Source organism: Mangifera indica, chromosome 16 (assembly GCF_011075055.1).
Source record: "Mangifera indica cultivar Alphonso chromosome 16, CATAS_Mindica_2.1, whole genome shotgun sequence".
Classification (NCBI taxonomy): Eukaryota; Viridiplantae; Streptophyta; class Magnoliopsida; order Sapindales; family Anacardiaceae; genus Mangifera; species Mangifera indica.
The window spans coordinates 1,762,382-2,012,472 of record NC_058152.1 but is presented as its reverse complement, the minus strand read 5'-3'; the positions used below and the strand labels follow the sequence as shown (position 1 = coordinate 2,012,472).

Below are 250,091 nucleotides of genomic sequence, written 5' to 3'. Positions count from 1 at the left end.
TCCCAAGGAATCAAATGAAAGTTTATGAAATAGCAAAAGATGTTTGGGATAAGGTTAAATGAATGTACTAAAGCTGTGAAAGATTAGCAAAAGATGTTTAGAGTTTGTTTTCATGTTCATTTTCTTCTTTGGTTGGCTTGTTTAAGATTGTAATTGGTTATTTCTGTGTTGGTTAAACTTTGTTTTCAATGTATTTCAGCATTTCGAGTGTGTTTATGATACATGTTTTTGCCCATATTTTTGTTCTAGTTCTTTGTCCGTAAGTTTGCCAAAAAGGAGAGATAGTAAGTGTTTTGGTAAATTATGAACTCTGTGTTCACATTTGGTTTTGATGTGTATATATTCTTCTTATGGTCATATATGTGCACACAGCTAATTTTTTTAGTATTTTATATTGTTTTCCCATTTTGTACGGGTAAGGATGACAATTTAATCTTAAAAATTAGATCTTCACCCTGTATTTTACTATACAAAAAGATGATTTTTCAAAATAAATAAAGATAGGGATGAAATCAAAAATAACTCTTCTAAGCAAAAATAGAGCAAGGATAAAGATAGATTTATCCTCACCTTGTATCCACCCACCCGCTCTACCACATACTTGTTGCCCATGTCTAATTAACTAAAATATCAATTGTATTTGTAATTAATTACCAAATACCATTAATATTTAAAAATTAATCTTGATTTATTTTGTTTTCAAATCTTTCAACATCAAAACCCCTTTATTTTTAACCTTAATTAATTTTGTGATTTGGGACAAAGCGAGAACATGGATGGATTATTCCCTATGGAAAGTGGATAATGGTTTCTTGTCATCCCCATAGTGGGATGGGGAAGGAATTGAGAAAAGTCTCATCCTTTATAGATGAGGATAGGGAATGGGGTATTTGCAATCCCACTCCATTGTGCAATGTATTTGCTCAAGTTTTCTAGACATTTGTAACTCATATTGTTTTTCTTTTTACAGGTTAGTTTTGTTATTTAAATTGTGAGATATAATTTTTTAGTAGTTTTTTAAGAGTCTTTAAAGTTGACAGTTCAAGGGATTTTAACTCATGTTTAAGTGAAAAAAGCCTAGTGGGACATTTGGATCATTTCAAATGCAAGCAAAGTAACTAAACAATTAAAAGTTTAGGAATTATTTTTGTAAATGAGTTTTCGCTTTGTATATATAATTTTATATTTGTAATTGATAATTAGCTATTTGCTTTAGTGATTTGGTTTGAATTGGACTTAATCCCATAAAGTAGACTAAGAGCGATCTTAACTTAATCATATAAAAATCATAATGTTACTTTTTGTACCCCAATCAAGCTAACCCATGTCACAACTCTCAACTTTGATTTTTCAATTCTTAATTTTTTTAATCACACTCTATTTTAACAAATCGGTGAATACAATTCCCAAGCAATCCTAACCTCAGTCTGCCACATGGAAACACAAAACAATACTTTCGAATACTTTAATTAAACCCACTTATACATACAATTATAATTACAAGTTTTCCATTTTGACTCGTTGAGGTTGATGTGAATTTAATGTAAATGACGTCTTTGATTTTGATTTAGGTTTGAATTGTCGTCTTCACCAACACGAGGGTAAGACAATTATAAGATGATAAGGTTTTATGAAATTTCTTTCTACTAAACTATTACCTAACTAATTGATTAGGTCAAAGCTCAAATCCATAATTAAGATTAGAGAGTTTAATTGAAATAACAAATTCGTAATTAATAAGAATAAGTCACAAATTAATTAATGTTAGATAATATCGTTGATCTAATAATTTGATTTATTGTCAAAAATTTTGTTTTTAAATTTTATAATTCAAAATATATTTAAACAAAATGATATAAAATATACATATAAATTTAATATTTTTTTAATATAAGGTTTATGTAAGGATGTCGAATGCGAACGAGAAAGTTAATTACCAAGGAGATGGCTCACTGGCTCCTGAAACCATCACTTGATTCTGTGAATCCCGAATCTCTTCGATTGAACAAAAGAGACTCAACCTTCGAAATTTTGGTTAACCAGGCCGGCCCCCCATATAAAAACAGCTCCGTGCCACGCCTCTTTGACACAAATCTGGCCAGGCAATTTTTCTTGTAGATTTCGATGTGCGTCCTCTGCGGGCCACCTTCATCATCAACTTGCACTGAAAAAAATTACAGACCATTTCCCAGTAATTATCATATGTATAATGCAATGCTCCTTTATATTTCTTTTGACCTAATTTTCATTCTTGAATTTCATACCTCAATTATTCCTGCGTGCGAATAGAATTTGCATATTTTAAACAGGTAATTTTGGCTGTTAAGTGTGTTTTGTTGCAGTAATATTTTATTATAAAAAAATAAAATTAACACAAAAATAGATCATTTATAAGATTATTCGATAAAAAATATTATTATATTTAATAAAAATAAATAATTATTATATTTAGTTGGATGTAATAAAAAAAATATCATAATATTATTTTACTTAAATATTTTTTGTATAATTATTATAAAATATTTTTTAAATTATTTGATATAAAAATTGGAAATAATGGATTTTTGTTCTAAATTATTTACAAGAAAAGAGAGAATTATAACAAAATTATTATCTTAATAATTTTTTAATATTTAAAATAGAGACGATAGATAAATTATCTCTATATTACATGTTATATCACTATTGATAATATAAAATTAATAAAATATTTTATTATTTGATAAATCAAATAAAACAACATTAATAACAAAAAAAAATTATTAAAATAATATTTGATTAACTTGAAGTAAACGTACGTTAAAAGTCATCAGATATCATATCTAATATATGTAAATAATTAGGTCATAGTCTATTATTTGAAGGTTTTGACTGTGTGTTGATTTTATCTTTAATTTAATCAAAGTTTATTTCCGCAAGCCATCTTTAATTTAATTGAGACAGAAAATAGAACCATTCAAATCGTAGCATGACTTGATCAATATCATGTTTGACCTCAGAAAAGACTTGGATGTAATACATAGCAAGCAGGAACCACTCATCACATTCAAGTGGCGTAACAGAAGCTTGGACCCAGCCCTTAAGCTAATTGTATAAGAAGTAAAAAGAAAATCCCAAATCCCAATATATAAATCACAGAGTTAGTGAAGTTGTGGTCACACACAAAGACAAAGCAAGCCTAGTAAAATGGCGAGTGTGTAGGAAAATGAGAGGCATCAACAAAAAGAAAAAGGGAATAATTTGTTAGGCATAAAAAGGACAAAGAGAAACAAAAGAAGGGACCCTTTCTTTTCTTTTCAAGAGTGTGTTTTTTACAGTAGTGAGCCTTCTTAGAGAGAGAACGTTCATGCTGGTGTTATATTGAGTTAGGGTTTTTTTCATTTTATGAATGACAATAAAAGTATTAAGTGTGAGACCCAATTTGTCGTCCCACTGGGTACTACTGTCGTCTTTAATTCACTTGGAAGATCATTTTCTCTCCATTAACTACTTCTAAAAGAGACAACTTACAATTTGGCGTTGACACTTCCTCGTACAAGAAATAACAATTCCCTTCTTCCTCTATCTACATATTATTATTTTTTTTTTACATTTCTTTACATTCCCCTTCATTTACAACAATTTTAAGCTTCTTAACATAGAATTGCTATATATTTTTTAATCTCTAATCTAAAAGTGAGAAGAGGGTAGAATATAATTTGGTTTATATGTGTTAATTATACCATTTCTTAATGAAGCATATATACATACAACTTGCAATGAATCATTTCAACCTTTCGGTATAAGTTCCCTTTATCGTCAATAAGATTTGATCATCTTCTAGTAAGGTAAAGATATGTTTTTGACAAGAATATATTTGTCCTTAGAGACAACCTCAACCATTTTCTCCTCCGTGAATCAATAATTAATTACGGAAAACCTTAAAAAAAAAAAATTGAAGAAAATATTAATGTTAAACTTATTTAGAAGACCTTATCTAAAATTATTTTTTTATAATTGCGATACAACTAAGTGTTTTTGAAAGTTATATAACATATAATCCACGGCAACTTTTCTTTATTCCAAAATTTATAGAGTGAAAATATCTCACATTTTTTGTTTTAGCCCCAATTATTAGGAATATGGTACTTCTCCAGTTTATACATAACACTAATTAAAAATATTTAAACCATAACTCAATTAATGATACAAATATAAATCATTATATATATCAATAAAACTATGTGTACCCATTTTAGGTACACAAATATGTACACATTTATATATGTCATCATATAATTTGATGATTTTGAATTAAGAATAAAACAATAACCAATCATATGATGACACATATGAGTGTGTATACATTTGTGTATCCAAAATGGGTATACATAATATTGCTTTATATATATATATATAGAGCCCGCTAATATATTTTTTTGAGTAATGTTACATGTACTATACAATTGATATGTCATTATATGATTAGATGCTATTTTATTATTAATTCAAAATCACCTAATCACATGATGATACATTAACTATGTGTTCAATTTAATAAAACTATGCATACACATTTTAAATATAGAAATGTATATACACTTAGATGTGTCATCATATGATTGAGTAATTTTGAATTAAAAATAATGTAACACCTAATCAAGTGATGATATACATAAATATGTATTCATTTGTATACTTAAAGTGGGTATATATAATATTACTCGTGGTCAATTATATACTAAAAATATGCACATATAGTTTTATTGTTAATTAATTAAATCTGAGGACATGCACTATATTATAGAACCCATATATTTTAGGCCAAAAGACTTATTCCCACTTGTTATGTTTCAAAAATTCAAATAACCATCTGTCTCTTTTTTCCCACCTTAGTTTGAAAACTCATAGTTCCTCTCGAATTTCATATTTTTTAGGTTTAAAAACTAACTCCCCCCCCCCCCCCCCCCCCCCCCCCCCTACAGTATAGGTTTTTAGCCTCTCATATTTTTCTCATTTGCAGTAGCCCCCAACCTTCTGAAAATTTTCAATTTCACCCCTTCTTCAGCTTCAGTTTCTAGATCACCATCAACATCCTTCTCCTTCATTTCTGATATCCTCCTCTATTGAGACTGAGTCATCAATATCCTTTTCCCTCCCATTTCTCTCTTATCCAATGGAAAATCAGGTTAAAATCGAGCAAGAGATCTCTTTCAATTTCGAATGGATTTCCATCAACACGAGTCACTAGGTAGGAAGGCTGGAGTCGACAATGAGATCTCTCTATTTTGTTCTTGTTGTCGGCACCAGCCTTCCTCTCTAGTGACTCATATTGGTGTGAATCCTATCTAAATCGAGCAAGATCTCTCGCTTGATTTTGACCCAATTTTGCATTGGATGAGAAAGAAATGGGAGGGAGAAGGATGCCAACAACTTGGTCTTAGTAGAGGAGGATGCCAATAATGATTTGGAAACTGAAGCTAAAAAGAGGGTGAAATTGAAATTTTTCATAAGGCTGGAGGACGATTGTAAATAAGAAAAATGTGAGAGGTTGAAACTTAGATTAGAGGGGGAAGGAAAAGTCAGTTTTTAAACCTGAAAAATATGAGGGTATAAAGAAATTATTAGTTTTTAAAACTAAGATAGAAAAAAGAAGATTAATTTTTTTATATATATAATTTATAAATGATGATTGTATCTTTGATGTAACAGTAAAATTTAATAAATAAGTGAATATTTAGATTTTTAAAGCTAAACGTATGAAAGTTTGAGGTTCCGCTCCAACTTGGGTGGGGATAAGTCTTTTGGCCTGTATTTTATAATGACAAAGGCTATCCAATTCACCCATTTTATTACTAAATGCCTGTACATACTTCCGAGCATTCATTGAACGGAAGTATTAAAAAAAAAAAAAAACTATCTATTGACAAAAGATTCCATCTCCATTTAAAGCCCCAATGAATTGAAAGCACAAAATAATATTCCTATGTTCTACAAGCATTTTCCTGGGGATCTTAAAAGTGTGACCTTTATCAAAGATTACACATCACTGGTTTTTTTTAGGTCACAAGGAACAAATTCTAGATACCCTTAACGTGTATAAACGAATGTTGAGATTAGCTCATGGAGTGTAACACTTCCTACCATGCATTCACAAATTTGCTGAAGAGACAATCACTTCCACAAATTTCAAAACCAACAAACACTAATTATCCGAAACTGAAAATTGGATTATTAATGTAAACGGTAGTTTAATAAAATATTTTCTAGATACCTTTTATCTTTTTTTTTTTCCTTTTCCAACACTAAAACACTAAATCATCCTCCCTTTACCATAGAAACCCTTAATCACTATCGATACGGATTTTTATTATTAACTGATTCACACAATTTAGACTCTTATATAAATTAGGTTGTGATGACCATGCCTACGATTGAAATCTGATGAGACTCTGATGTCTAGTACTACATAATATGAATGCAAAAAAACAAAACATAAAGTAAAGAGAATAAAACACAAGGTTTTTAATATGGTTCGATCGAATGGTTGCAATACTTATGTTTACAGTGGAACTTTCAATAGCTGTGTATAGAGCTACAAAAAAGCCAACCACTCATGAGCAACTTATGACTTGATTCATCTTAAGCTGGGAGCCTAGTTTGAGTTCTAGCCACTAAAGTTCAACTTTTGAATCAAGTTTGAGTTTGATGTTCACTACCTCGATGAGCTCATAAGTTCACAACTTTACTCTAGTCAAATATAAATAAGACTCTAAAAGTTTTAAATATTTCATTTACGCTTTTAAACTCTTATTTCTTAAATTTAAAAATAAGGATAATTGATAAATATATAATTTATGAGGTTTTAATGTAATTGTTTGTAAATTAAGGGTTAAAAATTATTTTTTGAACCAAGCTCAGGTCAACTATTTTTATCTTAAACTCGTGCTTGAACTAAAATCTTATTAGCTTAATGAGCTCAAGCTTTTCAGTAATGGATAAGAAAATAAGAAAATTCTTACAGAAGATTTTGAATAGATTTTTTGTTAAGCAAAAGTATTCTCGCTGTCTTAGCATTCTTAATCATCAGATGGATAGGAAATAGCTAATTTGAAGTTTGGTTGGTGGTTCTAGTTGCTTGAATAGAATTCTTTAGATAGATGCTTTTCAGAGAAAATTTCACGAACTAAAAGATTACTTTATACCAATCATCATCCAGCTAAAACAAATTCTTCAAATTAATTAATCACCCTAACGTATAAAAAAAAAATTAAAGACTAATATAATAGGAAAACCATGCCAAATTATGATTGGCAATCTTGTGAAAAGCTTGAGTATAATTAAATAAACTAATAATGACAGCCAAATTTTTAAGTATTTGAATTACATAAGAGGCCGCATCTATAGAAAATACAAGACAAACTAATACCAAAGAAGAAAGACAAAACTATAATGCACTTATATAACTCCAATCAATACATTTATTTTGGTAATAATAGAGACCTGAAATGAATTCAGATCTGTAATGTATAGGAGCTCAACTTATTTATTTCTCTTTTTGGTGGCAAAATAAGATGTGAGGCATCTTGTACAACCACAATGTCACATCTAAATTGCAATTTGCATGATATACATTGAATCGATTGCTGAGTGACAGATATTATCTCATCTAGCTCTTTCCAAATAATAAAGACATTTTTAGTTTTTGTAAATGAGCAAACAAGGGGAATTTCGAGAATTATTAGTAGGGCATGTATGGTAGCTCTCAAGGATTCATCCATTTAAACTCCACCTATTAAAGGGTGTACAGATTTCAGGATACATGGCAGTGTTATGATTGAGATGTTTTTATTTATATCAATGTTGTAGATGCTTGTTTTTAATATATACATAGTTGTTGCCAATAGTGTCATAATTTAGTGGTGGACCCAAAGATACAATATGAAAGAATCAAAATTGTATAATATAAGAGATTAATTAAAAAATAATGAAATTTAAGAAAGGTTAATGTGAAATTTTAGGAATTATTTTGAGATTTTAAATATATTAAATTAGTAATTTTTCAAGTCTTAAAAAGTTATTAAATACTTTCTTTTATATCCAAGGAGGTAATTATATTTTTTAAACCTACGAGGGGTCAAGTGATTATCTCCTTATCACATACAATTAAGCAATATAATGCATATAAATTTTTTAAGTATATAATTAAATACATAAATAATATGTTATTATATGACTAATTATTATTTTATTATTAATTCAAACTCATCTAATTATATAAAAATATATTATTTATATACTTAATTATATAATAAAAAATATGTTCGTATAATTTTATTATAACGCATTAACCTGAAGTGAAAATAGGACCTATAAGAAATAGCATTTGTATAATTTCGGAGCTATATTTTCAATTAATATCATGAGCATATTGCCAATTGCCTACCACCATCTCCGACACCCCCGTTGGTCTTGCTAAAATTATTTGTTCATTTCTATTATTTCTACACTTACTAAAAGCAATTGTAACTTTATTTTAACATTGAGTAAAAATGCAAAATGAATGTTTAATTAATATTTTATATGACTACCGATAAAGGTAACTGAGAGAATCCTTAAATCATTAATATAATGTTTAATTAATACCTGGAGGGACACTTGGAGGGTTTATTGTTTCGGCAAAGGTGAACAAAGGGTAATTAAGGGATTTAAAATTGCAGATTGGATTGATGGTGTTAAAAGACGATAGGCAAACTTTAGTCTATTTAGCTAAGTTGTAGGATGCCTTTCTAACATTTTAAAACTAATAAGTTATTTAATCAATCTTATCCTGAAGTAATATGAGATGTCTATACTCTCTAATATTCTATAAATATGAGATTTACGTAGAAGTATTACATTTACCTTTTTATGAGATTTAGTACCTTACTTTTTGTAATAAATTGATTTAATAGTTCATTTCATTATTAAGATATTGTCTATTTTAAACATATAAATCATTACAGTTTTATTTTTAAATTTTACAATCCAAAATATGTAGTACCTCGCAGTTATGCATATGTTGAATATAGAGCAGTTGCTAAAAGGGATTTGTGAGTTAATTTGGTTCGGAAAACTTAATGACAAACTTGCAAATGTCCTTAACTATTGCAATTTATATAGGCAACAGATTAGTTATCAAAATTATAACCAAGTGGGGTTAAGGGTTGTCAATTGACTCCTCTTTAGTTTGAAAAATTATTAGTTTAAATATAAAAATAATAATATAATTTCTAAATTTTGTATTAATTTTTTAAAATTTTATTATTTTTTAATTTGTCATCTATAGTTACCTTTTATTCACTCTTGACTTTCTAAATTTTTTTCCAGTATCGGCCACCGATTATAAAGATAATTGCGAGCCAATCATGAAATTTAAACAATGGAAAAGAAACTCATCGCTGCTTGGAGAAGTTCAATCATTCTTTAGAGCAGTTGCATTATTTGAATCAATCATATATTTAATTTTATGTATGACTTGAGTATAATTTATGGTAGTTTTTACTTTCTAGGTTTAAATGGAGTCACACTCATGAATAAACGATGTGAATCCTCCAATTAGGGACTTAGTAACAGTGCCATATACAGATAAAAAATAGTTGTGGCCCCAAGGGGTTAGGTGGAGCACTGAAATTTTCAGGAGGAATCTCTATGTTTAAGCGGTTGTTATGATTATAAAATTATAATTTATCTAATATAGTGATTATAAGTTTGATCACTATATTATAAAATTTATCTGTCTAATCAATCTGAATAAGATTTCCCGGTTATCATATATATATATATAGCTTCAGTTACAATCACATTACAATCTGGTTTGTGATGGGTAGCTAATTTAACTATTTGTGTTAGAGATAGATACACTTAACCGCACGAAATGCTTTCCTGTATTCATCATCTTCACGCAGTGCTGCTAATGTTTGGTAGCAACTCCACCAAAAATATCAACATATATATGAAGATTAAAATACCACCTTGTGGATTTTAGCAGTTGATTATGATTTGTTGCTGACCTTTTCTCACTCGCCAAACAAAAATAAGTAAATAAACCAAAAAAAAAAAAAAAACCATCTAGGTGATAAGCATTTGTTTCTTTCTTCTTGTTGATGAATTGAAACAAAATTTTGTATCCCATTTGAGAAGGGCCTCAAGCACGTGAGGAGAGGATGAGATGTACCTATTGGATTCATAGTAGTTGAATTATGTATCAAAAATCAAATTTTTTGTATTTTGTATCATATGATAAACTTTTTAAAAAACAAAATATCAAAAAATTATAATTGACACATCATAATTTTAGAAAATATCACAAATATCTTTAAAATTTTAACATTTTTATATACAATTTTATTGCATCATCATTTTTCTAAAAAAGTGTATCGAATTGTACTGAAAATATATATCATATCATATAATTTATTCACTGTATCATATTAATAAGATACACTTATGTGTATTATTTTTTATTTATATAATATTATATCATAAAATACATATTATATATAATAGGATATTAATAATTGTATTTGAATTTTCTACCATTAAAGTGTGTGGGTGTGTATGATGGTGAGACTAACGTGAGTGTATCAAAACACGACAGATGGAAGAAGAAAGTTGGGGTGTCAATTATAAATCAAGGCTCTTTCTCTCCCAATTGCCTTTCCTTTGCTGAACTTCCTAGTCTTTATAACTTTATAGAATATATTAATTAAATATGATTAAAGGAAACCCAAATTTTGTATTAATGAATTAAGCAATTATTTGTAGCTAATCTTATCATAATATCCATACACTAAGTACAAGTAGAATGTAGTCGAGTTTGTTCACGTTCAAATTTATATTCAACATAAAACTAGACTTAAGCTAAAGTTTTGGTACAATATTTTAGTTCAAATTTGAAGATTTATCAATGATCATCGCCTAAATATGGTTGGTATTGAGAATAAATTAATTAGCTATATATTAGTTTATGGAGTAACAAGTAATTAAACTTAAACTACAGGTTGCTTAAAGCTTGTCCTCTATTGGCAGATGTCACGTATTGTCGTAGTAAAAAGTTTGTTCATATAATCAACGAGATAATTATACTTGCTTTAAGTTTGGGTTAAATAAAAATTATATTTTCACAATTTACAAAATTAAAAATAAGCCAAGGTATGGTGGATAATAAATGTTTTTTGGAAAATCTAATTTTTTATTTATCATCTATTTTTAGTAGTGAAATTTGTTATATAAAAAGTTAAAAATATTATTTTAATAAAAATTAAAAAACAATAATTTAAAAAAAATTTTAACCATATAGTTTTCTTATATCAATAATATTTATATATTTATCATTTTTAGAGCTTTTATTAACTTCTTATTATTATATGTTCTTTCTCTATTAATTTCTTTTCAATAAATATACATATTAATTTGTCTTTTCTTTTTCTCTTACTCATTTCTTTTCAGTAAACATAAACGTTAATATCTCTCTTTTTTTTTTTTTCTCCCACTCATTTTTCCATTACATTATCTTCAACTCACTCAATTATTTTCAATAACTATCAATCTATCTTTTCATCTTCTTTCTGCCATTCATTTCTCTTTCATATATGTTACTGTATTTCTTCATCTTTTTTCCCTCACTGTTTTCTTTATAATAAATGCCAATCTATCTATTATTTTATTCATTTATTTCCAATTTAAGTAAATGTATATCTAAGGTTATTAGGAGATTTTTCTAAAAATATTAAAAAAATAGAAGAGAGGTGGTTAAGATAACGGAAGAGAATGATGATTAGTGATAAAAATGATTAAAGAAGAAAAGTGTTAATAGTATCGATAATGAAGATTACTAGAGAAAAAAGATGACTGATGGTAGTGTTATTGGTAAAGATAATGAAAAGAGAAAGAGAATGATCGATAATAGTGTTATTGATGAAGTGAAAAAAATAAAAAGAGGATAGTTGACCATTGATGGTAAAAAATTAAATATGATAAGAGTAGAAGAAATTTTTAAAAAGAAAAAAAATATTTTATTAATAAAAAATAAATTATAATTATAAGAGGATAAATTGTCAAATTAAAATTTAATAGAGGATAAATTGACCAATTAATTTTCAATTTTTTATAAAGATATTTTTTTAATTTTAGTAAAATTAAACCAACATTAATAATTGATTTTTTTTTATTAAATAGCAAGAGGATTTTCTTGGTTATATTAATAAACCAAAAAAAAAAAAAAAAGGAACACAAGTGGGTGACAATCGAAAATTTGGAATTTAAATTTCAATTTCTCTAATCCAAATTAAAAATAAAACTATGCCAATGAAGGGAGAAAAGGGGTCTAATTGGAATTTAATAATTTTAATAATCACAAATGGCATACCTAAAGGATCTCTTTCACGAGAGCCAAACTTAAGAGAGCTATGACATGATATGATGTGATAAATATATATTAACCAAATGATGCTGACATCTTCAATGCCGACATTCACTAAAAAAGCTTAAACAAAACCCAGGTGGGTGCGGGAGCATGAATCGTCACCAATCTATCTTTACAAATTTTAAAATAATACCCAAAATTGTATATGATTTTTAATTAATTAGGAAGACATTTTTAAAATCCTGCCTCAATTATTGTTTCCTTCCTTGCAGCACCACATGATTAAGCACGTGTTCACTGAGACATTTTATACTCCTACTCATATTCTAGACATGTTCATCCTTTACTGTTTATGATTGAGGATGAAAATCTGGAACCCACTGCATGTCAAAGAGGAGAGCCCTATGGCAATTATTATATTAGGACATAACGTTTCACCCATTAGGACATATATACAAAATTTTAACTAAACATGGCCTTGGGAAAGTTGCATATATTAAAATTATCTTTTTGTGATTTGACAAGTGTATAATTAAATTAAAATTATGCTTAAAGTTCAAAAATAATAATAATAAATATAGTGGCTAACTTATCTCCAGCCAAAATTGACTTAAAAACACTTGGGACCCTACACTAGAATCTTTGATTGTTTGTGCTTTTTGTGGATATTGGGCGCAACCCTACATTTGGGATTGGGAGTAATGTAACTGCTTTAAGCATTGTTAAAGACAAAAGAGTCTCCAAACATTGGTACATGAGTCCTTTGAAACCCCCTATGTTTGTATTAATATGTTTGCAACACAATTATTATAAACAGACCATGCTAGTCCTATGGCACCATATAAATGTTTTTGGAAAATTTTAAATTTTCATATTTCGCTATGCTTGTTGTTTTTACGCCATAATATTTCTATATATTTCACTTTCTCAACATTAGAATTTTGAAACAAGAACATGAAACTCTCAACTAACTTTAGCCACTCTACTACGGAGGGATCACTTGTGCCAAAAAATCTTGGAGGCTAATGCATATTCAAAAGTCCATAAACTAGATGTAGCAAAGTCTATTATAATTGGTGTTTCTTCTTTAGAACTACATTTGTTGATGGTGTCATAACCAACTCACTCGTACAGCATGGTGTGCCACCTTAAGCCTCTCTCAAAACCTTTTACATAATATGTTGGATGTTTACTTTTGAGGCTATCAGTCTTAACAATCTATATGATATGTATGCATGAAAAAAGATCCGCATGAATTTATGTTTTTCACGTGGCCAATGGGATACATCATGCACGTATGCACGTATGCCCACAATAGTGAAAACCTATAATAAGGTGATTTTAGTTATCCATGTGATATATGTACATGAAAAGGAGGACTAAAAAAGTTTATTTTCTCATATGACTAAGGTGTCTACACATTGACAACCTAGTCCGGTCGATAAAGTGAAGTGATGCTAACAAAAATTGTTTTGCCATTTTTCATCATAAGTTAAGGATAATGTTTAACAAGTTTAATGTATTTTATCATCTAAAGTAGGCTAGAGAGAATTTCTTAAATGACAATAGTTGTGTGAAAGAATATGCATGTTAAGTGAGAGAAAAGAACAATAAATTGTAAGAGTGATAAGTTGTGTGCAACATTTAAAGGTACATTGAAGTTCACTTACTTATTAAGTATTTAACACTAATTCGTTTTTTTTTTTTTTTATTGTTTTGTATGTAGAAGATGATTTTGCAATATTATAGGAGGAGCATGAGTTAGCTAGAGAGATTGCATGAGAAAAAGATTTATTTAATGTTGTTGTATTTCAATTCATGTTTTGTATGCACATTTATTATGAGTGTTGACATTTTTGTGTTTTGACTAATGAAGACATCTTTTGCATGCATTTAAAGGTATGTTAATGTGATGTTCTTTTCTATGCTTTTTATTAAAGAAGTTTTATATATAGGTATGTATGTATATATGTATGTATGAATGTATGTTGTTGAGGTTTTAAGTATAGTTAATGATTTCAATTTAAGTAGTTAACACTTTTGCTTCAAAAACATATTCTATTTAGAGGGTATTCATTTTGAAGAAAGGTGTTACATACATCTTGTTAGAATCATTGCACCATTTTTGGCAGCATCAATAAGCCAAGTGGTATTAGTTCCTTTGTTGTATCCAATTCTACAACCATAATTGATAGAACCACAATAATGATTTTCTTGCAGTTGAGTTCTCTTTTCATTTCCTTTGATGGCACTTATTCAATTCGATGAGGTTGGGACTGAACTCAGCTCATTCCTTTTTCACTTGTTAAAGTGATTGCATTGTAAGATAGGCTCATTCAAGCTCAAGCCAAGGAAAATGAGACAAAATCCATGTATTTTAGCTGAAAATGCCAACCACCATTTTTAAACCTTTTTGGGAAAGCTTTTCTTCATATAAGATACCTTATTTTGAGCCTGGTTTGGAGGAGAGCAATTCTCATTGGTTTAAAAGAGAGTTACGTTTTTCAAGTTGCAAATAGGGCCTCTAATATAAAACAAATCAAGATTGAGGCTTTAGATCATTTTGCAGCATTACCCTTATACAATAAGGGATTAATCCACTAAATTATGAAACGAATATTGATTTTCAGTTATGAATATGAAAGATAGGTGAACGTACAATCTTAAGAATAAAAAGAGTTAAAGTTTAAAGACTTATTAGGTTTTTAGTAAGTGAAAAAAGAGATAAGAAAGTGGAGGAAAGAGAAAATACAAGAAGAGGTGAGAGAAATGACGGAATTGTTACAAAGAGGGATCAGGGAAATGACTAATTGCGAGAAAATAGAAATATTTTTTTTCAAAATTATTACTAATATATTTTTGTAATTAAAATGATCTAAATATATTTTTGTAATTAAAGTTTGGCAAAAAAAAATTAGACAAAAGGTGATAATTTATCAATATTTGACTTTAAAAATAAAATAATATTATATGTATAAATAAATTATGTAAAATTATTTATACAATCTGATATGATAACATTAGATTGGATGATTTTAAAGTGAAAAAAATAAATAATTATATTATTTAATTATAAAATGTCATTTCAATCTGTATAAATAAGTTAATAAGATTTATTCATATGCATGCATAATTTTATTCTAGAAAATAAGAACTTATCATTTAGATATAGTTTAGACTATTTATGAACATATGTAGAAATCAACATATGCCCATCTTTGTATTAGCAAACCGGTAAGCAGTTGGAAGTGCTTTTCAAACCTAGCTAACTTGTCCATAGCCAAAAGCCCATTCTCCTACACGTTACACGTGCCACACATCATTTGCACGTGTATACTTTCCTTATAAATAGATCTCTCTTCGCTTCTGTCTATCTTGCTTTTGGTTATGTTATTAATGCATAAAGTTAATGGAAAAAATCTAAATTACCCTTACCAACAATATAGTTTTGATTATTAAATAACGATTAAGTAGGGCAATATAGACATTTCAAGATCATGGAGGATGGTGGCAGTTTGGATCATTGAGATGACTTTGTACCGACCTTATCTTTATTTTATTCCGTAGTTTGCGTTGGTTTCCAAAGTAAACGTATAAAATGACAATGAAAGCTGAATTTTCTAAGGGTAATTTGGTAATTTCACAAACAGGAAAAATCTCTAAGGAGAGAAAAGAAATTGATTGCATTTAAACCACAAACCTTGCAAGATAATTTGTTTCTGGTTGCAAAGAAAAAGACAAATATACCCTCTAGCTTTGTGGTCATTATCAGAATAATAATAATGTATTAGAGCTAAAGTCTTTGTTTTTTGTTTTTCTTGTTATTTAATATTTCTCTTTTAAAAATTAATTTAATAAATAAATATATATATATAAAATAATGGTGAATAAAAAGAGGAGGTGAAGTTGAAAGAATAGCGACCTCTTCTCCGTTTGGGCTGTGTTTAAGAGAGATATCAGTTCCCTGTCAAGCCTCCATTTTCTATTATTTGTAATTGTTTATTTTCTCACTACTGCAAAGGGAGCAACAAAGAGAAAGAAAAGGAGAGAAAGAGAAAGAAAGAGACGACAGACTGAGGAAATACAGAGAGAGAAAGACAAAGACAAAGAGAAGAACTGAAGAAGCTTTCAATACCACACAAGGGAAAACGATGCCTTAGAGCTTTACATCCTTTCATACTCTGCAACTCCAAGGGGTACTCATATATATATAGATATATATATATATACACACACACACATGTACATATGATGAACAAAGCTGAAAATGGAAAAACGTTAGATTACATATAAAAAAAAAAACAACAATTGGACACTTTTTTTTTTCTTTCTTTTTGTAGTTTCTGGTGACACAGTTTTTATTTTTTTCATCTAATTCCAAGATGTGTTCTTCTTTTGCTTGTTGTTAACCGATCTATAGAGAGAAGGCAGTGTTTAGTACTAAAGTGCAAAAGGAGGAGATGATGAAGAAGAAGATACTGATATGGGAATAGCAACACAGCAACTTTTACCAGTTCTTTCTCATTCGAAGTTCCACCATCAAATTCAAGTTGAAGACAAGTCAATTTCCTCGAATTCTATGTCCCAGGATTACCACCAAGGCATCTTTAGCTTCTCGAATGGCTTCGAGAGATCAGTGATGACTCACCATGAACAACACCAACACATAGCACAGCAGATCCGCCGAGATAAACTTAGAGTTCAAGGCTATGAACAGCCACCGCCACCATTGGTAGGGATTGAAGAGGAGGAATCTAGTGGTCTGCCTGTGTATGATACAGGCGGTATGTTGTCAGAAATGTTCAATTTCCCTTCTGGAGGAACTTCGTCTACGGAATTGTTAGATCACTCCATGCCGTCTAATTACCGGCATCCACGGCCAACGGCAGCCAGTGAGTGGTACAGTAACAGGCAAAGTATGCTGGGGGGTTTGGGTTCCTTAGGTGACTCGAAGAATCACAATGACCGGGAGAGTTTAGCTCATCATCATCAGATTTCAAACATTAATGCAGACTCAGCAGCAGCCATGCAACTTTTCTTGATGAATCCACAGCCAAGATCATCTTCTCCAACTCCTCCTCCCCCTCCCCATTCAACTTCTTCTACGCTTCACATGTTGCTACCTAACCCATCAACTTCTCTGCAAGGTTTTAATGTATCGGGAACAGGAGGCGGTTTTGGAGCAAACAGTGTGATTTCTCCTCCACAATTCACATGGGTTCCTGATAGCAGCCATGAAGGAGGCAACACTGCTGCTCAAATCAACAACGCAAGTGAAATGGGAGGAGGAGTAGTGGAAGGTCAAGGCCTCTCTCTTTCATTATCGTCATCTTTGCAGCATTTAGAGGCGGCAAAAGCAGCAGAAGAATTGAGGATGGGAGATGGAGGATTATTGTTTTACAATCAAGGAGGGGGTTCTTCTTCATCACAGTATCAGTACAAAAACTTAAGTGGTCAACAGCAGTTATTTCATTTGGGTGGTGGAGTGGGTCAAAATCACCAGGTTCGTGTTGGCTATGGGTCTTCATTAAGTGTGGTGAATGTTTTAAGGAATTCCAAGTATGTTAAAGCTGCCCAAGAATTATTAGAAGAATTTTGTAGTGTGGGAAGGGGTCAATTCAAAAAGAGCAAGATTGGCCGCAACAATACAAACCCTAGTTCTAATCCTGGTAGTAGTGGCGGTGGTGGTAATTCTTCGTCATCAACCAAAGATTTCCCTCCTTTATCTCCTACTGATAGAGTTGAGCATCAAAGAAGGAAGGTCAAATTGTTATCCATGCTTGATGAGGCATGTAATCTCTCTCTTTCTATCTCACCCTCTCCTTCTCTCTCCTTTTCATTAGTCAAGACCCAATTTTGTTTGTTTGTTATTTTACCATGTTACATTAAAAAAAGTAGCTACAAATAGAAAATTCCGGCCAGTTTTAGTGAATTTTAAAAAACGCAGAGCAAAGCCGGCTGGTGTAATAGGTTCTACAGGATCTAGTCGTTCGAGTTCGATGATTACGCAATTTTGTTTGTTTTTTACACAAATAAAAAAGCTTCGCACTGTTCCACTGATTGGATTGGTTGTAGGAAAGGGTCTACAGAATTTTAGGTTTGGTGTGAATAAGGAAGACTAAAATTAGGAGTATCTGTTGAGCAAGACACGACGTTGCTTCTGCTAAGAAGATGACCATTGAGCCACCAAATCCGACGTAGCATTATTGCGAACCTCTAGCTCTTATGCCCATCTATGCCCATCGAAGTAATATTTCAGTGAAACTCAGAAAGTCTGTAATATTATATCCTTTCTCCTCTTTTTCATTCTCTCTTAGGTGTTGTTTCTACAATCAAGCCGGTCAATTGGCCATTTTGGGGAGAGAAAGAAAGGAAGAAACTTCGACGAATTATTTACTCTCATTAACAATCATTTCACTTTACCACTCTTTGTTTCTCGCATTTATTCTAATACTTTGGTTTTCCTTTCAAGAGCATCAACAGTGTTATCATATTATTTTGGGGCTACAAAGAGGAACTTATTGTCTTTCTCCTTTTATTATTATCTCCTACCACTACATCATGAAAATGAAATCATTTGTTCTATGATTTTTCTCCCATCGATTACTTCTTTATTGGGTTGGTCAGTCAAAATAAAGAACTTCAGATTTCTTCCATATATACGTTATCATGATTGATGTATACCTGCAACCTAAACATATTTGACTATTTATTTGTATAGTTCTTATAATAATAACGTTCGTGATTTGTGGTTGCAGGTGGATCGAAGATACAACCATTACTGTGAACAGATGCAAATGGTGGTGAACTCATTCGATCTGGTGATGGGTTTCGGTGCTGCGGTTCCTTACACTGCTTTGGCTCAGAAGGCAATGTCTCGGCATTTCCGGTGTCTAAAGGATGCAATACAAGCACAACTTAAGCACAGCTGTGACTTTCTAGGTGAAAAAGACGGTGCAGGAACCTCAGGCATAACCAAAGGAGAGACCCCAAGGCTTAAGTTACTCGAGCAAAGTCTAAGGCAGCAAAGGGCATTTCACCAAATGGGTATGATGGAGCAAGAGGCTTGGAGGCCACAAAGAGGCTTGCCTGAACGATCTGTCAACATTTTGAGAGCCTGGCTGTTTGAGCATTTCCTTCACCCGTACGTTGCCTTTAGTTATCTATATTACTCTAACCTCAATGTAGAATCTGAAATTAAATTAATTTCTAATGAATATATTTAAAAAAAAATGCTTTCATAAAACTAAGAATCAAGTTTCTTCTTCGTCAACCTTTCTGTTTTGTGCATGAGAGGAACGATGATACAGTGGCCTTGAATGTTGTCTTCTCATAAAAAAGCTGTATAGAGGGGAGTCATTTGCTGACTTCTTTTTCTCCTCTGATAAATTGTAGCTTTACTTAGATGCTTGCTGACACCAAAAATTAATTATATTAAAAAAGCAACCGATTCTCTCTCACACATGCGCTTTCAATAAACCTTTTTCTCTAATAAAGCTAAAGCCTAGTATTTGCAAATAATGAGAGCGATGATGATCACTGTAAGCAGTTGTCCTCTTTACTTATTCACTTAGATTCTCACGCCCATGCAGAAAAAGAAGAAAGTTTCAATCACATACATAAAGATACTTGTTTCTTTACACGATTTGGGCAAAGACTCTGATGTCATTTTCTTGTTCTCAGGTATCCAAGCGATGCAGATAAGCATATGTTGGCTCGGCAGACTGGTTTATCGAGAAATCAGGTAAATCTTCTCTCTCTTCCTCACTGTTCTCGCTACAAAACAGTAAATACAATAAAAGATAGAGATTTTTCATCTTTTTCGCACCTGGTACAATTCATTTTTTCACTGTGACGAACAAAAGAGAAATTGAGAAACCATTAAGATTATTAGATGCCATGAAACCATCAGTAAGTTTTTTTTTTTTTTTTGGGTAGGTAACCATCAGTAAGTTAAGATAAATTGCATGGTTTTGGTTGTCATTTCACTGGCTCTCGATCTTTCTGTTAGAGAAAACCCATCTGTCTTTTTCTCGTATTTGTTCTTCAAAATCATCTTCCCTTGGGATTCTTCATTCACAATGGCATAGACTCTGCGTAGAGCTTCTCTCCTGGAAATATTTAAGACGAGATGCAAGTACAGAAGAGATGAGACGCGAGAGTTTGCAGCTTTGACGATTCTCTTTCTCCTCCTTTTTCTCTCTCGTGTCAATTGATAGTATGGCAGCATCCAACCACACGATGCGAATCATAAAGATAGTAGATCAAATTTATTGCGTACTTGAAATACATAGTTAATTTGCACGATTTCAAAGAAATGACTTTTTTTCTCACTGTCATATGCACTTTTCACTGTTGAAAGGGTAACTTGTTACTGTTGAAAGCTAAGATTTCGTATTCATGCTACAACTATTACCAAGTTTAATTTGTTTTTTTATTATCTTTCACTTCAGTGAATGATGATGTTCATTTACATGTCAAGTCTTTTCTTTGACCATAAATTAAAGAGATTCAAAAGGATTATTATTTGTTGATTTACTTTTGCTAAGTAAAGTACATATCGTACTCTTACAGAAATTTAATGGAGGGATGATGGATTACAGTTAAAAAAAAAGGGAAATTCTGATTTGACTATATTAATTGAAGACTGAAGGCATCTTGTATAATTTGTCTTATGTCATAAACATGAATTCAGGTTTCAAATTGGTTCATAAATGCGAGGGTTCGACTGTGGAAGCCCATGGTGGAAGAGATGTATCAGCAAGAGGCGAAAGAAGAAGAAGGAATGGAAGAGAGAGAAAAGGGGATTGCACAAACACCAATGCCTTCAGCGACAACAACAACAACAGCAGCAGCAGCAACATCAACGCCAACACCAACAACAACTACACCCACAGGCAAAAGATCCGAAATCAATGACAAAGAAAGCGACCGTTCAGTAATGGCAATCAATAGACAATGCTTCTCGGAAACCCATGCAAAACAGTCTTCCTCTTCCACCAATATGATCACCGCCACCAGTATCCCCATCAATGAAGCGGCGCCACCCATTTCCCCTTCTTTTCCGGTTACCCACATCGTCGATGACACTTGTCGACTTGGCAATGTGGTTCCAGCTGATTATGCCACCACCTCTGCTGACTTAGGCTCTACTCTTATAAGATTTGGGACCACTTCTGGTGACGTTTCACTCACTCTAGGGCTTCGCCATGCTGGGAATATGCCTGAGAACACCTTCTTTCACAGTTAGAGATTTTTGGGGCTGTTGATTATATTCTCTACCTGATTAACCTCTTTAAGAAATTAAACCCCATTTCTTTTTTCACTTCATCCTTCAGTCTACTGAGAAGAAAACGCATATTGGAATTCGTAGCATATAAATATAAATATATATTCAGTTAGGTAGTGATATGGGGTTATTGTAATTGTATAGTAGATTGCCGTGAATCCTTTGCTTAAACATGAATTTCTAGAATAATATGATCATCGAATCATATTAATTTTGGGGGCGTATGCAAGGGCGAGGAAGAGGGGAAGAGGGTTTGCTGAACTTTATCTTTTACCCATATATGTGTATGGATGTTGTTATCTTATCGAATATTTATTATTTATAATAATAGCGAAACCCTAGAGATGGCTATTTATCTTCTGTATATAATATACGTACCTCTGTCAGTATGATCGAGTTTTGAAATCAAACGGTTAAAATGTAGACAAAAAGATGGAGCACTGAATTTTTATCCAGGGCAGGTCCGTATGCCACCTTTATTATGAATGGAAAGGGAAGGCATCTCATTATGGATGAAAAATTTTCAGATAACAAAAGCATTTGATATCTGATAATGCTCATTGAATTCTCCTAGATTAATAGTTACAATTTATGGGCATATAACGAGGATGTTAAGAAGGAACCAGAAAAGAAGAGGAAAAATGCAACAATGGTCCTCTTAAGCATGCTGGAAAGGAAACGTGCAAATGTATTCTTTTAGTGTGAGATATATATCAACTCTCTCACAACTACCATAACCTAGGTTTCACCTTTCCTTCTTCCTCCCGTCCATAATATTGACGCCATCACATTGAGCAAAGTAATTGTTCGCAGACTTGCTACAGTGCTATTCTTCAGAAATATGGTAGAGCCCTATTGTACTTAATCAATATAGCGGCTGATGAGCACAATAATACAAAGGAACACAAGCACTCTATAGCTATACAGCATATTTAATAACTGTATGTTACTTACGGGTTCGATTGATTTAAAAATACTACAGATTTAGGTCATATATTTAAAAGTACATTTTCGTTTAAGTAGCAAATCCAAAGTAGCCCTCTGGACCAAATTTTAACCTAGATTTTGAACATGTTATGGCTATCATGAAAGCAGGAATGCTATGGAGATTAGAAGATGATGTATTTATTGACTTCTAGACATATAAAGGGTCCAGGTTTATTTAGCTAATATTATGACCAAAATTGACAGAATTATTAGATGTGAATTAACAAGCGAAAAAACATGGCTGTAATTAAGAGCCGTTTTTCTTTCACATAAATTAAGTGATGTTCATTATGTTATTGAAAATAGCAAATGAGAAGACTAGAAAAGGCTTGAGTCTGAATCTGCTACCTAAAACATATATTTGGGTGCTCTCCTGGTAGTAGATAGTACTAATTTGTTGTGTTATCTGATAATCAAAAAAACAATGACGGTTTCGTAAATTCCAAACTAATAACTTGCAAAGCAACAAGCCCTCTTTACCTAATATGTTGCTTTTGATCTTAGAAACACCTTAACTAACCTAAACCAACATGACCCACAAAAAGATTCTACCAAGTTAAAGCATTATATAAACATCACTGCAACAATATTATATAAATATAATATTTAACAGTAGCGTCATTTTCATACATGTAAATATCAAGCAGTAGCGTCATTTTCAAATGTTGTATTATATTCCATCGTTATCGATAGGACAGTTAGATGAATTACAATGTAACATTTAACAGCATGCACTTACTTATTAATCAAGGTCTCAATCCATCTGGGCATTTTACACGGTAGCCTTTCACTGATGGCATCAGCTTAGAACCCATAAGAACTCCGAAAACTACTGCAATTTCTTGATGTAAATATGATATAATGCAGAATTATTAGTAAATGTTACTTTCTGGCGAGGTGGTCCTTTTCTTTTGAAATCTGATGAGCCACAGCACCTGATCGGCCTGAGCACGAAAAGCCTTTCAAACCCTAGTGAGTTTTCACCGCACAAGATCAAAAAATATGGCGGGGTAGGGGTTAATGCAGAATGGTTTTTTTGTCTTGTTTAGTTACATAAATAATTACAGATTCAATGTGAAAGAAACAGACGAATCTGCTGTATGAGCTAGGGTTTGCAATTTAAAGCTGAGGACCCTACCCTACGAGAGAAAATGTACAATGACGTTGGTTGGTCCCACGTAAATTGATGTGTCTAAAGGTAGCCGTTGGATATAATCCAAAGGACTGTCGACCAACCAGATATCTCTGTACGTGGGTCCTCTTGGGAAACTCGGATTAGCCCCTTGATTAGATTTTTCAGCTTAGGATGGGACCCATCTCGTTTATAATTTTATTACTTGAAAATTTCTGTCATAAAAAAAGATAAGGAATTATTAATTAAAATGGTCTAATTTACAATCAATTTAATAATTATTATAATGAAACAATTTAATCATATATAATTTTATTTTTATCTCTATTGTTTTAATAAAAGAAAATTATTATATGCATTAAAATTTTATTATCGAAATAAGTTCTGACGGTATGAAAATTGATATACAATTTAAATGATGATATTAAAAAAGGAGTTTGAACTGTTTTATCAGTTTTTACATTTATTGACACTAATTTTTATATCAAATTATATATATATATATATATATATATATATATATAATATATATATATATATATATATATATATATATATATATATATATATATATATATATAAACACTATTATTAATAAAAACTTTAAAGTTGATCGGGATTTTTATTTTTCAACTTACAATCTCATATTTTAATTTTACATAAAAAACATAAATATAAATAATAAAATCGTAAAATCTAAATAAAAAGATCAATATTTATTTATTTTTTTCATCATAAATTTATGATTGTTGTATTGTAACACAAATAGACAAGATTGCAGGATTTTGACAAGTTTTAGGCATTTTTTAAAAGCTTGGCATTTATATAAGGCCAAAGGACTATTTCCCAATCAAGGTATGCTGTTTTTCCAATTTTCCCTCTGATAACTTTAAAATTCTCATTTACCTACCCGTGATTGGTTAAAATTAACGGTTTCAAGGGTAAAATTGTTATTTTGTCTGTATTATTAAAAATAAACTTAAATTTGATTTTATTTTTTCTCTAAACCCTAAAAACTAATAATTTTTTCTAACCCAAGTTTTGAAAGATAGCATTTTCCCTTTTAGGGTTTTCAATTTTTCAAAATTAGTTTTTTGGTATCGTTTCCTCCTCTCCAGCGACCTCTAGGCGACGCCTCTTTTTCTTTGACCTAACCTCCTTCCTGAGGTTGTCTTGGGCACGGTCGTCGATGAAGATGAGTCATCTTTGTTGAAGATGAAGACCTCGTCTTTGTTGACTACTGTGCCCAAGACAACTGTCGAAAGGAGGTCGCACTAGAGAGGAAAAGACGTCGCTTAAAGGTCGTCGGAGAGGAAGAAACGATGTCGAAAATTTGAATCCAAAAATTGGAAACCTAGGGGGGAAAATGCTATCTTTTAAAACTTGAGTTAGAGGAAATTGTTAGTATTTAAGATTTAAAGAGGAAAAATGATATAACTAACGGACTCAGTTAATTGTAACAACTCATAAGGTGGGTAAAAGAGATTTTCAAAGTTAATAAGAAGAAACTTGGGAAAACCGCATACTTTGGGTGGGAAATAGTCCTTTGGCCTTTATATAAACTCCAAACTGAAAAGCTAAGCTTTGTTTTAGAGCAACTAAAAGTATGAGTTTTTAAAATATGGGGGGTCTATAAAATTTTCACTGGTCAGAACTTTAGTGTTTTCACTAACCTTTATACTACAATGTTAAACTTTGGTTTTAGGGGTAAGTGCAAGATTTTATAATATAGTGGGTTTAAAAAATTTATTTTTACTAACATTTTTAGGGGTGTATTTATAAAAGAGAAAAGCTAAAGATTTTCTAAAAGTTTAGCATTCCTACTAATTAAACTTTGTATTGAAACTCTAAACATTGATTAAGGACTAATTTAAAGCCAAAGGTTCATTAAGATTTATGGGAGTAATTGTAAGATTTAGATGATTGCATTTTCCTCATTTTTAAGCATAAATATGATTCAAAACTTTTAAAATAAGCTTAAAAACCACAACAAAGGACAAAAATGATGAAGTGCAATGGTGAAAGAATACGACTGAGAAGACAGAAGAAACGAACAAGAAAATTTCTTTGTAAAATTTGGAAGGTGAAGCTGGTAGGTTAGCAGTTGGATTTTTATTCAGATAGTCAGTGAAAATTGGGTTGAAAATTCGAAAATGGCTAACAATAGACTCAAAATTTGGTTTATATATAATGACATTTTTTGTCAGTTTGCAATTTATTAGCTGTCTTGTTGGGTCCTTAGGTTCTTGGCTATTTTCATTTTAACCCATAATTAAAAGAATGGAAAATTCAGGGGGCTTTTTTTTTATTTTTATTAAGTAATTTTTATAAGATTTCACCAAATTTTTTATCTAAAAATTCATCGAGCTTTTTGTGATTGCAGTAAGGAAAACTTTAGTGAAACATTAGGGAGGCTCAGGTTATTGTCTCATGTGAACGAAAAAGACTGATTGGTTGCAGGCAGGCCGAGGATATGATCGTAAATGTACATATTTACTCCAGCCCATGTGGAAGTAGCAAGATTTCATAGCCGCATTAATGTAAGGTTTTATTATGAAATCAGATATTAATTAATTGTTTAATTCAGTCCTTCAGAAGTATTAAATTGAGATTTGAGGCATTGGAGGGTATCTCACTGTCATTAAACAAAATTATGTTATTTCATCAACGGCGGGTCAAATTGAGTTGGGTTAGAGTCTCGGCTCGAGTTGTAGGATGGGAAAATCTTTATTCTCATATTTAAAATTTTATATTTTTTTTTTATCACTCAAATTACCATAAATACTGATTCTACCGCTCGAGTTATTCCTGAGAGGCAAATGTTCATTCTGAAGGGTTTTCAAAAGCACATTCAATCTAGACGAAAATGGTGGACCAACACCATTGAAGACTCTGATGAATCATGTAATGAGTATAGATTGGGGGCCTGAACCAGGACTGTAGTAGGTTTCATACTCAGAATCTGAACCTTAATGCGTCAAGCTCAATTTTCAAGAGCAATTATTGCATCACTAAATCTTTGTCTCTTCCATTGTCCACTTTACTATAACTCTACACCCCACCAGAAACAGAAAATATACAGCACCATTCTTTGCCACTGATTGTAAACTACCAACAAATTCAGATTAAGGGAAAATATACATGTTAATTTGAGTACTTATATATGAATATTATCGCAGAATGTGGTAAAGCTATGTTAAAAATGGAGTTGATGTGAATTTAAGAATATGGGGAACATAGAAACAACCAGATATCAACTGTGCTATTTTCAGAATCATTTAGTGACCATAAAAACAGATATGATGATGCCACTGCTGATTTACAATTTTTACACCATCTGGCTTTCTGAATCCAATAAATGTTTGTTGCCCCATGCAAACAAGGTATCAACCTTGCATTTAATCAGAGACATATTAAAGAAGTACCAAGTTCCTTATCTGTATCTTTCAGACAACATGCTCTGAGGAAATTCAAATGCTACATAAATGTATCTGCTGGACTCACATGCCACCAATGGCTTCAAAGAATTCTACACCCACATGAAGCAAGCACTCCTATTACATTAACTTCTAAAAAATTCTACACCAAGCAATCAATCCAAATTCATAAAACTGAAAACTGTTTCTTACACCCTATACTGCATGTCCATCAGAAACATTTGCAATTCGGTAGTTGCCGGAATTACACACTATCCCGACTTCCGAGGGATTTTCCATGTTAGCTTTGATTAAAAAAGAAAGAAAGAAATACTGCAAACATTTTTTTTTTTTTTAAGTTCTTTCATATTTGAAGTCATCAAATTTTCTCTTTAATTTACATATGTGATCATTACCAACTCAGTGGTCCAAACTGGTTTTTTTACTGGTTATCCTCCTTTGATGTCATTGAGGAATCTGATTGGGCTACGTTATTACCTTGAGCATCAGCATAAGGTCTGATGAACGTCCTCCGCCACCAGACCTCAAAGGCTCTCTGAAGATTTGGGCAATTGTCACCCACCTTCAAGAAACTACCCAACCAAGAAAGCAGGATATTCTGTTGGTCCTCCAAAGGCAGGGTGAGAATCGTCCTGCCAATTCCTTCCTCAACAACCTTCCGGTCAAATGACCTACACCCATGTTGCAACCAGCTGTAGTCATTGATCAACGGCTGTAGCCAGGTCTGCAACAACATTTGACGAGTATCCTTTGATGGTAGCAGCTCCCCTCTTCCAATTCCAACGAATAGCCTAGCCGTAATGCAGCTAACATGATATCGAGACACTATAGGCATCTTTGTGTGCAGGGCTGCCAATTCATGCTGGCTAGCCCACATTAGAGCAATCTCATCTGCTGCTTGCCTATCAACCAAAATCTCAAGCAACCATGAGAGATTATCAGCCTCTAGAGCTATTTGCTTCACCACAGGCTCCTTGTTGTCTGTGATTTTATTAGCAAACTCTGGTTCTGTAGCTTGCCTAAATGTAGACACCAGTGAATTTAGGCAGCTTCTGCATGATGTATAGAGAGTTTCAGTGCAAATGTCTGTTGAACCAGCATAACTTGGAACACTGTTGTTCTCCCTAAGAAGTTTCAGTACTATGGATTTCATTTCCCGTCGACCTTTCTCTTCATTGCTTTTAAGAACTAGTTCCACTATGTGGGATAGTGTGTCTTTCGGTGGATTGGAGACTCCAGAAGAGACTCGTTTCAATACTGGGGTGACACCAACACCCTCAACTTGGAGTCGTAGGATTGATGAGACAACCTTTTCTTCTTCCTCTTCTCCAACCCATGGAACTGCTTCTAGATATTCCAAGCATGACTTAGTGCACGAGCTGAAGCCTAGTGTTTCTGCAACCTGCACAACAGTTCCATGCAAGTAAGATATATGTACACATATGAAAACTTCTTTCACACTGTTGCACGGACATGAAGTGCTAAAATTAGAAGAACAAAGGGTAACTTACTCACAGAAACAAAGACTAACCAGCAGTCTGGGTGAAAGAATTACATAATTTGTTTTTCTCCTTGGAAGGATTGCCATTAAGTGATAGGGATGTCACTGGAAATCGTCTTACCGAGACACCCAAAGGCTAAGCAATATGTACATCAGGAAGACCCAGTTCATTCATATAAAATAGAAAGAGCACTTATGACTAAAGATGAGACAATCTTCTTATACTAGGTGAGTGACTGGGGGAGTAACTGGGCGACCGATGAAACTTAATCATTTGGATCAATATGGCTGCAAATGGACTGAGTTTATGTGTTTAAACTGACTGCAACCAAAGTCATCGCTACTTCAACCAAAAGAATGGAGATCCCCCTATTCACTAGACCATTCTACACTGACAAAAAAGCCTCAGTTGCTTCATACAAAGATTGTTGACTTTTATTAACTTACTATTATTGAGAACTTTGAAGACAATTGACTCCAAATTTGATGAGTAGGTCATTAATTACTACTGCCTGACTGGTATCGTCCCAATTCACAATTAAAAAGAAGATGAAAGGAATGAAATATGACACCTAAAAGTTGAAAGAAAAGACACAAGACTCTAGGAGCAATTCATTAAAATTCACACAAAAAATGCATCAAGGAAAAACATGTTACAACACTCACAAGAAACAAATTTTGTTGAGACAAGCACACGGGGATCCCGAGTAAGAAAACCAAGAGACTTAACGGAGCATTTGAAAAGGTTTATACAATGACTTGACACTCATTTAGTCACTGCTCCAAATCTTAAAGTTTAAGTGACAGCCCTTGAAACTTATCAAAGAGAACAAGGGAGGAGAAAATTGGGTAAGAACACTTCATCATATTAGTTCTATCACCAATGTATCTCCACCATAAACAATATATAAGTTCCTTTCATAATAGCCAAGTCCAAAACCACAAAAAAGGAAAAAATCTAAATCTACTCCAGATAAGTGATTCAGATCCTACTCAAATAAGAACACCACATCAAGTAAACTTAACTGTAACCCAAACAAGTGACAGTCTGACTAAAATAAGCAATGTACATAAATAATCCAAAAAAAGCTATTAAGCCTTAGTTTTAAGATTGGCACCATTTAGACTAGCATTACATCATAGTTTAGGTGGGTTGAGAAATGATTATTTTAACAAGTGCCGCTTTCATTTTTTGTAAAACAAAAAACTACTCTAAAATGGAAAATTGACATGCCATGCTTTGAGGCTTGAGGGTATATCATTGTCAATGGGTATTATTTGTGATGCAAGAACTTGAAAGAGGAAATGGGAAGGGACATGTGGCTAAAGGAGGGGGAGAATTATGTCATGCCACAGAAATAAAAAGGGAAAATGAGGGGAGAAGAGGGCAACTAATTTTGTGGAGAACTTTCAGGAAAAGGCTTCTGCCTTGGGGAGGGACTGGCACTCTCAAATTTGCTAGACTATTGTTCTTAGTTTCTATTACTTCTCTTGATTTTCTAGTTATTATTTTAGTTGAGTGTAAAGACTGGTGGTGAAAAAATAGAGAATTGCATGAATCTAGCCATGTGGTTTGTTGCTTCGGAGGAGATATCGGAGTGTGTTAACTGGCCGTTTGCAGGAACCTACCACTGTCCAACTTTTGGCAGTCAGGCAACCTGTAAGTTATATCCCAGGGAGGTGCTTCAGAAAGAACTGGAAATTTGACCAATTGGTTGAAAACCTAGGGTCACATCATTCAACCCATCCCTTGAGATTAATCAGCCATGGTTTATTGCTCAATGTAATGTGATATGAATCTCAGGAAAACCACACCTCAAAAGCTAATTATTGAGATTAAAGAGTCTAAGGTCATATATACTAGAAGCCCATACTTTCTAATGTGGGATTCAAGTCTCATACCTTATACTTGAAATTCTAACATACCACCACGCTACGTAGTCCGGATACCCACGTAGGCTAGCTGTGCGTTAATTCTTTACTAACCTTGGGCGAGCATTGCAATATTAGCATCACCACCCACTCCGCATGTGTACTACTGAGAGACGTGATAATGATTCTAATATCAAATGATATGAATCTTAGAAAAACTACACCTCAAAACCTAGCTATGAGATTGAAGAGTCTAAGACCATATAAACCTCACACTAGAAACTTATACTTTCTAATGCGAGATTCAAGTCTCATACCTTGTACTTAGGATCCTAATATAGTGCAATAATTTTTTTTTTAATAAGGAGCATATTAGATAAGGATAGGAACTATGCAGGAACCAAAGATATACAACAACAACAAAAATTTAGTTGGTTAACCCATGGGCAACTATAAGGATAATGAGGAAACCAATGTCATGTTGAAAGTCATGGTTAATAAGATCGAAAAGGGCATATTTAAGAAGAAGAAGATATATGTTGACTTAGTGTATATAAATTACTATACAGGGTTAATGGAATAGGACAAGAGAGATTGACCATTAAAAGCCTTATTTTCCATGGTAAAGTCTATTGTGTTTGTGATAAGCATACTAAAACACAAAGAAAACATCTTTTACATGAGGCATGTATTAATTAATCTAAAGACTACTTATGATGTATGTATGCAATGTGAGGATATCAGTTTTACATGCTATATAGAATAATCAAACTGAACCATCAAAATAATGAAATATAAGATCACTTATACATCTTATAGTCAGCTTGTAATGCATAGTAGTTCAAATCATGGATTGAAATGGCTGTTACTATTTATAGTTTTGGTACCAACTAAAAGAACATATCATCATCAATACACAAAAATAAACCTTTTTGGCCAGCATGTCAATGCATCAATGCAAAAGGAACATAGCATTTCCTAGTTTTGTCATAAACCAGCACAGTTGCATTCTTGAACAGATTGCAACATATATCCTTCACAGTTGATTCTGAACACAAGTCCAAAACAAGGGGATATATTATCCCATCCTGTCAGACAAAATGAGATCTAAGAACCCCTTTGCTCAATTTGGCACTTGGAAGTGCAAAAATATGACTTGCAATAAAAGGATAGAGAATATTTCAATTAGAATTACAATATCCCAACTAACACAGGACGTCCAAAACTACAACAAGACCAATAAACATCTAGAGCATAAAGCAACAACTGAAGTCTCCAAATATCATTACTAAAGTAATTGTTTTAAAGGGTTGAGATAAATAATAAACACGATCCAAACAATATACACAACATAGAAATGATAGAGCCAATTCAGATAAGAATAAGCTGGTGTAGAACTACAGATTACCTTAAGGATACGAAGAACACGTGACACACTTTGCTTGATTAGCCTTTGCTTCAAGTCTTTGCAATACATTAGTCCCACAGTTTCAACATAAACTTCAATGTCCTCGCAGCCATCAATTTCAAGACAAGGCAGACCTGACTGTTCTCCAGAAAGCTTTTCAGAGAAAAAACTGCTATTTTCCACAAGAACATTCCTGTGCACACTCAGCTTCACGCAAAAGCCTTGCTTTCCAAGTAAAACCACCTTCAAATTGCTGGTTCCAGGTTCACCAAACTCAATTGCCACTTTTCTATGCAAATGTTCCATCTTTGGTCTTGGAGTTCTCTCAGGAACAACATTTGATGCGCCAATACCAGGTGTTTCAGAGCTAAGAGTTTGTGGATCATCAGAAGCAACCCCTGATCTTAATGGAGTGGATATTGGTCTTTTCTCAATCATCGAGATTTGTGTTTGCTTCTTTTGGACAGTAGTTTTAGGAGGTGGTGAGGAGGATTTGGGTTTGTTTACTGGATTTTGTGCTTTAAGGGTCTTTTGAAACACAACAGGAGATGGGCAACACCAAAAACCTTCTGGTGTTACAGCAATTGGAACATTTCTAATCTTGGTTTGACCTTGTTCTACTCTTGGAAGTCTAATTTCAGCCATATTTAACAAGAATTAAATCTAAAATTAGATCAAGGTATGATCTTTTCTGTAAAAACAAGGTTGGAGGCCCCTTAAAAATACAATCAAGGTTACCGAAAATATTATAAACAAAAATTTCTAAGCAGTGAACAGAAAAAAAAGAAAAAGGAAATTTAAGTGATCTTATACTTGAAAAAATAAGCTAAGCTCAAAACATTCCAAATCAAAATAATAATATAAATAAAAATTATTCTCCCAAAATAGCAATCAAACTACTTTTAAACTTCCTCCATATCTGAACAAGGATCAAATGCTCGACTAAAACCAAGTACAAAAAAAATACTAAGACAAATCACAACACAAATGAAATTGGTGCTTTTTATGGTGAAAGAAGATAATCTTGAAACCCTAAAACCAATAAAAAGAAAAAAGAAACTAACCCAAAAACAGAGTGTACAGAGACGTCACAGAGAAGCCAATTGTTATCTCTTCTTTTGAAGGGGCTAAACGGGAGTGGCTAAAATGCTAGGAGGGGTCCGGTGTCGAGCATCAAGGGAACCAAGAGACTTTGCAGGAGAGGTATAATTTGCAAAGAAACCCACAACACAAACACTTAAAATCAAGTGAGAGATAGTATCAGTCTTTAACGTTCTTTAACTTTACACTGGGTGTGTTTCAATGGCTTTGATGATTGTAAGCGTATGTGGGTCTGAGATTTTGCATGTCTTTGCCTCTGCAAAATGCACGCTTTGTCTTTAAAAATTTTAACTTTTAATCATTTTTGTTGTAGCTTTAGTGTTTTTGTTGCTTACGGAGCCCGTCACTGGATATCCTAGGCAGAGCCACCACCGTCGTTGTCACGACCAACATTGACCAGTCTCCTGCAATGACTTAAATGCCATCACAATATTCCATTTTTATCTGAATTTTTGTGGATGATTACGAGGGTAGATTATGAAAAACACAGTGTAACTGAAGTTGTTGAAATTATTTATTTGTTAGAGAGAATCTAGTCTAGTATTGGGGTTGATGAGAGTGGCCATTGGCTCTTTTATTGCTTGTAGTTGGCTTGCTGCCTAATCGGCTCTTTTATTGCTTGTAGTTGGCTTGCTGCCTAATCGGCTCTTTTTAATCCCCTACCACTTCCCACATTAATTTGCAGAAGTATTAGTTAATTGAGTGAATTACATTTCCCACCCAAGGTTTGGCCCAAAGCACATTTCCACCTCTTAACAGCATAAATATCAGTTTTTACAGAACAAAAACTTTAATTACCAAATTACCCTTATAATCTTTTGGCTGATCTAAATCTAATGGTAATATTGCTTACTAAATGGAAAATTGATATGACAAGATAGGAGGAGTAGAACATTGAATTTATGTTCAAGAAGAGATTTGAGATAGCATTTTCACCACAAAATCAATAGTCCTCTGTTGAAACATTTCATTAAGTTGTTTGAGCTAACAATAGATTTTGTGTTAGATATATATAATTGTCATATCTCGCTTTACAAATTATTATGGAAATCATTATTTTTAAGAGTTTGATTTTAAATAAAAAGATAGGATATAACTCATTTTACCAATTTTGTAATTTGATTAATCTCTGTAGAAACCCTTTGATATATGCTCATTGTTTTATTTTGAGCTAACTATAGTTGTAGCAATACTAAATTGTGTCGTCATCATCTTGGTTGTGTCACAATCACACACGACACTAGAAGGATTATTGTTTGGTTCGATCTAATCAACTTCATTTACCTTACTTTACCTAAACTATACCATGACATGCTCATACTATTCTTGCCCTCGTTGTCATTGTGTTTGCTCTATATTTCATAATGCGTGCACTCCATCTCATACAATTTGAATGTCTCCTTCTGTGTATCCCATTTGTCAATAATTGAGGCAAAGAATTTTATACATATTAATTTATTTTATTTATTCACTTTTGGTTGAGTGAAACTTTTGTTTCTTTTAATTGATTGGATGAAGAAGGTGAAGAGTTTTGTGAGAGGAGAATAATTTTGTGGTGAAAATAGCAATAGTGGTGATGATCACGATGGTGATAGTATTTTGGTGAGGTTTCCATTTATGATAAAGTATGAAAAAAAGATAGATACATTTCTCATGTCTGGCTCTATTTATTTATTTATTTTGTTTTATCTATTTTTCTAACTTGTGTATGGATAAAAAAAATGACTATTTTACCCTTTTATCATATATTTTCTGTTGACAATATATGGTTTTGGATTAAAAAAAAAAAGCATAGTTTATGTAATAAAAGGGTGGAAAAGTGTTTTTCGACCAAACTTTGGATGGGAAAATGTAATTCACTCTTCATAAAACAGAATAAAGAAAATCCATAGAACAGCCTCTAGAGTCTAAACTAGAAATGAATTATTTAGTCTACTTGCCAATCTTAATCAAAACTCCTCTTTATTGCTTTATGAAAAGGGAAGACAAAATCAGCATCATGGTGACAGAATTGCACAAAAAGGAAGGGAATATATATGGGTAAGTAGACCAAATAGCCAAAGTAAAATTTGATAAGCTTTTGACTTTGGACTGGCCCCTCAAATTGCTATTGCAATAATAGAGGCCACAAGAAGAAATAATGGTTAAGTGGAAGAAGTGAGCACATTTTCATCATAAGAAATGGAATGGTCCCCAAAAAAAGGTAAAGCCAATATCAAGATCGAGATGGCCTTGCTGGAAACTTGGCCCACTTTCCCATTACCATTCATGTGCCATTAATTATCACTAATCCAAATTAGTGCTCGCATGTGCTACATTAATCTTTAATACTACTTTTATTTTTGTAACAAGAAATTTTGATAAACTTTCGATCCAGTAATTAATCTTATAATAAAATAAGATATAAATTTGATTACGATATATTATAAAAAATAAACTTAAACCTAATTTTTTTTATATATAAAATATCTTTTTTTATCGTTCAAACAATCTCTTGAACTTTGAATATTTCCTTTACTGAGTAGAGTTAATACATATTCTCTGGTAGGAAAAGCAAGGATTTGTTTCTTTTTCATGGTGTGTTACTGTTTTCCTTGCAGGGTTTTGACTGTCACAGGACATTAGTAAGATTTGCAGTAGCTTTTAATGGAGTGTGGATTTTTCTTCATTCATTAATGATTCACTTTAACCAGCAATTATCTTTCCTTGACTCATTTGAAACCACTTTTGAATTGAGGACAACAACTGGAGACTTGTTCTATTGTATTTTCTGAGACACAAACAGCAGCAACTGTAAGTTTGTACCATGTTTTGGCTCACATGAACTTCCATGCACAATTGCATGTGCTCTGTTGGACTTTATAACTATCGTTAAGCTGCTTTTTAACTATGAATTCTTACGGGAGTCGAATTCTTTTTTTAGATTGAATTGATCATATCAAACAGATAAAATTCTATAGCTATTAATAAATTAAGAGTTTAATCTTAAAATATTATTGAAAAAGATAAAAAATCTTATTTTTATATTTGAAATTTCATTTTTTTGTTATTCAAATTACCTTAAGGGGGCGTTTAGTTGGAGGTTTTTAAGAGTACCTTGGTAATCTATCTTTTTTTCTCTTGTTTGGTTTGTCAGTAATAAAAGATTACAATAATCTTCTATTACCAATGCTGACGTGATAGGTAATATAGGTGGTAATCTGATTACCACATTCACCTTAGGTATTTAAAGATTAGCAAGGTAATCTTAATTTTATTATAATTCTATTAATATTTATTAATTTTTTTAAACAAAAATAAATTTGTTTTTAATTAATATGACAAATAATATAAAAAATATTTAAAAATAATTATATTCAAGAGCATTTAAGTAAAATAATTTACTAGTAATCTTTTATTACCTTTAATCAAACACAATAATTATTTATACCTATCAAATTTTATCAAATATAGTAATAATTTATACCCAATAATCTTTTAAATAATCTATTTTCAAGATAATTTTTCTATTTTGATAATAAAATATTGCACAAACTAAACGTCCCATTAGGGATTATAACAATTTTGTCACCTCTCAACAAAACAAAGAGAAGGAAATACTATTCAATTGTTTTTGAGTCTTCTTTTCTAGTACAAATGGTACAATCAATCAACAGGAGTTAAACCAACCACTGATGAAATTGCTGGCTGTAAATTTTGTAATGAACATTAAAGTTTCCCTATTCGGGAGCATTTGGTTTAGAGAATGTTTGATTACTAAAATAAAAAGATTACCTTGAAGATAGATTACTTAGAAGATTATTGGGTATAAATGATTATTATATTTGATAAAATTTGATAGGTATAAATAATTATTGTATTTGGTTAAAAATAATAAAAGATTACTAGTAAATTATTTTACTTAAATGCCCTTGAATATAATTATTTTTAATTATTTTTATATTATTTATCATATTAATTAAAAATAAATTTATTTTTATCTCAAAAAATTAATAAATAATAATATAATTATAATAAACTTAAGAGTACCTCAGTAATCTTTATTTACCTAAGGTAAATGTAGTAATCAGATTACCACCTATATTATCTGTCACATCAGTATTAGTAATAGAAAATTACTGTAATATTTTATTACTGACAAACCAAATAATTGAATAAAAGATAGATTACCAAGGTAATCATAAAATCCCTCAACCAAACGCACCCTTCATGCTTTCTCTTGCCAACTTTTCATTTGTGAGGCTCGATGTTTCCATACAATTCTGTCGATGGCCATGAACTGCCAACCATTAGCCTTCTGGATAATAGCAGAATCTTTTCCTTTGAAATAGCCGCCCTCTTTTACTTTTTCTCAACTAAAATGGAACAACCTTCGTTAAATATTTTACATATAGACTTAGGTGGTAAGCCACTAAGCATGATTAATAAAGTGAACTTCAGAACCAGAAGATGTTGACCATTAAAGTTGGACTGCACATTAAGGCTTACCACTCAAGATGGAATGGCAAGACCAAGACCAACAAAGCTATTCAGAAATTGCTCACTGTTAATGTCATGCATGTTTCCTTACTCTTCATTTGCCCAGTTAAATGACCCTGGTAAATACTATTAACTTTACAATCTTCTTTTTGTTTTTTACTTACAATTCTGATGTGTAGCTTTTTCCCTCCCCTCTATTGCTGATTGATATAGACTGGTACTACTGGTTTCCTCTCTATGCTTGTGCTTGTGTTGTTAATCTGGTGAATAAGGCAATCTCATCCAAAACGAGCCCCTTTGCTGCTAAATTAGCACTATGGCTGGGAGCTGTCTTATTTGTGGGCTGTAACACAGGATTTGGCAAGTGGTAAAACTGCTGGGTTGTTGTCATTGGATTTGACTGAAAGACTGGTTAGAGAAAAAATTGGAGGTGGGTTGGTGGTCATTTACATGATTTTACAGTTAAAAATATCATCAATGTCAAGAGATTCCAGGCCAAGAAAGAAAAATGGAATCGGCAGATTAGTTGGCCTTGGTAAGAAACTAGGTTTTGTCAGTTTTATTATCTGATTCTAGACTGTGTTATTGGTGGTAAAGTGGTGAATTGTGATTACTCCCCTTCTTCTTTGTTCTTCGAAAAGGTTAATTATGAAGTTCTAATCTGATCGATTATCAAACAAGTATCTTGCAGTTCACTAAATAAAGAATTGAGTTCTCATCCTTTCTCCACAAAATGCATCTACAACTAGAGAGCGTGATTTACAATCTACTTGAGGAAAAACCAAAAAAAAAAAAAAGACCTTCATGATCAGGTTCCTTTATGAAAAGTGACTGACTTGACAATTCGACCATAAGCAGCTCTTCTGGCAACAGACTTGGATCTTTCAATTCCCCAGTTAGTCTCCTACTGACTTCCTAATTAGTAAAGTCTTCCCCGGCACTTAGAAGTTCCACATTGGCATGGATATCCTTCTCCATCAAGTAGTTCATAGTGATAGTCGAATGTCAGTTCTTCACCAATCGCAATCTGCTTACAAAAATGTTAGAAGTTTAAACAAAGCACATAATTTGGACAACAATAATTTCTTTGAAGTCACAGATGCTAGGTGAGGTATTCAAGGAAAAATTACAGCCAACATAATAGCTATCACAAAAAGGAAAATATGAAACTCCCATACTATCTTGCCCAGGCCAAGAGTTAAAAGTTCCATATTCTCAAGCAACAAATCATGGACAACAGAAAAAAAAAAAAAAAAATCAATGATCTTAAAAGCATAAAAATACAAAAAAAATCACGAGCACAAGAAGTTATTACAAATAAATTACAAGCGATTGGAATGCTTACATCTCGACTTGCATAGAGACCAATGTGTGCACGATGATAGTCCATGCTGTCCACAAGAACTTGGTGATTCACTAGATTTGGCAAGCAGCTACAGAAGAAAAGAATCAATGTCAGCAGCAAATCTACTGATTTACCATCCATAAGCAAAGTAAACCATAACCGTAATCAGCAAAGCCTCATCCAATCACTTAGCCAGAAAGATGTTTCCTTATTTACTGTCTAAGCCAACATGTCTCTTGAATGTTAACATGCCTTTCTTCACATTTGAGGCTTTTCAAAGCACTTTCAGAAAAGCTGTTGATGCTAAAACTCGGCTCTTCATAAGCCAGAGTGCAAACAAATTACTTTCTAATAATTTCAGTTTAGAAAACCCAATAACTCTTTCCTCACCTATGATTGATGAATCTTGAAACATTTCCGTACTTAGTAGCATCAATGACATATTGTGTCTGTTCTTCCATCAATCTGCTCATATCATTGATATGAGCATCAACATTGAACATATAACCACAGCCCTCTGTGCCATACCTGAGCATCCAAGTTAGTTATTTATTATATAACATAAAGGCTAACATAAAGCAAAAAGGAAAAAGAAAGAAAAAAGAACATTATTTTGCAAGAAAGCAAACCTCATGCGCCTCTTGTTTGCCTCCTGCTCATCTAAAACCTCCCCAATATACTCACATACAAATGTACCTCGCAGAATTGCTTCTCCTGCCCTAAGTGCCCAACCCTAAACATAAACACAGGGATAAGTTAATGCTAAAAGAAATTAACAAAAATTCAAAGTGTTACCTTGTTCTTAGTTTTAAAGACTTCCAATTTCACACGTACTCCATTCTGCAAAACCCTATTTGGACAGCTTTTATTGCAGCTGCACCTGCGATTGCACTCATAAACAAGATAACCCTCCTGCAGAGTTTCCAAGGAAAGAGCGTAAATACTGGTCTTACCAGGAACTTAAAGAGAGAAAAGAGATGTCCACCAGAACCAACAGCCCCATCTTTTTTGCCCATATACTTTGAACTCAGAAAGGCAACTTAAAATCAAAGATTTGCCACTCTTTAACACCATGGTCCTATTGACCAACATTTTAAATTACTTAATCATCTTTATAATAAATGCTTTTCACAGTTAATAATTAAGAAATATCTATTCACAAGCATATGCAACAAATCAAATCAATGCTTCTGTTGGGCTTAATGGAATCCAGAGACAAAACTTGTAGCAGACAGTAGCAAAGACAAAAAGAACGAACATGTCTGACTAATTATTGAGATTAATCTACATTATATATGAAGAAAGAGAAGACCAGACTTCTGGCAGAAAAGCGCAAAAAATATCTTATATATGAGGGGGAAAGAAAACAAGAGAAGCTCAGAAAAAAGATGGTCTTAAACCAGGCCAAGATAGTAATGATTGATAATAGAATAAATGGCACTACCTCAACGATAATTCGCCCTCTCTGATTGTATGCAAACCTACCATTCATGGGTTGCCCATAAATGTCTTTAGCATCTTCATAATCATTATCAAAGAGGTAGACATGATCGCATGTTTCTGGACAGCATATTGATTGTGAACAGGAACACCGCAATTGCAAACTCTGCATGATGAAAAAAACTGCTGATTTAGACTGATCAATAATTTCTTCTCCTTCATTTTTCTGAGAAAGAATAATAGCATAATAGTGAATGCCACAACCACAAGTGCACTACATGAGCACCCGAGTGGCGTAGATATAATTTGGATTTACAGCAAGATAAGAATCAAAATTGAATCAATTAGATAAAATGGCTAAAACAGCCCACAAATTTGCACCTCAGCATCAAGATCAGGGGATTGATCAAGCAATGGCTTTGTAACATAGGTGAAACTTTCCCAAGGCATGGAGCTTCTAGAATTTTGGCAATCTGAACAACCAGCTGGTACACAAAGGGAGTCCAAAAGGCTGTCATCTACAATACAAGCAACTGGAATAGATTCCTTTCCAAAGCTTATATCACCACACAAAATGGTACCCTTATGTAAGGGCCTTTGTCCCAAATGATATGAATCAATGATATAATGACACTCATCCACCTCCCACTCATCATTCATATGTTCTGAAAAATCTGCAGGTTGTAGTCCCACAAAATGAAGAGGTACTAATGGAGACAGAAGATGTGTGTCCTTGAAAATTTTACATCCATTAGGACATACAAATCCATCTCGGTGCCACTCTACCTGAATGTTATGCTCACTGCAAAGCTTGGCTGCCTTAAGATATAAACGTTCAGGCAATGCTCCATATTTCTCCTCTAGTGAGGCTTTGAGGCTTACCTTGCAGCAAGCTAAGCGAGCAATGGATAAAATATCAAAGTTATTGGGCCAAGGTTTTGTTTTCTGGATCTTGGAAAGCAATGTTTTTGAAACTGATGAGCATTGGGATTCAACTAATCTGCCAAGGTTTGCTGCTTCACTTACAGGAGGCTGAACACTTATTTCCCCCATAACCAGTGATTTTGAAGCTTGGATGCGCTCCTTCATACTTGCAGCATCCCTGTTCCTGATCCTATATGACACTGACCCCAGACCTTTCTTAAATCTAGGACGACTAAGTCTCCCAGATTTTAATTTATATGCATAGTAACGAATCCCCTTCTTTGGGGACCGATAGCCGATTACACTTGGTCCCATATGAGCAGCCTGATGATGACGACCAAGATCAGGTAACAGATCAAACTTCAAGCCACAAAACTTGCAAATAAATTTTCGACCGGTACCTGAATTTTCAGAATGGTTTATAGAAGCTGAATTACCCAGCTCAAGTTTCAATGCTGAATCCCCATCCACAGAAATATTATGCTGCTGAGCAACTTGTGACATTCGAAAATCGATAGAATGAACTGATTGTACATGCAACCATAGCTCTTCTGAATTTCCAAAATGGTTACCACAAGGCATACAATGGAGAAGCATGTACCGATCAACAAATTCAACACTGTGTCTCTCATGCACATGGGATTCCAGAACTTTCTTGTTAGTAAATGAATCCAGGCAGATAGCACAAGCATAACCTCTGAACAGCCATTGTGATTCCTTCTTGTGATTTTCCATCCAGTGGGTACCAATTTCTTGATCACCATGAAACACCTGGGAGCAAATTTTGCACTTAATTGTCTTGTCATCTTCACAACTTCCATCAACTTCCAATGGCAAAGGGGCTGATTTTTCCATGACAGAGGAGGAAACATTGACATCTTCATTGAACCCCCATATCCTATTGAGTCTCTCCTTTTCACTGCAAACCAGCTTCATTAAAAATTCCCCAATACCAAAATCTTTTGAAGCTTCAGAAAGGGCCCATTTAACTTGAATTTCCATAGGAACAGGGTTTTGTAGGGATAAAATGCTCTTGAAGAGCTTGTAAAATAGTTCACATGCTTGATGTAATTGCAATTTTTGCTGAAGTGAGCAGCAATCCTTCAATAAATCTACAAACACTTCTTTTGATATTATCCTACTCTTACCATTCCTCGCATGCTTAAGCCAGCTGGGAAGGTGCTTATCACAATATAAAGAGTGTCGCTTTGGACTTTCATGACATGGATAACTGCCAGTGTAGGAGTACAAACCAATACAGTGCCGTGCTTCTGTGGCACTATATTCTTTATCAGAATGCTCACACTTTTCAATTAAGCTGTTTTTTCTCATGACAGAATCATCATCCACTACTGAGAGTGGGTCAACTTCAAGGGGAGTCACGGCTTCTCCTATCAATACAATATCTCTGAAAGATGTTTCTGAACCAGGAATAATCTCCTCATGCTTTCTCTTAAGCACATTTTCTGATGAATTTGCAGTCTTTTCAGCATCATTCCTTGGTCTGTGTTTCTTACAGAATGAAAAGCCATATAGAGCCCGGTGCTTACATCTTGTACCAAGAACTGTTGTACCTTCACACATTGGTGCATCAGCAGAGAGTGGTTCTGCTTTTGTAGCACTACCTATAAAACGAGAGGCCAAATGTACACAACAGTAAACATCGCCATCGTTTGCCAACCTCACACACTGTCTTCCCTTAGATTCAATAAAAGCTACACACTGACAATTCCTATTACCAGAATCTAAAGATTTTCTATTGATCACCTCATTAACAGGTGTCAATTCCATATATTTGGTTTGGTCAGTAGGATATAAAGATTCTTTAACCTCTCCTTTCACAGGAGTCCCTTCAACATCTTTGGTCTGCGTGACCTCAGAATTTCCTGCTCCAACTACAATTCTATCCCATCTGTCAGCAACACTAGGTGGTGTATCTGTTTGTGCAGGTGCCTCCCTAAAATATTCCCTTCTAGAAACCTCAGATGTAAATGTAGCCGCATTCACAGTGTCTCGACTATTAAAAAATTCAGAGTCAATTTCAAAAGCCAGAGTCTGATTTGAATCACTGTTTTCCATCAGGGAAGCATGTGGCTCAGCACGACGAACTTCCAGTTTAGGCCTCTTCCTGCTAGCTTGAAGACTTGTGGTTGAGGGACCATTGCTGCTTCGCTGCTCCGTGTCTCCGCCATTAGATAGGGGATGAGATGTTGAAAACCATTTCATAACTTCATGTTTCCAAGTTTTCCATTCAGAACCCAGGGTGGGCTGTACCGGTGCATCCCAAAGAGAGTTGACTTCTTTCCACAGAATAAAATCATATAGTTCCTGAAGCAAAAGGAGAGAAACATATCAGAAAAAGATTTAAGAGCACTCAAAAAGTATTGGTGTTCATTTGCCACAAGGGAACAAGCAAACTATTACTAGTATATTAATACATTCCTCAAAAGGCACCAAAGTAGATAGAGAAATATATCATAAGTGCATCTACCAGTTACATATTCCAATAAATAGTCAATTCAAAAAGCAGCACATCATAAGCAACTTGAAAAGATATAACCAAACCAATAACTTTTTTCATAACAAGCTCTATTTTTATAAGTTGTATTAGTAAAATCTACTTCAAGAGACTATACCAAATGGGTTTTAAGTATCCATTAAAACTTTCTTAAAAGCAAAGAGTAATACTATTCATCTAATACACTTATTCCAAAGTTCATATCCCAAATGATATATCATTGTATGGGCATTGCTATATAATTCAGTCCATCATCATTTTATTTATATTTCAATGCCACATATAATGACATATCACTGGGGATATGAAAATTTGGGAAGGGTTGTATTACTTTAAAAAAAAAAAATTCAGGGAAATTGAACATTTCATATTACATCAACTCATCCTTTTTCAGCTAGCAGGAAATTTAGCTTATCAAATAAAGAAATAAATAAATGAAGACAAAAATCTTGCATAACTTGTACAATATTAGGAAACTATGGTGTAAAACATGGAAAAAATCATTAATCACCACTGAAGTTTAAGAAATTATCATTCAGATGATTAAGTTTGGAATTTTTAATCAATTTTCTCCCTAGAATTTCAAGAAATTAATCAGAAACCACTATTACTAACATATTGTAAAAATTAATCGCTGTTCATATGATATTTTAATCATCCAGCATTTCAAATTATTCATTTATCAATTTTTTGGAAATTAAACACAATATGTTAGTATGAGTGGTTTATAACAAATTTCTTGGACCCCTTGGGGAGACATTGATTGAAAACCTCAAAGTTACCATTTGATTGGTAACTTCCAAAACTTCAGGCCTGATTAATGATTTTTGCCTGTGTATAACATTTTATTTTGAATCAAAACCATCCTCTAATTTGGAACGTGCTAAATTTAGGGCTATCTAATTTATTACTTCAGCAGAATCTATTATATTTAACAAAAAAGTTAAGTATGACATACATCTTTCAGCATTTCAATAGATTCAGCACTATGTGCATTTTGACATTGTTGTACCCAAGAGGGAAAAGAATGACCTAGCCAGTCAGAATTGATGTAGCGTTGCAATATCATCTGTAGAGAAGAGAAACATGATTAAACCATAGCTAAAAAAACCCTCTATCCAGTCGGAGAGAGGGAAAGATAGAGATATCAGAGAAAAACAAAACACTTCTAAGTACTTGTAAAGGTAAACCAACACATGATACAAAAATAAAAATAATGGTAAATTACAAATTAAACTATGCATAAAATTCAATAGTTTTACATATACATCTTCCACTTAATTTGTATACCCAGACTCAATTAAATCTAACAGTCTATACAAAACACATTTATAATGGAAAAACATTGATACTTTCTTATATACATACAGGAACATCAACCCTCATACAAAGAATAACTTGCAGTAAAAGAAATAACTATAACAACTCCAACGTACAGAAATTAACAGTATCCATATTCTTCACGTGAACAAACACAACACTCATAACATCAAAGATATACAAGATGATTTGACAACAAATTTATTGACACATGTATATGATCTCAAGCAGTTGTCAGTTGAGATTATGATTGTGGCTGCAATAGGGATGGGGGTCAGAGACTCAACTCACGTCAAAATAGAAACCTAACAACTAGGGTCATCCACACAGAACTTTTTTCACCATCTAGCTCCATTCAGTTTCATTTCCAGAACATAGCCATAAAATTAAATAAAATCATATGCTTGATACATGCATAGAAGTTTCTTATCAAAATATTGCATTCCTACACTAACATCCTATACCCAAAACCTACATCCAGTTGCATGGGAATACAAGAATCTTCAAGTTAGGATACAAGTTTGGCACCAGAATCACTCTTTTTATCTACTAAAAAGAGCTCAATAATATTCTAATATCTAAGGAAAATTAAATAAAGGTAACAATATCTGTTATATTATTTTTTTCTGAAGAGAAAATAATCCAATGTCCCAACTATCAAATTGTTAGAGATTTACACTTTGAAGCTTGAGAAGCATCCTTCCAAGATCAGAATAACCAACACAGCGAGAAGCCTCCATAGCAAATTCCTTCCAAACAATCACATTACGAGCAGTCTCCACCAAAGCCTGCACAAGTTTTGAACAGATCGCTATATGAAAATAGAAAACTAGCACAAAAGTCAAGGCCAAAATTCACATCAAAGAGAGACACAAAGAATCACAAACCTCTGTATGAAACTGGTCCACAATATTCAGCATGCCAACTGCAAGCTTTTGCATTATATACCGACGTGCAACAGTCAAATCTTTAACCATCTTTAATCCAACCTTATGTGTCCTATAGGCAATAGGCTGAGGAAACTCATTGATTGATTGAACAAGTAGCATATCTGCCCAAGAGTAATTTCTGGTGTGGGGGAAAAATATCACAAAATACTTCTTCCGGTCATGAGTTGGTTTTGCTTTCAAAGTTGATAAAGGCCAGTCAGCCCTGGCACATCTGATTCCTGCCTGCCACTTTCCCCTCCACTATACTTGGAGAAAATATGAAAGTATCAACATAAAAATAAATTCAGGGTACATTTATATTTTTTGTACAGGATAAGGACATCAACAAAATATTAAAAATAAAAAAAACTTTATCAGATAATGAGAGGCTTTGACTTAACATAAACAATGTTAAATAGCATAGCCTAACATTCTTATAAAAATATGCAACAGTAGCACGAAATTTAAGCCTCATATAGTTAGAGTATTTACAAAGACCAGTACAGAATATGCACATGAAACATGAATAATATATATATATATATAAAGGAGGAAAATATAAACATTAGCAATTACCTTGACCCACAATGCAACAGATTCATCATGTTCTAGCCACTGGGGCTCTGAAAGAGATGATTCTCCCTCTCTATTGTCATGTGGCAACTCACTTTCAATCGTATCCGCAATTAAATTAGAGTTTTCAGAAGCCTGACAAGGTCCTGTGCAATCATTTTGTGTGTTTAAGTCATCAATTTCAAAATCATGGGAACCATAAGATCTTTGGCCCTCGACCAGAGAATCAAATTGTGAAGCTCCACTATGATGTCCTCGTGAAATTGGCAACTCAACCCCTGTCCCAGTCCCTTGACCTTCACCTAGTGCTTCCAATAGAGGCGCTTCTACATTTAACAAATCATCCATTCTAACATTTCCTGTTTGAACTTGATTTTCATGTTGAAAGCAATTAGATTCCCTGTCATAAACAAAATCTGCTGCTGAACTCTGTTTACCATCAGACTCCCCAACATACTGAACACCAGAACAGGGAAGCACTTCCATAATTTGCATTAAAATCAGTACAACTGTATCATGTGTGCATGATCATTGACCGTAACACAACTTCCTGTTCAAATAAAGTTCAAATCCTTGGAAAAAGTTAGATAAACATACTAAATGAGATGCATATATGCATGTGTTACATATACCAACAAGATTTAGTTAAAACTGCTCTGCATATAAAATTAGCAAAACATATCCTCTAAATTTTGCCTTAGGGAAGATGCTAAATAGTATATGAAGGTACATATGTGCATGCATTAAAAGGAAGGAGGGGAAGACTTTTCAATTAACAAGCTGAAACATATCGGTTGTCAATCTGTTATCACCTACCTATCCATTTGTGGAAACAAAGATCTTTAATTTTGAAGCAAAGAAGTAATGAGTTAAGAGATTTTCCTCACAAATATAAGTTCCCATTCATTTATTTCCTAAAAGTATGAAAACATGCATGTCCGCCATTAATTCGTATTGATATACCAAGGTGTGCAAAAATAACATGTCAAAAAGACAAAAACCAATAGAAACTTGAATTCATATAGCAGTAGCATGTAAAAGGACTAATCAGATCCAATCACAATGTTATAGTCTAAAATCATAATGTGGACAGAGGGAGAAAGCAATGATAGAAGAATAGATTATTGACTTCATAGGCTGAAGAGCCAAGGGACTGGAATTAGAAAGAGGATAAAAAAATATTTTAGCAATTCCAATAAAACAATTGGTTTTAAATGTACATTTTTCAATTAGTAATTAGGCCTAAGGGATGCATGCCATAGAACAACTTATTTCAATAGATTATTGTTCAAAATGCAAGTTCTTGAGCTCAAGACTTCATAACCACTGAATTTATGAGCAATTCACTCAATGTCAAATAAGGCCTTCACTACAGAATGGAGTAACTTCATGTGTATTTCAGGAATATGCTCCAATTGTTTTCAAAGAATATGAACCAAAAATGCAAGAAGGATAATTGTGTATACATGAATAATTCTACAAGTAAGTATCAACTAATTTCCTCGGGTTTTAACCCCTTGGACATTTTATTTTTTCTTAATCTATCATTAATAATCAAAAAATAAAAATCCAAACACATAATCTGTTCATGCATAATTAATGCAAGTATGATTCTACCATATCTGTCTGATAATTCATCACCATGAAATTCTTAAGTTATCTGCAGGTAAGATGACCCAATTCATATTCCTTCATCTTTTTCAAGGCATTCCCAACATATCCAATGGACTTGTCAAAATAATTTTTTCACTGACATGGTTCTAATTATTCATGGTCCCAAAAAATATATAACACTTAGAATACCAAAATTCTGCACAAGCATAAAATTTGTAAAGATAAACAATCATACTACATATAACCAAGTAAAACTAAAAAGAGAAAAAAGTTATGCTTTTAATGATCATTTTATTTCAATTGAATACTAGAAATTAGAAAAAAAAAAATTAACATCATTTTTGGAAAGATGGGGAAAAGGTTATACTCATTCACTAATGAAATGAAGTTTATAGCTAAATGAGTAAGACTATTCAATCAAATTAATCAAAGCAAAAATTCCATAAATTTATACAACAAAAAAATTTCAAGGCTGAACTCAAACCAAGAATCCGAATGTAACAATCAAATCAACAGTCAATCACACTGTACACATTTCAAATTGCCTCCATCACATCTTGCTAATTACCAGCGTTAATCACACTGTACTTTATAACAACCATGTCGCCTGATTAGAAGCTCATCTTGATTCATGTACACCGACTTGCTTTACATATTAATGGTCAACGAAAAACCTAAAAACTCAGATAGCAAGAACACATAATTTTTCTGGAATTACCAAAGGTAAAAGCTTTCATTAAACCCAGAAACAAAATTACATAAAAAAACCAAAATTATCACTATAAATCGGCACCACAATGTCATAAACCCATAACAGAGCCTTAATAACTAGAACTATTAAACTGATCATGAACATGTAAAACATGCACTAAACCTAAAAGGTAGGTCCATAATTAAAAAAAAAAGTCCAGATCAACAAAATCCAGCATGTAGCCAAAATTAAAACTAACCCATTAAAAAAAATTTAAAACGAAAGATGGGTTTGATATGGCTTTAATTTTCAAGGACGAGGAGGATGAGTGGGTTGACGAAATTGACTGGCCATATGTGACATACAGGTATGTATCTTAATATGTCCAAGGGAATGAATATGACGAAAGAAATTTTATATATATATATTGTCTAGAGGTAATGTACCTTTAAAGAGTGGGGAATTTTGACGTGTTGGATTGGGATGGCTAGGCAAGACAAGAGACTGACTATTTACCGTGGCCAAAATGAGAAACTTTGTAGTAGCGTAAAGGTGAAGGATTCCAATTCAACAAAGGAATGTAAATAAAGAAGATCTAATTTTAGAATTACAGAAGTTTAAGAGATGAAGGAAGCGAAGCGAAGGTAAGTGAAGGACCGAGTTATGATATGAGTGACTGAGTTAGGTCTAGATAGTGTTTGTTTTGTACTTTGTATTTGATTTATAATCGAAGAAGGTGACTCTCCAATTTCTGTTTATGTAGGGTGCCGGAATATGGGGGTAATTTTGTAACTTTATACTTCGGTTGATTTTAATAGGCGAGTGTGCTGTGCTCTTTAGTCGCTGGAACTTGGGATTTTTTTTGCAGAGAGAGATTTTAATTTCCAATATTGGACATTGGGAATTGAGATGTGGCATTGTTAAGATCGAGATAGGAATTGAGATACCATCGCATTTAGGTTGAAGATAGATAACGACGTCGTAACACCTCTTTTACTTATTCTAACTCCGTGAGTGACGGATAAAATTCTAAACTCCCGTCTATTAATCTTAAAAAAATTTAAATATTTATTATTTTATTAAAATTAAAATTAAAAATATTATTTAATGAAAAATATTAAAAATTTATTATATTTTTTTATCTTAATTTAAAATTTTAATTATTTCATCTTACTCAAAATTTTAAAAAAATATATTTTTTAAAAATTTTTTTCTCTTTTTTTTGACAAACTTCACCGTTTTTAGCGAGTTCTGTCTCTCTCGCAATAAAGCCTTCTCATGGTTTCTGTTTGATGGCTTTTCCAAACTAGGTATGTACAAATCATTATTTAATTTATTTGATTTTTCGAAGAATTATTAGCTAAGAAAGGGAAAATAATAAATATTTATAAAATTATCAGATAAAATTTATAATTATTAAATTCAGTAATATATTTAGTATTCCCATATATACTCTTAACTTTACTTCTCAAAATCAACTGCATAAAATTTGGAGAAGTGGTATATGCATAATTTTTTTTATATAATTTTATATATAAATAATGATATATTATCATATAATTAGATAATTAAAAATTAAAGATAAAATAATATCTAATTATATAATAATATATTATTATTTATACATAAAATTATGTATATAACATTATTACAAAATATATCATTAAATTCAATTGTGTTCGTATGTGTGAGGATGGTTGGTGGGTCTAACATGGTTTCCTGTGAGGAGTGATGGTGGCTGTTTTTCGAATAAATAATATCAAATTAAGTATTAATAATGATATATTAATATATGATTAGATATAATTTTATCTTTAACTTTTAAATAATTAATCATATAATGACATATATCATCATCGATACCTAATTTAACACTTATATTTTTGTTGTTTCAAAAATGATCAAGAATCAAGATTTCCAACTTGTTACCACGATGAATGAATGAGCAACCAAAATATGACATAAAAAGATATTTAATATTATTTTATTTTTAATTAAAAATTATTTAATTATATAATAATAAATAATTTATATATTTATTATCTATTAAAAAATATGTATACATAATTTTATCTAAATGAGTTTTTATAGCATAGAGACCCATCGGCCACTGTTGAGTTTTGATATACTGAGAATGCCTCGCAACGGGTGGACTGTGTAAAATCTTGCAAGGGAATTCAGAGAGTCATGCAAGTCCACCTAAGCAATACACAGGATTGAGGAACAACAACTTCAATCCACCTTTCAAAAGAAAGTTACAAGAACACTCTACTTTACCTTTATTTTTCTCGTTCAGTTTCTTCAACTTGATCCACTGCCTCTTTGTTTTTCCAATGAAGTTAACTTTCTCTTCCGGATTCTCTTCTGGGTCTCTGCCAAATCTGTAGCTTCTTAGATATCTCTGTCTGCATGCTAAGCGTTCATCAAGACTTTGACGACTTGAGTCACTGACAGAGCCGGCGGTGAAGCCCAAAGAAGGAGGAAACTTGTCTCTCTTATCTTCTTCTTCCTTTGCCATGCTTAACTTTTGCAGAAACAAGGCGTCTGATTCAGCCCATTCTTTAAGCTTTCTTATTCTAATAGGATCCTGCACATCTACGCACCCACTTGAAGCACATATCATCTTCTTTTGCTTCACTCTTTGTTGAAGAAAGAGAGAGCAAAGACGAGGCACATATGTATGGAAATACAAGAGCCTCCTTTAAATAAAAAAAGGAACTTTAAGAATAAGGGAGGTTAATTATATTAACTTAATGAGGATAATTAATTTATCTCCTGACATTAATGAGGCCCCAGAAACTGGTTCTCTTATTAATTATATATGAATTTTGTTTTGGATGTAAAATGGAAATATAATTAAATTGAATAAAGCATTGCCATATAAATATTAGTAAACTTCAAACTTCCCACTGCCCCATAAATGAAGACATCCTGCTCAAATGTAATATAAATGAGGGCAAAAGCCATATTCCCACCAAGTTTACTGCAAATTCAAATTGGTACCCACTAAGTATTAAAACCTAAACTTACACCTATAGAATGTTAAAATTGACGTAAATAATTAATTTCAAAGATAAAATCATTATTTAACTAGTAATATATTAAAAATAATAAAATATTATTTATTTCCTTTTAGCTTTAGAAAACTAACAATTTCCTCTTAAAATTAAGCTTTAAAAAATCATTTTTTTTTTTTTTTAGGTTTTGCATTTTCAATAAGTTTCTCTGGTGCTCTCTCCCTCCAATGACTTTATCTTCCTCCGACGATGGTTTCTCCCTTCTCCCCCTTCTTTAGTGTCTTGGTCAAAGACTAAGACGAATCTTTTCATCTCTAACGAAAATGATCTATCTTATTAAAGACTAATATGTTGGAGAAGGGAGAGACCATCACTTGAGAAACTTGTTGAAAATGCAAAACCTGGCAAAGAAAAAAAAATATGGTTTTTCAAAGTTTAATTTTGGGAGAGTGGAAAAATTGTTAGTTTTCTAAATCTAAAAGAGAAATATATAATATTTTATTATTTTTAATATATTATTGATTAAATAATAATTTTATTCTTAAAATTAACTATTTTAGTTCATTTTAACCACTTACAAGTAAAAGTTTGAATTTTCAATATTTAACTAATATCAATTTATGTTCACAATCAATCATGGGTGGGAATATGTCTTTTGGCCTATAAATTATTAGGTTAGAAGACATATTCCCGCCTCACATCTAGTTCATTAATAAAACCTAAATTTTGAAGAGAAAATATTATTTTTAAAAATTAGAAAATTTTACGTATGAGTAGAGTTATTAGTTTTTAAAACTGTGGAAAAAAATATAATAATTTTTTTTAATATTATTAATGAAATTACAATTTTATCCTTATTTCTTTTAATAAAAAATAATTCATAAGTGAAATTTTTGATTTTTTAAATTTCACAAATGTGATTTTGAGAATATACTAAAACTTTGGAGGAGAGATGAGAAAATACTCTTTTAACCATGACAAAAATTATTCATTAATTATAAGTTTTTGAATAGTAGAATTCGATAATAATAAGGATATAATTTATATTATATTCATTCATTTAAAATTTTAAAATGAAGATTTTATAAACAAACACCCACTTGCATTAAATGTTTGCAGGAAAAGGCAGCTGAAGAAATAAATTTTTTTGACATTTAAACATTGACTTTTTTGGCTGACAATAACTGTTGGAGTAGCTTGTTGTGCCGCGGCCACGTGGCCTAGTAGAGTTTTATTGGACGAAATTAATGAAAAATCGGCGGGCTGGCTAGGATTAGTTTACAGAGTGTTAGAGAAAGAACTCGTGACATGTGGAGGTTGGTTTTGTAATTTCACGCTGAAAAAAAAATCAACAAATTAAAAATTATTGTATTCATTTTAATTTGAATCAGATAGTGACATGTGGAATTATGGATTTAAAGGAATATATGAAAAATGAAAGAGTTTCCTCTGCTTCCCTCTCGTGAAAACTTTTAAGAACATTTGATAGAAGGAAATTAAGATAGAAAATATAAAGATAAATTATCATCATTATTTTAAATATTAAAAAATTATTAAAATAATTTTAATTTTATTATAATTATATTTTTATTTATTAATATTTTTAAAATAAAAATAATTTTATATTTTATTAATATAATAGATAATAGAAAAATATTTTAAAATAATTATATTTAAGAGTATTTAAATAAGATAATATATTAATATTTTTTTATTTTTAATCAAATATAATAATTATTTATATTTGCTAAGTTTTTTCCAGTACTCGAAGTTTGGTTTTATGTGGCTTGTTATTTTTGTTGTAGTATTTATTTAAATAAAAGAAATTTCAGTTTTTATATAAAGGATAATTTTGTAAATTTTATTATATAATTAAACATTTTAAATTGATACTACAAATTATACTAATTTACCAGGATTTTTTTGGTTATTTTACTTAAAAGAAAGAAATCAGTCATTTATAATTAAATTAATATAAAACAATAAATGGGTATTTGAATTATTTAAAATTAATAGATAAAATAAAATTTTATCAATAAATAAAGACTTATTCACATCTAATGTTTGATGAAATTTCAAATTTTTACCTGTTAACTTTTAAAAATCTAAATATTTGTGATTATTATTAAAAATAAAAATGTCATTTAATTAAAAATATTAAAAAAAAATTATCATATTTTTTCTTTTAATTTAAAATTTAAAAAAAAAATTCTCATTCAAAGTTTGAATTAAGAGAGAGAAAATATGATAAATTTTTAGTTTTTTCAATAGTTTTAGTTAAATGATATTTTTCTCTTAATCTTATCAATAAATTTTAATAAATAAGTAAATTTTAAAATTTTAAAAACTAATAAGTGAAAGATTGAAGTTTTATCAAACCTTGGGTGGGAATAAGATCTTTTGGCCCTTGAATTATTACCATGTATGTTATGTGCATAATTTAATGGATTAGGAGCACTAACCGAAGAAAGCATATTGACTGAACCTAACAAGGGTGAATAAGGACAGACATTCTGGGGAAGACTTTCATGGCTAGACCTAGAACCATTTTTCTTTTTGGTTCCCGGTAGAGAATCTTTGATTCTTGCGCTTTTCCATAGTTTTTCCCTTTGTCCTTCTCAATCTCAATCTCAATCGTCCAATGACTCCAATTTGATCTTCTCTTCCCTCAAGCTCTATTAAGTAAATATTTTTTTTGTAAATGCTTCCATTGCTAGCTTTGATCTTCACAGTCACAACAGTGATACCCAGAACTATAATAATTCAAATTTACTTGCGGCTTCCGATGACACAAAAACCAAAACAATTGGTGGCAACAATGGATGCCAATTCAACCACCATTACCCACCATCTGATTAGTTTATTAGAATTTAAACTGTGATCAGCTTAAACTTGACTTGATTGTGAGTGAACGAGTCCAATCTTGAGCCCTACCATTCATGTGATGACAAAAAATATTCAACTTTGTGATACAGATTTAAATAGACAATCACAACCATTTAGTCTGTGTCACTTGACTGTCTAAAATATATATGTGCTCCAATAAGAGGTTCAATTTATGCTACTAACACTGTCCAAGTGTGTGTTAAAAACTTCTCCTCGATGAGAGGAATTTGGAGACGGAATGGTCTCTGAGGGATAACTTAAGTGGTTAAGCAGGTGGAATCTCTAAGTGGAGCGCTTGAGTTTTAGATTTGATAGTATCATATTAAAATCAAATTCTTGATTTATCTGATATAATTGTTGTAAGTTCACTACTAGACTTAAAATTTTACTTGATTAGTCTGGTTGATTCATCCCCTAAAGAGATAGTTCGATAGAATTTTACTTATTTAACATGGTTGATTTAACCTTGTAGAGATAGTCTAAGTCGGGTGAAGTTCCTGATTTTTATCAAATCCACTAAGAGAACTTATCAGGGAGTGGACACCCCTAGCTCTCTCCTGAAAGATAGCCAAAAGCATACATAAAATTCAAATTCAATAGTTGCAGACTTGATACTGCCATTTGTGCACTTACCATTCAAAATTGCTTAGTTCAGCTACAGATGAAGCCCTGCCATTTGCAGTTCATCATCAAGCTTAGCATCGATGATCTTCCTTACTCTGATAGCCTGCATATTTCCGCCAAGGATCATAAAAGTTTCCCACCAAGCAGGCACAATGCTTGCACTGAAAGTGACAGCAGAATTTTTACCATTTTGATTTGATTGAATTAAAAATGAATTATTTGCCTTTCCATCACTCATGATGGTAACAAGCTAGAAAACAAAAGAGAAAGAATTTAATCTAAAAGAGAAAACAGGAGAAAAAACAAATACAAACACTAGATCATCTTGAATTATACCCTAAGCCCAGACAATTGCAGACACTGCCAAAATCTGAGAGAGCAGAGTTGATTCAATGCGACGAATCAGAGAAGCTCAAGAAGAGTAAGAAAAGAATTGTTTTCTTATATTTTTAATCTTTACAAGCTATGGTTTATATACTGTAATTCTAGTCTACATTTAGTAACATAATATTTATACAATCATATCATGCTCTGAATGGAAGATAGATTGATTTGTTCATCAATGTAGGTATGATCTTCAGGGATGTGATAGCAATCAATCTGGGATATGATTTGGGGATTGATGGAGAATGATCTGGAGTGTGATCTTCAGGGATAACGCAGGATTTCCAGGGATAGCAGGATTCCAGAGATATATTTTCCAATACTCCCCCTCAAGCTTGTGGTTTGTAGATGTCGTAAACTCCAAGCTTGTGTAAGAGATAGAAATGTTGTCTTGATCCCAAAGGCTTGGTGAATATGTCAGCCAATTGTTCTGTAGTTCGAATGTGATAAGGTTTTATTAATCCTTCTTATACCTTGTCTCTCACAAAGTGGTAGTCGATCTCTATATGCTTAGTTCTTTCATGAAACACTGGATTAGTAGAGATATCTTTTGCTGCTTTATTGTCACAGTAAAGCTTAACTGGTTCTGAGATAGTCACGCCCAGGTCCTTCAATAGACCATGAATCCATATTATTTCACAAGTAGTTTTTGCCATTGCTCGGTATTCTGCTTCTGCTGAAGAAAGAGAGACTGTAGATTGCTTCTTTGTTTTCCATGAAATAAGTGAACCTCCAAGTTTTACACAGAAGCCTGTAAGTGATTTCCTTGTCATAGGACATGTACCCCAGTCTGAGTCACAGTAAGCAGTCACCTTTTGGTTTTTTTCTCGAGGGAATAATAACCCTAAACCTGGACATCCTTTCAGGTATTTAATCACCTTTAGGGCTGCATCCATGTGAGATTGCTTTGGTGCGTGCATAAACTGACTAAGAACCTGTACTGCGTAACTTATGTCTGGTCTGGTCATGGTGAGATAGATCAGTCGCCCTACTAGTCGTTGATATTCGAGATGATCTTGTAGTGGCGGGTCCTCTCCTGTTCCATTGTCATATTCTTGACTGGTGAGTTTGGCATTTTGCTCTACTGGGATTATACTTGGTTTGCAGGCAGATAATCCAGTGTCTGCTATCAATTCCAAGGTATATTTCCTTTGGCTGAGGGCGATTTCATCTGTAGATCGAGCAACTTCAATTCCCAAGAAATATTTTGGAGATCCCAAATCCTTTATTCTGAACGATTTATGGAGATGAGCTTTTAGTTCTTCTATGAGGGTTGCATCATTTCCAGTTATGAGAATGTCATCTACATAAACCACGAGGCATATGAATGAACTTTCCTGTCGTCTTGTGAACAGGGCATAATCGTGTTTTGACTGTTTGAAGCCCAGTTTGATCAAAGCCTCTGTAATTTTGGTATTCCATTGTCGTGATGCTTGTTTCAGCCCATACAAGGATTTTCGTAGTCGATATACAAGATTCTCCCCTGGCTACGAATTCCTGGTGGAACTTCCATATATATTTCTTCATCTAAGTCTCCATGAAGAAAAGCATTGTGAACATCCATCTGATGAAGAGACCAGTCATGAGAAGCTGCAATGGCAAGTAATGTGCGAACTGTAACATGTTTGATGACAGGTGAGAAGGTCTCTTGGTAATCCAGTCCTTCTTGCTGAGTGAATCCTTTTGCAACCAACCGGGCTTTGTAACGTTCAATGGAACCATCGGCTCGGTGTTTTATCTTGAAGACCCATTTGCAGCCTATGGGTTTTCGATGAGAAGGTCGTGGTACCAAGTCCCAAGTTTTGTTGAGGTACAGAGCGTCTAATTCTTCTGCCATCGCCTGACACCAATGCGGTGTCTGAACTGCTTCTGAAAATGAGGCAGGTTCACGATGTTCAGAGATGTGACTGATGCAAGCTCTGTGCCCTGGAGATAACCTGTCATAATTAATATATTGCGAGATAGCATAAGGTTCAGATGAAACAACACAAACATAGTCAGTGCTCTAAATAGGAGGCCTTTTGGATCTTGATGAACGCCTCAAAGAGACCTGGGCAGGATCATCAGAGGTGACTGGAACATCCATGGACGATGAAGTTGAAGGTAAGTCAACACCTTGTGTAGAGTCAGATCCTGTTAATGTACCGTCCGTATTATGATGTGATGGAATGATGTCATATTCTTGTTCAAGGAGTTCAGTGTGCATCATAGGTGTTGAGCCAGCAAGTGTCGTGTCTTGGATCTCATCAAAGGGAAAGATGTCTTCATGAAATGTGACATCTCTACTGATGAAGAATTTATCTGTAGTCATATCATACAGACGATATCCCTTTTGTAGTGGAGGGTATCCCATGAATACACAGCGAGTTGCTCGGGTGTCAAATTTGTCTGCCTGCTGAGTTTTGGTGGAGTAGCAGAGACATCCAAATACTCTTAAGTTCCTGATGTCTGGTTTCTTGCCAAAGATAAGTTCATAAGGTGTTTTCCCACCCAGAACTGTAGTTGGCATTCTATTAATCAGATAGGCTGCCGTGACCACACAATCTCCCCAGAATTTAGGTGGAATTTTGGATTGGTGTTTGAGGGCACGGGCGACTTCTAAAAGATGTCTATGTTTTCTTTCCACAATACCATTCTGTTGTGGTGTGTAAGGACAAGAACTTTCATGTAGAATTCCTAGGGAGTCAAGATAGTTGGTGGTGGTATGGTTAAAGAATTCTTTGGTATTGTCTGTTCGGATACGTTGGATTTTGGTGTGGAATTGTGTTTGGACCATGGCCACAAATTTTAAGAAAAAGGAGTGTGTTTGGGCTTTGGAATTCATGAGGTATAACCATGTGACACGTGAGAAGTCATCTACAATGGTGAGAAAATATTTGGAACCATCATGATTAGGCGTATTATAGGGTCCCCAAATGTCTAAATGTATCAATTGAAATGGTTTGGTGGTTGTAGAGGTACTTGTGGGAAATGTATTGCGAGTTTGTTTAGCAAGGGGACAAACAGGACACTTTGGACATGGGATAGAACTTGAATGCCCTAATCTTTGATGGGAAATGAATGACACTTTATTAATTTGATTTGTATTACAATGAGAAGGGATAATACAATTTTTATTGAATAAAGAAAGTGTCTTGAGGTCTGGTGTCCAATGATATAGCCCATATTGTTCTTTACCCAAGCCCATCAGATTGCCAGTCGAATGGTCCTGAAATGTGCATATAGTAGGTGAAAAGTTTACGACACATTTGTTGTCTATGCATATTTTGGATACTGAGATGAGATTGAAACGAAATGTGGGTATGCAAAAGGCATTTTTTAGTTTGAGGTTACCTAATTGGACATCTCCTATTTGTGTGGCTTGAGTTGTGGTCCCATTAGGTAATTTAACAGGTGTTGGAGGAGATAAATATTTGGTGTTGGTATAAAATTCTGGAGAACATATTATATGGTCACTAGCCCCTGAATCTATTATCTAAACATCTGGAGAAATAAAAGTATTTAAGCATGAAATCGTACCTGCGTAAGAAGTTGGAGTGTCATTGCCTTTCGGTATCTGATTGAGAAGCTGAATTAATTGATCATATTGCTCAGATGAGAGTCCTGTTGCAGATCCTAGATTGGTTGAAGCTGCTTGATTCGCTGTGGGCCCTTCTATCTTTATTCTACTGGATCCAGGACGACCATGTAGCTTCCAGCAGGTATCCTTGGTGTGATTGCGACGTTTGCAATAGTCACAATACAACTTTCCCTTTTGTTTGGGGGGCTGATTGTAACTATTGAAACCATTTGGGGCTTGACGGAAAGTGTTGAAAGTTTGGGTGCCAACTTGATTTTGCGCAGTGGGCGAATTAGAGCCGTTAGATCTCTTGGCTCCATCTTGACCGTTGAACTTGCCATATAAATTGAAAAGTTGAGCTGGCCCTAATTCATTTGATTCTCCAGGCGCCTCCTTCTTGTGATAAACGCTGAGAGCTGCCATTCCCTTCTCCTCATTACTTCCGATATTCCTCTGGCTTTCATCTTGGACGGCAAGATGATATGTACGCCGTAACGAAGGTGTCTCCGCAAAGGTCAGTATTTGGGTTTTGAAAGCAGCAAATCCTTCATTCAGCCCCATCAGGAAACGCGTCAGTCTCTCTCGTTCCTTGGCGCGCTGAATCTGTGTGAGAGTCTCCGGTGGTGCAGCGATCGATTCCTCGACTGCATCTAACTCGTTCCAGGCAGCAGAAAGCTTGTTGAAGTAGTTCGTCACAGTCTGATTCTCTTGTCGGATTTCTGCAAGAGTTTGTCGGATGCTATATATTTTTGCAAGATCTAAGGCTCCATACATGTCTTTGATGAATCCCCAAAGCTCCCCTGCATCTTCTGTAGGTGGTAGACCAGCCGCGATCTCTTCAGTCAAACAATTGCTAATCCAGGCGCGGACAAGCGTATTGCAACGTACCCAAAAGCGGGCAAGATCGGGCTCCGACGGCATGGGAACAGTGCCATCGACGAATCCGATCTTGTCCTTTGCAATGAGTGCCCTTCTGAAATCTCTAGCCCACTGTGCATAATTCTCGGCTCCAGTCAATACTTGTTTTGTCAAAACGAGTTCTGGTCCATCCGACGGTGACGCATAAAGAACGTCTCCAGGCTCTGGTTTATTTTTGTTTGTAGGAACCAGGCGAAATGTTGGCATCTGTGGTGTTTCAGTAGTGGATTCAGGCGATGAAAGGTCGACGGCTGTTGCTTTGATTGGCTCCATCTAATCTGATTTTTTTTGTTTGTGCAGGTTATCGGAAGGTCTATGGAGACTTTGAACTTTGAACGGATGATTGAAGGAGAAACAATTCGGAACCAAGCTCTGATACCATGCCAAAATCTGAGAGAGCAGAGTTGATTCAATGCGACGAATCAGAGAAGCTCAAGAAGAGTAAGAAAAGAATTGTTTTCTTATATTTTTAATCTTTACAAGCTATGGTTTATATACTGTAATTCTAGTCTACATTTAGTAACATAATATTTATACAATCATATCATGCTCTGAATGGAAGATAGATTGATTTGTTCATCAATGTAGGTATGATCTTCAGGGATGTGATAGCAATCAATCTGGGATATGATTTGGGGATTGATGGAGAATGATCTGGAGTGTGATCTTCAGGGATAACGCAGGATTTACAGGGATAGCAGGATTCCAGAGATATATTTTCCAATAGACACGTCTTCATTATTATGTAATAATTTTTATGTCAATTTTAATGCCCATCAAGTTTCTGCATGGCAACAAACAATTTCTCAAACGTCAAATCCAAATGTCGATAGGCGTGGAATTTGATAAATATGAAGTTTCATTCGCATTAATGTGTATGGTAAAACATCGCTGTCTGTCTTTGCTTTCCTTTGAGGCTTTTAGGGCAAATTCCTATAAGTTATAACCATTCAACTTCGTACAATTTCTCAATTCCAAGGAAGAATTTCATTTCTTTTTGAGCCAGTTTTCCACCATTTGAACCACAAATAGAGTTCTACATCTTTTGTGATTTGAATAACGTTAATAAAAAGGAAAGAGAAGAACAATTTGAGAGGCAGATACGTTGGAGATGTAATATTTATCATACTAGGGGGTGTTTTCATGAAAACTGAGGTTTTCTAATAGAGAAAAGAGGCTCGTCAATTTCTGAAATGTCTTTGATGTGGGGTAAGAGTTGGTACTTGGTATGGTGAGAAGAAGGTGAGTAGAAGGGCAACAAAACAAAAACTTATTGAGTGAGAGTAAGTACAAAGCATATGAAGGAAGAAAATCAAGGAATCAGCCTATCCCCTCCTCTAATGTCACTTTTTCAACCAGCAAGATTTATGGCGGTTTTGACATTTAGTGGATGGAGTGTGGTGGAAAATGGGTGTGGACCCACCTGCACTAAAAAGTATGACTATATGCTACTCTATTATTCCATGTCAATTCCAACTACAAACACTCCAACTTGGACTTTGATTCTCTTTTTTTATCTTTTAGAACCTGTCCTTTTGTTGATCCTTTCATTTTATTTTGTACCAAACAACGACTTCTTAACTTTTTACCGCTCAAGAACGCATCAGCTCTCACTATTTGCATTTTACTCTTTTTGGTTTTTCTAGTCAGGGATTTGCGTAAGATTCAAGTCGTCTTTAGTTTCTTCTTTTTATAGCTTTCCTAATCTATCTCTTTATCTAAGAATATTTATCTAACTTTTGGTTCTTGTCAGAAAAAAAAAAGCAGAGTGATTTTGCTGGATTCATTGCAATTAGTAAAGAAAGGAATGACACCTTTTTGCATCCACTGATTCTTCTTTGATGACTAAGCGTTTGGAATTGAGTACTGTATCTGATAGGAGATTAACCGTATTCTACTGTTTTTGCAGATTCTTTACCTGGTACAGGTTTGCCTTTGACACTGAATATCTCTCTTTCTTCTTCATTTTAATGACAACTGTTAAGTGTTTGGTTTTTTGTTGTTGAAGTATTGGTAAAGGGTAATCAAGGGTGTTTTAATAGAAACATGGTGCGTGATATTTTTTGATTGATTTATTAGCTAATTTTTAGGCTACGAACAGATACTTCGTACAGAATTTCTGGGTATTGGGCATTTCAGAGGAAAATTTGAATATGTGTTAGGTGATTCGGATTGCCTTTTTTTAATTTTTCGGCTTGCTTGGAATTTTTGATTGATCTAGCCAAAAAAAATTTACATATTTGGAGTGGATTCAGTACCATATTGTTGAAATTGGGTAGCCATGCATGAAATAAGGTTATTGATGGATTTGACAGAAGAGAGCGTGTCTCTGGTATTCCTTCTAAGCTGATGATGATTCGGGCTCTATCTGATACTTGGTTATATCTATCAATAACCAAAAATTTACATATTTGGAGTGGATTCAGTACCATATTGTTGAAATTGGGGTAGCCATGCATGAAATAAGGTTATTGATGGATTTGACAGAAGAGAGCATATCTCTCTGGTATTCCTTCTAAGCTGATGATGATTCAGGCTCTATTTGATGCTTGGTTATATTATCAATAACTGCTTTTTTAATCCCTTTTTGGTTTCTAATTTTCAAATAAAGTTGTTTATTTGCCAAATTAGATGTAATTGTCGAATCCTAATGCTATAGATAATTTTTTTTTATTCCTTTGCATTTGTTAGAAATGTCCCAGTGTTTAATGGAATTTCCTCTTGCTGTTAAATTTGCATTCTTATACAAGTGAACAGCTTGGTTGCAGGCAAAAGTTTGCTATCCTGCTGGCAAATTATCTCTCATCATGGGATGGTTGACCAAAACTCTGACAGTTTCTGGTCATAAAGGTCAATCTCATGGGACATATGGAGATGATAGGATTTGGAACGAGCCTAGTTATTCCGTGGTAATCACTCTTCTTTTTCCCACGTAGTCATAGGTTTCCCCTTGCTGGTTTTTTCTTACTTTTCTATTGCTTCGAAAGTTACATTTTATTAATTATGAAATGGATACATACTGCCTATTTGTATATTCATGCATACATTATCTCACTGTATTTTCTTTTCAAGCTTGTCCTGTTGCTTACTATATGTGGTAAAACCTGGATATAGGATGATTCATCCGGTTTTGACAGAGATGAAATTGATCGTGCAATTGCAGTGTCTCTTTCAGAAGTGGATGAAAAAGGGAAAAAAGTGATTGGTAAGGCCACTAATCTCTAAGCTTTGATTATGAAAATTTGTTGTAATAGTGATATGGGAAGCTTATTTGATCACTTTGTAGATGCTACTGATGGCTCAGTGCATGAAGTACTCTGAGATGACATATGAGGAGAAACAGAGTGAAGTGTAACTGATTGCCAATAGTACTGCTTTGTATCTGTGTACTTGCCCGATTGTTTCTTATCATTTTTTCATAAATAACAAAATAATTTTGTTGTTATATTATTTTGATTCGCATTGCTCGAAATTTTGCTCCTGAAGTTATGGGCAAGCAAGAGAAGTAATGAATCCATCATTGTTTTAGATTGTTATGCTATTAAGTTTAACTGAATGAATTAAGAGATTATATTCATGAATACTCTAAATAATAAGTGACAGACTTTTAGTGAAGTAGAAATCAATAAAAAAATTTTCTATTTTTGAGTTTGAGAAAAAGATCACTCTCTTTTCAAACTAGTGCCCCTGGTAAACTGCGAGTACGATTGCAAACTGCTTAAAGAGATCCATATGCATCTTGTGGTTTTTTTTGTTTTTGATGAAAATCTGTTGTCGTTTTTCATTCACAATTGTACAGTGAAATGAGACATGAGGAAGAATTGACAAAGTGACTTTTTAAATATCTGATTGAATGGATTTTGTTTATATATTAGATGCAAACTTAACATGCATAATGTCCGTTGAAGTGGTGCAGTCTATAAGATTTTGGTATCAGTACCAGTTATTTTCAGAAGTGTTAAATTAATGATGAAATTTAAAGTTCATTCTTTTAGTCTCATTAATTTATTTATTTATTAGAAAATGAATCTGATTCGGAGGAAGATATACAATGTATTAAATCTGACTTTGATGAAGAAGAAGATGAACTATATGCTAAAGCTCAGATAGAGGAACATGAACGGCGAGCTCAACAAGAGGAGGATGAACAACTTGCGAAGGCCATTCAGGAAAGTTTGAGCTTTGAGTCTCCCCCTCGAAATGATACTCCAAATATATTTCAACCTTTTCAATTCTTTTATCCTTCGGGTTACAGGTACCTGTCATTGCATTCAATCTCTGTTTCAGTATTCTGACTACTTTCTATATACATCAATTGTTTTGATTATATCTCTTAGTGAAATATATTAAAGGAACAAGCAGACACACATTTTTGTATTTGATTATTGCATTCTGTCTGAAAGAACAAGATATAGGGCTAGGCTAGCTTACACAGAAACCCACTGTATTTTAGCGGACAAACCAGTTTAAGGCATAGGCATTACACGGATAAAGTCTCCTGCTCAAGCTAACTGGTTTAAAGTTTAGCACCATATGCTTCCATCAGTCCATTGTAATCTTTGCCTCGACTGACCTGTATTGGAATGAAGTGATGCAAATGTCTACATTTATTGCTTTTTACCTGTGCAATACTTGGTCGTATTTCATTGTAGATGCATGATTGATTGCATTACCTTGTTCAGATTAAGTTGACTTGATAATGCAAGTGGAATGAGAAAACTCATAATTTGATGGTCTAAAATCTGAATATCTTCTAATTTGAAATTAACTAAAGAAGGATGATAGAGAATTTTGTATCGTAGATGCAATTTGAACTTTTTTCCTTCAAGGAGACATGACATGGGAAGTATTTGACAGTGGTTAAATATGTATGTGACAATCGGGAGTTTTGTAATTTATTATGTGGTTCAGTTTGAAATTATCTTTTTCAAGTTAGCAGACATGACATGGCAAGTATCTGGCATTAGCCAAAGCTGACTGATAAAGTTGGGGTGTATTACTTCCTTATGGTAACATCATGAATTTGCATACATAACTTTACATATATATATATATAAATAACATTTGTTACTGCATCTTTTGTATGATCCACTTCTTATGTTTATTCTTTTTTTTTCCTTGGATATCAAACAAATCCTAACCTTCTTGTTGAAAACATATTTTTCATAGGACCTGTGCTGGTTGCAACACTGAGATTGTTCAGGGAAGATATATAAGTTGCATGGGTGCTTTTTGGCATCCTGAATGCTTCCGTTGCCATGGTTGTAATCAACCAATTACAGATATCGAGGTTTAAACTTTATGAAACTTGAGTGATAATTTTAATTTTGATTCATTTAACACGCAGCTTGAATTCTTGGCAATTTATTATGTTAGTATTGTTGTCTTTTAATTACCAAGTGGATGGACTGTATGACTAATTTGACATATTTTTTCTGTGATAGTTTTCATTGTCTGGGAATCGTCCCTATCACAAACACTGCCAACATCGCCCAAAATGTGATGTCTGTCATAAGTCCGTAAGTATTTTCCCATGTTAGTTCAACAATAACCATGTTTCTTTTATCCCTCTCTCTAAAAATGCTAGAGCTATTTTTTGTTTTGTGCTTCCCGACATCTAGTATGAACATAAAGTTATGCACTATCTGAATTTTTCTTAGTTGTAGAGGATGGTGTAGGTTGGCTGCTTTCCCTTTTCTGTCAAATAATGTAACTGATTATCATGGAAGTAGACTCAGAAAACTACCGAGCTGATTTTCTGGATTGGCTGAAACCAAAATTTAATTTCTTTGCCATCAATCACTGTTATAAATTTGCTTGAAATTGACTGACCTTTTGTTTGTAACAAAGAATAGCAATTTTGTTCTAAGAGAAAGAAAAGATAGTGCATTTGATGTTGAAAAGTTGGAAGAAACTGGGATTTAAATTCTTTCTAATTTAATTGCACATTTGTGTCATGAAATGATACCATATTGCTCATATTTGGATAGCTAAACTAACAAAGCCACATCATCATAAATTGACATACAACATTCAGTGTGCTTACTTTGTGAGATCGTTTAACCTTTTGATTATTGATCAGAGATTTTTTTTTACAGACACAAACATATCTTAATTATACTTAAAAGTGTATGTGTGCACGCGCTTTTCCCGACATTTGCTGATGTATACAATTGTAGGATTTCATTGTGTGCGCCATGTGTTCTTCCAAATCTAGATACTATTCTTCCCCAATATCAGACTGATTCTGCTGTAACCCTAAATGTTTCTGAATTTCTGTTCTTTCTTACAGATCCCAACAAGTTTACGTGGCCGTATTGAGTATAGAGAACATCCTTTCTGGCATCAGAAATACTGTCCCTCACACGAACGAGATGGGACTCCTCGGTGTTGCAGTTGTGAAAGAATGGAGGTTAGTTGCAAGGACAAAAAATCCTGTACCCTCCTCTACTTCACGTACATCCACATACATATAAAAGGAGATATTTATGAAGAAAACCACTCACTCTATCTGGAACATATTTTGTTGTATTGTCCTAATATGTTTGTTTTCGGTACTTCTCACTAAAGGGTATTGTGGCTAATGCTAATCCTTGGAATCAATGCAGCCGCGGGATGCAAGATATATATCACTTGATGATGGTCGAAAGCTGTGTTTGGAGTGTCTAGACTCTGCAATAATGGACACTCATGAATGCCAACCCCTTTACCTTGAAATACAAGAATTTTATGAAGGTTTAAATATGAAAGTGGGACAGCAGATTCCTTTACTTTTGGTTGAGAGACAAGCACTGAATGAGGCCATGGAGGGTGAAAGAAATGTATGGTGGATGCACTTAAGCTTTTATACCTTGTAAAGACTGCACTTTTTCTTTCTTTTGTGGTGGTGCTGATTATGTATTTTATTGTTGTCAGGGCAATCATCACTTACCTGAGACCAGAGGGCTCTGTTTGGCAGAAGAGCAGACTGTTACCATGGTATGATTTTTGTTTTAATGCTTAACCTTTAAACTGCAGTCTCTGAGTTTGATCAAGGATACAAGTTTATGGATTGGTAACATGTATTAATATCACAACCAGGTTTTAAGGAGACCAAGAATTGGAGCAGGCTACCGACTCATAGACATGATAACAGAGCCTTATCGGCTAATTCGTCAATGTGAAGTGACAGCAATTCTTGTTTTGTACGGTCTCCCCAGGTATTGTCTCTTTCTATACCTACCTGGAGCCATAAATCCTTACACCTGCTCCATAATTCCAATGTATATGACCTGAATCTATTGTAAAACCCAGGTTACTAACAGGGTCAATCCTTGCTCATGAAATGATGCATGCCTGGCTTCGTCTGAAAGGTTTATTTATCTTATGAACAAATAGCAAGTTAATCATACTGGAAATTTTATTTTTATCGAACTGCGAAGCTCTAATCGGGGTATATGACAGGTTATCCCAATTTGAGGCCAGAAGTTGAAGAAGGTATATGCCAGGTGTTGGCTCATATGTGGTTGGATTCTGAAACTTATTCTGGCTCCGGCTCCAATGTTGCTTCATCATCGTCGTCGTCACCATCCTTGCCTGCATCAACTAAGAAGGGTAAACGCTCCGACTTTGAGAAGAAACTTGGTGAATTTTTTAAACACCAAATTGAGTCAGATTCAACACCAGCTTATGGAGCGGGGTTTAGGACAGGTAACAGGGCAGTGAACAAGTATGGACTTGGGAGAACTCTAGAACACATCCGCCTCACTGGAAGTTTTCCTTACTGATTGCAAAATGCCAGCTTTATAGGAACAAAACCCATACCACAGCGACCAAATACATCTCGTAACTGAATAAGTGATAAAACTGCTAGCTAGTTTCCATGCATAAATACTATAATATTTCTTGAACAATTTACACAACATAGAATGTATTTAGAATCCTTATAAACGAAATTTATGCAAATATATTATATTATTTTCATGTAGTTTTCTTTTATCCTTTATATTTCGGTCATTCGATAAAAAATAATTATCTCACTCCCCTTAACATTTTTTAATAAGTAAAATTATACGTATATATAAACTATCGATTAGTCTCATTAACCGATAAGTTTAGAAATAACACAACCCTTAAGCACGGTGAATCGGGTTAAAATTGGTCTACCACTATCCATTACTCTAGACACCCAATAATGATTAGATTTGTTATTTATTATTATTACTTTCACAATAATTAAAAATAAGTATAATAAAATTATGCGTATAATTTTTATATATAAATAATTATATATTATTATATAATTAATTATTATTTTATTTTTAATTACTTAATTACGTAATAATTTTGATAGAAAATTATGCGACTTACTTTGCTTAGACAAAGTTTTTGTCCTCTGATGGATGCGGGAATTTAACAAGAGTCATGTTCTAGATTTCTACCGTGTCTGGTTTTGTTTGTTTCTCTATTGTCAGCCCAACGCACACCAGTTGTTTGATGTAATGACAATTCCGATGTGATGCCCAATCTTTCGCATTAAATCTTTAAAAGCAACAGACTAGTTAAAGGAACGGTCCTCGCTTATTAGAAATGTTTGTTCATCGGTTTTTTGCTGCTGTAGACCTCTCAAAAACCATTGCCCAGTTGCAAACTCGTTTTTATGTGCGTGCCCCATTCCCCAACAAGCTCACCCATTATCTCCGCCGGGCACAACTCATCGACTCTATCAGGCTTGCTCTACGTTCCGACTCACCCAACTATTCTGCTCTTCTTAACGATCGTCTTATAGACTCCTTCATTGTGGTTCACGCGCTTCGTTCCGCTCCTAATGCCGACTCTGCCCTCCGCATCCTTCAAAATCTTGAAGCAAGTCCTCATTTCTCCCATACACAAGCTACCCTCCACGCCCTGGCCACAGTTTTAGCGAAGTCTCGACGAAGTGCTGAACTTAAGACCCTCATTAGCGACATTAATTCTGGTAGATTTAGGGATTGTCGTGTTAGTCTTATGAACCTCTTGCAATGGTATAGTGCAATTGGTGACCTTCATATGGTTATAAATACATGGAATGAGTATAGGCAGAAAGAGAAGCGTGTGTGCACGGAGTCTTATAACATTGTTATGAGCGTTTATGCTAAAATGGGTAAACATTTTGAAGCTGTGGAGACATTTAGCAATATGATTGATGAAGGGGCAATTCCAAATTCTAGGACTTATACTGTTATGATTGAGCACCTTGTAAATTGTGGGAAACTGGATTCAGCAATGAAGGTATTTAGTGTTTTGCCGTTGATGAGGATAAAGAGGACACTGAAGCAGTTTTCTGTTTTGGTGGAGGGATTTGTTGGGGTTGGACAATTTGATGAGGTTAAAACATTGCTCAATGAAATGCGGAATGATGGGAAGTTTCCTGGTAGGTCCATGTGTGTGTCTTTGCAACGAATGCAGGAGGCAGGGTTTGTTGAGGAGACTGATGATTTTCTGAGGGAAATGTTACCGGATGATAGAATTAAGAGTGTACGCTATTGTGAGGATAGTAGTGATGAAGAAGAGGATGACATTATTAATAATGATTGTGGTGAGGGAAAGCTGGACGAAATTAAATTGAAACCATGGCTGGATCCAAAGGCATTGGCAGATGCATTAAATGAATGGAGCCCTGAGGTGGTATCTGTGTTGGAGGATGCTAAATTTGTGTGGACAACTCGGTTGGTTTGCAAGGTTCTTCGGCAGTTCAAATCACCAGAAACTGCATGGGATTTCTTCTGTTGGGTTGCTTATCAGCCAGGGTATACTCATGATGTTTATACAGTGGAAAGGTTGATGGCTATTTTAGCACGTCATGGATATGTTGAATTGGTTGACAGACTCATATTTAAAATAAGAAGGGAGGGAATGAGGTTGCCCTTCGGCACTATCAGGTTACTTATTGATTTTTATGGCATTTCTAAGAAAGCTGATGCAGCTTTAAAGGTCTTCTATGATGATAGAACTCTCTGTGGTCCAGTTTCAAATTTTAACCTGATGCTGTTATATTCATCTCTATTGCGTACATTGACCAAGTGTAAGAGGGATTCCGATGCCATAAATGTATTCGAAGAAATGATTTTAAATGGTGTTTGCCCTGATATTCAAACATTTTCGGGGTTGATGTATCATTTTGCACTGCTGGGAGATATTAAAACTGTACAAAAGTTATTTACAATGGTTAGGCAGAGTGGTGTAGAGCCAGATGCTTATATGTATAAGGTTCTGATTCAAGCTTACTGCAAATGTGAGAGAGCTGCCCTTGCATATAGGGTTTTTGAAGACCTCAGTAATACTAATTTGTTGCCTGATGCTGCTACCAAGGAATTGCTTGTGAAGAGTCTTTGGAAGGAAGGCAAGCGAAAAGAGGCCGCTGCTGTAGAAGAGAGATGCGAGGAGATAAATGAGGTCCTTCCACTGGCATTGCGGGGTCATATATGGACAGTTAACTCTGGAGATCTCACAAGAGTTTATAATATTTATTTGAAGAGTTTTTCGTCAATGAGTAGTTAAAGATTGGAAACAATAATCTTTTTTAAAGCCAAATAGTATTACCTCTGTCTCCATGGTTTCTTTCTGAACTTAAGTTAGTAGGAAAGAAAATAGGTTCTTCCAAATCTTTGATAGTAACACATATTTTGAGGAAAGACAACAGGATAACCCTACGAGATGGTGTTTTCTGGTTTGCTCGAACAATTGCTTGAAGCAGATTCTGGGCATTAGGTCTGAATGTTCTCAAACATTGAACTTTCATGTATTCTCAGCTGTTTTATTTTCATAGGATTAGGAATTTAGGATGCCAATACACTGTATCTGTCTTAGCTTTTACATTATCTACAATATATAATGCCTATATAACATAATTGTTGGGCTTGCTCATCTTTCACTACTTATACCAGGAGTATTGCTTCTTTTTTCCTTTTTGTACTTGAGTTTGTAGATGAGAGATTCGCACTCATTATTTTTCCTTACACAACAGCAATCCTTAATTTCTTTTTGGAACGGGGAAATCTTACTTGAGTTGTACCGTCCCTTCAAGATTAAGCCGACCGCATCGAGTATATAAAATCTTAAGTCTAATAACCGATCTTATAATCATTATACTAGATAAGTCAAGAATTTTATCTTAATATATTGTTTGCATGACTTTAAAAAAACCCTTAATGTGGATTATTCTCCTTAGGTTGTATGCTCTAGTTTAACCTCACTTAAATGGATTTAACTTCATGGATGTTTCCAACCAGCCAAACTGCAGGCATTCAGGGGGCCAGTAAAGTCCCATATGTTAGAATTTGTGGTAGCAGATTGGAATCCTTATATTAGGTCTTGTCTTTGAGTAATGACTTTATTTGGAGGAACGATCAGAATATTCTTTTGCTGCATTAAACAATCCTAGTGTAGCCATCAAATTGGCAAGTTGTTTATAGAAGAACGGCTGGCTGACTTTGTAAATAAAATTTGCAGGAAGGACAACTGCTTGCCGTCCCATCTTGGATTCTTTCATTAAATTAATCAGATGATTATTACAGATTTTTAGGAGAAAGGAAGCATATTCCAGAAAATGTGAAAGCGATAGAGGTTTTGTCGCCTTTGATTTTCTTTTGCGTATGAATATATCTCAGATAGAACTTTATTCACAAAGTCAGAAAATGACATTGGGGAAGACAACAATGGGAATCATTTCTAATCAAAGCTAACGACAAAACCCCTTGGATTTTATTCAGAGAATCATTTTTATTAGGATCGAAAGCTCCATAATAGCAATCTGTTAACCTGAAGTGAGACTCCACGAAAAACTTTCTATCATATAAAGCCAGTAATATTAACTACCAGGCTGCTCAACCTACCAAGCTCAGATCAATGACAATTTCTTTGCCTTACTGGGCAGCTATCTTTTGCTTGTTTTTGTCGATGCTCGCTGCCCACATCGAAGCTCAATCATCATCTATCAACAGCACAGACTTTTCATGCTCAACAGATTCGCCTGCCTCATGCCAATCATATGTCACTTACTTAGCACAGTCAGGATTCATGGACCTGGTAAACATATCTACTTTGTTTGGGGTCAATCGCTCGATGATTGCAAAAGCCAGTAACTTAGTTTCTGAGGATCACTCATTATTTCCAAACCAACTCATGCTGGTACCTATAACCTGTGGTTGCACTGGAAACGAATATTTTGCCAATATCACTTATCAGATCAAGAAAGGTGATAACTACTACTTGGTTTCAATCACTGCATTCGAAAACCTCACCAAATGGCAAGTTGTGAAAGATATGAATCCCAGTCTGAATCCAAACCTCTTGCAGATAGGTGAAAATGTGACCTTTCCCTTGTTCTGTCAGTGCCCTTCAAAGACTCAATCGGAGAAAGGAATTGAATATCTAATTACTTATGTATGGCAGCCTACTGATGATGTTAGGCATGTAGCTGCTAAGCTAAATGCATCACCGTCTGATATTGAAACCGAAAATAAGTACAGAAATTTCAGTGATGCTGTTTATCATCCAGTGTTGATTCCTGTGTCACAACTGCCAATTCTCTCTCAATCTTATCCTTCTCCAAGAAGAAAAGAATTCAAACAATATTTGATCGTGGATATAAGCATTGGAGGTGCTTTTTTGCTTTTATTGTTAGCAGCTTGGGTGGTTTACACTCATGGTTTTTACAAGAAAAGAATAAGGGCATTCACCCGCAATGGTTCCTCTTTGGAGACATCCGATTTGATTTCAGTGAAGGGATTTGCTAAAAGTGAAAGTTTCGGGCCAAAGATAATACAAGACAAGCTGCTTCCAGGGGTTTCAGGCTATCTGAGCAAGCCAATCGTATATGAGATTAAAGTGATTATGGAGGCCACCATGAACCTCAGTGAGCACTACAGGATTGGACGATCAGTCTACAGGGCAACCATTAATGGGAAGGTCTTAGCTGTGAAGGACATCAAGGAAAATGCCACAGAGGAACTAAGCATTCTACAGAGAGTAAACCATGCTAATCTGGTGAAATTAGTGGGTGTTTCATCAGATTTTGAGGGAAATCGCTTATTGGTTTATGAATACGCTGAAAATGGGTCGTTGAATAAGTGGCTGCACCCCAAATCTGCAGCTTTTCTCACTTGGAGCCAGAGGTTATATATAGCACTTGATGTCGCCAACGGCCTGCAATACTTGCATGAACATATTCAACCCAGCATCGTTCACAGGGATATCAGAACAAAAAACATACTTTTAGACTCCAGGTTTAAGGCCAAGATAGCAAATTTCTCACTGGCCACCCTAGCCACAAATGATGTGACGCCAAAAGTTGATGTGTTTGCTTTTGGGGTCGTTCTGTTAGAGTTGCTTTCTGGGAGGAAAGCTATGAGGACCAAGGAAAATGGTGAAACTGCTATGCTGTGGAAGGAGATACCTGAGGTCTTGAAAACTGAAGAAAAGAGAGAGGAGAGACTGAGAAATTGGATGGACCCCAACTTGGAGAGCTTCTACCCTATTGATGGTGCTATGAATTTGGCAACATTTGCGCGGGCGTGCACTATAGAGAAGCCTTTGTCAAGGCCAAGTATGGGAGAAATAGTCTTTGGCCTCTCTGTTCTGGCTCACTCTTCTGAGACATTAGAAAGGTCTTGCACTTCTGGGTTTGAAGCCGAAGAAGTTCTTCAGGATATTAGTCCAATCAAAGCACGATAAAAAAATAAAATCATTTATATAAATAAATTGTTCAAACTTATCCGTGATAGTTTGTGATTAGATGATATGATTGTTTTTTTTTTTTTTTGTCTTATTTTAAAATCATCCAATCAGATACTATCACAGCGAGTTATATCAATAAACTTATACAATTTGTTTATTCCTTAGTATTACTGTCGGTAGATAACTAAATTAATGTAATATGTGTCCCAAGTAGATTTCATGCTATTCATATTTACTACTATTAAAATAAATGGATATATGCTTTTGATGGATCATTGAAGCAAAGCCATAGTTTTGGTTATCTCGTGCTTCTTAATTGTAGTTGGTTTCCATGATGTCAGTGGCAACACCAGTTAGGTATGAAAACAACTCTATAATTACATTCGTAGCTTGTTTACTTCCTCTGAAACAAATATACTACAGAACTAGAGATTTTTGCAATCAAATTTAAAACCAAGTGACAGGAACAAAAGAAAGCAATTTTGACAGTTTATCATACTTTAAACCCACTTCAAAAATAAATCGCTTCCAAACAATAATAGGAAACATCACGTTTTGAACTCCAAAGGATAGTTTAAGTGACAAAAAAATAAAATTATAGATATTAAACATAGAAACAAAAGTTTGAATCTTCTCTGATGATATTTCAAGATTAAACTCTTGACCTTACTTTTCCAAGATCTTGCTCTCACATCTTTGCTTCTGCCTTGATGATTTTTCTATATATATGACTTCATGAGATATATATGAGCTTGGCCAAACATTAATTTATGGTCTTAGCTATTTAGTTTACAGATTATTCCAGCACAACCATATCAACAACATAATTTGATACCTCAAATTGCCTTTCTAAATAAAAGAGCAAACTCATATATATCATATAATCATATTTAACCTGGAAACAAAGAACCAAAGAAAGACATTTGTTTGGAACAATGGAATCAAAAGACTCATACCATGAAACATAGATTTGTTTGCGGAAACAATGAAACTATCTGTACCCACTACACAAATAGATATATATCTAAGATGTGTTCTTAATTGATTAGGTAACTTTGAATTAAAGATAAATTAACACCAATCATGTAATGACACATTATAATTGTATATCTATTTGTGTAGTTAAAGTGGGTGTCGAAAGATACTAATTAGTCATCATCTGGTAAAATTCATGATAATCAAGGACTCCATTGCGATCGATGTCAAAAACTTGAATCATGGCAACACAATCATCGTAAGATTTTGAATCTCCAAGGCGGTTCAACATTTTTTGCAACCCTTTTGGAGTTATGCAGCCTTTCTTCTCCAACTCGAACATCTCAAACGCCCTCTTCAGATCCTCATCGCCTTCTCCTTGCATAAGCCGCAGAAAGTCTTGAAAGTCAAGCAAATTATCACCATCTGTGTCGAGATCATTGATGGCTCCTTGAGCCTCTTCGTACGACATGTACTCTCCAATTGATGCAAAGTAACTCCTGAGCTCGAGGGCTGATATTTTCCCATCACCATCGCCATCAAAATGACGAAAAACCTCTTTAAGCTCATCATCTCTAGTGGATCTTTTTGTTGTACTTTCACCTGGAGACATGGGGGAGGTGGGAGACCTTGATGTTGACCTCGACTTTGATCGGCGACGAGGGAAACTCAACCTCAGTCCCTTGTTTGAAAACCACTTGGATGGATTACAAACTTGATGATCCACTTCCATCTTAGCTCAATGCTTTCAATAAACTCAACTGCTGGCGTTTAATATGTTGATTAAACTAAAAGGCCATAAAATCTGACAGAGGCAATGAATTCTCTGAAAGCTTTAAGGAGTTGCTATGAAATTGCAGCCGACAGAGATGAGAGTGGTGTTTGACGTAAGATGTGAGTTTAGGTGGGAGGGAACCTGCATGGCAACTTCCTAAAGGGTCCCAAATTGATAGACTATTATACTTTCTTTTATATATAGTCGCACACTCAACAACACCTGTAAAAATTCGTACTTTTTTAGTTTGACAAAAATACTTCGTTTAAATTAGATTATTTTTTTAAGGTTAAACCAATTTTATCAAATAAATAAAATTTTATGTTTAATAATTAATTTTTATAATTATTATATTAAATAAATAAATAAATTTATATTAAAACATCATGAAGGCAAAAGCTTTCGATATCTTTTAGATCCACTATTCTAAGGTGTAAAGTTTGACAGGGAAGTTAAGAAAGCCTTGTTTTACTTGGATTTGGGTCTATCTCTATCTAACAAAAATTGACACCTAATTAACAAGGATTAGTGTCAGCAACCGGATGCACGTGAAGTATGCAATCAAGCCGTTTCGTTCCAAGCCTTATATATATATAAAAAATTTTGAGCCCTTTGAACTTGAGATCAATACGAAGAATATGAGAAAATCTGTATTAGTCTAAACAAGTCATAAAAACAATAAGAGATTATTCCCCCACAGCCATAACAGGCTTAACAGCAACTTAATTTGATACCTTACTTGCCTTTCTAAATAAAAAGAGCAAACTCATATGTATATATCATGTAATAATATTCAATCCGAAAACGAACGAAAGAAAGATATGTTTGGACCAATCGAATCAAAAGACTTATACATGAAACATAGATTTATTTGTATATATTTTCAGTATACAAATAGATATATATTTAAAATGTGTTATCAAGTGATTGAATAATTTTAAATTACAAATAAAGTAATATTCAATCATATGAAAACACATATGGTTATATACCTGATTATTTAAGCAAAGTGATACATATAATATTACATGCATAAATATACTACTTAGTCATCATCCGGTAAAATTCACGGTAATCAAGGACTCCATTGCGATCCATGTCAAAAACTTGAATCATGGCAACACAATCATCGTAAGATGTTGATTCTCCAAGGCGGTTCAGCATTTTTTGCAGCCCTTTAGGAGTCAAGCAGCCTTCCTTCTCCAACTCAAACATCTCAAACGCCCCCTTCAGATCCTCATCTTCTTCTCCTTGCATAAGCCGCTGAAAGTCCTGAAAGTCAAGTAAATTATCACCATCTCTGTCGAGCTCATTGATCGCTGCTTGAGCCTCTTCGTACGACATGTACTCTCCAATCGATGCAAAGTAATTTATAAGCTCGAGGACTGATATTTTTCCATCACCATCTTCATCAAAATGACGAAAAATCTCTTTCAGCTCATCATCTCTGTTGGGTCTTTTTGTTGTGCTTTCACCTCGAGATATAGGGGAAGTGGGAGAGCTTGATGTTGACCTCGACTTTGATAGGCGACGAGGGAAACTCAGCCTCAGCGACTTGTTTGAAAACCACTTGGATGGCTTAGAAACTTTATCAACTTCCATCTTAGCTCAATGGTTTCAATAAACTTAAACTCTGACAGAGGAAATGAATTCTCTGAAAGCTTTAAGGAGTTGCTAAGAAACTTCATCCGACAGAGATGAGCGTGGCGTTAACGTAAGAAATGTTGGTTTTAGTGGAAGGGAAACTGCATGGCAGCTTCCTAACCAAATTCGTTGACTATTATATTAAAGAGAAATTCATATACTTTGTAGAGTAAGGAAAAGCTTTGTTTCTCTATTTTTTAGGTCCACTAGTCAAGGGTGTAACGTGTGACAAGGAAGTTAAAAAACCCTTATTTAAGTTAGATTTGGGTTGATGTCTATCTAACAGAAATGGCACCTAATCGACAAGTAATCTATTGGCAAATTGTTCAACATTTCATTTTCAGTTAGTGTCAGCTGTTAGACGCGTGTGAAGCATGCAATCAAGTTGTTGTAAGTAGTAATATTATACGTAGAAACATATAATATAAATGCGATTAAAAATCTTAATAAATTATGATATAATTAAATATTATTTTATCTTTAATTTAAAATATTACGTTAGTATTTATACTTCTGTGTCAATTCTTATATCAGTGCATAAACTGTAGAGTTTTATTTTAGCGATGGATGAGAAAGGATATAAAGTCAAAAACCAGCAGCAGCTGCACGGGTTTAACCATGTGAGTTTCACTGAGAATGAATGAACACTGCTGAGTTTCTGAGTCCTTGAGCTGTTTTACATTTTCATTTTTCCCAGAAGAATTTGTGTTCTTGTCGTCAAGAAGACTTTCAATTCAATTTAGGGTATTTTTGGTTTTGTATATTCAATGTTCCACCAAGAAATTTGTAATGCCAAAGACAAATAATAGGCTATCTTCTGATTAATTTCTTGGCTGTTGAAAAAACGTATATTGTAATGAAGCTGTCAAAATACAGGCGAATGCTCTTTGATTTGAGACCGATATGAAAAGATATTAGAAACAATAAAATTATAAGCACAAATAATATGCATTACATTGAGTATAAATAATAATATATCATTATATATAGTGTTAGACTCGAATCGAATTGACTTGGGCTTGAAAGCTTGCTCAATTTGGTTCGGTTTGAATTCGTTTGCTTGAAATATAAACTAAGTTCGAGTTAAGAGATTTAACTCGTTTTAAAATCAAGCCAAACTTGAGTTAGATAGAGTTTAGCTCGGTTTGACTTGCGAGATGGACAAATAATTTAATTCAATTTGAATTTGGCTCGTAGCTTGATTCAAATTATATTAAATAATTGTTAAATGATGGTGTTTTGTTAATGAGTTTCGAAATTTAAACCACAAATTTGAGTCACATATTTAAACCATAAATTTGAATCATCAATTTGAGTCAAACTCAAACAGAATTTGAATCACCCTTAATGTTGGTTTGATTAATTCGAGTCAATCTATTTTTCATTCGCGCCAAAGGGTATTTAGGCTCAGCTTGGTTTGTATTCATCTTTAATCATCTGATTATGCGATCTTGAATTAAAAATAAAATAATACTTAAGCATATAATAATATATTATTATTTATGTATAAAGTTATACTCATTATTTAAATATATAGTACTACTCTATTAGAAGATTTTACTTGCTATTAATCCTCTTAAATTGAGAAAATTAATTTTAATTTTCCAACCTAAGGTTTGACTCAAAAACATTATTCACCGTTTGATGGTATAAATAACATTTTTTTGGGACTAAAATGAAACTTTGTTTAAAAAAAAAAAAACTATCCCTATAAGGTCAAAACATTAATTTCTTTATCTAGAAATTTAAAAAAAGTTTAAAATAAGTGACATTTTTTTATAAACTTCATCTAAACATTTAAAATATGATAGTTTAACCATTTTTTTCACTTTAAAAACTTATAATTCAATCCATGTAATTTATGGAAAACCCTAACCTTCAACTCCGCTAACTCACCATTTTCATAATCAGACATTGCAACAGGTTGTACTAGATGATGGCAGACCAACTTCAAAAAAGCCTATCGTGTCTAAGGATTGCAACGGGTTCACTAATCTAGTGGGTTGGCCAAGACCTCTAGGATGTGTCTTTGCAAGCTCTTAACAGGCTGAACCGCGTGCTTTTGCAGGATTGAAAATGCATAGAAGATTCAAATTTGACTATTGATCTTTCTGAACAGAATGCATGGCTATGACCAGAGTATTTGGTGCAGCTTAAAAAATGGAAGAAATTTAGGCTTGGGTTTGAAGGAAGGCCCATTGGGGCTGAGTTCAATTTCATAGACGTGGTGGGTGAACAAGTGGGTACCGGACTCTGCTCGTCATTATCCGTATAGATAAAGATGATTTGGACATCCAGTTTCAGGTTATAACTGAATTTTGGTAATTAATGATGAACTCATTGAAATTTCTGTTAAAGCAACATTTTTCGTCAACATTCAGACAGCCATCAATCTTATCGGAAACCATTGAGTGGGTCTAGAACACGACAGAACGGCCATAGTGTCTGAAAAAGAAGTGGATGTGAGTGATTGACACTTGAATATGACGCCACCACTTACAAAGAATGAAAACAGAGTGTTGTCATCAACAACTCAAACACGCCACGTTTTCATCTCCGAGATGCGGCGTATTGGGGTCGTCCTTGTCTCTTCTTCTTTACCATCTTTCAGATATGAATGATTTCCCTTTCTCCTCCGCTTACAGGCCACGTATTTGCGTTATCCTAATACTCAAAGGACAACTGTCTTTTGTCCTGTTGCCTTATTGTTCAATTCCCAGACAAATTAAAAAGTAATTTCCCCCACCCAGGGCTTGACAAGGAAACTTTGTCCCGAACAAAGTTAATAATGCTGATTTCGAGCCAAAATTTAGACTTAAACCTACGCTTACTTTAGTGGAGATAGATTCGAGATCAATTTAATATTAAAATAATATTATTTTAATAAATAATATTATAATAATATAATTTTAATTGATTAATATTAAATTCTTTTAATTTATAAATTTTATAAATTAAATATCATTTGAGTTTGAATTCAAAAATATTAAATTCTTAAATTTAATCTTAAGTTCATTTGGATCAATTTTGAATAAGTTTAATTCAAATCTAACCGTATTAATAAATATAATTGACACTTTTTCATCTAGAATTAAATATAAAACTATTTTATATTTAAATTAAACTCTGTTAATGATTAAATAGTAAAATTACTATCATATTTCAACTATTATATTTTTTTTAATTATCATATAATACTAAATTAACAAAATTAAAAATAATTTTTTAAATATCCAAATCATATTTCTTTTTACTTTCACCCATTCTTCCTCTTACTAAAATAAAAATGTTTTCATCATATAAACGGATATAAGAAGGTAAATTATAAATTTTGAAAACTACTGGAGGTTTTTTGAGAATTTTTAAAAGGCTATTGGAAACATAAAAAAGGTTCAGGGTCTTCAGAAAATTTTTGAATCATCAATTTACCTCTACTAGTTTAAAAAATGATAATTATATGTTCAAAGAACTGAATAGAATATAATAAATTATAAATGTATATGTCATATTACAATTATTAAAGTCATATAGTAGCTTCAAAATATATGAAAATTTGAAAAAATTTTAGAGATTGATTTGTGAGTTTTTAAACATTTTTAAGAGTTAAATTGTTATATTTAAAATGTATAGATATGATAGAAAATTGTTTTTCTTTTTTGTTAAAATTAATTTATAATAATATTACTATTTTGCCCTTATATATATATATTTTTAAACAGAGTTTGATTTTGAATGAAAAAATGTTATTAATTAAAATTGGCAAAAAAATTTGCACCTAAACCTTTTAAAGCAAACTTTTAATGCGTTTACTTTTATAAGTAAACTCATTATTTATTTCAATAATACCCTTACTCTTGTAGTTACCTTTCTTCAATCGTATTTTTTTCTAGCAATATACTCCAATATTATTTTATTGAAAGTAATTTTGACAACTTATATCTGTATGAATCGAACTTTTATAAACTTGTTATGAAACAAGTTGATGTTTTGTTTGATTGTTAATATGTCCAGATCGAAAAAATGAAACTAATGCGAGTACGAACACGATTGTGAATGTAAAGTGTGAGTGCGTGCATTTCTTTCGCTTTATATAAAAAAATATTTATATACATGAATGCGAGAATGCATGCATTTCTTTCGCACGCATTCTTGCATGCACACACGCACTCGCATTTCGTATTCGCACTGTCACTTAGTTTTTAGGAAATCATGTTTCTGCTTTTTGTTCCAATCTGACATTAGAACTTGTTCTGTTTTGACTAATACAATAAATATTTACTGCCAACACAACTAATATAATTAGTAACTAAACAAATAAATAAAATAAAATATTTTTCAAAAATTAGCATTCAAAATTTTAAACTTTTATCAATGAAAGTTTCTACAACAAATTTTCAACTAAAGTTTTGATTTATTATAATATAAGTTATTAAACTATTTTATATTCATTGTGATGATATACTTTTAGAGTATATCATCACAACTAGGTCAAAAAAGAGCAAGACTAAAGGGAATATATATTAAAATAAAAAGTCATTATTAGAATAAACAATGAATTTGTTTAAAAAAATAACCGCATCAAAAGTTTGTCTAAAAATATTTGGGTAAAAATTATTTTACTTATTTTAATTAATGTCTCTTTACACCAATTAGGGGTAGAAACATAAAGTAGGCCAATCCTTTTGGATGGGTAATGTAATTACTCTAAATTAAACCACAAAAATAACAAAACCAAACTGTTCCTTTCAAAGATAAATTAAATTACAAAAAGGCCAAAAGACTTATTCCCACCTAAGGTGTAGTAAAATCTCAAACTCATACCTTTAAACTTTTAAAAACCTAAATACTCATCCGTGAGGTAATTTATGTTAAAAATTTTAATTAGGGTTAGAGATAAAACCATCATTTAACCAAAAAAAATTAAAAAACTAAATTTTTATCATATTTTTGCCCTCAATTTGAAATTTTCATAATTCCCCTCCCCAAATTTTCCTTCAAAATGGCAATTTCCCCCCTAGGCTTTTCCCTCTTTTCTCTAGTAACAATCCACCATCTTTGATTGTCGGCTATTCTCCCTCTCACCTTATTTCTTCGACCACCGATTGACAAAAATTGCCTAAAAATCTAGATAATTTTTGTCTGAAAATCTTTCAGATGACTTTTATCTGGATGACGATGCATCAAGACGATTCATTTGGATGTCATCGTCTAGATTTTTAGACGATTTTTATCAATTAGTGATCAGAGAAAGGTTGGGAGGGAGAAATAAGATGGGAGGGAGGACGGTCAACGGTTGGAGACGACAAATCCTTGCTGGAGAAAAGAAAAAAAAACTCCAAGGGAAAATTGTCATTTATCAAACTTTGAATGTGGGGAAATTGAGAGTTTTTAAACTTGGAGGAGAAAAAAGTGATAAAATTTTAATTTTTAAAATTTTTTAAATAAATAACGGTTTTACCTTTAACTAAAATTTTTAACAGAAATTACCTTTTAAGTGAGTATTTAAAATTTTGAAAATTAGAGGGTATGACTTTGAGATTTCACTATACTTTGGGTGGGAATAAGTCTTTTCACCTCACAAAAATAAGAAAACCATCTCATTGACTTGCGTTTATAATATGCATGCAATCATTTGTAGGAGACCAGGTGGGAAGCATATGCCTACAGAATGAACCCAGATTCTTTTGAGACCACATTCAGCTCAGTAGAATCAATAAAGTCGATACCGTATACTAGAAGGGAGAAATAAGTTGGGAGAGAGGACTGTCAACGGTTGGAGACAGTGAATCCTTGCTGGAGAAAAGAGAAAAAAACTCTAAGGGAAAATTGTCATTTTTCAAACTTTAGATGGAGAGAAATTAAGAGTTTTTAAACTTGGGGGAGAAAAAAGTGAGAAAATTTTAATTTTTAAATTTTTTTTTAATAAATAACGATTTTACCTTTAACTGAAAATTTTAACAGAAATTATCTTATAAGTAAGTATTTAGATTTTTAAAAATTAAAAGGTATGACTTGGGGATTTCATTATACTTTGGTGGGAATAAGTCTTTTCGCCTTACAAAAACAAGAAAACCATCTCATTGACCTGCGTTTATCATATGCATGCAATCATTTGCAGGAGATAAGGTGGGAAGCATATGCCTACAGAATGAACCCAGATGCTTTTGAGACCACATTCAGCTCAGTAGAATCAATAAAGCCGATACTGTATAGTTAATTAACCATCTGGTTTCATTTGTCACCTTTCTACATTGAACTTGGTCGATATATTGGGTTGATTCGCCCTGGTAAACTTTTGCTGATGAGAAACCCATCTACCCTGAAAGAGCCAAAGAGATCATCGCCATTTCGACCATAACTTTTTATCATTCACCTGTAAAAATTGACATTACAAATCTCTCACCAGAATTTCACTTATTGGAAAGTGCTATGAAGCTTGAATTTCTTATGCCGGTCTCTCACGGACTATAAGTCTTTAAGAATGTGACTGTTTGATTTCCAATTGGATTAAATAATTGTTTCTTGATTTTCAATTGGATTAAATAGATGGGTTATTTAATCAAATTGTCGTGCATTTGGTTGCTTTATAGTGTATGTCTATCAATTTTGGAAAGAGTAATGCTATATATTACACTTGTGAGTATATGAAATTGTATATACTGAATCATCATCTGATTAGATGCTACTTTATCATTAATTTAAAATTTATTTAAATATATTATGATATATCATCTTGTTTGTTTGGAAATGTAGACATGTGACTTCATTTTTTCCTGTTTTTCCTTATTTTCCCCTTTTTCTTTTATAGCTCTTTTTTTTTTTTTTTTGCATTTTCCATTTTTCTTCTCGGTTCCCATTTTTAAACTTTGTTTCTTACACTATGCAAATGACCAAACCTTTGTGTGTTTGTGCTCCAACTCTAACAATAGAAACTTTTGACAGACCCTTACAAAGGATGAGTATGAGAGTCATTTTGTCTCAACCGTGGCTCCTCCCAGAAAAATTGGTGTGAAATTTGATGATGTAAGTGCTCTTGAAGATGTGAAGAAGGCCTTGAAAAAACTTGTCATTTCTTTGTGGGAATTTGCACAGGTTGCTATACATATATCTATGTAAAGCATTTTGATGGAGAAAGTAGATGGAAATTTGCCCCATGCTCTTTCATGGTGTATTTTATTCATGGATTGTCTAAACAAATTACACCGGAGACGGTGTGATTTGGTTGAAATCTCACATATGAATATGATTCTGACCAAATCACATCAAAATCGTAACGATTTATCTTCTTGTTCAACCCAAATATTAATCTCTTTGCTCAACCCAAATGTCATCTCTATAACCTTACCCGATTTATCTCTCTTTCTTTTCATGATGTACTCAATAGCATTGCTTATCATAGAGACTCACTTCTTGAAATTATTAACTTTGATTGGGTTTGATTTGAATTTGGATTGTTTTTCCAACTTTAAGTTTGTTTTTTAGTGTACTGAAAATGATGGAAGGAGAGATAATGATGATGTATTTGAAATTGATTTCAATTATATCTATTTTTAGTGGTAAAGATGATAGAAAACAAATCAAGAGTGAAGATAAGTGAGTCCCATGTAGAAAAAAACGTAGAACTGAAATTTTTACCAAAGAGAAGGTGTTAATTGTCGGTGATGTTAATGGTAAAAATGACAGATTCTTGTCAAAGATGGATTGTTGATGGCTGACAGTAAAGATGATAGGAGGATAAATTGGTAAATTGAAAATTTTTGGAGGACAAATTAGTAACTTGAAATTTTATTTCATAAAACTGCGGATGGGGAGTACCGATTTGGCATATTTCATAAGCAGTTTTCTTGATGAAATCCAGTTTTCAACGCATTGAAGATTGGAGGTAGTGAATAAAACCATTAACTTTCAATCAAATGCACGATGCTTCCTTCAATTAATAATAACTCAATGGCCTTATTATAAAGTAACTGTCTAATCTTAAAACTAGATATACTTCAAGTTTGTTTCCATTACAGTCACTACTGCATATTCATGCGGATATGCTGGTGCCAATTCTGAGACTCCAATATAATATTAATGCATGGAAAACATGTAATTGGAAGCTTGATCTATGTTATAGAATTTTCTTTTTGATGAATATTAATGCAAGATAAATACATAATTGGAAGCTTGTTATATCCTGCTTCCAGAATCAATGTGTGTCGAATTGATCTTAAAACAAAACTAACAATGATGTAGGTAGAGATTGAATACTTTCATTCTCGTCACTATCTTTTTTTCATCGTCATCCTATACCTAATACAAGGATGATAGAGAATTTCTGTCTCCTCCTGTAGGGAAAATTTCTCTTTCTATCTCCGTAGAAAAAAATTCCACACTTCCCCTATTTAATCCTTATTAAAAAAATATTATGATATTTTATTTGATGTTAAGATATGTTTGTAATAATTCAAAATTTTTAAGAGTAATTGAGTATATAAAGGTATAAGAAATATGCAAGGAAAAAGATGAACTAGGGGGAGGATGGGTTGCAAAGAGAACATATCAAAGATATATTTATTTTTATCCTTTGTTTTGTCTCTGATTGTAAGAATTTTAGCTTCATCTTTATCAAAAAATTCCCTCTTTATTCAAAAAAAGACAGACCGAAGACTCATTTTTATAGACCGAATTATCATTCTATTTAAAAACTATATTAATATCATAATTTTTTGCTCCTGTAAAATTTGGACCATAGGCTTGATAACGTTTGCCATATTAGCAACAGAAAGGATAGATCCACAGGATTATGCGCACCACATTATTCAAGGTATCTGAGTCTCGTATTTACCCACAAGGTGACATGAAAAATCATTAATGGCATCTGAAGCAAAGCAAGAATATGCCCACGACAAGATAGTACTAGCAAGCCCAAGTTTTTACATTGTGGCCCCACGAAACTAAAATGACAACACAAAACAGACCTATGTATTCGTACAAATAAGGATGCACCACTGTAACGCAAACCTATCCATCTCTTCTTTCTAAAACATTTTCCACAAAACTACACTCACTCCCAGAAAAGAGAGAGAGAGATAGACAGATAGCTATGTCTTTTGCTTATTGTGCTAAAGAGAAGAAGCCTTGTGTGCGTTGGGTTGAGAAGTATTTCAAAGACTGCCTCTGCAATCTCAAGGATGAGTTCTCTTTCGGCTTTGGGATTATTAGTCTAGTCTGTTGGGGAGTTGCAGAGATCCCTCAAATCATCACTAACTTCCGCACAAAGTCTAGCCATGGAGTTTCTTTAATGTTTCTCCTTACTTGGGTTGCCGGGTTTGTACTTGGTTCTTTTATCTGCTCCACACGCAAGCACATAAACAAACTTCAAACATCTACTCATTTTAACAGTTTATCTGTCTATCGTGATATGCAGAGATGTTTTTAATCTGGTGGGTTGCCTTCTTGAGCCGGCAACGGTGAGTGTGAGGCAGAGCTCAACTCCTAAATTTAGATGCCTTTTTTGTGGTCCAGTCGTCTGGTAATGAGACAAAAACCTCACACTGGATGGCTCTGACATGTTTCACTAGACGTTCATAAAGTCTAGATTAACTTTCCTTTCATTAAACTAATAATCTAGATTAACTTTTCATAAAGTCTTTTGTCTGATATATTTCTGTTTTATGCTCTTGGTGCAGTTGCCAACGCAGTACTACACAGCTCTGGTAATGCCGCACTTTCTTTTTATAATTCTTGTGCACATCGGATTGAGAGAATATACAAATAAGTTCGACCAAGTTGGCTTCTGACTTGTCTATCACTATATGCTTCTGATGACCCAGTTTATGTCAACAATTATTGCTTAAATGAATTTAAGATTCTTTGTGATTAAAGTTACTTAAATGTGCACCTACTTTTTGATAATAATAATCCATTAGAAACTTAATATATTACATGTTAATTCCATGGGATAAAGTCACATCACAAAGAATAATAAAATTAAGAGCCTTTTGACAATTTGATACCTAAATACTGTAAGGTTTCAAAACTGTACTGATTTCCTTGATTTCTTCTCACAGCTCTACACGATAAGTACTATAGTGTTGGTGCTGCAAGGCGTGTACTACGATCACATTTACAAAAGCTGGAAATCCAGACAGATCAAAGCTAAACAAGGGGTGCTTTCTCTCAACATCTAAATATCTACTTTACTAATTTGTTTATCTTAGATAAGAATTACTTACAAAGAAAGATTTTCTGGGTTCTGTCAATTTGTATATTTACTGTAGGATAAAGATGAGAAAGAGCCTTTAAAACCCAAGTCAGCTGACACAGGCATCCCCATTCCCAGGGCTGAAATAAAAGCATCTTCTCGAAGAGAGTATTACTACACGTATGCAATACCAAATTATTATCTCCTCAGACGTTTGTAATGTTTATTGTTTGAACTGTGTTCTAAATATCAATTATATCAACCTTTTTTCAGATCTGCTAGATCTTTGGCTAGCAGTGGTACTCCGCCCTTTCGAAATTATCTGAGAGTAGCCCAAAGTGGGCCTTCAGCTTTGGGTCTTGGCGACGATTCATCATCTGATGATGAAGCCTACATGGATTCATATAAGACTCCCTCTGTTAGCCAGCCCAGGCCCATTCCAAGATCAGTCAGTCTTTTTTTTTTTTTTGTGAATTTATTTGCCTTTCTACTTCATTTTCTTTTACCAGAGATGAGATGATATATTTTCAGGCTGGATATGGAACATTTCTTGCTGCATCCCTTTATCTCCCGACGCAAGGCAAGGCCTTGACAGAAACAATCACGGGGTTTAACTCAAGAAGAGTCTTGAATGGAAGTAGTATGGAGCACAGTGTCTTTGGACAGTGGCTGGGATGGCTGATGGCTGCCATATACATGGGCGGTCGACTGCCTCAAATATGGCTGAATGTCAGTGTGAAGTGCCCACTCAACTTTACAATTTTCATTTCTTCCTTATTCTCATACATTATTAATCTTGTCACATTACTAATTAAATCCACATTTTATCATTTCCATTTACCAGATTAAAAGGGGGAGTGTGGAGGTGATGCCTTAACTTCATAATCTATCCAGTATTCAATTCATTACTTAACAAAAAACTTGAAAGATTAACTGAAATAAATCAAAACCTTGTTATAGGGCTTGAATCCTCTCATGTTCTTATTTGCACTGGTGGCCAATGTCACTTACGTTTTAAGGTTCTGCTGTCTATCTCTCTCAACTTTTTTCTGTTAATCATTATCATATCCTGAATTAATGTTAACCATGGATCTTTACTGTTAATACAGTATTCTTGTGAGAAACACTAAATGGGAAAATATAAAAGCCAATCTGCCATGGTTGCTGGATGCCATTGTCTGTGTGGCGTTGGACTTATTTGTATCCTACCGTTCTAAAATTTTATTAACCAAATAAAGTCATTATTATGGTTTTTACTGGTTTTACATAACCTTAACGAATTGTACAGATCATTCTGCAGTACATTTATTACAGATACTTCAGAAAGAAATCTACAAGTTATGGAGAAGACATCTATGGAGATTACGGGGATGCAACTAAAGCAACTGTAGCTTGATTGCTTCTTGGATATTCTGTCAATAATTTATTAAGTTGAGAACTATGAAGACCACCTCTATTTATTTAATCTATTAAGGTCTTGCCATTCAGTTTTGTAGAAGCTCACTTGAAGCGTAAATTAGTGGAAGATTTGTGGTGTAGTTCAACTTTTGATGGAGAGCTTCTGGGTAGTTTGGAATTATTTATATGGATTGATTATGAATTGAGACATAGCAAATATGGATTGATTATGTTCTTGTAATTAAATTATTGCCCATCATATGGACTGATTATGACTTCTTTTGTACACTTCAATCCCACCCTCAAAACTATGAGAAAAAGAATAATACTACATGCATAAACTTTTGAATATATAATTAGGTATATTGATGATATGTTATTATGTGATCGGTGATATTTTATTTTTAATTCAAAATCATTCAATTATATGATGATACATTATTAAAGTATCTAATTATATATGTAGAATGTGTAGTTTGAGTTGTTAAATTAAAATCATTTTCACCTATTCGAAAAAATTAAAACTTGAATCTTTATTTACAATGAGAGAATGAATTTGTAGAAGCATATTTTGTTAATGCGAAACGGTTGACACTTCAACTCTTGTATTTAACTATATGAAGTGCAAGAGTTTTACATTAGAAAAATATACTCCAACAACTTTCTTTATTTACTATAACTAAAAACTTATAACTTAATCAAATTTTAAGTTTTCAACTCTTTCACATTGGTTAAATCGATTCTAACAACTCAAGTTTAAACTTTAACCATGACTGCTGAGTTTGACCTTTTAAATGGAGATGAAAATCAAACTTAAAACTAGCTCAATTTGAATCTAATCTAACACTCGTTTTTTAGCTTTTTACTACACAGGTGGCCTTATTACAAGGCTTTTTAAACCAAGATGCTACCTGCCTCTTAGACCCACGAAAATTTAGCCCATCTAACTGTATGTACAAGGCCATATTTTAAATTGATCTAATGGATATGTTGTAGGCCAGTTTCAACCACTTTGACCCACTTTCTAGTATTATTTTATAATTGTAAGTTTTTCATTACCATAAAATATTCTGTACATTTTATTTGAAGTAAAATATACCATTAATTTCTTCTTCTTCTTCTCCTCTTCAAATCTTTGATTCTTACCGTAATATCAATACATAAAACTAATACCATGCAGAGCTCAGAATCAATTTTATTATAGAAGTGAACATGTTTAATTACAATTATGCTTGGGACATTAAAAAAAAGAAGGTTGAAGCTTGAATATATGTGTGGAGCATATAGGAATTTTTGTTTCCTCCAACCTCCAAAGCGATTTTAAAGACATTTATTAGGGCGAGATTTGAACCAAGTTTATTTAAATTTGAATTTAAGCTTGACTTGAATAAATCTATATGAAGCTTAACTCAAATGAACTCGAGCTTTAGGAGTGTTCTATTTATTGAAGTTATGAACCTGAAAAATTTCGAAACAAATCAATTAAAATAACGTCGTTTTAACAAATACGTGTTAGAACAATATCGTATTAGTCATTTTTTTGCTTGTTTACAATATCGAACTAAGCCTTTTAGCTTGATTAGAGCTCGACGCCTTTCAAGCAAGTCAAGCTTGCACAGCTTTAAGACTAGTTTGAACTTAACTCAATTCGAATTCAACTCTAATTTTAACATCTACAAAGCATCAACTAACATGATAACAACGCACAATTGATCTGAATCAATAAATAACAAGAAAGATTAATAAGAAAAATACATTAAAAAATAAGGTTGAATCACATTAATTTATCAAAAACCATGTGTTCAATAATTACAAGTTTAACTTCATTTTTCTAGAAAAGAATCTTCCTAGATAAACTAGTTGTGAAAGCAACTAACACTAGCAAAGCTGATCTGATAATTGTTAGATTAGGACTCTATTATAATCTTTTGAATGATATGAAAATTTCTTCCAACGAATTAATCAACAGCTCATCGTTGGCAGTAGTTGTGGGAATAATCTGTTAAATATTTGTCTCATTTGCTAAATTTTGAGCATCAGACACATATTCTATGTTCAGCGATAAAATTAATTTCAGTCATATACCTACTCTCTCAAATTTATAAATAATTTAAACCTCAAATGAGTTGGCATAAATTCTTGCTGTTCATTGTAGATTCTCTTTTCTTTGTTAAATAAAAGTGAACACAGGATTATGTATAAATTATTTAGTGTGATTATCATTTAACATTGCAATTTCTATATGAAGAACAGAGATCATAAAGGGTCGGGTAGGAGGCGAATACCTTAATCTCTATTTTCGTTTTTTGTATGGGAAACCTTTTTCCATTCTTGCCTCATCTTCAGTACGGGGATGGCAAGAAATCCAAGACCTCTCACCGTGGGGGCAATTTCTCTCTTCGTCTCCTCCTCATCTTTACAGAGAAAATTCCCCATACTTTTCCATCCCCATTAAAAAACATAATAAAATATTTATTAGTAACATGACATATTAGCTATAATTCAATACTTTTAAAGATAATTTAATATCTAAGAGTTTAAGAAATATATAAAGAAATAAACAGATAAGTAGATAAGTCAGAGATATATTTATCTCCATCGTTGTCCCATCCTCGATTGTAGGGATTTTAGTCATTCTATCTCGTCTCAATTTTTATTAGGAAATCCTCTTTTTGTTCGAAGAAGAGCAGACCAAACATTATTTATAAATTGAATTTTCATCTTTAATGAAGAATTGCTTATTACTCAGTTGTGGGGTTAAACAATAAACATCATCAGTAGGTTCAATTTCACATTCCCTTGGTTCATTGGAGAAGTGTTAAATATAATTCAAGTGAAAGCAACCTCGTTTGCTTCTTTTCCCAGAAACATAATGGCTCAAAGGTTGGCTGAAACTGCCCTGGAAAGTGGAAACGTGTTTCTCTCCTTAATTTCTACATGGCATTAAATTTCCAGGACTAATTGTCCTCCGGAAGACGGATCCCATGTTAGATCCAGGCATTATATTATTGTGCATGAACTTAGATGAGTTGACTGAAAGTTAAGAATCTACAGCGTTTTAATAATAGTTTATTAATATATTAAGTAGTTGATTAATATTTAATACATTTATAATCCCGATGAGTTGACTCTTATTGGTGAAGAGTAAATTAAGTTGAAGATCCCCCAGGCGCCAGAGATCTCGCAACAATGGCTGTCGGTACAACTTAAATATCTATTCCACGGCGGCCTTGGGTTACTCCTGATACTAATGAATTAAATGAGAGAAAATGTTACCCATTGCTACAAGAAGCTAAATAATCTTATCGGTAGGAAGTTTAGTTTAGAGCAACATTTCCTTGGCATTTAACCATGAACTGTTAGAAGTTTTTACAAACTCGACAAACATTGATGTCGTTTAATTTAACAAAATCCGGATAAATGTATAATTCAACGAATTTAGTTTTATGGGCATATTATGAATAACTTTGTTGAATTTCTCAAACACTTCATAGAAAAATCTGGATTATGAGGATGCTAATGTTGGACATTTAGTTTATTAGACTTTTGATGAGGGAGTCTAATAAAATTATTATAAAAAATAATATATCTCCTTTCCCAATGCATACACGATTATTCATATATCAAAATATCATTATTTTGTAGTATATAGAGAAGAAAAATTGGTTTCATTAAATTAATAATCGATTAGATTCAGAATTAATTATGTATCAATTATGACACATCAGATTTACCTGAATCTCTAAAACTTTTAATGTTAGATGTTTTATATCTTGTAAGCTTGAAAATCATATAATTGTATTGTGATTCGATTAATTAATTGCATGAATATTGTGGATGAATTTGTGTAATTAATGGCAACATGAACTTGCAGCCTTGAGGAGTTTCACAGCTTGAAGCACAGTCTCTTGTTACCATTAGATATGTGATAATTGGATTGAAATGGCAGTAGGGTCTATACTTTTGAAAAGGCAGCAGAGGTATTTCTTCTTTTTCCCAAGGAAGTAACAGACAGAATCTTCTGTCATACCGCAAACTTTGACAATTTTAAAAGTGTTACTAAAGATATAATTGAATTAACAGAGACAAAAGAAAACGCGTTTATTTTTTAGGTATAATGACACATTCTTTTCTGTCTTTTCATGCGGACACGATTTGGAGTTGCGAAATAGGAGGGCTGGCATAGTTGAGACTGAATTCAAATCTTATCATAACAATGTACGTAGTCAAAAACTTGAATTGAAACCCTAATATTTAAAGCTGATTAACCTTTTATTTTATTTAATTTTCTTAGAAGAAGTCAATGTCAATGTACGTAGTTGGATGTTCTTGAAATGAATGCTTTGGAAGCTGCTACTACCTATATTTTCAAAGGTGCCAAATTAACTATTAAAGAAGTCAGAATAAAATTGGCTTGTACTGTGGTTAGTGTAAGTGGGTCTAAATTAGTTTAGGGTTGAATTTCATTATTGACTAATAACAAAAGTTGGGCCATTTTGATCTTGATAAAACGACAGATAAATCCTTCCTCCTGTTTCTATTTCTCTATAGGAGAAAATTTTGATTGGAAATGCTAATGCATATATAAGCTGTGATGGAAGGTGCAATGGAAGAAAGGATTTTCTGAAATATTTATAAACAGAAGAGTTGTTACGATTGATTGTAATTTGTGGTGATGGTCTGTTGAGGGGTCGCCTTTATTTTTCTGGTCCCAACTTTGATGTTGGAAATTTGGAAGAGGAAATTACCACATAATGCCAAGGCTCCTAACTCCTGCAGTACATAGTACTACTCATGTTTTATTCAAAATAATTGCACAATTTATGGAGAAATTTGAGACGCTGCTGACCTGATGGGGAACCTCATTGAGTTAAACTGTATTTATGGATTGAACCAATCATCTTAAGTAATGACTAGTTTTATAAGCTCTCACCTAATAATCAAGAGTTTGATTTAGTATGAGATCAACGAGTTTCAAATTTAAACTTTTTTTTTTTTTTTAAATTTCACATTTTTTATCATCTAAATTAGCCTGGGGGGCAACCTGGAAAATTGTTGTTGATTGCAATGGTAATTAACTTCTCATGGTGTAATCAGACCCTACCTCCACTAATCAAATTAGTGGGTTTACTTTTTTAATACTACTTTGCTATAAGAATAGTAAGAAAGTTCATCATTTGGTCAATCCTTCAAAGTTAATGTTTAGCTTTGATCAGACAAGATAACAAACAACGAAGCAAAAAGAGAAAAAAGTAATACTCAAATTAAAGTGACTAAAGTGTCAAGTAATATGGAACCCGATCTCCACAAGATAGATTAAAGAATTATGGCTGCAATGATTTGCAGAATTTGGAAAGAAATTGAGACAAGCTAATTTGACAGAATTTTTCTTTCACAGATGACCCATGAAGAGATCACAGCCAAAGAGTAAAGAGGCCTGGTTTTTTTGTTCAGTAGCCGTAACTATATTTCACTGTTCTCAGGTACATATGAGACCAAAAACATAAGCATTGTATTGTACACAAAAATAGAGATCTTCTAATTCTACCTTCATAGATCTCTTCACCTTTGATTTTTCTTATATGACTGAATAAAACATTTTTATTATCATACAAATATAGCACCAAATCCTAAGACTCAAGAGAGAAGGGTGTTTGCAAGAGATCATACGGTGTCCACAAAGCATCCAACGGGCAAGGCCGGTTGGCATCGAGTCTCATCCACGGCTTGCCTTTGCCACTCCAATGCAACAAACTGACTGGACCCGGATGCAAATCTCTACACAGGCCTATATAATTGTCTCCTCCTAAGCCATGCTGGTTCCACCTGTGATCAACAGGCGCTATGTTTCCAGCGAACACTAATAGAAACGGAGGCAAAGAACCTAGCTCATAGATCCTCATTCTCTTTTGTAGCTCCATCCATTCTGTCAGTTTTCTTGTGTATTCTCCTTCTCGCCATCTTTCCAGGTCAATGACCATAACACCCGTGTTAAAGTAACAAGCATTTCTTCCGGCGAATGTGTAAGACAATGTGGGGTTTGACCAAAAGCTCGGGGTGAAGTATGACGTGAAGTTAGCATTGCAGTGCTCGGGTGCTGCTAATACGGCTTGGTTACCAAGCGGTGTAGCAGCCAGTTTTGCAATATCATCAACCAGGACTAAATCCGAGTCCAAGTACACCACTTTCTTGAGGCATGGAGGGAGGAGACTGGCCAAGTAGTTTCGGGCATAGTTGAGTGGACAGTCAAGAGCTGAGCGGATTGAAGTGGAGATAAGGCCTGCAACAGCGGTGCCATCAAAATGGTAGATTTGGAATTTGAGGTAAGGAAATGAGTGAGAAATTGTGTCATGAAGGTGATTTCTGCTGGCAGAGGAGGAGATGAAGTGAAAGAGAATATTTTGAGGGCAGGAAGAGTGTTGAAGAACAGAGAAGATTGCAGCCATGGAGCCACGGAGATAGACTGCGTCTAGAGTCATAGCTACATGAACAGCTTGGGGAGAGCACGTGATGTGGCAGTCGCCATTAATGTTGTCTAATTCAAGGATGGAAGGACAGTTTGGAGAGTTGTAGAATTGTGGGGCTTCTTTGAATTTCTGTGTAGTGGTGGCAATGACGTTGGTGGCGGTGAAGGAGAGGAGGAGGAGGATGAGAAGAAGGAAGAGGTGGTGATATGGCGGTGGTGTCGGTGGAATTTGGTTTGGCATTTTTTTTTGTAGAGAAGAATGCAAATTTTAGCTAGAGAGGTGAGAGGGCAGAAGTTTGGTTATTAAGTATTAACCTTTCAAGGAAGAAGAGACATCAATATTTGTTTTCTACTTGGCTTTGAACCCACGTTGCGTGAAAGAGAGCTGCTACCAAACCAAGTCAAGGCTTTTAAAACCCATTCACCCCCTATATTCATACTTCCCCTTGTACTCCAAACCATACTAAGTAAATAAATGTATTATTTATATTCTATATTATTTATATATTAAATATATTTAAAAGAATTTTCCAACCAAAAATATATTAAATATATATTTTATAATCTTCTTGTATTAAACGTAAATTATACATCATATTTTATATTTTCATATTTTTTAATTTTTAACTAAATTTATAGTATAAAATTGTCTTTTCTATTTTTAATTATTTATAAAAATGTTATTGTCATTTAAAAAAAATCCAACAATATTTTTTTTCTTAATTTTTAGCCTTAATTTTATGTTTTCTTCTTCTATGGTTTATACAAATATTCACTTTAATTTAAAGTTTGAAATCTAAGATAATTAATTTGTTTATTTTTTCTAACTAATTGATACGTTACTTCTTATATAAAGAATTTTGATTATATATTATGATATATTGAGTTTAATAGTTAATTAAATATTTTATATTTGAATTATTGTATTAATTTTCAATAGGTAATTCTATACTTTTTCAGTATTATTGACGATATGTTATATTGTATCCGTATATACATATTCCATACTTTTTCAATATGCAAATTTTAAAGGCGTTTTTTTTATAAACATATTTTTCATTATTCACCGTATTATACCCATATAATTTGAAACCTTTTTTTTTTTTGTTCCTATATTTACTAACTATACTCCAAACTACTAAAATAGTATATGATATTCTATTCCTCATAAGAGGGAAATTAATTTATTTAACTTTTTTCATCATACAATACAATTTAGTCCACTTTTTATGCATACCTAAGACCCCAAGTTCATATTCATTTTACCCGCTTTCCAATCTTAAAGAAGAATAATATAAAAGTACACAAAAAGAAACATGAACATCATAAACACTATCCATTTACCCGTCTATCCCATAAATAGAATCCATAAACAATACTGTGTCTATTTGTTTATCCCACACTTACCAGTTAATCCTATTAACAATGTTAGTAAACAATATCTCATAAATAATGTTTTAGAACAGCATCGCACTTATCTGCCCATCCCACGCCCAACCGAACGATGCTTGTAAACAGTACCATACATAATAGCTAACCCTAAAACAGTGTTTCTCATTTCTTAAGGTTATGGTCTTATGGATAAGGGTAAAAGGAATATGAAGTTGCGATTTTGGTTATATTCGTATAATACGTAAAACGTAAATTAAAATAATATAATATGATTTTTTTTTAAAATGTTAAATTAGTTAGTTTCTCATAAAAAAAAATAAGTATACAAATTTTGTATCTTTAGGCATTGATAATTGGATGATGTGATACATAATATAACTTTTTACCCAATCATATATTTGATATACAAAGTTATTATAGTTCATGATCTGCTGAAATGAATATGAAATCATGGGCACCGGATTTCCAATCTAAGGTAGATAAATAAATGGGCTATTTTGTCTGCTTTGAAAGGAATTGCCGTAAGAATTGCCATCAAGATGAAGATGTACCTAAGAAGAAGAAGAGTGCAATCAAGCTAAATAAGATGAACAATGATACATCAACCTACTTATTGTATCTCTAGTTGAGCCATCCACGTCGTTAATCACCATGAAAGCTCCAAGGCAGCATCTAACTTGCTTCTGTACAAAGATTTACAGTTTAGGTGTGTGAGTGTGTCAAGTTTCTAATGCATGCAATGTAAATCCTGTTTTCAATTCCAGATTTTCAGATTATTATAACCTATTGCGTTTGGCTCTGATTTCATAGTAAGATTTAATTTGCATGACCATATAACTTTAATCATGTCATCCTGATTTCACAAAATCTACATATAAATTGTAAACTTTAAAGTTATTGGTATACCTAAAATATCATACAATCTAAATTCATAAAGCTACTGAGAGTATTGTATTGAAATAACTAGTCTTTCGCTCCTAAAACCTCTTTAAAATGATAGTTTTCAGTAGGAAAAGGTTTGAAGAGATGACTTAATCAATATATATTATATTAAAGGACCCCATCAAAGGTCTCATAAATCTTCAGGTTTATACTAATATTGTCTACTCAAATTATAACCTTTAAATGTATTGAATTTATCTTTATTGATTATTTAAACTTATCTGGAAACTATTATTAAACTATTTAATTATCTAATTTTATTAAATCAAAATTATAATTAATGTTAACCAAAATATTATTAATTCCCCAATTATGATAAATATCAAGATCTAGTGATAAGTTTCAGCCACATTTGCTGATAGTGCGGCTTCATCTGCATGTGACTTAATTAGGGGGAAGTAAAGGCAGCCAGAGGGAACCATGGCACGTAAGTGAGGATGTAAATGCATTGTAAAATACTGAAAATTATAGATTTGTGTTGAAGATGATGGAAAGATAGAGAAATAACCAGAGAAAAAAAAACCTAAATTTGGTTGCAAACTGCTTTCATCTCTCCTTCTCCTGCCCCTTCCATGTGAACTAACACTTTAATTCATTATCAAGATTACGACTTTCTGTACATGACAAAGAGAAACTCCCAACTGAATTTAAGCACTTTAAAAGTGTATTTTTTTTCTGGTGGGTTGTTGTAGTTTTAACTTTAATTAAGTTGTCCATTTAATAGCTAAAATACAAGCTCCACAAGATAATTGAATGGCATGTGCATTTCACATGCTCTTCCTTAGCTTTTTGGCTATACAACATCAAAGCTGGACACAATCCTCAACTTCTTCTATTATTAGACTTAAATTGATAAAGCAATTTATATATACACAACCACATACAAACCCTTCTCAAGCACGATGCCATGGGCTAACTTTTTTATTTGTGTGTGACATTTCCGATACTGCCTTTTTGGAGATTAACCTTGCATACACCCACATTTTAATTTAAGGTTATTGATGTTATCATATCTTAGACTTATCAAAAGAATGTCTTCAAGTTTTGACCAGTTTATATAAGGATGGTCTAATCTCTCTTCAATGTCACCTCTCAACTACATTCCGTATGTCTCGTGACTGGGGCTCCAACAACATTACCCACAAAACCAATAACCACACCCATACATTGTTTCTACCCAAGTCCCTGTCACAATCACCAACCATGAGCCATAACCAGGAATGTTCAGCTATCTATTCTATTTTTCAGATGCGTATTTTGACAATAAGGGAAAATATAGCAAAAATCACAAATCCTAGCTATTAATTGTTGGGTTATGAGAAGCATAACTTAATTTGTATTAAAAATAATTAAATATTAAATAAGTTAAAAGTATAATTTTGATATAAAATGGGAGATTTGAGCCTAAATTCTCCATCTTAGAAGCCACCCTTGCTGGCATTCCATATTTGGTGTCTTCCTCTTAATTTCTTTTATTTCACTGATTATCATCCAATAGTTTATCACCGACAACGAGAATTGATTCAAGGGCGGCGAAATGTAAGCTGAAACACCGCAATGGCTGCAGCTTTGTCTGTTTCCAAGAAAATACACAAGAGCGCGTTAGAGTTGTTAATTCCGAAATAAATACTCCTGCTTCATGAGTAGCCAAATAAGATGATGAGGAATCCATAAAGTATAGATCTAAAAGAAATTCCAGGCTGTGATTTTCTTTTAGAAATCCATATCTTACTGCAAACTTTTTCGGTCCTCCAAAGTGAAATTAAATATTACAAGTTGCTCATCTTTACATAGAATTCAGTAAGGGGCTTTAAAATTCTAAAAGATTTAGAAGATAAACATAAATTCCCAGTTGGAGTTGGATGGACTTGTCCCAAATCTTCTGGTTCTCCATCTTTGGATGGAATCATTTCGATCAAGAACCGAAGCTAGCCAATCAAATTTGAATATCAATTGAACAAAGGAGAAAAGAATAGATGATACAGTGCCACACAAAGGCATGAGCCCAGGCAAAGCTACCAAAGCATGACTTGACGTTCCATTGAAGTTAGCATGTAGTCTTCTGACTTTCAGAGAGAGTGCACGTTTCGTTTTGCTAAGAGTGGCAAGATTTTCTGCCCACTCGGTGAAGCTTCCTGTATCCTTTCTCAGAAGTTTAACAAGTCTGGATCGAATGATTACATTGAAGATTTGACACAGTTAAGTCAAATGCCCTTTTCCACGTCTGTTTGAATTCAATTAGGTCCATTAGGTGCAATACACTGGTAAGACATGTAGATTGTGTTATAAGGAGGTATTTGTGACACAAGCAAATACCAGTAGATAGGGTGATAGATAACTCATCGATTTGTGTCTATTAATGTGTATGTTAAGACTGAAAGTTTTAAAAATTGTCGTTAGATTTTTTAGGATATAGATAGTTCGTCAATTGATGTTCATAGATTGATTTTTTATGACCATGAGTCTATTGATCAACAACCATATTAGGACAACCAGGACATAGATAGCCTTAAAGATGAGTCACATAGCTAACGTGTTGATTTCCTACCTCAACTGAATCCTATCGATAGAGAATTATGAAATGAGAATTAGCATTACTTTCACCATAGATACGATAAATAGTGTATGATAGATCAGAATGTTATTTTTTTCTCAATCATATGATGATAATACATTTTTTATATATTTAATCATATACTTAAAATTGTATTCGTATAGTTTTATAATTCTTTTATTATGGGACATTTTTATGCATGTTCTAAATTACAATTCTAATTGACAAAATTTTGGTAAATGACTCATTTTTAAAATATAAATATGACTTATAGCAAAGCAAGAGATTTCTTTGTCGAAAGAAAATAAATTCGATTTTAATAAAATATAAAATTATGTATACTTAATTTTAAATATTTATATAATATATCATCATGTAATTAAATAATTTTAAATTAAAAATAAAATAATTATAAAATATTATTTAAATAATTAATTAAATATTTAAAATTAGACTCTTGATATTACTCCATACCAAAATTTAGAATGATTTTGAGTGGCGGAAACTCGAGGCAACTAAATTTTTTGGTATAACTTGCTCTACATTGGGCAATGTGCAAAAACAAACCCAACCCAACTATCAAGAGACAAGGGAAGTGTGTTTTTCAGGCCAGTCCGGTAGTTGGAGTTGCTTTTTCACATTAATTGCGCGGCAACCAAAACGTTAAGAAACCACAACAGCTGTAGCTTCATCCGAAAATTGGACTTCCGAACAAATCCACAGGCTCCATTTTGACCAAAGTTAGACAAGGATTCTTGTCAGCTGTACCTCTCAGATTTTCTTCGTGATTAGACTCTGAATGAAGCAATTGATACAGAGAGGGCCAGAGATATCACTTTCAACCATAATGAAGAATGATAAATTCCAGAGCCCTAGCAGTGTCGGCAGCCCCGGGTGAAAACGTAAATACAATAAACTAATGTGGAAACTGGGAAGGACCCAGGCCAATCAATGTATGTACTTCAACAAATGCTTTCATTGTTCCCATGGAAAACAGCTTTGATTTCCCCCAGATGTAAGCTTTGTGAACCTTTTTACAAAAGTAATAAAACAGGCTGAAATTGAATGTATTGGACATACATAACTCTAATACCAATAAGATTTAGACACTCTATCTAAAAAAACCATGCTAATCCTATCATAAATTTTTCAGAACCTGGGCAAAGATACAGAGATCATACTCGTGTCAGTTAGATCGTTCTTATGCCAGTCCTCAAAGAGAAAAACAAAAATGAATCAGAACATTTCCCAACTTAAAAGCATCCATCATAAGTAAGACATATTTCTCACCCTGGGCAAACAAGACATTCGAAATTCCAGGCTATATCAACAAACTACCAAAAGAATATAGATTGCATAGAGGAGGGCAGATTGATTGTCTTGATATCTACAATATATATCAGGTTAATGACACTTCTGTGACAAACTTGGCTATGCTTATGGCTCAATATTGATGTCCTACATATCACCGCTAAGTTGGGCCTATCATGGAATAAAACAATCTTGTGCACAAAAGGAATTACATTGCATAATTGACTCCCTAACTTCAGACACAGACATCCTGATGCCCAAAATAAAAATCACTAAGCAGCCCACAACTTTAAAACCGAATGTCTGGTTTAGAGTCCGTTATTAATCGTGTGGAAAGACAAATATATAAATAGCCAATGCTAGACTTGAAAACAAGAGGAAGTGATATATCTTCCTCCTAGAAAATATTCCCACATGAAAACTGCAATGCCCAGACAATTTTCTCTCTTATTTTCAAGGTCAGGACTGAAAATGAGCACAAACCCCAAAATTCGGAACTAGTCACTTAATCTAATAATCATCCTCACGTGCCAGTGCAAATAAGATATGCAGAAGTTTTTACGAGGCATCTTAAAGAAACCTTCAGTTGGAATGGCTTCCCATATTAAAACACATGCTAGGATCCAGACACACTGTTATTTGATTGGCAGGAATGTGTAAGAATAATTTGAGATTTAAAAGGGCTATGACATATACATGACAAGGTATCATATGAATAAGTTTTTTTCTTAATCACAGAAAACGGTCAACAAGAAACATGTCTATTTATATTAATAAAGAAGATAGAACTAGATTATTTACAGATACAGGCCGACAATTTATAATAAATGAAACTGGTTTTAATTGAATCAACAGATTTATTTACCACCAAATTAGAGCAAGCAGCACAAAGAGACCAATCAGCAAAAGAAGATTCTTTAAAACATGGTCAGCTTGGTGCCCACGAGTTGGCTGGGGTAAACCAAGATCATGGCCACCATGGGCTAAACCGTAATCAATTCCACCTTGAAACGCATTAACACCATAGGGAAAACCAGCAATTGTCCCATAAACTGTGGGATCAGTGAACCCTTGAAATTGAATATTTAGTAATGACGAAATAAACCACCAATACCCAAGGTGAAGTTCCCGATCCTTGCAATTGCCACGGGTACAAATCCTCCCATCAATCCAAATCCATAATTGATGAAGTTACTGGCTTCTGGGGGAGACGCTGTTTCAGGCCTTTGCCCAGATGGACGACCAGGGACATCAATGCCAAGATAAGATTTTGATCGGGGGTCTGTTAGAGATTTGCCCCTACCATAAAGAGGAACCAACTTTCCCTCTTGTATGATGGCCTTGCAAACTGGGCACTCATGGAAGTGTGACTGATGGTGTAGCCATCTGTACAGGCAAGGCCAACAATTGAGGTGGCCACAAAGGGTAACAATGGGGTCTTGAGCTAATTCCAAACAGATATTGCACTCAAAATCACCAGCATCATTAGCATTTTTGGCCGAGCAAGATGGGCTGTGGGTCAGCATGCTTGTTGATTCCCCCGAAGCACTTGCCATTGTCTTAAGTCCACACCAAATAGCAACTTTCTACATTTTCAAAAATAAAAACTCAGACCAAGTCATAGATTGAACAAATTCTAGAACATAATCGAATCCATCATAAAGAACAACAACAATATATAAAGTAGTTTTACTATTCCAAACTTAACGCTCATAAAGTCAGAGAGTAGAAATTTTATAACATCAAGTTGTGCTTCCATGTGATATCAAATTAACCAACTTCATTCACTAAAAAATGCCAAATCAAGTCGCCATCTCTTAACCCTTAAACATCAAACACAACTACTTCAGACCCTTGAAAATCTAAGCATAATTCACACAAAACCAGCATATAAAACAATTAAAATCAACATGAAACAGAAATTATTAAATTTACAAGCAAAAAATACGAAAAATAAATCGTAGAAATTAGAAAAGAGAATTGACCTAGTAATGGAGTAAAAATTTGGAGGGGGTCTACCAAGGACAAGTAGCAGCAATAAATGAGAAAATCAAAGAAAACATAATAACGTGCATGCATGGAGGATTCCTGGCTGGACTCGAGGTTGATCTGGTTTATCATACTGTTTGTATTTGTTCCTTCCTTCTGTTTTATGTTTTGTGATGCGGCCCGGCTGGATTTTGCTCTTCTATCGCTTTGGATCCCATGCTCATCGGACTTCCAACAATGTGAAATGGAGCCAATCTAATATTGGGCTTCAGTGTGCAAACTGCGAAGCAGATATCTGAATTGGGTCTAAACAGCTGATGAAAAGAGACCATTTAAGTTGTATTGGGAGGAATGAATGGAGCAATATTATGTGCTTGGTTGAACCGAACTACATTAGCACAAACTTGAAGGTCGGTTTGGTTTGGTTTTACTCAGCTTAAATTCATTTGGCTGAAATTTAAAATGAATTTAAGTTAAGGGGTTTTGCTCATTTTGAAACCGAATTGGATAAATAGTTCAATTTGATTCAAACTTAGTTTATAGTTCGATTTGAGTTATATTAAACAATTATTAAAATAACATCATTTTATCTATTATTAGATAAAATAACATCATTTTATTAATGAGTCACGAATTTGAATTATGAATCCATCTACAAATCCAAACCATAAACTCTAGTCAAAATCAAACCAAAATCAAATCGAACTATTTTTATTCAAACTGAACTCAAATCATCCTTAATCTTGACTCATTAAAGTCAAGTCAACCTATTTTTCATTTGAACTGAATTAGAGCTAAGGAATGTTCAGACTTAACTCAATTTATATTCACCCCTAACCTTATACATCTAATTTTAAATATTAAATTAGATACTCATATGATATCTCATAATATAAAAATAGATATAATTTTAGTTGTAAGTAACAGGTAGTTGAGTTGTTAATTCAATATTAGTGTTCATATGGCCGACAACTATAATTGTGGAAGTCCATACGATGTTGAAGATAAGCAGCAATTTGTACGGAAAGGGACATGAAGTTCACATTTCCCATTTCCCCAATTTATTTGGCTTGGCATTTCATCAAACATCTGTCTTCATCAACTAGAAAGATGAAACGGAAGTTCCTATCGGTTAATACATTATCTTGAATTGCTAGCTAAACCACAAGGAAGGGAATAAAATCCTGCACCATTTCACAATTCACATTGTAATCATCGAAACCAGACAATATTCAAGCTTCCAAACTGTCTTTCAGGTTCAGGGGAAGACGCTCCTTTCTCAACAATTACAACGTATTTTGTTGTTACCTTATTCTGTCCAACTCTCGGAATATCCAGTATTAGCAGTATATTGGTCCTGGTCCAATAGTGACGTGGGATATACCTCTTGACGAAATCAATAAAACCATTTACACCCAATATTAGACTAGGATCAATAGTGATATAGGATTGTAAATTATAATACATCTCGATAGTTTAAAGAATTTAATCTTTTTATTCTGAAATGATGTAAGATATACAATAAACCCAACAATTCTTTTGTATTTTTTGACATGAGATTTCCCTACAAGTATTACACCAAAATCTCAATTAATAATAAGATGGGATAGGTTATAATTGCCGTCAATAGGCATAAATTAATTAAGGAACCGCCGTGCCGTGATGTCAAGTACGTTTTCTATTCTCCAGGGTTGGCTACATTTAGCCACAAGCTTTATATATTTAATTACTAATATCTGAATCCCTTGCAGGTAATCTCCAATCGTATGTGGTTCTGAATGATCAAAATGTGACATAACAGAAGACAATCAACCTAAATGTGACATCAAGTGGGGAATTAACAAAAATTCATCGTCCTCATCCTGAAAAAATAAATTGTGTGGCTTCAAATGCGTGGGAGTCGTACTATATTGGAGCTTCTGCAGATTGTATAGTTCTGAGATCAGATTGGTCATAGCGAACGACACAAGAACAAATTGTTTTTTGTCTCCATATAATAGAGGATGCAATCAATACTTACAATTTCAAAATCTTACACTACTTTAATGTTATGTACATGCCTATTACCTAACTTCTTCAATGCATATAATAAAGGCCAAAGGACTTAATCCCACTCAAGGTTTAGTACATTTTCAAACTCCCACATATTAAATTTTGAAAATCTAAACATCCATTTATCAATAGTTAAAGTTAACAGAATTAATTAATTATAAAGGTAAAATCATTATTTAATTAATAATATTAAAAAATATAAAAGTTTATATTATTTTCTCTTATTAGTTTGAAAAAATAATAATTTTCTCTAAAATTAAGTTTAGAAAAGTTACATTCCTCCCCCTCCTCCCCAAGGTCTCAATTTTGTAGGGTCAATTTTTTTGGTGAACGATCAACTTCTCCAACATCTCTCTCCCTACCTTCAATCTCTCCCTCTTTGGCATTGCTTTTGATGCTTGTCTCTAGTGTCAATTCATCCAGATGCCAATTTGTCTGAAGATCGATGAAGAACGAATCTTGATTTAAGATCTAAAACTTGCAACACCTTTGTCTGAACCAATAGCGCCATGAGAAGATATAAAAAAGAACCGCACCAAAAAATGCCTTGGTTTGGACTAAATCATCTTGATTTAAGATCAACGAAATCTTCTTTGTTGATCTTTGAACGAATCAATGAACAAGCACTAAGGGAGGGAGAGAGAATATAGAGAAGCTGACAGTTCGTCAGATAATTGACCCTGAAAAATTGAAACCCTAAGGGGGAATATATAACTTTTCTAAACTTAATTCCAAGAGAAAATTATTAGTTTTTCAAACTAATAGGAGAAAATGATATAAACTTTTATATTATTTAATATTATTAGTTAAATAATAATTTTACGTTTATAATTAACTAATTTTGTTAACTTTTATACAGTGATAAATAAATATTTAAATTTTTAAAATCCAACAGATAAGAGTTGAAAATACCCTAAACCTTGGTGGGAATAAGTCTTTCGACCTATAATAAATATTTCAACAATTTAATTTCTTTTCATATTAGGATTTGAAGTCTTTTTGAATTTCTGGTTTGGCAATGTTAAGCAAAATGATATTTTGATTATTAGTTGTTGGTTATCATCGTCTCATTTATTTTGTAATACCCAATTTTTTTATTATAAATTTAATTATTTAGTTATGAAAAAAAAAATCATTTTTCATCAAAATTATGTTAAAATAATAAACTATCATCTTTAGAGTCTTAAAAATGATATTATAATCCTAATATCTATAATAATATTTATATATTTTATAAATTAATTATATTACTTTTTAATCATTAAAATTATCTATTCAACTTTTAACGAAAAAAAGAAAAATATCATTTCCAAACTTAAGACCCAAAAAATTCTTTCAGTATATCATTTATGGGTCCAATAAAATTTATAGTATAGAAAGGAGCTCTGCCAAATAGACATTTTTTTCGACTTATATTTTGATTGTTTTTACAAATAATATTACACCATTTTGAAATATCGATTGTTTGTCAAATCTTGTAATTTGCATGAAAATAGGATACTTCAAATGCATGGGTCTAAATGCGAATTTATTATTTTAACATATTTCACTTTGAAAAATATTATCATCTTAATTATTGTTTATTGATAACTAAAATTATATATACTAATTTTTTATATATAAATAATAAATTATCATATAATTATATAAATTTAAATTAAAAATAAAATAATATTATTTATACATCTAAATTATATTATTTTGGATCAACATAAACCCTACAATCAACTATCATAAGATGCAAAGATATGATGGTATTAAAATAACATTTCGCACCTCAACCAATCACCAAAATTCACGTACTCTTCAATCAACCCTTCTTTCCCCAGCTCCCAACTCCACACTTTTGCAACCTCAACTTGAAGCTGTCTTAAACCAACACCTGAATGATTCCGATCATCATCTCCGGTCAACGATGATGATCACCGCCAACACTTTAACCTATTATCTCTCCCAACACCCATCAATCATCAACTTCCGTTGGAGCCACACCCAATCATGGGGCTCCACCTGGTCCTTCCTCTTCATCTCCATAACCCTCTATCTCTTCCTCTCCATCCTCCTCCACTTCTTCTTAGCCCTCTTCATCAGGCGTGATCGTCCCGTTTCTCTGGGTCCAATCCCGGTTCTCCACAGCCTCTCCATGTCCTTCATCTCCGCCACCATTTTCGCGGGAATCCTCCTCTCAACCGCCTCCGAAATACGGGAAACTCGCTGGTTTTGGCGCCGCAGTAAAACGACCCCATTTCAGTGGCTCCTTTGCTTCCCTCTTGGCACACGCCCGTCCGGGCGGGTCTTCTTTTGGTCTTATATTTTCTACCTCTCTCGCTTCATCCACATGTGGCGAACTTTCTTCACCATCCTACGACGTCGTAAACTTGTCTTCTTCCAGCTATTTTACAATTCAATTTTAACCTTCACCTCCTTCCTCTGGCTGGAGTTTTCTCAGTCATTTCAGGTTTTAGCGATCCTCTTTACAACGCTGGTATATTCAGTTGTTTATGGATACAGATTTTGGACTGGAATTGGATTACCAAGCGCCTGTTTTCCCTTCGTCATAAACTGTCAAATGGTGCTTTTGGGATGCAATTTGGTGTGCCATATCGGAGTTCTTCTGTTGCATTTTATGAAGAACGGGGGCTGCAATGGAATCGGTGCCTGGGTTTTTAACTCTGTCTTGAATGCTGCCATTTTGCTACTGTTTTTGAAGTTCTATGTTCAGATGCATTTAGAGAAGAGAAAATTTGTCAAACCAAAAGGTAATTAGAATTGTTTTTACCATGTAATTAACATCAATAAAACTTTTATATACAATCTGAAATAATAGTTCATGATTAGATAATATTATTGTTAATTTTTTTTGAAAACCAGGGAACCTTGCTCAAATTGATAGCACCGACCAGACCCACAACTACTTTATCATATAAGTCAGGGTTTCATAAACATAATAAAAATTTGAACTCAAACTTTCTTTTAAAAATTCTAATATTCAACCAATTTCTCTCTCATGTCATAATCACGTAATTTATAATATTACTCGGTCGAACGAAATTATGTAAAAAAGAATTTGTCTTGGGTGGAAAAATAAAATACAAGAAAAGATGATATTGATTGATGATGGGAATAGAAAATGTGTAAACTAAGAATTGAATTTGGTTGAATTAAGTTTATTATTTAGTTCATTTGAGTGGAAACCAAATTAATGTCTCAGCCAATAAAAGATAATCTTGTTCAATTAGTGTTAAAATGTAGTTGTCAATGGTGATATTGTGGGCTAGAGGATCTTCTTAAGGTTCCAAAAGGCATATACCCATGGGAATATTTTTAAGAGGCAAGTTGGCTTTGCAAGAGTGGAGTGAAGGAGACAATGGTTGGTGGTCAAAATAAAGAAAAGTAAAACCCCAAGTGACAAGTTCCAGCTAAAGTTTAAGAAATTACACATTCCTATTGCTTAAATTTAAAAAAACCAATTTCCTACCTACCTATTAAGTTTTTTAATAAATTTTATTAAATTTATTTTCAATAAAATTATTGAAAAGACACAAAAAAAAATCAATCTAAATAACATTTTACTCTCCAAATTTTATTAAATAAATTTGCACTCTAATTTATATTAGTTTCAATTAAAAAATTATTGATGCAAAAATAGATAGGGATGTCAATAACGTATAATCTTATGTTCAAAATAATTATAATTTTTGATAATATTAGGGATGTTAATAAAATTGTTAAGGGGGTTTTTGAAAGTTGAAAAAAGTTTGAAGGTACTTTTAAAATTTTTAAATTTTCAAAAATACTCTTCAATAATTTCAAAATTGACAATTACACCTTAAAAATACAATAAATTAATGTAAATGTTATATTACAAACAATTAAAACTATATTATATTTTCAAAATATATAAGGTTAATATGATAATTTCATAAATAAGGTAAGAAAAATATACATCTACCCTTGATAAGTTTAAAAAAAATAATATTAAAACCTTATAATATGTTTTTTATTTAAATATTTGAAAAATGACATAAATATGGAAAATAGTCTTTTGGCCAAAATAAAACAACAGCTACAGTAGCCTGCCTGCCATACCAGGCTCATCCCCCTAGATTTTTGCAAGACCCTTCCGCCAAGCATTACATATTTCAAGTTCCAATTTACGTAGTGAAGAGTGAGAGATCTGACCAATTTGAGAGAGTCAAGACACTTTGTCTAGCACTGTGTTTCTACTGTATCAGGAGTTATGAAGACTCGTCACTATGAATGAGACTTATCTGTAAAAGAATCATGCTTCCAGGACTCAGCTCATGATTGTTAAGCCTCATATCAAAATTAAACTTTGGAATTATTACTATAATAATTGTGAAATTAATAATTGATTTAATCCTGAAAGCGCGATCACACTTCTGCAGTACAATTTATAAGGAAATGAAAAATCTGCCTATCATTCTATTTGGGTCCATATAAGTAAATGGGCAGAACTAAGACACACAAAAGTCTTTACTAGAACAATGATGGCCGGGCCATTTGTCTCAGGTTTTGTTTTCGTTCTGCTGTGCTTTTCAACATTATATCAAATGAAGTAATAAATTGACTGAAACCAAACTTTCATTAAAATAAGCATATCCCAACTCTCTTCTTCCTCCCCCACCAAGCAAAAAATCTGCCGTGCCATTTGTTTTCACAGTTTTCTACATCTTTTTCTTCATCAATAAAGTAAAGTTTTATAGTTCATAGCTTTATTTCAAGGTACGGTAATGCAATCTAATCTATCTATGTGTTTCCCAAATAATTCTGTGGCCCTCACACGAGACAACAAATGTGAAGACTATCTAGTTCGTTCCAAGAATGCATGAGGTATTAAGAGATTTCTTTAATTATCAACTTAAGTTTTTAACTCTAATGGTATCTTGCACACATATGATATCAAAGCTATTAGGGTTCAAGTCCTCACATGGGATAATCAATGTGAAGGGATTCCTCTAATTATCGGTCTAACATTTTAGTTCCAATGGTATCTTGTGCACACAATATATATATTACTCTCCATCAAAAGGTCTTAGGAAATTGTCATGATTCATTTCAATTACAAAAACAAAGAAGACTCGAAATGATTGTTCTTTTGTAATCTTGTTATTGAAAGTCCCAGGGATTTGATTGAATTTAAACTGGACAGATCTCTTTGTTGGAAGATTGGTTTGCTTGGTGGCTCACTACCAATGTCTTACTCTCTGATTTGCCTTGGAAAATAGCATATTGGTTTTCATTTTCATTGCTTTTGATCAACTGCATTCTGGACCTAAAATTTTCACATATATTTTGCCTGAAAAATATTGATATTGATATTGTAGGACATGAACTTTTATTGCCAAAAACAATTGAAATAGAAAGAAAGTGACATGAAATTACACCTTTAGATTGATTGGCAGAGAGGAAGAGACATCAAATTACACAATTATGGTGACAAATCCCGCCTCTCCAATGCTGGCTAGGGATGGAAAGACCCAAGCCTTGAGTAGGTTGGATTTGATTGTTTGAGCTAAAATCACAATTAATATGAATAAGTCAAGTTCATTCTAAATGTTGGGTTTATTTTCATAGATGTGTCAAATTTAAGTTAATTTAATATATTTGAATTTAAACTCGACTTTAATTGAATTCAAAATTAAATAGTTTTTTAAGTAGAGTTTGTATTAAATTGACTTTTGTTCAAGTGTGGCCCAAATTAAATCCAACGTTAGCCCAAGCCTAGTTTTCAGAACTGGGTTTGGCCTGCATTGTAATTTTAATCACTTATTGCATTAAAATATTTTTAATATGATAAAAGTTTTAAATAATAAATTCATGTATACCTATTTTAAATACATAAATAGATACATATTTATATGTGTCATCATGTAATTAAATTATTTTTAATTAAAAATAGAATAATATTTAATTATATAATAATACATAAAAATATATTTTCAAAATAAGTAAAGTATAATATTGTTGTCAACCAATCTTAGATGGGAGTGGCATCAGCCTTATGTGGCAAATGAACTGGAGCTGGGTGCAAACAAATGCAATGGATATATCTAGATCTGAAACTGGTCAATTTAAGTCGCTCTAATTTAATTAAAGATTCTTCTGGTGAGTGTCTGATTAAGTCGGTGGGTAGCAGTAGCACCCCTATTGGGGTTCAAATTTTGGATTAAGTTGTGCTTTACGATTAAAAATAAATTAGCATCAGCACTGTTTACAATTCTCATCTTCCAGGACACTTCCTAATTTGTAGCGATGAAGAGTAGGAGTAACAGTGTCAGTCCCCATCGAGGACGACTGCACTTGGAAACCATCTGTTAATGTCCTGAACAACTTCCAAAAGGGACTCCACTTTGTTGAAGACCTTCCCTAGTTCACTACTCCCCAGTTGACATGTGATGAACTTGGCCTGTATCTGAGATTACTTCGAAAATTAAACGTTTTTCTCTTCCACTATAGCCTGTGAATTCTTCTCTAAACATAAAAGACTTGGTTTCTTGCCAAAAACAAGATAAAAGTTGTTATGAGTTAATTATGAATGTAAATTGATAACCCTAGAAATGTCATAAGTCCATAAATGTCAAATTTTCAGAAAAAAGGGAAAAGAAAACTCAGCAATAGGGTTACACACAGCCGCACCCACAAGTTATTATACGTATGGGTTAAACAAAATTGTCAGTTCTTTATGTCTAGGCCTTTTTTTTTCACCTCATCTTCTGGTGTTCAAATGAGGCTTGTACTGAAGATGGTGACTGCGGATGGAAAATTTTTTGCAGCTCATTGTACCTTTCAACATCAAAGTTATGAAGCTTGAATAGTTTTTTCTGCTTGGCGGTGAACCGGCTCTGGTAAAAGCCTTCAAAGGAAGGCTCTTTGGATGTTCTGAGAAAGAATGCATAGCCACCCATGAAGTAGATGGAAGTAACGTAGAAACAAATAGGCTCCATCACATCCCATGTGAGTTCCCAAAATGTGAGCCTCATGAATGCTGTTGTTTGGACTACCAAGTAGGCAAGTCCCAGCCACAGTTCACGGCGAACCAGGGAGTCTGCTTTTTGGTCTATTGCGGCTTTCTGCTTCTGCAACTCTTCAAGTTCCTTTCTTCTTGGGTCATTTGGGTTGGCCTCTGATAGATGAACTAGACCCTCAATTGCTTCAGCTACCTGTAATCAGAAAACGGAAAAAATGCACTTCTGGGTAACTTTTCTCTTTCATATATTAATTATGCTACTCTTTGTTATATGTATGTGTGTATACAGGCAGGCAGTAATATTGGATTAAAACTCCAACCGAAATTGATCAAATAATAAAAGATTTGTCAGCAAACGTCTAGGGGAAAGGGCTCTCTTGGTTCTTGTTCTGGGAATTTATCTGGGCAGGTACAAGCTGACTTACACCACTCAAGAACAAACATGGACAAGAAGAGGAGGTAGATATCAAAGCCCCAGAGTCCTAGTTAACAATTTGGACCCTTCACACAAAATAAAAAGCCAAGCACATATACTCAACCCAACCTTACCAAAACAGAGGACAGCAATCAATCACAAGAAAAATTGGAAAGAATTTTCTTCTATATGGGTCTCACTTATATTGGTTGAATTGATAAAACCGAGACACAGAAACCAAAAATATTAAGCTCTTCTGTGTGTAATGTAATTATCCGTTTCTCACAAGTCAAACATGTTCATAAATCAGGGAGTTTGGAAATTTTTCCCAAATCATAAAACCCAAAAGTGAGATGGACATAATTATGTTCTTACATCTATTTGAAAATAATCTAGATTGATTTATTAAAAGGAAGAAACTTTTTCGAGAAATGGAAAATTGTAAAGCCCAGCAAAACCGAAATTTGCTTTGTCGTGTCAATCCTGTTTAAAACCGATACTTTCTTTTGAATTTTTTATTTTCAAAGTGTCAATGATCGATACCGAAAACAGGGGAAAGGCAAGGGAAATAGCCCAAAACCTTCCCCAATCTGGGCACTTCAACACCTAACTTGGAACCCTTTTCACGTTTAAGATCTGGCCTGTGAAAGAAAACAAAACACAAAACAAAAAATAACCACAAAAAAAAATATCAGTTCTCTTAACCACCCAATTTTAAATTTAATAAAAATATTTTTTAATTCCAAAACCTAATTCCTTGGGACCATGCAGCCTAATGTTTAACCTTATCTGTAAGACTGTAACCGTTAAGAAAATAAACAAATAATGATAATCAATAGAAACAATGAATGGATGGAATGAAAATTACCTGTTCAGGTCTAAGATATACAATATTTCCCAATACGATGACGTTTCCTGATTCGTCAAGCAATTTTGCAAGCTGCAATCCCTCATTCGGATCCGAAACGGCCTCTTCGCAGACACGAACAAACTCCGAATACGGTATCCAAGGCTTCTTGATCGTTCTCAGTTTCTCTTTCATGACTTCCATCTGAAACGCTTTAACAACCTTCCTAACGTCCTTCACAGACAACTTATCCTCCTTCTCCGTCTCCAAACTCGGCGGCGGACTCAAACCGTCGAGTCTTATCCTATCTTTGGCAATGTCGATGGTTTTCAATTTCTCAACCAGACTCTCCCCTCCAATCCGCGATATTTGAAGAATGGCTCTCTTGTGGAGAAACCTCCGGAAGATTCCACTATCTCCGGGATCCTGAGCAATGTCAGATTTCGCTGCTGTTTGATAAATTCGCGTGGTTGCTGATGTGGACGAAATGCCGAAATTCCTCAACGCCTGCGTTGAGATTCTCGAAAGGCTGAAAAGCCGATCGGCCAACGTCCTCTTAAACGCCATTGATAGACGTAACAAGAAAAATACAAAAATAAACAACAAATTGAGGGAAAAGAAAGAGCTTTCGTTTTAAGCACTCGGTCTGTTTTCCGATGATGCATTCAGCGTCATCCGGAGGGTTTATATAGCCGTCCCATAAGAAAGGCAGTGGATTTGAAAAAACCAAAAAACAAAATCACGCGAATTTTTTGAGATAATGACGAGACGAGAGAAACTAAGAGTTGAGAAAATGAACCGAGACAAGACAACTTCAATGGATGAGAAATTATCACTGCCTAAACTTCGCGAATATTCGCTGCAACTATTTTATGTCCTCTAAAATCTCAGGTAGAAATATTCCCATGGAACTGGAGATATAATGGAGTGAATCTGATCAGCGTACACGTGGTTGGCTAAGGGTGAAAGAGCTGCGCTGCCACAACCGTCAGATCATGTGAAAATTAATTAAAGCATGGAACACGTGTCCCGGGACGGGACGACGGTTAATTGAAGCTTAATAGTAAAAAACACGGGGTTGCTTACACTTACAAGGAATTGGTCTTGGGTTCACGCAAACGTGTCGCCACATATTGTACATATCTGAAAAAGCTAGGTTTGTTGGGTTACTTTTTTGAAATGTTCGTTGTAAATATTAAAGGAGCAACAACTAACAAGACCTAATTTGAAATATACGATTATCTCTGGAATATTCTTTGAGTAGATACTAGAAGGATTAATTAACTAAGAGTCATGCCACCGTCTGTGAATAAAATGGGTTGTCTCGGGGCCTCATGTGAATAAAAGGATACTCAGGCTTTCAGCACAGCTGAGAGTGATGAAATTATAAGCATTTGGCAGTACGCATCTTGCATGCAGTTTACTTACCGCCATGAACTACGGCTACTTAAATAGAATGGTGGAATAATAATTGAGTGGGGATCACTCAATAATATGAGGTACAAAGTGGATGAAAAAACAACTCAATGAGAATCGTAGAGATTTGTTGTTTGAAGAGATTGGGATGCTCGAAAACAGGAGTGGCTTTCATGGCAAATGCTTGCAGGATTGCCATTCTCTCTCCCACTATACTGGTATAGAAAACTGACTTTGATTTTTTATTAGAAAATGAAATATTCTGTATATTTATTTTAAATATATAAATACATATATATAAATATTGTATTATATGATTGAGTGTGATTTTATTATTAATTTAAAATTATTTAATCACATTTATGTATATATTTATATATCAAAAATACTTACAATTGATTTTATAGATATAGAAATGTTTGCTGACATTGAATGATTGTTTATACTGGAATTTATTCTGATTTAATTATCAAAGATAAAAAAAAAAAAAAAAAAAAAACAAGTCACTGAATCAGAAACCCAAAATCTGAGTTGAATTAGAAGGATTTATAAGATAAAAACTAAGACAAAATGATCAAATAATGCTCGGATTTGACTGCTCTGAGGACACCTTATTGTTCTGTTATTCCATTAGAATAATATTACATGTAATGTCCAAGGTAGAGTCAATGGTGAAGGAAAAAGTTCAAACACAATAGGAAAAGTTTAAATATTTTTTAGTGATATTTTAAAAATAAACACTTAATACATTAAATATAATAGTTGTAAGGTCGAACATTGAATCTATTTATTATTGTTAGTTCAATTTCAAAGGAGTGATTTTAGGCAGTCCGACTCAAATAAAATTTTTTGTTATTTCTTTTATTATATAGGTTAAAAGGACGTCATCTATGTAAAACCTTAGTTGAGATGAAATTAAAACAGTGAGATCAATATTCAACCCATATCATGAAAATATTTAAGAGTAATCTTTTGTACATCCAATTTTGAGTATCTGATTGATTATCCAAATTATGTATCATAACGTGACTAATGTTATTTAATATTTAACATAAAATCATTTAATTACATGATAAAAAAAATTTAATTAGGTAGTTAAAACTGAACGTTTATAGTTTTATTGGTATTTTTATTCCATTAATAAGCTATTAATTTACAATGTAATAAATGAAAAAGTTGATATGCCAATCCTACAATGGAGTAACCTCAGCCACAGGCAGCTTCTCGTAGTTCATCACTCATGTATCTCTTTGTTTGAAGGTCTTTTTATCCGTTTGGTTGAATAGCATATATTCTGGGGCATTATTGCCTCAACATGATGTATGGTGGACTATTGCTTGTCCCTCACAAATTCTCCATATCCAAAAAGAAATCCATCTGTTGAAATCGTATGAACGCATGGCATCAAATGGTAATCCATTTGGAGCTCATCTTGAATGATAATATTAATTAAACTTCATTTTGCAACTGATGTTAGGCGTAATGGCAGCCATATCACAAACCCTGTAAGCAATTTGGTGATATATATATTTTTTATAAATTATAATAAGAAAGACTTAATTTGTTAGGTCTGTTTGATTTGTCATGTCTTAATGGAGAGGATTTTTGGTCCACACGGCAGGACAAAGGGAGCTTCATTGTAGATAGGCTACCATGTCTCACAACTCACAAGGTAGACAAGAAAATATGATATAAAAAAGAATATGAGCATTTTGGATATAATCGAATATGAGTCTGAAGTGTAATTTAAGTTGCTTATCGATTGCCTTCTGCTTGCCCATTAAACATGGAGTATTAGTGTGTATGATGAAGATGCTGACCTTATAAAACAACAAATTTTATAAACTAAAAGGAAAAATTCATCTTCATGCACCCAAGGAGGACATCACTTTCACCGGTAACTTTAAAAGCTTGAAAGGCTGCCAGAAATACAGGGTAATGGAGTCCAAGACAATTTCCTTTCATATACTACGGTAATGACAGAGGAGTGGAAAAATAGCTTTCCAATTGGGCCTGTCATATGCTAGTTGTGGATAGGCCGAATTGGAAAGGTCATTACAGAATTACTAGGGTACTGAAGCCTGGAATTTGTTATTTAGAAAACAGAGATCTTAGGTGTTTGACACATTGAATGTTCTTCTGTTGCAGCATTGAATTCGTAATTTTCCTTTTCTGACATTAGTCTTTACAAAACCAAATTTAAAACTGCAATGTTATGTTAGAATTTCTTGAATTCCCATCAATTTCACTTGTTTCCTAGTTCATTATCTTGCTTTATTCGCATGACTGCGCATGATTCCAGAAATGTTTTTCTGGGAATTATTGGAATGAACTTTCTGGTGTTGCTATCGGAGAGCTCCCTGGGGTTGCCTTTGTTTGGCAAAGCATTCTGAACTTAAGTGCTTTTGATCAATTCAGTTTCGAGTTTCAAGTTTTTGAGATCAATTTAGATTTAAGACTTGACTTTATATTTTCTGTACTTGGAGGTAACACGCCCTCAGTTCAACAATTGCATCTCTTGGTTGATCCAAAGGTGCAACTGTGTTCGATTACCCCTACCAACATGACAAATTCTCAGTCCAAAAACCAGTCATTGCACGAGAATGAAGACCAAAATCTAATATCAACTTGATGATTGTCCAATCATGCCCTTGAAATAGAATAAATCTATTGCTAGAGCACATGACAATAATTTAGCACATCAGTAATCACATCATTGAAGGCAAACAGTGAATAAATATTATAAACTAGAAGTTGAAACCAGGAAACAGTATGGATATGCCTGTTTATCAACACAATAGTTTTATAAATGATCAAGCCAAATCCAATTGATACACGGTGTAGACTTAGAAGTTTTACCTAGCACATCACATAATAGCATAAGAATCATGGGGAAGTCATCAGTACTATTACCAAATGGGTTCTTCAATTACTGGGATATTTGATTATCTTCTGTAAAATCACTGTCCTAGCCCTTCTTATATCACGGCTACACTTATTAGCATGTTCACATAAAACCTCAATAGTTTCCATGAAAACTTCCAATTTCTTCTTGATCTCGTCAATGGCAAGCTTTATAACATCTTCTTCCCTGAGAGCAAAATCAGCATTGTTCAATAATGACTCCATCTCAATTTCCAGTTTGTTCACAAGTATTTGTATACTTTCCATGTCCTTGATTTTAATGAAAGTGTTAATCCACATTGAACTAATTAATTCCTTCTGCCCTTTCACAGCATTCTCATAGCTTTCCAGAGAGAGTCACACCATTTCCCCACTGAACCAATTGGAACAGCCAATGCGCCAGCCAAAGCTGTAACAAAAGGAGGAACGGCAATGGCAGCTGCCACCACTGAGAAAATTAATACAGACACGAATACAGAAACAAACAAGACATTCGACACCATCCTCCATGTTTTCATGGATTTCAGTTTCTTATCAAGCTTTCTTCTTCTTCTCTGCAATTTCTGTAACATAGACATCTGCTGCTTATACACCAACTGAAATAATGTAAAAAACTCCTCTGTGAATGGATCCCCAGCTTCCTTAAACTTCTTTAATTCCCCCAATGTCTTGACATACCTTTTCTCCTCAACCCCATCATGTAATCCCATTTCTTCCTCAAACTGCTTAACAGCAAGCTTAATAATTAACTGGCTATTTTGAGCACGCTTAAGGCAATTCTCAAAAACAGTGCAGAAATCTAAGATCTGGATGCTACTCTCAAAGTACTCTTCAACCAAATCAAACAATTCATGATTATTCAATATATCTTTCTTGCATTCTACAATTACTTTAGCCACATCTTGGTTCATGTCAAGAAGAGATCCTATGACCTCTTTGAGTGAGTCCAAAGACAAGGCACGGGCCTCGACATCGGTAGAAAGAGTGCTCATAACACGGCTAGTTCGTTCATGAATGATATTATCAAAGGATTGCAAGTCCGGATCAAGTATACAAGCAGCCTCATACGAGCTAAGATCAGCTGAGAATTGGGAATCAATGATCGCTTGGAGGGGTCGTGACATTGCATCACTACCTTTCTTCTTGCTAGATTGTCCTCCCAACATGGTGATCCAATTGACTACAGAGGAAAAACCCAGAATTGTATTTCAGAAACCTGTAATTACAGCTTTACCATGAAATATAATCGGTATCTAAGCTTGAGGTACTGAAAATTTTACTTAAAAATCCCAGAAAACCAAGATTTGAGAACCAAAACGAAATCCTTCAGTTTAACTCAGATGACAAAGATATATATGAGGAAAAAAAAAAGGAGTACAGAATGTCAAAACTAAGCAGAACCCCACTTATGTACAAAATTGAGTCAAACTCAGATCCAAATGATAAACCCAAAATGAATATGTAAGATTTTATCTAGAGAAAATTTGTTAAACTTAGAAGTACCTGAATTTCAGCCGAAATGACTGAGATAAGAAAACTTTACTCTCACATGAATCCTCCACGAAAAGTAAACAAGTTCAAATCTGCGCTAAACCCGACAACCGACCTTCCTTCCGATAAAATTGAAATGCGACAAAATATTTCTGAAGAAAATGACAGAATATAAATAGAAAATTAGGGTTACCATGCATTACATAAACGGCGGTTGCTGAGATGACTTGCAAGAAGTGAGAGCAAATTCCGAGTAAATGTAGAACAGTGTTGTTTCTTGGAAGTTTCAATGACGCGTGAAGACTGAAACAAAGAAGAAAGTCAAAAGCTTAAAGGTAGGCCATTGACGGAGGAAGCTGCGTTGGCAAATACGAAGACGTTTCACTTACTGACTAATGGATTAAAGTTAATCAACATAAATAAATAAAGTCATTAATATTTAATCCAATAATTAATATCAACAAAGTAAAATAAATCATCCTTTTCTTTTCCTCCTTTTTATAATTTTACTTAGAGTCGTAAATTAATTTACAATTTAACCTAATTTTATAATTCAATCCAATCAAAATAAATATTAATTTATTTAAAATTTAATCAAATTCAATAACTTGTTACATTGAAAAAACTATTTAAAATAAAAAAAAATTAGATTTATATAATACTACGTAATTTTTAACTTATTAAAACTTAAAAATTTTAATTAATAATAAAATTTGTAATTATTTTTTATTTATTTATGTAATAGAGTATGAATTGTTTAATTAATATATTATAAGTTTAAAAAATGTAGTAAATGTATGATACTATTTTAGAATTACATAATAATTTGACAATAAGTTAAATCAATTTATTGTCTAATTAAACCGATCAAACTATGAACCAGTAAGATAACTAATTTGACCATTGGTTCGGTTTTAAAAACATGGAATATTACTTTTTTTAATTATATGTTTAATAAATTAATTATTAAAAATTAAAAAATATATCGTATATTACGTTTGTCTTTTTTCTTATTTAAGACATTATTTTAATGTATAAATGTCAAAATGATGTCGTTTTAACTAATTTAAATTAAATATTTTTATATTTATAAGTTTTACGAGTTAAATACTTTTAAACTCGAGTTTGAGTTTTGATAATATAAAACTTTTAAACTTAAATTCGTTTAAACTAAACTCGTTTTAGACTCTCGTGATGTAAACTAACAAAATTGCTTAAACTAACTATCTAGATAAGCCCTTTTTGTTCTTACATGCCTGCCTTTTCATTTTCTTTCTCACTTCCATTGCCACATACTTGGGCCCTTTTCATTTCCTTGATCCAAAGACCACATAGATGGGCTTTATTTTGATTTCCTCTCTTATATATCTAGATACATGTGCCTTGTCCTTTTTCTTGATTGTGGGAAATGATTTTTGGAAAGTGGATTTTAGCCCTACAAATTTTTGGGTAATACAGTTGGATTGCACATGGAAATTTGTTAGCCACAACACAACAGAGCAACCAGAAAACAACAGAATTGTTTAGCCTTATGAACTCTAATTTGCCAGAGAAATTAATACAGCTGCCTCCCTAGAATCCCAGATCAAACCCTTGTTCACATTCTCTTGGCATTTACTCATTTCTCATACAATAAATCTATGTGTATACACTTTTGAATACGTAAATAGATATACAAGTGGTTTTTTATCATATGATTAAATGGTTTTCAAAACCAGTGATTTGTAGGCCTGTAATCTCATCAGCAACTAAATCCTTCCCAGCAGCTTTCTCCAAACAACCCAATGATTTGGTCAAGGCTACATACAAGCCTAGTTTTAGAAAACCAGTCCATGATGATAGACAGCAAAGATAATGTTTCATAAAAACTTGATCAAACTTCAACAATGAAAGAAAATATTCAAAAATCTGCATTACCAAAACAGCATTCACCATACTACATATACTTGATGCTTTTGAAACACCAGAAGAATTGATTTTTCTTTATTAAATTTTATCAGCCAATTTCATTTTATCCCAACCAAACAATCAAAGAGAACAAACAACAGGCAATTGTCCTAGGGCAGGTTCCCAGTAATGCTTTCTCCACAGGCAAAAACATGTATCCATGAAAAAATTGTATAATCCAGATCAATTTGAACAAGCACAGTCCATATATATCTGTAATCCTGTAGACACTTGATAAATTGTAGGCTATTATTCCAATAAGCAGCGATATTATTACACCGATTTACACGAAAACAGAACCCAAGTAACAAAAATTTGGAAGTGCACTGACTACCAATGCACTCTTTGAAACAGCATCATTGCAGAAGAAGAACAATATGATAAAATCATCAAGCATTTTTGGCAGCAAACACAGAACTAACAAAGTATGATAGATACTGATAGAAGTCCCAAGAGCAACAACTCTTGAGAAGCAGTGAGAAGACAAGTCGATCATAAATTCTAATAGTAGCATTTGCAAACCAAAAACAAAAATGTCTAAAGCGGTTTAACAATCAACACCAAATTTTAAAGGACATTTAATCAGGAATCTCACAGAGCCAAAGATTGCATGAAGTTAGAAGTGTGTAAGTGACTAATTTGCTTATTACTGCAGAAGAAAGTAGATTTGACATTAAAAGCTCACCTGCAATTCTGTAAAGATGCGGTAAGCTTAAATTTTTTGTTTTCATGAAACACCAGATTGATCTAAACACATAAATCAATTTTGCCTATAGGCAATATAATTAGACAAAGCAATCAAAGGGGCGGCTTTCTCCTGATCAAAACCAGACAATTGTTGTTGAGCATCTTTATTTAACTTGTCAGCTAATTCCCTTGATTTTTCAATCCCCAACAACTTAGGATAAGTGACTTTATCAGCCACCAAATCTTTGCCAGCAGTCTTTCCAAGTTCCCGAGATGACTTTGTCACATCAAGAATATCATCAACCACCTGAAACAACAACCCAATACACCGAGCAAAAGTTCTCAGCTTTTCAACTTCATCATCACTTCCACCACCCAATATTGCTCCAAGAACGACTGATCCTTCCAGTAATGCAGCTGTCTTATGCTGATGAATAAATTCAAGATGATCTAAACCCACTTCTTTTAAACCTTCAGAGTTTATATCCACAACTTGGCCGGCAACAAGACCCTCAATGCCAATCGATTTCGCTAATTCTCCAACTGCTTTGACCACCCTCGAAGGCAGAACGCCAACCGTAGAAACAGCCATGTTTTCAAACGAAAAGGCAAGAAGTGCATCACCGGCTAAAACGGCGACGTCTTCACCGAAAACTTTGTGGTTTGTCGGTTTTCCCCGACGAAGGTCGTCGTTATCCATACAAGGTAGATCATCATGAATCAAGGACATGGTGTGAATCATTTCAACAGCACAAGCGGCCGGCATCGCCATGGACTCATTACCACCAACAAGTTCACACGCAGCGATGCAGAGCACCGGTCTTACACGCTTGCCGCCCGCTAGAAGAGAATACCTCATAGCTTCGTGAATTTTTTGGGTTCACGGATTGAAACGACGGCGTCAAGGGCCTGGTTAACAGAATTGCCTTTCTGAAGCATATAAGACTTGAAATCGAAAACGGGTTTTGGGTCTTCCTCTTCTTCCCTGAGAGTTTCTTCTTTGGTGAGAACAGCGGAAACTGACAGGGATCTGTTTCGTCTTGGCAAGGCAAAGGATTCGGGTAGGCGTCTTAATTTTGGAGATGCAATTGAAATCCTTTGAAATGGATGAGATTTTGATCTGGTAGATTGATTGAATATGGTGCAGCCATGAACCCAAGTGCCAAGATTCACAGAAGACATGTTGATAATAAATGAAATTGAAACCTATACAGTAATGAAGATTAAGGGAATCTGGGTAAGGTGGAAGGCCCTCTATCTTGAATCCAGATTCATCAACAGATTTCCTAAATTCAGACAAGTTGCTTAAATATGGTAGGAAGGAATTGTTAACTCAATGCATTTTCGAAGAACATTAGAAATTTTTTTAATGTTTTTGTTGAAGCAGAAGCGAAAGAAGAGACCTGAGTGCGTAGAGATAGAGATTACCGGCCAATGCCGCAGCGAGAACAACAAATGGAGGACGAAGATTGAATTTTGGCCTTACAACCAATACAAGAAAGCCATTTATTCCACTAAAATTACCTTTTATTATAGTGCTATATATCACTGTCAATTTAAAAAAATAAGAAAAATTTGGATGCCTTTTTGCCGATACCGTTATTTTTCTTATTTAAAAAAAAATAAGAAAAATAAGAAAAGCATGTTTCACATTATGAAAGTCAATTTAATACTTTCTCCATCAAGAGACAAAGTTAGGTAGACAAAGCACCGATATATTTGACATTGCTCTTTTCTTTCGACAGAGCTACGTGGATGGATTTTAGAGGTTAATAAAATATTAAAATTTTTAAATAAAAAATTTAGATTTAAATCCTTTTTATATTTTACTTATGAATTTAATTATTGTGTCTGCATAAGTTTATTAATTTAATTAATTGGGATCGAATTTTCAATTAAAAATTACTTGGATTCACTCATGTATATTTAATCGGATATTTATTAATAAATAATTAAATAATTTTAAATTAAAAATAAAATATTAAATAATTAGAAAAAAATAGATGTTTATAATATTAATTTTTTTAAATATCATATTTATAAAAGAATCATCTGCCTATTAAATTCCTGCCGTTACTCAGGCTGCTTGTTTCCAGAGGTTCTGCCTTCTCATCGTGGCTGCTTGTGGTTCTGTCCTGTTGCTGGGTTTTTGATTGGTTGACAATTCTTGTGTTTTTGGTGGGTTCGTCTGGCCTGCTGTCTTGCTTTCATACTGGGTTTTCGTTTGGTTGACTATTTGTGTGTTTCTTTTCTCTTGTTTTCTCAAGTTTGTTTGGGTTTGTTCAGTTGTAGTTTTTTACCGGCCTTCCCTTGGATTTGGTCAAGGTTAGATTGTTTTTCAATCCTCTTTTGAGTATGCTTTTGTTTTTTTTTTTTTTTAAATAATTTACACATTTACTTATAAAAAAAGTATTAATTTAAATTTTAAAATTAAATTTGAATCGAGTTAGTCGAAATTGAATTATTAGATTAGATTGATCAATCCCAAATAAATAGTTATGACTTAAACTCGAGCTATGATTATAAGAAAATATCAAACTCAAACTTGAGTCTGAAATTTTATTTTGAAAATTTTGTCCAGTCTAAACATATTCAAACTCAAATTGTATTTGGCTAGAATTCGATCTAATAAGAACAATTATAATTTGTAAAATTATAAAACTTGATATATTTCATATCATTTATAATTTAATATTATAAAAACAAATTGTTTTAATTTAACAGCAATGCGATGATAATCTACATAAGAAAATATATGAATAAATAAATAAATAAAATTATTGACAAGAAATATCATATGTTTCGGTAAAAAGAGGTTGAACTTCATTTCCTTCAAATAAGTATTCAAAATGATAAAATTCTAAGAGAAAGGTTTTCAAAGCAGTCTGACAGAACCAGAAAAACGTTTTGGAACAAAAACTGACAGCTTCCACGTGCACTAGTCTAACAAGTTAGAACGCAGACAGTTAGCCGATGCCGCACATGTTTCCAAGTCTTATTCATGATTCACGCTGTAGGATCACAAAATCTTGTATTTTTTCTTTTATTTCTTTTCTAGAAATCAGAATCAGGCGGTTGATAGAGGGTCAATTTAGTTAGAGGGTCAATTTAGTTAATGGATCAATTTAGAAACCTAAAAAAAATAGATTTTATTTATAAGAAAATATGAGTTCAAATTTTAATTAGTGATATATTAATATCAAACTTTTAATTTATTCAATTTAATAATTATGAGTCTAGTTAGTAAATATGAAAATAAAAAAAACAATACATAAATTATATGGTAATAATATAACAAATAATAAAAATACAGTTGTAAAAAAACCCCTAAAATTTATATATGAGAAAAGTACGAAACATATATATGCAGGTTTAATACGATACATCGTCTATAATATATTTATAAAAATATGATAATATTATAATAATTTTAATATTTTTTACGGATCTTTTATTGAAAATCAATATTACAATTCAAATGTAAAGTATTTAATAAACTATTAAACCTAATATAACATACATAGTCAAAATTCCCAATGTACTAGTTTGTCAGGAAAAACAAACAAATTAATTAATTTTGATTTCAAATTTCAAATTTCAAATTGAAGTGAAGTTTTGTATAGGCCGCAAGAGAGAAAAACACAAAATTACGACTGAAAATTAAGAAAAAAATGTTGTTTGGTTTTTTTAAATGACAGTGGTATTTTTGTAAATAATTAAAAATAAAAGGGATAATTTTATACTTTAAGTTTATCAAAAAATTCAAAAATATGACAAATATAAAATACGATGTAGAATTTATGTTTAATATGGGAAGGGTGTACAGTACGTATTTAATATGTTTTAGATTTAAAAATTCTTTTAAACTTTTTTAATATGTGAATAATATGAGAATACAAATAATATAAATATTTACAAACTAAGGCTATGAGATCGATCACTAAATCTAAGATTTTTTTTACTTAATGTGATCGATTTTACTCCTGTGAGACAGTCTAATTAGGTGGAGTTCTTTGATATAAAATAATAATAATTATTATTATATATAAGTATGCAATTGGATGATTTTTTTCTTTTTTCATAAGTACGCGATCGGATGCTCTTTTCATATAAAAGGAGTTTGTCTCCAACGCACGAAAAAGGTTAATTCATGAGTAAATCGGTGGATTTTTTCACGCACGACGGAAGAACAAATCTGGTTTAATAATTTATTTTATTTTTTACAAAAAAAAAATCTTTCTCAAAATAGGGCCTCAAGTCGAAAATTCGATGCAATATATATAAAATTAAATTCAAGTTTGAACTTAAACTCGTTGAGCTTACTTTAAATAAGTTCAAGTTTGTCTCATTTCAAAAAGGTCAAGTTTGAGTTCAAATTTTTAACTAGTTTATTATTAAAAATGTATCGTTTTAATATATATTAGTCAAAACGATGTTGTTTTATATTAAAATTTTTAACTCGTGAGCTTGACGAGCTAAACACTCAAAAGCTCTAACTCGAGCTCAAGCTCAAAAATGTTAAAGTTTTAGGGTAGATCTCGAGTTCGAACTCAAACTTGTTTGAGTTTAACTCGTTTGAATTGAATTCAAACTCAAATTCGAAAGAGCTCAGTTCGAATTTGATTTCACTTTCAATGGTAATGTTAACATAATTGTACAATATTTTTAAACCAACTGTTAGTATTTTCTTTAATGTTGAACGTTCATATACATTTTTGTTTGTTAGATTTACATCCTTAATATATTTTGTTGTTCCTCTTCTTGACAACATTTTAGAAGGCTTTGTCAAATTTGGACGGATTATTCTTGTTCATAGAATAAAAATCCTTTTGGACAATGATCACTATCATGTCTTAAACTAGTACTTCTCATTGATTTCTATGTACCAGGTCCTGCTTGAGTTCGCACAGGGCTTGTCGAATCGCCCACACCTCCAGCTCAAGGTTTCAATTATTGTTGCACTTGTCTGCAACTCCTTCTTGCAGCTCCAATGTCTGCAGCTCCTGTTTGTTGCTTGAGTTTTCTAACAATCTTAAGGATTTTTAAACAATGGATCCAATCTCGAACATCATTAACATTGTCGCTAATGCTAGCTGTTACCAGTTCTGCTTCTCAAGTAACCATCAACGCGGTTGCTATATCTTCATTCGATATCGTCCCCTTGCAATGTAGATAAAATTTAAGAAATTCACAAATTCAGAGAATGACATATCAGATATTCCTCAAACGTTAAACTAATTTAATTTGAAGTTTCTATAAACTATGCGAGATCCTATAGATCTCATTAAATTATGTTTGTTCATGTTACGATACATACAAAATATCATCACTTAATTTAGCTCAAGAATATACATCGGCATAGAGAATTTTAACAAATTGAGACAAACAAGTGCTTACGACATTTTGTAATGGTTTGTCAATTACCATTAAACTCAAAATCAGTTTCCACATCAGATAGGATGAAAGCAGCCTCAAAGCTCTATGATTGATCTTGCAAACACTCAACATAGAATTTCTATGTGGTGAAAGTGACGAGAAAGCTTTAAATCCTGGGAGCTTTTGACAGTTTTGGTATTTTGGAGTATCAAAGTGCAAGTCTTTGTATCTAAAGTCATTGTAGTCTCATGGAGTAAAAACTTTGAAAAAGAGGGATAAAAAGTAGTTTCAAATAGGGCAATTATAACAATAGTTGGGGATGGCAGCAGGGAGGGGCGGGGAGGGGATATCAATTCCCGTCCCTGTCCCCGTAGGGGATATCAATCCCCGTCCCCGTTACAGGAATAACAAAAAATCCCCGTCCCCTCACCATGCAGAAAAATCCCCTCTCCATCCCCTCCTCGTCCCCACGGAGAAAAATCTTCTCCACATCCCCGCCCCGTCCCCAAGGGAAAAAATCCCCTCCCTATTCCCTCCTCATCCCCGTGGGAAAAAATTCTCTCTCTATACCCGTAAATATAAATTTTAATTCCTTTCTATATTTCAATAAATAAAATAAATCATATTTTTCCAAAATATCATTTGCTACAAGAGCTGCAAAATATTAATTGTTATTTTAGTTCAAATACAAAGTTTTTACAAAATCTAACAATATGCAATAATCATAATGTAAAAGTTTCTAAAAATTAATAGTTTAGAAATTATTATATTAATCTATTAGATTTAGAGGGTGAAGAGGGGACAGGGTGGGGTGGGGTGGGGCGGGGACATATGATCCCCGCTCTCGATTACGGGGATTTTGTTTGTCCCCATCCCTGCCCATTTTTCCCGTTTTTATCAGGGAATGCCCTCCTAGTTAGAGTCAGGGAGGATCGGGCCTAAGTTATCATCCCTAAATTGAGCTATTAACAGCTCCGGGAAATGATTAAAGAATTCTTATTTGTTAAAACACTACTGGAAGTTTCAAAACTAAGTCTACTTGCACTCAATTTTCAATATCCAATTGGGTATCTTCGAAAAATTTCCATAATATTTAGAAATAAATATTGAAAATATTTAAAACCTAATTAATATTTTTTAAAGAATTGGGCTAAATGTACAATTAAGTTACCCTATGAATTCAGCCATATAAAGAGTTAGATTAGAGTTATGATTTATATTATATTGATACAGCCATTTATCATAATCCACATCTATGAACTTCTAGCAGCCCAACCCAAGAGAGGAGCTCTCTCAAAACTTTCAGGGATTCACCCGTGCCTCGAACAAGCATTAATATTGTTGTATATCCATGGCTACCTTTGTGTGAACGAGTAGAGGTCTTACTACGTTATATGGATTAGTGAAAGTGTTCTGGATGAATTCGGGGTGGATCGTGGTTTGACGGAGTCATCAAACCTAGGTTTGCAATCCGAAATTAACTCTCCTTCTATGCTAATAATAGCTCTAGATCTTAAGAATAAAGTTTAGTAATCCAAAAATTTTATTTTTCATCTTATACCGTTGCCAATATTGATTATAATTTGAATCATGAAAACCCAACAATTTTTTCATCTGAGACAAATTCGAAGAAAATAAGCAAGTACTGAATTTTCTACCCATCTATTTTCCATGTATAACCGTAATTTGATCTAGAGAAGGGTTTTTGAGCAAACTTTCATATTTATTCCGCAGCATGTTATGAAATATTAAGATTTAGATTGCATGAAAAACCCTACAATATCTACATTAGTTGAATGATTAGTGAGTAATTTGTGGTTATATAGTAATGAGATGGTTTTGAATTATTGATGAAGAACTACTTTTGGGTTGAAGGAGATTCTTCATCTTTTAAAACGAGAATATAAAGGAATCAGTAAATGATAAAATGAGAGATAAGACTGGGATGGGAAAAAGATATTCTACCCGTCTATGTCTTATCGTTTTTTTCTCAGTTATCAAATCTTAACAAGTGATTCTCTCTGTTACAGTGAAGCCTGGTTAATCAAATACAGCCATTATGTAACCATTAGTAGAAACAATTTCAATCTGAAAACATTTTTAATCTTAACACATGAAGGAAATTTGAAAGACAGCTTAATGAAAAACAAAGGGTCCACGTTGTGTAATTTCTCCTTTTTCTCTCTACAAAAACCGCCCGACACTCTCTCCTGGTTAAATCAAATCATTCAACTCAGCAACTTTCGAATTTCTTCTCCCCTACCGAATTTTTCTCAAACAGGTTTCTTTCTTTCTTTTTTGTATTTTTTGATATTTATTTGCTTGATCAAAGTAATTTCAGTTTCTTACTTAGTTTTGTTTTCATTTCTTTCAGGGTCTCTATTCTGATAGTAGGTTTATTTTTATTTATTTTGGGTCATTTCGTGCTTTATTTTGATGAAAGTTTTGGTATTTGTGAACTTTTCAGTCTTCTTTAACATTAGAATTGTTGTTGAAAAAGGAAAATTTTTTTCCTTGGTTACAGGAGCTATGATTCGAATATTTAAAGTAAAGGAGAAGCAGAAAGAAGATGCTGAAAACTCCATTGGAGGTGTGCCTGTTAAGAAGCAGTCAGCTGGGGAGCTGCGTCTTCAAAAAGGTCTTTCTTCTGCGTTGAATGGTTTCATCTTTTCATTTATGTTGGTTTTAACTTTGTTTTCTTAGTTCATCACCATTCACTACTTAAAGCCTGCATTCCTAACATAAATCTTGGCATTTAACTTGTCATAGATATCACTGAGCTGAACCTGCCTAATTCCTGCAACATAACATTCCCCAATGGCAAGGATGACTTAATGAATTTTGAGATCTCAATTAAGCCTGATGAAGGGTATTACAAGTAGGAAGTTCCTTTGTTCTATGTCACATTAGTCAGTGTAATTATTTATTTCATTTGCAGTAGTAATTTGCTTAACTCTTTCCAATTTGCTGTTTTAGAGATGGGAAGTTTTTGTTCTCTTTCCAAGTTCCCTCTATCTACCCACATGATGCGCCAAGGGTTAAGTGCAAGACCAAGGTAGAGCCTTCCATCCTGTTTATTTTTCACTTCACTTAACATTCATATGGTGTTATTTGTCGGCTTCCTAGGCGACGTTCTACTCAAGGCAGTGTGGCCATTGCCTTGAGCCTTGAGTAAGGTTAAGATGATTAATGGTTGAGAACCGATTGCCCTTAGCCTTTTTCTATACTTTTGAAAAAGCTTTATTCATTGAAAATGCACGTTTTATTGTAACCTCTAGGCCCTCTTTGATTAGAACTGTGGGCCGCCGACAATTTATGGACAATTTAGGTGTAGGCTTAAGCTTTTTGACGAGTTTTGGACAATATTCAAGTCTCTCTGGTTAGGTTTGATATTGTTAAAGAGAATGCTAACAAGTTCTAAAATCATTGAAGGATTGACGATGACTTATAAGGTTGTTGAAAAGATTGTCTAACAAATTTTAAGTTTTAAGATTATTAAATGAGTTGTTTGTTATTAATACCTTAAAAGATCGTTGGATGAGATTTTATTATGGGTATAGTAAGAAAATATTTTAAATATTATGGAAATGTGAAGAAAATTTTATGAACATTTTTAATAGCATTAGGTAAAAAACCGGAGCATTTGCCTCACCTTTTTTAAAAAGCAATGCATTCGTCTCGCCGTGTTCACCTGGGCAACAGGACTTCTACAAGCATTTGCCTTTTTGCCTTTGACAACTGTGGTTGGTTTGGCTTTTTACAAATTTGCATCTTTCCTTCAGATCTTCCATCCAAATATAGACTTGGAAGGCAACGTTTGCCTCAATGTCTTGCGAGAAGATTGGAAACCTGTTCTGAATATCAACACTATAATTTATGGATTGTATCATCTCTTTACGGTAACAGCCATTGTTCTTTCTGTCTGTCTTAAGTTGAGAAGACATGGGTGGGTTTTATTGTTTTAACTTTTCCGGTTTCATTGATTATGTATGAAGGAACCAAATTGTGAGGATCCCCTTAATCATGAAGCCGCTGATATGTTGAGGGACCAGCCAAATGTGTTTGAGGCAAATGTAAGAAGGGCTTTGGAAGGTGGGTATATTGGGGATGAATATTTTGAAGCCTGTACGTAGATTCCACCAAGTTACGAATGGTGGGTTGTATAATTTATCTGCTAATTTTAATTTTTTTATAGTTTGCTTTTGCTTTATTTCATGGAAGAACCTGGATTCCTTAAGAAAGGCCAGCTACCTGTAATCTGAACGAAAGTTCCCCTTACCGTTACCTGTTAAACCATGTTGATGTCATTCTGTCTGTTGGCATGTGACTTGTTATTGTCATTTTCTAACAAGCCTAGATTCGACTCTATCCTCTCTCTCCCTCTTCCCCACGCACAAGCACATGGGTTAGGACCTAACACCCTAACATACTATCATTAGATAATTCAAATAATAAAATATATAAAATAATTTAAATAATAAAATATATAAAATTTTTAAGTTAAAAAATTTAAATTTAAGATTCATTAATGACATATCAAATTTAAATCTTTAACAAATTTGATAAAGTGGTTACGGGATTAGTAATTCTACTCAAACAAGATTTTTTAGTTTGAAAAAAAACTCCTAATGATAATATAAGTCTTAGTATTTGTTCATCCAAAGGCCTTTAGGAATTCCAAAAACTCCTAACATGCCAATCTATCTTTGTTTATCGAATCCAGCCCTACTTGTGCCATCCTCAAGGATTTGGCTTTTGAATTTCCTTGAACCGATGGATATTTATTAAACATGGCCAACTAATCAACTAGCTACATTATCTATTATTGAAGACTAAAGAGTTTTACATCAAATAAAAATAATATTAGAAAGTGATATATAAGTGTGATAAATTATACTTTAATATAAGTTAATTGATTTTGTATAATATGCATTTCAATCTTCATACTTATAGGTCTAATATATTTCTACACTTATACCCATGTTTTCATCTCTTTTCTCTAATACAACTTTCTCAAAATAGTATGAGATTATCGTATCTAACCAGTCTTTTATTAGAATGCACATTATACTTCATATTTTATGTTAAGCACATGAAACGATGTATTTAAAGAAGTAGGTGAAATGATTGAATCTCAAACTAAAGGTTATCTAACACTTAACCTTGGTATCTATCCCATTAACCTTGAACAAAGACTCATGAGTAGAGTTTCCCATATTAATAATGATACCTCCCAGATAGCCTAAATTTATATGCCATATTGAAGGTGTTTTTGTTATATATTTCAGTAGTAATATTATATATATATATATATATATATATATATATATATATATATATATATATATATATATATATATAATTTAAGTATATTATCATATAATTAGATATTATTTTATATTTAATTTAAAATAATCTAATAACATAATAATATATTATTTATATATTTAAATTATATATTAAAAATATATACACATAATTTTATTGATATTTTACGTTGCCAAAGTGTTCCTTGAATATTTTTCACATGACTTGAGGCGTAATTTGTCAACTATGTGTTCCCCAAGTCAAGTTTTTCTATCCGGGTTTGCGAAAAGGTTCGTGAATCCAATAAAAGCACTTAAGTTCTTAAATTCTAACCACATACTCAGCTTTTAACCACAAAAACCCGGAAATCCAATCCATCAAATTAAACTTCAAAACCCAAAATTACTTGTTTGTTCGAAACCCTAAAAATATTATATCCGAAAAATTAATTATTAAAATTAAAAATATTTATACTTTTTAATATAAAATTTAAATCGTATATCTTACATTTAAAATCTTAACCTAACCAAAATGATGTAACTAGAGAAAATACAACAAAGATAGAAGTTGATCGTGGCGCTGAATGCTGTGGGTACAATAAAGAAGGGATGCATTTGGACATGTTGACCTTCTCTAGGTTCCGGTTCAAGCCTGATTATTCAATTGTAATGTCTATAGATTATTAAACTAATTAACATTAAACAATATTAATTAAAGTCTTAATTAACGAACCCCCACGTGCTCTCTTCTACCAATAAGACATGGTCAAGCACGCGTATCTCTTCATTTCTTTATTATTATTTTTCTCCGCACGTGTGACAACTTTTGTCTCCTCCATTACTTTACTAGCTTTGCTGTCACGTCCCCTTCAACGTTAGCTGGATCTGCACGTTGCACGGTCATTGAATCAAGACCACTTATCGTCTTCTTAATTTATTGCACAAAACACATGTCTTTTCTCCTTAATTAATAAAAATATTTTAAAATTATATATTTGTAATTTAAACAATAAAAATTACATATATTTATTTTTTAATATATTATTAAATATATATTAAAAAGACCCAATAAAAGTTACTCCATTCCCTTATTTTAAAAAAAATTAATAGTTAAATATTTCTTTAAATTTAAAAAGTTTATAGTTTAATGTACCAAAAATATCAAAATACTTTCTAAAATTTCATATTGAATATATTTAAACTTCATTATTTCTAATTGATATAGTATAATTTTGCTTTTATTTAATTTTAATTTATCTATAATGTATTTTTAGATTTTTCAATAATTATATAGATAATATATTATTTTATGATAATATATAATTTATAGATATAATTATGTAATATATATAATATTATTCATGTTTGAATATTTTATATATTTATATTTAAATATTTTCATAAAAAATTTAATTTTATAATATTTTATTTTTTAAAATAAATTTAAATTTAAAATTTTATTATATTTATAAAATTTTAATTTATTTAATATAATAATTATAGATTGAGATGTTATTATCAAATATTTACCCTATAAATAAGACGGAAGACTCTAGGTTAAACGGAAAAAAAAAAAAAAAAATTGGAGAAAGAAAAATAGGTGAGTCTCCCCTCCTCTGCTCTGCATAAAATAATGACAGGGACCACGTTCACGTGTTGGTTAGTTGGATTGACACGTCAAAGTACTGTGGTCCCAATTAGCCGGTGGCGTTACGTTACTTTATTAGTATAAAAATTCAATGGCGCACGTGTGAAGGCGACTGACGTAGCAAAAGCACCGCGGAGAGTTGCATGATTTGAGTGGTTGGCCCCACAATTCAGAGACTGTCATTTCTCCGTCCGTATCTGCACCGTTCAAACTGAACATCACGTCACAGATTACCTCAAATGCCGGAGAGGAGAGGCGGCATCTCCTTGTCATCATCGACATCACGATTAATCTCTGTGAGTGGCTACATTTTAAGAAATGTGTGTCCCAACCTTTATAGCGTTTGATTATGGCACGATTTAATCTAGCGGTTGGAAATATGGAGAGCATATGAATCTTAACGTCTTGGTGAGAGCATCCTCTGAGGCCACGAGTATTCTTACTTTTATATGTAAATAAAATATTCATTAAGAATTTATTAATTTAAAATTCATTATTTTCCGGTTGACAACAACAATAAAAATTGTATTGCCTAATAATGAATTATTTAATAATTTAATAATTATTTTATTTTTAATTTAAAATTATTTAATTATATAATAATATATTATTATTTATATATGTTATTTATAAACATAATATAAATTTTTAAAATTTAAAATATAAGAATTTATCATTTTGATTAAAAAATAATTTGTTAATTATCAATAATGTAACCACCCATGACACTAAAACCCATGTTCTTTATTTTTTATTTTAAATTGAGGATCCCATCTAAAATAATTGAGATGGTAAATTTTAAAATACAATAATCAAACTCATATTTATTATATCAAATTAATTAGAGTTTTATATGTATTATAAATATTTAAATTTAATTTTTTAAAAATTTTAATATTTTATCTTTTTTTAATTATTAAATTCATATTCTCTACTTTCCTCCTTTTTCTCTTCTATTACAAATTTTTCTTATTACTAAGATAAGTAATTTGATATATAATTATTAAAAAAAAAAATTCATTAATATTATACAGAGAGGATTGTGATGACAGAGGCAGAGACTTTTCTCAATTTTCACGAACATATCTAGGTGTAAGTGAGGTCATAGATTCTCTGTCTAATACATTTTCAAAATTATTTTTTTAATTTAATAATTTAATAGAATAGAATAGCAGAATTTCCCTTAATTTAATATTTTATATAATTTATTTTAGAAAACAAAACAAGAACAGGGTGCAAAAATTCAGTGAACTTTCTAATCAAAATTATGGGGGTTATGATTATCACAGAAATGGATAGGATAAGCTCAAAAATAGTAAGCCCTGGAACACTTGGATTATTCTAAATTACACTTTTTTTTTTTTACTTTTTTCAACTCCTAAAATCATCGAGTGTGAAAAGGAAAGAGGGAAATGGGGTAAAATAAAAGGAGTCGTCTAAGTAAGCAACATCCCAGCAGCTGCATTCCCTTGTAAAAGTTAATAAAGAAAGCTTTTTGGCCCGCGTGAGAGAGATTCGGTCTTCTCTTCTGTCTCCTAATTCACAAGACCCTTTCTTTCTCTGAAAAGGCCTTTGGAACTGAGAGAGATTGAGAGGTGTGTTGTGCTGGTAGAAAAAATGACTGCCGGAGGAGCATCAGGAAGGTTGCCAACGTTCAAGGAAAGAGAGAATAATAAGAGAAGGGAAAGAAGGAGGAGAGCCATAGCTGCGAAGATATTTTCAGGGCTAAGAGCCCAGGGTAACTATAAGCTACCAAAACATTGTGACAACAATGAGGTCTTGAAAGCTCTTTGTTCTGAGGCTGGCTGGGTCGTTGAAGAAGATGGCACTACTTATCGCAAGGTTAGACTCTTTTCATTCAGCATCGTTAATTAATTGATCTAAAGTCTTATAACGTTTCAAGATTGTTATTCTCCGTTTTTTGTTCAAGTTTTTTGACCTTCAAGCTTCTGAAAACAAGGTTCTTTATCTGGGTTTAGGCTATTTGGTTTGATAGATCTACTTTGTTTTCGTCTGAAAATGATGTAATTTCCTTGTAATTTTAGTATATTCTTTTCTCATATTTATGTTGATTCAAAATTTCTGTGGGTGTTTTCTATCTGGGAAATCACTGGAGTGGAAAAGTAACTTCGGAGCTCTGATTTGTATGGGATACTTGCTTCCATATATGTGTCTTTAGGTTTGATTCTTGTGGAAATTTTTGCATATTTCTTCCTCTTTAGCTTCTGAGTTTGCTTCCTCTGTCTGGTTCTTGATTAAATTTATTCTTGAACTAATAACAATGAAGAAGTTGAGCTCTTCAAGCTATTCTCTTTCAGTGCTTCCGTTGGTTCATATAGTTCAGCCAAATCCTTTGATTCTCAGTTCTTTCCAAATAATGTGCTATTATCCATTTCCCTCAGTTTCTTGTACATTGCAAGGCCTAATTGATCTACTGTATTTTTAATCAAACTAAATTAAGAAGGGAAATATGGTAGAAATTGATTTATAAGCTATGCAATATAGGCTGTTCTATATATGTATTTTATGGATGACTCTGTAATGTAATGTTTAGCAGGGATACAAGCCAATTCCAACCCCAACTGAAATAGCAGGGGCTTCTGCAAACATCAGTGCATGTTCCTCTATTCAGCCAAGCCCTCAATCTTCATATTTCCCTAGTCCTGTGGCCTCTTACCATGCCAGTCCAACATCTTCGTCTTTTCCCAGCCCGACCCGTTTTGATGCAAACCCCTCAACGTACCTTCTTCCATTCCTTCACAACATCGCTTCCATCCCCTCTAATTTACCTCCTCTGAGAATATCAAATAGTGCTCCCGTAACCCCACCTCTATCATCTCCAACTTCTAGAGGTTCAAAACCAAAAGCTGATTGGGAATCCATTTCAAATGGCTCATTAAACTCCTTCCGCCATACCCTGTTTGCGGTTTCTGCCCCTTCAAGCCCCACCCGCCGCCAGCATCTTGCACCTGTCACAATACCAGAATGTGATGAATCTGATGCATCTACTGTGGACTCCGGTCGTTGGGTCAGTTTCCAGACAGTAGCACCCTCAGCAACTGCAGCAGCAGCCCCTCCTTCACCTACATTTAATCTTGTCAAACCAATGCTGAAACAAAATTCTGTTCAGGATGCAGTTAATGGGCACAGAGGGGTAAGCTGGGAGCTGACAACTGAGAGGGAGCGAGATTCAGAGTTTGAATTTGGGAGTGATGCAGTTAAGCCATGGGAGGGTGAGAGAATTCATGAAATAGGTGTGGATGATCTGGAGCTTACACTGGGAAGTGGCAAGACGCGATGATAAAGCATCTACCAAAACCTGCATTGACATAGGAGTATGTGAATCAAGAGAGTTTGTGAAGATTTCATTGTGCATGCTAAATGGTGCTCAGTTTCTTCAGCTAGGCTAGTCTGTATGGCATCCCTTAAAGGTCTCAAATTTCTGCAATTCCTGGAAACCTGGATATCACATTCGCAGATGCCTGGAATTTTCCTTTTGTGTATAGTTGTTAGTCTAAATTATATGAGCCATTACAGGTCTGAAGTAATCCTACATATCAGATTCCATAGTGCAAACATGCAGTGGGAAAGACAAAAGCAGATCCATGTCAGTCCAAATGTTATGAGAAACATTTACCTGTTTTAGCAGCAGAAATGAATTAAAATTCATTCAAGTCTTCTGCAGTTTGTTGGGTTGTGTGGGTCAAAAAGGCATCTGAACCCATTCTAAGATAGTTAATTGATCTTAAGGTTCATAATGTTTTCTTGTAATTTTAGTGTATTCTTTTCTCATATCTATGTTGATTAAAATTTTCTGTGGGTGTTTTCTGGAAATCACTGTAGAGGAAAAGGTAACTTGGGAGCTCTGATTTGTATGGGATACTTGCTTCCATATATGTGTCGTTGGGTATGATTCTTGAGGACATTTTTGCTTATTTTTCCCTCTTTGGGTTCTGAGTTTGGTTCCTTTGCTTGGTTCTTGATCAAATTTATTCTTGAACTAATAACAATGAAGAAGTTGAGCTCTCTTAGCTATTCTCTTTCAGTGCCTCTATTGGTTCATATAGTTCAGCCAAATCCTTTGATTCCTCAGATCTCTCCAAATAATGTGTTTTCCCTCAAATTCTTTACATTACAAGGTCTAATTAATCTACTGTATTCTTAATCAAAGTAAATTAACAAGGGAAAATGATAGGATTTGATTTGTGAGCTGTATAACATAGGCTGATCTATATATGAATTTGATGAATGACTCTGTAAAGTAATGTTTAGCAGGGATACAAGCCAATTCTAACCCCAACTGAAAGAACGGGAGCTTGTACAAACATCAGTGCATGTTCTTCTATTCAGCCAAGCCCTCAATCTTCATGTTTGCCAAGTCCCGTGGTCTCCTACCATGCCAGTCCAACATCATCATCTTTTCCCAGCCCGACTCGTTTTGATGCAAACCCCTCAACGTACTTTCTTCCATTTTCACAACATTGCTTCCATCCCCTCTAATTTACCCCCTCTTAGAATGTCAAATAGTGCTCCTGTAACCCCACCTTTATCATCTCCAACTTCTAGAGGATCAAAACCAAAAGCTGATTGGGAATCCATTTCAAATGGCTCATTAAAATCCTTCGCCATACCCTGTTTGCGGCTTCTGCCCCTTCTAGCCCCACCTGCCGCCAGCATCTTGCAGCTGCCACAATACCAGAATCTGATGAATCTGATGCATCTATTGTGGACTCCAGTCGTTGGGTCAGTTTTCACACGGTAGCATCCTCAGCAACATCAGCTCCTTCACCTACATTTAATCTTGTCAAACCAATGCTGAAACAAAATTCTGTTCAGGATGCAGTTGATGGGCTTGGAGGGGTAAGCTGGGGGGTGACAGCTGAGAGGGAGTGAGTTGCAGAGTTTGAATTTGAGAGTGATTCAGTTAAATCATGGGAGGGTGAGAGAATTCATAATATAGGTGTGGATGATCTGGAGCTTACACTAGGAAGTGGCAAGCCGCGTTGATAAAGAACCTACCAAAGCCTGCATTGACATAGGAGTTTGTAAATCAAGAGAGTTTGTGAAGATCTCATTGTGCATGCTAAATGGTGCTCAGTTTCTTCAGCTAGTATATTCTGTATGGCATCCCTTAAGGGTCTCTGATTTCTGCAAATCCTGGAAACCTGGTTATCGCGTTTGAAGATGCCCGGAATTTTCCTTTTGTGTGTAGTTGTTAGTCTAAATTATATGAGCCGTCACAGGTCTACAGGAATCCTACGTATCAGATTCCATAGTTCAAACATGCAGTGGGAGAGACCAAAGCACATCCATGTTAGTCCAAATGTTGCTTCCACGTTCAGAAACATATACCTGTTTTAGAGTCAGAAATATTAAAAGTTATAAGATAAAGGTTTGGATTCGAACTTATGTCATATTTGTAAAACTTTAATTTACCTGATACAGTAATTGTGGATTCAATCATTGTATTTTGAATTTATCTGTCTAACAAATACGGATGGGATCTCCGTTATCAAAAAAGTAAAATAAGATTTATTCAAGTTTTATGCAGCTTGTCGGGTTGTGCGGGTCAAAAAGGCATCTGAACCCATTAATAGGCCCCTTCACATATGAGATGTAGTTAATGGTTGCATAAAAGTTATGCCATTGTCATACCTGATGCTCTAATTCACCAAATTATTCAATAACCTAATTTCCCAATAATTAGTGATCAGTCTTGATCAAATGGGCCCAATCAGTTCTGCCACATTAACACTTATTCTGATGTATGATTAATGTGAAATAACAAAGAAATTTCCTCGAGTGGTTGCTTTGCTGAAAATGCCCTCACTAATGAACAGGTGGTTCAAACACCAAGGGACCGAAAGTTTCTGTCAGCTATTGAGCAGCCAGGCAGAGATGTATAATCAGAGAGCTATGGATTTGCCAATAATAACATACCAGTAAACTTCATTAAGACAGCTCCCCAACGCAATAATTTTCATGAATTCCCTTTGTTGTCCGGTAGATTTTTGTGGTCTTGATTTGTGATGCTTATGTAGCTTTCACGCGTGTTTTAAGGGCTAGCTGTCGTTTAATTAGCTTCACCATCTCGGAGTTTTGAGTCTTGATCTTGGGTCTTGACATTTGAAGTGCCTTTTTTGTTCTGTATGGTTTTGTAGAGACAACTGTTTGTAGTGATTGCCCTTTGCTTTAAGCATCAGAAACCTATCACCATCAGCCTCTCAACTCCTGCTATTTCCTTATCACCCAACAAGTCATATCACCCAGATGGATGGCCTAGTGATAAAACACTATCTTCAAGTGGAGGGAATTGAGTTTGAAGTTTGGTGGCGCCATATTGTGTTTAATCAGACTTCAAAATAATGCAAAGCAACTTAATCAGCACACACCAAAGCGTACAAAATATTAATTGCACTAGTTAAAACACCATCATCATAAGGTACCTTTAAAAATCCAAAATATTTACATGCTATCTATCCATATAAAAAAGTCAAAAATTTTTAAAATACGATAAAATTATTTCTTAACCAAAATCATAGAACGATATCTTGAAAAACGATTAACTACAGAAATAACAATCAATAGGGCAACATGTGAGTATATGTCACTTGTCCAAAGAAAACAATCTATTAGTTTGAATTCGTTCTGTATCTCATGTCAATATAGAAAAACAATCATTTCTTATATATCAAAACAATATCATTATCTATTTTTCATAATATAATAGAAAGTTAATTTTTTAATTTGAATTTTAATTATAACTAATAATTCATTCTATAATTTTAAATAATCACTTATCAAAAAGAGGAGTGGAAGAAAAGAAGATGATGATATAATAAGACATTTTAATAAGTTATTGCTAGATGAAGAAAAGAAGCTTCGTGCAACAAAAAGAAGAGGATGTAAATGGGTATTTTTCAGAAAAAGAAATGAGAAAAATAAAATTGCTAGATATAAAGACAGACTTGTAGCCCAAGGCTTTTCCCAAAGACCCGGTATAGACATTGATAAAACATATGCACCTGTGATGGATATAATCACATTCAGATATTTAATTAATTTAACACTTTTTGAAGGACTAGATATGCGTCTAATGGACGTAGTTACTGTTTATTTATATGAGAATTTGGACACTGAAATTTATATGAAACTCCCTGAAGGATACAAATTGTCTGAAGCAAAAAAGGTAAATTGAAGAGGCATGTACTCAATTAAATTACAATGATCATTGTACGGATTAAAACAATCCGGACGTATGTGGTACAATCGCCTCAATGAATATTTGAAAAAAAAGGGCTATATAAATGACCCTATATACTCATGTGTTTTTATCAAAAGGTCAGGATCGGGATTTGCTATTATAGCAGTTTATGTTGATGACATGAATTTAATTGAGACTCTTGAAGAGCTTTCAAAAACTACTGAATATCTGAAAAAAGAATTTGAAATGAAGGATTTGGGAAAAACAAAATATTGTTTTGGCCTGTAGATCGAGCATAATTCAAATAAAATATTTATCCATCAATCTGCATATATTGAAAAATTATTAAAACGATTTAATATGGATAAAGCTCATCCTTTGAACACCCCAATAGTTGTTTGGTTTCTTGATCTGAAAAATGATCCATTTCGTTTTAAAGAAAAAGATGAAAAGATACTTAGTCCTCAAGTACCATATCTTAATGTTATTGGAGTCTTATTATATTTAGCCCAATGCACTAGACCGGACATATCCTTTGTAGTTAATTTGTTAGCTCAATTTAGCTCTGCACCAACCCGTCGTCATTGGAACGGAATCAAATATATACTCCGTTACCTATGTAGAACTAGAGATTTAGGATTATTCTTTTCTATCAAATCCCCTAAAAATCATAATTTGATTAGATATGCAGATGCTGGTTATCTTTCTGACCCTCATAAGGCCCGTTCACAAACTGGATATGTTTTCACTTATAATGACATAGCAATATCATGACGCTTCACCAAACAGACATTGGTTGCAACGTCCTCAAATCATTCAGAAATTCTAGCTCTTCATGAAACCAGTCGAGAATGCATATGATTGCGGTCTATCATCCATCATATCCGACATACATGTAGTCTTCCATCGACAACAAATATTCCTTCTATATTATATGAAGACAATGCAGCATGTATTACTCAAATTAGAGGTGGATACATTAAAGGAGACAAAGCCAAACATATCTCACAAAAATTCTTTTACACTCATGAGCTCCAGCAGAGTAAAAAGATTGATATTAAGCAAATAAGATACAGTGAGAATCTTGCAGACTTGTTCACTAAGACACTACCGAAATCAACATTTGAGAAGTTAGTGTATAACATCGATATACGGCGGTTCAACAAGCAACCAAGTTAATCTTACTTCAAAGAAGGGGAGCGTTCATCAGGCAAAATTTTGCAGTTTATCAAATATTGGACAAAAGGTGCACTATACTCTTTTTTCCTTCACTAAGTTTTGTCCCACTGGGTTTTCCTAGTAAGGTTTTTAATGAGGCAGTTTAAGCACGTCCAATGTCAATTTACAAGATATTTAATAATTATGTTTCTTTGCTTTGATTTTTATCTCATTGGGTTTTTCCTTAGCAAAGTTAATCTAATTATTTGTAAGTAGTGAAAATCCAAGGAGGAGTGTTGCATATCTGGTGGATTTTCCGCCATATGCAGTAAATTTTGACATTAAATGGGAATGCATTTAATGGAAGAAGATAAAACTCAGCAGCCAATTTAGAAAATTTTGGTGGGAATGCAATAAATGAAGTCTGGAGGCTAGCAGGAAATTGCCTATATAAAGGACTTTTCCCTTCTTCATTCGGCTGTAACAATTTCACAATCTTCTTGCTTTTTGCGTTCTGTTTCTTCGCTCTTACTTTCTTCTTCTTATTTTGCAGCCTTGAGTTAATAAAATTATCATTTCATTCTTCAATTAACTCATCTTACAATTTGTTTATATAATCTTTATAATAGTCTTCATATTATAGCTTTCTTTGAAAACTGAACATGTGTTGACGAGGTCCAATTTTATTGCATATTCACTTAGATCATCCCATTTGAATAAAACTTATGTTGAGCGTCAGTTTTATTCATTTCAATTCATGTTAAACAACCCAAAATGAAGATTAGGTTTGAATTCGGACTGACTTAATTCGGTCTCAAAACCTGACTTTAATCAGTTTAGTTGAATTCAAATAAAAAGAATTAATTCGTATTTTAAATCAAATTTAATCATTTTTTATTTAAGCTGAAATCAAATTATCTTTAATTTTAGTTTAATAAACTTAAATTAAATCATATTTTATTTAAACTAAACTTGAGTTAAAAATTTTTAGAGTCGATCTGATTTGTATCATTTCCCCTAATTTTACCCTAATTTTAATTATATCCTTTCTCCCTACTATGTAAGATTCAGCAGGGTCAAATATATAAATGAGTGACTGGTGCAACCACTCATTATTGAATGGCAATTTCAATACGTGCCAAAAATTGGTTTACCTAATATGTTTAGAAAAGTCCTTTTTATATTAAATCTTAATTATTGTCATGTATTCTCGATTATGTTCATGCAACTACGGAGACTCAAGGGATTTGTATTTGTTTTTAGCCATATATAAATCCAATAATAAAACCTAATCAATTTTTATCCATTTATTTAGTATCATCACTCTGAAAAATCGGTCATATAAATGTTAGGTTTTGACCTCTTGAAATAATATGACTAAAAGATAAGATAATTGGAAGATTTCATTCTTGGTCATCATGCCCATCTCATTACTAGTATATATAATATGTTTTCATTAAATTGAGACATAAACATTCTTCATTTTATTTGATAAACAAACTGTATAATAGATTGATTATAAAAAAAAGTCTTGTTTTTGTAGATATTTTCTTTGTATTTGTTGAAGTTTTTGAATTTCAACAAATTTTAGAATATAATTTTAAGAGGGTTTTAGTTTTCTCTTAATTTTTTTCCTTTTTTTTTTCTGAATTTTACTCATTGTTTTACCCCATAAAAATGGATAAATAAAATAAAAATAAAAGTCATTATGTGAATTTACTAATAAACAAAGGAGGGATAAAATTACTTTAAACTTGAAACAAGAATTGAAAGATAAAAGAAATGAACCAAACATAAATTTATTAGGATCTATTATAATTTTCGAATTATCATTGAGATTAGTAAAAAGCAATAATTATGTTAATTTAAGAATAAAAAAAATACAAAATTAGTTTTTCTTAAATATAAAAATAATAAGAAAATTACCTTTAATATTGAGAAAAGAAAGCTAGGATTAAGAAGAAAAGATGAAAAGATTGCAGAATCCTTTAGGGACTTTGTGAAAATCAAGTAGAACCATAAAACTAAACTATCTCAACTTTCTTTAAAAATAAATTGAATATTTATTTTAATATAAAGGTGACAATATTAGATTATTATTTTTTCTACGTTTCTCTCAATGTGGTCATACGACTCACAAACTAAATTTTTATTTAATAACTTTTAGTATTATAAATTATCTAAAGGAGTCACAAAAATGTATTTTGGTGAGTGCAATTATCAATTAACCCTAAAATTTATCAAAGGTCAAGTGACCTCACTATAATTATGCCCTAAGTCCTATACTTATCCATACAAAAGTTTTTCATATACAAAACATTGTTTCTAAAAAGAATTATTGTAAGAGTGATATATATATCCTTTCCACCTCAAGATTTGCCTTTAAAGTGTTTTTAGAACAAACGTTGTGAAAAATGTTAATCACTTTTACTGTAATCTTTAATATATGATTTCTTTTTTGGGGTAAGTAAATATTTACGTTACAAGCAAAACGTAATTCCAAACGTAGAGGACCTAAACTTATCCTCAAATAAGAGGACAGGAAAACACCAGAATTCACCAAAGCAAGCCTAATTATGTGTCCAGCACTTCAACAAACCTTAGGTTAAAAGGTCAATCACTGTGATTATAAAGTTGGCTGAAGGCCCAAACTAATTCTACCCTCCCATTCCTTTTATTGATAGGATCAAATTCCACCGTTAACTTTGCAACCATGGAGACCTCCATCTCAAACCCACATGCAGTTCTAATATCAAGTCCCGGATTGGGGCACCTAATCCCTGTTTTGGAGCTAGGTAAACTCCTTGTCACCCACCACAATTTTGAAGTCACTATTTTTGCTGTTGCGTCTCAAACATCTGCCGCAGAATCAGAGATGATCCAAGCAGCTATGAGTTTGAAACCTTGTCAAATTATCGAAATTTCACCACCAAATATCTCACACCTCGTTGGCCCTGACGCCGCGGTTGTCACCATACTTGCAGTTATGATGCGTGAAAACAAATCAGCTCTTCGTGCAGCAATATCTTCTTTGACCTCTCGGCCAAATGTTCTGATTTTCGACCTCTTTGGAACTGAATTTTTTGACATCGCTGATGACCTTGGGGTAGCAAAGTACTGTTTTGTAGCATCAAATGCTTGGTTTCTTTCACTCACTGTGTATACTCCTCTCCTGGATAAATTGGTGCAAGGAGAGTATGTTGATCAAACAGAGCCTTTTGACATCCCTGGTTGCAGGTCTGTTAGACCTGAAGAGGTGGTTGACCCCATGTTGGATCGGAGAAATCAACAATATTTTGAATACGTTCGCATGGGGAGGGAGATACCGTTGTGTGATGGGATTTTGATTAACACTTGGGAGGATCTGCAGCCGAAAGCACTGGCCGCACTGAGAGATGATAAACTTTTGGGTGGAATTGTTAAGGCTCCCATTTATACTGTTGGCCCGATAGTGAGGACCCTTGAACCTACCGGCTCCAACAGGGAAGTCTTTGATTGGCTAGACAAGCAACCAAGTGATTCAGTGCTTTATGTGTCACTTGGGAGTGGAGGGACGCTGTCATATGAGCAAACCATTGAGTTGGCTTGGGGTTTGGAGTTAAGCCAACAAAGATTTATCTGGGTAGTTCGGCCGCCATCAACAGCAAAAGCAGATGGCTCGTATTTTACAGCAGGAAGAGGTGGTGATGAGTTTTCAAGCTTCTTGCCTGAAGGATTCCTCAACCGGATTCATGAAGTAGGAAAACTGGTCCCAAAATGGGCTCCACAAGTTAAAATCTTGAGACATTCATCAGTTGGAGGATTTTTATCACATACTGGGTGGAATTCTACAATGGAGAGTATCAGCAATGGACTGCCGATGATTGCATGGCCATTATATGCAGAGCAGCGAATGAATGCTACCGCGTTAGCGGAGGAGCTTGGTGTTGCCGTACGACCGAAGATACAGCCGTCGGAGAGGGTGGTGGGAAGAGAGGAAATAATGACGATGGTGAGAAAAATTATGGTGGATGAACAAGGGCAACCAATAAGAGATCGGGCAAAAGAGCTAAAACACACTGCAGAGAAAGCATGGAGTAGTGAGGGTGGATCATCTTATAATTCATTGTCTCTGCTGGCCAACAAGTGGAAGCATCCATGAAAACCACCGAATGCGTTTGCAACAACGGTGGACTATCGTGTGTTATCATCTTGGCAATAATAAAATTTATTTTTCTCAGTGACAAATTTAAATATATTTCTTATATTTGGTGAGTTGTTTAAACTTTTGCAGTGTTATTCAAATTTTTATGTACATGAGGAACGCTTAGATGGCAACCGGCGGCTCTTAATCCTTCTTCTGATTTTACAAAAGAAACCTTTTCTTATCTCCACTTGTCTCCAATACTGAGGATCGAGGAGATTTTAATCATCCTCGATTATGTTCTCATATTAATAGAAAATTGCTTCCCATTTAGGAAAAGATGGTCCGAAAACCTGATTCATAAATCAAATTGCCATATCTAAATGCTAGTGCTAAGTACTCACTATTTATAACTTTTCTTATAGTCAGTTATTTCATTCCAATAATTTTATAGGATAATAACATCACAAAATAAAAATATCGGGAACACAAAGCTTACACGCATGCATTATTGTAAGCTGCAAGTTTTGGAGCAAACTAAAAATTGTTAAATTTTCATTTCTTTTGTCGACGTAGCTCCAAATGTCCATTGAAAATGTTAAAATAGTTATATTGAACCACTTTAAAAAGAAAATCTTGCAAACATGGAATATAACCTAGCGGTTATGTCAAACTCATCGAATATCACTATCATATCATGGGTGAGCAAATTTATCTTTAGATTATTGTACTCTCCTGAGGAATGAATAGAGATAACAAAGGAGTCAGACAAGATAAATTAGTATATTTTGTTATTTAAATATGGATAGATATGATAAAGATATCAGGTTGGCTCGAGACTCAGTCCAAGTTAATATAACTTGTTATTGTAGCAGGCTTTACTAGGCCCGTGGGTTGTCCGAACCGTGTCTTGTATGTCCTGGTCATGCTTTTTAAAAAAAATTTCAAAGCTTCTACGAGTGCAAAAGTTGTTGCGCCCACACCCCCAAAACCAAGCTTTTCCCACTTTCTAAACCACATATCCAACACCTAATTTCTCAGTCTCTATACATCGATAAACTTAGTTTCTATTTGTTCAAAAATTTTGTATTTTTTCAATCATTTTTTTGTGTTTGGTTTTTTATTAATAAAATAATTTTTTTTTAAAATTAATTATTAAACTTTTCTAATTTAATTTTTTTAAAATTAATACAACTGAAAATCATAAATGGTAGGTCAATCCTCTAAATCATGTTTTGTATATATTTTCAAATGATGTAAAATTATTTTCTGTTATTAATTGTTGCATTTTAATTAGAATAAACTTTCTATTTTAATTAGGACTTATTTTTCTTAATTATCCCCTTTTGGTTTATTTGACACTTGAGATCTGAGACAACTGTTGTTCATATACTCCAGCAATAAGAAAAACTAAGAAACTTGCATGCATGACCTTCAGACAATATCACTCATTTTTTGGCTTTACCTGCCACTTCCACCATTTCTTTAATGTTTAATAACTTGGTTTCTATTTTATTTTTTCAATTTTGTTAATTATTATTTTTCTCTAGAATATTTTGATAATAAAAAAATTTAATATATTTTAAATAAAAAACGTGTGCAAGTGATTGGGATAATCATTTTTCTAGACTCAAATGATAAGGAATGAGTTTAGTGTAAACTCAATGAATGGTTCTACTAACCTCATTTTAAAACTAAAAGAAAAGAAGGAAAAATTCTATTTGTTTTGTAAAGCATCTTACCTAAAAGTTTTAGAATTAAATTTTTTTATAATATTTCATAAATACCCTTTATTTATTTATTTTTATATTTAAAAAAATTAATTGTGTTCACTTATGCAATATAACCTACTACCATCATTGTTCTTAAAGCATAAAGTTCAAATTATTTTTTTTTAAATTACATCAAATTAACATAATATATACTTTAAAAAAACCTTCATTAAACTATTTTTTGGTGTGAAAAATTTATTTCATTTTTAAGGTAATATGGTATTTAACCATATATTTTAAAAATTGATGTGTATAACATACTTAATTATATATTCCATTATTTTGTTTAAAAATTTCTTTACTATGCTATTTCATGGTAGTGGTGGTGGCAGTAATAATAGTAATGGTAGGTGTGGTGTGACACCAAGGCCCAAGGAAGGTGGTGCTGGGGGTAAGGTTTAAGGTGAGAGGATGCCAAAGTTAATAATCAACCAATAGTATTTATAAATATAAAGATTAAAATTTATATTATATAAAATCAATTAACTTATGTAATATATGTTTCAATCTCTATGCTTATAAACTTAATATATTTTTTATAGAGATTGATAAAATTAGAAGAGTAGAGTTACTATAATGGTGTAAGTAAAAAGTTATTTCTGCCATATTAATGATAATATAAAAGGTATATCGCTTTAATATTTAAATTTTAAATGTTTATAATTATGGGTTTTGTTGTCTTTACACACACATACATGCGTATGTATTTATGTATATAATTTGGGTCCTGGCAGTTTTAATTAATATTATTCTTTCAAGGCATGCTCTCTTTATAATTAAACACATGGTAATCAAATTAATTATGTAATTACATTAAGGCTAAATGACTATAATTAAACACATAAACCTTACACAAGCTAAGAAAGAGAGAGAGACATTCCTCACATGATGGAAAGACTAAACATCCCAACTTGATGGGATCAGAAAGGTCTAACCAAGTCACGATTGTCCTGTGTTGTAAGTAAAGGCAACACTACAAGCAGTTTGACATTTTCGTTTTGTAGAGGTGAGAAAAAGACAATATAGTTTAACATAGATAAAGTCGAATAAGTGGCCAACAATAAGGTGATTCATTGCACCCAAAACACTAAGCCTAAAAGTTGAGAGGATTTTATCTTTTCTCTCTCTAAACTTTCCCTCCTGAAAGAAAATAATTAATATTTTTCTTAAGTTTTCAAGTAATTTCATAATCTTACTAAAAAGAATAAATTAGTTATTTACTGTAAAACCAAAAAATTTTCGTTAACATAAATAAATAATAGAAAGACAAATAAACTTTTCAAACTTGAAATACAATAAGAAAAGATAATAATATAATTATTTTTTATTTAAATTAAAATTAAATTATCTTTAATTTTAGAAGAGAATGAACTAAAAAAAAAAATGAATTGGAATTTATTTATTCTTATTTTTTATTACAGAGATTTTAATCACCTGTTTATATTCTCATCGTTAATAGAAAATCTCCTCCCATTTAGGAATTAATGGAAAATCTCTTCACATTTTGGAAAAGATGATCCGAAAACCTGATTCATAAATCAAATTGTCATATCAAAATGCTAGTGCCAAGTTCTCCCGACCACTTTTTCTATCGAAGCAATGAAGTGAAATGCCCGTAAGTGCCCATTCTCTAAGCTGTTGTCTTAGCTTTGTTTAATTGCAAGTGACATAATAGTCTTTTTCATACATCTATCGCCACCAGCACCCCCTGCCTCCTTGCAGAGCCCCGAGAAAGTTAGGACGAGTTCTCAGCCTGGGGAGGTTTGTCTCTCTTCTACAGCTTAGCAGGCAGAGCAAAAGTGTTCTCCTGTTTAGGATAGTAACAAGAAGGAGGGACAAACCGTAAGTGGAAGGAAGCCACACTCTGGTCTTCCCTTAGTAACAAGAAGGAAGGACAAACTGGTTGTTTCATGGTTTATTATTCGGCCGGTTCAATCCAGAAATAATCAATTTAATTTATCATTAAATTATAGTTTATTTTTTAAATAATATTAAATTATAATTTACTTAAAAATTACTAAAATCAATAAAAACATCCAAACTTATAGTTTTTTAAATAATGATAATTATTTATCTGATTTTAATAAAATAATTAAATTTAAAAAATCTTCATATCATGATATAAAAAAACATAATGAGATTCCTTTTTTTTACTTTTTATTTTTATTTTTGAAAATATATTTTTCTTATACACCTTTAAAAATTTATCAACTTTAATATAAAATAATTAAAGCTTTGTCTTAAAGCTTTAGAAGATAAGATATCTTCCTTAAGCTTTAGAATATATATTTTTGACCGAATAACAGTTGCACCCTAATTAATTTTCAGCCGCCACCAAGCATTGTTGTAATCCTATCAAATCGATTCAAAAGTCATGATGTCATATAAGTTACGTCTTTTATTTGTGATTTGATGTTTGACACATGCCTTGGTGCTGCTATTGACAATCTTGATTATTTCTTACATTTTCTCCGAAATGCCATAAGAGATTTGTCATTTTCCATACGTAAACCATATAGTTTTGCTTAAGCATCTTTAGAAAAACCCTAGCCCTTTTCAGTCAAAAGTTCTTTATTACTTCCTGCATCAAGTCTGCATCCACCTTCGTCAAGGTAAAATCTATTTGTCTTATTGTTGTATTGTTTGGAAAAGATCTTATACAAAGAGTTTTCTCTAGGATACTGCACTCTAGAACATATACTTATTAGGATTCATTTTACTTGTATCTTTCAAATGACTTCTTAGAGTTCTAAGGATTATGGTGTATGTTGTTATGTTGAGTCAACATCTTCTAACAACTTTTCTCTTTTAGTTCATAAAGGGAGGAGGATGTTAGGACACATCGTCTTGGAACCTCCCAAAGAGGCAAAATTGAGCGCTTAACCTAGCGAGATTGTGTCAAGCATCCTGAGGCAAGGAAAAATGTGGTATTGTCCCCTTTACTGTGGTAGAACTAGTATGTATAAAGAAAAGTTATGGCATTTCAGTGGAGGTCTAGGAGCGGACATAGTGCTCATATAATGATCTGCTAGAGGATGGGTAGCTCTTTTAGCTGTAGTTTTAAGGTGTGAGGCAATTTTGCCCTTACACCCTTTTGTAAGGGAGGTGATCGACTTTCTAGGTTTGCTCCATTTGAACTATCTCCAAATGTTTTTTCGTTGCATTTTAGGTTTATATATCTCATATTACTCTTTTGGGGATACGCAAGCTTATGGCAAAGGAGCTTGCATATATATACATGCTAATGAAGAATTCGAAGACACTCATATTATAATTTATGTCTAGACGGACAACGAAGGATTTGAAGGAGTTCACCTATAATAAAGATAAAATGGGTCATTAGAGGGTTGAGTATTTCTTCTTATTATACTTCATGGGAGAGAACTTTCAAATGTTTAGTATGACGTGTAACGGTGTTTTACATTTTTCTAATATTAGTAATGACATAAATGTCTTTGGTCTTGCTCGTCAAGTCGAACATCTAAAACCAAGCTTATATGTTAGCCAACAGGAATAGATTTGGAAGTTTTGGGAGTTGTCCAAGGAGAAACGCAACTTGGACAATCTCATAACGGATAGGAAGCTTTAATAGCAACCGGTCTTGTCCAGACTACTTTTTCCTTTGTAGCAATGAAGTGAACCACCCATGTGTGGCCATTCTCTAAGTTGTTGTGTCCCTCTTCTACAACCTAGCAGGCAGAGCAAAAGTTCCAAAACATATGGGAGTTCAGAGAGGAGTGCAGCTTTCCTTCGCTAAACCAAAATGCCATCTTTGATGATGTATATTTTGATTAGATTTAAGTTAATCTTATTTGATGTTTGCATAAATTATTTTATTATTTGTTATATGCAATTTACCAGTGATTATTGTTAAACTCGATGTGGATTCCATTTTGCGTAAAATTTGTATCCTTGTGCCATTATATGCATCATGCAATGAATGAGTTAGCAGGTCCTGGTTGGTTCTTATGCTACCCGGGGGCCGGGGCTCTTGTTATAACTTCTGTTGAGACCCCCCTTAAGGCTCATTTAACAGTTCTCTTTGAAAGCTTCATCGGGGCTCATCAGGCCTTTCGCGTATGTATCACTATTTTAAATTGAGGATCCTGTCTTAATTGGTGGGGCGAATAAATTTTAGAATACAATAATTAGATTCAAACTCAAACAGTAGAAATAATGAATGATGTATTGGTGGATAAATAAATTTTTCAAACTCAAACAGTAGAAAAATACTTCCACGATAGTTGAGGGAAACGAGAAATAATGTGGCAGAGTTGAAACAAAGCCTTGATATTTTCAACATCCCTGCGCCGGGATAACGTTGATCAAAGTGAAACTTAAATTGCGGTCTTACACAAATACGCCATTCATGTGGCCGGCTTTTTTAAATCTTTTGTGTCGACATCTGCTATTTTATTATTTTTGCACCAAAACAAGGACACAGTCAATGAGGTTTTAACCACGGAGTGCCATCAGCTGGCGGCTGGCGGCTGGCGGCACGTTTGTCCTTTTATTTTGTGGATTCACCGCCCCAAACGAGCCAATAGAAGCTTTGAAACATGACATCTACCAAAGGAGAAGATGACTTTTCACTGATCAGTAGAGCACTGTGAGTGTGAACACATGTTAATTGCATGCTCAGGACTCAAGACTCCCCTTCCTTTTCTCGATGAGTTTCTAAAAACAATGGTAGGGTTACATTGCCGATTGATTAATAAAATCACAAAAAGTATTACAAATCAGTAGGCATTTTTTTTTAACATAAAATAAAATCTCACAAGTAAATAGACCAAATAAACTAGAAATTTACTAATAAACAAATGAGAGAGAAAATTACTTTAAACTTGAAACAAGAGTTGAAAGATCAAAGAAATGAACAAAACATAAATTTATTGGGATCTATTATAATTTTCGAATTATCATTGAGATTAGTAAAAAGTAATTATTTGTGAATTTAAGAATTAAAAAAATACAAAATTAGTTTTTGTTGAATATAAAAATAATAAGAGAATTATCTTTGATATTGAGAAAAGAAAGTTAGGATTAAGAAGAAAAGATGGGAAGATTGCAGAATCCTTTAGGCCTTCGTGAAAATCAAGTAGAACCATAAAATTAAACTATCTCAAATTTCCTTAAAAATAAGTTGAAAGTTTATCTTAATGTGAAGGTGACAATATTAGATTATTATTTTTTCTATTTTTTAAACGATCCTATTTATATGTTTCTCTTAATGACTCACAAACTAAATTTTTATTTAATAATTTTTAGTATTATAAATTATCTAAAGGAGTCACAAAAATATATTTTGGTGAGTGCAATTATCAATTAAAATTTTAAAAAAAAATTATAAATTTTAAAATTTATCTAAGGTCAAGTGACCTCACTATAATTACGCCCTAAGTCCTATACTTATCCATACAAAAGTTTTTCATATACAAAACATTGTTTCTAAAAAGAATTATTATAAGAGTGATATATATATATATATATATATATATATATATATATATATATATATATATATATATATATATATTTTCCACCTCAAGATTTGCCTTTAAAGTGTTTTAAGAACAAACGTTGTGAAAAATGTTAATCACTTTTACTATAATCTTTAATATATGATTTCTTTTTTGGGGTAAGTAAATATTTACATTACAAGCAAAACGTAAGTCCGAACGTAGAGAAGCTAAACTTATCCTCAAAAAAGAGGACAGGAAAACACCAGAATTCACCAAACCCAGAGATTAACTATACAAGTCATAATTCAAAGTCTATATTGCACATGCCCAAACCATCCCATTCTCTTAATAAAATATTTAAATGGTAGGTTTTTTACTCTATAAAAATATTAAGCTGTTATATTTAAAATATTATTGAGATAAAATATGTTAAATGGTTATTTTTTAAAATTTTGGATAATAAAATTACTGTTTTATCTATATAATATTAATTTTTTAATCAAATTAGATTTTATGCGAAAAACGAATATTATACATATTTATAACAAAAAAATCATCTGAATCGAACTTTTTTTTTTAAATTGAATCAATTACATCGAATTGGTTAAACTCTAAATCTAATAATCAACTCTATAACTACTGAATCAGATAAGATAAAAGTGTGAATATTATATATTTAGTTGCTGGAAGAGTGATTTAAGAACAAAGCTTAGGTAAAAAGGTAAATCACTCTGATTATAATCCTTCAATGGTCAAACTCGAGTGCCAAAGTTCTTATGACCTTATCATGATGCTGGAAACATAAAATTGGCTGAGGGCCCAAACTAATTCTACCCTCCCATTCCTTTTATTGATAGAATCAAATTCCATCGTTAACTTTGCAACCATGGAGACCTGCATCTCAAACCCACATGCAGTTCTAATATCAAGTCCCGGATTGGGGCACCTAATCCCTGTTTTGGAGCTCGGTAAACTCCTTGTCACCCACCACAATTTTGAAGTCACTATTGTTGTTGTTGCGTCTCAAACATCTGCCGCAGAATCAGAGATGATCCAAGCAGCTATGAGTTTGAAACTTTGTCAAATTATCGAAATCTCACCACCAAATATCGCGCATCTCGTTGGCCCTGACGCCGCGCTTGTCACCATACTTGCAGTTATGATGCGTGAAAGCAAATCAACTCTTCGTGCAGCAATATCTTCTTTGACCTCTCGGCCAAATGTTCTGATTTTCGACCTCTTTGGAACTGAATTTTTTGACATCGCTGATGACCTTGGGGTAGCAAAGTACTGTTTTGTAGCATCAAATGCTTGGTTTCTTTCACTCACTGTGTATACTCCTCTCCTGGATAAATTGGTGCAAGGAGAGTATGTTGATCAAACAGAGCCTTTTGACATCCCTGGTTGCAGGTCTGTTAGACCTGAAGAGGTGGTTGACCCCATGTTGGATCGGAGAAATCAACAATATTTTGAACACGTTCGCATAGGGAGGGAGATACCGTTGTGTGATGGGATTTTGATTAACACTCGGGAGGATCTGCAGCCGAAAGCACTGGCCGCACTGAGAGATGATAAACTTTTGGGTGGAATTGTTAAGGCTCCCATTTATACTGTTGGCCCGTTAGTGAGGACCCTTGAACCTACCGGCTCCAACAGGGAAGTCTTTGATTGGCTAGACAAGCAACCAGGTGATTCAGTGCTTTATGTGTCACTTGGGAGTGGAGGGACGCTGTCATATGAGCAAACCATTGAGTTGGCTTGGGGTTTGGAGTTAAGCCAACAAAGATTTATCTGGGTAGTTCGGCCGCCATCAACAGCAAAAGCAGATGGCTCGTATTTTACAGCAGGAAGCGGTGGTGATGAGTTTTCGAGCTTCTTGCCTGAAGGATTCCTCAACCGGATTCATGAAGTAGGAAAACTGGTCCCAAAATGGGCTCCACAAGTTAACATCTTGAGACATTCATCAGTTGGAGGATTTTTATCACATACTGGGTGGAATTCTACAATGGAGAGTATCAGCAATGGACTGCCGATGATTGCATGGCCATTATATGCAGAGCAGCGAATGAATGCTACCGCGTTAGCGGAGGAGCTTGGTGTTGCTGTACGACCGAAGATGCAGCCATCGGAGAGGGTGGTGGGAAGAGAGGAAATAATGACGATGGTGAGAAAAATTATGGTGGATAAACAAGGGCAACCAATAAGAGATCGGGCAAAAGAGCTAAAACACAGTGCAGAGAAAGCAAGGAGTAGTGAGGGTGGATCATCTTATAATTCATTGTCTCTGCTGGCCAACAAGTGCAAGCATCCATGAAAACCACCGAATTCGTTTGCAACAACGGTGGAGTATAGTGTGTTATCATCTTGGCAATAATAAAATTTATTTTTCTCAGTAATAAATTTAAATATATTTCTTATATTTGGTGAATTGTTTAAACTTTTGCAGTGTTATTCAAATTTTTGTGTACATGAGGAACGCTTAGGTGGCAACCGGCGGCTCTTCATCCTTCTTCTGATTTTACAAAAGAAACCTTTTCATATATCCACTTTTCTCCAGTACTGAAGGTGTCAAAGAATCTTTATACTCTTCCCGTGAGAAAATTTATCTCTCGTTCCCCTTCCCATCCCCAGTGGGAAATTTCTTTACAATTTTTCTCTCTTAGTTTTACTAAAAGAAAAATAGAATATTTATTAAAAATCAATATATACTTAAAACAATTTTAAAAAATTTAAGAGTAATTTAATAAGAAAAGATTTAAAAAATAAGTTAAAAAGAGAATGAGTCAAAAAAAGAAATGAATCGAGATATTTTTATTATTATTTTTTATTACAAAGATTTTAATCATCGTTACTTATGTTCTTATCATTAATAGAAATTCTCTTCCCATTAAAAAAAAAATGATCCGAAAACCCTGATTCATCAATCAAATTGTCATATCAAAATGCTAGTGCCAATTACTCATTGTTTATAACTTTTCTTATAGTCAATTATTTCATTCCAATAATTTTATGGGATAATAACATCGCAAAATAAAAATACCGGGAACACAAAGCTTACACGCATGCATCATTGTAAGTTGCAAGTTTTGAAGCAAATTAAAAATGGTTAAATTTTCATTTCTTTTGTCGACGCAGGTCCAAATATCCATCGAAAATATTAAAACACTTATACTGGACCACTTTAGAAACAAAATCTTGCAAATATAGAATATGACCTAGTGGTTATATCAAACTAACCAAATATCACTATCATATCATGGGTGAGCAAACTTATCTTTAGGTTTTTGTACTCTACTTCTTAAAAATGAATAGAGATGACAAATAAATTAGTATATTTTATTTGTTAAATATAGATAAATATAATAAAGATGTTAGGTTGGCTCAAGACTCAGTCCAAGTGAATACAACTTGTTATTGTAGTAGACCTTACAAGGCCTGTGGGTTGTCCAAACCGGATCTCGTATGTCCTCGTATGGTGCATGCTTTTAAAAAAAGATTTCAAAGCTTCTACGGGTGCAAAAGTTGTTGCATCCACACCCCCCAAAACAAAGCTTTTCTCACTTTCTAAACCACATATCCAACACCTAATTTCTCAATCTCTATACACCGATAAACTTAGTTTCTGTTTGTTCAAAAATTTTGTATTTTTTTATTATTTTTTTGTGTTTGGTTTTATATTAATAAAATAATTTTTTTTTAAATTAATTATTAAACTTTTCTAATTTAAATTTTTTTTCAAATTAATACAACTGAGAATCATAAATGGTAGTCAATCCTCTAAATCATATTTTGTATATATTTTTAAATAATGTAAAACTATTTTCTGTTATTAATCGTCATATTTTAATTAGAATAAACTTTCTATTTTAAGTAGGACTTGTTTTTCTTAATTACCTCTTTTTGGCTTATTCGACACTTGAGATCTGAGACAACTATTGTTTATACACTCCACCAATAAGAAAAACTGAGAAACTCACGTGCGTGACCTTCAGACAATATCACTCTTTTTTTTTTTTTACCTGCCACTTCCACCATTTCTTTAATGTTTAATAACTTGGTTTCTATTTTGTTTTTTCAATTTTGTTTATTATTATTTTTCTTTAGAATATTTTGATAATAAAAAAGTTTAATGTATTTTAAGTAAAAAACGTGTGCAAGTGATTAAGATAATCATTTTTGTAGACTCAAATGATAAGGAATAAGTTTAGTATAAACTCAATGAGTGGTTCTACTAACCTCATTTTAAAACTAAAAGAAAAGAAGAAAAAATTCTATTTGTTTTTTAAAGCATCTTACCTAAAAGTTTTAGAATTAAAAAAATTTTATGATATTTCATAAATACCCTTTATTTATTTATTTTTATATTTAAAAAAATTAATTGTGTTCACTTATGCAATATGACCTACTACCATCATTGTTCTTAAAGCATGAAGTTCCAATTTTTTTTTTTTTTTAAATACATCAAATTAACATAACATATACTTTAAAAAAATCTTCATTAAACTATTTTTTGGTGTGAAAAATTTATTTCATTTTTAAGGTAATATGGTATTTAACCATATATTTTAAAAATTGATGTGTATAACATGCTTAATTAAATATTCCATTATTTTGTTTAAAAATTTCTTTACTATGTTGTTTCATAGTAGTGGTGGTGGCAGTAATAATAGTAATGGTAGGTGTGGTGTGGCACCAAGGCCCAAGGAAGGTGGCGTTGGGGGTAAGGCTTAATGTGAGAGAATGTCAAAGCTAATAAGAAATTGTCGAAAATATATTTGATTTATAAGTATAAAAATTAAAAATTATATTACATAAAATCAGTTAATTTGTATAATATAACCTTCAATCTTTATACTTATAAATTTAATATTTTCGATAGAGATTGATAAAATTATAAAAATAGAGTTATTATAGTGATGTAAATAAAAAGTTATTTCTGTCATTTTAATAGTAATATAAGAGGTATACGGCTTTAATATTTAAATTTTAAATGTTTACAATTATGGGTTTTGTTGTCTTTTCAATATAATGCCATAAAATTAAAAAACTTTATTAACAAAACTCGACAAAATATAAGAAATTATAGTTTTTAAAGTCCAAGACTGGAAAATGTCTTATAAACCTAATATACAAAAGGGAAATATGGTTTTACCTTACACACACATACGTATGTATTTATGTATATAATTTGGGTCCTGGTCGTTTTAATTATTATTATTATTATTATTCTTTCAAGGCATGCTCTCTTTATAATTAAACACATGGTAATCAAATTAATTATGTAATTACATTAAGGTTAAGTGACTATTTTCAACAGGAACTTTGATGAGGGGATGATTTTGTCAGTTGTTAAGTTTGAAATGTTTATTTGTCTACGTATCATCCAATTTTATTATTAAAAATCGTTATGTAAAAAGTGAGGAATGTCATTTTTCATTTTCTTTTTTTATATAATACATGATAATTGAATTATATATCATATCATGTATTAAATATTGTATCATATAATATAATATAATTTTAAAAAATAAAACAATAAAATAATTCATAAAAAATCTAATTGATACATCATCATTTTATAAAATATCATAAATACTCTTAAAAATCTAAGAATTCTCATATATATCTATATTATATCATCATTTTCTTTAAAAAAGTGTATCGATTTATATCAGTAATATTTATTATATCTAACTAATTCAATACATCTCATGATATGTATTATTTTTTATCTATATTATTTAGTATTATAAGATATATATAGTATATTATAAAATATTAATAATTATAATAAAATATATTAATGCCTATCTCTTTCTCGTTGGATCTTACATCTTCAGCTTCCTTTGCATTTCAACGGTGGCAATGAAGACAAAAAGTACGATTGCTGTAAGCAAAAGTGATATGGCAAAAATGAAAAGGAATTTACGCTATTTAAATTGATATTGTAAAAAGGAAGTGTTCATCACATAAACCTTACACAAGCTAAGAAAGAGAGGGAGACATTCCTCACATGATGGAAAGACCAAACATCTCAACTTGATGGGATCAAAAGGATTTAACCAAGTCACGATTGTCCTGTGATGCAAGCAAAGGCAACACTACAAGAACTTGGCATTTTTGTTTAGTAGTGGTGAGAAAAAGACAATATAGTTTAGCATAGATAAAATCGAATAAGTGACCAACAATAAGGTGATTTGTTACATCCAAAACACTAAACTTAAGAGTTGAGAGGATTTTCTCTCCTCTCTCTAAACTTTTCCTCCTGAAAGAAGGTAATTAGTATTTGTCTTAAGTTTTCAATGTAATTTCATAATCTTACTATATAAAACAAATTAGTAATTTATTGTGAAATTAAATAGTTTTCATTAATATAAGTATATGACAGAAAAAAAAATAAACTTTTCAAACTTAAAAGGACAAGAAGAGAAGATGATGGTATATTCAAACATTCTAGAAAAATAAAGATAAATAATGAGACTCTCTGAAAGATTAAGCTACTCTTCTTATCTTTTTTCAAAATCAAGTTTTTTTCTATACATTTCTTTTGTAAAGACTATTTATACCTTATCAAAACATTTTTATAGAGTTAAAATTAACATTATCTTGAATTTATATTCTTAAATAACGAATCAAATCGTGTTAAAAATTTTTATAAATATATATTTATATAAACGAGTATTTTTGTATTAACATATTAAATACAAACATATAAACACTTTAAATAACGTTTGAATAACTTATCTTAAATAACGTATTAATATATTTTTATATTCTTAAATAACGAATCAAATTGTATTAAATATAAACATATAAATATATATTTATATATTTATTAATATAATTAAATAATATTTAATCATATAATAGTATATATAAATATTTATATTTATATATTTAAGATAAATAGATATAGTATTACTCCTTTAGTTAGATCCGGCAATTACGATAATACTTAAGTCATGTGTCTGCGTTTATTTTATTTATTCCAATTCATAATAGGCAACGCAACAATTTTCCACAAATTAGAAAAGTCAAAAACTTTAACTTCACAAATTAAACTTAAACATGGCAAAATGATAATTAGGCTTATATTTGAATCCGACCAGTCTCATAAACACTTAATATAGTTTAACTCAATCGAATTTAAATAGATTTAAATCCTTTTTTATATGAATTAAAATTCTTAATTTTAATTTAATAAATTTAAATTAAATTATTTTTTATTCAAATTAAACCCCCCCCCCCCCCCCCCCCCCCCCCCCCCCCCCCCTATTGTTCTAGCTCTTCCGTGTGAGATTCAATAAGGTCAAATATAAAAATGAACGATGGCTCAAATTGTTGAATGGAAGTTTCAATGCGTGCCAAAAATTGGCTTGTCTAATATGTTTAGAAAAGTCTCTTTCTATTAAATATTAATTATTGTCATGTAATCTCGACTATATTCATGCAACTATGGAGACTCAAGGGATTTGTATTTGTTTTTAGCCATATATACATCCAATAATAAAACCTAATCAATTTCTATCCATTTATTTATTATCATCTCCCTCAAGAGTCGGCCATACAAGTGTTGTTCATTTTTGACCTTTTGTAATAAGCCAAAGGACTATAACCACCCCAAAATTTGACCGTAGAGTATTCTAAGAACAATCGTTACGAATAAAATGTTAATCACTCTTGTTATAATCTTTAATAATATGACCAGCATTGGCCGAACTCTATATAACCTTATGAGGTCAAAAACATGAAGTACCCTCCCATTCCTTTTATTGATAGAATCAAATTCCATCGTTAACTTTACAACCATGGTGACCTCCATCTCAAACCCACATGCAGTTCTAATATCAAGTCCCGGATTGGGGCACCTCATCCCTGTTTTGGAGTTCGGTAAACTCCTTATCACCCACCACAATTTTGAAGTCACTATCTTTGCTGTTGCGTCTCGAACATCTGCTGCAGAATCAGAGATGATCCAAGCAGCTATGAGTTCAAAACTTTGTCAAATTATCGAAATCTCACCACCAAATATCTCGCACCTCGTTGACGCTGACGCCACGCTTGTCACCATACTTGCAGTTATGATGCGTGAAAGCAAATCAGCTCTTCGTGCAGCAATATCTTCTTTGACCTCTCGGCCAAATGTTCTGATTTTCGACGTCTTTGGAACTGAATTTTTTGACATCGCTGATGACCTTGGGGTGGCAAAGTACTGTTTTGTAGCATCAAATGCTTGGTTTCTTTCACTCACTGTGTATACTCCTCTCCTGGATAAATTGGTGCAAGGAGAGTATGTTGATCAAACAGAGCCTTTTGACATCCCTGGTTGCAGGTCTGTTAGACCTGAAGAGGTGGTTGACCCCATGTTGGATCGAAGAAATCAACAATATTTTGAATACGTTCGCATAGGGAGGGAGATACCGTTGTGTGATGGGATTTTGATTAACACTTGGGAGGATCTGCAGCCGAAAGCACTGGCCGCACTGAGAGATGATAAACTTTTGGGTGGAATTGTTAAGGCTCCCATTTATACTGTTGGCCCGATAGTGAGGACCCCTGAACCAACCGGCTCCAACAGGGAAGTCTTAGATTGGCTAGACAAGCAACCAAGTGATTCAGTGCTGTATGTGTCACTTGGGAGTGGAGGGACGCTGTCATATGAGCAAACCATTGAGTTGGCTTGGGGTTTGGAGTTAAGCCAACAAAGATTTATCTGGGTAGTTCGGCCGCCATCAACAGCAAAAGCAGATGGCTCGTTTTTTACAGCAGGAAGCGGTGGTGATGACTTTTCAAGCTTCTTGCCTGAAGGATTCCTCAACCGGATTCATGAAGTAGGAAAACTGGTCCCAAAATGGGCTCCACAAGTTAACATCTTGAGACATTCATCAGTTGGAGGATTTTTATCACATGCTGGGTGGAATTCTACAATGGAGAGTATCAGCAATGGACTGCCGATGATTGCATGGCCATTATATGCAGAGCAGCGAATGAATGCTACCGCGTTAGCGGAGGAGCTTGGTGTTGCCGTACGACCGAAGATACAGCCGTCGGAGAGGGTGGTGGGAAGAGATGAAATAGTGACGATGGTGAGAAAAATTATGGTGGATAAACAAGGGCAACCAATAAGAGATCGGGCAAAAGAGCTAAAACACAGTGCAGAGAAAGCATGGAGTAGTGAGGGTGGATCATCTTATAATTCATTGTCTCTGCTGGCCAACAAGCGCAAGCATCCATGAAAACCACCGAATGCGTTTGCAACAACGGTGGAGTATAGTGTGTTATCATCTTGGCAATAATAAAATTTATTTTTCTCAGTAATAAATTTAAATATATTTCTTATATTTGGTGAGTTGTTTAAACTTTTGCAGTGTTATTCAAATTTTTATGTACATGAGGAATGCTTAGATGGCCTTCTTCTGATTTTACAAAAGAAACCTTTTCTTATCTCCACTTGTCTCCAGTACTGAGGATGTCAAAGAATCTTTATACTCTTCCCGTGAGAAAATTTATCTCTCATTCCCTTTCCCATCCTCAATGGGAAATTTCTTTACATTTTTCTCTCTTAATTTTACTAAAAGAAAAATGAAATATTTTTTAAAAGTCAATATACACTTGTAATAATTTAAAAAAATTTAAGAGTAAATTTAATAGGTAAAGGTTTAAAAAATAAGTTTAGAAGAGACTGAACTAAAAAAAAAATGAATTGGAATTTATTTATTCTTATTTTTTATTACAGAGGTTTTAATCACCTGTTTATATTCTCATCCTTAATAGAAAATCTCCTCACATTTAGGAATTAATGGAAAATCTCTTCCCATTTTGGAAAAATGATCCGAAAACCTGATTCATAAATCAAATTGTCATATCAAAATGCTAGTGCCAAGCTCTCCCGACCACTTTTTCTATCGAAGCAATGAAGTGAAATGCCCGTAAGTGCCCATTCTCTAAGCTGTTGTCTTAGCTTTGTTTGATTGCAAGTGACATAATAGTCTTTTTCATACATCTATCGCCACCAGCATCCCCTGCCTCCTTGCAGAGCCCCGAGAAAGTTAGGACGAGTTCTCAGCCTGGGGAGGTTTGTCTCTCTTCTACAGCTTAGCAGGCAGAGCAAAAGTGTTCTCCTGTTTAGGATAGTAACAAGAAGGAAGGACAAACCGTAAGTGGAAGGAAGCCACACTCTGGTCTTCCCTTAGTAACAAGAAGGAAGGACAAACTGGTTGTTTCATGGTTTATTATTTGACCGGTTCAATCCAGAAATAATCAATTTAATTTATCATTAAATTATAATTTATTTTTTAAATAATATTAAATTATAATTTATTTAAAAATTAATAAAATCAATAAAAATACCAAACTTATAGTTTTTTAAATAATGATAATTATTCATCTGATTTTAATAAAATAATTAAATTAAAAAAAATCTTCATATCATGATATAAAAAAACATAATGAGATACCTTTTTTTATTTTTTATTTTTATTTTTGAATATATATTTTTCTTATTATACACCTTTAAAATTTATCAACTTTAATATAAAATAATTAAAGCTTTGTCTTAAAGCTTTAGAAGATAAGATATCTTCCTTAAGACTTGACTCCATGACTTACCAGGTGGGCTGACGCTTGTTTATTGAATCATTAGTCACAGTCGAGAGTAGTACCTACAAATTGCTTTGAGAAGGATTTTTGACCGAATAACAGTTGCACCCTAATTAATTTTCAGCCACCACCAAGCATTGTTGTAATCCTATCAAATCGATTCAAAAGTCATGATGTCATATAAATTACGTCTTTTATTCGTGATTCGATGTTTGACACATGCCTTGGTGCTGCTATAGACAATCTTGATTATTTCTTGCATTTTCTCCGAAATGCCATAAGAGATTTGTCATTTTCCATACGTAAACCATATAGTTTTGCTTAAGCATCTTTAGAAAAACCCTAGCCCTTTTCAGTCAAAAGTTCTTTATTACTTCCTGCATCAAGTCTGCATCCACCTTCGTCAAGGTAAAATCTATTTGTCTTATTGTTGTATTGTTTGGAAAAGATCTTATACAGAGAGTTTTCTCTAGGATACTGCACTCTAGAACATATACTTATTAGGATTCATTTTACTTGTATCTTTCAAATGACTTCTGAGAGTTCTAAGGATTATGGTGTATGTTGTTATGTTGAGTCAACATCTTCTAACAACTTTTCTCTTTTAGTTCATAAAGGGAGGAGGATGTTAGGACACATCGTCTTGGAACCTCCCAAAGAGGCAAAATTGGGCGCTTAACCTAGCAAGATTGTGTCAAGCATCCTGAGGCAAGGAAAAACGTGGTATTGTCCCTTTTACTGTGGTAGAACTAGTATGTATAAAGAAAAGTTATGGCATTTCAGTGGAGCTCTAGGAGCAGACATAGTGCTCATATAATGATCTGCTAGAGGGATGGGTAGCTCTTTCAGCTGTAGTTTTAAGGTGTGAGGCAACTTAGCCCTTACACCCTTTTGTAAGGGAGGTGATCGACTTGCTAGGTTTTGCTCCATTTGAACTATCTCCAAATGTTTTTTTTTTTTTTATGCATTTTAGGTTTATATATCTCATATTACTCATCTGGGGATACGCAAGCTTATGGCAAAGGAGCTTACATACATATACGTGCTAATGAAGAATCCGAAGACACCCATATTATAATTTATGTCTAGACGAACAACGAAGGATTTGAAGGGGTTCACCTATAATAAAGATAATATGGGTCATTAGAGGGCTGAGTATTTCTTCTTATTATACTCCATGGGTGGGAACTTTCAAATGTCTAGTATGACGTGTAACGGTGTTTTACATTTTTCTAATATTAGTAATGACAGAAATGTCTTTGGTCTTTCTCGTCAAGTCGAGCATCTGAAACCAAGCCTATATGTTAGCCAACAGGAATAGATTTGGAAGTTTTGGGAGTTGTCCAAGGAGAAACGCAACTTGGACAATCTCATAACTGATAGGAAGCTTTAATAGCAACCGGTCTTGTCCAAACTACTTTTTCCATTGTAGCAATGAAGAGAACCACCCATGTGTGGCCATTCTCTAAGTTGTTGTGTCCCTCTTCCACAACCTAGCAGGCAGAGCAAAAGTTCCAAAACATATGGGAGTTCAGAGAGGAGTGCAGCTTATCTTCGCTAAACCAAAATGCTATCTTCGATGATGTATATTTTGATTAGATTTAAGTTAATCTTATTTGGTGTTTGTATAAATTATTTTATTATTTGTTATATGCAATTTACCAGTGATTATTGTTAAACTCGGTGTGGATTCCATTTTGCGTAAAATATGTATCCTTGTGCCATTAAATGCATCATGCAATGAGTGAGTTAGCAGGTCCTGGTTGGTTCTTATGCTACCCGAGGCCGGGGATCTTGTTATAGCTTCTGTTGAGGCCCCCCTTAAGGCTCATTTAACAGTTCTCTTTGAAAGCTTCATCGGGCTCATCAAGGCCTTCTATGCATGTATCACTATTTTAAATTGAGGGATCCTGTCTTAATTGGTTGGCCAAATAAATTTTAGAATATAATAATTAAATTTATAATAATTAAATTAAATAAATTAAAATTTTATAAATATGATAGAGATTTAATTTTTTTTTTAATTTTAATATTCGATTAATTTTATTGTCATCTTCTGATGCTAATCTAAGATATCTTCATCCGATAAAAATACATATCATCGTTGGAAGACTAATGAGAGAGGAAGATATAATGAAGGTTGATAATCAATTAAAATTGAAATGATCATTGAAAAAAGAGAAAAAAATCTTAGAAAAAATAACCACTTTTTAAACTTTAAATGAAAAAAATTATTAGATTTTTAAACCTAAAGAGAAAAGATAATAAATTTTTAATTTTTTAATATTTTAATTAAATAATATTTTTATTTTTAAATTTAAAATTAAAATTTAATATAAATTTATATTTTTAAAAACTATCTATGGGGATAAGTTTTTTTTTTTTTTTTGTCATAATTATATACCATCAAAATAATAATATTTTATTGCCATATTTAATGCATTTAAATTGAAATTAATAATATTTAAATGGCAAGTCAGCAAGTCGTAATATTCTAGTGATAGATAAGGAAAACTTAATTTGACATTAATTACCTTACGTATCACGAAATTTAATTGACCTTTTCTAAGGGAGACGTACATTACATTGACTTGAAATTTCCTGATTTTCTTGGAAGGCGGACGAGGAGATAATTAATATTAGGTTCAATTCAAAGGCAATGTCCATCCCAAACTTTCATGGAATAACTTTTCTACCCTTTAAGTTTAAAAGATCAATTTTCATCGCTCTATCAAATCAATATCAATTTTAACGGTAAAAATGTATTTTTATCACCTTGTAAAATATATAACAAGGTTAATATTACTTACACAATAAATAGTATAATTAAATTATATTTTCAACTTAACTACTTCATATTTTTTTTATTTTTTCTTTTTTTGGATCCTTTTTTCGCCTATCTCGTTTCTTAATTCTATTAAATATTGAAAAAAACATATTTGAGTTTGTGGAAACCTAAAATCCAGCCAAAACATTTTATTTGTCAAATATGTTTTAAGATATTAAAATAAAAACTTAAGTGAGAAAGGAGTTGCAACCAGTGTTAGTAAAATCAAACCAAATCGATTAATTTAATCGGTTCAATCATGAACCAGTTCTTAGTCTAATCTGATTTGATTTGTCTAAAAAAGATCGATTTTTTCCTTTATATATATTTATAAAAAAATTGCTATTGAAAATAAACAAATATTAATTAGAAAAAGAAGAGTTATTGAAAATAAACAAACATTAATAAGAAAAAATAATTGAATTGAATTGATTTTGGTGAGTTAAAATAAGTTAATAATTTTACAAATATTTTTAATATAAGAAAACTAGATGAGTAACATTAGATCATTCTGTTTAAATACATGTTATTTATATTTAAAAAATATGATAAATATTTAACAGTATTCAAAAAATACATTATAATTTAGGAACTAGTTAAACTAGTCGAATTATAAACTGGTAAGACAACCAATTCAATTACTAATCTAATTTCAAAAACATTGGTTGCAACTACAAGTTGAATAAAAGTCCCTTATTGTGGGGTTGCAATTGAGTGTATGGTAAAGTGGGTGGCATGGAGTGGAGTGGACAATTCCATAGACAAGCATGTAATTAAGAGTACATGGAGGGGCAACATTGGTAATTAGAAGGGAGTAATCTGGTTTCAAAGGAGTTAATTAAATGAGCAAAAAAGGAAAATGACTTTACTACCCTTTTATATAAACGTTTTTATTGATAATAAATTATGTGTATAATTTTATATATAAATAATAATATATTATTATGTAATAGAGTGATATTTTATCTCTAATTTAAAATTATTAAATTATATAATGATAATTTATTATTTATATATAAAGTTATATATATTATTTATACATATAATATTATGTTTTTTAAAGGAATAATGAATGATGTATGGGTGGATAATAAATTTTTCAAACTCAAACAGTAGAACAGTACTTCCATGATAGTTGAGGGTAGAGAGACAATAATATGGCAGAGTTGAAACAAAGCCTTGATATTTTCATCCCCCTTGCGCCGGGATAACCTTGATGAAAGCGAAACTTAAATTGCGGTCTTACATAAATACGCCATTCATGTGGCCGGCTTTTTTTAATCTTTTGTGTCGACATCTGCTATTTTATTATTTTTGCACCAAACCAAGGACAGAGTCCATGAGGTTTTAACCACGGAGTGCCATCAGCTGGCGGCTGGCAGCACGTTTGTCCTTTTGTTTTGTGGATTATTCACCGCCCCAAACGAGCCAATAGAAGCTTTGAAACATGACATCTACCAAAGGAGAAGATGCCTTTTCACTGCTCGGTAGAGCACTGTGAATGTAAACACTTGTTAATTGCAGGCCCAGGAGTCAAGACTCCCTTTCCTTTTCTCGATGAGTTTCTAAAAATAATGGTAGGGTCACATTGCCGATTGATTAATAAAATCACAAAAAGTACTACAAATCAGTAGGTTAAATGCCAATAGATAAAAATTCTAAATATGAGGGTAAGGATTTAAATTCTATTTTATAATATTTTTATATTAAATTTAATTTTAATTTATATATAATAATTATAAATTTAATTATTATATATAAGATTTTATATATTTAATATGATAAGCTCAATATCAAAAAATAATTTAACTTAAGTGAAGTTTTTTTATTAGAAAAAAATACAAACAATTACACACATTTCCAAGTGATTCTTTCCCTTTCTTTGAGAATAGTTTGAATGATAAAAAGAAGGAAATTTAAACGGCAAAAGAAATAAATTTTAAACATAAAAATTAGGGTTTTAATTTCATTAATGACATTTCAAAATCAAATTCTTAATTTATCTAGAACAGTAATGATAAACTTTATCACTGTATTTAAAGTTTTATATATTTAATATGATCGATTCGCTCTAAAAAAAGATAATTAATCTAACTCAAATAAGTTTTCCCCGTTAAAAAAGTATGTGTGTTAAGATGTTCCACTTATCTTTCAGATTTTTTATTAATTCTATCTAAGAATTCTTTAAAATTTGTTGCTAACAAAATGAGATCAGATGTTGGCGCATCCTTCAATAATTTTTCTAACAAAGTAAACGTTGAGAAAATCCCTTGTTCAGATTTTTTTTGATTAATTATTATATAACTCTGTAGGTCAACTTCAGTTTAGCGTTTTGGAAAACAAATGATAATGTAAAAAAACGCAGTCCTCCCTAAATAACGCAGACTGCCAACATATATTAGAATTTAAAGCATGGTCTTCTACATGATAGCTATGGCTGCACATTATCGAAGACTTCATATATACATATATATTCCATATCAAACCGATACTTGTTTGTGACTTGTGAAGGGCAGATGCCAAAACATCCTTGGACTTTCGCAACATTACTTAACAGCTGCAAAATGTAGATCATGTCAAAGCAGGCAAGAGATAATTTAGATTAACTTAATTTAAAATGGATAATCGTGTATGACGGGCTACCTTGCAAATGGATCATCAAATTTTTTTATTGTCTAATGCACTAAAATGGATGGATCATGGTTATTAATTAATAGTTGACATAGAAAGAAATATATATCATATTATATTCATGTATAGGTGTTATAAATTCTTTCATGATTCAAAATCACCAAGACCCCACTATTATTTTTCTTTTTAACAAAGGAAAAGCTCCTTTGACTTTGTCAGATAAATCAATTTTGAGTATAATGAGTGGAGATATAACTATTGTACTGAATAATTTAAAATTTCAGTAATCAGGAGATTAATGTAATTTAAATCATAATAATTGAATTATATATCGTATCGTATATAAAAAATATAATTTTTTATATTGTTTATCGCATCGTATCATACTGTTTCCATTCACGCCCACATTAAACTCAACTTTCTCCGGTTTCGCCATTCTGAGCATACATGGGCTTTCTTGACTCCGATTTTGCCATTGCTTTTCAGAGCTTCCCAGCATATTGACATTCCCTCTTAGGCTGGACTTTCTTGATATGGACTTCCTATTCTGTTTTTTTCTTCTTCTTCTTCCCTTTTTTGTTTTTTTTTGTTTTTGTTTTCTTAATCTTTTTTTAATCAGATAATTTTCCTTTTCTCTCTCCTTTTTATTTTATTTTATTTATTTTTCCCTTTTTTTTAATTACACATTTTTTTCCTTCTTTTTTTTTTTAATTTTCTTTTCTTTTTAGTTTTCTCTTTTTTTTTTTTTAAATTCAAGCCTGCTGATAATAGAGAGGCTGAGTTATAAAGTTGAGAGGACAATGAGTACATGGGAGAAATTAGTATCTGTATTTCTACTACCTTTGTCACTGCCTTGACCGGTTGTCTGAGTCTTTGTTCTGGTAGACGACAATGAGTCCACCTGTATTTCTGCTACCTTTGTCACTGCCTTTGTGGATTGCCTGAGTCTTTGTTACTGTTTTTGTCTGCCATGGAAAATAAAATTATAAAAAAAATTTATTAACATATTATTATTTTAAAAAAAATTAAAAACACCTTTAAAAATTTACGATTTTTTATATAATTTTATTATATTATTATTTTTAAAAAATATATATTAATCCATAACAATAATATATATCATATCATAAAATATTTATATTATATAATACATTTATTATATTATATTAATTTAACATACTTTATAATATTATTATTTTTTATTTGTATCATATTATATTATAAGATATATAATATATATCATAAGATATTGATAATTATAATTTTAATCTATACTTTCTCTAAAACATCTTGCAATCTTCTCATTTTTATTAACCTTTGGGTCGATGATTTTATAGCATGGAAATTACGGTTAAATCATTGAAGTTTGAACGTAATATTTCATAGCTGTTTATCAATCAAGTACCCATGTGACTCTTAATTATTAAAAGAGGCTTTTGTTCTTCCCAAGTCTAGTCTTCGCTCGGTTAAAACACGGCAAAGACAGCGCTTTGACAGTTAAAAATTAGAAATGTGGTTTCACGTTGAACAGCTAATTTCGTTTCTCTTTAGTCTTCGCATGCATGACAACGACAATTGCGGTCCAATTGTTTGTGACTCATGCCCGTCGATTTCGAAAACTTTTTTTGACTAAATTGTTCCTTAGTTTAGCCTTTCAACCTCTTAGTAAGTAGAAAAGTTTCAAAACGTGCAGTCTGCTTTGGCGTTTCTAACAAACATGCCATGCGACAGATTCCTCCTCGTGGAACATTCATCCGAGGAGCTTTTTCTTGTTTGAATCAGCCCTATCAATTATGATAAGCGATTACACATAATAGTAGTTATAGTTATTTTATAATATATAATACGAATTCTACGAAATAATACAATACAATATATAAAAAGAATTATACATATCATAAAATGTATCAAATTAATACGATAGAACAGATACATGTTAGACATGTATTAAACGATGTAGGACCGATGTTGACTCCAGAATATTATCAGACTGTAAAATTGACCTTATTCTCTGGTATTGCTTTATTTTCATTTTTGTAATTTTGTAGGTGCACACAGGCTTTTGTTTTTATATGTTGGCATTATTTAAGCTAAGGTAATTAATCACGGTAAAAAGTTCTTACTCACAGCACACACACTTATTTTTCTGCACTTAACACATAAATTTTCTGCTACACACAGGACAATCACCGGCTCCATATTTATACTAAGCTAAAGTCAGTTGTTAGCCGACTTTAGCTTTCTTTAAATTTCTTGAGTGGCGGTTGGGAGGCTGGGTACTCTGGAAATGGCAGAAGCTTGCAAGCGAACAGTCTGGAGCTTTGGATGGAAGCTAGCAACATTTCTTCCTTGTGGAAAAATTTCTGGAGAGAGAAAGACAGAGGTGTAAATTTATTTTGCCAAAATTTGGGAAAATAATTTATCAGACTAATACTTAATCTTATAATTCAAAAAAGTCATATCATTATATCCACGTAATGATGTAAAATATTTTGTACATTTTAATATGTATAAACTCAATATGAAACTTTAATATATATAAATATTGTTCTTAAATCTTACTAACCCTAATTTTGTTTTAATTATATTTTCATGAAATTAGAATTTGTAATTATTATAAATTAATTAAGTGTAATTGATAAAGCTTTAGCTTGATTTCGGTGTAATTGTAAAAGAACTCAAACTAGATTTTTCTCTTTTTCTCTTGTAATCTATTCTACGTATATCTAATGATAAATAAAAAAAAAATACACGTTTGAGCAGAAAAGACCAACCTTTTATAAAAACATCAATTACACATTTATCAAAAATATATTATACTACATAAATTCTTTATAACACTTTAGCCAATGATTTATCATTAGACATGTAGTTTATATTAATTACATATTAACCACATTAATGAAAATATTCTTAAAAGAGGAGGTGCTTCTTTATTTGGCACTTATCACCTTGTTAATAAAAGATTAAATCAAGATAGAACTGTAATTTTTGTCTCTGGTGAAATTTCCTAAGAAGCTCCAAATCTTTAAGTTCCACGCCAAGTGAATGGTCATCAACACATGCGTGGTAAAAAAGACTAAAGCTTTTCTTTTTTTTTTTAAATAAAAAGAACGTGACATCAATTGTATTGAAAATTCAGGCAAATTGACGAATTCATAGTCACCCTTGTTGCAATAACTTTCAGTTATAAATGTCTTTTAGGACTTGGCATCCGAACAAAGCCATTCAAAACCAAGCTTCCTTTGCTTCCTGTTTAGCTTAATTTTCTCTTCCGAAACTCAACTTCCAACTCCATGGAGAAGCAAGCCACAAAAATTCATGCAGCACTGCTTGCTAGCCCTGGAATAGGGCACCTGGTCCCTGTACTCGAACTAGGCAAACGCCTTGTAGCTCAGCTTGACTTTCAGGTAACCATCTTCGTTGTGGGAGCTGAGGCCTCAGTTCTTGAGTCTCAGCTTCAAAGCTTCCCCAATCCGAATATCTTCAACGTTGTCTCTCTTCCGCCTGTGGATATCTCAGGCCTTGTTGACCCAAATACATCAATAGTAACAAAAATTATCGTTATGATGCGTGAGACCATACCATCGCTGAGATCAGAAATCTTTTCATTGAAGCTTCGTCCCACGGTTCTCATTGTAGACTTATTTGGAACAGAAGCTCTACCGTTGGCCGATGAGTTTAATATGTTAAAGTATGTGTTGATTGCTTCTAATGCTTGGTTTCTTGCTGCAACAATATATTTTCCTACTGTTGATGGGAAGGAGGAAGATGAGCACATGCTCCAGCAAAAGCCGTTGATGATTTCAGGCTGCAAACCAGTGCGTTATGAGGATACCCTGGAAGCCTTTCTAGACAAAAACGATGAGTTGTATGCGGAGTATTTACGTATTGGGCTTGAAATACCGACGGCTGACGGGATTTTAGTCAACACCTGGGAAGACTTGGAGGCCGAAACACTTGCAAGCTTGAGAGATGACAAGCTGTTAGGCCGAGTCACCAGGCTTCCGATTTATACAATTGGTCCATTAGTGAGAGAGATGAAGTCTCCAGATTTGGAGAGTCCTGTATTGAATTGGCTAGATAAACAACCAGCTGAATCAGTGATTTATGTGTCATTCGGAAGTGGAGGTACTATATCTTATTCAGATCTGATTCAATATGATTTTGTTTCAATCTGATTTGTATTATTTTAAAGGATTATGATAATTACATGGTAATACCATATATAATACAACATTTCTTTAATAATATTGATCCAATTTTCAACTCAATTCACAATTATTCAGGTACTTTATCAGCCAAACAAATAGCCGAGCTGGCATGGGGCTTGGAGCTAAGCAAGCAAAGATTCATCTGGGTGATACGCCCGCCGGTAGAAAACGACGTAACGGCGGCGTATTTCAGTGTAGGAAAAGAATCAGATGGCACCCCGAATTATTTGCCTGAAGGGTTCTTGACAAGAAACTCAAAACTAGGATTAGTAATCCCAGACTGGGCTCCGCAAGCAGAGATCTTAAGGCATCCATCGGTTGGTGGAATTTTATCGCACTGTGGGTGGAATTCAACGACGGAGAGTATAGTGAATGGGGTGCCGATGGTTGCTTGGCCACTTTACGCAGAGCAAAAGATGAATGCTACGATGCTGACAGAAGATATTGGGGTGGCTATAAGGTCTAAGAAGTTGCCGTGTGAGAGAACAGTGGAGAGAAAGGAGATTGAGATGCTGGTGAGAGGTGTTATGGTGGAGAAAGAAGGAGATAAAATAAGAAGCAGAGTTAAGGAACTGAAATCCAGCGCCGAAAAGGCCTTGAGTAGAGGCGGTTCCTCCTACAATTCACTGTCACGAGTTGCTGAAGACTGCGAGAAAAGCTTGCAAGGCCTCGTAGAAAAGGCCTATGGTGCATGAAGCATTGCAAGAAATTCATTAACTACATGTGTTGCGTTGAAACTTGAATGATAATTTGCTCTTATGCAGACTTTTATGTTATATATTCTGTCGTTTGTAATCGGGAATAAGGAAATGCATTAACCTTCATGAATAAAAGATGATAGCTTGACTCTGTTCCTTCTATAATTTGTGGAGGACATGGCGTCTTATTCCAGCCATCGCCCTTCTATGGATCCAACATTGCCCATTCAACAAGTCAGTTGACAAAGCCTACATTAGTCAGTATGAAATATTCTGAAATACCATAACCAAACTCCTCCCACTACTCTCCTTGACCAAATTGATGCCCTCTCAATCGCCTCAACGTTCATTACAAAGGTGTGCAGTCGGTTCACTGCTAGCCAAACCACCGTTGATCAAGACCTTGTTCTCGTTCTTGCTCACACGTCCCACCGCTAGTCGAACCATCAACACATTCCCCATGTGCATCCACCGTCGATCAAGACCTCGTTCTCGTTTTCTGTCGGAGTATGGGTTGTCTTGCCTGAGTTTAGGTTGGCGGCTAAGGGGTAGAGTCTAGACAGCCTAGACTAACACATGCCACCTGAGAAAAGGAGGGTGATAGTGAAAGAAAGAGGAATTGGAAGAAAAAGTTGACGGGGCTATAAGCACGTTGACCGCCACAATACCGTGTGCCACACGTGCTCTACTTTGACACAGTTTTTAAAACCATAATTAAAAAAATCGTTTTAAAAAATTTCCAAATTTAACTAAATTATTTTAAATTTTAAATTGAAATAAAAAATATGGTTTAGTAAAATTAAAATAATTTATTTTTAAATATATATTATTTAATAAAATTAATTAAATTATAGTTTTTTATAACATAATATAATCATATGAAATATATTAACAATAAACATATAATGAAAACAATAAAATAAATATGAAAAAATAAGTTATACAACTAATTATTTATTAAACAAATTTATTAAATATAGTTATATATACATATTTTTAAATATGTATATATAACTATATTTATATACATATTTATATCAAATTTATTAAATATATTTGTAATTAATATATTAAATATTATTAAATTTTTCACCTTAAAATGGATTTATTTATATATTTATATCATATTTTTTATAATTTAAATATTTTTGTTATTTTATGTATTAAAATATTTAAACTGTTTTTATCTTTACTTTTATAAAGATTTATATTTATGATTTTATGAAAAATATACTATTGTTTAATATTATGATTTTATATTGTTATATTGTTTAGTGTTGTTATAATATAGTTAAAGTATTGATGATTAAAACTAAGAATAAATTAACGAAGATTCAGATCTGGATAAAAAACATAAGAAGAATAGGTTGACATTAACATCAATCCATTTTTCGTATGTTTTTGGATAAAAAGTTGGCGTTAATGCAAACGTCAACCATTTCTTCGTGTATTTATGGATTAAAAAATACACACCATCAGCCCCTTTTCATGTATTTTTATCCAAACTTGAATCTTCGTCAATTCATTTTTAATTTTAACTTTAGATATTCTAACTATATTATAACAATATTAAATAATATAACAAAATGAAATTACAACATTGGTCAATAATAAATTATATTTCATATGAAATATAAATATAATTTTTTATAAAATTAAAAATAAGAATAATTTAAATATTCTAATACATAAAGTGATAAAAATATTTAAATTATAAAAAGTATAATATAAATATACAAATGAACCCATTTTGAGAAAAAAATTCAACATCTCATATATTAATCACATTTAATTAGTTCCTAATATAACAAATTTAAAAAAGTGAAATAATTAAAAATTATAAAAATAATTAAATTTAGCCTATGAAATTCTGCTGTCAAATCTTTCATTCTCTTCTTTTAAAGAGTAAAATGGTTCATTTGAAAATTTTCCTCTCATTTGGGCCCATATATATTTCAACTTCCCCTATAAATTTCGTATACTTTCACGAGTACAACATTGACTAAGTACATTAGACAAGACATGTTAACAAACATCCTTTTTTAATTATTTCTAGTTGTCTGTTTGATCCTAGTTTTCCGATTCTTCTACCAGGAGTATTGGACGCGCAAGCGACTTCAGTTTGGCTTAATTCATAAGTTAAATAGGTGATTTGATTTAGTTTAAACGTAGTTTATAATTTGATTTAAATTATATTAAATAATATTATTTTATCGATAAATTATGAATTTGAATCATGAATTTAAATTATAAATTCAAATAAAATTTAATTCATCTTTAATGTTAGTTTGATAAATTCGAATCAAACTATTTTTTATTCAAATTAAACTCAAACCAAAATATATTCATACTCAACTTGATTCATATCCACCCTTACGTGCAAGACCTAAGTCCATAATATGAGTCATTCAATTTTAGTTCATTAATTAAACTAATCATATATTTAAGGAGTACTTATACAACATTAATTAAGAGATTGAATATTATAATACCTATATAGTCAATCAAATAAATTTAAAACAAATTTATCACCATTCCAATTTTCTAATAAATTTTTAACATCCATCAATCTTAGCTAATAATTTTCTTATGGGCATAGTATGATATTCAAATTTTCATATAAAAAAATACAAAATTAAATTAAAAAATCATTAAATCCAAATCAATTTATACCTTTTAAGTTGATGGATTGTTGCTTTTTATAAAAAAAATAAAGCCACATTGGCAAATTTTAATAAGTTTGATAATATTTTAAACATTTTATTAGAAGTTCAATGTACTAAGCTAAACTCTACACAAGTACACCATACATCAAATGGGGGTAAGTGAAACATTGCGATACTCATCAAGTTTTTTCTTTTTTAGATAACTGAAAACTTCGTCCGTATTTATTAAACAAGTAAACCTAAAATATAATAATCAATTTTATAACCACTGTATCAGGTAAATCAAAATTTTACAAATATGATAAAAACTCAAACTTAAACTATCATCTTAAAAATTTTATAAATATAGTATTACTAGTTAGAAAATCCATCCTTGATCGATAAACATGGATCATACAAATATCACTTTAATATGCACAAATATATATTAAAAGTTTGATAAATTATTTAACAAAAAAAAATTTCATTCATTGATCAGACCAACAAGCAAAGCCATCAATATTTAACTTATTTTTCTTTTCCTTCTCTTTTAAAGGGAAGAGAACAGAAATGAACAGCAGAGGAAAATGCAGTCACCTTCCAAGGAATTAAAAGGTCATGCTCGAACAGGTTCAGTGGCTTTCTTAAGCCACGCTAACTCATGTTCGTCTAAGTACGGGGTTAGAATGTCTCTGCACTTTGAATGATAAGAGTTCAGCCAATCTGTCTCTTCGGCTGTTAATAAACTCAGGTCGATCATCTTTATCTGATATGGTGCCTGGAGGTAAAAAAATCATCAAGCATAAAAATAAGGCTGTTAATAAACTATCTACACACAATTTTAAGTACCCAATTAGATACTTAGATAATATATTATCATGTGATTAAGTATTATGATGATACATCATTTGAATATTCAATTAAATACTTAAAATTAAATACAAATTACATTACTCTTTTCTATTACTATGTTTACGTGTATACCAACTCAACCAAAATCTACAAATCCTGTAATGATCAAGACCATGAAACAGATTAAGAAGAACAGTTGATGGCAACTGCTTTTCTCGCAATCTATTTATGAAGTCTCAAGTGAGAAAATAACAGATTAAAGAATACCCGAAGCACAAGATGATAAAGTATAATTATCGATGACAAAAGAGAAATATAGAACATTTGATCATTTTGCATGGAAATATGGGATGGATTTGGGGAAGAAGATGATTAACTTACCCATGTTATATGTTCAAATGCCAAGTAACCTTTGTCACCAAAATTGAACTTTGTATCCGCCTCTTTGACTACAAGCACATTCTCCAACCTTATACCAAATTTTCCATCCTCATAGTAACCAGGTTCTGAGAAAGCAAATTCAAATTAATTATTAGTAAGTCCCAATGATACCAACAACAATACAACTTTCAATTTTCAGACTAAAATGACCTAATTGGGCAGAAACTCATTCAGGACATAATTAAGATGCCATTAGCCAAAAACAAATAAGTATAGGCCTGACTGATAAGAAGTTCAAGGAACATAAGCATTAGAGCAATAATTCAAAAAATAAGTAAAAGGCCAAGGTTAAAGCTACAATAAAAACCCTTATGAGCATGCCACTTGCACCATCACCATCAAATTTTTGTGTTAAAGTTAACAGGGCCCTATTGGAAGGAAAAGAAGCAAGGGCCTTTGTGTCAACCTAATGATCTTTCCTATATGCTTGTGAAACGTTAAAACCTCAAGGTTAGTCCATGTAATTAACTCAATTTGAAAACATAAACACGTAAATTAGTTCTCTAATTAGTACCACATAATTCTATCATGATCATGCTTAAAAACCATTGGATTTACTCATCAGACTGAAATGATATTTTGCATGTAACAATCCAGCCGTGATTAAAATATAGTCCTGATATAATCATGTCTTGATTAGAGAACTACTATATGTGTGTGCGCACAATTATGGAAACTTCATGATAATTTTCTTCTATAAGTACAATTAAAGTAAAAATACTACCATACTAACCATCTGTTGCAGTCATGGAAGCTTGTATAGGCACAAGTAGAGACTGGGGTCTAAAACTGATTAAGTGGGGTCCTGCCCAGGCATTGCAACAGAAAGGCAACTAATTAGGCTTTTCAATCAAATCAAGCATATAAGTAAAGGCAGTTGGGATTCACCACTTACCTTCATGAACGTTTAGGTAAGACCCAACTCCATGACCAGTACCATGCCGGTAATCAAGACCATCTTTCCACAAAGGCATCCTAGCAAGAATGTCAAGGGAATTACCTGTAAAAAGCAGTCATGCATTCAATCAGTAGAATCTACTAATGCTGATTCAACATTTTCTCGTAACTTCAAATTTGCTAAAGTTACACTCATATAAATAATAAAATATAATATAATAAATAGTGATAAACCTTATTTAAATGTGGAAACAGATGATAGGAGAAATTTAATACCAGTGGTTCCATTTGGGAATCGAGCATTTCCCAGAGCAATATGACCCTTGAGAACCTGCATTGCATCCAGGAAATCTCATCACAAAAACGAAAAGGAAAATCATTTTATTTTTGAGAAAACTGGAAGATCAACAACATGAAAGCTTAACTTTTGCCCAGAGAACGGACAATCAAATAAAATCAGTGGATTTCTACATTGACTATTCAACCTAAAACTGCAGAATTAAACATATTTTTGGATCAATTGTCAAAGGGTTAAATTTCACATACTAACAAGAATTAACAATTACATATACATTATTAGAAAGAGTCTATAAGATTCTTGCTGCAAAGGTGGCATAAAATAGGTGGTGAAAGAATGTATTATATGCTGCCTCATAAAAAATGTCAGGTTAGTGCCAAGATTGGTGGTGATAAATTGGTGGTCTTGGTAGTGGTTTGCCAATGCTGATGGTGGTTACAAATTGCAAGAGCTGGTAAACACCCTGATCACAGTTGTCACAGCCATTGGTCATCAGAAGTGTTATGAAAAGTGGTTGTGACAACAGCTAACTTAAAAGCATTGATTACTGAATCACTTATAAAGCTAATTATTGCAAATTAATATATATTATAACTACCCATATGTGTATCCTGTTGTTGAGAGATATTCCAATTCCTATTTATAACGGTACCACATCTTTTCAAGGTTACTTTTCAGGCCAACCAAATAAGCACCATAGCTGAGATTTAAGAGAAGTAAATGAAAGAACTAAGCCATATTTTGAGTTACATGCTATAAAGTTAGGTCAATTCAAAAAGTAAAAAGCCTGTACAAACAGGGGACCAAAGGGAGGAACATACCGCAGTATAGCAGGCTTTCTCATGCGCTGATGGTTTTCCAAAATGAACTGTTCGAGTAATATCAGTTGTTCCATCTAGATACTTCAATGATTCCCTCAGCAATATCAATAAAGAGATAAGCAGTGGAATTTAACAGTACAACAAACATATAGAGCATTGCATTGATAACTTGCAATAAGATAAGGCATTTAAGACTGACAAACCTGTCCTCCTGAATCACACAAATAGATGCTGTCTGGATCAAGCTCAGAACAAGTTTCTGCTTCCGGTGAATAATGCATTATGGCAGCATTTGGACCAACCGATGAAATAGTAGGAAAGCTTAAGCCTCTAAAATGCTGCAACCATAACCCATAAAAAGAATATATATTTTTATCATCTTGTACAAAAAAGGACACTAAAAAGAAATGCTGCCATACAATTAATTAGATTCAGTAATTAATCACAACAAGCCTATTATATCCATCCTCTTTCTTTCAGCCACATATAATTATTATCCTTAGTGCGCTATGACACAAAATCATAGCTTTGATTAAAATAAAATAACTCGCAAGAGTAACAGAACTCTATAAGATAATGAAATTCAACAACTCCACTTGGATCTATGAAATCTAAAACCTCCAAGACCCACTTAAGGCATATGTCTGGTTTTTGACACTCAAAGATATAATCAACCATGACCTCCAATGACAGAATTTCCTTTGCAAGTCAACTTATAAACAAGAAAAATGATCTCTAGTATGTGCACTGTGCATCTGTGATATTTGCAAAACATATCAGAGGCAAACTCTTAACAACTTAGTAAAATGTACTAGAAAGAATCCATAAAGCTCATCAGACCAGACCAACAAGATAAATCAATGATGTGATTGACTTATTACTGATTTCAACCAGTATGCCTCCGGAGTCCCTTCTGATTTCTATACAAGAGTGTGAATTTGAGATACAGAGCAATATAGGTAGATGGTCATAGCACTTTTTTATTATTATATTTTCTACACCCTAGATGCTCTCTTTCTCAGCTCCCAAATTGATTTCTTAAGTCACAAAGATATTGCATTGTAATGCCAAAACTATAAAACCAGAAAATTCAGAAGTTTGATATAGTCTAGTGCATTACATGAATCTTCTTATTTAAACTTTATTTATTCATATACATACTTCAGAATAATATGAAAGTATCCTACCTCTTTAGATGCCCGGAAACTTTCCAGCTTATCACTTACAGTCAACTCTGTCAACTTCATGGTTCCCCTGTTAATGTTCATTCCATTGACAAAAGAAAAAATTATCAGAGTAATACAAGAAGCTCAAAACACAAAAAATGTGTTAAACAACTATCATGTGCTCGGCCCAACAAGAAAAACAAAATAAAAGAATCAATCTACCAAATTTCATAACAACAAAGTAATTAAATGTGAATGGGTTATTGAGATGTAAAGTATAAACTTATTTTATCAATGGAAAGAAGGGCAAAAACAACACTACGAATAAAAATGTGATACTTGTGTTCAGAGAAAATAAAAAAATAAAGGCAGACTTACGAATTCTTTTTCTTCTTTCCTCCCTCTGCTTCCAAGAAGTAACCGGAAGCCCCATAAATCTCCTGCATCTGTACAAATTAGAAAAAAAATTAGTCATCAAGTTTCAAGCCAAAAATGTTGTATGGCTACTGAAGGTAGAGAAATAACTAGAAACTATGTTAATATATTCATACAATTTCAAGATAATATAAAAAGTTAAAAAGTATGTAGACTAAACAGTATACCTGCTTATCCAACCAGGCAAAATATTGCACAACAGCTGCACCATCCCGAATGTGGGCCTTTTTCAACCCAATCAATTCAACTGGGTTCTAAGCTCCAAAGAAAATTAGTTGGTACTCATAAATAAGTTTTTGAAATTTTTGCAGCAATGAAAAAAAATAAATTAAAAAAATGTATTATGGCTAAAATAAGGGGCTCTTTTCAGATTATTCAAATTATATTAAGCAACAGATACTGAAAACATCATGAATAAGACACTTTATATCAAACACTCAAGCACTATTCACTTTAGCTTTGCAGTAGACAGAGCCCTGCATACTTCTAAAATTCTATTGTATAAAAAAATTATTTGCATTTCTTATTCTGGTAGGTAACAAAGAGCATGCACTACCTTCAAAGCTTTTGCAAGAGCCAAAGGCGACTGCTGCATTAAGACCTTATCAGAATTTAATTTTGAATATAGAGCATAGCAGCATGAGCAAGGATCAACCCATATGAGATCAGCTTTCCCTTCTGCTTCTTTTGTGCCATTCCCTTGTATATTAATCAAACTGGAATTTAGCTGATCAGATTCAAGCAAAACCACATCTCTGCTAACTGCATTATAGTCCCGAATTTCAATTCCACTCTCCTTCAATGCGAAGTTCACCTGCATACAAAACAAATTTCTTGCTGTCTGAACTGTTAATGTCATACTTGCCCTTCATGGATACAAGAATTACAAGCCACCAAATAAGATAGCACAAGTTTGCCCATGGCTTTAACCACTAAAATGAAATACAACAATGATCAACCTGATGCATAAAAAGAAGGAAAAAGAAGAATCCCCACAAAGAAAAATTCCTGATAGATCAAATGGGAAATATAGCATACACTACATTAACAACTGTAAATAGTTGATGCAAGAAAATGGGCAAAATCTAAATACTTCATGATACTGACCTCAGAGGACACTTTCTTGTTGTCCAAATAGAGAAAAGCTGAAATGGTTGTTACCATAGCAAATGCCTGAACAACTGGACAGTAGGATACATCACTTCCCCTAATATTATACAACCAAGCAACCTGCAAAACAGAAATAGAACTTATATTGCCATTAAAATAAACAACAATCAAAAAAGAAGGTCCAGGAAGTAGAAATTTAAACCAAAAGACAAATGCAACTGCCAAAAATTTTATCAAATTCTAACACAAACCTCATCAAGAGCTGTGATGATGATACCACGAGCTTTCTTACGAACAAGCTTCTCCCTCAAGTCCTTCAATTTGTTAGTAACTGTTTGACCAGTAAACTCTACTGGATGGAGAACAACCGGATTGATTTCTGCTGGTGGCCGATTTTTCCAAACCTCATCCACCAAATTGGTTGAGGTTTCAACCAACTTCTGTTGTTTTTCGGCAAAAGCACGCTCCCATCTCTGTGCAGTCTCTATCGACACACACCAGGGGTCAACACCAATGGCAGCGTCATGTGGCAGGTTCTAACAAAATCAAATGACAAAATCCACCTTTTACCATCAGAACATGCATGAAAAATAAAAGCATAATAAGTAAAGCAACACATAAGAATAACCAGAATTAGTATAACAATCAAATCATCAGAAAGAAACAGTTCTGAGATATTTATTGAAAAACCTTGTAACAGAACAAGGTAGCAAATCAAGTGACCGCATGATTAGAGCCAAATAAAAATGCTACGTCAGGGTTGACCAGTGCAAACTACCATAATGCATTAAAAAAAATCCGGTCTTACAAGTTTCAAGAGTATAAAATCAAAACTACCGCAAGACACTAGATATAAAAAGAAAGTTTTGGAGCCTTACATCAGCCATCCAGGCCTCCACAGCAGGATCTTCGCCGATTCTCATGAGTTTCCACTCATCTTTGAGTTGTTGTAATGCTTGCAGAAAATACCGTCCATCCGTCCACAAACGTGCATCATTCATAGTAATAACAGCCAAACCTGAAATCTCAATAGTCAAAGCAGAGTACTATTACCTTAAATCTATAAAACACAATAATATCATAGTTAAGAATTCAAATTGACCTGCGCTTCCGGTGAAGCAAGAAACAAATTCACGGCGTTTATCACGTGCAGAAACATATTCACTCTACAAAAATGCAATAAAAACATCAGATTAAAACAAAAACTAGAAAATCAATCATTTAAATTCATTTACAAAAACGGAACCTGGTGATAATCTTCGGATGGAACGATTAAAGCATGCAAAGGAGGATTGTGAGAAGACATGAGAAATCTCAAAGAATCGAGGATGTCTGCCATGTTTTTGGTAGTGTTGAGTTGCGTAATTGGTTAAGTGACTGATAAGAAGCAGTTGTTGTATAGATACAAAGAAACAACAAGAGGAAAGTTGAAGTGAAGTGAATAACCTCAATATAGCAAACCCTTTTGATTGGTGGGCAACCATTACAGTGACTAGCTTTTTAGAATTTTGGGTATTCTTAACTTATCCGATTTTTATGGCTAAATTATATGAAAACTCCTTTTGCTCTAACTCTTCCATTTTTATGCTACACTTCTTATCTCGATGATTGAAACCGATTCATTCTTCCTCTGTTCTTTAGTAAGAACATTAATGATTGAGTAAAAAAGATGCGGGTAGAAAAAAATTTGCATTTGTTCTGTTTTCACTCTACCGGCTGAGGATACTTCTGTTAGAATGAAGTCTCAGAATAAAAATATAAGAGAAAATGTTCCACTCGCTTGTATTAATCTGAATACAATAATTAATATATATATATATATATATATTGTAAATGAAAGGAAGAGAAGAAACATATATGAAAATTTATTACATCACATCAAATCTCTATAAATTACAAGTAAACAAATAAAAATATACAGAAAGAAGGCATCTCACAAATTAAAATTTTATTTGCAGAGATGAAGCAGAAGAATTTCATTCCATTTACAACTTCTGAACAGGAAGAGGGACAGAAACAGAAAAATAAATATGGGTGGAAAACAATCAAAAAGCAAGCAAACAAACATAAGTGAACCAACAATCATATAGGAGACGACATGCATCAAGCCTGGCAAAGCCTCTTGACTACTGCAGCCATATACTTGCCCTGATGTTCAGCCAGTGCCAGCTCGGTTTCACTTGGCTTTCTTGTGCCATCACCAGCAAAAACTCCGGCACCATATGGAGAACCCCCTCTGATAGACTCCATCTTGAACATACCAGCACCGAATGTGTAACCGATAGGAACAAATAGCATTCCATGGTGGGCCAATTGGGTGATCGCAGTCCAACTAAACCAAACATAAACATGAGACACAGCAGAGTGAAAATGTTCCATAAGTAAATATTACAATATTGCAAAAGAAATTAATGTTGCAGCCAGGACTGAATGCAAGCACTCATCGAGCTTACAAAACAATCTCTATTCCCTAAGACTAGGACTTATAAGAACTCAGGTTGGAATGAGAAATCAAAACAGTAAACTATAACCATCACAACTTCTAAAAAGAATACATGCACTACCTATATAAATAAAGATAAACTTCTGCTATCAACGACAACTACACAAATGCACTTCTACACATATACCATTTCCTTATTGTTGTAAAAGCATGGAACAGTAAACTGGAGATGAAGTGGAGAATCTCCAGTGCAAATTCAGTATTCGTTAAATTGTTGGAAAAGAAAGAAGAAAGTAAATGTTCAGCAAATTAAAATTTTTTTCAAAGATTTCATTACGTCAACATTCTTCTTGTGCTCAAGGGGTTCTCAGTTCAAGAACATATATTTTGTGAAACAGCTTGGTTTTGTCTACCACAATCCAGAGAATGAACTATTTCTTTCATTGCTCCCAGTTGTCAGTTAATTCATGGTTTGATATATCAACCCTCTAAGGATCATCATAATTTCCCAACCATGCATTAGTACCTAAAGTGTCTTAACATGTAAATATCAATGTTGGATATACATATTGAAAAAATGAAGTGAGCAGTTTCCAATTAATAAAAAAATTGTTAAGCAATAACAAAAACAATTTCTATCTAAGAAATCACTGTACCAACAACAAAATGATCCATTTTCTTGGTTAATAATCTACTGTCAAGCTAAAAGTAAAGCATCACAATGGTTAAAAGTTTCTTCATGGGAAGTACACAGGTTGTGCAAACAATAAGGTTGCTCATAGATACATGAATTATAATTCCAACAAATCTACTCACAATTTTTGTTATCAAAACTCACAGGAGACCTTGGCAGGACAATTCATGAGATTAAATCCTTCAGTAATCCATAATACAAGAGCAAAATCTCTGCTCCGTTATACATCATCTAACACTTAAAATTCATGGTTAACTCTTAAGATCTTTAATAAGGCTATTATACTTAACTTCAAAAGTCACATCCAGACTAGGTTATGTTTCTAACTTCCATTTTCCTGCGCCGTATCCTGCCAGGAATTATTCAGAGCTCCTGAAAACTCCCGGTACCTCAGACCCAAAAAACCATTCAAATCCCAAATTAATTTCAACCGCTAATTTATTTGTTCTTGATTTAAATTTTTAGGCTTCCAAACATTATGTCCAGTTAATCAAATTGAAAGCAGTATTTTCCCTAACTTGCTGCCTGTTTGCAGCTTATAGTTAAAGCACCACCTAATAAACTATTCAATACCAAACGAAAAAATGATTTGATATCGACAAGAGACAAACTAAACACACTAAGATAGGTAATATCCCCCTCCAATGTATATGTCAATTTTGAAAATGTAACGTCTCATTTTGCATTAAACTTCCCAATTAATAATAATAATAGCAAAGACAGTGAAGATAGACTTACGCTGTGGTTTCCTGGCCGCCGCCCTGAGTACCGGTACTCACAAAAAAACCGGCCGGTTTTCCCACAAGTTTTCCTTCCTTCCACAACTGGCCAGTGGAGTCAAAAAACGCTTTCATTTGGGCCGCCATGCTGCCATACCTCGTCGGAAACCCAAACAAAAACCCGTCCGCCTCCACCAGCTCCGCCGCAGAAATCTCGGGAATGGATTCATCCTTCGGCGGGGCTTTCATGTTCTCCAACACCTCTCTCGTCAACGTCTCGCGCACCCGAAACAGCACTCCTTCCACACCCTCCACACCATCGACGCCTTTCTTCATCCTCCTGGCCAGTCCCTCCACGTGGCCATACATAGAATAAAACACAATGAATATCTTCAACTTGGAGACCACCGATTGAGACACAGTAGTCGTAGTGGTCTCATTGGCCTGAATCTCGGATTCCTGTTCAGGGATTGGAACGGGCGGAGGAGGGGCATCAGCACGGTCGTTTTGGGAATCACCAACAAGGGTAGAAGGGTGCTTTTTCTTCTTGCTTGGAACACAACCTCCGCCTTTCCCCATCAAAAATTAGGCGACTCTTTAACACTGGAGCAGGTTTTGGAGAGAATAAAGGCAATTGCTGTTAAGTCAGTAGGTTTTAAATAAGCTTTTGTTTCTAAGGCTTGGTTTGGTAGTGGGAATGGGATCTTTCAACACCGATTAGTTGCAGCGGAATGGAGGATAATTTATGTATGACAGTTCATAACACCGCACGTGCCGCCGCGTTTTCGGGTTTTAAACGACGTCGTGCTTGGTTATGACTCCATCACTCTTGCTTACAGTTGGATGTTCAACGTACAGGGACATCTAACGCCAAAGCTTACTTCAAAATCCATGGAAGAATTGCGTTGACTGATAGGAAAAAATTTGTGAGTTAAAATGGATTGGATTTGTTCTGTGAGCATCGACCCACAGAATTTGAATATGAGCAAAAGTAATCTTAAAGTCTCTTAATAATAATTAAGGTGCTAATTAAGAGGCAATTAAAAATTTCACAAGATAAAAGGGCAATCATTAAAGTTTGCACTTAATTATCTCACTGACTCCATAAGGCACAAAATTTGGTTGCCCACCATTTCCATCAACCAGCTTTTTTATAGCTGTTAACACATCCACATCTCAGCCAACAACAATATTGTTAGTAAATTGGTTGTGTGATCCATTATAAGATTTGGGGTTTAACCTTTTAGTATATTTCTCTTTGAAAAAAAGTCGGAGGGTTATATCCCACATAAGGTTTAATGAAATGATAAATTCTTATTTGTTAACTTTCAAAAATTCAAATATCTACTCTTCTAATTAAAAATCAAAAATTAGAGTTAAGAGTAAATATCATTTAATTAAAAATATTTAAAAAAATTAAAAATTTATTATATTTTTCTTTTAAATTTAAAAATTTAATAATTTTTTTTATTTAAAATTTAAAAAATAATCATTTTCTCTTTGGGATTCTTTTTCCCTTCTTTGACGAAAGTCTTGATTTCGGTTGACAATCGGTCTTCACAGAAATACCCATTTATTTGCATAGGACATGTCCAATAGATTATACCAACTTGCTAAAGGATTATGTAGATACGGCCCAAAAAGCCTTGGCCCTTTAGGCTAATTTTAATTGCAATGTCAATTCCATTTGAAAACATTGGAGCCCAACCTTATAGGTTAAATCAGATTTTCCCCACTGAACTCGGTTTCTACAGTGTTTATGTTGTCGCCCTGATAAAATATGCAATGGAGGTTGGAGTTATTTTGGTATTGTTCTTTGAAGAGAGAAAACTTTGTATTTTTAATTATGGGAAGAAAACATTGGATTTTTGTTTTCATGCCAAAACTGTTATTAAATTCCATATTAGGCTTTTATATTAGGACCAAATTATGACAAAAAAGAAACACAATTAAAACAAATATAATAAGATTGGGAACGGAATCAATCAAGTCCAAATTATTCCCCACGATAACAAATCATGACGAATAAAGTGGTAGTTGATCTTAATATGATTAGTATGCTTATGAAAGAAATCATTGTATGTTCTTTCGGTAATGCTCTGATTATCGAATGAAGTGGAGTGTTTTATGAGAAATGTTCATATGTTGAAGTAGTCATCTTAACCATAGTAGTTTCAATGTTGCATTGGTAAAAGCTCGATATTTAGCCTCAGTGTTGAAGTGGAAAACTATGTTTTTTAACACATCAACCATTTTTTTTATAACTAGGGACTCTGTTCGTATTTGTTGAATAAGTAAATCTAGGACACAGTAATTAGACTTACAATCACTATATCAGGTAAGTCAAGGTTTCATGAACGTGACAAAAACTCGAATCTAACCTTTAACCCTAAAAATTCAATGTTTCACTAATTTTGTTAACTTATTTGTTGAATAAGTAAACTTGAAACACAGTAATTAGACCTACAATCACTATATCACGTAAGTCAAGGTTTCATGAACTTGATAAAAACTTGAATCTAATCTTTCATCTTAAAGATTCAATCTTTCACTAATTTTGTTAACTCTCGAGGTTCATATCAACCTAACATTCTTATTCAATGCGACATAGCCCATCCACTTTGTCCTGGAAAGGCCGGCACAATGAATGGGCCAAAACTCCAACTACAGTAATGATTTTAAGAACAGTGCTTAGATCCTTAATCGGGCTTTCATCGCACCAACCCAGTGATAAAGTTTTCTTTAGGCTGTGACTGTGGCAGGGAATCCCATACAGTAATCAACTTTTAAGGAGTGGAAACTGTATCCATATACATGTTAGCAAAATCCCATAAAGTCATAATTTGCACTTCAAAGTTTCTGAGGTTCATTTTTTCCTCTTCCTTCAGTGGATTTGGTTTTTTTTTTTTTTAAAGGATAAGGAGATTTTACTTGAGTTATATGGTCTCTTTCAGGGTAAATCCAACCATATGAAATAGATGAAATTTCATATACAATAAACAATCTTACAACTACTATATTAAATTAATTAAAAGTCTAATAATAAAATGTCGATAAGATTTAACTCCAATTCTTTTATGCTTGAACTCTGTTATTTGCTATTCAAACTAGCCATTAGGGCCAATGGATATGGTACTATTAGCTACCATCCTTCCATGCCGTTTCCATTTTACTTATAAATGGAGAACGATTAATTTAATCCCAAAGTTGCCGCCAGATACCACCAATGTCTTTGGATCTTGGACACCTGAAGCTCAGAGATCAATCTAGACACCCCTTAATGCTCTGCAACACGTGTTGATGGAAGATTAAAACCCTAATAAAGAGCCATTAATGAGAAAGTGGTGAGCATGTGCATGTGGGCTAAGCTTTAGGGTTAAATTAGCAAAGAAATTAGAAGACAGCTTGGAATCCCCAAAAAGACTTTGTACAAAAAGGAAAGGGACGAAAGGACCATGGTTAGCCACATACCCTCTTGTCCACCATACAAGTCGACCACTGTTTATCATGCTTGATAATAAATTAAGCTTTTCATTAGGGTTTTTAATCAAGTTTAGAATCTTTCTCTATTATTTTACTAGCCATTGAAAGACATAAAAACTTAGCTGTTGCCGAGATTTCTTGCTTTTAAGTGTTGGGAATAATCCTACTTTAGCTTTAATGAAAGTGACAAGCTTGAAGTTTGCCTTCCATTGGAGAAAAGATTAAGAGCCACCTAATCTCTCTCTAATTTTCATGGTTTTCTTTTTTAATATTTGACCAACATATTTTACACCATTAGGTAAGATATGGGTAAGGTTTACTGCTTAAATCTATGCCTTCAAGCTCCATGTTTAATGTTCGCACGCGCAACACGCGCCACCCTATTGTCTACTAATTAAACAACCCTATCCCAACATATTGACTTCAGAGCTTCAATATAGACTTAATCAACCTAGATGATGCCCCAAAATAGGGCGTAATTCAAGGGATGTTCAAGCCTTAAGGTAAAATATATCTTGTTTAATATAATAATAAATATTAACCGGCTACTCTTCCAAATGACAAAGCCAAATGAATAAGAGCAATGTTTTTTTTTTTCTTATAGCGAGAAACTTCATTTAAGTTAGATCGTTTTTTTGGGATCAAATCAATCATATTGAATGAGTCAAATCATGTATTTAATTATCAGTCTTACAATCATTAAATCAAGTAAATTTTTTTTGAAATCAAATCAATCACATCGAATAAGTCAAATCTTATATCCAATGATCAGTCTTACAATTAGTAAATCAAGTGAAATTAAGAGTGTATACACATAGTTTTATTGAAATAATATATAATACTTGTGTGTGAGAAGGGAAACATGGAAAGAAATTGCATATGGATACATTGAATAACAAAAAATTATTACTTGACTTAAACAGGAAATTAACAAAAAATTAAGACCTAATACAAAATTAATGGTTGACCAATGAAAATTGCATTTAAGAGGGTCAAAATAAAAGGATTCAACAAGTAAAAGGGTTCATTTTTACATGCGACCAAAACTTCCCCAACTAAGCAAACAAGGGGCTCAAAAATCTTCCCAATTCTTGACCCAAGAATTTACGGTCAAATTCTGTGCACCTAAACTTAGTATCTCCTATCTATTTCCATGTTATGAAAGTGAAATTCGATAAGTAATAAGACATCAACATTATGGGGCTTTTTGGCTATAAGTTCTTAGTGCAGATTGTATTGGTAGAATCTTTGATGTGATTTTATTAATCTGAATTATAGTACGTTTTATTGTTATTTAATGGTTAATAACATTTTGGATTCCTTCTTTCCACGTCATTATACATCATTAAAACTCAATTAACCCTAATTAATTAAGATAATAGTACAACATTAGTGCCTTAGCAGAAGGCTCCTCTAAGTGCTCTCTCTTGTTTAACATTTTGTATCTCAGTTTTTTTATAATATCCACAGCTTTTCTTATACACTTTCATAAACTTTTTTCTGATTTGGACATCCTTTCACTTTCATATTGTTGTGGGGTTGAAATATTATAATCCAAATTCAGAGAAATGTCTGGGATTAAGGAGTATTATTAGAGAATATTAATTATTAATAAGATGGAAATATAATTTTACTTGAGTAGTAGGGGGACCATTGTAGTGGTCTCTTGAAAATGGGGATGAAATGAATGGCAGTGTTATGATTTTGTTGGCAAAATTAATATGTAAAGAAGATCCGAATATGCTAAACAGTTTAGGGATTGGTTAATTAAGTCTGTGATTAGCTTAATTAAAAAAGATTAAAATCTAATGGCCATGTCATTAACAGTTGGAAGATGGGAAACAAGGGGTGGATGTGCCGGCATAAACATGACACCCATTTGTTTAAGCCATAGTCAAAGTTTTTATCGAAATCATAAAACAACTCAAAGGCATGCAAAATAAAAGAATCCCCATCCATGCCATGCGCAGCTTCTATTCTTTGAAACTTTATACCAGCCAAATAATTTTTTTTAAGTTGAATTAACCATACTAAATAGATAAATTTTAAGTCTAATGATTGATTTTATAATTTTTATATCAAATAAATTAAGTATCTAATATTAGTATGGCGTCAACAAATCTTAAATTTTAATTCTCTCTCTTAAAAATTTTATATCTTTTATCATCTAACTTATCTCCGCATAGGCCTTCTTCTTCTTATTCTTCAAACCCTAGCAAGCTTTACCCATGTTTCTTAATTCAATATTTAATGGAAAAGTAGAACACAATTAACTTAAGCTGCCAGCTGCTTAGGAACTTGGACAATCTCTCTCTTTCTTCCCCCTTTCATCCTTATCCGTTTATCCAAATTAACCCTAGTAAACTAAACCCTCAATCTAAGGCTTGCCCTAAATTTGTTACTTAAAATAAGACACCCACTTGATTTAGATATTACCCATTAATCTAGAAAACCCCGTAACCTTAGCTAATTCAAGCTTATATGTCTCTTCTCCATTGGACCTTTATTCAAAGTCAAATACTAGTAACATTTCATTAATCACTAACCAGTTTCAAACCCAATCAATGCTTTGATTTCTTGTCCAAATGGATCATCCCACCTTCCTTCAAAGGCTCAAACTTTGAATCTGATAATTGACAGTTTGTCAGAACTTATTTATAACAAGCTCACAAAAAGCAAGATAAGATTTTACTTATTTCGACCAATTTATCTCCTGTTTCAACATTCAAACCTTTTAACAAATTAGGAAACTAAGGACAATTAAAGGACTCATCGACGTCTTAACCTCTACCTGTCGCCATTATCCACTGAATTGGGATGAATTGAAGTCCGGAGAAGGACAAAAAAAGTTTGCCATCAATATGAGAATTACAAGCCGATATTTAAAGAACAGAAGAGATTCATGCATGTATATATATAAAGAGGAGTGTGTAAAGCAAGAGTTATTGTAATAATGACATATCCAGCTCAATTTCTGCCATTTTTATGTGAACTTTGTAGCATTATTAAATTTTGAGAAAAAAAGATGTCATCACAATAAGGGTAAGGTAAGGTTGCGCAGAGAGTAAAAATGAAAGATTCGTTGAAGTAGTGACTGAAAGCTACAATTTGGAAAGTTATTGTTTTTCTTTTAAATTACAAAAAAACCGTATTTGAGTCAAATCAAAATGAAAGCAAGTGAAAAACTAAACCTATTAATTGATCTTTTAATCAATACATTAAAGTAAGTTTTTTGATATATTGAAAGAGATTTAATCTTGTTCTTTTTTACTTAAAATTCTTTCTTTTATCACCTGAACTCTTCCATTCAAAAAAAATTTGCAGAAATTAGCACGTGAAGGGATAGGAAATTGGTCCCGATTATCAAGAAGTAAGAAAATGACACGCGTGGAAGTTTATTGGTTGCTCCCATGTGCCTTTTGCTTGAAGTGTAAGAAGACTTTGTCCTTCTCTCTATGCATTGAGTCATCTTTTATTTGCCTTAAGTTCAAGCCATATTACTTCGGCTCTAACAGCTCCTTAGCTATATTTCTTCTTCTTTTAAATATCCCAGTCAACTCAATTCTTCAAAGCCAAAACGATTTGGTAAACTGCTAAGTTTAGCTTGTATTTTTAATACAGGCTTCAGCCGGAAAAAAATGAACAAGAAACAGTTCATCTTCGGTGAAGATTTATTTGATACGATTCTTCATACTATATATTGATGTTGCAGCCTGACTGTAAGTAAGCTTGCTGAATGAATGAAGCAGTATGAAAAAAATGGAACTGCTTTTGTAAAACCAGCTAAATACTAAGATCTTATGGAACAATGGGAAAGTGGAGTTTTCTTTTTTTTTTTTTTTAATCTTCTTTGCATGTGCAGGATTTCTAGTTATAGGTGTTGTTTATTTTGTTGCCCAGTTGTACCATTTTATTGGAGACTTCATTTCCGAGAATAATAATTTAGCATCTCCCAAAACTTTTAAGTCTTAACCAAATAATAGATTGTCTTCACACCTAAGTTTCATACCAAGACGATGGAGAGGTTGATTCCAACTTAAAATCAAACTCTCTGTAAAGTAAGTACCCATTGCAACTATTTGTATGAGAAATCTCATCAGAGTAGGATAAACTTTAAGTCCAGTAACCAATCTTACAACTATTAAACTTAGTAAATTAAGAGTTTTGACCATAATATATCTTTAAAAGAAATTTAAATTTATGTTCTCTTACATATGAAACATTTACTTTTGCTATTCAAACTATCTTTTGAAGGTCATAACCTGATTTGATAATATTTAAAGTGAGACTTAAGATATGTTTTAATTTTCATGATATATAATATCGGGATAATGAAACAATAAAATTGTAATTAATTATTAAATTGTTGACATTAAAAATCTGTTTAAAAATAATGATATTATTATTATTATTATTTGATAACGAGGAATTTTATTTGAATCAGATTGTTACCTTTGAAACTGAATCAACCACACTGAATATAATAAATCTCAAACCTACTTTGATTTACCAAAGAAAACTACACTTCAAAGGGATGAAGATCAAACTGTACTTGTAACTATAAAATTGTACTTATGATGAAAAGGAAAGATGAGATAACGTTATTTCTTGCAAACTCTTTTAACTCATAGTACAAAACTCAAAGATAAGCACAAAGGGATTTAATGATTTATATAGACAGACACAATTAGGGAATAGAAATTATCTGCGTTTGCACCTAAAAAAGTTTTCTTCTAAGTGATAAACAAAACGTCAATAATGACAGCATCCCGAAGGCCCTCGAGGTGCTCTCAAGTCTCAACAACCTTAATAAGACTATTAGATTTATAAGCTTTTTCTATTCTCCTCTCTGTCCATTTTAATATCACTATGAGATCAAGAGAGAGACTCGGTCTCCAACCATTTGGGTGTTTAATGGATTACAACCATATAATACAAAAACAAAAAGGCGAAAATGTGAAAATATCTAAACAGAAATATTAAAACGTATTTTCTTAAAAATATAGAAAATGAAAAGTGAAGAACCTATAAATATAAAAAATATAAGGGCTCTTTTTATAAATACCAAAATTTCTAAAAAATAAAACAACTAATATTTCTTAAAAAATAAAGTAAAATACAAATATTTTTTCAATACTATACACTCAATCAATTTAGTTTATTAACTGAAAATTAAATAAACAACGTTTATCAAATTTGATGAAACCGATTTTTCGATTGATTGTCAACAATTGAAGAAACCGAAGATGAAAAGGAAATGAGTTTTAATACACAAAAAAATAGAGAAACTTCGTATATCAAGAGGATAGGAGTTTTAATGCCTCTAAAATGTTTCACACTAATTTTGCAACATTTCGAAAATGGAATGCACCATGGGATGGCTAGGACTATAAAATTCTTTTTTGATGGTAAAAGTGCCAAGGACACCCCAAACAAAACTTTGGAAATGATATGTTTTCTCCATCTCGAGCCACGAATGAAATATTGGGTTAAAGCCGCAGGCTAAGCAAGCTAAAGAGAAGACTCAGAAGAGAGTGGCTTGGCTTTTAATTAATTAGAGATATGGAAAAAGGAGAATACCACCTAATTGGACAACAAAAGTGACTAAGTTGTCCAAATCCAGAGGCCAACCTTACTAATTTGTTTAATATGTTGAAGGTGGTCAGGTTTGGGATCCCAACCCAACCATTTAAACTAAAAAAAACTTAAATCTATAACATCGTGTGGTCTTCTTCAAACCACAATGCCCTCTTATCTTTTATTAATCACCTGATTAGGAAAGCCTAATCCCCTACGAACCTCCTATGGATTAGCAAGTGAGAGGAAGCAACAAATTGTGTTTTGTTTTCCAATTCACCCTTTAACTTGTAAGATTATGATTCTAATTAAACCTCTGAATTCACCTTTTGATCATTGTTAATCAATTTCTGAGCACTTATAATCCACTAATAATCCTAACCCAATCAAGTAATTAATTATGAGATTAAAGCAAAACAACGGGTAAATGCATGTTTTTTAATTCAACGTGTTTAGAATAAAATAGGTCAAAAAACTATTCCCCACCCCATATTTGTTGAAATGACAATTTTCACCATTTAAGTTTTAAAAAATTAGATTCTCACCCATCATCTACTTTTATTAGTAATTTTCATCTCTTTTGTATTTTTCGATTTTTGCTTTTTTTTCTTTATATTTTCTCTTTTTTCCCTTATTCTTTATATTTTTCATTTCCCCTTATTAATTCTACTTTCCCTTTTTAAAAATTTAAAGACAAAATGCAATTTTAAAGAATATTATGAGTGTTAAAAAAATTTTAAGGGATTTTTATAAAACCAAAAAAAGTTAGAGATGCTTTTGAATTTTTAAAAATTTCAATATATCTCCCAATAGTTTTTTGAAGTGACTAAAATGTAATTTTCAAAATTAGTTAAAAGTATTGATTTCTTTTAGAAGTTTAAATGATAAAATGATTAATCTAATTAAAATATACTGATAATTTGATATTTATATTAAGTATTAATCAAAATTTTATAATTTAAATAAAAGAGTAAAATAGTTATTTCTAATAAGAATAGTGTTTTATGTATAAATAATAATATATTATTATGTAATTAAGTAGTTTTAAATTAATAATAAAATAACATCTAATCCCACAATGATATCTTATCATTTGTGCATAAAGTTGTATAATTATTTATGTATATAATAATATTGTTATAATAAAATAAAATGGATTCACTAACAAACCTTGATAATGGATGAAAATTTAGCTTTTTAAATCTTTTCATCAAACTTTGGGTGGAAAATAGTAGTTTGGCAATAAAATATTCAAATTCAATTCAAAAGAAAGAAAAAAAAGTAATAGTGTATATATATCTATTTTGAGTACACAAATAGATACACACTTATATAGGTCATTATATAATAAAATTATGTGTACCCAATTTAAGTACACAGATAAATATATATTTATATGTGTCGTTATGTGATTAAGTAATTTTAAATTAAAAATAAAATAATATTTAATCATATGATGACACACATAAGTATATATTAATTTGTTAATTCAAAGTGAGTATATATAATATTACTCGTCATTATATGATTGAGTATTAATTTTTCTTTAATTCAAAATTATCTAATAATATAATAATATATATAAATGTCTACTTATTTATATTCTCAAAATGGGTAAATAGATGGTTGAAAGACTTATTCCTACCTAAAGTATAGTGAAATCTCAAAATCATATCCTTTAACTTTCAAAAACTCAAATATCCATTTATGAAATAATTTCTATTAAAAATTTCAGTTAGGATTAAGGGTAAAATCATCATTTCTTAAAAAATTAAAATTTTATTACATTTTCCCCTCTCGAGTTTAAAAATTCACAATTTCCCCTACCAAAAATTTGAAAAATAACAATTTCTCCCCTAGGGTTTTTTTCTTTTTTTTTCCGACGTTTCCAATAGTCGATCATCCTTCCTTCCATCTTATCTCTTCTTTCTAACCACTGATTGACGAAAATCATATGAAAATTCAAATGATTTTCGTTTAAAAATCCAGAAAAAAGTTTTCTAGATGCGTCGTTATCTAGACAAAAATTGTTTGGATTTCCAAACAATTTTTGTCAATTGGTGGTTGAAGAGAGGCAAAGAGGACGGTCAATAGTGGAAGACGTTGGAGAAAAGAGAAAAAAACTTGAAAAAAAATTATTAGTTTTCAAATTTTGAAAGAAAATTTTGGAAGGATTGTAAGATTTTTAAATTGAGAAGAAAAAATGTTATAAAAATTTATTTTTTAAAATTTTTTTATTAAACAACAGTTTTACTTATAATCTTAACTAAAATTTTTAATAAAAAATTATCTTGTAAATAGGTATTTAAATTTTTCTAAATTAAAGAGTATGATTTTGAATTTTTATTATACATTGGGTGGGAATAGGTCTTTTTGCCTAAATAGACTTATTGAAAGTAGAGTATGTTTCTAACACGTAAGGCTGTTCAAGTACAATTTCACGTATTCTATCTATCGACCAATATACATTTGACATAGTAATGTCTCGGGGTAATCAAACAATTAACAATAGTGACAATTTTTGTCCTACATCATGATTGAATTTCTCAATGGCATAGTTGAAATTAATCTAAACATCAAGCCCACTTATTCCTAGGAGTCACAGAATAACTGAACTCCACAACTCATACTGAAAAATCAATATAAATTAAGACCATCACTTCGCTCCCAAATCGCCAACCTCTTCAGTAGACAACATCACCAAGTTCAAGAGAGTTTCAGAGAGACAGCAAAGAGAACAAAAAAGGCAGATGATGATGGAGACCTTGAATCCCAAGACCAAAAATTTGCTCCCTGTTACATCTTTCTACGCTGATGGGATCTTTGACACATTTGTCTTTCCTCAACAAGGTTTCCATTTTGTTTTCTTGCATATTTTTACGTTGATTGTTGTTTGTTTGCTTGTTCTTGACATTGTTCTTGTTCAGGTGGGGAGGCAAAACAACGACGACGTCGCCGGAAGAACAAGGGAGGAGAAAGTGGGCTTTCGAAGAAGAGGAAGCTCACTACTGAGCAACAAAACCTTCTCGAGGAAAGTTTTGTTAACGACCAGAAGTTGGAAACGGACCGTAAGGAAGTGCTGGCTTCTCAGCTCAACCTTGACCCTCGACAAGTCGCTATTTGGTTTCAGAACCGTCGGGCCCGGTGGAAGACCAAGAAGATTGAAGAAGAGCTTGCTCAAACACAGACTTCTCATGACAGCATCCTCTTAGATAAATTGCGCCTCGAGTATGAGGTATAGCTGAAGCTCTCTCTTCATGTTTCTTGTATCATTGGGTTGTTAAAAATCTATCATATTTTTAACAAAAAAATATATAACAACAACGATGAGATTTTTTCGTCATCAAAATTTTTTAACGTTAATAACGAAAATTTTATAAATTTATTTAATTTTAATGAAAGTATAAATAATTATAATTAAAATTATAAAAATAATATTTATAATAATGGGATATTTATCTGTCTCTTTTTCTCCCTCTCTGGTATCATTTTTTTTTAATAGTGTATTCCTAGTTTATCAAACTTTCTCCCATGTTAAGTTGTCTGGCATCTTTTTTTCTCGTGATCCAAACAGGATGAACAGCATTACAGAGTAGAAATATTATATTTAAATAGTCTTAAATTAACACATAATTTCACATTCTTACTCAACATAAAACAAATATTATATTTCTGAAGAATATATGGTAGCTGGTGGTAGATGCCTGGTGGAGTTATTTTAAAGAAATGAAGCTGAAACCATTAAAAAATGACCAACTGTTTATATTTGAAAGAGGATGAGCTCTGGGCTCGAAGAAAGCCATGCCTTGCCGTTTGTTTTGTTTAACCTCTCTATTAAATATTAACAAAAGAGAAATGGAAAAAAGAATGCTGCCATTGGCGTTGGGCCTGCGACATATGGAAGCCCAAATCTCAATTTTCATTTAACTTAAACTGTTGCAGGTGGTGATGCTGAGACAGGAGCTTTCTGAAGCTCGGGCGAGGATCCAGGAGTTGACAGAGACGCCCAATGATTCAATATCAACCAACAGTCCGCTGGAAAGCACAGTGTCAATGGAAACTGTGAACTCTCCATTGTTTAGGGAATTCGGAGTTGAGACCTACGATGATATATTCTTTGTGCCACCTGCTGAAAGTGTCTCCAGTGATTATAATGACGGCTTTGATTATGTCTCATTGTTTGATTGATCCATTAATTACACGTATGTATGCATGTATGTATGTAGGTATGTATGCATGTATGTATGTATGTATATTTTAAGTCAGGCTTATCAGGATGCTCAAGTAGTGTAGAAGAGTAGATAATTGATGATGACTATCCTATGTAATTATATAAGTGTGCTAATTCCTATTTTTACTTAACCACAAATCTTGTCGTATGAATGGAAACCAGTGCTTGCAAGAACATGTGAGGATCATGGCTTGCCATCCCATTGATAAGGAATATACATAATTAATAATAATGCTGGGAAAATATATACAAAAAAAAAAAATTACCCATACCCGCTTTAAGTATACAAATTGATACACATTTGATATATATCATCATATAATTAGATAATTTTAAATTAAGGATAAAATAACATTGAATCATACAATGACATAAATAAATATGTATTCATTAGTGTATACAAAATAAATACGTATAGTATTGTTCAAATATATATCACTAATAATATATGAGCAAATAAATATAAAATAATATTATGTATACACATTTTTAATATACGATTAGGATTTTAATGGACTAGTTTGTCATTTTATATTTTTTATATTTCATAATTATTCTTAATTATTATAAATTTTTATTATTTTTATCGGGCAGCTGGTGGGTTATATCCAATCCAAGGCTCCCAATATGGCCTGCATTGGGGGTCATGAAAAAAAAGTTCGGGTCATGTCACGGGCCGACTTGGCATTCAACAAATCAGTGGTTGACGGCGAATGAAAAAACGACCTTGATTCTTAATTTAAATTGTATTTGTCACTGTTATGCCCCACTCTTTTCATTTCCACCTTTCTTTGTTCTTCCATAATAAATATAATATGCAATATAATATAGTTTTACATCTTAACATGATTTAAGGTGGCAGAAGAGATGGGAAACACAAGATAAGTTTATGATTTATATATTAAAACCTTAGGATCACCTTGTCATTAGTGATCAAATACCCCCATAAATTTATAATAAGTAAAGATTTGACCCTTGACTTTGGTTCAAACAATCAAAGGATAAGTTTAGAAATATTTTACTGAGTCTTGATAAAATATTGTCATGCGTTTACAAGTTACAAAATTAATTACATTAACTGGGGTTATTCTTACCATGGTAGTGGTTATTAGACTCGTGACTCCATCTCCCTTCCCTTCGGTCGAATCACGAAACTTCTACTTTGGTAGACTTTTATTAACATGGCAAGTTTACTTACTGATAAATAGATAAAATGTTTTTAAATTGATTTATGTTTATGAAAATAATGATATACTTTGTATAAGAATCATTCCTAATATTATTCAGTTTTCGTTATTATGTTCGTTTTGTTCTTAAACATATCTTTAGTTCTCATAGTATTTACAAAGAAATAACCCTTAAACAATTTCCTTAAAAGCAACCCAACGTCTTTCTCACATAAATGATCTCTTTAAGAAAAATACACATAACTCTATTAAAAAATACAAGACGTAAGAATTATTAAAAGTTTTTACTTAACCTCTTTTTTTACGGGCATTTAGTTTTCATTTAATTATAGAAATGAACTAAGATGGCTCTCACAGTGATCTAAACAAGTTTTTATAATTATTTTATCTCTTTGAACCTAAATCTTGAGATCTCAAGACAAATTAGTTGAATTTCCATTATATTGACTTATTATTTCATGGGTTTTAGTCACATTTTTCTTTATGATTTTTCAATAAACTCTCTATTTAACCCTTCGGATTTCACATTATCAACCGTCAATAAAGATAACTTCAATTAAGAATAGTTGTCTAATAACATTAAATCGGCCACATTTATGTCAAGACTTATCATTATATATATTGCTCTATGCCCTACCAATTGTAAATTAACTACTACAATGAACGCAGATTACTGGTACAAGTTTTGGTCACTTTGGAATGTCCTCTCAGAATTGATATAGCCATTTCACCGCTCATTTAAAGTAATAAACTCATATTTCATAAGGGATTTGATTATAATATACATATGTTATCCATAATTCTTGAACCTCCTTTATAGTTTGTACCTCGAGTTATCAGACAAGATGTAAGTACAAAAGAGACACATGTACTTAACTACAAATCATGTCGCATGAATGGAAACTAGTACTTGCAAGAACATGTGAGCATCATGGCTTGCCATCCCATTGATAAGGAATATACATAATTAATAATAATGTTGGGAGTATATATACAATAAAAACTACAAATTATGTATACCCATTTTGGGTACACATTTAATATGTATCATTATATGATTAAATGATTTTAAATTAAAAATAAAGTAACACTCAATCACATATTGATATAAATAAATGTGTACTTATTATGTATTTAAATTGAGTACGCATAATATTACTCAAATATATATCACTGATAATATATGAGTAAATAAATATAAAATAATATTATATATACATATTTTTAGTACACAATTAGGTTTTTAGTGGACTAATTTGTTATTTTATATTTTATATATTTCATAATTATTCTTAATTATTATAAATTTTTATTATATTTATCAGGCAGCCGGTGGGTTATATCCGAGGCTCCCAATATGGCTTGCATTATGGGTCATGAAAAAAAAGTTTGGATCATGTCACGGGCCAATCTAACCCTCTTACATGTCATGTCACGGGCCAATCTAACCCTCTTACATGTTCATGTCACATTCAACAAATCAGTGATTAATGGTGACTGCCAAAACGACCTTGATTCTTAATTTAAATTGTATTTGTTACTGTTATGCCCCATACCTGTCATTTCCACCTTTCTTTGTTCTTCCATAAATAAATATGATGGAATATAATATGGTTTTATATCTTACAAGATTTACAATTAAAAACAAGCGTTTGAAAATAAGGTGGTACAGGAGATGGGAAACACAAGGTAAGTTTATGATTTATATATTTAAACCTAAGCATCAACTTGTCATTCGTGACAAGATACCCCACAAGTTTATAATTAAAGATTTGACCCTTGACTTTGGTTCAAACAATCAAAGGATAAGTTCAGAAATACTTTACCGAGTCTTGATAAAATATTGTCATATGTTTACGAGTTACAAAATTAACTACAATAACTGGTGATCTTCTTACCATGGTGGTTGTTATCAGGCTCGTGATTACATCTCCCTTTCCGATGGTCAAATCAAGAAGTTTGAATTCATATTCCATAGTGGGTATGGCTATAATACAGATATATGTTATCCGTAATTCCTGAACCTTGTTTGTAGCTTCTACCTTTAGAACCAGACAAGATGTGAGTGCAAAAGTGACACATTTATGACTGAATTGAGATTTGAATGCTTAAGATTGATAATATAGCTTATAGAAAGCAATATATTAGTAAGAAGATGTCTTCTGATATAGGCCTTCAATTAACCGACCCTAATTTATCTGCATCTCATCCTTCAGAGAGTTTTGTCGACTAGGTCTCTACATTATATATAATGGTTTCATTAGAAAATTATTCTGTACATAATTCTTTCCCTGCTATAATTTGTCTTCCAGTAGACCTTCAGATAACAGTCTTTCTAACATACCACTCAATAAAATTTGTTAACCAATTTTCTGAGGTGTTTTGGTCACCTCTTTTCTAGGTGAAAACGTGGAATGCTGTATCCTTTGTTCATATCTTACATGCTTTCGATACCATTTCCTCTCGAACATGTTAAAGAACTCTAGATATAAAGGTGACAAGGATATTTTACTAAGATTCACATAGGATCCATATACTGTCCATGTCATCTTGTAAAATTTCTGTTATTCACTAAGTATTTATTATTATACATAGGATCATTATAATATGAGACAACAACAGAGAATAGGAGAATCTATAATAGCCCTTTTCTTTTGCATGAAGTGACAAGGCGTTGAATTTAGATGAGACAAATAGGTAGCTTCGCTTTCTGGTTGATGATTTGATTCTCACTACGATGGATTGGATTTGCCATTCGAATATTGCATTTTCCCCCTAGCTCATGATACATCCTATAATAATAAAGTAAACATTCACCTATCTCATCTAACTCATGGGAAAGCAACATGTCACCCTACATGCATTGTTTACCATCTGATTTAGCAGCACTGACACTTCAATCACATTGCTTCTTCCTTTACATGCCAAACTGCATTTCGACTTCAAAGTGTTAGAATGTAAGCTAATGGAGGGTATCAGAGAAAATCGAAGTTCGTTAGTTGGCTCTTTTATGAAACGCAATGTTTTGTGTAGAAACAGATAGTTGGTTCATAAAGAAGGGTCAAGAGGATTCAGGATATTTTCTTCTCTTCTCAAATCCTCTACTTACACTGTTCATCTCCCTCACTCTCTAATTTAGGCAATGGGTGATGCAAACGAACGATTATAGATGGAAATGTGGCCACACATTGATATGAATCTTGAGATAACCATATCTCAAACTTTAAAGTCAATATTATATCTCTCAGTTGCAATCATGTGACATAAGTGGTGACATTGACATTACAATGTTCATTCGAGGTTAACAAGGAGCTATAACGCACAACCAACCTATATGGGCGTCGGACTGTAGAGCATGATAGTATGTTAAGATTTTAAGTGCAAAGTATGAGTCTTAGATCTTATATTGGAAATATGAGTTTTTAATATAAGGTTTATATAGTCTTGAGCTCTTAATAACTAGCTTTTGAAGTGTGATTCTTATAAGATTCAAATTATATGTCACTTTATTTTTGGATAACAAAGGAATGGTGTAAATCTATGTTTTGTATATGTGATGTTCTTTTAATGTTTTATATGTGAATATATTTTTATATTGAGTGTTCTTGTGGTTGTGGTAAATCTAGGGTTTCAAAAAATCGATCTAAGATTTACACAGAATCAAAGCCTTACTAATGTCGAATGACTAATATTTCTTTTATATCTAGCTTACCAAATACACCATAGAAGTCGGGATTGTTAGAGTCATTATTGTATAATAACACCGTGACACAGTTTAGTGGTTTATCACTTTCGAACCTACAACATGTCAATCCAAAACTTACCGAGGAAAACTATGAACACAGGTGTTCACAAACATTGTATGTTGTTAGAGCTAGCTTATGACTTAGAAAACCATCTTATAGGTTTAATTCTTTGTCCTTCTCCTTTTGTGTTAGTTACTTAAAACAAACTAATCAATAATATTCATATTCGAAGAGGATTGATAAATTTTGAATGAGGGGCTATTAGCTTAAATTTCAAAGTCCATGGTTAGTAATATATCAAAATGTGAGACTTTTTTTTTTTGGTGATCGGGGGAACCCTTCAGCTTGCGTTGTCGGTAAACCCCCGGGGTCGCCAGCCTTGCCCCTATCTCTGAGGACTAGGTACACCTAGGCTTATTAGTGGTAGCATTTTGGGACCTCTTGTGACTTGAACCCGGGACACAAGTGTAAGCCCCGTAGCCTTAAACCACTAGGCCACCCATGTGAGACTTGGTATACGCAATTTTCTAAAATTTCCCTAAATTTTGAAATATGAGCATGACAATAAAAAATCGTGTATCGAAAACCTAATTTTCCGTATCGTATATCATATTATAGAATGAAATATCTTTTAAAAAATAAAATAATAAAAATTATAATTGATATATCATTATTTTGAAAAACATTATAAATACTCTTAAAATTTTAAATTTTTTCATGTATAATCATACTATCATTATTTTCTCTAAATAGGTAGTCTGTATCATATGCATATCATATTGTATGATATATTTATTGTATTATATTAATTTAATATATTTTATTATACATATCACTTTTTATTTATATCGATATATATTATATATCATAAAATATTGATAATTATAAATACGATGACAACAATTAGAGTTTATTGGTTTTTACTAAAACGTTGGGGTTTTCCTGTGAATGAACAAAATTAGAAGGAACTGTTGATACTCATCCAAAAATTAGCCGTACAAAATGGAAGCTGAAGGCGTTTTTGAAAAGAAAGTGAGGAAAATCCACATAATATAAAGACAGATAAGTTGGTTAGGCGTACGAACATGGATTTGGTAATAATAAATAAATAAATAAATTATCCCAACAAATTTCCAATTTATGCAATGTCAAACCTAATCCAGTAAAACGTGGACAGCTGGAATCCTCGTTCGCCCACGTGTCACTCTCCAAGCCCTAACCCTTCCCCTTCTCGAGATCACTGCTTCAGTTCTAGACAACGCCAACAAGCTCATCTGATCTTTGTTTCCATTTTTATACTCGCAGATTTTTCTTCACCCACAGATCTCAACCGTTGATCTTTTTAACGCAAAAATTTACCGTCTTTTTCGAGGGATCGATTGGTCGTTTGATTGTCTTGGAATCCTTTTTCTTTCTTTTATTTTTATCCTTTCTCTTTCTTTCTTATATTAGTAAAACACTTGGACTTTCCACCTCAACCGCCTCACACGCCATGAAGCAGGTCTTTTCCTCGTCTCTGCCTGTGTCTTTCTCTCCCGTTTTTCGAAATAGTAATAACAGTCGTGTTTTTTAAGTGATGCTTGAACTAGTATATACTCGAACGGATTTTCGTGCAGGTGTGGTGAATTGTTGAATTGTGCTGATGTGATTTGCTTTTGAGCTTGTATTTCTTGATTTAATTGTTGGCTATTTGTGTCTTGAATGGTTTATTAAAGTGATGTGACTTTGATTTGTACGATTAATTGGTTAGCTTGGGTGATTGGCTAGGAATATTTAACTATGCGGTTGAGTTGTAATGTTGCGCTATGTTTTAATTACTAGTGTGAAATTGTTGTTACTGCTTCGTAATTGGAATATTCCAATATCAGGTGAATGATTTTATGCCGCCTTTTGTTTCGGCAACTTAGCGATTGGTAAACCTTAAGCTAGCTTGTGGAAAGACTGAAGACAGAACGTGCAAGAATAGGTGTGGATTTATTTGGAAGGATTTGCAGATATTCCTTCATTGATTTGTTTGTTTGTTCATATCCAGAGGGTTTTTTCGGGGTTTTGCAATTGTAGTTTTAGTGAGTAGCAGAATTGGAAATTATTCTTTTTAGGGAACTTGACGAGGAAGCAGATGATGCCATCTAATTTATTCTTTTAAATGAACAATTGATGTTTTACTACATGAATGTTAAAGACAGCAAATACAATTTGAGACTATAACTTGAGTAGCTGCTCTCAAGTGAATATTTGTTTTCTTTCCCAAGTTGTTCCCCGATATAGCAAACTTGTATGACTAAACTCTTTTTTTAGAATCCAGTGGCAGAAAGATATACAGAAGAATAAAGTGAAATATAATAAGAGAAGGGAGATAATATGTCTTTTCTTGTTGGCATATGATGTTATTTAGGCTCTTTATTTATATTGGTGACTTTGGGTATGAGATATTGCTATATTTTCATAACTCTTTTTTTTTTTAACTTGTCCGTAAATTAAGTTTTGTTAATTTTATTATCTTCTTGTAGTGTACTCTACAAAACAACATTCTTAAATCTTCATATTCAGCATTATAGTAGATACCCTAAAAGTTTGACTCCACCATATCCTTATTTGAATAAAATGATGAACATGGTGAAAGAGGAATTCACTTTTGTTATTAAGTTGTTATGGTTGACAAAACCTATCTACCATGTCCAAATCAGAATCAAAGGAATGCCTTTTTATAATGTGTAATTGCGTAAGTTCTGTCAATGAAGTTGGATATGTTCACTTGAGTAGGATATGCACACCTTTTTTAATGCTGGAGGCACATATTGTAGTAGGATGCAGTAGCTATTAGAATTGGTGTAGAAATAACTTTTTTCCTTAACTAATGTAACCAGGATTGGTGTGTGTGTTCGGGCAATATATAATGTGCAAATTTAATTGTAGTTTTCTCAGGGTTAAGAAGCTAAGATAGAGGAGGCCATGGAAAATAGACATGAAGAAGAAAGTATAACTACTTTAGGTTTGTCATATCATTATTGAATCCATAGGAATTTTACATACAAGGTCGTAGCACTCTGTAATCTGTAGTTGTTGGTGATGATTAGTTTCATAAACCAGTTTAAAGGTGACTGGAAGACCATTATTAACACTTGTCATACAAATTTGGAGAAGAGAGATTAATAGTCTCAGTTCAAGCTTGTCTGATGTTTGGTAGTCCTTGAGTATTTGAAATTAGCTATCTTTCTGCTTCTGATGAAGAAGTTCAATGACCTGATATTATGTATGATAGTTGTATTGTTAATACAGAGAAGGCTTCTCTTCCAACTTTATATCTATATCAAATGGAAAAATTAGTGCTTTGCTTATTTGTTGACAATAAATAATAGCTGACTTGCAATTTTATAACAAAAGCATGTCATTTCTGATGTTTTTCAGATGCTTCATAAATTTTATTAATGATACAACTCACATCGGAAGTCTTGAAATTGATTGCTTTTATTGAATTTATCTGAATGGGAACTGGGGAAGAGAGCACACCTGCAAAGCCTTCTAAACCAGCTTCTTCAACACAGGTCTGTCTCTCTCTGTCTCACTTCTTCTCTCCCTTCCATTCAGTTCACTAATTTCCTCTGATTCCATAGGAAATACCAGCCACACCAGCATACCCTGATTGGTCAAGCTCTATGCAGGTTTATGTCGTATAAATACGTTGCTAATAGAACTTGTAGAAAAATATTATACATGAATAAGTAATCTTAGGAGCTTACTGTTCAGCTCCTTGTATAGGCTTTTTATGGTGCTGGGGCTACACCACCTCCTTTTTTTGCTTCAACTGTTGCTTCTCCAACTCCTCATCCTTATCTGTGGGGAAGCCAGGTGAATACTTCATTTTTTTTTTTTTTTTTGAGTTATTGAGGTGTGTGTATGCCTCCTTGCAATAGTATGTCTCTCTCCAGCAGTTGGAAAGACATATTTATTTTTTTTCTTTGGAAATCTTTCAGCATCCTTTGATGCCACCATATGGGACCCCGGTTCCTTACCCAGCTATATATCCTCCTGGGGGAGTCTATGCCCATCCTACCATGGCTACGGTAAAAATAACTATGTTAAGCATTGATCATTTGTAAATTGTCCAGTTTGTTCAGATCCCTTTCCAATTCCAGGTTCTTCTTATCATTAGTAATATGGCCCAGTCAGTGTTATTTCATCATCTTATATCCTTTTTTCTCTTCTAGACTCCTAGCTCAGCACCAACAAATGTTGAGCTGGAAGGAAAAGGACCTGAAGGGAACTTCCAGACTTCAACTAAAAAATCCAAGGGAACTTCTGGGGGCAAGGTTGGAGATATTGCCAAGGCGGCTTCAGGTTCTGGGAATGATGGCTCCCAAAGGTGTATCATTCTTGCAATAATCTATTCAACATGCTCATATAATGATTTAAAACCTTCCCTACATCAGGGTTCTATGTTGCTGATGGTTGTGGAGTTTCTTGTATACAGTGCTGAAAGCGGTAGTGAGGGCTCATCAGATGCAAGTGATGAAAATGCAAATCAGCAGGTATATGTTTACATATTTGGTATCCCTGTTGTTATTGTTGGCGTGTTAAATTATGTAATTGGAAAAAGCTAAATGAACTCACTCATTCTCTTGCTGCCCCTTCTGGGAAACCGGTTGGAATTTCAATTTCCACATAATGTTTATCTAATATGCCTTCTCCCATTTAAAAGAAGAAAATAAAAAAAAACTAGCCTGATTAATAGCAGAATTAACAGTATGATTTATGTTCTTAGACCATTTAGACATCTAATTTTTCTTTCTTTAGGAGTTCACTGCAGGTAAAAAGGGAACCTTTAAGCAGATGCTTGCAGATGGTACGTTTTCATACTAATGGTTCCTGCATGCATACTATTTGGTTTCATAACTTCTAACTATAGGGACTCTTTTAGCAGCTAATGCCCACAGTAGCACTGGTGAGGCAGTTCAAGCTCCAGTGGCTGGGAAGCCTGTAGTGTCTATGCCAGCAACTAACCTTAATATTGGAATGGACTTGTGGAATGCAGCCCCTGCTACAGCTGGAGCTGCAAAAATGAGACCATCCGGGACTCCTACTGCAGTTGTTGCTCCTGCAGCAATGATTGGACGTGAAGGCATAATGCCTGACCAATGGATTCAAGTATGAGCCTTGCAAGCAGTTGTTTAAAACCTCTTATCTGCATGCTCTCCTTTACTATTTTGAGATCTTTATGATTTAATCAACTTATCTTAGAGGGAAAATGTGTTGATGCTGCTGCTTAGTGCATCTAATCACAGACTTAAACCTTTATCTGCTCTTTTGTTGCTTGTCCAATTTTGGCTTCATCTGATGTGTTCTTCTAATCCATCTGTCTAAACTTCTTTATATTGCATTTGATAGAGTTTTGTTTTTGAGAAGACACTTTATTCACTTGTATTTGTAGCTGCAAGGCTAGTGAAGATGGTCCTATAATTCTCTTTTCACTGAGATAGCTCTATATTCTCTACAGGATGAACGTGAACTGAAAAGACAGAAAAGGAAGCAATCTAATAGGGAGTCGGCCAGAAGATCAAGATTACGAAAGCAGGTATGGTGGGACTCTGCTATTTTCTTTCACTTTGGCCCAAACATGTGCTCCAAGATATCATCATTTCCCATTACAATCAGGCGGAATGCGAAGAGCTGCAAGCTAGGGTAGAGAGGTTGGCCACAGAGAACAGTAACCTTAGAGACGAGTTGCAGAGGCTTTCTGAAGAATGTGAGAAGCTTACAGCGGCAAACATCTCTATTAAGGTTTGACTGATCCTGCCCTCTTGCCAATGGTCTTTTGCATTATACTAATTGTTTATTTATGTTGGACTTAATTCGGTGAAACCGTTCACCTGATCTAGTCTGAAACTTAGCTAATCGACTGTAACAGGAAGAATTGACGCAAATATGCGGAGCAGAGGCTGTAGCTAACCTTGAACAGAGCAGGCCAACAGCAGTTCCCCTCTCACACCCCGATGAGGGAAATAGTTAAATATTAAACAGGAAACACACCTACGAATTATAACTTCGAGCTTAGACCAGAAATTCCTAGATTCATTTCTCTGGGAATTTGTCCGCTTGGCTTTATCGAGCATAGCTGCTTTTTTTATTTTTAAATTACTAATATATACCCATAACCTAACCTTTGTAAATGTATTGTTTATTAATCAACCTCTACAGTAATTGAAGATTAATTCCACTGACTGGATTTAGCTCATATTCAAGCGATTGACTTGCTGCAAATTTTAGTTGAATACTAATTTAGTGCTCACTTATGAATATCGATTCCAAATCGAAAAAGAAAAATTCATTTGGCTCTACACATTTGCCAAGTAAATATGGTAGACAAGCATTCTTTACAAAGACAACGTACCAAGCAAAGAATTTGTTATGTTAAATTTTTGCCATGCACCAAAATATGAAAGATATGCCGGCAAGAACCACAGTAAAAGAAAATACCAGAACACCAGACTCAACTAGAGTAAAAGAAGAACAGAGACCGTCAATCCTCATGATCCGACAGTGTATCTGACATTGGACTGGGCAGGTCTTCGTTTTCATTGTGGCCTTGTTGATTGCCCCTGAACATTAGGTCCGCTGTTCAAAAAAAGAGTGAAATAATTTAGTTTGTCAGAAAAATGAAAAAAAGGTTATCGGCAATTATAAAAGACCAGCAAACACTTAAAAATAGGTAAATCCTGACCTGTGCTCATAATCTTAATAAGTAGAGCCTTTGCAAATTGAAATTCTGCTTGGTGCGAGCTGAAGACTCTAATCTGCAAAATTGAGCAAAATATTCTGTAAAATAAACAACATAGTGTATTGTTTTGAAGATAGTCCTTTGTTTGATAAATTTTGCAGTGTACAGGAGCAGTGGCTTGATTACAGAGTTTGTTTTATGAAATAGGACTTACTTCCTTATCAACTCCTATCAGTCGGTGTCACAATATTTGCACAGGAATGTTAGGGTCAAATCTTGTTATCATGTTCACAGTAAGCATATTGAAACTAATACTCATTATATAAGAGGGCAAGCTGTAGCAAAAGAACGGCAAACTCCTGATGTGCCAAGGCATTAACATCAGTTGGTTTCAAATCCTGAAGAACAAGTTAACAGTTACTGGCACCACAAGAGCTTAACAAAGGGAAAACAGATAAAGCTTACAGCTGCTCCACAGCCAAGCTTGAAGGGGGAAAGTTGAGCTTCAAGAGGAAACTCAATTAAGTCCACAGTCTAACTAAAGTTTGTAAAGAGTCAGGTTATAAGAGATGATTTTTCAGTTATAATTGTCAGCTCTGTTAGCTAAAGCAGCACTTATTTTGCTTCCTATTTTCTCGCCTTAATTCAAAGTGCCTCTTTGTGTAACTTGGTTGTTCATTTAATTGAAAGTTAAGCTTCATTCCAGCTTCAAAACTAGTCTAAAATTGTTCTCTATCAGCAGCTATCCAATTTGTGGCAGAGAAAATCATATCAGCTGTTCAAAATTTTCCATTTCCTATATATTCCTGACAATTAAGTAAATACTATTGAAATCAAACAAATGGTATTCAGCCTTCCATATTGAAAATCGCAAACCACAACATACCATTTGATGATATGTGAAACCCACAAGTTGATCCACTTTGGCTTGATGCCTCAACAAGAATGGACGTAGATAGTTCCTGTACAGCTGTGTTGCTCCCTGAAGAAAACATGCAATATCCTCACATTAAAAATTACCCAAAGATCAACCTTACAACTTATTCAGCTCTCATGAGATGCTTAAGCATAGGTGCTGGAAGCAAATTCTAAGAAAAAGGTTAAATGAGGGCATAATAGGGCACAAATAGATTTAATAAATACAAAGGTGTCGTTAACAATTTTTCTATACCATTTGAGTTTTTTACTAAATATATAACTTACCTCAGCAGATGGAAGTTGAAGCCAAACAAGAAAAGCAAATTTAAGGTGATAATACATGGGAAACCTGCAATAGTAAAACACTGACATTGATATGAATTATATATACAAGTACAAGAGCATAGATGTGTTATTGTGTTCAATGACTTTTAAAGATGGACACTGAGTGCAACATAAGCAAAAGAAAAGGAGATAGGGTTCAAAACTTTACCAAGAAAGAAGCTTGTCTGAAAACACTTCCACAATGCTGAAAGATCCATAAGCTGCAATTGTGTGGACATGCATTATGAACTTCATTATGAAAGAACAACAATGCCATTCATAATTAAAATATGCCCTCTATACTTTAGACCAGAAAAGATAAACCATGTATAATGACTTAATATCAAAAGGAAATCATAAGGTTAATGTTATCAATCCAATCACATAAGAAACTGTTAGAAATTTCAGTAAGGCCATAATGCAGGCAATAGGTCCACAAACTATTCTGCTACAGTCCCTATTTATTTATCTGGAGACACTTGAATGGGTTACAAATATGATCAAGTATAAGAAGCAAGAAGATGAACACAATCACAGAAAATGGTCAGAACTTGTAGATCATACACATCAATATAATATCACACAACAATGCTACCTTTGTTATAAATAAAAATCGATTCCGCAATTTGTTTCTGGAACATTATTAAACAACAGTGCCTTCATAATCATTTCAACAATAAAGCAGACTTAATTTAACAAGCACTCTGGATTTCTAATTCAATCCTCTCTCGCTAACTGAATCCAGAATATCTAATATACTGCAGTGTCTGTTCAGTAAACAGAAATGAAAGAGCCCACTTTGATTTTAATCATTCTGCTTTATGCTATGGTCAAATTCTACACATTTCAACATTCCACTTTGTTCAATGAGACTAACAGATTTAGGACAGCCATTCAACTAAAACTGCTCTTGATCTTCCCCATATGTAAATAGGAAATGACAGCCTCCCGAAAAGCACTATTTAAAGGTCATCATGAACAAATGAGCCATTTATCATGCTGCAATATCTATTCAAAACTAAGAATTCGTTCTCTCTTATAAAAGGAATATAGCCTGCACAAGTATAAACAGTAAAGAAAGCCTCAACATGACACAACAATGCAGAAAATTTATAGCATCAAGCAAACTACATATTCACAATTCCATAGCTATGAATATCAACCGAGAAAAACTCAAGTAACATAGTAATTGAAATAATAATGCGAGAAAATTCCGACCTGCCCAATATATGAGCCACTTTTGTTGATCATCTTGATCCTTCCTTTCAATTGCCTTGAATGTTGAGTATACTGGTAAAACAGCACCCACAGAACAGCTGCAAAGGCAAACAAGTACTAAACTCACTGTCAATATATCATAAGTAACTAATAATCGTCAACACTTTCAAAAACAAACAAAATAAAATGACTCCTATAACAGAAAAAAAAAAAATTAATTCATCAAATAGAGTTAAGAATAAATTAACGAAGACTTACCACGCTGTTCGGATTACAACGTTAGAATTGAGCGGGCAAAGAAGCAATCGTAACCCTACCTGCATCAGATGGCATCGAAATTTAGAATTAAAAAAATCATAATTAGTTGCGTGATCTCCATAAATTTGTATGATTAGACTAACGATTAACGAAATTTTGCAGTGAAGAGGAAGAATAAGAAACAGAAATGTCACCTCGTTATTTAGGGTGGATCCGAGAACGTCCATTTGATTTTGGATGGAACCTTCACTGTTTATGATTCTTAAATTAATTAAATTAAGGCCAAAAGACAATTTCCCATCCAAGGGTTTGATTCAATCATAATTTTTATTTATTTATTTGTTTTTTTTTTTTTTTAAGAAGGAGCCTGATTGCCTCTTTTAGACAAAATCATAATTTTTCATGAGAGTTTTGGGAATTTCAAAAATAGTTTAGGGGTTTCTTTTGAAATTTTTAAATTTTTACTATGTCATTTAATAATTTAGATAATAACAATTACATCCCAAATGGGGGACATATTTTTTATGAGTCTATATGGTAAAATTTTAAATTGATAAAAATATATCAATAATGTGGCAGTTATATTAAGTGTTGAAGTAAGTTGTGTAATTTTAATAAAAAGATAATAATTATTTTTGAGAAAATTTAACAAATTTACTGATAAAAATAAACAACAAATGAAATTTTAACTTTTTAAAACTTTTAAAAATAAGAATTATTGATATCAAACTTGAGGTGGGAAATAAGTATTTGGCCATTAATTAATTATTATATATTAGATTTGGGAAAAAAAAAAAACAATTACAAGGCTTCTAAAATTTAATTCCTTTTATGATAGATTTTATATTATATTTAATGTATTGAGTGTCAGATTGAACATTAATCTAAAAAAGTCAACGGTTTGATTTAAAAAGTGATCAAACTGATAAATTATTTAAATAAATATTAAAAATAAAATTTAAAATAATTTTATGGTAGTTATCATTTTATTATAAAATTAAATTTAGTTTAATCCTTCATTCATGGACGAGATGTTAAATTTTTAATTATATTTGTTATTATGCACAATATTTTTGGTCATTATGGGCATTTCGATTAAAAAAAAAAACTAAGGAAAATTGATTTAATAATTAGAGAAGTTCCCTTTATGCTCATATATAATTTCCCCAAATAAATTGTCTAGGACTTAGGAAACGTGACATTAACCCCCAGAAAATATTAGCTAAGTACAGTACCCATTTTACCCCTATCTAACATTGCCATACTGACGTGGCAACGAGGGCCCACTGATTCCAGCAAAGCACCAGCTCAGCCTGGCGTTTAGCCACTTGGAACCCTCTCACCTGCACCTTCCCCAACAAACATTCAGCCTGAAAATCGGCGAACTGACTCAGATGCACCGCCCTCATTCCCGCCCCTGAAAACAACTCTTTCCATGGCGCCACGCGCCTCAACGCTCCCTCAACCGCCGCAATTATCTTCGGTTTCAGCAAATACATTTCTATTTTCCTCGCCCACTCACCACCACCCGTCGCTGCATCAAGCGATTCAAACACCAGCGAGTAATATTCAAGATAATTCACGAAATTCCTCCGAAAAGACACCGTTGCGCCAAACTCCGTCCACCCTTCATTATCTACGAACACCACCACACTTGGAGAGAGCTGTCGCACATCGTTGACAAACCCTACAGCGTTGTTTGTTGTGCCAAGACGGCGAAATATAGTCGGAGATAGAACAACGGCTATTCTTTCACCATCGATGAACTTCACTGCTTTGAAAGATAACATTTCGAAAGTACGGGTAAGCACAAACTCGATTTGGAACCTGATTCTGAGTTCTTGAGCGAAGTGAATAAGAATATCTTTGATCAGTCTTGTTTCGGTGATGAATTCTTCGGGTACTATAGCGGTGATTCGAAGAGATGTCGGGTTCATCGTTTTATTACAGGACTGCGCTTTTTCTGCTAATTCTCTCATGAAAGAGGCGTACTGGCCGCCGAATCCGATGTCAAAATCTATGATGTGAACCAACGGTGGTGATCCTTCGAGCGATTCAAGAAGAGCTTGGTTTGATGTGAAATGGGTGAACATGGGGATGGGGGAGATCGTACTGAAGGCCTTGTACGCTCTGATGGATTGTATAATTTCCGGAATGGAAGAGATGCGAGTTGGCCGAGTTGACCCGGTGAGGAGTGAGTCGAGAGCTTCTTTGAAGAAGAACGCGGCTCTCTGAAGAGGTCTACCGAATGGTAACTTCAGCCTTTGATTAAGCCGCGCCAATATCATCTGAGCAAGCTGTAACTCGTTCGAGTCGAAGCAGTCTGCCGCTCTGATTAGCTCCTCTATACAATCAAACCCCACGTTCAAATTGGCAGCAGTGTTTTGGAAATTGTTAGCAGGAAAATCGAAAAAAATATTTGGACTTTGATTCTGATTAAGGTTCATGTCAGGAACATTAAAATTCAAATCAGACTGAAGGATTGCAGTGGAATCAAATGGCTGACAAGGACCTAAATCAGTAAATTGCTGTTGAACTTGCTGCTCACAGCGAGGCAACTGAGGATTAGTCTTGAAATTAGGAACAGAGTCGTCATCTAAGCCCAGCTCCCTCATGATTGAATCCCAATCCATGACTCGCAGGACATGCTCGTCCCACTCAGGCGGAGGAGGAGGGTCTTTTACAGCGGAAGCGTCGATTGCAGTGGCGGATTTTTCAGGTACAGGGCTTGGACTCCGGCGAAGATCAAGAACAGAGGTTGGCTCATAGCATGAGTTAGAACCTTGATTGTTGTTTTGTGTAGGTTTAACATGAACTCTCATGGCTAAGGGAAAACAAAGAAAGAAGACTTAAGGCGGTGGGGAGAGGAGAGGGGGCTCTCCATGGTTATAATTGCGAGCCTTTTATCTTTGCGTGTGTGCATGGGGGTGTAAGAATGGACATGGGATAAGGCAGGCATACATGAGAGACATGATTGGACACGTGTCAGATTGCTATTTTATCTCATCTCAAGCTTCTAATTCACGTCACTGCTTTCTGGGATTCGCAGTTCCATTTTTTGTTCCCTTTTCTTGCGTCATCAAACAAATTAAACAATACTCATATAAAAAGAAACCAGAAACTCAGTTGCTCCAATTTCAGAGAAGCCCTGTTCATCCCAAACCCTAATGAATGCAAAAGGGAACGGATTCAGGGGCCGAACCTCAAAAAATAATAATGGAATTGAGTTCCAATCAAAGGGCCGCTAGACATGTAGTTTTCGAGAAGTAAACGACAAACAAGTCAAAGCGGGAGCGCTAAAGTTCCATTGAAGTTATATTGGTCCAGCTCTAAAAGAAAAGCTAAAAGAAACAAACACTACCACCTCCTCTTCCTCAGTAGTCACATCAATTCACAGTATGGACCAGACTTATAATTACCCAATTATTCATTCTTTAGGCTTCAACCCAAAATCATCTTGCAATATTATATTTGAAATTTTAATAAAATATTACTAAGTACTACTTATAAGTACAAGTAATGTTTATTTAGGTATTTCTTTTATTATTTATATTATATAATAAAAAATATTAATAATATTTTTTTATTAATGATAGGGAAACAAAATTACAGCGTATAATCGGATTACCAATTTGATAATAAAAATTATTAAATTAATCTTAATTTTATTATAATTATATTTTTATTTATTAACTTTAATAAAAATATTATCATTTTTAATTAATATAACACGTACAATAAAAAATATTTAAGAATAATTATACTAAATAATCTTTATGAAATTTAAGTAAATTAATATCTTAATATTTTTTATTACATTAAATCAAATTTTACCTAACATAATAATAATAATTTATAATTAATAATCTATTTTTATAATAATTTTTTATTTTATAATAAAAAACATTTGAACTAAACACACCCATATGAATAAGAAAAATACCTTATACACCAAAATTTTACCGTCAAAATCAGTACCAATTGATGTAAAAATTGATAAAGGTAATTTAAATAGTAATGTAGAAGGAGAATTTAAACTGTTCTATCAATTTTTATGTATATTGATACTGATTTTTGTACCTTTTATTTGATTCATGTAGCATTATTATGTGAATAAACTTAAACAAAAACCAAAATAGAAAGGTACGAAAATATATTATTCCAACTAAATAATGCAAAAAATAAAAACCCTAACCCTAACAGCTCTAAAAATTGCTGTTGACTGACGAGAGAGACGAGGGAAATGACATGGAAGTCCGTTAAGTGTAAGTTTGAATGTGATCTGATTGGCTGGAGAGGATATGTCTTTTATCAGGGGCCCACGTGGACGGCTTTTGTCGGATATGCGTGCATGTGTATGGATTTTAGTCCGCGCGTTAAAATCACGCCCACGTAGGATCGCCTTTGCTTACGGCAGAGAGAGAAAGGAAGAAGATGAAGAAGAGAATATGTTCCTTCGATCTTGGACTTTATTGATTGATTGATGGACAAATGGATGATCAAATCGAACGGATCCATCCATTTTATTAGTAAATGGAAACACGTACAATATCTACGCCTTGTCAGTCTCAGCCAAATTAACATTATTATAAAAATATTAAATGAATATATTTATGTGTTACGTTACAACACTCATGTCGTAATCAAGCTTACACAAATAAATAACGTATATGTTACTGTCCAATATACTCTACTTTAATGGCCTTTTTTTTTTATTTTCAAAAGGCTATAAAGCACTTATTCCCATCCCAAGTTCACTTTTTTTCATGTTTTAACTTATTATTTTTTTGAAAATTCAAATATTTACCCATGTGTTGTTAAAGGTAATTAAATCTATTAATTTTAAGAGTAAAATTATTATTTAACTAATTATATTTAAAAAATAAAGCTTTATTTCATTCTTTCTCTCTCTCAAAACTCTAAAAATTAATAATTTCTCTTTATACTAAAGTTTTACAGAATTACATTTCTCTCTCTGGGGTTTCAATTTTCTAATAAGGTTTTTCATATGAATGGCCGCATTCTCCTGACAAAATCTCTCCCTCTCTAGCACATCTCTTTTTCTTGGTCATCCCTTGACGCACCAAATGATGTCCTTTGGATAAACAACTCATCCAAATAAATCGTCTTTGTTTAAACGATAATAAATTATTTAGATGAATTATCTTCATTTGGATAAATCATTAATCTAGACAACGTTATTCGATGCATTGGGGGATGGTCGAAAAAGAGAAACAATGCCAAAAAAGGAGAGACTTTGTCAAGAGAGTATCAAAGAAAGTAACCCTTTGTTTAAAAAACTCACTATAAAATTGAAATTTTAGTGGGAGAAATATAACTTTTTAAAATTTTAACTGAAGAGAAATTATTAGCTTTTAGAAATTAAGATAAAAGTTAAATAAAATTTAATAATTTATAGGTTAGTATTTAAATTTATAAAAGTAACTGGCGAAAATTTAGAAGAAAAAAAAAAAAAAAGGTAAACTTTTGGTGGGAAAAGGCCCTTTGGCCTTTATAAAAAGTAAAGTCAGGGAAAATAGTCAAAATAGTATAATTATAATGAACCCATTTTTTTAAGGGAAATTATTATGGTGTGAACCCATTTTTTTTAAGGGATCCAATGCCACTAAATGTTGGCATATCCTTTAATTATTTAATATAAGTCTGGAATAAACCATAGTTTTTTTTTTAGCATATCATTGTTAGTTCAAGTACGTGTAAAGGCAATACAAAGGTTTCTTTCATGGTCAATGTGGCTACTTTAATATTTTAATAAAAAAGATACAATAAGAAATTAAAGGCTCCAAAGGACAACAATGGCTTTTCTGCAAAGTTCTATTAATCATTTAATTAAAAAATAATATCTAATAATATGATTATATATTATTTTAATATTTAATTAAATATTCAAATTCGAATGCACATAATATTGTTCTTAGGATGCATTGATTCAGATAATTGTTTATCAATAAAACTATACATATAATTTTTAGTATACAATTTATATACACAAATGATGTATCGATATATGATTAGATTATTTTGAATTAAAGATAAAATAATATCCAATTATATGATGATATATTATCTGTGTATTTAAATTATGTATTAAAAATGTGTACACATAATATTACTCATCTTTTCTTACCAAAAATAAAAAAATATCATAGAGATAGATTACCTAAAAAATTATTAGATATAAATTATTATTATGTTTGATAAAAATTGATAGTTATAAATAATTATTGTGTTTGATTTGAGTAATAAATACGATAAAACTTATTTAAATGTCCTAAAGATTATTGAGACTAATTTTTTCTAATATCTTATTACCGGTTGTATTAATTGAAAATTATGATACTTTTGTACTTAAAAAATAATAAGTAAAAATTAAATTGTGACAAAATTAAGATTATGGTACTCTAATAATCTTATATATTATCAGTCTCATCATCATTAATAATAAAAAAATTATTACAATTTTTTATTATTAACAAATTAAATAAACTGATGTGTAAGAGTAATGTTATACTAACCCACTTTTAAATACATAAATAAATACATGTGTTATCATGTGATTGAGTTTTATTTTATCTTTAATTTAAAGTTATTTAATTATTTGATAATATATATAAAATATATACTTGTTCGTATAGTCAAAATGGGTATACATAATTTTATTGAATACGTAATATCTATCGTAAAGTATACGTATACTGTTAACTACCCACTTGTGAAATTGAAAAGGATCTAAACAAAGTTAATAAAGACGGTCTAAATAAATCAATCAATATAAAACAAAATGAAATAAACATAATTTCAATGAGATTTCAAACATGATATTCTTCCACTTTGAGCATAATATTATTTGAGAGCGACGGTATATTGTACAAGTTCAAAAAGAAAAACCCAGCAGCATCTACGCCAGAAAGATCCAATTTATATACTAATTAAGCCGACGTCTTTAGCAGTAAAAAGAAAGGCATGATGAACGTTGAAAGGAAAAGTATTTTTAAGAGAAAGAATGATCAAATAAGTCAAATGCTTAGGCATTAAGGCTGCAAGTACACGGGCCACACACGCGGTGGAAAAGGTAAGACTTAGCTTGTGGCTTACAAAAGTTGATGCGGTGGAGCTGTTGGTGGTGGCGGTGGCAGTGGTGGTGATGTTAGTGTGGAGATTCTTGTTTAATAGGTGAAAAGTTAAACCTCCATACACACAGGCACCCACATCAAAAAAGAAAAGCCAAAATCATTGTTTCTAGGTTTTGCCTGTTTGGTGTTGTTGGTTCAATGTTGAAATGATGATTCGGTTTGGATAAAATTCCTCATTAATTGAAAAAAAAAAAAAAGAAGACCGAAAGTTATAAACAATTAGTGGAGGTGGAGCTGATCTTTGAATGTGCTTCTTATTGACAGTGGCAGGCGGATCTTCTGTTTTCTACTGTGTTTCAGCCTTTTCTAAAACGGGGATCCTTTGGATTTGTTGCTCGATTCATTTAGTTTTCTTTATTCAGACTTACCCACATGTTCTAAACACAACTACTTCCTAATCACTCTTCTTCCTAGGGTTCTGGATTTGAGTAGGTATATTTGCAGCCAGAACAGTTATGAATTTATACTAGAAATCTCGGAATTGGTACGAAACGTTTTGGGAGCGTTTGGAAAATATAAAAAATATCAAAATGCATTTGGAGAGAAAGAAATATATTTTTTCCTTATTTTTGTCGATTAAAAATTAATTTCATATTTTATTCTCTTTCACAATTTCAAACCCTAATCTTGATTTTGTTTCCACTCCTCTTCGGTATCTAAAAGTTCTTTCCTCTTTAACTTGTTAAAACTTATTTTCTTTCCATCTTTGACTTCTCCAACTGTTTTAAACGCTTGAAAAATCAATTTCCTCATATTTGATAAAAATTGTTTATTTGATTTTTGGTTGACAGAACAAGTTAATTGAATGTGCGTTATTGTTGCTAAAAAGTTAATTGTATCTTTTAAGGAAAAACAGGTGGTTATATTATTTTTTAATAAAATTTGGTATTTATAAAAAAAGTTTATATATTTTATATTTATACGTTTTCTCATATTTTTTTCTTTTACATTTTTTAAAAAATAACTATTTTACTTTTCTGTCTACTCTTCCGTGTTACATACGATTTATATATGTGAATGATTTGAAAGGAATGGAAAATCATGAGTAGAATAATGAAGATGAGGTACATAAGATGTTATGTGGCGTATAATGAAAGGTATATTATTAATTGTTATTGCTGTACCACTTGAGATTATGACTGACTTGAATTGAACAGGTGGTGGTCCAGTTAATCAACGATTCTCATGGAGGCTCGGCCGTTGTGGTCCTCCGACCTGTCAATTCATACGTTGCCCTGATCTGAAAATGTTCGGTTCTTACTGAAAATCAAGCCTATTATGATTCGCTATGGGCCCAACTTCTTAGAAACTAAGAACCAAGCCTATTGTAATTGGGCTAGCCCACCGGTCGTCTTCTTCGAGTAGAACAGTAAGAGTTCAGTCGATTTTGTTGTTGCTGAAATCAAGCAGCATCTTTGCGAGAATTGAGGCGTTTAAGCATATACAAAAAAACCAATCAACAAATTTGTTCCCCAGCGGGAACAGCATCTCCATGCAGTCCCCACGTGTTGCATGAGAATGCACGTGTCATCATGGAAGACACGTAAACTGGTTTTCTTCATCTTTATAGACACCAGCTGAACAATCATTTTGATACAAATCAAAGATGTTGAACCAACCTTTCGTTTTGTTGCTTCGATCTCTCTCACTACTCTGCTTCTTTTTCCTTGTTCTTTCTGTATCTCTATTGAATGTAGAAGCTGTGAATGATCTTCATCATGAGGAGGATGCTTCAGAGGTGACGTATCTGGTGAAGAAAGGAGAAAGAAAATCTCTTGTTGAGACAGAATATGGAAAGATTTCTGGAGTTAAAATCTTTGATGGAACAAGAGGACCTTATCATCTTCAGTTCATCACGTTGGAGCCAAATTCTCTCTTTCTTCCTGTACTTCTCCATGCAGGCATGGTCTTTTATGTCCACACAGGTAATTACATTTTACAATCCTATTTTAAGTATATAGTCATGCTTGGGATAAAATGACAACCGATAACGTAATGACAATAAATGTGTACCAAGTGATAACTAAATTTCTAATATTGGCTTGTGAGTGTAGGAAGTGGGAGGCTGAGTTGGGCTGATGAGAAGGACACAGTAAGCTTGAATATAAAGAGAGGAGATGTGTATAGACTACAGCCAGGGTCTATTTTCTTTATGGAGAGCGATTTGGAGCCAGAGAGAGAGAAGCTTAGGATCCATGCAATGTTTTCTAATATAGATGAAGAATCATTTGTAAGGCTTAATTGTTATTAATCGTGTATTATCACTGTCATTTCTTGCTTTGTTAACATGTTAATACAAACGCAGGAACCAGCAATTGGCGCATACACTAGCATTAGTGATCTGGTCCTAGGATTTGATGACAAAGTCCTGCAATCAGCTTTCAAGGTAAAATACAATACCAAGATTGTAGCATCACATCACTACAAGGACTTAATTTGGGAATTTGAATGTTGATAATAAGATAAACAAATAGAGATGACGGTGAGAGGTAAAGATCGAATATTTTAATCTCTGTCTAAAAACTTTTCCTTGTCTCCACCCCATCTTCAATACAGGGATGGTGGGAAATGCCCGTCGTTTCTTCATAGAGAAAATTTCTCTATTATTGCTAAAAAATTCTTCATATTTTCCCTTCTCTATCCCTTAAAAACCCTGTTGGAAAAAGTCAAATTAAAGAGATGACAGGTTAGAGATATATTTTCCTTGTTTCCGTCTTTATCGAATATTTCCCCGTTCGGAGAGAGGTGAGTGGGATTCTCCGACCAGAGAGAGACTAGCCAAAAAGTAAGTTTTATGGACGGAATTATCATCTCGTTAAACAAATCACGGAAGGTTTTAAATTTGGAAACCATGCATGTAGGGAAATATCTCATCTTTCAATCTTCATATTTGTACATGACTACCTGAAGCACGAAGCCTTTTTCTGCTAAAACAAATTTAATGCAATTTGTTGTGTGCAATAGGTGTCTGAGGATTTAATCGAAGCGCTAAGAAATTCGACAAGACCCCCACCTATTATTCATGCATTGCCAAGGGAGGAGAAGAAATCAACCTTTTGGGAATTCGAAAATCGATTCCTGAAAGCCTCTGTAGGCGGCGGAGGTTTCAACATATATGCCATTAGCGGCAACAAGAAGAAAGCTAAAACATATAATGTCTTTGATGCTGACCCAGATTTCAGTAACTGCAACGGGTGGAGCCTAACAGTGAATAGAAAACACTTGAAATCATTGAAGCACTCAAACATTGGAGTTTTTATGGTGAACTTGACAAAGGGTTCGATGATGGGGCCGCATTGGAATCCAATGGCCACAGAGATAGCAATAGTGCTACATGGAGAAGGGATGATTCGTGTCGTTTGTCCAACTACTGCAAAAAGCTGCAAAAACATGAGGTTTAGGGTGCAGGAAGGAGATGTATTTGTTGTACATAGGTTTCATCCCATGGCTCAGATGTCTTTTAACAATGACTCATTTGTTTTCGTGGGATTTAGTGCAACAAGGAGGAGAAATTATCCTCAGTTTCTAGCAGGAAAGAGCTCAGCGATACAAAAGTTGGATAAAAGAGTCGTGGCTATGTCCTTCAATGTATCTAACACAGCAATTACTCACCTGCTGGCGCAGCAGGCAGAGTCAGTCATATTGGATTGCACATCTTGTGCTGAGGAAGAGGAGAGCATAATGGAGGAGGAGACTGAGAAGGAAAGGGAGGAAGAGGAAGCTAAGAAGAGAGAGGAAGAAGAGAAAAAGAGAAGAGAGGAGGAAGAAAGTGAAGAAGAAGAAGCCCGAAAGAGAGAAGAAGAAGAAGAAGGAAGGGAAGACGAAGAAGCTAAAAAGAGAGAAGAAGAAGAAGAAAGGGAAAGGGAAGAGGAAGAAGAAGAAAGGAAAAGGGAAGAGGAGGAAGAAGAAGAAAGGAGAAGAGAGAAAGAGAAAGAAAGACAAGAAGAAAAAAGGAGAAGAGAGGAAGAGAGAGAAAAACAAGAAGAAGAAAGGAGAAGACGAGAAGAAGCAGCAAAGGAAGAGGAAGAAGAGGCCAGGAGACAAGAAGAAGAAAGGCAAAGGAGAGAGGAAGAAGAAGAAGAACCCTGGAGAAGAGAACGAGACAATGAAGGTGGCCGTGGGCAGAGAAGAATTCTAAAACATTTGTCCTTGGAAGGATTCATACTTGTTCCCTAAACTCCAAAGTGGAGCCTCCATCACTTTGGATAGCTGTGTGTCAATAAAAATCTACAATGCCCTGTTCCTCTTGGTTTTAACATTGTTGATGTAATGAACCGAGTGATCTCATGTTCTCTCCCAGTAAATAAATAAGCTTTGTAAAATATCCCATCATTCAACCAGCTTTCACTCAATTTAACATTCAAAAATTAGCCTCAAATAGTCTTAACCATAACCAAAACCTTCAAGAATTAGCCGCAATTCGCAAATTTGCGGCGAATGTTACCAATGAACATCAAAACTTTGCATAATCAAAAGATGTTATAGAAGCACGGTGAAATACAGTTTGCTCAACAACGTTTCAGCATAAATAGAACAGGATTAATGGCCTTCCAAACGGTACTGGTCAATGAAAAAGGATAAAAGAACATGTTGAACAGACTCAGACATTATTGGAGCTACTTATGTAAGACACCACAACAGTTATATCATCAAGCTTGCCACCATAATAGCGGAATCCAGCATCTTGAGCAGCGGTTGAAAATGGTGTCTGCCTGTTCCGATCCTGTGCTCGTTGACGCGCCAAAGCTGCTATCTTCTGAGCTGTCACTTGGGGTCCTAAGCCAGCACGTACAGTGTGAACAACAACAGCAGTGACCTCATTGTTATACAAGTTGTCAAACAATCCATCAGTTCCTGCGACAATGACATCACCAGGGGCAACAGGAATTGTAAAAACCTGAAAAGGTTAATCCCAGAAGAGATGGTTATGGTTATGTTTGTGATATAGCTTGGAATCTTCATACATTCAAAATGCTTAATCATTCACTATAAACTCACAATGAGGAAAGCATTCATAAGATATTTCTGGTATGATAACACATCAAGTGAATACTACAAAAACAAATTTAGCTAAAGAAATGAAATAATCTAGTTGTCATAGTATAAAATTCTTGAAGCTCAAAACAAACACAGAATTCATTTACTTTTCCGTCTGCTCAGCCACAAGCTGTTGCTGCAAATATTAGTTCACAACTAATGGTTTTACCTAAATCTTCTGGTCTGTTCTCTCTTCAACCAACTTCATAAGTTGCTCTCATTTTGTAAGTCAATTTGTTGAGGATGCCCAAAATGTATTAATTGGTATAGAATGACATGGCCAGAATTCACTTTTCAGTCTTAAGTCTTTTATTCTTATCATTTCACATTTGAATTTCTTTCAATTAGATCAAACTGGGAAATAAAGAAAGGACATTGGCATCGGGTTTCAAATCCCAAAGATATAAAAAATCATCAGGTGTACGTAGCCTATGCCTATAAATTCCCATACAACCTCATATTGGAAGCTTATCACTTTGACATAAGCTTTGTCTAGGTAGACAAAAAATCATCAGGTGTACATAGCTTTATGCATATTCATTTTGCTATTTTTCTAAGTAATTTCTCTGTGAGAGCTGCTGGTTTTTTTTTTCTCTGTTACCTGCAATTTCTGGGTTTGGTTCTCATCAGAATCCAACTACTTCATTCTGAACTAATAAAAAAATCCAGATCCACAGAAAAAAAAAATGAGAGGAGGAAATCAGCTAATGAAAGATGGGGTGGAGAAGATCTTGGACACCGCAAAATGATGCATAAAGTAAAACCTTTGGTCATGAACCAATATATGCAGGAACAGGAAGGTTGGGGAAAAAATCTCTCCTATAATCAATGGCAGGAATTGTTAAAAGAGATATTTATTAAGGAAAAAAGTCTAATTGTTTTCTAATAAACTTTATGGGCTATTAGCATTTCGGTTAACATATTTTCAAAAATAAATTAAAAAGGAGACACGACTTACAAAACTTCCCAAAACCTACATATAAAGGTCAAAACTGTTAAGACTTAATTATATGCCGGGTATTTTAGAATTCTATTTTGTGAATGTCTTTTATTTCATCGTTTCTTTCTTAACTATGATAAGAATATTTCATTGTTTAATTATAATTAAGATTATTATTGTTATATTTTGATTAAAATTTAGTTTTTAAGCCTATTATTGATTAAATAAAGATATTGGCTCTCTAACTATGTATTGTTTCTTCCTCTCTTAGTTCTTCTTGAGTTTTCAAGAATCTTGCCTCTCTTCCCATCTATTATGCTCTAGATTCTTGAGATTCTTTTATCTAGTATGCTCAATCAAATAATATATCTTGTTCTAGTCATTTTCTGCCACTCTTGTCTCTTTTCTACTACTCTCACCAAATAATCTGTCTTCTTCTTTCTTGCTAGTCTCCCCACTCTATCAGATAATCCATCTTATTCTTTCTTACTATTCTTCCCATCTTGTTCTGCTCTATCAAATAATGTATCTTGTCTTATTCTTCTCCTCGTATTGACAGAGGTGGAGAAGAATAAGATAAATAGATACTGAAGAAATCTCCCCATAATGATAGAGGTGAAGAAGAATAAGACTAGGGTGAACAAGAAAAGGAGGAAAATCATGAATCTAATTCTATACCTTTTATCTTGTTCTAGTTCTTTTCTACTCCTTTCTTGTTTGTTCTCCCTTCAATTCTATCCTCCTTTATTCTCTCTATTTCCATATGTCCTTGATTTCTAGATTATCTATCTTATTCTTTGCTACTCCATCAGATAAATTTTAGGAAATCATGTCATCTCAATTGTGTGATGACGCAAATTTGGATTTTTTTTTTGTTTGTGGATAATTTGATATTCTTTATCTCATTGTACTTGTTTTTTATTAGGTGTGTTACCCAAATCAAGCACAATGGTTCTTTATGCATTAAGATTTTTTTTTTTTTTTTTTGCTAGGCCATGCATTAAGATTTTGTTTCTGTATTAAATCATCATATTCATAGAGTTTGTGTAGTGAAATTGTGAATTCAGATTAGCAGTTGGCAAAATTGGCGGTATTGGATAGTGAATGTTGCAACAACATAAATCTCTAAACTGAAAACTAAAAGACAGCAGACTTAATTTCTTTTAGTGGTCACATTACAAACCTTAAATTTAAAGGTGGAACGAAACTGGCAGTAATGAACTTTATTTAAGTTTTTTTATTAAGCTAAATCACTTTTTTGTTAGATCTTATAGCCACTGACCACTAAGTGTGTCTTTTTTTGAAGGGTTTTGTAACTTAATGCATCTCTTTAGTTCATTCATGATAAAAGCCCTATTTCAATAAATTCCATCATTAAAATGAAAATTGCAACGTTACAATACACAAATGACCAATTATTTGAGACTGGCTAATGGATGACCTAAATATGACCAGTAATAAGCCAAAAAAATATTCACTTGCACAGATACAGAATGGTCCAAACAAAAAGGACAAAAGTAAGAATACTATTTAGATTGTAGCTAGTGCGAAGTATGAATGGCAAACTAACCTGACCAGAGCTGGGTAGATCACCAGTATTGCCACTCTCTAGTTGATACGTAAAATTGAAGCCATGCTGCTGCACTGGAGACTGGAAGATAGTACATCCGTCTCTAACAACAATGAATCCACTGTCTCCCAGATTAATTGCATGTATTCCCTGTTAAAAGAAGACAAAAATGGAAAATATTAAACCACATGGTAGAATATGATAAAATTTGCTTTCTTTACACTAGGGAACGCACAAAAGTGCACATGTGAACCATCCTGAGAAATTTTTACATTTTAGGCCCTAATAAATGCAGAGATATTGGATAAACTATAAGTGGCCATTGCTTCTAAGCAGCCAACACATACATACAGAACTATATGTTAAGCATACAACCAATCTTAGTCAGAAATTTAAGCATCTTCAAACTAAAACTCAATTCTACAGTACATTTAATGGTCTTATCAAGCTCAGTAGATGTTTGATGCTCTATGGATTGCTGTTACAGGAAAAGGAAAATCTTCGCTTCCAACACATGACTAGAAAATAGGTTCCCAATCACCTCAATGGTAAAACAAATTTTCCTCAATCTACAAGCTAAGTAGCACAGAAACGGAAATGTAGAAACAAAAATGCTAAAACATCTTTGCTAAAAAATATAAGAAATGGGAATATGGGAAAACGGGTAAATATGAAAAATATAAAAGTTTTATTATAAATGCCAAAATTTTATTTAAAAAATACAACAACCTTTATTATTTCTTTAAAAGTTTACAGACTTTTTGACATAATATAAGAACAATTAACCTTTATTATTTTTTTCCCTTTCATTTGCAAGTGTACAAAATTTTTATCTTTTAAATTATTTAAAAGTGTGCGGAAAGAAATGCCTAGTGAAACTTAGTTTTTACTGCTGTAAGCTTTTAAGTATGAACTGTTTCGGCCAATCTAAACCGAAGTCTCCCTATAAAGTACAAACTAAAGCTTAATGAATTGTTTCTACCTCTGCAAGCCTTTGAGCCGGCAAATGTAAATTATGATCCAAGCCTTTGATCAGCAAAAAAAAAAAAATTAACACTCCCAAAAACCGAACAGTTAATAACCATGTTATTTACTATTCTCTCTCCGTAATTTTTTTTCTTAAAACACAAGTGGATGGATTTAGTGGATGCAGCTTATAATAGGACACATAATCACATCATATAAAGGTCTTTAATGTTTCTCAGGCTTTGAATAGATTTCTATAAACAACAAATAAATAGTGGAGAGAATGGCGAAATAGATAGTAGGAAGGGAACTGATAATGGGAAGGAGACAACAAATAGTGGGAAAAAGGACAAAACGAAAGAGGAGAGGAGCTTCAGATGTTGGAATATTGAAAAGACAAAACCAGTATGAGGTGGGGTTTGAAGTTGTTTACAAAAGTCAACATGTAAAAAAATTTTATACAAAAAAACGTTTTTTAGTTACTAAAACACGTTTCAAACTTTTCTAGAATTTCTGAAACGGCCCAGAAACATTTCATACCAATTCCAAGGCGCTTTAGATTTAAAAAAAAAAAAAAACATTTCAGAAACACAAAAACACACCCCACGAAATGTTTTAGTGCTAACTTGTCTACAAGAGAAATGACCAAACAACCTCTAAAAGTTGTCTCAACATCAGAGATTGAAACCAAAATAACTGAAATTTTGTTGACACAACGCATACTAATTAATAAATTAGCTACACTCTTCCATTCAACCACAATTGTCGTAATCTGATGAAGTCCATCAAGTCAGTCTCAAGTTCTTCAAACAGGAATCACCACGATACGGAAACTAAAGGGCTGTTTGTTTATTGATCTGAAGATTGAATGTAATTAAATTTAGAAGATTAATATATTTTTTGGCTTGTTTATTTTTTAACTTAAGTTTATTTATCAGATATAAGTAAAAAACTAAAACATTTGGCTTCTATCTGAATACAAATACATCTTAATAAATAATAGTTTTATGTTGTCAATAACACCTCTATTAAATTTACATAATTCCATTTTTAACAAAACCCTTATGCATTATTTATTATTCGTCTTCTTCTGATTTTTTCATTATTTTTGTTTTTCAAATATTACATTAAAAAATATAATAACATAATTATTTAAAATTTTAATACATTTGCTATGTTATGATTTTCATAAATTTGATAATTTTAAATGGTTTAAAACATGTAAAAATATAAGAATATATTATATTTTATATGGACAAATGTATCAAAACACCAATTTTAAGATGTTTACCTATATAAAAACAAAGAACTCAGAACTTATGTCCAGCATTAGATAAAAAAACTAACAAACATATCAATTAGACTTGCATATTCAAACATATTCAGCCAAAAGATGCATTTAGCTTTCAGATTAAAAACAAACACCACTTAACACTGAAAAATGAACAAAATAATTATAGAATGTCTCCTCAAAGATAGCAGTCAAATACAATCATCACTGAGAAAAAACAGAAGAAGATTGTACATTCTATTACCTAAACTGTATTCTCAAACACTTACTATCAAGGGCTATTTCTAAAAAATAGTATAAGAAAGGGATGTGCATGAATGGCTAGAGGAAAAAAAAAACCTTGCTTGTAAGGGCAATGATGCAGGCTGTTGATGAACCCTTTGCTTTTGTACTTGAGTGGGCCTTCTCCAACACCCTCGCTGGGTCAATTTCACCCTTGGGCTCATCACGAATCGCCGTCACTGAATGAGACATAAGTTCACGGGAAAATTCTCCTGCATCAACACCAACATCTGCCCAGCCCCCTACACCATCTGCTACACCAATGGCTTGCTCATCTGCACAAATAAAGTGAGCATCCTCTCCACCTGTTTCTTCTTTAGCTGGATGTGGCAGGTAGCATGATCCTGATAGTAGCTTCAAGTGTCTCTCTCCTAGAATAGTTCTAAAGCAAATGCCACGCAGAAGATAGGATAAAACAGGGAGTAATGAAAGTCATAAGGGAATTATAGAAGCAAAGTCTGTTATCATGAGAGTATGAGATAGAAGCTACTTGTCGTAGTGCTGCTGAGTCTATGACAGCAATAACTAAAATCTAAAGGAATTTTTAGCAAATTTTGAATAGTAGAAGTTCAATAAGAGCACTAAGGCACCTTATGATCAATTACTATCCAGTGAGCACAAGACAATGCAATGGGTATTCTAAGATGAAACTAACAATAAAGCAACAAAGAAAATAAAACAAAATAAATCAAGATGAGAGCACATACTGGTCAGATGCAATAGAGGAACTTGCAAGCTGTTCATCATGAGAACCACCATCAAAGGACACATCATGAGCAGCCCCAGTAGAGAAGCACACAGAAGAGGAGGTATGAATATTTTTCAACCATGGGCCAACAAGAAAATTAGAGTTCCAATTCTTTCTCACAGAATCAAAAACATAATACCCACAAAGAAGCTTATTACTTGGTGATTCCTGTTTTCTCAAACTCATAGTAGCTATTTGGCATCGGTTCTGACGTCTATCATTGAAATAAACATTACTTGGTTTTGCTAAGTCTAAGCCATTACTACTACACGAAACTAAATCATCAATGTAAACATCTCCAAAAACAGCTTTAGTACCAGAAGCAGCCATTGAACTCCTCCCACAAGGACCACTTAAATTAAACCCTGAGGTCTCAGATAACAACCGAATTGAATATGGCAAAACCTCAGATGACCTAGACTTTCCCAACAAGAGTTTTCCTCGTCCGAAAAAACTTGTTGAATTGCAAACTCTTCGAAAGCCAGAACAAACAGCAGGGTTCAGTTTGGTTAGAGCAGCAGATGGCATTTTAGGCCCGAACACAAAATACCCTTGATTCAATTACCCTCTAAAAGAATATCGAACCTTCAATAGCATTAACAGATGAAATTTCATTACTTACAACACAACAACAACCAAACCACCTGTCAAATTCAAGTTGCAAACTTTTAACAACGAAAACATTTTATCCAAACAAAAATATAAAAAATAACAATTAAATTAACAGATTTAACCATTAAAAAAAATAGATAGAAGTAAAAGCATAGTGGTAAAAAAGGTACCTCTTCTCTTCACTCTGAGCGAGTTGTCGACTGTACTTGATTGATAAAGAAAACCCAGTAAAGTTTGTGATTTCAATGTGGGGGAAAACGATTGATTAAAGCTAGAAGTACAAGTTAATTAGATTGGGATGGAATTTTGATTATCATCGGAGCTTTCAAAAAAAAAAAAAGCGTGCGTAAGGTTCACTTATTACAAGAATTAAAAACCCCAACCCCTGGATAAATGGATGGAAAGGTCCAGGAAATTCTGGACTCATAATTCTCGGACGAAAGTGCCCCTTCCCAGTTAGGTTAAGCACCGTTTGTTGCTGTTATTTGAGAATCTTTCTAAGGGTATTTTAGTATCTACAACGAATTAATTCCATTTCAATTAGATAAGTCTCGTCCAATCAAAGGAGAAGGACTGTACACCGTGAACAGCCTGGTGAGACAAATTTGTAAAAAAATTTATTAATTTTGGGTTGTCAATTGAAGAATATTAGGAAGAAAATTTAATTGGAATTGTTCGGAGATTAATGGAGCTAATCATGGTAATTAAGATTTTATTCTTTACATATAGAGAGAGATATAGAAATGTTTAAACTTAAGATTTTGTTCACATATAGAGAGAGAGAGAGAGAGAGAAATTAATAAGTTTAAATTTGGGTTGGATATAAGGATGAATTTGAATTGAATTAAAACAAATGCTAGTTTAGGATCAAGTTTGACTTGTCTATTGATGATAAGTTTATTGAAAAATCCATCGAAAAAAAAATTACTAAAGATGAAAAAAAAAGGTCATATGAGAAAATATTAGAAAAAAAAACTATTAAAAAAGATAAATTTGTTAATAAATTTTCGACGACTTGATCTCAAATTGATGCAACTCTACTCAAACTCTATTCATTGAAACCAAAAATCACTCTAAGAACAGTTTGGATCAAATCCCTTTAGTTGGATAAAAATTTAGTGTGGGCGCTATCAAACTCAACTAGTCAAACGATTAATAATCACCAATAAGTTGGGCTAATCTTAAGCATGGACCCATAAACTAAAACTGAAGTTTCAACATCGTGGATTGTGTCAAAAGCAATATTATGTATACTTATTTTTTAACACTGAATTAGATACTCAAATGATGTATCATTATATATTTCAGTACACATCACCTGAATATTCAATCAGATATTCAAAACTAGATACACATAATTTTATTATTGTGCAAACTCCGAGGTATCCAAGAAATAGCTAACACCTTAACATTTCATATTTTACACAAGAAATGGAGCAGTATGATGCAAATCATCAGAGTCCACACTTCTGAGATCTTTACTCTGTTGCAATAATAATGGTTCCTCTGGTGCATCTTCTATTCACAACGCTTCAGCTTACAAAATACTAAAACACACAGCAACTAAAAACTACTATATTATATACGTGCAGGAGTGCAGATGTTGTGGGAAAGGGCAAGCAGAAATTTGCCACTGGAACTCACCTAACATAATGGAAGATCAGGAGGCGGCGGTGGCAAAGTCTGCATTTTACCTTTGCCATTTTTCACTAGAAAAGCCATAGAAAGTCCCCAAGTTGTATGCACCTCTAGATGGCAGTGCATGAACCATACTCCTGTGAAGCAATTGACGCAAAGTTTTCAGGCATCTTAAAATACAATTCTAATGCTTATTTAGCTAACATTTATGTAACTTGTAAGTAAGACTGTCATTTGCATTGGGCTAGCTTGAAGCCTGATTGTTCAATCTGAAAAATTCAGTTTTTATCCAAACAAAATTTGGGCTTTAGGTGGGACTGCACAAAAAAATTTATTTATTAAGTTATCGAACCTTAGGCTTAAGTAACCTATGTTTAAGCCTAAGGTTGATAAGCGCAAAAATTTATTGTGAACAAGGGTGTATTTGTCAAATTTTTAAACTTGTTAGGAAATCGTAAAAAGTGTTTTTATACAAGTTTTGAAAGTTATAAAATAGGTCTGAAATAGACCTAAAATAAAATCGAAGTCCAAAATATTTTAATGGAATAGGTCTGAACAAAAAATTTTAGCCTTGAATTGTTACCCTAAAATTTTTCACTAGCTCAGGCTTAAACAAACCAGACCTGATTCAGTAAGCCCAATTGACAACCCTACTTATAAGCATCCTAATATAACTTTTGTCTCTAGCAATTACGATCCTGTTATCCAGTAAGGCAATGAAACAGTCAAGCTTTTAAGCACACTAAATTAGTTGGTTTACCAGGATTGTCAGCTCTGAACCGGATGACAGCCCATCCCCCACTGGCACACCAACCGTGTTCCGGTAAGGAGGATCATGCAAATTAAGAGTGGCTGTGGTGGAGTTAAAATTCCCAAATCCTGAGCCCAAAAGATAGAAGCTGAAGCCATGTAAATGTATTGGATGGTTCTCTGTGCCTACAGTGCCAGTGTCCTGAAATATGACTTCAACACTCCAGCCATACTCCAGCACACTGACTCGAGTCCCAATTGCAGGCTGTGTATCCACACCAATATTATTTGGAGCCCCATTCACAAAATCATACAACTTTTCTGGCTTATCAGGGAAGTCTGCAGTAAAGTACCCGCCTAAATTGTTATAGTATGCATTCAAGAGAGATACCATTGGTCTTCTGAATGTTATGTTATTAACTGAAGCTGCAAAAACCCCCCCATTTGGCCCTTGACATTTATCAGGATCCGAGGAGCTGCAACTAAACACATTCAACCCAATTGCAAAGAACAAGGTTTTGTCAATTTTCAAAGGAACATCAATGGGTGACCAATGCACATTTGGGTATAAACTTCTAATCTGGTCTGTGAATGCTTGAACAGAATCAGAGTCATTCACACAAGGCAAGATGGGCTTGTAAGTTTCCAATGACCTTTGGTGATAAGATTTTTCGATTGACTTAGAAGGTTTAATATAATTGAGAATTGCATAGGAGGTTTTGCTCAAGAATGGGACATTTTTGGCTGGCATATAAGGGGCCATGGCCATGTAGTATTTTCCATGGGGCTGATTTGCAGTAAGTAAAACATTGCAAGTTTGGCCTGGAGTTAGCATTAGAAACGAGGTATTGAAGGGCTTTGTGTACTCTTCCATCTGCTTCAACAACAGTCATGCTATGATTAGCCACACCAAAAAAATGTTCCATGTTGAGAGCTGCATTGATTATTCTTAAAAGATATGTCTTCCCTTTAGTAACGTCGATGCTGTACACATCTGCACAAGATTAAATTGAAGGACTTCCATTCAATATCATCTAAAAAGTAGAGATAGCAATTTGCCCTAAGAAACCGGGTTTTCAACTCGCCCCTTTCTAAATAAAGAGAGGACTATCCGATAAAAATAAAGATGGAGATGAAGATAAGACGAGGATGGATAAAATTCAAGTAATCAGAAACAAGGATGAATAAAATTCTGACCTATCCTCTCTCCAACTTGTCTTCTTTTTTGTTCATTCTCTCCCCTATATATATCATAAACTCTTATATGTTAAATTACTTTTAAAAGTTTTGAATTATTACAAATATATTCTAATATTTAATAAATATTTCATTATCTTTCTAGTTAAGATAAAGAAAAAAATTGTGAAAAATTTTCCTTGTGGGAATGGGAGAAAAAGGAAAGAGAAATTTTCTCTACTAAGAGGAGATATAGATTTCCCGTCATCGCCGTATCAGAGATGAAATGAGAATGAGAAAAAGTTTTTCCTGAGACAGAGATTAAAGTATTTGCCCCTTCCCCACTCTATCGCCATCTCTACTTGAAAATGCTGGGACTTTAATCAGTTGCAAGAGAAAAAAGTGTACCCCTTTTAGAACAGTTGTGCAGTGGACCAGGATGACCATTAAGAATGTAAGCATCTGATCCTGGTGGACCTCCCCCCGAGTCCTTCACATGCTTTTCCAAGTCTTGGATGTCCCGAAGCCAGTACTCCCCTGTCATAATACACGCACGAATATGTATATACAAGCATAGCTACATACAAACAAGACAAAACGAAGCTCCTGCAGTATAATTTGCGAATACCCAGAACAATAACGTGCTCCTGGAAAGGGATTTGAAATGGGTAATTGGCCCCTTGCTTGGGGTAGATGATAAGAGGGCCATGAACAGTGGCTCTGAGCCAGGATATGTGGGCATGCCAAAAGAGTGTTCCACGTTGGTTGAGCAATGTAAATTTGTGGGTGAAACTTTGACCTGCTTTAATTGGGCACTGAGTCACATAAGCAGGACCGTCGAACCAGCAAGTTAGCCTCTGTCGAATTCCATGCCTGTATCACAATTAGTGCCAACTTAATAGCCTGAAAGATGAGTTAATATAGAAGGATTAAATCAATGATTTCGCTATTTAATTACCAATGGATTGAGAGATTGTACGGTGTAAGATTTGTGACTTTTACAATCACCCTGTCATCTTCCTGTGCATAGATAGATGGACCTGGGTACATCCCGTTCACTGTGATAATAGTTGATGTTTTGCACAGTTTTGTTACAGAAGTTGTTTGAACCTTGAAATCATAATATCTTTTATTACTGCCATAGGGCCAAGCATGAAGAAAAGCTCCATTAATGATGACCAAGAGAAGGAAAATGCACCCCTTGTACTTTCTACTCATGATCTTATATTTCAACATGTTCATGCATGCACGTTGTAGGAATAAAGATGAGGGATTTATAGCTGAACCCATCTCACTAAATTCCATTTCATTAGTTGAGAGAATCAACCGATTAAGGCTCCTGATACATTAGAGAAGACAAGATTTCTATATGAATCCAAGCACAAAGAGGTTTTAAGTTTGGTTTTCTGTCATTTTTATGCAGTAAGAAGCTTGCAGACTTGAGGATTGTCGGAATCATCTTTTTGTGCGGTAATAGTTGGAGATCTGCCCTACTCAACCTAATCAAGTGTCCATTTACAGAAGTCGACGCTTGGTAAAGACAGTGCTTCCGACTTGGTAAAATTTGTACGTGGCTGTGAAGAACTTTCAATTTTTTTAATCAAGAAATCCCACTTGAAATTGTCAATTAAAAGTATACTCATCGGTAAGATTTGACCTTGAAGTCACAATCTTTTACCACCCGTCAGGGCCACTGCAAATAGATTTACTTAAGGTCAGAGGAAAATCATCAAGTTTAACGACTGATTTGACATCAAACATGCGGTGCAGCTGCCAATGTCATCATTTTTTTGAGAAACATTTCTTCTTCTTTGCCTACTGTTCTATCCTTGCAATTACACTTTTATAGGATGCGATTGGCATCTTATATTAAAATTAAAAAAAAAAAAAACTTCGTCTCTAAGTTGGGTTGGGCTCTATCCAAACCACTCCGAATTATTATTCGACTAAAATAAATTAAATTCAAACTGAAATTTTAATTCAATTTCAGTTTGAGATCAATATCTCACTTACATATTTAGATCAAATCTCAATTTATGAATGACTTTTTATTTATTGTAATAATTATTCTTTTTTTAATAATTTTTTTTACGATGATTATTTTTTTCTATAGTTCTTTCTTTTTAATATTATTGAATAAGTAAATCAATCTCAAACTAAAGTTCGGTCTCTTAAATCTGAGTCAAACTTGATCTTACTCTTATTTAAGTTTGGTGTCATGGCTAATATTATAAGGATCAAACTGAAAGTTAAAAATAACAATGCTATAACCTAAAGATTTTCATCTTTCTTTCTCTTAAGCGTTTTATTACCAATTATGAGTAGATTTATGAGATTTGACGTAACAGCTGACCTTATAATTTTGTGGGAAAAGCTCAATAGAAATCAAAGCTCACTATTAATAATGACGTGCGATAAAACAAGCAGACAAACAAACGTGGCCTGGAAGATAAAGACAAGCCACGATGTAAGGCTGTAGCCAAATATTGCTTGTACGCATCCGGGAACTGCAAAACGACAAACACCAGAAGACAAGCTTCAATGGCGACCTTCCTTCATACCTATCAAATCCTCGCTTATTATCCTTTCCTTTGCCTCCTCAATTTTTTAAGCTTAAATAAATAACTGGTAAAGAGTTGGTAATTATAGGGAAAAAGAATTACTGATGCCGGAGGGGTATTTTATGCGGTAAAGAGTGGGATGCCAAACAAAAAAAAATTGAGATTAAATTATCTTATATTATATCAAAATTAAATTTTTGATTTATTTTATATAGTAGTTTGATCCGATCATTAGACCCAAGACTTTAGCTACTTCTGGGTTTCATTTGCTCGTCTGTATGAGATTTTTTCATTAAAATAATAATAATAATACTCTCGTATTCTCCACGAATGCCATTGAAGATTGGCTCTTTCTTTCTTTGTCTCTCTGTGGTCCAGGCCAATAAATCAAAGTGCAATTACTACTTTCTTATCTCAAACTAAAACTAAAATAAATGACAAACAGAGAAAGATACCGCATTTTTTCTCACATGAAAAGCAAGCAAATGGTTGAGGGAAGACAAACGCAAGCAGCCTCCCCATTCCATAATAGGAAAAAATGGAAACGTCGCAAAGTTTATATAATAATAGCTATGCAGTCCAAGACTAGTTGAACCCATTTATTTATTCAATCTGATAAGCTGGATATGGGATTATATAAACAATTGTAAATGACAGATGATAATAAAAACCTCCATGAAAATGATGCTATTGAGCTTTCTGCACTGCGCTGGAACTCATGAAATGTGCAAGTGTGAATTATTTCGACTATGATTTTAACAATAAGATGAAGAAGCCAATTATAACACATCTCATTCGGTTGAAAAAGATTACAAATTTAATAACAGATACAAGATCGAACAGCCACAACCTTAATCTGCACAACTACAAATTCGATTACATATTCATTAATGCTAGAGCTACACAAACAACAGCATGATTTTTCAGACTGATAAAATCTAACACATCGGATTCATTCAAATCAATTGGCTTCGCTCAAGACCTACTGCTTGATCAAAATCTCTATTAATCTTGTATCACAGTACAAGTATAATGGTTTTTACTTTGGGGGGTTTGCAGACTTTTAGCTTTTCCAAATAAGTCTAAGCACACCCATAATAATCCTGCCTATTTTCCATGGCGTAAGAGTCAGCAGAACAAGAAAAAAAGACCCAACTGATGTTCATGCCTTGCTGTCAAGGCGGTTCTTTCCATCGTTTTTTCTCTGCATCCCCCAGTAGTAACCCTACACAATTTACACAAGCTCTCTGTTTGCAATTGAGATAGGCATTACTTTTTCATTTTGATCCAGTAGTATATTTATCATCTACTACTTCCCACATCTTTGCTAGGATATTCTCCTCCTGCATAAGATGATGATGCAGCAGGTGCCAAATCCACAGCACCACTAATTGATGGAATTAGAGATGATATAGCACTATTGGGAGATGATCGACCAGCTGCCATCCCCAATCCAAGGAAATCAAGAGTAGGCTGCTTAGGACCAAACCCGGAAGGTGTTCCCATCATTAACTCCTTCAATCCAGAACCTCCATCACTAGGCAGCCCCAGTCCAAGCCCTGCTGCAATAGATGCATTCTCAGCATCTCCAAGCCCCTGAACCCATTGCATATTGTCCCGCTGAGAAGATGATGAAACAATTCCTAAACCACGAAGCAATGAAGTATTACTAGTTGTTGCGCCCATTTGTGCAGCTTTTTGAAGCAGGGCAGTGGCTGACAGAGCAGGCTGTGATGCTGGTGTGCATTGCCTCCACTCTTGTCCTGCATTTCCAAACATTGAAGATCCATGGGTGGTCGAGAGGCACAGTGAAATTGGGTCATTTGGTGATAGAGTCAGGTCAGCTGGACGTTCTGGACACGCGGTGACTCTAAGTAGGTTGCTAAATGAATGAGTTTGAGGAGGCTGTAGGCTTCCTGAAGCAGTTGAAGAAGCAAATAAGCTTGCAAACACATTGCTGCTGGTAGTTCCAACACTGCTAGAGCTGCTGCTGCTGCTACAGCTTCCATTTAGACCCCCTGTTCCAGGTGTCTCATCAACACTTTGAGTGGGGTTTTCTACTAACTCTGTAAACACAATTAAAATTAAAAGCGAAATAAGATCAGTACAAAGAGTTACAGTTTCTTCCCACTTCTTTAAATGTGAAGAAAAGACAGTACCAATAATGGGTTCTCTTTCTCAAAACCTACAAGTCTTTTTTCTAGTTTTTGAATCACTAGTCATTCTTTCTCAAAATTGCAACAAATCAAATCTTACAGTTTGAAAAGTACATCTCTAAGAAGTTTACTTTTGTCTTACTTTCTAACTTCAAGTCTTATATCACCGACCGTACCGTGTAACATACATACACCCAGACAACAACATAGATCAATAACAGACAAAAGCTACTACAATCCAAGAAAGCTACAAGGAAAGAGAAAAAAACAGAGATTTTTGTGACTTAGTTTTAACAAAAAGATCAAATCCCAATCCAACATATCGCCAACAATAAAAAATTCAAAATTTTCCAATTTCTTGGATCATATGTTCACCTGAACTCTTACTCGGCAAAACTAAGGAGGTTGTAGCACAAGTTGAATGAACCGGAGGTGGGGCCGGAGTTGCTAGTTCTTGTGCCTCCGCTGCTGATGTAGAAGAATCAACAGCCTGAACATTAAGCTCCGATTCTGATTTTGAATTAATTGCTGCCTTACTCTGATTTTGTGGGTGAGGCTGAGCTCTGGCCTCCTCTGCCAAAGCATCGCAGAACGCCCTGTGGGTAATAAAGCTATCCCTCCTTCAAACAATCAAAAACCAAAATAAATTTCACAACCCCATATCTCCCAATAGATACAAAAAATACCCTAAGAAAAGGGAAGACTTGAGCGAAAATTGGATATGAAGTCATTAGAAAACCTTGAAAACAAAGTCCCACAATCGCATTTGTACTCTCTTGTGCCACAAACTTTGGCGTGAGCTTTCCAATCAGACTGCACGGCGTATTTCTTAGCACACTTATCACATTTCCACTTCTTCTCACAGTGCTTCCGGCAAAAGTGCTTCTTGATTCCCGTAAGATCACCCAAAGCTCTAGCTGGATCGTGATGGACACATGTCACTTCAGGACACACATAAACCCTCTTCTTCACTTCTTTAGTGGGTCTCTGCCTTAGTTTCCACGGAAGGTTATGGCCCCGTCGATGAAGCTGCAGATTCTGGTCTCTCTGAAACCCTTTGCTACAAATTTCACACACGAATCGATTCGTCGCCAAAAGGGTTTTCGGCGACAGCGCGATAACCTCTGCATCTGGATCTGAAAAATTTTTTAAAAAAAAAAAGCATTAACAACTCGTGAAATGAAGAAAAACAGCAAGAATCAATAATCAGAGATTTATGTCAAATTGTTACCTGGCATTCCAGGGAGGTTTCGCTTCTTCTTGGAGTTGGAGTTGGATTTAGAATTGGTAATAGAAGTTTCCTTCTGGCTTTGGTTACCAGAAGAAAAAACACTAGCTTCACCTGAAGCTGTAGAGGAATTTTCCAAGTCCACCATAGTCGTGAAAATTGAAAATTTTTCTTAGGGTTTTCTTTAACATCAAACTACGGGACAAAAGAGGGAAAATCTAGAGCAGTTATCGTCGAATTTTGATGAAAAATTCTGAAGACAAAAGCTTTGTTTTTCTTTTATACATTTACATATGTATATATATATTTACTTCTCTTCTCTCAGCTACCAGTCAATCAGCTTTAATATTTCTTTAGTTACACACACCTGCCAGCAGCTCTGAATCGGTCTAGCTTTCTCTGACTCCAAAGAACTCAAATGATTAAACCCAAGACTCTGAATCATCTTCCACCTTAGCTGTGCTGAAAATTTTCTCTAAAATCCAGAACGAACCACCGTCTGAAAAACCCACCAAAGTTAACAGTTTGATCCAACGCTCAGGATCGAATCAAACAAAATGACTTATCGCTGACTCCACAATTCAGATCGCAGAAAATCTAAAGCGATAAGTCAGACAGAGTGAGATTTTTATGTGGAAAAGTTGGCTAGTCGCTCTTTTATAGAAACTTTTAAAATTAATATTAAAAAAAATGGTGTTGACTGGTAATTAAGTTTTATGCGAGTTAATGTCAATGGTTTAAAAAGTAAAAAGTCAAAATTTTTTACTTGATTTGTTGTTGTCGTTTTAGTACCACATGTGAGAAAGCTCTTTGTCGTTTAGCTAAGTCTTTTAATTCCTTTTGTGTTGCTTGAAGCGTCAATTTCTACTTCTGCCTGAAAAGTCCAATTACTTTAAATCTTCGGTCAACCTCGATTAATTTGAGATTCGGTTGGTTTAATCACACAATTAATGGAATTAAATTATTATATATTTTTACATAATATAAATATTTACCATAGTTTTAAAACATAAAATATATGAATATATAAAATATAATTTTAAATATAATAATTAAATAATTAATTTTTTTATATAAATAAAAAAATTAATTATAATCATTAATTCAATTAAAATTCTATAAATTGTAATTTTTAAAATTGTAATAAAATCAAATTTATATAATATTATCTAAATTAGTTTTACTAGTTTTAAACAGTTTTTTTAATTTAACGAGTTTATGGAATTTGACCGAATTTCAAACAACTCAATATGTATTTATTGATTGGACTGAATTGTACACTGATTCACAATTTAATTGATCGAATCAATTTATTCGATGCGGTTCAGTTTTAAAAACACTGCCAATAAGCCTATGCCACCTTGTCAATTTTATTCTTCTTTTATAATAACCCTAAATTGGCTATATATTAAAGAATAATATTATATATACATTTTTTTCATATTATTGAATATACAGATAATAATATATCATCGGTAACTTAGTATTGTATACAAAAGTGTTTACATGTAATTTTATTGATTTATTAAAACACTTTATACATACTGTAACATAATATCACATAACTCATTGAGCCAGATATCGGGAAAGAAGGAATTTTGAGAGTATTTGGTTGAGGGAATGTTTTATTATTAAAATTAGAGGATTATCTCGAAGATAGATTACTTTAAGGATTACTAGATATAAATTATTATTATGTTTGATAAACTATAGTAGGTATAAATAATTATTATGTTTAATTATAAATAATAAAAAAATATTAGTATATTATTTTATTTAAATACCCTTGGGTATAATTATTTTAAATTATTTTTTATGTTATTCATTATATTAATTGAAAATGAGATTATTTTTACCCTAAAAAAAAAAAAATGATACAATTATAAATTACTTTGATAATTTGTTAATACCTAAAGTAAATGTGATAATCAGATTACTCTTTTATTACATGTTACATTACTATAGATGATAAAATATTATCAGAATTTTTTATTATTTATAAACTAAATAAAATAATATAAATAATAAAAAATAGATTATCAAAGTAATCTTCGATATCTCCTAACCGAACACACCCTTTGTGTAGACTTATTTGACAGATCCTTTCAATCATAAATGGAATGGCTCCACCAAGTAAAGATCCCTTATTAAAAAAATTTGTGTAGACTTGAAAATCTCCCTAGTTTTATGATTATGCCCTTGAATGACATATACATTGCTATGTTTTGAAGCAATTTTAAATCACATTCAAGCTTTTGATCATTCTTTTGTCCTTTTTTTCCTTCTTGCATTTATAGATATTATATTTTTTAATATTATCACAAGTGCTTTTAAATATTTAATAATTTCTTTTAGTTTTAGTTGGTTGGAAAAAAGTCAATAAATACAACCACTTGGGGTGTTTTGTTGGTACTCGACAAACAAGTGCAAATCTTTTAATATCAGGACATAAAAGCAATAACTATTAAAATTTAGGCCAAATTACTATTTCCCACCCAATATTTGATGAAATGATTATTCTCATCCTTTAAATTAAAAAAAAAATCACCAATATAAGGGTGAATTTAATCTTAATACTGCGATTTAATAAAATTTTTAAGAGTTTTTTTGAAAATTATAAAATTTAAAGGGTATTTTTAAATTTTTAAAATTTAATATACTCCTTATTTATAATCCAAAGAAGGGAATATAACACAATAAATTAAGATTATCAATATCATATTATAAATTATTAGAATTATAATAGAAACAATATAAGAGAAATATATTTTTTGTATAATAAAGTTTAAAAAATAATAGATATACCTCTATAATATTATTCATAATTTTATCTAACAAATATGTTATCATAGTATTTTAAATCTCAAGATAAAATACAATTAACTATATCCTATTATAATATTTGAAAATTATACCCTAAATACTTTTTTTTACTAATAAAATTAATAATACTTTTTTTATTATTACAATTAATAATTAATTTTGATAAATGAATATGAAAATGATATTTTAATTTAAATAATAAAAATTTGTTATTTCACCGAAATTTAGACGGCACATAGTTATTTGGCCTAAACTGTTCTCTTGAGAAACACCAACATCGATTTCCAATAAAACCGACCGCCATGTGAAGCCTGTCGATGCTTGTCATGAATTGTAATTAAAATGCAGTACAACAAGTACTGTAGAAAGGCAAGGCAGCCGTGCCAAGTCTCTAACCAAAAATAAATAAATCAATAAAAACATAATAAATATCATATATTAATTAAAATAATTATTTTTTTAATTATATATATATATTTTTTTAATTTTACAATTTTAAAATTTGAGATTGATTAAATGGGTTGACTGATCAGTTATAATCAAATAAATTGATTGATCAGTTAAGTATACTATTTTATATCTTAATTAAGTAAATTTATATTTTATTTAAGTGAATCTTAATTAAATATATAAAATATTTAAAACACTTCAAATATATATAATAAAATAATATATAAATAAAATAACATATATTTAATAAAATAATATCGTACCTGCCCATCATCAAGGTCACACTACAAAAGTAAAAATAATAATAATAATAAATTTGTTATAATAGATAATTGAGTAAAGTCTTTATGATTCTCCCTTTTGCGATTAGATCTCTGCAATAAACTACAAACATATATTATACTTGCAATCAACTCTACTTTAGCCTTCAATGTGATAATACAAAGATGGATTCTGTCGACACGTGTCTAACATGAAACATGTTTTTTATCATATGATGAAAAAGCAAGCAGAAATCATAATTGTTAGTTACCTTATTATTAGTATGTATTTTCTAATTAATATTCCTTACTCTTTGATTTATTTATTTTGTAATTATTATTATTATTTTGGACCCAAAGCTCATTTTGAATTCTAGAGTAAACAAGATTATCAACCTCTCATTTTAAATACTACTGACTTGTAATTAGAAGATATATAATAATTTAATCTTAAAATATCTTTACAAAAAAAAAAATATATATATATATATATATATATATATATATATATATATATATATATATGAACGTTTCTTTTTTTATTATTTAAGCTACTCGCTCCAAAGGCATCATCATCACTCCATCGAACGAAACATATCTCGAAACATTTAGGGGGGTGCCAGCTGAAACTGTTCAGTCATAAGCTTTGAAAGTACAAAAGGAAGAGAAAGCAATGGACAAGCTCACTTACTCAGCTTTTAACATGTTAGCACGCTCAGAAATGGTGCTTCCTTCGATAATTTATTGTGGCGTTATGATTGCATCATTGCATTTATTGTGGAAGAAAACAGGTGAGGATTCAAATATGACATTGACTCCGCCTGCAGCAGCATCCATAGCTATGGCTAAGGCTATGGCAAAGATTGAGGGAAAATGAGATAGTGAGAATCCGTACTGTAAACTTTTATGTATCTGGCTGGATTTACCATGCAAGAGAATCGATAAGAGATTCCTTAAATTCCTCTCTATATCTTCTTTTCCAAAATATAGGAAGTAACATAACAACGACAACAAAAACAGAGAAAAGTGATTATGCCTGAAAGATAAGTTCACAAGAAGAAATCGAAAAGAGAGAAAGTGAGGCAGAATTTCGCTTGTATACGGAGATGAATCCATGCAATAAAGAGTTGTTGCAGTAGCTCGAGAAAATATTCTTCCAATTGTAAGCACTTCCCAGAATGATTAAAACTATTTTTTGCACTTTTTATCCAACACCCACGAGTTTAGAAAGCTTTCACTGACAATTCATTCATTTCCCGATTTCGATTCTATGCATTTCCACCACAGGTTTTTCATTTGAGGAACAGAGCTTTGGCTTCACTGGGACTGGATTCTAGCTAAGCTGACCTTAAACTCACCTAAGTTTGAATTCAATTTAATTTGAATAGTATCAAACTCAAACTCAGAATTAGACCCATTAAACTCGCCTAAAAGATGTTAGATTTTGGCGTATTTGAGAGGAGTCATGTTTAAGTTCAAGCTTAAATCAAATTATGAGTTTCGTTCGATATTAAAATAATATCGTTTTAATGTATATCGATCAAAATGACATCATCTTAATCAATTTGTATCAAATTTTTTAGACTCAAGAGCTTGACGAGTCAAATATCACTCAAATGCGAGCCTGAAAATATTAAACTTTTAGACCCAAGTTCGCTTAACCTGAGCTCATTTCAAACTTGTTCAAACTGAGTTCAAACTCAACCTTGAACAAACTTGGCTCGAATCAAATCCTAAACTTCATCACTCAATTTTTTTTTATGCCGAGGAACCCTCTTTAAATTAGATCATTTCTTCGAGATTGAATTAATCACAATAAATAATTAAAACTTTATATCTAATAACTACACCACATTAGAGAAGTCAAAATTTTGATATTATATGATGTCATCAAATCTCAAACCCGGGTGTTCACTTGTGGTTTCATATGTTTTACCACTCGAACTGTCACTTGGGGCATCCAATCACATCTGGCTAACATATTTATTATTATCACTATAAAGTTTGTACTGAAACCTACGGCTAAACAACAAAAACTAATGAGAAAATTCAATTCCAATCCAATCCAATCAATCAAATCAAAGCCTAGTTAAAGAGTGAAATTTTGACGTGCAAATTGGTTATAAGGGTATCAAGGGACCCATGTATGATGTATGTCTCAATCGTGTACTTAGCTGGAGTTGCCTAAATCATATTCAATGGCTTCTTTGTTTCTGGGTTTGGGGCCTTTGATGTTTCCTTCAGTTCAGTTGTGTTACTCGTGTATTGGAATTGCAGAGTTGTAAACGTTGTCTGTTTCCATCTCAACCGGATTGTGTATCAGAATTTCACATGTTTTCGAATTCAGATTTATTGTTTTATTGTATATTGACATTGTATTTAGAGAATATCGTTGTTCACTACTTGTCCTTTTTCATCACAATTATTTTGCTGTTTCACTAGTTTTATTAGACTGGCAAGGCAAAATGACTATTTGCAATGAACAGTATTATGTGTACTCACTCTAAGTATAAATTTGCCGAGTCTGGATTCTGCTCCTCTGCGAAGTTGCTTCAATTCTCTTGAAGCTGCCTCTCTGTGAACTGTCCTCTTGTGCCAAGAAATTTGCTGCTGATGCTGCCGTGCTTGGAATCTCCTCCTGCCAAGCTGCTTCAAATCATTTGTTACTGCCTGCTTGGGAACTCTCTTGCTGTGCCATGAAGTTGGTTCTTTGCATTTTTTCTGGTCTGGCCCTTGTGTATTTCTGGCTGCCTGACTGGGAATGCTGCACCTTTTTTTTCCAAGTTTGCTGAGCCAGAGACGGTTTGTCTCTGCTGCCTTCCTTTCTATGGGTCTGGGTG

At 32.9% G+C, this 250,091-nt stretch overlaps 30 protein-coding genes and 3 pseudogenes across 62 annotated transcripts; 17 read left to right on the top strand and 16 right to left on the bottom strand.

Moving 5' to 3' along the window:
* The first annotated feature begins 16,278 nt into the window (after positions 1 to 16,278).
* LOC123199427 (BEL1-like homeodomain protein 4) lies at positions 16,279 to 22,038 on the top strand. Its single transcript, XM_044614429.1, is given in 6 exon segments — positions 16,279 to 16,581; positions 16,806 to 18,173; positions 19,144 to 19,529; positions 20,069 to 20,129; positions 21,081 to 21,619; positions 21,621 to 22,038. Coding segments are annotated over 5 exon segments (2,325 nt in total). The 5' UTR covers positions 16,279 to 16,581; positions 16,806 to 16,868; the 3' UTR covers positions 21,655 to 22,038.
* Positions 22,039 to 27,370: 5,332 nt separating this feature from the next.
* LOC123199327 (BTB/POZ domain-containing protein At3g50780) lies at positions 27,371 to 33,565 on the bottom strand. The gene is made up of 2 exons (XM_044614273.1): positions 32,012 to 33,565; positions 27,371 to 28,632 (listed from the first exon to the last, which is right to left on the bottom strand). The coding sequence occupies exons 1-2, from the start codon at positions 32,654 to 32,656 to the stop codon at positions 27,652 to 27,654; spliced, it is 1,626 nt and encodes a 541-aa protein (XP_044470208.1). The 5' UTR covers positions 32,657 to 33,565; the 3' UTR covers positions 27,371 to 27,651.
* Positions 33,566 to 37,312: 3,747 nt separating this feature from the next.
* On the top strand, positions 37,313 to 38,232 carry LOC123199058. Its single transcript, XM_044613871.1, is given in 3 exon segments — positions 37,313 to 37,710; positions 37,805 to 37,931; positions 37,933 to 38,232. Coding segments are annotated over 3 exon segments (453 nt in total). The 5' UTR covers positions 37,313 to 37,613; the 3' UTR covers positions 38,162 to 38,232.
* A 1-nt stretch (position 38,233) lies between these two features.
* LOC123199056 (histone-lysine N-methyltransferase SUVR5-like) lies at positions 38,234 to 49,669 on the bottom strand. 5 transcript variants are annotated; one of them, XM_044613868.1, is made up of 12 exons: positions 49,392 to 49,669; positions 46,644 to 47,190; positions 46,026 to 46,328; positions 45,816 to 45,926; positions 44,777 to 44,887; positions 40,758 to 43,628; positions 40,381 to 40,542; positions 39,732 to 39,848; positions 39,566 to 39,669; positions 39,327 to 39,464; positions 38,937 to 39,024; positions 38,234 to 38,618 (listed from the first exon to the last, which is right to left on the bottom strand). In XM_044613868.1, exons 2-12 carry the CDS (start codon positions 47,133 to 47,135, stop codon positions 38,511 to 38,513), a joined length of 4,605 nt encoding a protein of 1,534 aa, XP_044469803.1. In that variant the 5' UTR covers positions 47,136 to 47,190; positions 49,392 to 49,669; the 3' UTR covers positions 38,234 to 38,510. The 5 variants fall into 5 exon arrangements, with proteins under 5 accessions (XP_044469803.1, XP_044469802.1, XP_044469804.1 ...); XM_044613867.1 differs by lacking the exon at positions 49,392 to 49,669 and adding an exon at positions 48,823 to 49,350; XM_044613869.1 differs by lacking the exon at positions 49,392 to 49,669 and adding an exon at positions 49,205 to 49,332.
* A 12,239-nt stretch (positions 49,670 to 61,908) lies between these two features.
* LOC123199428 (protein DA1-related 1-like) lies at positions 61,909 to 68,299 on the top strand. Of its 5 annotated transcripts, XM_044614433.1 has the most exons (13): positions 61,909 to 61,991; positions 62,087 to 62,260; positions 63,091 to 63,242; positions 63,448 to 63,538; positions 64,354 to 64,588; positions 65,503 to 65,623; positions 65,778 to 65,852; positions 66,626 to 66,745; positions 66,942 to 67,154; positions 67,249 to 67,311; positions 67,414 to 67,532; positions 67,627 to 67,685; positions 67,777 to 68,299. In XM_044614433.1, exons 3-13 carry the CDS (start codon positions 63,141 to 63,143, stop codon positions 68,097 to 68,099), a joined length of 1,521 nt encoding a protein of 506 aa, XP_044470368.1. In that variant the 5' UTR covers positions 61,909 to 61,991; positions 62,087 to 62,260; positions 63,091 to 63,140; the 3' UTR covers positions 68,100 to 68,299. The 5 variants fall into 5 exon arrangements, with proteins under 5 accessions (XP_044470368.1, XP_044470367.1, XP_044470366.1 ...); XM_044614432.1 differs by lacking the exon at positions 61,909 to 61,991 and having other exon boundaries at positions 62,023 to 62,254; positions 63,102 to 63,242; XM_044614431.1 differs by lacking the exon at positions 61,909 to 61,991 and having other exon boundaries at positions 62,023 to 62,254.
* Positions 68,300 to 68,700: 401 nt separating this feature from the next.
* On the top strand, positions 68,701 to 71,227 carry LOC123198762 (pentatricopeptide repeat-containing protein At5g66631). The gene has a single exon (XM_044613526.1). It carries the CDS (start codon positions 68,902 to 68,904, stop codon positions 70,849 to 70,851), a length of 1,950 nt encoding a protein of 649 aa, XP_044469461.1. The 5' UTR covers positions 68,701 to 68,901; the 3' UTR covers positions 70,852 to 71,227.
* Positions 71,228 to 72,247: 1,020 nt separating this feature from the next.
* LOC123198527 (serine/threonine receptor-like kinase NFP) lies at positions 72,248 to 74,102 on the top strand. Its single transcript, XM_044613211.1, has one exon. It carries the CDS (start codon positions 72,250 to 72,252, stop codon positions 74,023 to 74,025), a length of 1,776 nt encoding a protein of 591 aa, XP_044469146.1. The 5' UTR covers positions 72,248 to 72,249; the 3' UTR covers positions 74,026 to 74,102.
* A 780-nt stretch (positions 74,103 to 74,882) lies between these two features.
* Positions 74,883 to 75,940, bottom strand: LOC123198870 (probable calcium-binding protein CML41). The gene has a single exon (XM_044613668.1). It carries the CDS (start codon positions 75,734 to 75,736, stop codon positions 75,173 to 75,175), a length of 564 nt encoding a protein of 187 aa, XP_044469603.1. The 5' UTR covers positions 75,737 to 75,940; the 3' UTR covers positions 74,883 to 75,172.
* Positions 75,941 to 76,732: 792 nt separating this feature from the next.
* Positions 76,733 to 77,558, bottom strand: LOC123198889 (probable calcium-binding protein CML41). The gene has a single exon (XM_044613689.1). It carries the CDS (start codon positions 77,378 to 77,380, stop codon positions 76,820 to 76,822), a length of 561 nt encoding a protein of 186 aa, XP_044469624.1. The 5' UTR covers positions 77,381 to 77,558; the 3' UTR covers positions 76,733 to 76,819.
* Positions 77,559 to 86,418: 8,860 nt separating this feature from the next.
* On the top strand, positions 86,419 to 89,297 carry LOC123198571 (lysosomal amino acid transporter 1 homolog). Its single transcript, XM_044613280.1, has 11 exons — positions 86,419 to 86,734; positions 86,835 to 86,877; positions 87,097 to 87,123; positions 87,478 to 87,576; positions 87,688 to 87,791; positions 87,885 to 88,059; positions 88,143 to 88,340; positions 88,456 to 88,476; positions 88,572 to 88,630; positions 88,721 to 88,811; positions 88,900 to 89,297. Exons 1-11 carry the CDS (start codon positions 86,511 to 86,513, stop codon positions 89,005 to 89,007), a joined length of 1,149 nt encoding a protein of 382 aa, XP_044469215.1. The 5' UTR covers positions 86,419 to 86,510; the 3' UTR covers positions 89,008 to 89,297.
* Positions 89,298 to 94,437: 5,140 nt separating this feature from the next.
* Positions 94,438 to 95,851, bottom strand: LOC123198757 (probable galacturonosyltransferase-like 1). The gene has a single exon (XM_044613518.1). The coding sequence runs from the start codon at positions 95,714 to 95,716 to the stop codon at positions 94,640 to 94,642; it is 1,077 nt and encodes a 358-aa protein (XP_044469453.1). The 5' UTR covers positions 95,717 to 95,851; the 3' UTR covers positions 94,438 to 94,639.
* Positions 95,852 to 102,418: 6,567 nt separating this feature from the next.
* On the bottom strand, positions 102,419 to 103,997 carry LOC123199758 (annotated as a pseudogene).
* A 3,464-nt stretch (positions 103,998 to 107,461) lies between these two features.
* On the top strand, positions 107,462 to 108,557 carry LOC123198883 (elongation of fatty acids protein 3-like). Its single transcript, XM_044613680.1, has one exon. The coding sequence runs from the start codon at positions 107,631 to 107,633 to the stop codon at positions 108,480 to 108,482; it is 852 nt and encodes a 283-aa protein (XP_044469615.1). The 5' UTR covers positions 107,462 to 107,630; the 3' UTR covers positions 108,483 to 108,557.
* Positions 108,558 to 112,260: 3,703 nt separating this feature from the next.
* Positions 112,261 to 114,783, bottom strand: LOC123199621 (calcium uniporter protein 2, mitochondrial-like). The gene is made up of 2 exons (XM_044614650.1): positions 113,990 to 114,783; positions 112,261 to 112,899 (listed from the first exon to the last, which is right to left on the bottom strand). Exons 1-2 carry the CDS (start codon positions 114,533 to 114,535, stop codon positions 112,441 to 112,443), a joined length of 1,005 nt encoding a protein of 334 aa, XP_044470585.1. The 5' UTR covers positions 114,536 to 114,783; the 3' UTR covers positions 112,261 to 112,440.
* A 3,317-nt stretch (positions 114,784 to 118,100) lies between these two features.
* LOC123199538 (UPF0496 protein At2g18630-like) lies at positions 118,101 to 120,116 on the bottom strand. Its single transcript, XM_044614574.1, is given in 3 exon segments — positions 118,101 to 118,632; positions 118,635 to 119,468; positions 119,973 to 120,116. Coding segments are annotated over 3 exon segments (1,164 nt in total). The 5' UTR covers positions 119,980 to 120,116; the 3' UTR covers positions 118,101 to 118,309.
* A 2,233-nt stretch (positions 120,117 to 122,349) lies between these two features.
* On the bottom strand, positions 122,350 to 123,923 carry LOC123199589 (geranylgeranyl pyrophosphate synthase, chloroplastic-like). Its single transcript, XM_044614620.1, is given in 2 exon segments — positions 122,350 to 123,283; positions 123,286 to 123,923. Coding segments are annotated over 2 exon segments (1,107 nt in total). The 5' UTR covers positions 123,596 to 123,923; the 3' UTR covers positions 122,350 to 122,486.
* Positions 123,924 to 129,039: 5,116 nt separating this feature from the next.
* Positions 129,040 to 132,096, top strand: LOC123198640 (NEDD8-conjugating enzyme Ubc12-like). 7 transcript variants are annotated; one of them, XM_044613373.1, is made up of 7 exons: positions 129,943 to 130,070; positions 130,164 to 130,179; positions 130,314 to 130,427; positions 130,559 to 130,667; positions 130,766 to 130,844; positions 131,572 to 131,688; positions 131,785 to 132,096. In XM_044613373.1, the coding sequence occupies exons 3-7, from the start codon at positions 130,319 to 130,321 to the stop codon at positions 131,920 to 131,922; spliced, it is 552 nt and encodes a 183-aa protein (XP_044469308.1). In that variant the 5' UTR covers positions 129,943 to 130,070; positions 130,164 to 130,179; positions 130,314 to 130,318; the 3' UTR covers positions 131,923 to 132,096. The 7 variants fall into 7 exon arrangements, with proteins under 7 accessions (XP_044469309.1, XP_044469307.1, XP_044469306.1 ...); XM_044613375.1 differs by having other exon boundaries at positions 129,966 to 130,070; positions 130,290 to 130,427; XM_044613377.1 differs by having other exon boundaries at positions 129,972 to 130,070; positions 130,164 to 130,183.
* A 4,092-nt stretch (positions 132,097 to 136,188) lies between these two features.
* On the top strand, positions 136,189 to 138,788 carry LOC123199365 (BES1/BZR1 homolog protein 2-like). Its single transcript, XM_044614336.1, has 2 exons — positions 136,189 to 136,585; positions 137,301 to 138,788. Exons 1-2 carry the CDS (start codon positions 136,361 to 136,363, stop codon positions 138,042 to 138,044), a joined length of 969 nt encoding a protein of 322 aa, XP_044470271.1. The 5' UTR covers positions 136,189 to 136,360; the 3' UTR covers positions 138,045 to 138,788.
* LOC123199549 lies at positions 138,753 to 140,152 on the top strand (annotated as a pseudogene).
* Positions 140,153 to 145,747: 5,595 nt separating this feature from the next.
* On the top strand, positions 145,748 to 147,332 carry LOC123198869 (anthocyanidin 3-O-glucosyltransferase 5-like). Its single transcript, XM_044613667.1, has one exon. It carries the CDS (start codon positions 145,819 to 145,821, stop codon positions 147,244 to 147,246), a length of 1,428 nt encoding a protein of 475 aa, XP_044469602.1. The 5' UTR covers positions 145,748 to 145,818; the 3' UTR covers positions 147,247 to 147,332.
* A 7,939-nt stretch (positions 147,333 to 155,271) lies between these two features.
* Positions 155,272 to 156,879, top strand: LOC123198908 (anthocyanidin 3-O-glucosyltransferase 5-like). Its single transcript, XM_044613713.1, has one exon. It carries the CDS (start codon positions 155,349 to 155,351, stop codon positions 156,774 to 156,776), a length of 1,428 nt encoding a protein of 475 aa, XP_044469648.1. The 5' UTR covers positions 155,272 to 155,348; the 3' UTR covers positions 156,777 to 156,879.
* A 5,297-nt stretch (positions 156,880 to 162,176) lies between these two features.
* Positions 162,177 to 163,912, top strand: LOC123198814 (anthocyanidin 3-O-glucosyltransferase 5-like). Its single transcript, XM_044613599.1, has one exon. The coding sequence runs from the start codon at positions 162,271 to 162,273 to the stop codon at positions 163,696 to 163,698; it is 1,428 nt and encodes a 475-aa protein (XP_044469534.1). The 5' UTR covers positions 162,177 to 162,270; the 3' UTR covers positions 163,699 to 163,912.
* Positions 163,913 to 173,758: 9,846 nt separating this feature from the next.
* LOC123199053 (UDP-glycosyltransferase 72E1-like) lies at positions 173,759 to 175,582 on the top strand. Its single transcript, XM_044613863.1, has 2 exons — positions 173,759 to 174,650; positions 174,809 to 175,582. The coding sequence occupies exons 1-2, from the start codon at positions 173,816 to 173,818 to the stop codon at positions 175,426 to 175,428; spliced, it is 1,455 nt and encodes a 484-aa protein (XP_044469798.1). The 5' UTR covers positions 173,759 to 173,815; the 3' UTR covers positions 175,429 to 175,582.
* A 2,915-nt stretch (positions 175,583 to 178,497) lies between these two features.
* Positions 178,498 to 185,720, bottom strand: LOC123198845 (aminopeptidase P1-like). The gene is made up of 16 exons (XM_044613637.1): positions 185,343 to 185,720; positions 185,199 to 185,262; positions 184,975 to 185,114; positions 184,348 to 184,632; positions 184,094 to 184,216; positions 183,543 to 183,800; positions 183,154 to 183,240; positions 182,930 to 182,997; positions 182,573 to 182,639; positions 181,589 to 181,723; positions 181,386 to 181,466; positions 180,543 to 180,597; positions 180,265 to 180,369; positions 180,103 to 180,174; positions 179,310 to 179,434; positions 178,498 to 178,854 (listed from the first exon to the last, which is right to left on the bottom strand). Exons 1-16 carry the CDS (start codon positions 185,433 to 185,435, stop codon positions 178,693 to 178,695), a joined length of 1,920 nt encoding a protein of 639 aa, XP_044469572.1. The 5' UTR covers positions 185,436 to 185,720; the 3' UTR covers positions 178,498 to 178,692.
* Positions 185,721 to 185,940: 220 nt separating this feature from the next.
* LOC123198846 (probable NAD(P)H dehydrogenase (quinone) FQR1-like 2) lies at positions 185,941 to 189,040 on the bottom strand. The gene is made up of 2 exons (XM_044613638.1): positions 187,972 to 189,040; positions 185,941 to 186,428 (listed from the first exon to the last, which is right to left on the bottom strand). The coding sequence occupies exons 1-2, from the start codon at positions 188,529 to 188,531 to the stop codon at positions 186,200 to 186,202; spliced, it is 789 nt and encodes a 262-aa protein (XP_044469573.1). The 5' UTR covers positions 188,532 to 189,040; the 3' UTR covers positions 185,941 to 186,199.
* Positions 189,041 to 199,671: 10,631 nt separating this feature from the next.
* On the top strand, positions 199,672 to 201,381 carry LOC123198812 (homeobox-leucine zipper protein ATHB-40-like). The gene is made up of 3 exons (XM_044613597.1): positions 199,672 to 199,862; positions 199,940 to 200,247; positions 200,955 to 201,381. The coding sequence occupies exons 1-3, from the start codon at positions 199,763 to 199,765 to the stop codon at positions 201,198 to 201,200; spliced, it is 654 nt and encodes a 217-aa protein (XP_044469532.1). The 5' UTR covers positions 199,672 to 199,762; the 3' UTR covers positions 201,201 to 201,381.
* Positions 201,382 to 207,450: 6,069 nt separating this feature from the next.
* On the top strand, positions 207,451 to 212,408 carry LOC123199292 (G-box-binding factor 1-like). 17 transcript variants are annotated; one of them, XM_044614213.1, is made up of 13 exons: positions 207,453 to 207,726; positions 209,678 to 209,721; positions 209,791 to 209,838; positions 209,936 to 210,025; positions 210,151 to 210,240; positions 210,385 to 210,539; positions 210,648 to 210,705; positions 210,971 to 211,019; positions 211,098 to 211,118; positions 211,209 to 211,321; positions 211,671 to 211,748; positions 211,829 to 211,954; positions 212,082 to 212,408. In XM_044614213.1, exons 1-13 carry the CDS (start codon positions 207,669 to 207,671, stop codon positions 212,181 to 212,183), a joined length of 1,032 nt encoding a protein of 343 aa, XP_044470148.1. In that variant the 5' UTR covers positions 207,453 to 207,668; the 3' UTR covers positions 212,184 to 212,408. The 17 variants fall into 17 exon arrangements, with proteins under 17 accessions (XP_044470145.1, XP_044470152.1, XP_044470147.1 ...); XM_044614209.1 differs by having other exon boundaries at positions 211,095 to 211,118; XM_044614206.1 differs by adding an exon at positions 208,045 to 208,142 and having other exon boundaries at positions 207,455 to 207,677; positions 209,585 to 209,721; positions 211,095 to 211,321.
* A 68-nt stretch (positions 212,409 to 212,476) lies between these two features.
* On the bottom strand, positions 212,477 to 215,957 carry LOC123199294 (HVA22-like protein k). Its single transcript, XM_044614219.1, has 8 exons — positions 215,804 to 215,957; positions 215,610 to 215,668; positions 215,352 to 215,449; positions 214,303 to 214,354; positions 214,095 to 214,158; positions 213,778 to 213,873; positions 212,895 to 212,967; positions 212,477 to 212,788 (listed from the first exon to the last, which is right to left on the bottom strand). The coding sequence occupies exons 1-8, from the start codon at positions 215,834 to 215,836 to the stop codon at positions 212,694 to 212,696; spliced, it is 570 nt and encodes a 189-aa protein (XP_044470154.1). The 5' UTR covers positions 215,837 to 215,957; the 3' UTR covers positions 212,477 to 212,693.
* Positions 215,958 to 216,727: 770 nt separating this feature from the next.
* On the bottom strand, positions 216,728 to 218,740 carry LOC123199596 (scarecrow-like protein 15). The gene has a single exon (XM_044614627.1). It carries the CDS (start codon positions 218,429 to 218,431, stop codon positions 216,860 to 216,862), a length of 1,572 nt encoding a protein of 523 aa, XP_044470562.1. The 5' UTR covers positions 218,432 to 218,740; the 3' UTR covers positions 216,728 to 216,859.
* A 5,614-nt stretch (positions 218,741 to 224,354) lies between these two features.
* On the top strand, positions 224,355 to 227,087 carry LOC123199281 (vicilin-like seed storage protein At2g18540). Its single transcript, XM_044614184.1, has 4 exons — positions 224,355 to 224,688; positions 224,818 to 224,993; positions 225,069 to 225,149; positions 225,728 to 227,087. The coding sequence occupies exons 1-4, from the start codon at positions 224,370 to 224,372 to the stop codon at positions 226,937 to 226,939; spliced, it is 1,788 nt and encodes a 595-aa protein (XP_044470119.1). The 5' UTR covers positions 224,355 to 224,369; the 3' UTR covers positions 226,940 to 227,087.
* A 141-nt stretch (positions 227,088 to 227,228) lies between these two features.
* Positions 227,229 to 234,578, bottom strand: LOC123199282 (probable protein phosphatase 2C 80). Of its 2 annotated transcripts, none has more exons than XM_044614186.1 (5): positions 234,380 to 234,578; positions 233,557 to 234,182; positions 232,907 to 233,231; positions 230,311 to 230,460; positions 227,229 to 227,660 (listed from the first exon to the last, which is right to left on the bottom strand). In XM_044614186.1, the coding sequence occupies exons 2-5, from the start codon at positions 234,123 to 234,125 to the stop codon at positions 227,364 to 227,366; spliced, it is 1,341 nt and encodes a 446-aa protein (XP_044470121.1). In that variant the 5' UTR covers positions 234,126 to 234,182; positions 234,380 to 234,578; the 3' UTR covers positions 227,229 to 227,363. The 2 variants fall into 2 exon arrangements, with proteins under 2 accessions (XP_044470121.1, XP_044470120.1); XM_044614185.1 differs by having other exon boundaries at positions 233,557 to 234,241; positions 234,380 to 234,577.
* A 966-nt stretch (positions 234,579 to 235,544) lies between these two features.
* On the bottom strand, positions 235,545 to 239,078 carry LOC123199548 (annotated as a pseudogene).
* Positions 239,079 to 241,101: 2,023 nt separating this feature from the next.
* Positions 241,102 to 244,359, bottom strand: LOC123199408 (zinc finger protein GAI-ASSOCIATED FACTOR 1). Of its 2 annotated transcripts, none has more exons than XM_044614403.1 (4): positions 243,722 to 244,359; positions 243,230 to 243,626; positions 242,866 to 243,110; positions 241,102 to 242,400 (listed from the first exon to the last, which is right to left on the bottom strand). In XM_044614403.1, the coding sequence occupies exons 1-4, from the start codon at positions 243,864 to 243,866 to the stop codon at positions 241,637 to 241,639; spliced, it is 1,551 nt and encodes a 516-aa protein (XP_044470338.1). In that variant the 5' UTR covers positions 243,867 to 244,359; the 3' UTR covers positions 241,102 to 241,636. The 2 variants fall into 2 exon arrangements, with proteins under 2 accessions (XP_044470338.1, XP_044470339.1); XM_044614404.1 differs by having other exon boundaries at positions 242,878 to 243,110.
* Between the last annotated feature and the right edge of the window lie 5,732 nt (positions 244,360 to 250,091).

Coding starts and splice junctions, on each gene's coding strand:
- LOC123199327 (XM_044614273.1), bottom strand. CDS start 32,656: ATGGCTGAAATTAGACTTCCAAGAGTAGAACAAGGTCAAACCAAGATT. Junction 28,633..32,011: donor GTGTTCTTCGTATCCTTAAG/GTAATCTGTAGT, acceptor ACTGTTGTGCAG/GTTGCAGAAACACTAGGCTT.
- LOC123199056 (XM_044613868.1), bottom strand. CDS start 47,135: ATGCAAATTATGGAAGTGCTTCCCTGTTCTGGTGTTCAGTATGTTGGG. Junction 43,629..44,776: donor CTATTGAAATGCTGAAAGAT/GTATGTCATACT, acceptor CTTTTGCTTCAG/GAACTATATGATTTTATTCT. Junction 39,670..39,731: donor TCTTTAAAACTAAGAACAAG/GTAACACTTTGA, acceptor GTTTATGTTTAG/GGTTGGGCACTTAGGGCAGG.
- LOC123199428 (XM_044614433.1), top strand. CDS start 63,141: ATGGGATGGTTGACCAAAACTCTGACAGTTTCTGGTCATAAAGGTCAA. Junction 66,746..66,941: donor GCAGTTGTGAAAGAATGGAG/GTTAGTTGCAAG, acceptor GAATCAATGCAG/CCGCGGGATGCAAGATATAT. Junction 67,155..67,248: donor CCATGGAGGGTGAAAGAAAT/GTATGGTGGATG, acceptor TATTGTTGTCAG/GGCAATCATCACTTACCTGA.
- LOC123198762 (XM_044613526.1), top strand. CDS start 68,902: ATGTTTGTTCATCGGTTTTTTGCTGCTGTAGACCTCTCAAAAACCATT.
- LOC123198527 (XM_044613211.1), top strand. CDS start 72,250: ATGCTCGCTGCCCACATCGAAGCTCAATCATCATCTATCAACAGCACA.
- LOC123198870 (XM_044613668.1), bottom strand. CDS start 75,736: ATGGAAGTGGATCATCAAGTTTGTAATCCATCCAAGTGGTTTTCAAAC.
- LOC123198889 (XM_044613689.1), bottom strand. CDS start 77,380: ATGGAAGTTGATAAAGTTTCTAAGCCATCCAAGTGGTTTTCAAACAAG.
- LOC123198571 (XM_044613280.1), top strand. CDS start 86,511: ATGTCTTTTGCTTATTGTGCTAAAGAGAAGAAGCCTTGTGTGCGTTGG. Junction 86,878..87,096: donor GCCTTCTTGAGCCGGCAACG/GTGAGTGTGAGG, acceptor CTCTTGGTGCAG/TTGCCAACGCAGTACTACAC. Junction 87,577..87,687: donor AGATCAAAGCTAAACAAGGG/GTGCTTTCTCTC, acceptor TATTTACTGTAG/GATAAAGATGAGAAAGAGCC.
- LOC123198757 (XM_044613518.1), bottom strand. CDS start 95,716: ATGCCAAACCAAATTCCACCGACACCACCGCCATATCACCACCTCTTC.
- LOC123198883 (XM_044613680.1), top strand. CDS start 107,631: ATGATGATCACCGCCAACACTTTAACCTATTATCTCTCCCAACACCCA.
- LOC123199621 (XM_044614650.1), bottom strand. CDS start 114,535: ATGGCGTTTAAGAGGACGTTGGCCGATCGGCTTTTCAGCCTTTCGAGA. Junction 112,900..113,989: donor TATATCTTAGACCTGAACAG/GTAATTTTCATT, acceptor TTCTGATTACAG/GTAGCTGAAGCAATTGAGGG.
- LOC123198640 (XM_044613370.1), top strand. CDS start 129,929: ATGAAAAACAAAGGGTCCACGTTGTGTAATTTCTCCTTTTTCTCTCTA. Junction 130,668..130,765: donor CCTGATGAAGGGTATTACAA/GTAGGAAGTTCC, acceptor TTGCTGTTTTAG/AGATGGGAAGTTTTTGTTCT. Junction 131,689..131,784: donor GATTGTATCATCTCTTTACG/GTAACAGCCATT, acceptor TTATGTATGAAG/GAACCAAATTGTGAGGATCC.
- LOC123199365 (XM_044614336.1), top strand. CDS start 136,361: ATGACTGCCGGAGGAGCATCAGGAAGGTTGCCAACGTTCAAGGAAAGA. Junction 136,586..137,300: donor ATGGCACTACTTATCGCAAG/GTTAGACTCTTT, acceptor AATGTTTAGCAG/GGATACAAGCCAATTCCAAC.
- LOC123198869 (XM_044613667.1), top strand. CDS start 145,819: ATGGAGACCTCCATCTCAAACCCACATGCAGTTCTAATATCAAGTCCC.
- LOC123198908 (XM_044613713.1), top strand. CDS start 155,349: ATGGAGACCTGCATCTCAAACCCACATGCAGTTCTAATATCAAGTCCC.
- LOC123198814 (XM_044613599.1), top strand. CDS start 162,271: ATGGTGACCTCCATCTCAAACCCACATGCAGTTCTAATATCAAGTCCC.
- LOC123199053 (XM_044613863.1), top strand. CDS start 173,816: ATGGAGAAGCAAGCCACAAAAATTCATGCAGCACTGCTTGCTAGCCCT. Junction 174,651..174,808: donor TGTGTCATTCGGAAGTGGAG/GTACTATATCTT, acceptor ACAATTATTCAG/GTACTTTATCAGCCAAACAA.
- LOC123198845 (XM_044613637.1), bottom strand. CDS start 185,435: ATGGCAGACATCCTCGATTCTTTGAGATTTCTCATGTCTTCTCACAAT. Junction 184,633..184,974: donor TGGAGGCCTGGATGGCTGAT/GTAAGGCTCCAA, acceptor TGATTTTGTTAG/AACCTGCCACATGACGCTGC. Junction 182,998..183,153: donor TTGCCTGGTTGGATAAGCAG/GTATACTGTTTA, acceptor TAATTTGTACAG/ATGCAGGAGATTTATGGGGC.
- LOC123198846 (XM_044613638.1), bottom strand. CDS start 188,531: ATGGGGAAAGGCGGAGGTTGTGTTCCAAGCAAGAAGAAAAAGCACCCT. Junction 186,429..187,971: donor GGCGGCCAGGAAACCACAGC/GTAAGTCTATCT, acceptor TGTTTGGTTTAG/TTGGACTGCGATCACCCAAT.
- LOC123198812 (XM_044613597.1), top strand. CDS start 199,763: ATGATGATGGAGACCTTGAATCCCAAGACCAAAAATTTGCTCCCTGTT. Junction 199,863..199,939: donor ATTTGTCTTTCCTCAACAAG/GTTTCCATTTTG, acceptor GTTCTTGTTCAG/GTGGGGAGGCAAAACAACGA. Junction 200,248..200,954: donor AATTGCGCCTCGAGTATGAG/GTATAGCTGAAG, acceptor AAACTGTTGCAG/GTGGTGATGCTGAGACAGGA.
- LOC123199292 (XM_044614201.1), top strand. CDS start 207,669: ATGAAGCAGGTCTTTTCCTCGTCTCTGCCTGTGTCTTTCTCTCCCGTT. Junction 210,540..210,647: donor GGGAATGATGGCTCCCAAAG/GTGTATCATTCT, acceptor TCTTGTATACAG/TGCTGAAAGCGGTAGTGAGG. Junction 211,955..212,081: donor CGGCAAACATCTCTATTAAG/GTTTGACTGATC, acceptor CGACTGTAACAG/GAAGAATTGACGCAAATATG.
- LOC123199294 (XM_044614219.1), bottom strand. CDS start 215,836: ATGGACGTTCTCGGATCCACCCTAAATAACGAG. Junction 214,355..215,351: donor GTGGCTCATATATTGGGCAG/GTCGGAATTTTC, acceptor ACACAATTGCAG/CTTATGGATCTTTCAGCATT. Junction 212,968..213,777: donor GTTTCACATATCATCAAATG/GTATGTTGTGGT, acceptor TCAATTTTGCAG/ATTAGAGTCTTCAGCTCGCA.
- LOC123199596 (XM_044614627.1), bottom strand. CDS start 218,431: ATGAGAGTTCATGTTAAACCTACACAAAACAACAATCAAGGTTCTAAC.
- LOC123199281 (XM_044614184.1), top strand. CDS start 224,370: ATGTTGAACCAACCTTTCGTTTTGTTGCTTCGATCTCTCTCACTACTC. Junction 224,689..224,817: donor GGTCTTTTATGTCCACACAG/GTAATTACATTT, acceptor TTGTGAGTGTAG/GAAGTGGGAGGCTGAGTTGG. Junction 224,994..225,068: donor ATATAGATGAAGAATCATTT/GTAAGGCTTAAT, acceptor ATACAAACGCAG/GAACCAGCAATTGGCGCATA.
- LOC123199282 (XM_044614186.1), bottom strand. CDS start 234,125: ATGCCATCTGCTGCTCTAACCAAACTGAACCCTGCTGTTTGTTCTGGC. Junction 233,232..233,556: donor TCCTCTATTGCATCTGACCA/GTATGTGCTCTC, acceptor CATTTGCTTTAG/AACTATTCTAGGAGAGAGAC. Junction 227,661..230,310: donor ATCTACCCAGCTCTGGTCAG/GTTAGTTTGCCA, acceptor TAACCTTTTCAG/GTTTTTACAATTCCTGTTGC.
- LOC123199408 (XM_044614403.1), bottom strand. CDS start 243,866: ATGGTGGACTTGGAAAATTCCTCTACAGCTTCAGGTGAAGCTAGTGTT. Junction 243,627..243,721: donor AAACCTCCCTGGAATGCCAG/GTAACAATTTGA, acceptor AAAATTTTTCAG/ATCCAGATGCAGAGGTTATC. Junction 242,401..242,865: donor TTTGCCGAGTAAGAGTTCAG/GTGAACATATGA, acceptor TTGTGTTTACAG/AGTTAGTAGAAAACCCCACT.